Source organism: Homo sapiens, chromosome 1 (assembly GCF_000001405.40).
Source record: "Homo sapiens chromosome 1, GRCh38.p14 Primary Assembly".
NCBI lineage: Eukaryota > Metazoa > Chordata > Mammalia > Primates > Hominidae > Homo > Homo sapiens.
The window spans coordinates 226,531,981-226,809,087 of record NC_000001.11 but is presented as its reverse complement, the minus strand read 5'-3'; the positions used below and the strand labels follow the sequence as shown (position 1 = coordinate 226,809,087).

The following is a 277,107-nucleotide window of genomic DNA, read 5'->3' as shown; positions in this document are numbered from 1 at the left end:
GGGCATCAGCCTTCGGAGCCCTGTGGAAGCCCATAGGCACACAGCCAGACTGCTGCTTGCACAGCACATGCTGGCTGCACCCCCTCTCCCCCCAGAGGACCCTCATGCGCTGCACAGAGGCAGCCACACACAGCCCTATGGCACCATAGGGTCAGCAGAGGGGCTCTGAACATCCAGAGCCTCCTGAAAATCATGCAAAGGACCCCACCCCTGGAGCCAGGCTCTGCTAGGGTAGAGTCCAGGGGGCCAGGAAGAGTCTGCAGAAAGGACACAAGTGTCTCCTTAGGAAGCTGAAGGCAGCACCTGGCTCCCAGCCTCCGCAGGGGTCAGCCAGCAGGGAGAAGAACTCCTTCTTAGAAGACCTCTGGAGTGACCACCATCCTAAAACTTTACCCTGAGCTGTCTGCCAAGGCTCCAGACAAGGGAATCCCCGGCGACAGACTCTTTCCCCCCGGGGTAGCTGGGTCTGATGCGTCCTGGGGCTCTTTGAGAGTGCCGACCTGGGAGCATCCCCATGGGCAGGTCTGACATTTCCTCAGACCCCAGAAGCAGGAAGCCAGTGCTTCCCATTACCTCACTCCTGTTCTCTCTCAGGTGCTTGACTGCCCACTGGGCTTTCTCCAAGGTTGAAAGCCCCACAGCCATACTGATGCCCCTGCCGAAAACCACAGCCGAGTCCTCAGCCTCACTTGACAAGCCCAGGTCATCCCAGGGCTTGGTTGGGCTATTTTTGCCTGGGTTGGTCTGGATTCCAGGCTGTGCCAGAATCCCTGCAGGAGAAAGGCTATTGATAACACAGACCTCCAGCTCTGAGCCCAGACTTGGTGAAGCAGAATCTCCAGACGTGGTTTTTGACGCTCCCCAGGTGATTCAGATGCACAGCCAGGGACGGAGCTCCTGACCTAGGCCAGGCCCTCTATTCCAGGTGTGGAAATAGACCAAGGGAGGTGAGAGGTCTTATGGCCACTCAAGCTTTTAATGGTGGGAGCGGCCAAGGGCTTTTCTTTCCAAACGAGAGAAATCCCCAAACAAGACTCTTTCAATGCACTTGTGTGGGTGTGATGCCTCCTGTGCTCATCGGGGCACACAGGTGGGGAGAGAGGAAATGGACAAAGTGACATTTATTTAGCACTCACTAGGAGTTGGGCCCTGGACACACCCCCTTTATCTACAGTCTTACGGAGATTATATATAACATGTATGTAATAAATGTTTTAATTGAGCAAAAGGGAGATGGAAAGGACACTGCTTAGAATTTCCATTCCTGGCTAATTGGGCAAATTATTGTTGCTGGCTCTTGAGCTGGCTATTAGAGCATGCCCTGGTCCAGAGCTGACTGTGGGAAGAAATCTGCTTGCTCTCAGTATAAGCCACATTTTCTAACACCAGCCTGTAACAATAGGAAATCAACATACACAGATCTTCAGCATTGACAGGTGGGACAACGAGTTTATTCTACTCCCAACCCATACAAGGATCAACAAAAAAGACGAAGCTGGAGAAGCCTTCCTAAACACCCAAGAGCAGAGCCAGATCTCTTTTGCTCACCCCATGTGTATTCCCAGATCTGGGCACAGTATCCGACATATACTTGTGCTCACTAAATGTTTGTCAAATCAAACTTCAGGCTTTCATGGCTTCTATTAACCCAGCTTTATTGGTCTCTTGTATGTGGCACACTTCAGTGATCCTTCTGGCCTTTGGAATGAAGGGGTGTTCTGTAAGGCATGAGCAATACCTGCTTCTAGAGCCTTGCAGAATTTCTTTCCCTTTTACCTAGCCATGACAACTCCCTCATCCTTCTGCACTGCTGTGTCTCCCATCCCAGTGAATGGAACCTCCATCCATTCAGGTTCCCAAGCTGGGAGTATCAGGCCTCCTCCCACACAGTGACTTCACTCACTGTACCCAACCGGTTCTACCTCTTCAACAGGCCTCTCTTAGTTTTCCTGTTCTGTCTGTGGGCCTCAAGTCCTCCTCTGTTCCTCCCCCAAATGATTCTCCCTCTCCTCACTTCCTCCCAAAGAGCAAGTATGGTGGTCTGATGGGTTGGTTTCCCAGCTACCATTCCTTGTGGGCTCTAATGGGGCAAGTGAGTTTGCCCACTCTCCAGCTTCTGAGGCTGCCCTGAGGCCTTTCCTCATGTTGAAGCTTACCCCTTTAATTTGGGAGTTGGACTTAGGGACAATAAAATGCATTGCTCTCAAACCCAGGCCAAAGCATAATGCACATGGTTCAACCCAGTTTAATAGAGGTTGGAGTTTGGGGCCAAAGCACCAGATAATGTTAAATTTAGGGTGTGAGGGGGCATAATAAATGACATGCTTGTTTTTGTCATCCAACTTCTGAACCAGTTAAGAGACAAAAAAGGAGAAATAAGGCATATGGATATCAAATTGTCGTTTTTGCTGTAGATAAAGCTGGTGTTAGAAAATGTGGCTTATACTGAGAGCAAGCAGATTTCTTCCCACGGTCAGCTCTGGACCAGGGCAGCCTCTGGACTGGGAAACTGGGAGATCCAGCTTCCGTAAAACTGGAAGGATGGAGCAGCAGGCCGTGTGCTGTCAGCCCTGGGAGTCTGTGGAGGAGTGGAGGGAGACCAGGGTATCGCACTCCTTGATATCCAGACACTTGCAAGGAAACACGAGGAGAGGGGAGTTCATATGACAACTGAACAAAAGAAGCATTTTCTTTTCCTTGCTCTGCCTCTGTTTCCTGGATATTTCCTGAGGAGCTCTGTGGCTAAGCAGGTGGTTGGGCTGAGGCATGATTAGACATTTTGGGTTCTCTACGTGATAACCTCATGACGGGACCCTGGCCCACTGGCACCCCCAACCTCTCCATCCCTCAAACTGCTGCAGAATTGCAGGCCTTTCCAGGCGCAGTGGCTCACGTCTGTAATCCCAGCACTTGGGGAAGCTGAGGTGGGCAGATCACTTGAGGTCAGGAGTTTGAGACCAGCCTGGCTAATATGGTGAAACCCTGTCTCCACTTAAAAAAATACAAAAATTAGCCGGGCATGGTGGCATGTACCTGTTGTCCCAGCTACTCAAGAGGCTGAGGCAGGAGAATCACTTGAACCCAGGAGGCGGAGCTTGCAGTGAGCCGAGATCATGCCACTGCACTCCAGCCTGGGTGACAGAGCGAGACCCTATCCGAAAAAAAAAAAAAAAAAGATTTGCAGGCCTTTGTCACCAACTTCCATCCAGGTTATGCCACTGGTTTTCCACTGGTGTCTGCAAGGCCAGTTTCCCCCTCAGAACCCACCACCCACACACACCCAGGGTGATCGTTGTGAAAATATACATCTGACCAGGTGATCCTGCTCCTCAAACCCTGAGCAGACTCTTCATTGGTTACATAATAAAGTTCTGATTAGCGTGCCTGTGCCTAGTAAGAGCTCAGACGTTCTGGTGGAGGGGACAGCGTGAAGACAGTGTCATTTCTGGTTGCCTAGACTGACATTTCCTCAATCTGAGTCGTCTGAAAATGTCACTCAAAAAATTGTGGGAAACTTTATCTAAGCTCACATGAACACTGAAGCTCTCAGATGCCTTAGCTCAGCATCAAGCTCGAAACCCAAATGTGTGATACCCATCTTTCAATGGCTGGATATCAGACCTGGTGTAAGCAAAATAGTTAGACAATCGATGCATCTTCCCATTTCCATCTGTACCTTTGGAGTCTACAGCAGCAACCTCAGCCTAGAGTCTCTGATTTAACTCCTCCCATATGAAGCTATGAGAAGGTTGAAATCTAATAACGATAGTTATCAGCTCCGGCCCCGGTCTCTCTGGTCCCATAGGGACCCCATAGTCTCTAGGATGAAAAAAAATCTCAATGTAAAGCATTTTTGTGCTAGCTGCCACCATATGTGATCCCTGCCCACCACGTCACAGATGAGATCTGCCACCCACAAAGGCAGAGCTTCAGCTGCATTTCCACCCTACTGGGTGTCCTTACTCCCACACAGTGAGAAGAGACAGGGGACATGGATTTCCATCTGCCTGCCTTAAACACCTCACTGGCCCATGCACAGTGCAGACACAGCTGTGGGACTGCTCTTATCTCTCTTCTGCAGATGCTCAGTTCAGCTCTCTCCTGAGCACCCTTGTGGGGTGACACTCACTCACCTCCTGCATCTCCCAGCCCCCATGACGCAGGGCGTCCAGAGGTCACCATTGTCCTCCAACCAATCTTCTCTGAATGTGGAACTCAACCCGACAGGTGTAAAGTAAACTGTTTTTTAATGACAGATGGTTCTGGGGTGGAAAATAAAAACAAGAAAAGAATAATGATACTAGTCATTCCAACTTTTTTTCCCTTTAAGGGAAATGTCATACATAAAACAGAAGGAAGCAAGATTTTGCCACCAAATATATTTTCCCAGAATACTTCAACAGTGGCTCTGTTGAGTGTTCAAGGTCTGGTCTGGATGATCTAGACACTTACACAATCAAGGATGAGACAGAGACCCCAGCCCAGACCCCTGGAGTCACCTCCGCTTCCTGTGGGGATACCCTGGGGTGGGACTCAGCTCCCCCAGACACAGCAGGTGGCCAGCAGCTGCTTCTGTCAGCAGGAAGTGCCACCTGGAAGGGCTGAAACCCATTGGCACTCACCTCTGATGGGCATGGGATGGTCAGTTAGTCTCACCCTGGAGCCCCTTCCCAAGGCTTCCTAGGCTACTTTGGATCTCTGGGAAGAGCAGCTGAGGTCCCAGGTGAGAAGCTGGGCCTGGGCAGATGCTGGTACTCCTCACACAGGTGAGAAGCAGCCCTGCCAGCAGAGGGACAGACCTGGTTCCAAAACCCTGTACCACCTTAACCTCCCAAGTAGCTGGGACCACAGGTGTGCAACATCATCCGTGGAGATATATATATATATATATAATTTATTTTTTTTTATTTTTAGAGACAGGGTCTTGCTATGTTGCCCAGGCTAATCTGGAACTCTTGGGCTCAAGCGATCCTCCCACCTCGGACTTCTGAAGCGCTGGGATAACAGGCTGAGCCACCGCACCCAGCCTTATATTTACCTTTAAGAAGGAAGCAAAGGCTGCTTCAGGACAGGCCTTCTTCTCAACTAACAGATGCTGGCAGCTTTTGTTTTGTTGTTGTGCTAGTTCCACTAGTCAAAGTCTTCCTACTGGGTGAGACCACCAGCTGGATTTTATGTGGTTACCAGCCCCTGGAGGGTATCCGAGGGATGGTGCAGCTCTGCCCCTCCCTCTGGGGAGCCCTCCAGAGCGACTGTCCAGGAGCTGTCAGACCCCCTCAAGATTGTTGAAGTTGGGATCATGGAGGCCACTGAACATCCACCGGGTGTTGGGTGGATTCTCAAAGAGGATTGATGGAGGTGTTTTAAAGTCTCCTCGAGGCTGGTTGTGGTGGCTCACACCTGAAATCCCAGCATTTTAAGAGGCTGAGGCAGATGGATTGCTTGAGCGCAGGATTCAAGACCAGCCTGGGCAACATGGCAAAACGCCAATTCTACAAAAATACAAAAATTAGCCGGGCGTGGTGGCTCATGCCAGTGGTCCCAGCTACTCTGGGGGCTGAGGTGGGAGGATCGCTTGAGCCCAGGAGGTTGAGGCTGCAGTGAGCCATGATTGTGCCACTGCACTCCAGGCTGGGCAACAAAGTGAGACCCTGACTCAAATAATCATAAACAAATAATACATAAATAAAGTCTCCTCGAGCTGAGCGACTCTTCCCTGTGCTCTGCAGCATGAGCACATTTGTCCCCACCGACTACCCCCAGGCTGCCCTGTCCAAGCCACATGGCAGCACCTTTTCCTTGGGTTCCTCTTGGTCCAGCCTCAGTTCCTCTGCAGGCATTTGCTCTGCCCACGGGGGTCTGGAGGAAGAAGGGTATGTTCATGCTGCTTTAATGAAATACCTTAGACTGGGTGGCTCATAAACAGCACAACCGTACTTCTCACAGTTCTGGAGGTCAAGAAGTCTGAAATCGACATACCAGAAGATTTGGTGTCTGGTGAGGGCCATTTCTTGGTTCACATGCTCTCTGGGGTCTCTTTTACAAGGCACAGTTCCCTTGCGTGAGGGCTCCACCTTCTTGACTTCATCACTTCCCAAAGTTCTCACCTCCTAATACACATTGTAGGGGTAAGGGTCTCGACATAGGAACTGTGGGGGGAAGCAAACATCCCTAGCAAAGGTGTTCTCTTATCCAGTGCCACCTGGGGGAGTGCCACCTTCCACATATGCTCGCCACCTGCACATCAGCCCCCCTCACTCACGGGGCAGGGGGAAGGTATCCAAGGCCCTTTCCTCCCCGCTCAGCCCTGGGTGGCTTTCTCTACTGTCTTCTCTCCCCGATTGCCACTAATCCTAAACTTAACTACAATCGTGTTTAATCAGCATCGTATTCCATGCTCCCTAGAGAAGCCTTTTCTCACAGTCTAAGAAAATCAGAAATAAGTCCGTAAGGACTGGTTTAGACTGTGGGCTCCAACTCCGGGATGTCCACAGGGCAGCTCCCAGGGACCACATCTTCCCACCTCCTCCAGGGACAGGACCCCAAGGCATCCGGTGATGGGAGAAGCCACAGAGGGATAATTAGCAACAAACCTGATCATCAAAAATACCTAAAGATACCACAATAGTCCAGCTAATAGAAACGCTTTTGGATTAATTCTTTAAGCACCTCACTTTTTTCAATTTTATCCATCATTAATAGAGACCTTTCAGAAATGTTTCACTGGGCCAGGCGTGGTGGCTCAGGCCTATAATCCTAGCACTTTGGGAGGCTGAAGTGGGCAGGTCACTTGAGTCTGGGAATTGGAGGCCAGCCTGGGCGACATGGCAAAACCTCGTCTCTACAAAAAACTTAAAAATTAGCTGGGTGTTGATTGTGCTGCTGCTCTCCAGCCTGAGTGACAGAGGGAGACCCTGTCTCAAAAAAAAAAAAAAAAAAGAAGTGTTTTATTGACTTGCCTGTCGTCTTAGACAATTAAGCCAAAATGAACTTCTTCTGTATTTCATGACTGGGTTATCATTTTGCATGTCAGTTAATGCTGTGTGTTCATGCTCCCAGGAACCAAGGCATTACTGAAAGCTGCTTATAGCTGCCACAGTTGGCCCTTGTCTACTGTGTGTTTTGAAGTCTTGTATCTACTTTTCCTTCTTCCTAAGTAATAAAGAAAACATATTTCTATAGGTAGAGTAAAAATTCTTTGCCTTTCTTCCAATTTTTTGTCTCCAGCGAAGATAGAATCAGATAATGAAATCTGATAGAACTGTTTGTAAACTGTCTTGAGTGAGAATATGAGGGTTCTCCTGGGAGTGAAGTTCAAGATATCTACGGCAGAAATTTTGTGGCACCTAAGCTGCTCTCAGGTCCTTTTCTCACTTATTTAATCATTCAACAAATCTTTATTGAGGACCTACCCATTGCTAGGGCCTTTTCTAGGGTTGAGGCTGCAATAGTGAACAAGAGAACAAGCCCCCTTCTGCACTAAGCGATTTGAATGCTAGTGGGTGGCCGTGGTCCCAAAGGTGAAATTGCTAAGTTACTAAGTTCCAGGGAGACAAAATGTGGCATGTTTGCCTTTTGTATGTGGTTCAGAGACATCTACTTAGTTCAGAAATGTGTTAGGACACACACATACTCCTCAGACACAATGTTCCCAAATCCCTCTAAATCTACCCCAATTTCCTCCTGCCTTAGGTGCCCAAGTTACAACTGGGAGTGAAGAAACTCAATCATTTGCAGCAAATAGAATCCTGACTTTAATTGCTATCTGTGGACAAGTACTAGACACGTATTTTTGAGATAAATCTCAAAAAGAAAATTTCATATTTCCCAAAATGTCCTCCCCACTTCCCTTCTTTTCTTGTATTCATTCAGCAAAATTTATTGAGCATCTACTACATGCCAGGCCCTTGGCTAAGTACTGATAATACGAAGTTAAAGAAGACTTGCCTCTTACCCTGAGGGCCTGACAGTGTGAACTGATTATCATAATGTGGTATGATGAATACCAGGACAGAGAGATGCACTACTGCACAGGAAAAGGTGGGGACACAGAGGAGAGGGATTTAATCCTGAATGGGAAGAGCAGTGGGAATGAGACAGAGAATCAAGGAAGGCTTCCTGGAGGAGGAGGCAGTGGAACTCAATTTTGAAAGATGAATGAGAATGGATATGCCTCTCACTTTGACATCTAACAACTGAGTCAGGTGCCCTAGGTCAGAGTGTTTAGGAGAGGTTGGCAAGAATGGAGCCAGTGGGGGATCAGACAGGGCCCCTAGAATCCTTGAAAGACCCATAATGTTCACCTCCTTCCTGACTGGCCACTTCCAAGGTACAGGTAGAATAAGCTGACAGCTTATTATAGCTATCTATATGACCTCAAGTAAAACAAAATTGCCCAAACATGCCCTCAAGTCACCTGAACCATTTCAGGTTTCTTTAAAAAAAAAAAAAAAAAAAAAGGCTTTTGATTACCTTTTTTTTTCTTCTTCTTTTGCAAAGATTTCTTAAGAGCTTTAGAGCCAAAATGAGTGTCTCTGCATCTTTGCTTACTTGCTAAAGTATGCAGTGTCTTAAAGTTTTCTTTTTCTTTTTCTTTTTAAAAAAATTTTTTTTGAGACAAAGTCTCTGTCACCCAGGCTGGAGTGCAGTGGTGTGATCATAGCTCACTGCAGCCTCAACCTCCTGGGCTCAAAATAATCCTCCCACCTCAGCCTCTTGGGTAGCTGGGACCACAGACACACAGCATCCTGCCCAGCTAATTTTTTAGTTTTTTTGTAGAGACAGAGTTTCACCATGTTGCTCAGGCTTGTCCCGAACTCCTGGGCTCAAGCGATCCACCCGCGTCGGCCTCCGAAAGTGCTGGGTTTGTAGGCCTGAGCCACTATGCCTGGTTTAATAAACAGTTTTCTTCCTGTGTTGCTTTTGTTAAGAAAAATGAGACACACACCCCTTTCCTTTCTTCTAATGATGAGGCAGAGAACAGAATATTTTCCACTTGACGTTCTCCCCCTTTCTTCTCAAACCAGTTTGGCATTTTTCCACTTTCCACCTTCAGGTTCAAAGCGTGTCTGGGTGATGAGAACCAGGACACAGCTGGAACTCCGGCCATGGCGGGAGCTCACGCCTACCCTGTAGGCATAACATTCTAGGTTTCCCTTTTTTTCAGCAATAATACCTGGGTATAGTGGGAAAGAAGCTGGAATCAATCCTGGCTCCAGCACTTACCAGCCACAACCTTGGACACAGACCTCTATGACTCTATTTTCTCCTCTGTAAAGTGGGTTCAGATGAACCACTGAGACCAGTTGTTGACTGTCTCAGGTTGCAAGGGACAGAGATCAATGCTGGTCCCCACAGGCCGGGGAGCACAATTGTAGGGATAAACTAGAAGTAAAGCAACACTGGAAATCAGTTTGGCATCAAGACAATCAGATCTTCAGGAGAACTGGAGTGTTGTTCAGGATCCCACAGCAGCAGGTGTGCCTTCAGAAGCAGTGCCCACGCTGTGCCCCACGGAGTGACTGTGCCCAAGGCGTGACTCAGTTTCCCAGGGACCCTGCAGCGTCTGCAGCTGCTCCTTGTGCCCCTGCGGCTCTGTCTTCACGCGCCTTCGCCCTGCCTCGTGGCTTCTGCTTACTCACAAGTTTCCCCACTGCCCTTCTCCTGGCTGTCCCTCAGCCGCAGAAGTCCCCTCCATGTGTCTCTCCTCCTGCCAGCTCCCACAGGGCTGCCTCAGACAGAAGAGGCTCCCAGGCCTGGTCAGGGGTGGGGTCACAGGTACGCAGCGGGGTCACTGCGTTCAGGAAACTGCCAGGGGCTGGTGTTCTCGGAGAGGAGCCGCAGCTGGGCAGCCACTCAGCACACATCCTGTCCAGTTACGGGCCCTTTGTATAGATGAGGAAATGGCCCCCTTGGAAGATTCAGTATTGACGAGCCGCAGAGCAGCCATCACATCACACTGTGCTCTGGTGTCTCCAACCCCGTCACACTCCTCTGCTTCCTGTTTCTGTTCACCCACGCAGGATGCCGAGGGAAGCGGGGCTTCTCCTGCCTCTACCTGCCTTCAGCCCCTGTTCTGACATGACCTGAGTGCCACCCATCAAAAGACCCGTCCACCCCAAAACATCCCCAACCCACATCCCACTGCTAGTCCCTGATGAATTAGACAGTGAAGGCCTGATCTCCCCGAGACCCCAGTGAGCCCGCCATTGGCATGACGGTCAGATGAGTCCTGGGACAGTGGGAGGGCAGGCGCCAGGCTCAGGAAACGGAGGAGCAGCAGGAGAGGTGCTCCCATGTGGCACAGTTCAGAGGCGGGAGCCTGGGGTGCCAGTGAGAAACAAGGCAAGGTCTCCACTTTAACCTCTCACCTAGGACTCCCAGTGTGCAGCTGATCAGGTTTTTGGGCCCTGAACTGGAACATACCATTTTTAGACAGTGAGATAAAGATTCAAAATCAGGACTGCCCTGGAAAATCCAAGACCTATTGTGGTGTTCAGGTTGGGTGTTGTGTGGTTGGGTCAAACTTCATTTGAGAGCTTCAGTCAACCACAGGTGGCTGGGGCCCAGGAAGGAGGCGGCTCTTGCAAACAGATAAGGGCCACACTGGTGAGAGGCGCTCTCCCCAGAGCAGTAGGCCCCAACTGCTCACAGTTCCTGTGGTAAACTCGGTTCACTTGTGAAGATCAGGAGAGACAGGACCCATTACCTCCTCCTTGTGAAGATCAGGAGAGACAGGACCCATTACCTCCTCCTTGTGAAGATCAGGAGAGACAGGACCCATTACCTCCTCCTTGTGAAGATCAGGAGAGACAGGACCCATTACCTCCTCGTGAAGATCAGGAGAGACAGGACCCATTACCTCCTCCTTGTGAAGATCAGGAGAGACAGGTCCCATTACCTCCTTGTGAAGATCAGGAGAGACAGGACCCATTACCTCCTCCTTGTGAAGATCAAGAGAGACAGGACCCATTACCTCCTCCTTGTGAAGATCAGGAGAGACAGGACCCATTACCTCCTCCTTGTGAAGATCAGGAGAGACAGGACCCATTACCTCCTCCTTGTGAAGATCAGGAGAGACAGGACCCATTACCTCCTCCTTGTGAAGATCAGGAGAGACAGGACCCATTACCTCCTCCTTGTGAAGATCAGGAGAGACAGGACCCATTACCTCCTCGTGAAGATCAGGAGAGACAGGACCCATTACCTCCTCCTTGTGAAGATCAGGAGAGACAGGTCCCATTACCTCCTTGTGAAGATCAGGAGAGACAGGACCCATTACCTCCTCCTTGTGAAGATCAAGAGAGACAGGACCCATTACCTCCTCCTTGTGAAGATCAGGAGAGACAGGACCCATTACCTCCTCCTTGTGAAGATCAGGAGAGACAGGACCCATTACCTCCTCCTTGTGAAGATCAGGAGAGACAGGACCTATTACCTCCTCCTTGTGAAGATCAGGAGAGACAGGACCCATTACCTCCTCCTTCTCTCCACCACGCATCTTCCTCCTGTGTCCCCTCAGCCACTGAAGGTTTCAATGTGCCCTGATTTGTCCTCTCTTCCCAGTTGTCTGTATACAAAGTGCCCAGCTATTCCTCCCACTTTGCAGATGGAGAAATGGAGGCCTTAAGGCAGTGAGAAAGTTTTCCATGATGATGGTTAGACAGTGAGATTCAAAGATTCAAAATCAGGACTGCCCTGGAAACTCCAAGACGTCTTGTGGTGTTCCGGTTGGGTGAATACTTTCCAAGAGCACATGTGGAGGCTGAACAGGATTCCACTGAAAGCTGCTGTCATTTAAGAATCAGTCAGGCTGGGAACGGTGGCTCACGCATGTAATCCCAGCACTTTGGGAAGCTGAGGTGCATGGATCACCTGATATCAGGAGTTCAAGACCAGCCTGGCCAACATGGCGAAACCCTGTCTCTATTAAAAATACAAAAATTGGCTGGGCGTGGTGGCTCACGTCTGTAATGGCAGCACTTTGGGAGGCTGAGGTGGGTGGATCATGAGGTCAGGAGATCGAGACCATCCTGGCTAACATGGTGAAACCCCATCTCTACTAAAAATACAAAAAATTAGCCCAGCGTGGTGGTGGGTGCCTGTAATCCCAGCTACCAGCGAGGCTGAGGCAGGAGAATTGCTTAGACACAGGTTACAGAGGTTGCAGTGAACCGAAATCGCACCACTGTACTCTAGCCCGGGCAACAGAGTGAGACTCCATTTCAAAAAAAAAAAAGAATCAGTCAGTTGGTCATATCTATCCCCAGGAAGATACTGTGCCTTGTGTCCAGGGCTTAGTTGACAGCTGTGAGAATCAAAATACAAAAAAGATGAAAATTTCTGCTCCGGACAGATGTGGTCTAGTTGCGGAGGTAAAACAGGAAAGCAGAGAATTAGGGACTGAAATTCAACCTGAGCTTGGGTCCCCAAGCTGTATGCCCTGGTCAAAGGCTGGAAGAGCCACCTTTTTTTTGTTGTTTTTTTTGTTTTTTGTTTTTTTTTTTTTTGAGACAGAGTCTCCCTTATGTTGCCAGGCTGGAGTGCAGTGGAGCTATCTTGGCTCACAGTAACCTCCACCTCCCAGGTTCAAGCAATTCTCCTGCCTCAGCCTCCTGAGTAGCTGGGATTACAGGCACCTGCCACCACGCCTAGATAATTTTTGTATTTTTAGTAGAGACGGGGTTTCACCGTGTTGGCCAGGATGGTTTCGATCTCCTGACCTTGTGATCTACCCGCCTCAGCCTCCCAAAGTGCTAGGGTTACAGGTGTGAGCCACCACGCCCAGCAAGAGCCACCTTTTAAAAATCTGCACCAAAGGTGCCATATGGGCTAGTGGAGACCCTGGGAGAAGTGAGATCCCCCAGGAGGGCCAAGCTAGACAGAGTTCTTTAACCTTAAGACAATTGGCAATAGGAGCTGGGCATGATGGCTCATGCCTATAATCCTAGCACTTCAGGAGGCTGAGGCAGAAGGACTGCTTGAGCCCAGGAGCTTGAGACCAGCCTGGGCAACATAGCAAGACCCTGTCTCTACAAAAATTAAAAACAAAAAACAAAACTCAGCTGGGCATGGTGGTGTATCTGTTGTCCTAGCTACTCAGGTGGCAGAGGTGGGAGGATCGCTTAAGCCCAAGAGTTCGAGGATGCAGTGAGCTATGATCTTGCCACTGCATTCCAGACTAAGTGACACAGCCAGACCCTGTCTCAAAAAAAAAAAAAAAAAAACAAAGAAGGCCGGACGCGGTGGGTCACGCCTGTAATCCCAGCACTTTGGGAGGCCAAGGCAGGTGGATCACGAGGTCAGGAGATCGAGACCACCCGGGCTAACACGGTGAAACCCCGTGTCTGCTAAAAATACAAAAAATTAGCTGGGCGTGGTGGCGGGCGCCTGTAGTCCCAGCTACTCGGGAGGCTGAGGCAGGAGAATGGCGTGAACCCGGGAGGCGGAGCTTGCAGTAAGCCGAGATTGCTCCACTGCACTCCAGCCTGGGCAACTGATGGAGACTCCGTCTCAAAAAAAAAAAAGAAAAAGAAAAAAAAGAAAGTAAAAGACAATAGACAATACTGAGCAATCGTGTGTTACGGAGCTACCCAGTACAGAAAGCAGGGCTGTGGGAAGGTCGGTAGTAAAAGGAGCTGCAAGATGGACTGGAGAGGGAGAGGCAGGAAGGAGGCTCTGCTACAGTCCGCAGCCAATGCAGTGATGGTGGAGACAGCACAGAGCTGGGAATGACAATGAGGTTACCTCTTTCCTCCAGCCCAGGCCATCACATACCTTTATGGTACAACGCTTAGCCTGGTTATAATTGAACATCCTTATGTGTGGTATCTGATAAATGCCTGTCCTCTGCTCACTCCACCCTCACCCCCCTGGCAGACTGAATACTTCATGAGGGCAGGGGTGGTATCTAATTTGTTCTCTTGTGTCCCAAGCACGTAGTAGCCTCTCTATAAATGATTATTAAGCAAATGACGGAAAGAAAGACAGAATGAATGCATGAGTGAATAAATGACCAGTCACCATACAGAGTATTTTGATGAAGGGATTTTATATTCCCTTCCAGTTTCCAGTTCCCACTTTCTTGCTGGCTGAAATGATACACTTTGCTTTTCTCTTTCTCTCGGATTTCAAAGGTAGAGTAATAGTAGATACCACTTTAGGAAAAAAGAGTGGTATTCCTCTGGGATATGTTTTCTTTTTTTCTTTCAGTTTCTGATCGTAAGAATAAAACATGGTCATTATAGAAAATTTAAAATGTAGGAAAAAAAACCACAATGAAGCTGGAAAAAACCACGCAGGAAGAGGCTCCCTTGACCGGCTTGTTGGCATAGGACTCTCCAGGACTCTGACACACTCAGGGGTAAATAGGACTTCAAGGATGTCCATGTGAGGACTCCTCAGGCCTCTGTCCCAGCTGCCTTATTTCTCAAGGATACCAAGGAGACAGTCCCCTACCCTTCTCCTCTCTCTCTGGCCTAGGGCTTTCCCAAGGCCTTGGAGAGCTTTGGAAAGGCTCGTTCTTCCACTTCATAATGAAATGATGAAATGCCTTTGGACCTGAGTCTTTCACCTGTAGCTTGGCAGCCATGTTTTCCTACTAAATGGATATCAGGTGCATGGGTGTTTGGGATTATATTAATCCCTTTTCCAACATTTCGTAGTCCCCTGGTTTTCTTGAAACTTTCAAACAGTTGAATCAGCCATCAGCCTATCACTAAAATGAGCTATGAGATTTCTTCAAAACCTAAGCTGTCATAGGTTTTTATAACTTTGGCATTTTCAGGATTATGCTAGTTCCTTCTGAGTCTCTCCTGGGAATAACACTGGTACTTTGGAAACTATAGAGGTATAGGCAGGGATGGAAAGAGGTTTCTTCTGCATGCCCAATCTGCAATTGGCAATATTATAGCAGCCCCAGGAGCTCTGTTAAGAAGGATTCTGAGACCATGTCCAAGCTCAGTGGGAAAAAGTGATGTGGTTGATTAGTGATGTCTGCTGGGGGGATAGCATGGGAATGGGGGAATGGAAGCTCTTATTGCCATCCCTGAATATAAGAAATCTAAGCCTTCAAGGAGCTGCATGATTTCTATGGGAAAGACAAGTTAAATTCAAAGTCAAATGACATATGCTAAGTGGTACATGTGAGTGGTACTATAGGAGTTCCGCAAGAAGAAATCAAAATGGGCTGGAAGATTTTTGGAAAAAAGGGATATGAGCTGGTCCTGAGTGGAATCTAGACAATGGCTGAGCAGGGAGGAAATGAGAGCACACTCCAGACTAAGGAAAGAATTTAAGGAAAGAACAATCATGTCACGTTTCAGGGCACTGGGAAGAGAGCAGCCTCTTTAAAGTAGACATAACACTTTAGAATGTGTGTAGCTTGAATTTATTTGGTAAGTTAAATCATATCAAGGAGAGAGTAAAAATTCATTTAAACTTTTAAAAGTGATGATGACCATTTTTAAACTGGTGAAATGTTTAAAGATAGAGAGGAAAATCACAAAGAATGACATAACAAACACCTATTCTTCACAGTTTACATTTTTTCATATTTGCCTCCGGCCTCTTTCTGTTTTTAAAGAAATAAAATATTACAGATAAAACTTCAGTCCTTCTAACTACTACCCGCTCATCTCCCCAGAAACACCCACTGTCAGAAAAGTGAAGGTTTTCCTTCTATCTAATTTAATTCTATTTAATTTCATACTGACCTCTCTACACACAGAAATTTCTGGACTCCTTTTCATCCGTTTATTTCCAATAACTAATAGTAATTCTCTACTTCAAATCAGCTCAACCACATGCTCCCCTTGCCAGCCACTTCTCTTAAGCCATTTTCTCTAGAACCCCTTAGGATCCTCCTGCCAATCCCATCTCTACCCCTTACATACTCCTGCCCCCTCCCCAAAATATGCTGCCTCTCCTTCCTCTCCTTTCTTTCAGAATATTTTTTTTCTTTTGTTTTTTTGTTTTTTAGACAGAGTTTCGCTCTTTTCTACCAGGCTGGAGTGCAATGGCGCGATCTCGGCTCACTGCAGCCTCTGCCTCCCGGGTTCAAGCGATTCTCCTGCCTCAGCCTACCGAGCAGCTGGGATTACAGGCACCAGCCACCATGCCTGGCTAATTTTTGTATTTTTAGTAGAGACAGGGTTTCACCATGTTGGCCAGGATGGTCTCGAACTCCTGACCACGTGATTCACCCACCTTGGCCTCCCAAAGTGTTGGGATTACAGGGGTGAACCACTGCACCTGCCCCAGAATAAATCTTATACTTTTCTTTCTTCCCTTCCTCCAAGGCCCACTCCATGTGATCTTTCCCTTATTTTGAACTCCCTAAATGCTGGTATATTGGATCTGGCCTATATGTCTACTCACCTTATGAGCTGAATATTTTCTCTTTTATTAATGATGTAGGTGAATTAGAGAATAACTGTCTGAGAGGAGAGCCCACCTCTTCTCTTGTATCCATCATAATCCACAGCACAGGGCTAGACTTAAAATAGGAGCTCAACAATTGCTGAATCATGAACAAAGCCATTCCGAAAGGTTTTTCTATGTCACATGTCAGAGACTGATAACTCTCTCCCTTTTTCTATACTGTAGAAGGGGTACTTCACTTGGGGTCTACAGATTTCAAAGGCTTTGTCAACAGCACCACTTATCAGTATAATTGGATTCCTTTGTAATCTTATGTATTTTATTTTATTCACTTAAAAACATTATTTTAAGAAGGAGTCCATAAGCTTCAGCAGACTGCCAAAGGGGTTCATGGTACCAAAAAAGGCTAAAAATCCCTGCACTCCAATATTTAACTGGGCACATTGCTGCCAAGGATAGAGATCACACTCCTCAGTCTAACGTGACAAGTGTGGTGTTATGCAATTTCCCTGAAGAGTCCTTATTTATTTATTTATTTATTTATTTATTTATTTAGAGATGGCTTCTCACTCTGTCGCACAGGCTGGAGTGCAGTGGCATGATCTCAGCACACTGCAACCTCCGCCGCCCAGGTTCAAGCAATTCTCCCTGCCTCAGCCTCCTGAGTAGCTGGGATTACAGGTGTGCGCCACCATGCCTGGCTAATTTTTATATTTTTAGTAGAGATGGGGTTTCACCATGTTGGCCAGGCTGGTCTCCAACCCCTGACCTCAGGTGATCCACCCACCTCAGCCTCCCAAATAGCTGGGATTACAGGCATGAGCCACCGTGCCTGGCCTGAAGAGTCCTTCAGAAGGGAGGAGTAGGCTGGGCGCGGTGGCTCATGCCTGTAATCCCAGCACTTTGGGAGGCTGAGGCAGGCAGATTATGAGGTCAGGAGATCGAGACCATCCTGGCTAACACGGTGAAACCCCGTCTCTACTAAAAATACAAAAAATTAGCCGGGCGTGGTGGCGGGCGCCTGTAGTCCCAGCTACTCGGGAGGCTGAGGCAGGAGAATGGCATGAACCCAGGAGGTGGAGCTTGCAGTGAGCCGAGATTGTGCCACTGCACTCCAGCCTGGGAGACAAAGCGAGACTCCATCTCAAGGGAAAAAAAAAAAAAAAAAGAAGAAGAAGAAGAAGGGAGGAGTATATCCTTCTTTCTCTCTTCATTCTCTCTGCCTTCTGGACTGCAGACATAATGGCTAGAGCTCCAGTAGCTATCTTGAGCCTTGGAAATGGAAGCCATAGAAAACAGTGCAACAAGATAGAAGACCTGGTTCCCTGACACCATGGAGGGCTGCACCAGCCCTGAGCTGGCTACCTCCAGATTACTTAAATCTGAGAAGGAAATAAACTCCTATTTCACTTTAGCTACTGTTACTCTGGGCTTCATTGTTACTTACCATCAGCTTGAAATCAAACGAATGCAACAAGCCTTTCTGAAGATACATTGAAAAGGGTCTTGTTTATCTAAAGAGTTTTCAGAAATCATCCCTCATTCTAGAGAAAGAATCATTTCCAACCTAGACGATGATTCTTTTCATGCCTTACCTTGTATTAAGCATTTAAACAAAACTGAATTGTGTGGGAACATATTTTATTCAGAGTTTCCATTTTTGATACAACTAATGAACTTAATAGCTTTATGAAACTCTCATTTTTTCAGCTACTTCTTCAGTCTACTTTCATGTCCCCTAAAGATAGAGAACGTTATGAGTGGCCTGGCTTTGTGCCCACCAGCTCTTAATTTATGACAGTGATGCTTTTAAAAATGCATCTTAAGCATTTTACAAACCAAATAGTAAAGATTATTCTGGCATGCCCATTGCATTATTATTATTGTTATTATTAATATTATTATTGTTATTATTATTTTCAGACAGGGTCTTGCTCTGTCACCCAGGCTGGAGTGCAGTGGCACAATCTCGGCTCACTGCAACCTCTACCTCCTGGGCTCAAGCGATCCTCACACCTCAGCCTCCCTCCTCAGCCACCATGCCCAGCTAATTTTTTTATTTTTTGTAGAGACGATGTCTTGCTAGGTTGTCCAGGCTGGTCTCGAACTCCTAGGCTCAAGTGATCCTCCAGCCTCAACCTCCCAAAGTGCTGGGATGACAAGTGTGAGACACTGTGCCTAGTCCTATTATATTACTGATGGATTCAGAATATATGTATGATATAATAACCATCAATAACACACTTTTTTTAAAGGATGCTATGGTTCCTGAAAGGTATAAAATAGCAGCTTCTGTCCTAAAAAGTATTATTATTTGTTGGGGCAATACGTACATGAAAGGATAAGTAGCATACAACGTGTTTATTAAGCATGATACAATCAGCAAGTGATAGGTAATTCAGAAGTGGAGGAAGGACAGGGTATGATAAAAGCAAAGGAGGAAAGACAACCATGAAGACTAGAGAAATGAAGGGAATGGGTAGATCAGTTGGCTGGGACGGAAGTCTGTTAAGTTCTTCCTGCCTCCTCTGGGTAGAATTACTGCATCTTCCCCACTGTGTTTCCACATTGCTTTCTGAATGCTTCTAATATCACACATAGTACAGGAGGGTGATGATACCATGAACTCTCTTATAGAGAGCCATTCTCATTTTTATAAGCCTCATACCTACCAGAGCTCCAGAAACATTTGTTATGTGGACTCCTAAAGGTCTAATGAGGCCAGGCGCAGTGGCTCACACCTGTAATCCCAGCACTTTGGGAGGCCAAGGTAGGCGGATCACTTGAGGTCAGGAGTTCAAGACCAGCCTGGCCATATGGTGAAACCCCATCTCTACTAAAATACAAGAATTAGCCAGGCATGGTGGTACTCAGGAGGCTGAGGCAGGAGAATCACTTGAACCTGGGAGGCGGAGATTGCAGTGAGCCAAGATCATACCACTGCACTCCAGCCTGGGTGACAGAGCAAGACTTCCTCTCAAAAAACAAAAATAAATAAATAAGTAAAAGTCTGATGAATGAATATCATTTCTGATGAGTGCATATACTACATCTTTAAACAAATCATCCCCATCTATATTTTCCTTAAAATTACGTAAACAAATCCTGTTTATTGTAGAATGGTTCTAAAATACTTAGATAAACATAAAAACGGGAGTTAAAGCCCACATCTTAATATTTTCAGCATCCACAGATAAGACACAATCACCATGAATATTTTACTGCCCACCTTCCCCATCACACAGATAGTTTTCACTTTTTAAAGTCTGTCCTGGAAACCTGGATCTGCCTAATTTCTCTGAAATGGCTGTTCCAATATTTGTAGGATGTAGTGAATATATACATATAAATTTCAGAGTGTCCCGACTCAAGCTGGCTGAGCATGAACCCAGAAGCTAAGGCAGGCAGCAAGTTGGTGAAGTTAATCAAGTCCTGATTCAGCCCTTGTTGCATCAAAGACACGGTAACTCCAAGAGCAGTTAGTGCTTTACAGGTATGGTAAGTCCCCACTGAATGTCAGATGGGTTCTCAGAAACTACAACTTTCAGTGAAATGATGCATAATGAAAGCAATTTTCCCACAGGCTAATAAGAGTAAAGTTCCTCCGTTATATTTCTGGTCATAAAAATGTCACCAAACTTGTAAATAGAGACCCAAAACACTTCTACTATTAACCACATGAAATAAATATGAGGTATATATGTATGTATATATGAAAAATTAATCAAAATGAGTACGATTTTTACCCAACTTTGGAAAATAAGTAATCAATGAGTGACAATGGTCGTGGTTGGTGGTGGGTTACACCAATGAATAAATGTTTGCAAAGGGAAAATTTTTGGGACCATCTCTGACCACCATGAAGTTCAAAAAGAAACGGTAACGAATACGGTGGCTTGTTGAGCATTTTTGTACTATGTTTTTTATTGTCTTGCATTTTTATGATTATTGTCTACTTTACAGATTTTTATTGGACAATAATTTGTATTCATTCATTCATTAATTTTCCAGCCTGCTTATTCCACTTCAAGGTCAGAGGTGACCAGAGTCCATCCCAGGAGCTCAGAGCACAAGGTGGGAATCAACCCTGGACAGGGCACCATTCCTTCCCTGGCACAATCACACTTACACCCACTCTTACTCACACTGGGACCACATAGACACACCAATGAACCTCGTGTGCACAGCTTTGGGATGTACAAGGAATCCGGAGTGCCTGGAGAAAACCTGCGCAGACATGCGGAGACAGTAAACTCACACAGACGGTTACCCCAGCTGGGAATCTATTTTTTCTCTTATCACTGTTGTAATGCAACAACATTGAATGAAACAACATTATTTGAGGATCTGCCAGAAGGGTTCTGAGTGGAGAGAATGGAGGAGACTCTCTTCAGAGAGCTTAAAGAATAACTCATCACAAGATTCACAGGCAGCCACTCCTGAGGTTCCATTGTGAAACACTATCATTTCATTGGCTCCTTTTATTTAAAATAATTATAGGGGTGAAATTCAGATAACATAAAATTAAGCATTTTGAAGTGAACAATTCGGTAGCATTTAGTAATTCACAATGCTATGCCACCTCCTCCTCTCTCTAGTTCCAAATAAAATTTGGAACTAGATAAATTAGTTCCTCCAAAATAAAATTCCATACCCATCAGCAGTTTCTCCTCATTTTCCCCTTTCCGCATCCTCTGGCAACCCCAGCCTGTGTTCGGTCTCTATGGATTTAGCTATTCTAAATATTTCGGGTACATGGGACCAAACAATACGTGACCTTTTGTGTCTGGCTTCTTTCATGTAGCAGAATGCCTTCAAGGTTCGCCCACATCATAGTGTGTGTTAGTACTTCCATTTTATGGCTGAAATATATTCCATCGTATGCTTATAACACAATTTGTTTATTCTTTCATCCATTGATGGACATCTGGACGATCCCTTTACTTTCACTAAGGCCTCTGTAAAAGGAAATATTTGCAGATCTGGAAATTTATAGACTGGGCCTCATAAATAGGGGGCAGTGGTTCATTTGGGGGTCACCATGTCAGATTGTATCATCCTCAATTTGGGGGTGTCTAGTGCACTTAAGTGCTCTTAGGGCTACAAATGATGGGACTCAGAAAAACTCATAAACTCCATATTTGCGTCTCAACTTTAAAACAACTAAGTGAGACAATCAGGACAGAAGAAATTGTCCCATTTTATAGATGTGAAACCTGAATTCCAGAGACTAGAAGTTAAATACCCTGGCTGGGAAGTGTTAAGAGTCAGGGGACGCCCCCAAGCCTTCTGACCAAACACAGCCCCTGCCTCCTTTAAACAGTTATCATTGACAATAACTGCATTGAAAGACACAGACTCGGGTAGGAGGGAGACTTGTGTGTCAGGAATAAATTTAGTGGTGAATAAATGGAAGTGAACAATTGCAAGTCTATGAGAGCAGGAATGAGACTGGTGCCCAAAGACAGAGAAGGCTTTTCTTGACCTAAACACTCCATCCTCATTGTCCTCCATCTACTGCCCACACAGCAAGGCATTTGACCAGCAATTCACATTTCTTCTCTATGGATCCTGTTTCCTGAAAACCTGGGAAGGTGGCTTCCTTGGATATGGTGGGCATAGGGTGGGCATAGGGTGGGCAGAGAATGTTTGGTATGGGAGGCAGGCAATATACCGCCTCCCTACATGTAGAGGTACTTTGGCAATCCCTGTGGAATGAATGAATGAAGATGGTTCAAAGCACTTTTGAAACCTTTGCATTGAAAACAAAAGCAAAAATCTCTATCAAACTGGCCATCAATAGTTCAATGTCTGTGCCTTTCCCCCTCCTCCAGGGAGGAAGGGGAGCAGAACTTTCTTATGTAAACTAGTTAGGGTGAGGCTATCCTGCTGTACCAAAGAGGCCCCAACATGCCAGTGACTTAGAACAGACAGTTTCAATCTCTCTCATGTGTAGTTCCAGGTGAGCGTTCCACGCTGGTATGAAGCTCTGCTCTGCCTGGTCATTCTGAGACCCTGCTTCTTTCCAAGTCACTGCTCTGTGACACCATTGTCACTTGCATGTCAAAGCTTGGTTGCAGCCAGGCATGGTGGCTAACGCCTGTAATCCAAACACTTTGGGAGGCTGAGGCAGGTGGATCACCTGAGGTCAGGAGTTTGAGTCCAGCCTGGCCAACATGGCGAAACCCCATCTCTACTAAAAATACAAAAATTCGCCAGGCATGGTGGCATGTGCATGTAATCCCAGCTACTTGGGAGGCTGAGACAGGAGAATCACATGAACCCAGGAGGCAGAGGTTGCAGCGGGCTGAGATAGCACCACTGCACTCTAGCCTAGGCAACAGAGCAAGGATCCATCTCAAAAAAAAAAAAAAAAAAAAAAAAAAAAAAGGCTTGGTTGCTGCAGGTTCCAACTGTCCAGCTGGAGAAAAGAGAACAAAAGCATGAAGGAGGAATGCTCATTCTTTTAATGCCAGTAAGAATTATGCATATAATTTCTGCTCATATTCTATTGGCAAGAACTTTGTCACATAACCATACTACTATTACTGCAATGAAGGCAGGACAATGTAGTCTACCTGTGTGCCCTAGAAGAAAGGGAGAATTGATTTTGCATTTCCCTCACCACCTACATGCTTGCAGTTTATTTTTAGAAAGTAGCATAGAAGCCTCACATCCATGCCCAGATAGAAGGGCCTCTCTATTTAGCTGGCATTTTTTTCCCTGGCCTGCCCAGCCCCACATGGAAGGGAGTCAACTTTGAAGGGTAAAGATGAGCACAGACTTTTGCTTGGGAAGAAGGACCCCTCAGTCTGGAAAGGTGAAAGACGGAGGGAAAACCATTGAGACTGATGAAATCAAACACAGATGGTCTGTGTACAATGAACGCTCAATCCCTACAGGGTTATCTCCTCTGACATTTGAAAAAAAATGTATTAATAAATTTAAGACAAGATGCTCAGCTTCACATAGCGGGCAATAAAAGTGTGGAGTTTTTAGAAAAGTTTCTAACAACACAGGGATTGACCGTTCAACTTGACTTCAGGGAGTATACCAATGGCCCCTAACACACACACACAGACACACACACACCACACACACAGACACATACCACCACCACTATCATCCACTATATCCCTTTGGGGTGGGTCCCTAGTAACAAATAGGGGATGGGGACGAGGCTGGCCCAACTTTTGCCTAGGTACCCATCAAGAACCTTGAACCAAGCCCAAGCCCTGACTGCCCAGGAGCAAGCCGGCCTTAAATGGCATTCATTGATGTCACAGCCACCTGCAACAAGAGCTCTTTCCTGGGTACTTAAAATGACACCAGGAAGCTTTTCGGGAAGAAAAAACTGTCAAGTGGCAAATGAAACCCGTCGATGGCTATCTTCATAATTTGGAGACTCTCAAACGGAAAACCATTTTTTTTTTTTTTGAGATGGAGTCTCGCTCTGTCGCCCAGTCTGGAATACAATGGCGCCATCCCGGCTCACTGCAAGCTCCGCCTCCTGGGTTCACGCCATTCTCCTGCCTCAGCCTCCCGAGTAGCTGGGACTACAGGCGCCCGCCACCACGCCTGGCTAATTTTTGTATTTTTAGTAGAGACGGGGTTTCACCTTGTTAGCCAGGATGGTCTCGATCTCCTGACCTCGTGATCCGCCCACCTCGGCCTCCCAGAGTGCTGGGATTACAGGCCTGAGCCACCGCGCCTGGTAGAAAACCATTTTTTTAATCTTTCTCCCTGGCAGGGCCGTGGACCACGGAGGCTTCCTTCCCCAAGGCCAGCAGCAAGACAGCTTCACCTCTCTATTGTGATTAGGGCTCCCGCGATGCTAAGGACTCGCCCCGGATATCAAAGCCCCTCTCAGACCATGTGGGCCCGCAAGGCAAGGTCCAGATTACTTCCTTTGATTTTCCAGAAGCTTAGCTGCTGAGACACAGTGGAAATTTTGATTGCATTTTCCACACCTTCCGGTTCATCTCACCCCTAAGTAGGTGCTATGGATTATTTCAACAGTGTCAGATGGGAAATAAATTCTCATGCAAGCAAAAGGCCACAAACACGAGGGCTTGGGGGTGGGGTGGAGGGAGAGGAGAGGAGAGGGAAATGAGAAATTTGATGCTGACATATTGCAGGCTAAAGAAACATCTTTTGCTCTTTTCCTGCCCTAAGAATAAAAACTCCCTGATAGGGCTGCACTCCTCTTCCCTATTAAGGAGATGTGGTTTGGGCTAGAGGAACAACTGTTCCCAATAAACAGGTGGGCAGCCCGGCTTTCCCTTTCTTTTCCTTTGGAAGTCATATTCGCTCTTGTTTGTGGCCCTAGAAATCCTCCCTACCACGGATTACACTTTGTTTGAATTAATAAAGCCTCATGGGGTTTATTGCTGTTTTTAGGGCCCAGCCCCTTATTTGGCTTTGGCAAAGGACACTTCCCTGCTGATTCATAGCGCTCCTATTGTACAGGGCACATAGAGGAGAGAAGGACGTGAGAGGCTGTGGACCAGGGGACAAAAGACTCAAACAATAACACAAAGGCATGGGATGAGTGTGTGTGTGATGATCTCTGTTCCTGTGTGATTAAGCACAGCCGCTTGTGTGAATATAGTTGGCTATTGTTTTGATGAGAAGGGCCTTTTGGAGCCTGTTTATCCCATTAGATGTCACTAATATAAAAAAAGACAGGGTGGTAATAATGGGAAACTTTGTGGTCAGATAAACTTGGGTTCAACTGTTGGCTCCCCCACCTATTGGCTGTGTGCCCCATTATTTAACCTCTTTGAGCCTCAGTTTCTTCACTTGCAAAATCAGATGAAGAACATTATAGGAGACCGGACGCGGTGGCTCACGCCTATAATCCCAGTGCTTTGGAAGGCCAAGCCAGGAGGATCACTTGAGGCCAGGAGTTTGAGACCAGCCTGGGCAACACAGAAAGACCCCGTCTCTACAAAAAATAAAAATAAAAATAAATTAGCTGGGTGTGGTGGCACATGCTTATAGTCCTGGCTACTTGGGAGGTGGAGGTGGGAGGATTGCTTGAGCCCGGGAGTTTGAGGTTGCAGTGAGCTGTGATCACCCCACTGTTCTCCATCCTCAGTGACAGAGCAAGACCCTGTCTCAAAAAGCAAGAACAACAACAACAAAAACCTCACTATGGGAGGTAGATGGCTAATGGAACATGGCAGTGTGGAGAGGGGTCACTAGGGAGAGGCTGGTTTGGTAGCCAGCAGGAAGCCTCTCAGGGCCACAGTTAACTTGGCAAATTTGTCACGGTTGGGTTTAGTCATGCAGGCTCAGGAATCTGATGTCTCACACCATGAGGGTGACCATTTTTTTCAGGGTCCAATTAACATTAACCTGGCTTATAGAGACTGACGTACAAACCAAAGTGCCCAGTCACTGATTCAAAGCAAGAAACCAAGTCACTCAGAGGACCAGAGACTCCCTTCCCCAGTCAGGGCATTCCAAGTCAATGGGTGAGTATGTGGGAAGCTTGGCTAAGGAACAAGGGAAACTGATTAAATTGATTAAATAAATGGTCTATTATCTGCTTACTCCTTTAGCCCATCTCCCGGGATTCTCCTGTTCCTCACACCACAGTTGCACCAGGGAGCTTGCTTTTCTGAGAATGTGCCACATTCTCCATTATGCACATTTGTTGGGTCCCCACCCGGCATTCTTTCCTCTCCTAACAAACAATGCTCAACTTTTTCTCCTGGCATCTTACACACACACACCATGAGCTTCAGGGACACTGATTTCACTCCCAGCTCCTGCTCCAGGGTGGCAAAAAGAAAAAAAAAAAAAGAAAAAAAGAAAGAGTCCATTACAAACTCCATGCCTCAGGTAAACCACCAATCAGGGCCAGATATGTGACTTCATTTGACCCAGTCAGGGTGGCTCTCAGGGATCTTATTGGAACTATGGGGAGAGTGCTCTGTCTTCCTTTGACCTGTGCAGCATGTGGATTTTCTTCTGAAACAGCTGCAGCCAATTTGCCTCAGTGAGGAAAGATGAGGATGACACTGACACACAGAGGAAGGCCAAGCCCAGAAAATCATAAAATAGGTCTGAAGTCCTGATCAAGCCATGCCTGAAGCCTGCATGATTCCTCTGGAAACATTGTTCTCAATTTGGGGTTGGGGGTAGGTAGACAGTACTGCCCCTTGGGGCATTTTGGAAATGTAAGGGGTTCTTTTGTTTGTCATGGTGACTGGGAATGTTACTGCCATTTAGTCTACAGTCAGGAATGTTAGACGTTCTACAATGTGTGGCAGAGAACTGTCCACAGTCCTGCCAGACTTGTGTATGTCTTACCCAACATCAATGTTGGTGTGCACACTGCATCAGGAACTGGAATCAAAGTCTGGTAGGCAGAATCATGGCTCCCAGAGACGTCCACGTTCTCACCCAGAATCTGTGAATGGTACCTTTCCGTGGCAATGGGGACTTTGCACAGATGTGACTAGGGATCTTGAGAGCAGTCATTGTCCTGGATTATCTGTTTGGGCCTGATGTAATCACAGCACTCCTCAAAGAAGGGACACAGGAGAAATCAGAGTCAGAGGAGAAAGTGATATGGTGAGAGAAACAGAGATTGGAGTGATGTACTTTGAAGATGGAGGAAGGGGCCCCAAGCCAAGAAACGCAGGCGGCCACTAGAAGTTGAATAAGGTAAGAAATAGGCCTCTCTCCTCAGAGCCTCTGTGAGGGACCAGCCGTGGCAACACCTTGACTTTAGCACAGAAACTGGATTTGGACTTCTGACCTCTAGAACTGTCTGGGAATAAATCTGTGTGGGTTTAAGCCACTAAACTTGTTGTAATTTGTTATAGCAACCACAGGAAACTAATACAAAGTTATGCCTGAAAGACTCAAGGCAGCAGGTTTTGTTTTGTTTTAATGGGAGATGTGTTTATGGGGATGTTTTCCCACTCATCTTGAGGCAGAGTGCATCCAGTGCTGCTTCCTCCTGAGGGATCAGGCTTCTGGAAGTCTTGCTTCTCCTCCTGTGGGCTGGCAGAGGACGGTGGAGAAGCCATCACACAAAACTACTGTTTGTGCATGGCTAACAAATGTGATTTTATAGCATTCTGGGCGTTTCACATCATGAAGTGGGAACTGGGGCTCCGCACCAGGCACTTCTTCTGTTTCCTCTTCCTCTCTTCTGGAAAGGGATGCAGGAGATCTTTTGCAAGGGGCATGTTTTTGTGCGTGGGTCATCACCTCCAGAAAGGCAGCTGATCCATTTGATTGCTATAATTAACTGAGGCTAGCCCCTGGCTCTGTTTTACGTATAGACCCAGCGTGCTTTTTTTCACAAATATAGACAATGTTTTCCAGGGAAGATGGGCTTTACTTTATTCCAAAGTTTACCAAGAGTCATTCCCATTCCATGAGAAAATCACATGAACTATGGCCAAGGCTACTTGGGACCCACCTCCCTGTACTGGCCTGCACTTGTCACAGTCATGCTTATGGGGATTCTGAGTATGGATGTGAACATCTCACCCCTTATGTTGTCTTCTGGAGTAGCTGTACTCAGACATTTACATATTAAAATACACATCATTTTCATCATTTTGTTACAAATATGTTCCTTTCCTTCTTCCTCTGTGACCTCTATGACCTAGTTAGACCCTCATAGTGTTTCTTTTTTCTTTTTCTTTGTGGAAAATATGGATGCCTGTAGGTTATATTATGCACTAATTCCATTTCAGGAGATACAAACTATTTTTTAGAGAGACGGGACTTTAGGTCAGATAGGGCTGATAAATACAGCTCTCAGATGTGGTTGTTGCTGTGAGCACCTCCTATCTGAGTAACTATGTCTCCTCTGGTGACCCTCCTCACCTCTAGGGCTGGCATGATGAGCCCATGCAGTATGTCCTGCCAGTCCCCACTCCCTTGTCTATAACAGATGCCATTAGTTCAGTACAGCACCATTTTCCATTGCAATGGGATTTAGTCTAAAATTTCTTCTCATCAGAATGTTAGAAGCAGCTACCTCCCATAGACAGGAGTTAGTACAGGAGATCACTTACCTGTGAATCCAGAACAGGCAGATCCTTTTGCCTCAACATCCTTCTCTCCTGCCCCAGGGCCATTGCAGGCTTGGCTTAGAACTCTGCCCCTCACCCCCATCCATGAGGCGGGTGACAGGAGCCCCTTCTCCCCGCGCTTGCCTCTCTCGTTGCATGCATCTCACAGTTTGAAAAGTGGCTGTTTTTCGTTTTTCATTTTATTTCTTGAGACAGAGTCTTGCTCTGTCACCCAGGCTGTAGTGCAGTAGCATGATCTTGGCTCACTGCAACCTTGACCTCCTTGGTTCAAGTGATCCTCCCAACTCAGACTCCTGAGTAGCTGGGACTATAAGTGTGCTACCACCACACCCAGCTAATTTTTATTTTTATTTTTTTTATAAAAATCGGCACCATGTTGGCTTGGCTGGTCTCGAATTCCTGGTCTCAAGTGGTTCTCCCACCTTGGCCTCCCAGAGTGCTGAGATTATAGGTGTGAGCCTCTGTGCCCGGCCGAAAGTTACTGTTAATTTCTCTCCCCCTCCAAATGCAAGCTTTTTGAGCACAGAAGCTGTGATACATTCCTTGAGATGAACTCAGCGCCTGATAGGGAGTAGGAGCTCCGTAAATATTTGATAAAATCGGGCAGGCAGATGGACTCAGCCAACATGTGCCATCCAGGTCTCTAGCCCCTGTCCCCTACCAAGATTTATTGATTCCCTTCGACCTTCTGACGGCGATTTTTCATTGAGCTGTGCTCATCTAATTGAGTCGGTCCATTTGTACTGCTCTTAAGGGCCTGAGAGTGAACACATGTCATTCTTGGTTACCCAGCTGCCAAGAACCCCTCCTAGACAGGACAGGTGGGAGGGAAGACACTCCTCCCTTTCTGCGGGTAGAGGAAGTGTGTCACTCAGGACTTCGAACCTGAAAGGAGGGAAACTAGGACGCAGAGCCAGTTAGAGGCAATTAGCAGCAGCTGCAGTGGGACCTGCAGTCTAGTGGTGCGGTGGATGTGTCCAGGGCCACAGCGTCCAGTAGGACAGAGGTGAGCACATCCGGGGACAGGGGAGCAGGAATGAATGTGCAGTCGTGATGATTACAGCAGTGGCCTATGCAGGTGGCTCCTGAGAGGGGGTCTTGTCTAGCCCATGTCTAATTGGGTTCTGTTGGAGCCCGGTTCCCCAGCTCCTTGTCAATTACATGAGTTCCTAGATACCTTTCCAATCAATCCCTGCCCTCACTCCTGTCCCCGATTCCTGCTCCTTTCCCTACAGGCCCCTTCATCCCGTTTCACCCACTAGATCTTCATCCTCACGGCCCCACCCCTTAATGGAATCTACCTGGCTTCCCACCCTGCCCCCAACACACATCAGATCAGTGCCCAGATCTGAGCAGTCACTGGGTCCCCAGTACCCCATCTTTGTAGCTGCACCACGAGGCTTCGCTCAGTTCCAGCAAGGGAGCAAGGGAAGCTGCCCAGCTTCGGGGAGAGCAGGATTGGGATTTCCTTGTTAGTGTTCCCATCCATGAAATCTAGAGAAGCTTTTGGAGTAAGACGCATGTTCATTTTTTACAGGTACATATGTTTCATTTTTATTGTCCAAAACCATATTTAAAGAGGAATTATTTTCCAAGTTTAAAAAGGAGCCCAATCAGCTCTCCTAGCCAGTGAGCCCACATGGCTGGTGAGAAGCAGCTTTGGTTTCTTCTTGCTCTGCCCAAGGGCCTATCTAGATCATAAAAGAGCAACATTAATCTTAAATGACTCCTTGCTTTGTTACCCTGGGAAGGGCTCCAAACTCAATGAAATCCTCCTGCCACGATAACAACAACAATGACCAGGAATGTGCGGTGAGCACTTGCCCAGCACTCAGCTCAGCCTCCCACACATCGCAGAGATGATTTCATTTGCTGTCACAACAATTCCATGTGCTCGGCACAGTCATGCCCTGTCTGTCAACAGGGAAATGGAGGCACTGAGGGACTTTCCCAAGGTCACGTAGCTGGCAATGGCAGTCTTGGACACTAACCCCTAAAGGAAGAAAAAAACAAGGGAAAAGAAGTTGGAAGAATGAGGGAAATGTTATAGACTGGCAGAGTAACAACTCCTGGAAAAAAATTTGGGATTGCCTAACAATCCTGATTTAGAATCTGGAGCAAAGAGGCCATGCAAAGGATTGCATGCCAAACAAAGTACATTTTATGATAATAATTTTTAAAATACTGTGGGTTTTTAAATATAATGATTGGGTGACCAAATAGAACTATCTGTCGTCCTTCCTCCAAAACAATAAGCAAACTTTCTCTTATGAAAAGGGGACTGCAATAACACTTTTTTTCTTCTTTTTGAGACAGGGTCTCATTCTGTTGCCCAGGCTGAAGTGCAGTGGTGCAATCTCAGTTCACTGCAACCTCTGCCTCCTGGCTTCAAGTGATCCTCCCTGCTCAGCCTCCTGAGTAGCGGGGACTACAGGCATGCACTACCCTACCCAGCTAATTTTCGTATTTTTTTGTAGAGGTGGGGTTTGGCCATGTTGCTCAGGCTGGTCTCAAATTCCTGGACTCAAGTGATCTGCCAGCCTCTGCCTCCCAAAGTGCTGGTTTTACAGGCGTGAGCCACCGCACCTAGCCTGCAATAACAATTTAATACAAACACACTATTCTGGAAAAGCACACACAATGTTTCAAAATCCTACTGGAACTTCAGTGATGATGGAGTTAGATTATGATAAGAGCAGAGGAAGAACCATATTACTAGAGGATTTGGTTTGGAGGCCTCCCAGGCGGAGCTCAAGATTGCTGAGCTGTAGGCTGCCGTGGAGCATAACTCTTAGACAGTGCTCTATTCCACCCTGGGCCTGTGCTTTGGAGGGTTCTATATATTAAACATATGCACACCAAAATGCACATGTCAAATAACACAAAGAAGGCTTGGTCACTGGTATTTGGTGCTCAATGCTGGCATAGCCCAACTCGTAGCCCTAAAACATCTGCTCTATTGACTAACACTATTCAGGCCCCAGAGAAATGCTTCTCCATATCTCTTGCTCTATATTTTCAAAACAAAAAAATGACTATATCTGAAAGCCATGGTTTGTTGGTTGTATCACTGCCCAAACTGGGATGGACACTGTTTTTGGGGTGCAGGGAGATCTGAGTAGTGGAAGAAGTTAGATGAAAGACAAATCAGTTAACAAGTTCTTATTCTCAGTGTGAATGCAATGGATTCTTGTACAATGAAGCACCATTCCCCAGTACTGTCAAACATCCATTTTCTTACTTCTCCTTGGATTCCCATATGTGGCTCCAGAGGCCCTCCCTGGTGCAGTACTTGCCACTGCTGCACCAGGGAGGGCCTCTGGCAGCCTTGGATTGTTCTTCAGTATTAAACATCACTCTTCAATTTGTACATACCATCAATTCTCATTATTAGAGGTAGTTATGTTCTAAAAAAAAGCCACCAAGAACACTGAATTAGCAAATAATGAACCATTGTTCCTAAGGGAAATACACGGCTAGGTTCCTGTGAGCATCTGGTCACATTTCATCAACTAATCAATACATAACCTCACTTTATGTGTTATGTGTATATATATATTAGTATATATATGTATATATTATATATACATTTATATATAATAAATATATACTAGTATATTTATATTAGTAAATATATATTAGTATATTGTATATTTTAAAACAAGTAGAAGAGAGGAATTTCAATATTCTCACCACAAATAAATGATAAATGTTTGAAGGGCTGGGTTTGCTATTTAGCCTGATATGGTGATTACACAATGTGTATATGTATTAAAACATCACATTGTGCCTCATAAATATGTACAATTATGTGTCAATTAAAAATGAAATAGGTCAGGCACAAGTGGCTCACACTTGTAATCCCAACACTTTAGGAGGCTGAGGTGAGAGGAATGCTCGAGGCTAGGAGTTTGAGAGCAGGCTGGGCAACATATGGATACCCTGTCTCTTAAAAAAAAAATAATCTAAAATTAGCCAGGCTTGGTAGTGTGCACCTGCAGTCCCAGCTTCTCTGGAGGCTAAGGCAGGAGGATCGCTTGAGCCTAGGAGGTCAAGGCTGCAGCAAGCCATGTCTTGTCACTGCACCCCAGCCTGGGGGACAGAGGAAGACCTTATCTTTAAAAAATAAATAAAATAAAACTTAAAACAAATAAATAAAACATATATATAGTCGATTCATTAACAGTGAGTTCACAGCCAATAGTACTGTAACTCATGCCTGAACGAAGCGTATCTAATAGCCTGTATTCTCTCAGTAAAGCACATGAAAGCCCCTTGCACTTAATGACACTAGATAGCACTTCAGCACCACATTTGGGAGCCATTTCAAACAGTGAGTCAGTGAAAAAATACAAAAATTAAAAAATCATGACACTAAATAGACTGAGGAAAGGACACTTTACGTAGGAGAGCTGAAGCAGGAAGGCAGAGTGTCACGTTGTTTGACCTCAGCTTAGGAATGTTCGGTAGGGTGACACCTTTTTCACTGCTCTGCACATGCCAGCAAATGACCTCCAAAGCACTGAGTGTTGATTACGAGGTGGCAAAGAAATTTTATTAAGGAAGATAATTCATAAATATGGAATCTGTGAATACTGAGGATAACCAGTGTGTGGATCTAGATGCAACTTGTGTGAAATGATATCAACTTTTTATGTTACATTAATTAGTTGGGATTGGAACACTAAAATTGTAAATAGCTTTTTTTTTTTTTGAGACAAAGTCTCGCTCTGTCACCCAGGCTGGAGTACAGTGGTGCCATCTCAGCTCACTGCAAGCTCTGCCTCCCAGGTTCATGCCATTCTCCCACCTCAGGCTCCCAAGTAGCTAGGACTACAGGTGCCCGCCACCACTCCCAGCTAATTTTGTTTTGTATTTTTAGCAGAGACAGGGTTTCACCATGTTAGCCAGGATGGTCTTGATCTCCTGACCTCGTGATCTGCCCGCCTTGGCATCCAAAAGTGCTGGGATTACAGGTGTGAGCCAGTGTTCCCGGCCCAAATAGCTTTTTTTAATAAAAAGATATAATAAGATTTAATTACATTTTCAATAAACAAATGAAAAATTTCATCTTTTTTTGAATAATTTTGGTCTAAAATGTTCATATTCACTAGTTATAACATAATTTGGCTTTTACTTTTAATAGAAAAACTTAAATATTTTAGAAGAAATTCAAAAACATTTAATTTTTTACATTTCTTTATATTTTTGTGAAAATATATTAAAATTTTGTGTACTTTGAATATATTTGCTTTTTTTTTTTTTTTTTTTTGAGACAGAGTTTTGCTCTTGTTGCCCAGGCTAGAGTACAATGGTGAGATCTCAGCTCACTGCAACCTCCGCCTCCTGGGTTCAAGTCATTCTCCTGCCTCAGCCTCCTGAGTAGGTGGGATTACAGGTATATGCCACCACACCCAGCTAATTTTGTATTTTTAGTAGAGATGGGGTTTCTCCGTGTTGGTCCGTGACCTCAGATGATTCACCCGCCTCAGCCTCCCAAAGTGCTGGGATTAGAGGCGTGAGCCACCGCGTCCGGCTATATTTGCCTTTTTAAAAAAAACTCTAATCTCATGACAGATTACGCTTTCATTATTTAATTGTTTATATCATTGCTGTAAAGGAAAAGAAAATTAAGTGAATACTTTATTACAATAATATAATTAATAATGTTGCTAAAATCGAGGCAAGTAAATTAGTTTTATGGAACAAAAGCTGTGATAACATATGAATTATGTACGTCTTTATTTTGTTACTCAGCTAGATCTTGCCAGCCCATCAGCAGACCAGACATGTCCTATAATCATAAAATCGAGGCCGGGCATGAGGCTCACGCCTATAATCCCAGCACTTTGGGAGGCCAAGCTCAGTGGATTGCTTGAGCCCAGGGGTTCGAAACCAGCCTGGCCAACATAGTGAAACCCCTAAAAATACAAAAATTATCTGGGCATGGGAGACTGAGGGAGGAGAATCGCTTGAGCCTGGGAGGCGGAGGTTGCAGTGAGCTGAGATCATGCTATTGCACTCCAGCCTGGGCGACACAGCGAGACTGTGTCTCAAAAAAATAATAATAAAAATAAATAAATAAAATAATAAAATTCAGATGTCTTTAATAGTTTATTGACATGCAGTCATATAAAAGTCAGAGCTCTATACATATTTAAAATTTTTGTTGTTACAAAGATAACTGTATCAAGGTAGAGGATAAAACATATTTTATTTAACTTTTTGTTGTCATTGTTGTTGTTGTTTTGAGATGGAGTCTCGCTCTGTCGCCCAGGTTGGAGTGCAGTGGTGTGATCTCAGCTCATTGCAACCTTCTCCTCTTGAGTTCAAGCGATTCTCCAGCCTCAGCCTTCCAAGTAGCTGGGATTAAAGGCGCCTGCCACCACGCCCGGCTAATTTTGTATTTTTAGTAGAGATGGGGTTTCATCATGTTGGCCAGGCTGGTCTCGAACTCCTGACCTCAAGTCATCCACCCGCCTTGGCCTCCTGAAGTGCTGGGATTATAGGTGTGAGCCACTGCACCTGGCTACTTAACAGTTTATTGGCTTGATGTATTACCTCTTCACATTTAGACACATGGTATGTGGAGTTCCATTCATGCCCTTGCACTAGGACCCATCCACATCTTGGTGGACCTGCCTCTGTGACCACATCTTGGTGGACCTGCCTCTGTGAAGATTGAGGGCATAGGCGGTATTCTGGGGTCTGTATCCCAGAAAATCAGCAGCCCAGCTTAGCAGATATTCTGATATTCTGATTAGGTCTAGCCCCAAATTGCAGAAAAACAGATGGCAACAGCATCAAGTCAGTTAGAAATTCTCCAATAATAGTGCTAAACATTGTCATAGGGTTGGAAAAGGCCACCCTAGCAGACTGGTGGCTGGAAGTGGTGAGATTCAGAAAATGCACAGTGGCCGTGACAACCACTACAGGGAGAGAATCCTTGAGAAGCTGATGGGCTCAGAAGGCCACTTGTTTTGATGAACAGAACATGAAATCAACTCATTTTGCTGTCCTACTCTGGAGGAAATGCAGCAGACCTCTGCAATGGGTCTGCATCCAGGTCCCGGGCACCAGGGCCCATCCTGAGCATGGAGGGTTCCAGGCAACAGAAGCTGGGTCTGTCCTGAGGCTTCCACCTCTGATTACCCCCAAACCAAAGCTTCTCTAGAGCATATTTATAGGAAGCTAAAGATAAAATGTGGAGCCCACCTGCTAAGGTTAATGACATCACCTCCAAGTATTGAAGTTGGGTCCTTCAATCAGATTTAAGATTTATTTATGGCCGGGTGCAGTGGCTCATGGCTGTAATCCCAGCACTGTGGGAGGCTGAAGGTGGCAGATCACTTGAGGCCAGGAGTTCGAGGGTAGCCTGGCCAACATGGTGAAACCCTGTCTCTACTAAAAATACAAAAATTAGCTGGGCATGGTGGCACATGCCTGTAATCCCAGCTACTCGGGAAGCTGAGGCAGGAGAATCGCTTGAGCCTGGGAGGTGGAGGTTGCAGTGAGCCGAGATAGGTTACAGAGTGCTGCTGCAGGAGACTCCGTCTCAAAAAACAAACAAACAAAGACTTATTTATAATCATTTATAATCATTCAGCATATGCAAAGTCTCAGGGGACTCAGAAAGCGATCTGGGTTCTACTTCCAGTTTCTAGTTTCTGTACTAACCACGGGACCTTGGACAATTCCTTTCACCTTTACAGGCTTCTGTTTCCTCATCCTGAAAACAAAAGCACAGTCTTAGATCATTTGTAAGGTCCCTCTTGCTGTGCAACTCTACGGTTTATCTGCCAGAGGGATTCCTTCTGTGTGCCTTGGACTACATGCAGTATCAGGATTACTTACTCCAAAAGGCAGTTGTTCCTTTGTTTGCTGGCCTCCGGGGAAACCCAGACATTTTATGATGTCCCTGCTATGGGGGTGGCAAGGAGTGCCTGGTGGCTGGTGCCCTCTGCCTCCGGCCTGCATCATTAGCATTGGCCCAGCCTCTTTGGTGGAGGTCATCCCACCCTTGTTATGTGGTCAGACATGCTACCTTCAGGGAAGTAGTCACAAGACAATAGTTCCCTTTGACAGAGAGAAGTCTTTTCAACTATGGTAGACAGCCCTTGAATTCTATCATGGGGTTCAGTGGGTAGCTTCTTTAAATCATGGCTTACTTTCATTAACTTAGTCAATAAATATTTAATGAAGGACAATAATATCTACCTCATCGTATTACTGTGAAGAGTAAACTAGTTCATATACAACTTTGAATAGTGCATGACAGGTAATAAATTCCAATAAATATTAGCTATGGAGTACCTACTACATGCCAGGTACATGCTAGGTGCTGGAGTGCCACAGGAGCAAGACCAGTTCCTGGAGGAACTCACGGATGGATGGATCTGTGAGATGGATGTGCCTACAAGAGTGTGCTGTGAGAAGAAATACAACACAGGAAGAATCCAAAGCCATGGGCATGCAAGTGAGGGAGGTACTGATTCTTCGGGGAAGGAGAAAACAATGGAGGGTGAGGGGGACATCTGTCACTTCCCAGTACCCAGCATCACAGCCCTGCCTTCTTCACATAGAATCCATCTTTCTTATGGGGGATCTATTCCATGGAGTCAGGTAGGACTGATCCCAGAGGAGGGCAGGTGGTCCAAGGTTGGCCATGAGGGTATTCTGTCTTCCTGCTGACAGTCACGGGCTCAGGGATGTGCATGGGGCACATGCTGGGGCAATCCAAAAGCTCCTGGGGACTTTCACCAAACCTATTAGAGAAGCGTTCACTCTCTCTTTGTCTGGGATCATGAGACTTAAGGATAACACACATCTGGAGCTCCCAGTGTGACTAACTTTAGCTTTAGGTGGAGGAAAACTAAATCTAAGTCAGAGGAGAAACTGGAGAGAGAGAGAGAGAGAGAGAGAGAGAGGCCATGACACTCTGAACCTCTGGGTCCTCTTGTGCCTGAAGCTACAACCACTCCCAGTTACATGAATCAATAAAGTACCCCTTTGCCCACTGTATTAGATTTTTGGCATTTGCAACCATCAGCCTTGGCTAATACAGAAAGTTTTTTTAAAGAAGATAGGACATGTGAGCTAGAGTTTGAAGAACATGCTCACCAGTCAAAAAAGTTCTATATTAATCTTTGGGATTCAGGAACAAATCATAGTTCCCAGGATTTTTTGGGATGTCTCAAAACTTATAAATTGTTCTGTATTTTTATAATACTATTATGCTGGGTGCAGTGGCTCATGCCTGTAATCCCAGCACTTTGGGAGGCTGAGGTGGGGGAGTTCAAGACCAGCCTGGGCAACATAGTGAGACTTTGTCTCTACTAAAAGTCAAAAAATTAGCCAAGTGTAGTGATGTGAACCCGTAGTCCCAGCTACTCAGGAGGCTGAGGTGGGAGGATCACTTGAGCCCAGGAGATCCAGGCTGCAGTGAGCTATGATTTCATCACTATGATTTCTTCAGCCTGGGCGACAGTGCAAGATCCTGTCTCAAAACAAAACAAAACAAAAAAAACCCCACCGATTTACATGTTTTTAAATGATAACAGAGTGACCATAATAAGAAATAATGAGGTTGGGCTTGGTGGCTCACGCCTATAATCCCAGCACTTTGGGAGGCCAAGGTGGGCAGATCACCTGAGGTTAGGAATTTGAGACCAGCCTAGCCAACATGGTGAAACCCTGTCTCTTGTAAAAATACAAAAAAATTAGCCGGGTGGGGTGGCTGCGCACGTCTGTAATCCCAGCTACTTGGGAGACAGGCGGGAAGAATCGCTTGAACCTGGGAGGTGGAAGCTGCAGTGAGCAGAGATCGCGCAACTGCACTCCAGCCTGGGAAATGAGAGTAAAACTCCGTCTCAAAAAAAAAAAAAAAAAAAGAAACAGTGAATCATGTTCCTGTGTCAGGGTTATCATAAATGTTTCAAAAGTTTTCTGTTTCTATTTAAAATAATAATCATAATTGTTGTTATGAGAAAATGTATGGTACTTATAGATTATTTCAATAACATAAAAATAATCTCTACGTGATAAAGACATTTGATAACAGAAAACTAAAAGAGAAGATTAACACCAAATAAACAACAAATAAAAGTCATTAAAAGTTGAAAGACACTTTCACAAACACTAAAGCATTATTCTCAAAAGGAGACGTTTAAACACAGCATTAATTGCCCTACACGATAATCTTGATCTTTGTTTCATGGGGAATACTGTAGTGGGAGAAAAATGCCTTTCATTTTGTGTTGACACAGGTTGAATTAAGAGTACATGTCTGAAAGCATCTTCCAGCTGGGCATTAGGGTACAAGTTGCTTCCTCTAAGTTGGTTTTTTATTTAATGATGAAACTGTTTGTCTCCTTGCCCTGATTTTGGTTTTGTCCTGGAATCGATATAGGTTTTACTAGTTCCGACTTTAGACTGTTCCTGATTTCATGTCTGAGTGTCCCATGCCCACCTTATCTTCTCTTTAGGTTTCCTCCTTGCTGGGGTTGAGCTGGACACCCCGGGGGTTTAGCAAGACCCGTCCACTCCACGTCATGGGAAGGCCAGCATCCTTCAGCCCCAGCAGGCTCCTGGGGTCTCCAGGCAGCTGTCAGCTGCACAGCGCTTCTCATTGCTGGGCCTTCTGAGTCTTACCCTGTCCAGCCCTCCCCCAGAAGACCCCCACCTACAGTCCTGGGCTCCTCTTCTGGGCAGCTTCTCCTCTCCAGTTCCCTGCCCCCGCAAATTCCAGTGACTTCAGCAGCCTCCATCTTCTCTGAGCTCTTCCTTCCCAGCTCAGCGAGACCACATCTCTTCATCTCCTTACTGGGGTCCAGAGAGTGCCCCCAGGGGTGGTTGTGGGGTCACCTGTGGGTTTCCCGGCTCTCAAGGATCAGCCCTGTGTCCCTTGGGGTCTAATTCCTGGAAACAGTTGTATTGTCTATTTTGCCCACTTTTACAGTTCTTTAAAGCAGGTGAGTACCCATTGAATATCAGTCGCTGCCACATGGCCAGATATGAAAACTCATCTCTTATTTTTCATTAAAAAAATGTTGTGGGCCAGGCGCAGTGGCTCACACCTGTAATCCCAGCACTTTGGGAGGCCGAGGTGGGTGGATCACCAGAGGTCAGGAGTTAGAGACCAGCCTGGCCAACATGGTGAAACCCAGTCTCTACTAAAAAAAATACAAAAATTAGCCGGGTGTGATGGCGAGCACCTGTAATCCCAGTTACTTGGGAGGCTGAGGCCAGAGAATCGCTTGAACCTGAGAGGGAGGGTTTGCAATGAGCTAAGATGGCGCCACTGCACTCCAGCCTGGGTGACAGAGGGAGACTCTGTCTCAAAAAAAAAGAAAGAAAGAAAATGTTGTGATGATGAGGATATTGTTCAAGTTTATAACATGTATATTTTATTTTGAAGTCACAATTTCACTGTTTTCTCTCTTTAATGCCATAATTCTACATTTAAATGGATTCAGTATTCTAAGTCTTTCTACAGTGCTCTCTCCATTCTTGAGTTTTTCATGTGATTCATTCTCCTTACAGGTTAGATTTTAAAACAAGCAGGCTTTTTTCTCCCAAGAAGCACTCACGGGTGTTACATTCCTTGTCGTGTTTTCATGTTTGGGATTGTGCCTTGGCCTTTATACTGAAATGGCATCTTGTCTGGGTCTCATTTTCTCAGTCACATTTTTTTTTTTTTTTACAGACAATGTGCTATTGTCTTCCTTAATTATTCCCTAGTGATAAAAATATTTTTAAAAACGTTTAGGGTGGATGTAGTGGCTCATGCCTGTAATCCCAGCTGTTTGGGAGGTTGAGATGAGCAGATCTCTTGAGTCCAAGAGTTTGAGACCAGCCTAGGAAACATGGTGGGACCCCATCTCTGTATTAAAAAAAAAAAAAAGTTGGGTGTGATGGTGCACACCTCTGGTCCCAGCTACTAAGGAGGCTGAGGCAGGAGGATTCCTTGAACCTGGGAGGTGGAGGCTGTAGTGAGCGATGATTGAGCCAGTGCACTCCAGCCTGGGCAACAGAGTGAGACCCTGAATCAAAAGAAAAAAGTTTAGAATTTTGTTTCCTTTTTTCTTATGAAATACTGATACCTACAAAAAACATGTAGAACCAATATATTATACATTATCGAAATAAAATAAACGCAAGTTCGTTGCCCCCTTTAGAACTAGAACGTTGCCACTGCAGCTCCCTATGCTCCTGCCCAAGCCCTCTCCCACCCCAACCCTCAGAGAGAATCATTATCCTGGCTTCTTTGTAGAATTACCATTAATTTTTTCTTTTATCTTTTTTTCTTGAGACAGAGTCTCTCTCTGTCGCCCAGGCTGGAGTGCAGTGGCACAATCTCGGCTCACTGCAACCTCCACTTCCCAGGTTCAAGTGATTCTCCTGCCTCAGCCTCCAGAGTAGCTGGGATTACAGGCGCCCCCCAACCATGCCAGTCTAATTTTTTTGTATTTTTAGTACAGATGGGGTTTTGCCATGTTGGCCAGGCTGGTATTGAACTCCTGACCTCAGGTGATCCACCTACCTTGGCTTCCCAGATTGCTGGGATTACAGGTGTGAGTCACCATGCCCAGCCAATTTTTCGTAAATAATATGTGATTTAATTGTTAGATGTTTAATTATTTTTTATTGTTTTTAAACACGATAAATGCAGTATGTTCCTAAGATTCAGTCACCTTGATGTCTATAGCTGTAGTTCATTTATTTTCAGTGTAGTTGAGAATTTTAATTTTATGAATATACTGCAATGCATTTATCCATTCTCCTGTCAATTACAGCTCTTTCCAGTTTTTTCCTATCATGAGCAATGCTGTCATGAACATACCTCTGCTTGTCTCCTAGTATATGGAGCAATAAGTTTTGTAGGATATATATACACAGGTTAAATTGCTGGAGCTGTAGGATATGTGCATGGTCAGCTTTACAAGCTAATGCCAAGTATTTTTCTACAGTTGTTAAACAAATGTAACTCCCATCGCTGGGGCATGAGTTTACCTGGCTGCGCTTTGTCTTCACTGTATCCTGGTCTTGAATGTTGCTGTGAAGAAGGCTGAATCCTCCCTGGGTTTTGCACCCCTGGCAAGATTCACTTTTTCTATTAAGATACTTGAAAAATTTTTTATCACTAAAGTTCGCTAATTTAATTAGAGTACATTTTTTCTTGTTTTGTTTTTTGTTTCTTGTTTGGGACAGGGTCTCACTCTGTTGCCCAGGCTGGAGTGCAGTGGCATGATCATTGCTCACCTCAACCTCAATTTTCTGGGCTCAAGCAATCCTCCCACATCAGCCTCCGGAGTAGCTGGGTCCACAAGTTTGCACCACCACGCCTGGCTAGTTTTTGTATTTTTTGTAGAGATGGGATTTCACCACATTGCCCAGGCTGGTCTCAAATTCCTGGGCTCAAGCAATCTGCCCACCTTGGCCTTCCAAAGCACCAGAATTACAGGCTTGAGCCATCGTGCCCAGCCTAGAGTACACTTTAGTATTTAACATTCTGTATTACATTTTTCTTGGAATACAGTCTATTCCGTTTATTTGTATATTCAGTCCTTCATTTCATGGAAATTCCCTTGATTATACATTTGAATACATCTTTTGTTCCATGTGTTGGACTCTCTACTTAAGGGACACCAATTATCCTTATATTCAGTCACATTTTCCTCTCTTTCATACCCATTTCTTTATCATTTATATTCACTGTGATTGTCTTAAGCCTTTCCTCTACATCATAATTCAATTTTTAACAGTATTTTGTTTCTTATTTCTAGTTTATATTTTAACTCTATAATAATTCTGCCCTCTATTTGTTTCCCTATATCTGAAATCTCTCTTTTCATCTCATTTCAATTTTACTATCTCTTCTTTGAGTTCCTGTTTCACCTAATTCACTTTCTAATTAAGCAGTAGAGCGTGCAGAATTGGGAGGAATTGCCTTCATTGCTTGAGTCAGGTTTCCTCTCATTTGGGTTTCTGGTCATTTTCTTCATCCGTTGCCTTTTCCACCCTGCAGGATAGTTTTACAGTTGCTATGCTTTTTCTTTTCATTTGCTCGTGTTTGGGGAATTTCAGCCATTCATTTTATTTGTTCTGATAGCGTGTGGGTGACTTCTTGACGATCTTCCTCTTCTATTTGTTTTCTTCTCTTGATTTCATTGGGAGAGTTGAGGGAACCAGGTGGGGAGGGCAGGGAAGGCTCAGAGGGCAGAGTGTCAGGAGCTAGCATGTCTGGGCTCCGCTCTGCCCACTGCGAGATTTAGGAGATGTGTCGGGATCTACTCCTCCAGGCCAGGTAGTACACACCAGTCCCATGGAGGGTAGAACCTTAGGCTTTGCATCAGTGCTGAAATTCAGTTTGTAGCCCTGGAGTCTTCACTATGGTCAGAATCAGCCCAGTTGTTCACTTCCTCCAGTTTACCTATTTCTCCCCAACAGGTATTTCTGCTGCTTTATTTACTGTCAGAGAAGGAAATGGATAAATAAACCTTTGTGCTTGGCTTCTCTCGGCTTTGTGGGTATTCATGAGAATTGTCAGGACTCTGTTGGGTCTCCACTGCAGATTCAGGGGGCGTGGGAACCAGGTGAGGAGCCAAGTCCTGTCAGGCTTCTCCACTCTACCCCAGAATATTGCTTATTTTCATGGTTAACAATTTTCAAAGTTCATTGCTTCTTTGCTTATTTGATTGCTGTTGGTGAATTTCTCTTGTTTATTTTTACCTCTTTTTTTTTTTTTTAAGATGGAGTCTTGCTCTGTAGCCCACGCTGGAGTACAGTGGTGTGATCTTGGCTCACTGCAACCTCTGCCTCCCGGGTTCAAGCAATTCTCTTGCCTCAGCCTCCTGGGTAGCTGGGATTACAGGCTCATGCCACCATGCCCAGCTAATTTTTGTATTTTCAGTAGAGACAGGATTTCACCATGTTGGCCAGGCTGGCCACAAACTCCTGACCTCCAGTGATTCACCAGCCTTAGCCTCCCAAACTGTTGGGATTACAGGCATGAGCCACTGCACCCGGCCTTGTTTATTTTTACTTCTTTGGGCTATTTTTGAGGTATTGGCAGACCAAAACTCTGTATTGGTCCATTTTCACACTGCTATAAAGAACTACCTGAGACTGGGTAATTTATAAAGAAAAGAGGTTGAATTGACTCACAGTTCCACAGGCTGTACAGGAGGGATGGTTGGGGAAGTTTCAGGAAACATATAATCACGGCAGAAGGTGAAGGAGAAGCAAGTATGTCTTCACATGGCTGCAGGAGAGAGAGGGAGAGCAAAGTGGGAGGTGCTACACGCTTTCAAACAACCAGATCTCATGAGAACTCTATCATGAGACAGGACATGGGGGATGGTGATAAACCGTTAGAAACCACCCTCATGATCCGATCACCTCCACCACCAGGCCCCACCTCTGACACCGGAAATTATAATTCAACACAAGATTTGGGTGGGGACACAGAGCCAAACCATATCAAACTCTGTGAGAAAATTTCAAACTGCCATCTTAGGTAGGAAGTTCTTTATTTATTGTATGTTATCTGGCTACCTCACTAGAATGTAAATTTCATGAGGGCAGGGGTCTTGTTGGTTTGTTTTGTTCCTGTGTCTCTGGATGCTAAAACAGTACTTGGCATATTGCAGGTGCTCAATAAGTATGTGAAGGACAGATGAGTGGATGGATGAAGAAGCAAAGAAATTGATGAGGAGGCTTTCACCGTAGTTCAAGCAGGGATAGTGTGGGTCTAAGCAGTGGGGCAGCAGTGGAGAGGAAGTGGTGACTTTGAGGCACATTGGAAGTTGGAGTAGAATGGAGAGAGCTTGCTAACTCAGGTGGAGTGAGGAACAGTGAATAAGAAGGAAAGCCAGACTCTTAAGATAAACTGAAGATTCTGGGGTTTGTAGCTTGATGAACAGGTGTTGTGGTTAGGTCCTTCACTGAGAATCGAAACACCAAAGGGGCCAATCATACTGGGTTTAATTTGGACTTGCTGGCTTTGGTAACATTGGGCTGTCTTAAACACAAGGCTGATGTTCAGGAGAGAAGAGAGCTGGGCAGTTTGGGGAGGCATCAGCAAAGGTAGAGGCTGAAGCAGTGGAATTAGAAGAGTAGAGAAGACAAGAGAATGGGGCAGAGAAGTGAGGTACTGATCCATATTTAAAGTAGAAGAGGGGTCACAGGCAAAGAAATCTGGTTGCATGAGGCTCCAGGTCCCAGAAAATGTTTTTAGAAATAAATCAAAAAAAGATCTGCAGATGCATGTCGCATTTGTGCGCAATGTAACTTCTGTTTCACCTTATTCCCCATCCTGCCCTTACCCTCATTACTCCCCCATCAAATGTTTCTTTGCGAAGTTGCAAAAATAAAATGCAGATTTATATAATCTCAGTAAGCATAAAGACAACTGTCTTTAGCAGCGGGAATGGTTTACTTTTCTTTGCAGTCACTGAAATGCATGGGATGAGTCATGTGAAGTTCTGAAAATTCAGCAGAACCTACATAGGCATTTGAATAGCTCAACCAGTAGAGCCAAGGGGGATGGGGGCAGACAAGCACCAGCAGGAAATGCTGAGTGTCAGACAGTAGCCCGAAGGAAGAGCCTGGGAAGGTTACCCTCTGTGATGACGCAGGGTCTGGAAACAATGACATCAACATAAATCATGAGATTTGAGATGGCGTCTGCTCTCTTCTTGGTTAGGAGGGGAGATTGCAGGCTGGGGAAACATTCCATGATCTCCCTTGGTACCCCTGTTCCCCACCTGCACCCCTCTATCCAACATCCTTGGACTTATTGGGGGCTGGGGTGATGATTTCGTTCTGAATCTCCCAGTTCATTCTCTAAGGGCACACTGACCACCACAATCCCTAGGCATTGTCATAGGAATTAATTAAGAGCTTGCTTCAGTGGGTCATGCCTGCAATTCAGTGTTGTGGGAGGCCAAGATGGGAGGATCGCCTGAGGCCAGGAGTTTGATTCTAGCCTGGGCAACAGAGTGAGACCTTGTCTCTACAATTTATTTATTTATTTTTGAGACGGAGTCTTGCTCTCTTGCCAGGCTGGAGTGCAGTGGAGGCTGAGGCAGGAGAATCACTTGAACCCAGGAGGCAGAGGTTGCAGTGAGCCGAGATCATGCCACTGCACTCCAGCCAGGTGACAGAGCGGGACTCCATCTCAAAAAAAAAAAAAAAATTAGCTGGGTGTGGTGATACATGCCTATAATCTGAGCCATTCAGGAGGCTGAGACAGGAAGAGCACTTGAGCTAGGAGTTCAAGGTTGCAGTGAGCCATGATTGCACCACTGTACTCCAGCCTAGATGACAGAGTGAGATCCTGTCTCAAAAAAAGAAAAAAAGAAAGAACATTGGAGAATTTAGGTTGAAGTGGACTTGCCTTGGATTCCAAGGGGCTTTAGTGACTGAATTGCCGCATGCAGGTCTGAGCCAGAAAGGACTGCCCCCCTCAGGCAGACAGGAATTTGTGTTTTACAAATTTTCATCTTTCTTCAGTCAACTAGCTGAGACTTCAGAATAAGGTTTATTGCCAATTGTCACAAAAATAAAATTATAATCGCTAATAGCATGAATGGATAATTACTGCTAAATTAATACTAATTTTTACTGTAGCTGATAATAATTTTTTAATTATGTGCTTAGAATGCGCTGGGCACTAAAATAAACAAGTTATACCCATTATCTCATTTCCTGTTCATAATGATCCCCTGAAACACATATTACCACTTCTATTACTGAGTAAACACGTATATTCATTGATTCATTCAGTCAGTGGCTGGGGATGCAATGTGAAAGCAATAGATTTTGTTGATGTCCCACCCATATCCCTTCCCACAGCGTGGACTCATCTCCAATGGCCATGACCATTGGCTGCTACTGTTCACAGCTGCCTCTCTTCTCCAGAGAATTGCCCTTGGCCAAATGGTAGCTGCTTCACATGGGAGGGTACTCTCCCTGCCCCACCTAGGGATATTCCGAAAAATAATGGAAAATGTCTGCAGCCCATAGCCAATGACTCACTGACACATAGAGGTACCGACTTGGCTCCCTTCTTGCCTCGAGGTGGGACAAACCCTGTGGTGTCGTCATGTTCTGGGACTCGGCTGAAGGGACTCGGCCCCATGGGACTCGGCTGAAGAAACCAGTCTCCAGCTAAGACGACAGCCTTTCCCTCACATCCTTCCCTTGTCCTATCTTCCCTCCCACACCCGTTTCTCTCCAGCATACCTTGTTCATAAATGAAGTGCTGCAGACCTTGTCTTACGTTCTGTTTCTTGTGAACTCCACCTACCACATTGGAATGAGTATAGACTTTAGTTCCAGGCAGACCTGAGTTCGAATATGTTGTGGCTGTGTGATCTTGAGTAAGTCAATTAACCTCTCTGAATTCTATTGTTCTGATCAATTTCTAAAAATGAAAATAATATAACTGAGTTTCATTCATTCCTTCCTTCTTTCAATAAACTTTAACATTAGCCTCTGTGCTAAGGATATAGAGACAAAAAAGGCGCAGTTTCTGCCTCCAGAGGTACAAGATTTTCTAAAGATTATAACTTCTCATTAGAGGGTGGTGAAAACAACTTTAGTGGATCCGACCAGCATTATGAAAAAAAAAATCTAAAGGAATGAAAAGAAAGTATCTGAGTGCCTCACACTTAATAAGAGTAAGTTCCATGAAGAATTGATTCGAATTTATGATCCTGTCTATGCATAGATAGAATCTATAGAGTATCTATGTCATATCTATCTCTATAGATACTTCATGGTAGACCTGAGGATATACTGAAAAATAATGTAAAATGGATCTCTTTCTGGCCATCAGATTAAAAAGGTTTGAAAGCTTCTTGTCTACAGAGTAAGAGCCAGTGAGAAAAGGGGAGATTTTATTCCAAAATTTGTTTTTAATAATGAGGAGCTTACACACATGCATTTTGTGTTTGTACACATCTAAGTAACCTCATAATAAAAAGTAATTTGTCAGTACTGGGAGGCACTTTCTCAAGAATACTTTTCCTTTAAAGGTGGAACAGTGAATTGCTTAACCTTGTGTTCTAGTTGTAAATCCACTCTCTTAATCATTTTTAAATGCTGTGGTATTCATTTCAGAATATTACTCAGCAAAATGAATCAGTGTAGAAGACGGTGTGTATAGTTCAATTTTTTGCTAAGTGTGTAGATTTATGCAGAGAAAAGAAGACTGGAAGTCTCTATGACAATATTAAGTGTTACCTCTGTGTAGCAGGATTATTGGTTTTCTTCTTGCCTTGCTTTGTTTTTAAGCTTTAAGCAATATATTAAAGTTTTCTGCAACATATTAAAGCAGAATATATTAAATATATTCAAAGAGAATTAAAAGGTAATGTGTGCTCTCTAGATGCTAAAGCTGTTACATATTACATCATTTAATCATCACAACAATCCTACCCCATAAGTACTACCATTCTCTCCATGTTTACAGATGAGGAACTGAGACTTTAAGAGATTAAGTAGGCTAGGCACGGTGGCTCACGCCTGTAATTCCAGCACTTTGGGAGGCCGAGGCGGGTGGATCACCTGAAATCGGGAGTTCGAGGCCAGCCTGACCAACAGGGAGAAACCCCGTCTCTACTAAAAATACAAAACTAGCTAGCTGGGCATGGTGGCGCATGCCTGTAATCCCAGCTACTAGGGAAGCTGAGGCAGGAGAATTGCTTGAACCCGGGAGGTGGAGGTTGCAGTGAGCCGAGATCACACCGTTGCACTCCAGCCTGAGCAACAAGAGTGAAACTTCATCTCAAAAAAAAAAAAGATTGAGTAAATTGCCCAATGTCATAGAGCTATGAAGTAGAACAACTATGAATCAAATGTTGTGGAGACGTGCACTGACCACACTATTACAAATTATAAGCTTTTTCCTAACCTGCCCTTAATCTCCCTGTACAGGGAATTACCATTGCTTTTCTTTTTCTACATCAACATCTCTTATCACTTTCTAACATACTATATAATTTACGTATTTATTATACTTATTCTTTTTTTGTATCCCTGAAATCACTGAGCTTCAAATTATGTTTATTATTTACTACACTCTTCCCCATCTAGAATGTAAACTTCAAGTGGACAGATTTTGAGCTGGGCACAGTGGTATACACCTATAATCTCAGCTACTCGAGAGGCTGATGGGTGAGGATCCCTTGAGCCCGGGAGTTTGAGACCAGCCTGGGCAATATAGTGTCTTTTTAAAAAAACACAGAATTTAAATCTATTTTGTTCACGGATATATTCCTAGATGCTGAGATACAGGCCTGGCACATGCCTGACATTCATTTAAATAAATATTTGTTGAATGAATGCTTCATACCAAAGTTAATGATCTGAACTACTACAATGACCTGCATCCTAGTGTATAATAAATATGAACGCTTTTCAAAGGTGGCCCCAGGATAACCGATGAGCATGGATCAGGGCTGTGGTGACAGATGCCTGTGGGTCCATGAAGATGACGTGGGTTGTGAGAAAGAGCAGGTTCTGGACTCTTCCATCTCTTCCTCCAGCTCCCAGCCCACCCACACTGGTTCTTCTACCTGGCTCCTTTTGCTGCAGGGAGCTGCCCAAGGTGTCCCTGACTATACCCCTGATGATGATAGCAATGAGCAGACGGGGGCTCTGCGGGAGTGGTGCAGCCATAGCAGGATGCTGGGCATTGGGGTTCAAAGAGTTCAAAGGCGTGAAGAGCTGTCCCAGAGAGGTGACCCTGAGAGACATCATTTATTGAGAGTTTACTCCAAGCCAAGCATAGGGCTACATGGGCTTCATATGTGTTGTTTCCGATCCTTACAACAACACATCAAAGTGGGTATTATTGTCTCCGTTGTGCGGATGAGCAATCTAAGGATGAGAGAAGTTAAGTGCTTTGCCCAAAGTTACACAGAAGCCAAAACTACAGCTGAGCCAGGATTTGAAACCAGGCATCCCTGACTTCAAAGTCCTTATGCTTTTATACCATCCAACATTGAGAATATTGCTGTCTCGTAACATCTTAACTTGCCACAATTTAACACATATTAGGAGCTCAATAAATATGTCTTTTAAGAATGAACAGATGGATGGATGGATGGGTGGGTAGACGAGTGGTTTATGTAGCTGTCCCTTGAACTATAGCACTCTTTGTTGACTTTTCATCCATTTCGAGGAATATTTGGCTCTGTATATGTGAAAGAATACAATTTTTCTTTTTCTTCTTTCTTTCTTTTTTTTTTTTTTTTTTTTTGAGATGGAATTTCGCTCTTATTGCCCAGGCTGGAGTGCAATGGTGCAATCTCAGCTCACTGCAATCTCTGCCCCCTGGGTTCAAGCGATTCTCCTGCCTCAGCCTCCGAGGTAGCTGGGATTATAGGCGCCCACCACCACGCCCGGCTAATTTTTTGTATTTTTAGTAGAGATGGGGTTTCACCATGTTGGCCAGGTTGGTCTCGAACTCCAGACCTCAGGTGATCCACCCTCCTCGGCCTCCCAAAGTGCTGATATTACAGGCATGAGCCACCACGCCTGGCCAGAGTACAATTTTTCTAAACAAAGGAACACTTCATCAAACTAAATATTATCAATAACAATTATTTAAGCAACAACATAAGTACTTCATGAAATCAAGCTATTCTTTCAAGTAATCTTTAATTGCTCATTATAGGCATTTAGAAAACATGAATTGATTGTATTTATTGTTTATAATCAAAGGAGAAAAGGGGGACTATTTTCTCTGCTAGCAGTGAAGGAGTCACAGATAGTTATGGTAAAAGGACTTTCATAATCACCTTTCTAATGCCCTCATTTTATAGGTGAGTTGTTTGATCCCAGTGAGAAATGCATATGTTTAGGTGGTTGTTTAATGATTACTGTTTTGTGTTTTTTTTTTTTTTTGAGCCGGAGTCTTGCTCTGTCACCCAGGCTGGAGTGCAGTAGCGCAACCTCTGCTCACTGCAAACTTCACCTCCCGGGTTCAAGCAATTCTGCCTCAGCCTCTGGAGTAGCTGGGACTTACAGGCATGTGACACCACACCCAGCTAATTTTTGTATTTTTGGTAGAGACAGGGTTTCACCATGTTGGCCAGGTTGGTCTTGAGCTCCTGACCTCAAGTGATCCACCTGCCTTGGCCTCCCAAAGTGCTGATATTATAGGTGTGAGCCACCGCAACCCGGCCTATTCCATTTTTTTTTTTGATGCAGGGTTTTGCTATGTTGGCTAGGCTGGTCTCAAACTTCTGAGCTCAAGCAATCCTCCTACCTCAGCCTCCTGAGTAGCTGGGACTATAGGTGCATGCCACCATGCCTGGCTTATTTCATCTTTTACTATAGGCAAAACTTTATTTCTCTATAAATGGTTCTTATTTAACTTACATAAACTTTCCATACCTCAGTTTCATTGCATTTAAAGTGAGAACAGTAATATTACCTACCTCATGGCTTAGCTGTGATAATTAAATGATCAATACATGTAAATGACATATGTAAAGTGTTCAGAACAGTACCCGGCACCTCATAAGCACTTATCTATCGTTATAATTATTATTAATTAATAGCAAGAAATTGGGGGATTGTGTAAATCAACTTACGGCTTAATAATGAAATTGACCTCACTCTTCTTTCTAATCTATGTTTATTTTACTATGTAATGATAACTTTTAAACAGCATTCTGGTTAGAATTACAGTTTTCTTGTTTTGCCCAAACATACACACAATGTGTATGTACAGGCATATCTTGGAGATATCATGGGTTTGTTTCCAGACCACTGCAATAAAATGAGTCACATGAGTATTTTGGCTTCCCAGTGCATATAAAAATTATGTTTACATGGCTGAGTGCAGTGGCTCATGCCTGTAATCCCAGCACTTTGGGAGGCGAGGCAGGCAGATCACCTGGTCAGGAGTTCAAAACCAGCTTGGCCAACATGGTGAAACCCTGTCTGTACTAAAAATACAAAAATTAGCCAGGCGTGGTGGTGCACGCCTGTAATCCCAGCTACTCAGAAGGCTGAGACAGGAGAATCACTTGAACCCAGGAGCCGGAGGTTGCAGTGAGCTGAGATCTCGCCACTGCACTCCAGCCTGGGTGACAGTGAGACTCTGTCTCCAAAAAAAAAAAAAAAGTTATGTTTACACTGTCCTGTAGTCTATAGTTTATTAAGTGTGAAATAGCATTATGTCTAAAACATGTACATACCTTAATTTAAAAATACTTTATTGCTAAAAAGCGCTAACAATCATCTGAGCCTTCAGCAAGTCATAATCTTTTAGCTGGTGGAGGGTTTGCTTCAATGTTGATAGTTGCTGACTGATCAGGATGATTGTTGCTGAAGGTTAGGGTGGCTGTGGCAATTTCTCGAAATAAGACAATAGTGAAGTTTGCTGCATTGATTGACTGTTCCTTTCACAAAAGATATATCTACAGCACGCAATGCTGTTTGATAGCGTTTTACCCACAGTACAAGTTTTTTTTCAAGAATGAAGTCAATCCTCTCAAACCCTGCTGCAACTTTATCAACTAAGTTTAGGTAATATTCTAAAGCCTTTATTGTCATTTCAACAATGTTCACAGCATCTTCACCAGGAATAGATTCCATCTCAAGAAACCACTTTCTTTGCTCATCCATAAGAAGCAACTCCTCATCCATTCAAGTTTTTCGATCTTGAGATAGCAGCAATCCAGGCCCATCTTCAGGCTCCGTTTCTAACTGCAATTCTCTTGTTATTTCTACTACATCTTCAGGCACTTCCTCCACTGAAGTCTTGAACCCCTCAGTTATCCATGAGGGTTGGAATCAACTTCTTCCAAACTTCTCTTTACATTGATATTTTGATTCCTTCCATAAATCATGAATGTCCTTAATGACATTTAGAATAATGAATCCTTTCCAGAATGTTTTCAATCTATTTTGCCAAGATCCATCAGAAAAATCACTACCCATGGCAGCTATTGCCTTACAAAATGTATGTCTTAAATAATAAGACTTAGAAGTCAAAATTACTCCTTGATCCATGGGCTGCAGAATGAATATTGTGTTAGCAGGCATGAAAACAATGTTAATCTCCTCGTTCATCTCCATTAGAGTTCTTGGGTGACCAGGTACATTGTCAATTAGCAGTAATATTTTGAAAGGAATCTTTTTTTCTGAGCAGTAGGTCCCAACAGCGGGCTTAAAATATTCAGTAAACCAGCTGGGCGTGGTGGCTCACGCCTGTAATCCCACCACTTTGGGAGGCCGAGGCAGGGGGATCACGAGGTCAGGAGATTGAGACCATCCTGGCTAACACGGTGAAACCTGGTCTCTACTAAAAATCCAAAAACAAAATTAGCCAGGCATGGTGGCGGGAGCTTGTAGTCCCTGCTACTCGGGAGGCTGAGGTGGAGAATGGCGTGAACCCGGGAAGCAGAACTTGCAGTGAGCCACGATCTCGCCACTGAACTCCAGCCTGGGTGACAGAGCGAGACTCCATCTCAAAAAAAAAAAAAAAAAAAAAAATTTTCAGTAAACCATGTTGTAGACAAATGTGCTGACATCCGGACTTGGTTGTTTCATTGGCAGAGCACAGGCAGTAGATTTAGCATAGTTCTTAAGGGCCCTGGGACTTTTGGAATGGTAAATGAGCACTGGCTTCAACTTAAAGTCACCAGCTGCATTAGCTCCTGCCAAGAGAGTCAGCCTCTCCTTTGAAGCCTTGAAGCCAGGCATTGACTTTGCACCTCTAGCTATGAAAGTCTACTTATTAATTTCTTTCAATAGAGGCTGTTTCATCTACATTGAAAACCTGTTGTTTAGTGTATCCACCTTCATCACTTAGCTGGATCTTCTGGATAACTTGCTGCTGCTTTTTCATCAGCACTTGCTGCTTCTCCTTGCACTTTTATGTTAGGAAGGTGCCTTCTTTCCTTAAAACTCATGAACCAACCTCTTTTAGTGTCTAACTTTTCTTCTGCAGCTTCCTCATCTCTCTCAGGATTCACAGAATTAAAGAGAGTTAGGGGCTTGCTCTGGATTAGGCTTTGGCTTACAAGGATGTTGTGGCTGGTTTGATCTTCTATCCCAGCCACTATACTTTTTCTGTGTCATCAGTAAGACTATTTTGCTTTCTTGTTATTTGTGTGTTCACTCAAGTAGCATTTTAAATTTTCATCAAGAACTTTTCCTGCATAGTCACAATTTGGCTAACCGTTTGGCACAAGAGGCCTAGCTTTTGGCCCATCTCATCTTTTTACCTGCCTTCCTCACTAAGCTTAATCATTTCTAGCTTTTGAGTTAAAGTGAGGGATGTGTGACTCTTCCTTTCACTTGAACACTTAGAGGCCATTGTAGGGTTGTTAATAGGCCTGATTTCAATATTATTGTTTCTCAGGGACTAGAGAGGCCCAAGGAGAGGGAGAGAGATGGGGTATACTGGTTGGTGGAACAGTCAGGACACACGGCACTTATGGATTAAATTTGCTGACTTTTATGGGTGCCGTTCGTGGCACCCCCAAAACAATTACAGTAGGAACATCCAAGATCACTGATCACAGATCACCATCACAGATATAATATTAATGAAAAAGTTTGAAATATTGCAAGAATTATCAAAATGGGACACAGAGACACCAAGTGAGCACATGCTGTTGGAAAAATTGCAAAGATAGACTTGCTCGGCTGGGCGTGGTGGCTCCCGCCCTAACTCTTTTTAATTCTGTGAACGCTGAGAGAGATAAGGAAGCTGCAGAAGAAAAGTCAGACACTAAAAGAGGTTGGTTCGTGAGGTTTAAGAAAGGAAGCCACCTTCCTAACATAAAAGTGCAAGGAGAAGCAGCAAGTGCTAATGAAAAAGCAGCAGGAAGTTATCCAGAAGATCCAGCTGAGATAAGTGATGAAGGTGGATACACTAAACAACAGGTAGCTCACGCCTGTAATCCCAGCATTATGGGAGCCCGAGGTGGGCAGATCACCTGAGGTCAGGAGTTCAAGACCAGCCTGGCTAACATGGTGAAACCCCATCTCTACTAAAAATACAAAAATAAGCCGGGCATGGTGGTATGTGCCTGTAATCCCACTTACTCAGGAGGCTGAGGCAGGAGAATCGCTTGAACCTGGGAGGCGGAGGTTGCAATGAGCCGAGATCACGCCATTGCACTCCAGCCTGGGCAACAGAGTGAGACTCCATCTCAAAAAAAAAAAAAAGACTCGCTTGAAGCAGCGTTGTCACAAACCTTCAATTTGTCAAAAACAATATCTGTGAAGTAGAATAAAAGTAGGTATTCTTGTATATGCATGCACGCATGCATGTGTGTGTATGAGAGAGAGAGAGAGAGAACGAGACAGAGCGAGAGACAGAGAGAGCACAAGAGTATAAAACATCCGATGCATCAAACCTGGTGACTACCTTCAAATGCATCCAGAGCCTGCCTCCTTCTCAGCACCTCTGCTCTCCCGCCTGGCCTCACCCCTGCTCCTCCAGTCTGGCCTCCCACAGGAGCCCCCTGAATGCTTTTCCTGCCTGCTCTCTTGCCCCTCCACCCTCTGTTCTCCACCAGCAGCCAGAGGGCTTTTTCTAAAATGTGGGTCAGGTCATCTTACTTCCGTGTTCAAAACTTTCCAAAAGTGTCTCTTCTTGCCCTGGGAAAAGCCCTGACTATCTCCCTGACCTTATTCTCTCCAATGCTCCCTTCTCTCACTCTGCCTCAGCCACAATGGCTGTTTGCTTCCTTGACCCTGCAAGTGTGCTCCTGCCTCAGGGCCTCTACTCTGGCTGTCCCCTCTGTGGGTAACACTCTTCCCTGGTGGCTGAATGACGTCCTCCCTCCTTCCATCCTTCAGATCTCTGCTCAGACATCATCTTAGGCAGAAAGTCTTCCCTGACCACCTCTACAAAATAACTTAGCACTCCCAAGGCCCTCTTACCCTGCCTGTATTGTTCTCCATGTTCTCCACGGCTCTTATCAACATCACACACACCAGACACACACACACGCACACACACACATATACAGGCTTGTTACTCCCTATCTGCCATTACTGTGAAGCCTCTCTGAGGTCAGGACTTGTGTGTGACTCCCTGCTCTATCCTCACAGTCTAGAATACTGCCTGACATATAACTGCTCAGTAACATTTTTTGAATGAATTTGTCTTCTTCCCTTTTTACCTTTAATCACTTTTTTTTTTTTTTTGAGACAGAGTCTCACTCTGTCACCCTGGCTGGAGTGCACTGGCACAGTCTCAGCTCATTGCAAAACCTCCACCTCTTGGGTTCAAGTGATTCTCCTGCCTCAGCCCCCCAAGTAGCTGGGACTGCAGGTGGCCGCCACGACGCCAGGCTAATTTTTGTATTTTTAGTAGAGACGGGGTTTTGCAATGTTGGCCAGGCTGCTCTTGAACTCCTGACCTCAGGTGATCCGCCCACCTCAGCCTCCCGAAGTGCTGGGATTACAAACATGAGCCACCATGCCCGGTTTTTAATCACTTTTTAATTATTTAAAGAAAAAGATGGCTGGGCACGGTGGCTAACACCTGTAATTCCAGCACTTTGGTAGGCTGAGGCGGGCAGATCACTTGAGGTCAGGAGTTTGAGGCCAGCTCTGCCAACATGGCAAAACCCTGTCTCTATTAAACATACAAAAATTAGCCAGGCATGGTGGCGCATACTTGTAATCCCAGCTACTCGGTAGGCTGACGTAGGAGAATCGCTTGAACCTGGGAGGCGGAGGTTGCAGTGAGCCAAGATTGTGACACTGTACTCCAGCCTGGGCAACAGAACGAGACTCCATCTCAAAAAAAAAAAAAAAGAAAAGAAAAAGAAAGAAAGAAAAAAGAAGAAAAAGATGCTGTGAGAACTCACTTGCTCACTTGCCTGGAAGTCAGCCCTGGGGCTCCAGTGGACCCTCTGGGCTCTTTAGTTGAGCAGCCTCCAAGCCTGAGATGCCTGCTTCCCCAGCCTCCGGGGGTGGGTATGGATACACACCTCAGCTCAGCCAATCAGACACACCCACTGGACATTGACACAGAGAAGCAGGTCCATGGAGAAGCCATCTTTGTGGTAATGGTGCCAGCAGCATGGCCACGTCCAGGTTCCAGGAGTATCAGTGCTGCAGCAGGAGCTGTGTTGACAACACCTTATGTGGCACTGGACAAACCCTCAGGAGTGATTTGACCTGGGGAGCCTCCCCCATTCCTGCCCCATCTCCTAAGCTTGATTTTCTGGTATTCTTGATGATTTTATGAGCTCCCCATATCTTTATTATAACTTTATCTTGTGCTTATAGAAGCAATACACAGTTTCTGTTGCTTGCCATTGAGCACCCTGACCACTGTCGGGCCGTGCTCTGTGATGCTTTATGGCAATAAGCACAGCAGGGTGGGGGCATGCAGGAACCACTGGAAAAGCGGTGGCCTCATAGATGACTTCCTAACCTCCTACAACCTATTATACCTTACCTTAATGTGAGCAAGTTGGCATTCTTTGCATCTCATAATTTGAAGTCATTCATCTTTGTGCTTTTCACCGTGTCTGCTCTCTTTGGAGAAGATGTCTATTTTTGAAGCTGCTGGGCATTTGGGAATCCTGCACACAATGTGAGTTGGTTGGGTTGGCATTGTCACCAATGACGATGTGAGTCGGGTTGGCATTGTCAGCACTTGGAGACACAGTTTAGATGGGAAGCTTTCAACCTCAGCATTCATGCCTCAGGGTTCCTTTGGGAGCTACTCTTCTAGCTGCATTTCCAGGAATTTTAATAGAAATTATGTAACAACAAGCACGGAGGCTGTACTCAGGAGAACAAGTGAAGGAAGAGCATCTCAGCCTATTCCCAGCTTCTCAGCTCCAACTTAGCAGGGAGCACATGGCCTCTAGGACAGAAAAACAAAGCCTCAGCCCAAGATGAGCTCCTCCCCTCACCCCTGCTTCTGTTTAAAACACCTGTTTTAACACCTGTTTAAATCGGGTGTTTTAGTTTAGCACAGAGATGGGCACATAATAAATACCTTTAAAAGCAGTCTAGGCTGGGCACAGTGGCTCATGCCTGTAATACCAGCATTTTGGGAGGCTGAAGTGGGAGTATCACTTGAGTCCAGGAGTTTGAGACCAGCCTGGGCAACATAGGGAGACTCCATCTCTACAAAAAAGTGAAAAAATTATCTGGACATGGTGGTGCATGCCTGTAGTCCCAGCTACTCAGGAGGCTGAGGCGGCAGAATCACTGGAGCCCAGGAGTTCAAGTCTATAGTGAGGCATGATCACACTACTGTACTCCAGACTGGGCCACAGAGCAAGATCCTTTTTTTTTTTTTTTTTTTAAAAAAAAAGCAATCGAGTGCTAAACCATTGGCTGGATGATGGGGGAGAGCTCAGAAGGGGAGGAAACACTCCATTTCAGGGCCCTAGAGAGCTGCTAGAGATGGATGATGTAGCCCTGGAACCCCAGTCCCGGCGGGTCAGCAAGTGTTTATCAGGTGGTCACCAAATCAAAGGAGGGTCCACAACATGGAGATGCAAGGTCCTCTTGCTTTTACCACTGAGCGGGCCTTGATGTGGGATGTGTCTGTGACAGTCTTGGCTGCCCTCTAAGGAGAAGCCTGAGGACCAGGCTCTTCCACAGCCGGTTTTGCCTGTAACTTCGATCCAGGTCCTTCTGCACTCGTGAGTCTTGCTTAGGATGTGGCCTAAGTTACTGGCTAAGTTCCAATGTGGCAGGGCCCATGCTAGGGTCTTTCATATACACCATGTCATTTAATCTTTCAAGATCCCTATAGGGTAAGCAGCAATATCCCCATCTTGCGGAGTAGGAAATTGATGTGAAGAGAGGCTACCTAACTTCCAAGTTCACACAGCTCTAAGTGGCTGAACTGGGATTTAAACTCATGTCCAGGCCAGGTGTAGTGGCTCACACTTGTAATCCCAGCACTCTGGGAGACCGAGGCAGGTGGATCACCTGAGGTCAGGAGTTCAAGACCAGCCTGGCCCACATGGTGAAACCCCATCTCTACCAAAAATACAAAAATTATCCAGGCGTGGTGGCAGGTGCCTGTAGTCCCGGCTACTTGGGAGCCTAAGGCAGGAGAATCACTTGAACCCGGGAGGCGTAAGTTGCAGTGAGCTAAGATTGCGCCACTGCACTCCAGCCTGGGCATTGCAGCGAGACTGTCTCAAAAACAAAAATGAAAACAAACAAAAGACTAACTAAATAAACCTTTGTCCACCATGGACTTCTTAACCAAAGGACCCAATGGATAATAAGAATTAACTGATGAGGCCGGGCACGGTGGCTCACGCCTGTAATCCCAACATTTTGGGAGGCTGAGGAGGGCAGATGACGAGGTCAGGAGATTGAGACCATCCTGGCCAACATGGTGAAACCCCATCTCTAATAAAAATACAAAGAATTAGCCAGGTGTGGTGACACACACCTGTAGTCCCAGCTACGAGGGACCCTGAGGCAGGGGAATCGCTTGAACCCGGGAGGCGGAGGTTGCAGTGAGCCGATATGGCGCCACTGCACTCCAGCCTGGCGACAGAGCAAGACTCCATCTCAAAATAAATAAATAAATAATTAATTAATTAACTGATGAATAGGGAAATTTCAGGTCTTCAACATCTTATTCCAGGACCACAGTAGTGGCATTCTAATTGAGCCCCTTGAGGAAGTATTCCCTTAATCACAGATCAGTCCAGATAACCTCTCTTTGACTGTATAGCCCCTGGAGAATACAGCTACCTTATTTTTGTCTTATTATTCTGAGAGAGTTCAAGACCAGTCTCTATCCTTAGAGACAGACTCTAAGATGGGTTGAAGTATTTCTGCCTGCAGGCATCCACGGCCCCGTGTGTGAGTGGGCTCGGCGATTTGCTTCTAAGCAGCGCAGGTGATAGGATTATAATCTTCTAAGCAATGGAGGTGATTATGTCACATAAGATTGCAACTTCCGTCTTGTCAGCAGACACTCTTTGTTGCCTTCTAAGCTTTCACGCTTCGATGAAGCAAGTAGCCATGTTGAGGAGGTTCACGTGGCAAAAAAGCGAGAGAAGCTTCTGGCCAAAGCCAGCAAGTTGCTGAATCTCACCAACAACACTGTGATCTTGGAAGCAGATTCTTCCCCAATTGAGGATCAGATAAAGCCCAGTCCTGGCCAACACCTTAAGTGTAGTCTGAAGCCGTGGACTGAGCTAAACCACACTGCATATTACAGAAACTGTGAGATAATAAATACATGTTGTTTCAAGCTGCTAAGTTTCTGGTAATTTGGGATAGCAACAGGTAATTAATATGCTCCCTCCGCAGTAGCGAGCTCCTGAAAGGTAGGGCTGTGTTGCAGTGTTTTACCCATCTCTGAGGGCCCGGTGCCCTGGAGCTCTGTAATAGAGACCACTGAGCCTGGTCTCTATTTCCCCTACAATATATCCTCTGTATTGCCTCAGAGATATCTTTTTAAAATGCTAATTTAATTGTGTCACTCTGCCTAAAACTCCTCAGTGGCTGCCTATCATTTTTAATGAAAATCCAAGCTAATTAGCATAGTAATTAAGGAACTTCACCACATGTCCCCAAACTGTTATTCCAGGCTCTTCTCCCCCCCCATTGCCCCCCACTCACCACCACCATATACTCTGGCCACATGGACTCAACACTCCTCAAACCTGCTCTTCCATGGGTCAAGGGACTTGTGATTGCTGTGCCTCTGCCTAGAAGACTCTCTTCTTTTCCTGGTGAACTCCTACTCATCCTTTACAGTCCACCAAAAGATAACCATTTCCTGAAGCCTTCCCATCTCCTCCCCTAGCCCAAGGCCACCCCTACCACTGTTCTCTCTTGGTCATTTGAGTGCTATTATACCATATATCACATAAAAATAAAAATAATTATAACTATTTTAACACTTGGTTCCCCTTCTAGTCTGTGAGTACTTTAAAGATGAGTACAACTCCTCTTCATATCCTTCTCTTCCCTCTCCCCTTGCCTAGAAAACCCAGTCATAGTTTAAAGAGTAAATGAATGGCGTTAATGATACCCAAAGCTGAAATGAGATGCTCATGGGTTAAACAGCAGTGAGGTAGGCTGCGTTAGTGGGTACCAGCAGAAGTTCTGTAGACACCTGAAGCATGGACTGAGTGTGGTTTGCAACCAGTATAGATATAATCTCTTGTTGCTGGTGCTGTCCCTTTGTTGTAAGGGAAAGGAGAAATGGGAGGCATGAGAAACTTCCCTCTTCTACCAAAGACAGCCGTCTATTCTATGTTAGAACATTAGATGGTGACCTTTTCTGAGACTCTGTTCTTACACACCAAGCACGTAAACTTAACACTTTCTTTTCATTCCTAAAGTCTTAAATGATGGATCAAGGTTGACTCAAAGTCCTTCTCTGGCTCTCCTAAACTTCCTAATGGAGGCTATTCAAACACAAGGCCCACTGTATCAAAACCTCAGAGAAAACATTTTGTGAATGTCCTGTAACTCACGCGTTTCCAATGCTCTTTCTCACCAATTATTTTTGTCCTAAGGGTCCGCAGATGTCATACAAATCCAGTTATCCAGAGAAAGGTGCTAAGGCCGCTCCTCACCTTTCACTCTTTATTTTTATTTATTTATTTATTTATTTATTTATTTATTTATTTATTTATTTTTGAGACAGAGTCTTGCTCTGTCACCCAGGCTGGAGTACAGTGGCGTGATCTCGCTCACTGCAAGCTCCGCCTCCCGGGTTCAAGCGATTCTCCTGCCTCAGCCTCCTGAGTATCTGGGATTACAGGCACCTGCCACTACGCCCGGCTAATTTTTGTATTGTTAGTAGAGACGGGGTTTCACCGTGTTAGCCAGGCTGGTCTTGAACTCCTGACCTCAGGTGATCTGCCCGCCTCGGCCTCCCAAAGTGCTGAGATTACAGGTGGGAGCCACTATGCCCGGCCCACGCTTCATTCTTTAGGATTTAAAGCAAAGGCAGCCTTTTCAGTGTGTAGGAGGGGATCCCTGGAGAAGAGGTTTAGTGCAAAGCCATATAGAGTCAGCATCTTAAACTGACAGCAAATGACTTGGTTTCAATTAAAACAAAGTCTTGACACCACATTCCTTTTCTTTTCTTTTCTTTTCTTTTCTTTTGAGATAGGGTCTCACTCTGTCACTCAGGCTGGAGTGCAGTGGTGCAATCATGGCTTTTTGCAGCTTCAACTCCTGGGCTCAAGTGATCCTCCTGCCTCAGCCTCCCAAGTAGCTGAGACTACAGGTGCACGCCATCATGCCTGGCTAATTTTTAAATTTTTGTACAGACAGGGTCTCGCTATGTTGCCTAGGCTGGTCTTGAACTCCTGGCGTCAAGCAAACTTCCTACTTTGGCCTCCCAAAGTGCTAATGCACTGCACCTGGGCTTGACACAACATTTCAACATGAGTGTTTAAGTTAGCTAAGTCACATTTAGGTAGGAAAAGCAGGATCGCATTTTTTCAGTCCATCTCTTATCAGTTTATGGTTGTTTACAGACAATGAAAAAATGTATATATACATTTTTGATGCTGAGTGAATACATATATTTATACCACTGGCTCAGATCATGGCTATTCTATGGATTTTGAGTCTCTGTGCATAACTTATTAATAGATTTGCAACAGAGCCAACCCAATCTGTTGTTTAGATGGCTGGAAAAGTCAGTTTGAAACTAGATAATTGTTTCAATATCCACATGTAAATGGAACATACCTATAAGTATCTTACACTTTGCTGCAGAAATCATCCTAATCAGCTTGGTATTCTCCTTCCAGTCCCACCACAAAGCAGCGTCTGGATTTAGGAGAGGCAGAAAATGCTTCTGTTGCTCGTGCCTGAGTTGGGGACAAAGACCTTTCAATAAATATGATCAAATACCTTCCCTACACCAGACATAGCAGATGCAAATGGGACTAAGTCCTCAAAGAGGAGGAGACAAAAGGTAGCACATTATAACATAGCATGGAGTTAGGGAAGGGTTTAGTAAGCGTTTGATGAATGAATGAATACATGAAGAATAAGCTGTTATAACAGTGAAGTATACCCAGGAAGCCATGAAACTAGGGCTAAAGCTCAGGTGTATAGGGAACGTAAAAATGGACTTTCTCTTTTCTGTATCAATCTAGAATCATAACATTTGCTGTTTTCATTTTGCTCTTCCGGACCATATGCCTCATGAGTAGTGGCAGAGGGTAGCAAGACTGTGTTTGTGTATGTATATGTTTACATAAATAAGTCTGTCTTTTAAAAAATAGTATTTTTAATGACTAAGGAATTAATCATGAATAAATATATGTAAGACAAGGTATTAAGTGGCCAGGGGAGGTGGGGGTTGTTCATAGAAAAGCCATAGCTGCTCTCTGCCTTCAAGGACCTTATGGGAGAGAGCATGAAAAGCTTACTAACAGTGCGAGGCAGAAGGAGGGATGCTGAGTGAAGGGTGCTGATACAGAGTCTCCACATGTGAGGAGGAGGAGGTCATTTCAGGCTGGGCCATCAGAGGAGGATTCCTAAGAGGATGATATTGCAGGATAGATGCGACAGCTGGAACGATTGTGATAATTTAACAAAGTTATATTTGAAAAAAGGGGACACATAGTTATTCCATGAAACATGTGAATGAAAAAATGAACAACTTACCCAGAACGTTTCACCCAGAAGAGAGATTATATGTCAAGCACTGTGCTTGACACTAGGAATGGGGCCCATAATATCCTCATCAAAGGCTATATCCATCCATAGCTATGTTTTTAAAAATATCTTTATTGGCTGAGCACAGTGGCTCATACCTGTAATCCCAGAACTTTGGGAGGCCAAGGCAGGCGGATCACCTGAGGTCAGGAGTTCAAGACCAGCCTGGCCAACATGGTGAAACCCCGTCTCTACTAAAAATACAAAAATTAGCCAGGCATGATGGCGGTTGTCTGTAATCCCAGCTACTTGGGAGGCTGAGGTAGGAGAATCACTTGAACCCGGGAGGCAGAGGTTGCAGTGAGCTGAGATCGCACCATTGCACTCCAGCCTGGGCGACAAGGGCAAGACCATGTCTCAAAAAAAAAAAAAAAAAAAAAATTCTGGCCTGTAATCCCAGCACTTTGGGAGGCCGAGGTGGGCGGATCACGAGGTCAGAAAATCGAGACCATCCTGGCTAACATGGTGAAACCCCATCTCTACCAAAAATAGAAAAAATTAGCCTGGCATGGTGGCGGGCGCCTGTAGTCCCAGCTACTCCGGAGGCTGAGGCAGGAGAATGGCGTGAATCCGGGAGGCGGAGCTTGCAGTGAGCCGAGATGGCGCAATTGTTGTACTCCAGCCTGGGCGACAGAGTGAGACTCCATCTCAAAAAAAAAAAAAAAAATTTTATTATGTTATAAGTGATATACAACAAACTGCACATATTTAATGTTTTACAGTGTTATATGTTTTCATGTATGTATACACCCATAAAATCATCCTTGCAATTAAGACAGTGGACGTATCCATTACTTTCACAATGTCCTACATGTCCCTTCATCTTTCCTACTTCCTGCCCCTCTCCACAGCCTCCATGTTCAGGCAGCCACCCAGTCTTTTTTCTGTTACTATAGATGAGTTTGTGTTTTCTAGAATTTTCCATATTTGGAATCATACAGTAGATATTCTCTTTTGTTTGATTTTTCTCAGGCAGCATAATTCTTTTGAAATTCATCCATGTTGTATGTACATCAATGTCCATTTCTTTTTTATTAATGAATAATATTCCATTGTATACCACAATTTGTTTATCCATTCACCTGATGAACTTTTGAGTTGTTTCCAATTTTTGGCTAATTCTAATAAAGCTGCTATGAATAGTATGCTTTGCATATAGTTTCTCCCAGTCTATGCATTGTCTTTTCATTCTTTTCAGTATCTTTTGAAGAGAAGTGGGGTGTTTTGTTTTCTGTTTTTTTTGTGTGTGGACACAAGGTCTCACTCTGTCACCTAGGCTGGAGTGCAGTGGCATGATCATGGCTCACTGCAGCCTTGGCCTCCCGGGCTTAATTGATCCTCCCACCTCACCCTCCTGAGTAGCTGGGAATACAGGCACGTGCCACCATGCCCAGCTAATTTTTGTATTTTTTTTGAGACAGAGTCTTACTCTGTCACCCAGGCTGGAGTGCAGTGGTGTGATCTCGGCTCACTGCAACCTCTGCCTCCCAGGTTCAAGTGATGCTCCTGCCTCAGCCTCCTGAGAAGCTGGTACTACAGGCGTTCACCACCACGCCCAGCTAATTTTTGTATTTTTAGTAGAGACCGGGTTTCACCATGTTGGCCAGGCTGGTCTCAAAATCCTGACCTCCAGTGATCTGCCTGCCTTGGCCTTCCAAAGTGCTGGGATTACAGGTGTGAGCCACGTTGCCTCCTAAAGTGCTAGGATTACTGGCATCAGCCACCATGCCTGGCCTAATTTTTTTTTTTTTTTTTTTTTTTTGTAGAGATGGGGTTTTGCCATGTTGCCTAGGCTGGTCTCAAACTCCTGAGCTCAAGTGATCTGCCCGCCTCAGCCTCCCCAAAATGCTGGGATTACAGATGTGCACCACTGTGCCTGGCCTTGAAGAGACGTTTTAAATTTTGATGTAGTCCAATTAATTTTGGTATCATATCTAAGAAACAGGAACCCAAGTTCCCAGAGATTTTCTCTTATGTTTCTTATAAAAGTTTCTTGGTCTTAGGCTTTACATTAGGATCTGTGAGCCATTTTGAGTAATTTTTGTACAATATTGATAAGATATTCATTGAATTTCCTCTTTTTAGATATGGATGTTGAATTGTTATGGCACTATTTGTTAAAAGACTTCTCCACTTTTTCTGCACTTGTGTCAAAAATCAATTGTCCATATATACATGGGTCTATTTCTGGACTATTTTGTCCTATTGATCTATTTTTTGAACTTTATGCCAATGCCACACTATCTTGATTACCGTAGCTTTATAATAAGTCTTGACATGAGATAGTGTTAGTCCTCCCACTGCATTCTTTTTCAAAGTTGTTTTGGTCATTCTAGATCTTTTGCATTTCCCTATGAAGTTTAGAAAATAAAAACAAAACAAAATAAACAAAAACAAAAACCTGCTGAAATACTGACTGTGATTGCATTGAATCTACAGATAAATTTGAGGAAGAACTGACATTGTAACAATATTGAGTCCTCCAATTCATGAACATGGTATATCTCTTCATTTACTTGGGTCTTTTTTTTTCCAGTAGTGATTTATAATTTTCTCATTATAGATCTTCAAATGTTTTGTCATGTTTATCTCTAAGTGTTTCATAGTTTTTGATGTTATTGTAAAGATATTATTATTTGATTTTTTAAAATTTCTGATTATTTATTGGTAGTATATAGAAATACAATTGATTTTGGTATATTAATCATGTATTCTGCAACCTTGCTATTATGGGCTGAATTGTGTTTCCCCCCATATTTATATGTTGAAGTCCTAACCCATGATGTCACAGAATATGACTATTTGGAGGTAGGGTCTTTAAAAAGGTAATTAAGGTTAAATGAAGTCATTAGGATGGGCCATAATCCAATATGACTGGTGTCCTTATAGGAAGAGGAGATTAGGACATAAACCTATATAGAGAGAAGACCATATAAAGATACATAGAGATTTATCGGCTGGACATGGTGGCTCACGCCTGTAATCCCAGCACTTTGGGAGACCGAGGAAGGCAGATCACAAGGTCAGGAGTTTGAGACCAGCCTGGCCAATATGGTGAAACCCCGTTTCTACTAAAAATACAAAAATTAGCCAGGCGTGGTGTCGGGTGCCTGTAGTCCCAGCTACTTGGGAGGCTGAGGCAGGAGAATTGCTTGAACCCGGGAGGCAGAGGTTGCAGTGAGCTGAGATCACGCCATAGCACTCCAGCCTGGGCGACAGAGTGAGACTCCGTCTCAAAAAAAAAAAAAAAAAAAGAGAGAGATTTATCTGCAAGCCAAGGAGAGAGGCCTCAGAAGAAACTGGCCCTGCAACAGCTTGATCTACAGACTGAAACTATTCTTAGTCACCAGAATTGTGAGAAGATAAATTTCTGTTGTAAACAGAATTTCTGTTGTAAGCCAACCAGTGTGAGGTACTTTATTATGGCAGCCTGGCAAACTAATACATTTACTAAACTCACTTATTAGTTCTAATAGCTTTTTCATAGACCCAAGATTTTCCACATAGACAATTATATAATCTAAATAAATAGTTTTACTTCTTCCTTTCCAATTTGATGCCTTTTTATTCCTTTTCCTTGTCTTATTGCACTGTCTAGGACTTCAAGTACAGTGTTAAATAAAAATGGTGAGAGCAGGCATGCTAACCTTATTCCTAATTTTGTTTCATTTTATTATTATTTTTTGAGATGAAGTCTCACTCTGTTGCCCAGGCTGGAGTGCAGTGGTGCTATCTTGGCTCACTGCAACCTCTGCCTCCCGGGTTCAAGTGATTCTCCTGCCTCAGCCTCCTGAGTAGCTGGGACTACAGGTGCGTGCCACCACGCCTGGCTAATTGTTGTATTTTCAGTAGAGACAGGGTTTCACCATGTTGGCCAGGCTGGTCCTGAACTCCTGACCTCAAGTGATCCACCCGCCTCAGCCTCCCAAAGTGCTAGGATTACAAGCATGAGCCACTGCGCCTGGCCATTTTTCCTAATTTTAGTGGTAAGTGTTTAGTACTTCATCATTAAGTATGATATTAACTTTAGGTTTTTCGCAGATGCTGTTTATCAAGTTGAGGAAGTTTCCTTTTATTCTTAGTTTCATAGCTTTGATTTTTTAACTTCAATTTCAAAAGCAGACAAATGGGTACTCTGAATAGTTAGGCAAATCTTCCCTACAGTTATAGAGAAAACTGAAAAGTTAGGCACACCTTCCCTATGGTTATAGATAATAACTATACAATATGCAGAAGTAGTGACAAGCATGGATTCTAGACCCAGATTACACAGGTTCAAATCCTGGTTTTGCCACTTACCAGCAATGGAATTTGGGGACAAACTACTCACCCATTTGCGCTTTCATTTTCTCATCTGTAGAATAAGGATAATAATGATGCCTGCCTCGTAGGGTTTTTAATGAGGATAAAAATGTATAAATATTTATAATGTGTCTAGAACAGTGTCTCGCAAATAAGTACTATGTAAAATATTCTTCTCATGTTCATTTACAATCATGGAAGACAACTAGATTCTCTCTCAGGATGCAAGCTCACTATGCTAGCTTCCAGACATGGGTTTTATTCCATCTTTTCCCCAACCCCTGTTGCTCTTGGTGGCACAGTTAGAATTTTAGACTGGTAGAATCATCAGCTAGCCCCACCTCGAGCCCAAGGCAGAAACCCCTTCTGCATGTCACACCTGACAGCTGCTGGCTGCGTTCTGACCAATAATTCTTCAGGTTGACTGCACATTCAAGAAGTCTAAGTTTCTCAGCTACGGAAGCCTGATGATGTCAGGCTGTGAGGTGGCAGTGAGGTTTCCCAGGGATTGGGAAGCTAAGTGTCTGTGCTTAATGTATGCATTGCTAGGTCCTTCAGTTTCTTCCACCATGACACCTGACATGGGTATTGGCCTCTACTAGAACAAAGGCCCCTCAGACATGAACTCCAATGACTGGGTCTCCTGAAAACTGGCAACTCCTCTTTTTTGCCCCTAGGGAACCAAATTAGGGTCAAGGAGAGGGCTGGCTTCTCTTTCTTAGGAACTGCTCAGATCCTGAATAACTGCTCAGAGACCTGAATAACTCTGGGCTCTTTTTTTTTTTTTTTTTTTTTTTTTTTAGATGGAGTCTCACTCTGTCGCTCAGGCTGGAGTGCAGTGGTGAGATCTTGGCTCATTGCAACCTCCACCTCCTGGGTTCAAGCGATTCTCCTGCCTCAGCAGCCACCCAAGTAGCTGGGATTACAGGAGCGCACCACCACGACCTACTAATTTTTGTATTTTTAGTAAAGACAGGGTTTCACCATGTTGGTTAGGCTGGTCTCGAACTCCTGACCTTGTGATCTGCCTGCCTTGGCCTCCCAAAGTTCTGGGATTGGGCTTTTTTTTAAAAAAGCCCCATTGAGGGTAGGAGGGTAATTAGGTTCAATTCTTCCATTTCTAATTTTTAAAAATTATAAAGTTTTCAACAGTGTGTGATTCTCAGGTATTCTTGGCTAGAAGATCTCTTGATTTCAGATTTAGCATGAGCCTCTTCCTGATGGAGCAGCAGGTTGCTTTGCTCACTTAACAGTATTGTTACATAAACAAGCAAGAGATCTGTGTGCTACAAGTAAAGTCAAAATTTCCATCTGAATTTCAGCTAATCATGATATAAGGACCAATTCAGGCTTTGGATGTTTCAGTCTCCTGAGCCGTGCAGCTGTGTTTTCCCTCCTTTCACTAAATGCTGTAGTTTAAGATTTAGAGAATTATGTAAAACACACTGGCAGTGCCAGGGCTTAGAAGGGGTAGGATCCCCTGCCCAGTAATGTTGGCTGATGTTCTTTCTCCCTTTTTTGCTGATAGTAGGGGAGAAAGTTTCTTGAAAATGATCCAGTCTACAGGAGACAGTCTACAAGGGTCTACAGGAGCAAGAGGGGTTTCAGACGTTACCCAAGCCTTCTTAGTTTCAGGACTATGCTTTTTCTTAAAATAATTCTGAGAATTAAGTGCAAAAATATGCGAATGTCACATGTGCCGTGTGCATTTATAAATAAATGTGACATGTAAAGGTGTATTTATATATCTACCAATTGCACTGCAAAACCATCCCCAGCTCATAGACCAACCAGTCTTCCAAAATACTACTGTGATGCACTTAAAACCTGCAACTCTGCAGGAAGGTGACCTCAATGTACCTTCTTTGAATTTGCAGAACTGTGTACAAGAACACAAACTGTTTATACAGGATTGTAGCCTTTTTTAAATGCTAAAAAGGTCCCCATGATTTGCTTTGTTTAAGACATACACTCAAAACTTTATTAAAAACATTTTTCAAAAATAGTTTCATAAAGCTAGACACATCAGCAAGCCTCGATTGAGGGGTGGAAAATGAATTGTATATCTTTAAACCGCAGAAGTTAAAAGCCTTTTTTGTTGTTGTTAGCTAACAATGGAAACTTTTTTTTAAGTGTTTCCCTCCCTCGTCTTGCCAAGCAATAGAAAAAAAAAAAAAAGAAGAAAAGAAAAACTTGTTCCGCTGAGTTCAACCCCAGACAGGCTCACAACTTCCTTCCTGCTTTCCTCCCCCAAGCCTCCGCCTTTCTCCCTCCTCCCTCCTCCACTACCCCCCCCCCCAACAACTTTTCTTTCTTTCTTTTTTTTTTTTTTAATCGTGCATTGAACAAACACTGAAGTAGCCCGGAGCAGACACTGACAGGGGCAGTATCTCCACGGTCGAAAAGGGCGTGCAGGGCCGGCTTGGCGTCGCCACTGCCGGGATCGCCGGGCCCCTGAACCGAAGAGCTTTCCCCCCTCTTTCGCACTCCTCTTTTTTGTCTTCCATAGCTTGTGAGAAAATAATTTCTGAGCATTTTTACTTTTAAAGCCATCTCGTCCCTACGAGGTTTGCGCCTCTGGGCATGTAGTCTACACAGGACCTGAGAATCTGAGAAACTGCAGGTAAGTTTGGCGGCCTTTTAATGGCTCTCGCCTCTGAACAACCCTCTTTTCCCTCACTTTCTGCTCTGGAGCGAATCTCGGCGTTCCTGGTTCCGAAACAGGGCAAAGGGGTGGGCTGGGGAGGCAGGGAAGGGGGTTTGATTTTGGAGGGTGACATGGAGTGGCGGTGGGGAGAAAATAGGGAGAGACGAGGTCTCCGCATTTCTCCTACCCGCCTTCCGGGCCGCTCACTCCGCGCCGCCTCCCTCAGCGCGCTCCAGGAGTCCCCAGGCTGGGGTCTCGGGGCGGCTCTGCTGGCGCCGGGCGAGGCTGCCCGGGATGCGGAGAAGCCCTGCGCTCCGCGGCGCTGCCCTGGGGTGTTAGAGCGCCGGCTCCTGGGAGGTTTGCAGAGCTAGAGGCTCTGTGCACCTAGGGCTGCTGCCCGGCTGCAGCCATGCACGCCCCTAAGTTCCTCCGAGTGGGCGCGGGTCCGGGAGCCCGCAGGGGCAGTCGCGTCCTCGGCAACAGGGCGCGCTGAGAGCGGACTCGCTCCGCGCGCGTGCGGCGTATACACACACGCGTGTATACACACACACTCACAGACACCCCCCCATAGGGGACGACGGCAGGGGGGCAGCAAGTACTGGTTCCGGTAAAGAGAACGTGTAGAACCTCGGTGCGCCCACACTCACAAAACACTTGTCTAGGGATAGGCGACAAGGCTAGCCCTGAAAAATGCTTCGGCTGCGGCCCCGCTGCCCGCCCAGGCCTTCGTAGGCCGAGAGACACAGCCCCAAGGCTAGGGTCAGGAAGGTAAACGGCGGGCACGCGGGCGCCCTCCCAGATCCGGGCGCTGGCAGCGGCTCGGGCAAGGCAGGTCCCGCTTAGGTTCCCTCCGAGCCGGTCGGTCTCTGATGCCCCGAGAGGGTGGAGCAGGGAGACCCTGAAGCCCAGGGCGAGGGCTGCCGGGTTGCCCTGGATAGCCAATGTTTGCTCAGGCTGGGGAGACCCGGAGACGGTGGCTGGGGTGTCCTCAGCCCGGGAGAGCTGAGTCAGCCGCGCCCCGCACACAGCATACTTAGGAGCCAAGGACTTGGACCTCGCTTCTCGCCGGTCCGCGAGACGAGTATTAGGATTGGGATTTGAAGGGACCTCATAAAGCGCATCGCAGCCTGGGGCGAGGTGGGGGGCGGGGAAGCACACCCGAAACCGCGCTGGCGACCGAGGCAGCCGGGGCATGCCCTCGCCGAGCCTCGCCGTCCCCATAGGTGAGATGTCCGGTGGCGCTGGGTCCCGGATAGATTGTGTTCCCGGGGCTCTCTCTGGGTTCTGCAGGCGACCCCCAACTCCCCCCGCGCGCCCTCCAGGGTCCTGACTTTTCTCCTTGTATCTCCACAGCCGCACGGTTGTTTATGGAGCTTTGGGCGGGGGCTGAGCCCGCGGTCGTGCCCCCAGCCCGCTGCCCAGGCCATGCCGCCCCATCTGCGCGCGGAGCCGCGGCTGCCGGGCCTCCGGGGCTGAGCCGGGAGCGCCGGGAGGAGGAGGCGCCGGCGGCGGAGCAGGAGCGGGAGCCGCGGCGGCGGGCAGCGCGGGACCCAGTACTATGGCTGTGTACTGCTATGCGCTCAATAGCCTGGTGATCATGAATAGCGCCAACGAGATGAAGAGCGGCGGCGGCCCGGGGCCCAGTGGCAGCGAGACGCCCCCGCCCCCGAGGAGGGCAGTGCTGAGCCCCGGCAGCGTTTTCAGCCCCGGGAGAGGCGCCTCTTTCCTCTTCCCCCCAGCCGAGTCGCTGTCCCCCGAGGAGCCCCGGAGCCCCGGGGGCTGGCGGAGCGGCCGGCGCAGGCTGAATAGTAGCAGCGGCAGTGGCAGCGGCAGCAGCGGCAGTAGCGTGAGCAGCCCAAGTTGGGCTGGTCGCCTGCGAGGGGACCGGCAGCAGGTGGTGGCAGCCGGTACCCTCTCCCCGCCAGGGCCGGAGGAGGCCAAGAGGAAGCTGCGGATCTTGCAGCGCGAGTTGCAGAACGTGCAGGTGAACCAGAAAGTGGGCATGTTTGAGGCGCACATCCAGGCACAGAGCTCCGCCATTCAAGCGCCCCGCAGCCCGCGTTTGGGCAGGGCTCGCTCGCCCTCCCCGTGCCCCTTCCGCAGCAGCAGTCAGCCCCCTGGAAGGGTCCTGGTTCAGGGCGCCCGGAGCGAGGAACGGAGGACAAAGTCCTGGGGGGAGCAATGTCCAGAGACTTCAGGAACCGACTCCGGGAGGAAAGGAGGGCCCAGCCTATGCTCCTCGCAGGTGAAGAAAGGAATGCCACCTCTTCCCGGCCGGGCTGCCCCTACAGGATCAGAGGCTCAGGGTCCATCCGCTTTTGTAAGGATGGAGAAGGGTATCCCTGCCAGTCCCCGCTGTGGCTCACCCACAGCTATGGAAATTGACAAAAGGGGCTCTCCTACCCCGGGAACTCGGAGCTGCCTAGCTCCCTCATTGGGGCTGTTCGGAGCTAGCTTAACGATGGCCACGGAAGTGGCAGCGAGAGTTACATCCACTGGGCCACACCGTCCACAGGATCTTGCCCTCACTGAGCCGTCTGGGAGAGCCCGTGAGCTTGAGGACCTGCAGCCCCCAGAGGCCCTGGTGGAGAGGCAGGGGCAGTTTCTGGGCAGTGAGACAAGCCCAGCCCCAGAAAGGGGCGGGCCCCGCGATGGAGAACCCCCTGGGAAGATGGGGAAAGGATATCTGCCCTGTGGCATGCCGGGCTCTGGGGAGCCTGAAGTGGGCAAAAGGCCAGAGGAGACGACTGTGAGCGTGCAAAGCGCAGAGTCCTCTGATTCCCTGAGCTGGTCCAGGCTGCCCAGGGCCCTGGCCTCCGTAGGCCCTGAGGAGGCCCGAAGTGGGGCCCCCGTGGGCGGGGGGCGTTGGCAGCTCTCCGACAGAGTGGAGGGAGGGTCCCCAACGCTGGGCTTGCTTGGGGGCAGCCCCTCAGCACAGCCGGGGACCGGGAATGTGGAGGCGGGAATTCCTTCTGGCAGAATGCTGGAGCCTTTGCCCTGTTGGGACGCTGCGAAAGATCTGAAAGAACCTCAGTGCCCTCCTGGGGACAGGGTGGGTGTGCAGCCTGGGAACTCCAGGGTTTGGCAGGGCACCATGGAGAAAGCCGGTTTGGCTTGGACGCGTGGCACAGGGGTGCAATCAGAGGGGACTTGGGAAAGCCAGCGGCAGGACAGTGATGCCCTCCCAAGTCCGGAGCTGCTACCCCAAGATCCGGACAAGCCTTTCCTGAGGAAGGCCTGCAGCCCCAGCAACATACCTGCTGTCATCATTACAGACATGGGCACCCAGGAGGATGGGGCCTTGGAGGAGACGCAGGGAAGCCCTCGGGGCAACCTGCCCCTGAGGAAACTGTCCTCTTCCTCGGCCTCCTCCACGGGCTTCTCCTCATCCTACGAAGACTCAGAGGAGGACATCTCCAGTGACCCTGAGCGCACCCTGGACCCCAACTCAGCCTTCCTGCATACCCTGGACCAGCAGAAACCTAGAGTGGTAAGTCTTGCTCTGAGATTTGCCCAGAACTCATGCTGATTTCAGCAGACTTTTGATGCCCTATGCATCCCTTTTTCTTAACTTTCTACACAGTCATGAAAACTCAGACCAGGGCCCTGGGACAGTCACAGTGAATAATTCTGTCCAGGTGTGTTTGCTGAGGTGGAAGCAGAGGCACTGACCATGCATTTTAGCTTGGACAGTGAATCTGAGTCTTTCTACTATTTCCATGCATATCTTAAAAAACAAGTTTTAAAAGTATTTCATGTAGGTCACCACGCTTCTTGGGAAAATAATATTCATAAATGTCACCAAAAACTTCTGGACTAATCCCCAAAGATAGTGAACTGAGCTACTGAGTGTAGTTTTTGTCTGATCAGGTGAAACACTTAACTCTGTGTTTCATTCAGGCCAAAGAAAATTGACAAGGATATCATCAAATTAAGTTAGCCTCTACTAATAAGCCAGGAAAATGAGTGATGTGAATCTATGACAGGACCCTGAAACCTGTAGATGTGGTTGTGGCCAGTCAACTGGGTGAGGAATCACTGAGCCTCAGTAAGTTAAGCCAGACCATTGCAATATTTGTGTGGTCAGTGTAACCAAGGTGCAGTTTGATGTATGAATTAAATGAAAACCATACTTTGAGCTAAGCAGATGGTTTCTTCAGTATCATAGGCACCTGAGTGTTATCTCCGGAGTAGGTACCTCCTAATGGATGTACATGTCAGTTGGTACAGGTTGACATTTCAGGTATGTTTTCACGTGCCTCTGGTTTGGGTCATCACACTGACATCTTGTTCTGGTTATGGCAGTAGACAGGAGTTTATTTCTATTACATGGTTAATCGAACTTGTAGGCTGCTTTTACTCTTAGGAGGATCAGAGTATCTTACAGAAGACATAGGAGTTGAAGCTAGCACTTCTGAAAAGGTCTGGGCTTTCTCTTAGCTTTTCCAGAGAGCATGGGGAATTTCCTAGTTCAGTGTGCCAGGGGTGGTTGTGCTATATTGGGGGAAAGTCTGCATTTTATTATAGTAGGTAGCCTTCCGATTTCATCTTGAATATCAAATACTCTTCACTGTACCTCAATAACTTTCTCCACCACGACTGGGAGCTTTATGTTTCTACTCTGCATTCTTCACTAAGGTATTTTGGACCACAAAACATACTCCTCTCTGATTCCCTATTCACGAATCACAGTCTGGATTTTTGAAGACCAGGCATTCCTTTTCATGAAACTCTGCTTTTTGCTGATGATCTGGAGGCAAATGTGTATGCAAAATCGCCCCAATCAGCCTGGCATTTTGTGGCTAGGACAGGGCCCCTGGGCATTATGCACCTGCTGTCAGGCATAGGCGCACCACCTTTAGAGGGGGAAGCGGTCCACCTGGAAGGGGATGGTGGTCAAGGGCAGGTGGGAAATACTTCTTTCTGAAGGCATGGGCCAGATTTCTCTTTCTGCCCAGCAGTTAGAGGTCTACTGAATAAGAGATGGTCCCCCGTCCCATCCCTCCCAGTTGCTTTTGAACTCCTGAAGCATAGCTGAAACAGCCAAAGTCACTTTAACTTGTTCCCTGACTGTCCATTCACCCTTTCTAGTGGTAGATTAGCAACTTCTATTGGCTGGTTGTCAAAACAGTTTGTGTCCCGATGTTTGAAAACGGCTCTTGTCTAGAAGAGAATTAACAGGGAGATCAATAACGACAGGTGACTTTTTTTTCCATTTGCCAGAACGATGCCATTTGAGAAACCAGAGGGTTAAGTGGTGTTTTTAAGTTAGTGAACATATCCAGAGGTAGAAACGAGGCCAGCCTGTTGTCCAGTCTACCTCCCACCTTTAAACAGGTTTTCAGACACCCGCAGAGCAGAGCCAGGGAAAAATCCCCTGCCGGCTTTGCTCTCTGAATCACATGAGACTGGTGGGAAGTGGGGTGGGTGTGTGTGTGTGTGTGTAGGGGGGTAAGGGTGGGTAACCAACTGGAAATTATGGGATCCTAGGGACTTTTGAGCTTTGGTTGAGTGCTTGCACGATAAGCAAAGTTTTCTTCTTGTACAGATTGTTACGCTGGAGCCTTATCTGTGACACCCAAACATCAGCTCATTGGGTCAAAAATCACTTGATTACCTGCAATAGATATTTTGTCTACAGAAGGCCAGACATCTTGATGGAGTGAGTCTTTTGGCTGGGCCTTTCTGTGTTTGATAGATAAAAGCCCCACCAGCTCTGTCTGAGGTTCTACCAAACTGATGTAGCATTCTCTTTTCTGGACTTTGCTGTGTCTGTCCAGCTACTGCACAACGCTATAGCTGCACACTCTCATGCTTGCTCACACTTGCTTACACTTGCCCTCACACATGCCCTCACACATGCTCACACTTACCCTCCTATGCTCACACAGGTTCCCCCTTGCTCACCCCACTCACACAGGTCTGAAATGGCATGTTCAGCGTTCCAGTCACATAACCAACCCCTGGCCCTCAGACCCACACTAGACACTGAGATTGTTTCTGTGCTGCCCTACCTTCCCACAGAGTTAAGCCTTTCGGGCCTCCTGTGGCGCTTTCTTCATCCTTGCTGAGGAATGAGTGTGTATGACTTGGTGTGCAGGCAGGGGGTGACAGTATATCTGCTTAGTAGGGATCAGACACTTGAAATTTGCTCAGAAATAGTTGCATTACACGCCCAGTGTGCAATGGCTGAAATTCAGGCACATTCATGCTTACTGTTCTCTGAGATCTGAACAAAATCAAATTGCACTGAGCAAGGATAGTGCTCAATCTTTTGTTCTTTCTGACAACTAAAAATTAACCAGCGGTTGTTTACTTCCCTATATAATTCTGTTTAAGAGAATCTGGACCATTGAGACACCAGGCTTAAAATGTTGTATTAAGATATAAAAGTACCTTACTTTAAAAATAGATTTTTATTGATTTATTTCAAAATTGTTCTGTCAGTTATATGTACAAAAAAAAAAAAAACAAAAGAACGCTGGGCACGGTGGCTCATGCCTGTAATCCCAGCACTTTCGGAGGCCAAGGCGGGTGGATCACTTGAGGTCAGGAGTTCAAAACCAGCCTGGCCAACATGGTGAAACCCCGTCTCTACTAAAAATACAAAAATTAGCTGGCGTGGTCGCGGGCGCCTGTAATCCCAGCTACTTGGGAGGCTAAGGCAGGAGAATTGCTTGAACACTGGAGGTAGAGGTTGCAATGAGGCGAGATTGTACCACTGCACTGCAGCCTGGGCTACAGAGTGAGACTCCGTTTCAAAACAAAACAAAAAACAAAAACAAAAAACACTGGCCTAATTACCTGTGGGGTGTATAAAGAAGTGTAATACAAAACCCTTGGCTTCATGGTGCTTACTGTTTTTTAAAGGCCATTGGAATTTTGTTTCCTTCGCTTTTTTTTTTTTTTTTTTTGATGTTGACTAGTTTTGTTGTCTTTTTTTTTTCTGAGTGAAAAACGAACTCATACACATAGTAAAAAATCCAAACAGTTTAACATGGTTTTATGTGGTTTTGAAAAGTGTGTAAAAATTTTAGTTTGGGGTAAACCAAACTAAAATTTAAAAGCCTAGAGGGGCACTTTAAAAAATGCATCTGTTGGTGAATACTTTTAAGTGGAAAATTCTTTTCTAGATGAGAATGTTGAAAGCTCAGATTTGTGGGGTTATGAGCTCAGGTTGCATATGCTGTTTTCTGAAGATGGGGTACCCTTCTTCTCTCAGGTACATGGAGAGGATCTTTCTGGCAAGGGCTCAGCAGCTTTGAGATCTGGGAGGACCCCGAGTCATTTATTTTGGGTTCTGGGTATGACTGATCTGTTTGGGGATGAGGAAATAAACACTCAGAAAGTCAAAGGGAACCAAGGACACACTCATGGGCTCTGCTTCTCTAGCTTAGTTTTCTCCTCTGAAAATGTGGGTATTGTATGGGAATGATCTCATGGGGTCATCTAGTTCTGTCTGTGACTATGTAATTGAAGACATCTGATTTAAAGCCTAGTGTTTGTATTAGGGTATCAGAAAATGCGACAAGACTTCTTAGGTGTGGGTTTCCGGCACTGAGGCCAAAACTGGGCACTTTTACTTTTGTGCTTTTGCTTGAGACCAATTGATTGATCTGCCTATCTTCTATCTCTTTGCCATAAGAAAGGCTCTTTGTAATTTCATACTGAAAAAGTATCATCAAAATAAATCATCAGTACCATACCTAAGATTATCATTAATAATTAGTCTGGTGGTAGAGACAGCTGGTAGGATGCCAGAACATTAACCTGAACAGTAAAAGATTCATTCTGTTTAAAAACAAAAAGCAGGGCATTGTCCCCCCTCAGATACTGAAGTCTAGAAACTGAGGCCTTGCCCACACAGAGCCAAAACATCACTTCAAAGACCTTGTCTTATCAAAGATAAAAGTATTCAGCCAGCTTAAAACATTTTCAAGTAAAGGTGAGGTATACAGACAAAGAGAGATTGATTCTAAGCGTTGCTACTTATCATGCAAATGCTTAGACTTTGCAAAACATACAGCTCAAGACTCACCCGCTTTTAGGTACTACAAGAAAACATTAAACCAGTCAGTCGGTGTTTTTAGAGAAATATATTTGAGGTGTTACATAAGTCATTTTCAGAATTTTTGTTTTTAAGTGCTGAATTGCTACAGAGTCACTTTTCTGATTTTGTTGGCACATACCTGTTAAATGCAGTTCCAGATTAGATTAGTACTGGCTAGTTTATTTATATTCCTAGGAGTATTGACAACATTGTTTAGGCTTATTTTATTTTGTCAGGTCTCAATTTAGTTATCTAAAGGTAGAATTTTAAGGTATTTAATGGAAAGAATTTTATATCTTGGTGGAAAAAAAACTACAGACTTTGGATAATCAGGAGGTGGTTCAGAATTAACTTGGGAAGTCTTCTAAAGCATGTTGTGATCGCAGCCTCAGGGTAGAAGGTTCTGTGGATTTTGGTGGGAGAGGAGACCTTGGGATGGTAGGTTTATGCATATGGTACTCTCAACTCCATGACAAGGCCTTGCTGTGATTTTTCTTTTCCTCACTGGGTAGAATTGGCATCATGAAAGATGTATTTTTCAGCCATCAGGGGAGCTCATTGTTAACAAAAGTCACACCAAACCCAACTATGAACTCTTTGGTAATTTGAAAAGTGGAGTGGCAGCTGCCTGTTTGGGATTTTGTATTACCAGTTCTAAGATGGTTGCCCTTCCTGTGTTAACTTACCAAACCAAGTGACGATGGTGCTACAGGCAGTCCCAAACAACATGGAGCAGAAACAATCAGCATCTCCTTCAGACCCATGGGTCTGGTCCATCTGACTGTGGAGGGCTACCTTGGTGATCTGGAAGAATCTGCTGACCTGGTCCCTTGACCTTGTAGTCAAATTTGACTAGCTAAAGTTCTGCCAGACAGCTCTTCATTTTCTCACTGGGCCCCCTTCATTCACCCCAACTTTCTGGTGAAGACAGCAGCCCTGATCCATTTTTCCAGGAGTAAACTATTATCTTAAATACAGTTCAAGTCTCCTTGGTTGACAGACACCATAAATATATATGATCTCATTAGGAAGTTAGGCCTCTGTGCTTCCTATTAAAAAATAACAAAAACTAGGCCAGGTGTGGTGGTTCATGCCTGTAATCCCAGCACTTTGGGAGGCTGAGGTGGATGGATCACCTGAGGTCAGGAGTTCGAAACCAGCCTAGTCAACATGGTGAAACCTCGTCTACTAAAAATACTAAATCTACTAAAAATACGAAAGTTAGCCGGGCATGGTGGCACACACCTGTAATCCCAGCTACTCAGGAGGCTGAGACAGGAGAACCACTTGAACCCAGGAGTTGGAGGTTGCAGTGAGCCGAGATTGCACCATTGCACTCCAGCCTGGGTGACAGAGCAAGACTCTGTCTCAAAAACAAAAACAAAAACAAAACAAAAACTTTTCGATAGCTTCCATAATTAACAGTATCGAAATCTGGGTCTGGGACAGGCTTTAGAGCTCATTTCCTTTTTTTTTTTTTTTTTTGAGGTGGAGTCTCGCTCTGTCACCCAGGCTGGAGTGCAGTGGCATGATATCGGCTCACTGCAACCTCTGCCTCCCGGATTCAAGCAATTCTCCCGCCTCAGCCTTCCGAATAGCTGGGACTACAGGCGCATGCCACCATGCCCGGATAATTTTTGTATTTTTAGTAGAAATGGGTTTTCACCATGTTGGCCAGGATGGTCTCTATCTCTTGATCTTGTGATACTCCCATCTCGGCCTCCCAAAGTGCTGGGATTACAGGCGTGAGCCACCGCGCCTGGCCTCATTTCCTTTAATATCCACATTTTACAGAGGAGGAAAGCAAGGGTGGAAAATAGTCAATACCATTACAGGACCCATGGTTACACCCTTCAACTAACAAACTTCCTCAGTGGATAAGCTCCTTACTCGCCTTTGCAGATCCACCTCAGCTTTGAACACAGTGCATGCTTTTAAAGCATTTGTTAAAGGAATGGGTGAATGAATGAAGGAGAGAAAAAATCCCTGCTGCATTATCTACCCATAAAAGAAATACAGAACCATCTGGAAGGTGAAGAACAAAGAAAGGGAATCAAGCCCTGGGAATGCAAGTTTGTTGCTTATTCCTGTGACTGCTGCCACAGGGATAAGGGTGCTAGGCTTGGGTTTAGGAGACTTGGGTGAAATTCCAGTCTACACATGGCTAGCAAGCTCTCTGAAAAATGGGGAGAGTAAGTGTGACCTCATGGAGTGGTGAGCGTTCAATTATGTCATGTTTATAAAAGTGCCTAGCACTGTACCTGGTACATAGTAGGGGTGTAGTAGTAGTGGTTTCCTTTTGTTCAGTTGCAGGGTTGGGGATTACTTTAAGGCTTAGACTCAAAGCGATAGGAATGAATTGCTTGGTCAGCAGAAGTGCACACTGCACACCAGCCTCAAGGGACAAGGTCAACCACGACACGTTTGCAAAGTGTTTGTGCGGGGAAGACCACTCTGATGTTTCTTACTTAAAGGCAGGGTCTTCCAACTTTGTCTGATACGGAATGACTTGTTACAATCATTTCACAGGCAAGCCAACACTCAGGCTTTTGACTAACTTGTCTGGCGTGTTTCTCAACAACTCCATTAAGAATTCACTGTTAGAAATCTGATCTTTTCTCCTCTGTTGAGCTTTACTTGGGCATTTTATTGATTTGATATCACTTAGTAGAAACCCATTCAACAAAAGGTATCTCTTCAGGCCACTAGTCAATACAGCATTTTTTATTTGCTGAGATTTTTACTTCTATTTTGCCCCACATCAGCTGGTAAGTTTTATAAGTAAGCAAAAAGTAGGAGCTATAGACAATAAGGAAGCAGAATGAACCTCTGCAATTCATATTTATGTATGATTTCACTTGGAGTGGGAGGAGATGTTTTTTTTCCCCATCTTTGAATAAGTAGAAAAACATCTCACGTAACCTGGGGTGGTGGTGGTGAATTTTCAGCTGAAGGGAATCCTTCCTCGTGAAGCTCACTGCTATCCTGTTAATCTAGCATTTTACTTTTGTGGTAAGATTCTGGGTGGAAAGGGAAAATGAAATGATACAGCATCTCAAACATAGGCATCAAGATTATTTCCGTTGACCTGGTGACCAAGATTAGGGTTTGCCTAACCCAGAGATGATAATACGTATTAATGATGAAGGGTAACGGCCGGCCCTTGGCCAAGGAGAACTCTTCTGAAGGGGTGGGCCATTTGCTCACATTTATAAAGTTGGTCTCAGGGCGTTGAGGGGTGGGGGTGCAAACGAGGTGCTTTTACCTCTGGCTTTTGGGGCAATGACAGCAGTTTTCTTTCTTGGCCCTTCTAAAGGGTTCTCTGCATTCTGTCCCCCTCCCTGCCCCCATCCATTAAAGGAGAACGAATAAACTGATTTTACTGTTTTCCAAGAAGAAGGCATAACACATTTTATATTACCAGTGCTTAATATTTTCATGAACTACAGGGAGCGTTCAGCCTGCCGCGAGAAGGATTTGGTTCCCTGGTGACTGGCCATCCACCCAGCTCAATCTGCAATCTCTCTTGGTATGCTGCTGAGTTGGTGGGACCTGGGCAATTACAAGGGAGGTCACTGCACCCCCAGGCAGTTCCCAGCAAGTGTTTTTTCCAATTTCACTGACATTCTTTCCGGGCTCAACTCAATTTGTTTTCAACTTCTCTATGGCAATTGATGACTGACTGTGTAATTCAGCAGGATCTCCTGTGAAGTGCTTCTTCCCCAGTTGAATAGGAGCTGGTGTTTGTCTAAGCCTCTGCTTATGCATGAGGTATAATGCTTTTTATATGTTATATAATGCTCTTACGCGTTAGCTATCTGAATGATAGATTTAATAAAATATACCTCATAATATTATGGGGAAAGGATGACGACTGTTATAGAGAGGAACTTGGGAGTATCACTTCTGTAATCCTTATCTAACCTGAATCTGCTAGCAGGAAACTGAAAAGGCCTGTGTATGACAATGAGATAAACAATTTTAATCTCTTAGCAATGTCAAGTGGAAAATCTAACTACCTGCCAGTAGTTTAAGAAATGGCTAAGAGATTTTGTTGGGCACAAATAATCCTGAGACCCAGATTGCTGAGCCAAGGGTAGGAAAATTGGTTTTGCTATGTGTTACAGCTGGGAAGTGAGAAGGTCACTGTTTGACAAACTACTAAAAAAACCTTATGGATTAAACATTCGCCAGTGTAGGGGACATTTTGAATGTGTTATAATTGATATTTTAGTCTATATGCGGCCGCTGAACGCTTTTTCTTTTACAAAAAAAAAAAATTTATGAATTTGAGACAGAGTCTCACTCTGTCGCCCAGGCAGGAGTGCAGTTGTGTGATCACAGCTCACTGCAGCCTCGATCTCTCCAGCTCAAGAGATCCTCACACCTCAGCCTCCCGAGTAGCTGGGACTACAGGCTCGTACCATCATGCCTGGCTTATTTTTTATTTTTTAGTAGAGACATCTCTTGCTATGTTGCCCAGGCTGGTCTCGAATTCCTGAGCTCAAGCGATCCTTCCACCTTGGCCTCCCAATCCGCCTTGGCCTCCCAAAGTGTTGGGATTACAGCTGGGAGCCACTGAGCCTGGCCTTCTCTTTTTCTTAACCTTTCTCCTTCATCATCATCATAGTCATCACAGCATTAAACACTCATTAATATTGACCATCTGGCTAATTGCAAGTAGTTGAGGAGACTCAAGACCTCCTCTGAGAATGTTTTTTGTGCTTAACAAGTGAACGTGCTTGAAAGACTTGTGACTCTCAGATCCAGCACTTGACCTCATTGGGCCTCTTTGGACTTGGGTATCCTCAATCTGTAAAATGGGTATATTGATAGTCTTCCTACCTCATGTGGTCTTTGTGAGTCCAAATAAGACGTGTATACAGTCATTTGGGGACAGTGAATTATTTCCTGCCTAAATGAGTTTTTAATTATGAGTACGATGACTTTGCTTTTTTACAAAAAGAGGATGGACAAGGGCAAGCACTCACTCATGAAGAGTATTCTGACCTTGTTGCTTGAAAAGAAATTGCTAAGGACTATGTTAAAAGCAATCTCTGCGTCCACAGCAGAGCCAGTTCTGAGGTGGACGGAGCAGTGAGGTCGGGTTGGGATGAGGAGATATTCTGGATAACGCCCCGGTTTCACTTCAGCCGCAGCATCGTCTCCTCTTGCCTGTGTGACCATCTCGGCCATTGTAGACTGTGGACGCAGCCTCCTCCGGCTGTGGTTTGCCCATTCGTCAGTGGGCATGCAGATGTAACAGACACCAGGGAAGGCTGGAGTGAGCAAGGAGGGGGCCCCAAAGCAGGGGTCTCATGCTCCCTGAACAGGGCTGCCAGCTGCTGAATCATGATAGGGAGACTGCACTGCACTCTAGAGTTTGAGGGTACTTAATGGGGGCATGGACTTTTCCAGTACCTTGAGTGGTTTTCTCTTCTGTGTCATGGAAAGTGAAAGGGGGGAATTCAGCAAAGTCTTGAGCTTTTAATTACATCTTGAGCAGATATTACATTCAGTAGATATATACTGGGTGCCTCTTCTGTATGGCCAGGCCCTGGGCTAGGTCTGGCAACCACTGCCTCCTTTTCCACGGAGCTGGATTTCCCTTCGGGTGGCTGCCCACTTTGAGAAGTGCACTTTGCACCCAGTGGCAGCCCAAATAGCAGGCATTTATTTAATACCCTTGTCTGCAGACACCTGTGCTGAGAAGAACGGCTTAACGGATGCTGTCCCTGTCCTTGGGGATCTGCCTTCTAAGACAAAGTTAATGCCAATAGACATATTGGAAATTTGTGAAACTGAAGAACAAGTTGTACGGCCATTGAGCAAGCATGTTCATTAAATATGAGTTAACAAATAATGGGTTGGTGCTGGCATGCACAATGCAGAAAGCTTCAGTACATGTTGTGGAACAGGGAGTAAAGGAACTGGATTTGGGCAACAGCCTCTAGGGAAGGAGTCTGGGGTAAAGGTCTTGAGGAATTTGCTCCCTCTGTTAGAAGTGGTAGATCAAAGAGACTGTTCTGGATCCAGAGGCTCACGGAGGCTGGAATGAAAGAGGGCACCCCTGCCCCAGTACTTGATTTGGAGCGTTGGATTCTGCACAAATTGATGCTCAGCAGTTGCACGGTGCAGAGCCCAGTCAGCTGCACTGTTGCTATGCTCTCGGGAGGACCCCGATTGACCAGAAGGACATGGTCAGGAGAGCTCGGCAGGGGTTTTTCTGCTTAGTACACGTTATAGAGTCTTAGCTATGGAAGAGCTCTAGGGGGAGGGGAAGAACCCTGAGGTGTAGTCCTGGGTTGAGTCTAAACTCTGTTACTTCCTATCTGTGTGACCCTAGAGAAAACTTTCTGCTCCTCAGTTGCATCATCTGTGAAATGTGACTGATAATACCCACCTTAAGGCTGTGAGCCTTAAACAAGGTAATGTGGGAAATGCCTAGCACAGCGTCTGGACATACTAAATGCTCGATACAATAGCATGGACCTCAGAGGCAGCTGTGGTGTCATTTGTTAGTATTTTATGCCGAACCTGCGACCTCCACCATTCTCTTTGATTGGGTGAGAGTGAATAAGGGTGTCTGAGGCAGTGTTGCTGACTTCTTCCCTTGGAAGAGGAGAAGTCATGGGGTCTGGGAGCTCTTTGACATTGAGGTTTGTAGGAAGTGTGTGCTGGGGGAGGCTTGCTCTGCTGAGCACAGAAGCAAGATGGTCTGCTGGGGAGTGTGGAGCCCGAGCCAGCCAGACCTGAACCCACACCCTCACTCTGTCCTAGACCTTGGCGTGGGCTGAACATCTCTGAGTCTCAGTGTCCTCATCTCTAACATGAGGATAATGAGCCTCTCTCAGGGGGTGCTGTGAAGATGAAAGGAGATAATGCAGCTCAAGTACCGGGTGCAGAACAGGGGTGGAATAGAGGACACCCCTCCACCAGTTGTGAAGAGCGTTTTTAAGTGGATGCCCTAATCGCCTTCACCAATTGGCTCGAGTCACGTTGTCCCAAGTACAGCTAATTGTCGAAGATGATGACAAAACAGGCAGCAGGATTTATTTTTCCAGGGAGGTTCTTTAGTTGCAGGAGAGGCCTCACTTTGTTACTAGGGATTGGAACTTGAAGTTTAAAAAAACAATCCCCTGTATTCAGCTGCCGGCAAGAGGTGTCAGGTTACACACCCTGGGGACCAGCCTCTTTTTATTCTGTTTTGTAGGTGGAAACTGGCTGAGGTCATCCAGACACAAAATGCCCAGCATTTGGGGTGTGAAAGCCTCTGTCCCTTCCCTCCCTTCCCCTTGTTCCTCTGCTTTCTTGGTGCATCTTTTAGAGTCACTGTAGCTCATAAGAGAGCCAATGAAATATATACATATATATCTCTCTATACACACACACCCACACACACGTGTGTGTGTAGAACAACACTACTCTGTATCGGTGTGGCTTTTCTTACCAAGGAGGTCTCTGGACGTGTGTGATTTAATTAGTCTTCGTCTCTTCTCTGTGCCGCATCTGGTGCCAGGCCAGGCACGTGCTTATTAACACAGGCTCTCTCTGAGATTAAGGAGATGTTTTATCTTACTGCACACCCAGTGAGGCCCGTCACGTGTCCATTCACAGGGACTCAGGTCCAGGTGGCTCTGGGGTCTCTGAAGTACACTGTGCGTCACCCTGGCCTCCTCTTGAAGTGAGCCACAGAGAACCTACCCAGGACTTCCCAAGTCACAAGGCCATACTGTGCCCTTGTCATCTGGGCTGGGATGGTGGAGTGGAAGGAAAAGCCAGTCAGGTGACTGGACGGAGCTGATGAACCCCGAGCACACCAGCTCACTTCCAAGTCCCAGGAGGGCCTACTGGAACCCATGCAGGATCCGGGCTGGATGGCTACAGGTTCCATCTGAGCAGCACGGACTGGCGTCACCACAGCCCTGGGCATCCTGCCTGCCAAACCCTGGTCTCTACTCTGCTACACACAGGATGTGTGAAATGGAACTCTCTCCTTCCTTTCAGCTGTAATGGGTGGGGGGCAGGGGGAGCAGGTAGCCTGCAGGGTTGACCCCTGGGGGTTTGCATCTTTTCTGTCCAGGATGATCTATTCAAACCTTTTCTAGCCCCAGGACCCATTAGGCATCTGTACAGAGCTTCCAGGCTCTGAATGTGCAGTTTTGAGACGTTGCCCCTTTCTAGACATATGTGTCTCAGGCTCAGCCTGCCCTAACACCTCCCCAAGCCCCAGTTTCTTTCTGCCCTTTGCAGGATGAAGGGACTGATGTCTGGGAGGATTGAAACCACGAAAGGAGCTTGTTAGCACGTGGCAGTGTTGACCTCAGGGGTGGTCTGATGGCGAATGTGCTGGACAGTAACTCCCTTATTGCCCCAACCTGGAAATATACACAGAATGGTAATTAGTTTCGATCTCAGGGTAAAGCCATATGGAGCAGCGTCTGGGATGCTGTTTACCTTGCGGTATTACACTGTACATTAAAAATCAGCTGCTCTCTCCTGAGAGCCGAGCCGTCTCCCGCCTCTGCAGACTGCTGGTTAACCCCAAGAAGCTGAACGGAGCCCTGCAGGTTCTGGGTCCTTCCTGGCATCCTGTCTTTGGCATTTTGAACTGGCCTAGATTTTCTGGTCAGTCACCATTGGCCTCAAATACCACATTCCCAGGGGAAGGCAGGAGAGTCTCCTAGGAGTTGGAGTGGCAAGGAGCCCCAAGGATCCATGTTGTGCTTGAAGGGCGAGTGCCCTGAATGTACCAGGTGGCAGGTTGCTAGGAACCTTGAGCCTGGCCTCTGACTGTAGTTTGGGAACACTGACTTTGCAAAGAAGACTTGAGCAACTTCAGAAAATAGTTTATGGCTGGGTGCGGTGGCTCATGACTATAACCCCAGCACTTTGAGAGGCTGAGGTGGGTGGATTACCTGAGGTCAGGAGTTCGATTCCAGCCTGGCCAACATGGTGAAATCCCGTATCTACTAAAAATACAAAATCAGCTGGGTGTGGTGGTGCGCGCCTGTAATCCCAGCTAATCCTGAGGCTGAGGCAGGAGAATCGCTTGAACCCGGGAGGCGGGAGTTGCAATGAGCCCAGATTGTGCCACTGCACTCCAGCCTGGGCCACAAGAACAAAACTCCATCTCAAGAAAAAAAAAAAGAAAGAAAAGAAAAGAAAAAAAGGCCAGGTGCGGTGGCTCACGCCTGTAATCCCAGCACTTTGGGAGGCTGAGGCAGGTGGATCACCTGAGGTCAGGAGTTCCAGACCACCCTGACCAACATGGTGAAACCCCGTCTCTACTAAATACAAAATATTAGCCAGGCGTGGTGGCGTACGCCTGTAATCCCAGCTACTTGGGAGGCTGAGGCAGGAGAATTGCTTGAACCTGGGAGGCAGAGGTTGCAGTGAGCTGAGATTGCACCACTGCACTCCAGCCTGTGCAATAAGAGCGAAACCCCGTCTCAAAAAAAAAAGAAAATAGTTCAGTATGACCCCATGACCAGATGTCATAAAAGGGAACATAAGTTCCCCATAAAGGTATTTAAAAGTCAGTTGCCCAAAGGATAGGATGGAGGAGTCCTGGCTCATCAATATTTCTTTTATTTCTTTTTTTTTTTTTTTTTTTTTGAGACAGAGTTTTGTTCTTGTTGCCCAGGCTGGAGTGCAATGGCGAGATCTTGACTCACTGCAACCTCCGCCTCCTGGGTTCAAGCGATTCTCCTGCCTCAGCCTCCTGAGTAGCTGGGATTACAGGCATGTGCCACCACGCCTGGCTAATTTTGTATTTTTTTTTTAGTAGAGACGGGGTTTCTCCATGTTGGTCAGGTTGGGCTCGAACTCCCGACCTCAGGTGATCCACCCACCTCGGCCTCCCAAAGTGCTGGGATTATAGGCGTGAACCACTGCGCCCGGCCAATATTTTATTTTATTTTTTGAGATGGAGTCTTGATCTGTCGCCCAGGCTGGGGTGCACTGGCATGATCTCAGCTCATTGCAACCTCTGCTGCCCGGGTTCAAGCGATTCTTCTGCCTCAGCCTCCTGAGTAGCTGGGATTACAGACAGGTGCCACCATGCCTGGCTAATTTTGTGTTTTTAGTAGAGATGGGGTTTCAGCATCTTGGCCAGGCTGATCTTGAACCGCGTGATCTGCCCGTCTCGGCCTCCCAAAGTGCTGGGATTATAGGCATGAGCCACCACGCCCGGCCGCGCCCGGCCAATATTTCTTTTGAAATTCACTGGGAGTTATAATTTTACTACCAGTTCAATATGAATTAACAGGTGGTACGGCTGTAAAAAATACTAAACAGTCTTAGGATGCACAATAATAATAAAAATAATAGCAGCAATGATTTCAGAAGTGCCTATTATGTGCCAGGCATGTTCCGTCAAATACTTTATGTAATTTTTGCAGGGCATTCATTATTTTCCTCCTTTTAGAGATGAGGATGAGACATATAAATTGTTAGTCCCAAGCCCACAGCTGATCAATGGCAGGACTGGGATTTTAACTCATCTGAATCTCCCAAGTTCCTACCCTGTCCTCTCTGCCACCCATCAGCTGTCGCCTGGAGAACAGAGGAAGGTGGCTTTGAATTTAGTTCTGGGCCTTGTGCTTTAGGGGGACTGGGGACTAACTGAACTGAATGCAGAGGTGGATGGGTGGAGCAATGGGGCCTCTGAACCACAGCCCTGGGAGGTGGCTGAGGGAATTAGGATTGGTTGTTGCCGTGGAAATACTGGACCCCGGGGGAAAGAGAGTGTGTTCACATAGGTCCCCTGGAGTACCGTTTTAGTCTAGTTAAAAATTTTCTACTTGAGGAGGTGGAACTAAGAGTGGATTCTTTTCCTTATAAATGAATGGGCCTTTGTTTAAAAAAGGGATGTAATAGATGCAACTGCAGCAAAAGTGAGCTCCTGGAGCTGCCTCCTTAGGCTGATGAACTGGAAGAGAACTCTTAACCCTAAAGGGCAGGAAAAGGTTAAAGCTCCTCATTGCTGCAGACATAGCAGGGCAATAAGCCCCTGATAGCAGAAAAGGGGAGCACCCCAAGGCACTCACTCTGTAATCCGGGTCCCCAGGGACTCAGCCTGCCTCCCACAGGGAGAAGGGCAGATCTGCCCACGGGAAAGAGGGTTTCAGCAGATACAGAGCATGGATCTGCACGTGTCCAGATGCCTCAGGCCACCCAGAGAGAGCATCGTGGGCCTCTGTGCTGCGTGGGGCTTGCTAGGTACTGCTATACTGTGAAGCACCCAGGCAGCCTGGAGCTGCACGGCCTGCGCATGAGTCCAACAGGTACAAGCTGTTGTGGGCTTATAATGTCAGCACCTAAGCAGGAATTGAATGCAATCGAGTTGAGTTACCTGCCTCCAGGTAAATTAAGTTAAATCCTCATTTAAATTAGGAGACATGGGTGAGGGCCTAAAGGGGCCAGGACACAGAATGCCCAGGCTTTCAATAGGTGATATTCTCAATAGGTGATAGAGGTGAAGGGTGTGGCACCTCCCTGGAAAGGAGCACAGCTGCGGTCACCAAGTGAGGCTGTGGCCTCCATCGTAAAGGCCATGTGGGGCGGCAAGTGACCGACCACAGGGCACGGTAAGTCAGCAGGGAGCGACCACCAGGATTCCTTACCAAAGTTGGATTCCTCAGTCTCTGCTATGCTACCCTCAGAGATTCAGATTCAATTTTTTGTTTTGTTTTGTCCCGCTCTATTGCCCAGGCTGGAGGGCAGTGGTGTGATCTTGGCTCACTGGAACCTCTGCCTCCTGGGTTCAAGTGATTCTAGTGCCTCAGCCTCCCGAGTAGCTGGGATTACAGGCGTACGCCACCACAACTGGCTACTTTTTTTGTGTTTTTTAGTAGAGACGGGGTTTCACCATGTTGCCCAGGCTGATCTCAAACTCCTGGCCTCTAAGTGATCTGCCTGCCTCGGCCTCCCAAAGTGCTGAGATTACAGGCACGAGCCATCGTGCCGGCCCCCGATTCACTTTTTAGGAGGGGACATCTGTGTCATTTCCAGGTCTGGCTATTTTGAATAAAGCAGCTGTGAACATTCGTGTACACATTTTTGTGTGATGTAAGCCTTCATTTATTTGTGATAAATGCTCAGGAGTGCAGTTGCTGGGTCGTACAGTAGTTGCACATTCATTTCATATTTTACGAAACTGCCACACTGCTCTCCAGAGTGGCTTCACCATTTTACATCCCACAGCAGTGTATGAGTGCTGCAGCTTCTCCACATCCTTGCCAGCGTTTTATTTAGTAGCTAAGTAGCTACTTTTATTTTAGCCACTCTGGTAGGTATGCAGGTATGCAAGGCCATCTCATTGTAGGTTCTTTCTGTGTCTTGTTTTGTTTTGTTTTTTTTGAGACAGGGTCTTGTTCTGTAGCTTGCCCGGGTTGGGGTGCAGGGGGCAATCATGGCTCACTGCAGCCCTGACTTCCTAGATTCAAGGGATCCTCCCGCCTTAGCCTCCCAAGTAGCGATTTATAGGACAACAGGTATGCAGCACCATGCCCAGCTAATTTTAAAATTATTTTGTAGAGATGGGGTCTTGCTGTGTCGCCAAGGCTGGTCTCAAGTCTCCTGGCCTCCCAAAGTGCTGAGATTATGGGAGTGAGCCACCACGCCAGCCTTCATTGCAGTTTTAACTTGCTTTTCTCTTTTTTTTTTTTTTTTTGAGAAGTCTTGCTCTGTCGCTCAGGCTGGAGTGCAGTGGTGCGATCTTGGCTCACTGCAAGCTCCGCCTCCTGGTTTCAAGTGATTCTCCTGCCTCAGCCTCCCAAGTAGCTGGGACTACAGGTGCCCGCCACCACACCTGGCTAATTTTTGTATTTTTAGTAGAGACGAGGTTTCACTATGTTGGCCAGGCTGGTCTTGAATTTCTGACCTTGTGATCCGCCTGCCTCGGCCTCCCAAAGTGTTGGGGATTACAGGCGTGAGCTACCACGCCCGGCCAACTTGCTTTTCTCTAATGGCTGGCGATGTTAATTTTTTCACTGGCTTATTTACCGTCTCCTTCTGTGGAATGATCTGGCTTAGAAAATGAACAATTCCACAGAGGTGCTATAAAAACGGGCAGGGTGTCAAAAGCCTTGGCCTCCTGTTTGGGCTTTGCCTCTCAGGGCTTCAGGTGAAGGTGTTTGGTCATCTCTGAGGTCGCTTCCTGCTCCCAGTGTCCTCTGACTCCAGGATAGAGTCATGCCCCTTGGCGGGCAGCCCGGTGGGAGCTGTGGTGTGTAGGAGGCCCGGACGGCGGCCCCTGCCCACATGCCATCACCTCCCAGCTCCGTCTCCACAGGAGCTTACCCAGGCTGACTCACAGGTGCTGTATTATTTAAGGAAAGTTGTTTATTGATTGTTGGGGCCTGGAAATAAAAAGAAAAACAAAGAAGCAGATGCAGAGTGTCTCCTTGCCACCTCCCTCTGGGCGCCTCCGAGATGGTGGCTGAGGACCAGGCCCCACTCTGGGTGAGGCTTCCTTTCCGCCACTGGTGCTTCCCTTTGTCTCTCTGCAGCCTGGGCCTGTGCTTTGGGTTTAGTTTTGCAACATAGTCATGCTGAAGGTCCCAGAGATGCTTCCCCTTTTTATTGTAATTAAGCCAAAAAAGAAACATGGGGTATGTAATTTAGAACTACTCATAACCACAGAGATGGAAGGAATTTTCTCTTTAAAGCTAGCACTAGATTTCACCTTGCACCCTAGGCCACTTGCCCATGTCCTTGCCATCTTTTAACTCCTGTCTCAGGAGGGGGCAGCAGAAAGTAGTCTTGAGAGTTAATGGGATTGCTACTAGTTTGAGTACCTGCGGGAGGATTTGGTCTCCATCGAGAAACAGGGGAAGATGTCATCTGCTTAAGAAGGTATTTATGTTTGTTTTTCTGCCCGGTGATATACATGAACCCGGTAGTGTGTGAAATAAAGCATCTTAGTCCTCATTTCAGTGAATCAGAAGAAACTAAAAGGCATGGTTATTTCTCCCTCGGTATGATGAAGTCTATATAATATTTGCAAAATCTCCTTTGGTGAATTTGTATAAACAATCTATCACAAAGAAAGTATTGTTTTCTATATGGGCTTAAAGGATTTTTGGAAAATGGGCAGAGGATTTTCCCATGTATTCCCTGAGCCTGGGGAATGGAAATCATCTCATGGAGACAGATGACCACAGGCTTTCCACCCAGTCCCCGTGGCCCACTAGAATTGTCCAGCATGTTTCAGTGGTTATTTGATTGGGCTCAAGACCAAAGTTGGAACTGAATCAAATGATGGTTTGGTTCAGAATATTTTTCCGTTTTGGTACGTTTTGAAAACCTAGGTTTGATGCTGGTTGCAGTTGTTCAACAGATTTTTTAAAAAAAACTTTGAGTACAACACACACTGAGGCCTTTTGCGGGTGGAGGTAGGGAAAGCATCAGGATAAATAGCTAATGCATGTGGGACTTAATACCTAGGTGATGGGTTATAGGTGCAGCAAACCACCATGGCACTTGTTTACCTATGTAACAAAACTGCACATCCTGCATATTTATCCTAGAACTTCAAATAAAATAAAAACATTTTAAAAAGAAAATAAAAAGAGAAGATTTTTAGAAAAAAATAAAGAAAAAGATTTTAGAGCCACAGAATCTCTTTTTAGAGTATGGGAAGAACAGAAATTCTCTGGGTAGAGCAATTTTTGACAGAAGATGATTTGGGTTTATATGAGATATACAAAACTATTCTTACGCATTTTTACTGCATGCCACAACTTGGGATTTCTTAGTATTTTCCACATCAACCACACTACTTTAAGTCGTCTGGTTAGAAGTGTATGAACATGTTATAAGCTCAGAAAATGGCATGTAAAAGCAATAGAGGGCCAGGTGCGGTGGCTCACGCCTGTAGTGCCAGCACTTTGGGAGGCCGAGGTGGGCAGATTGCCTGAGGTCAGGAGTTTGAGACCAGCCTGGCCAACTTGGCAAAACCTCATCTCTACTAAAAATACAAAAATTAGCCGGGCATTATGACGGGCACCTGTAGTCCTAGCTACTCAGGAGGCTAAGGCAAGAGAATCACTTGAACCTGGGAGGCGGAGGTTTCAGTGAGCCGAGATCTTGTCACTGCACTCCAGTCTGGGCGACAGAGCGAGACTTCATCTCAAAAATAAATACATAAAAATAAAAGCAATAGAGTATTACAGTGTGAATCAGGAAATCTTGCACGTTTTGAAGGTTTCAAATGACTTGGTTTAATAAAGAAAGAAAACTTGTAATACCTAGAAAATTGACGTTGAATGGGAAAAATAAAACAAAATATTGCTATACAAAAACCTCTTGTTACATTCCTGACTCAATCTGATATTTGTGTTTGGTTTATTTGAATACATAAAATATATTATGGCCATTGGTGAGTAGTTAGTTCATTTTGATTCAAGTTACTTCTCCAGATGGCATCATTGTTATAAAATTTAATTTCCGTGAACTTACATTCTTCCAGGATGGTTGTGTGTGTTGATCTTCTGGTTTCTTAAATCTTCTGGGTCAGAGTTACTATACTTGCATTTGTGCTTCGCAATGAACTAGAATAAATACTTTCTATTAAAACCAGCAGAGGTTTTGCTAAAGAGAATGCACGCACAGGCCTTGTCTTTTTGGTGCAAGGTAGAGGGTTTTATCTACTACCTGCGACTAACTAGCTTTCAGAAAAGAGTGAACTAACGCTTTACCCATGGAGTTCACAAACGTTCATGGTGTACTGGCAGTAGGGATACATGTACAAGCATAGCTTAGTTCCTACCTTCTAGGGATTCGAAGTTTAGTAGAGGAGGCAGATTGTAATACCTAATACCTATTATGCTTTTATTATGTGGTAGTCATTGAAGGAGAAGTTAAGTGACATGTCTAAAATCATAGTAATAGAAGAGTCAGGCTATGAACCAAGATATTCTTAGAGTTTCTCATCGTTGGCATTTAGGGACAGATACTTTTCAGTTGTGTGGGGCTGCTCTGTGTACTGTAGGATGTTTAGCAGTATCTCTGGTCAGTAGCACCTCCCCCCATTTGTGACAACCAGATGTCTCCAGACATTGCCAAATGTCCCCCATGGGGAGAATCGCCCCTGATTGAAAAGCACTGCTCTAGAGCCTGCTCTTGTGCCCACCACTCTGTACTGTCTTCCCAGATGAGTGAATGCTATGGGAGAGAATAAGCATGTTTACAGTGTGAAGTCCCAATTCCTGCTGACAGCAGAGGACAGATGCCAACACTACCTAGGGTGGTGGAGAAGAGAAATATTCTCAGATATGGTGCCATTGGAGTTGAATTTTGAAGGGATTCACGTAGTCAGAGAAAAAGGAAGACTATCTGGAGTAAAGGGATGTGTGTGCACAAAAGCATGGCAGCAGGAGGAAGCAGGGCAACCTTGAGGATGACAGGTAGTTTTCTATAGACCCTTTAATTTACTCTTCAGTGCTGTTCTCTTGTTTCCTCTGTTCAAACAGCAAGCCAGGGTTACAGCAGCTCTTCATGTCATTCTTACTTCAAATCAAAGGTGTTGTGTTAGTCAGGATGAGCTAGGTTATGTTGCAGTAACAAACAGCCCCAGAATTGGCAGCAGAAAACAAGAAAGGTTTATTTTCTGCTCATGCCACATACCTGATCTGGGTCAGCTGTGGTCTCATGGTGCTGGTTACTGTACAGAGGGAATGAGAACATGGTGAATCACATACTGACTTGTAAAGCTACATTCCAGACAAGCAACACTTACCACTTCTGCTCACATTTAATTGGCCAGGTAAGTCTGCTGTCCTCACCTAATTTTAAGGGGCCAAGAGAGTAGAGTCCTACCATGTGCCCAGGAGAACTAGAAATATTTGGGGACAGCACTCAGGTGTACCATAGATGTCAGAGGCTCATACCTGAAATGTTCAAGCACACACAACTCATTGTCTGCTCTCTGAGAGCCTCCTAGCTTGGCTTTCAAGAAGGGCCCTTTGCCATAGACGGTCAAGATTTTAAAAAATATCAATTATCTGAGTAAGTCAAGGAAAGTCCTTGTGGGACCAGGTCACAAGCCCTCAGTTTTTAGAGTCAGGATGTTGGGGTGGGAGTGATAGAACTGATTGAAGTCAATATAGCCTGGATGTGGTAGATTGTTTTATGTGGAGGGGTAGTTGTTCAGGACACTGATTGTTATCTGAACACCCAGGATGCTTTCTTTGGCTGTCACTGTAGTAAAAAGAACAGTTTTAAAGCCTGAGCCAAGTGTCAAGCAGCAGGAGGGTGTCCTTCGTGAACTCTGAATTTATGGGGCTGAGTCTGAGAGCGAAGAGATGCCAACAGTAGCGACTGAGAACATTCTGGATGATTTTAGTAAACCCCGAACAAATTCCTTATACACCAAGGAGCATTCTCCTTGTTAGAAATTCCTCCAGACCACGACTCTGGCCCTGGCCCTGGGGTGAGGAGATAGGGTGCCTGGCCGTAGTGGATCTAAAACGGGATGACACCGGAAACCTGTGGGGAGGACGCCGTCCTTGTCGCCCCTTGACAGAGGGGGCACAGAGGCCTTAGAGAAACAAAAATAAAAATAGCAATTGTTTGCCACTTCCCTCCCTAATAAAGTGTTCTCTCCAAACCTGGTTTCCACTCTATTTCTGAACTGTTTCGCCCCATGGTGTGTAGGAAGCCAGGGTAAATGTGGGAGTGGGAGGAAGGGGACACAGGCAGCAACTCAAAGGAAGGCAGAATTAGTAGCCGTCTGGGAACCGGGGGCGGGGGCATTCTAGAAATGCGAAGAGGTCGAATAGCCAGCTGGGTCCGGAGTCTCCTCACCTCTGGTGTCTTAGCGGAGCATGAGTGTGTATGTATGTGTGTGTATATGTGTGTATATTTATTTGCGCATATGCACGTGTGTATGTGTGTGTGCATGCATGTGTGTATATGGGTAAGTGTGCAGTGTGTGTTTACGTGCATGCATGCATGTATGGGTGTAGATATGTGGGTGTGTAGATAAGTGTGGGTGGGCACATGCGTACACCCACTGGAGGGGTGCGATGGAAGTTGTGTGCAGCTGCGTGAGCGTTACTGACCATCCTGTGGTTTGCTGATAGCTGCTTAATCTGGGTTGTGTGTTTCCTCCCTCCCCAAGCAGACACTCAGGGTGCTCCGTGATGCACCGGGACGCTAATATTTTCACACCTGCAATCTGTATTGTTCTTTTCTCCTTCGGAGAGCAATATTGCCCTTCTGGGTGCTTAAGCAGGAAACACAGGACCAGATAATTTAAGAGGAGCCTTAATGCTCAGGGCCAGAACAGACAGACGGGCCTGAACAAGGTCACAGGCCGTCCAGGGAGTGCAGGGCTAGGGCAATGCCAGCCCACTTCCTTCCAGCCGAGCGCTCCCTTCACGGTGACCACCTTCCCTTCAACGTCTTTGTTTCCCGGCTGTAAAATGGGCATGTTGCATACAGCTATGTAGGAAGTGTTTGCAAGTGCCCAGGCTCTGGGAATTTGAGTAAAGAAGGCCCTTTGTCAGTGGCGCACACAGCCTCGGCTTTCTTCACCTTGTCAGTTGTCCATTCAGGTGGAGTAGCTATGAACACCCACTTACCCTTCACGTATCCTAGGATCAGGACTGTGCCTGCAGTGACCACGAAGGCTGGGGAGCCAGATGGCTATGGACCTCACGAGGGCCTGCCAGTTCCCAGGAAGGGGGTCTGGGCTGCCAGGACAGGGGGCAGCAGCAGGACTCAGAGAGAGGGGTTGCCTCGCAGTGAGCCCTGCCCATCTCTCGTGCGGTGGGAAGGTGGTTTAAACCCTGCCCTTACCCCATGCTCTGAGGTCTCCGGAAGACACAGGTGCTATATATAAAACTAAGACTATTATCTCACTCTTGCTAAGTTTCCACCCTCGCGGCTTACTGTACACCACCGGGGAGAACATTTCCTGAAGCCCTTCTCCCGGAGCTCTGAGGCCAGGGTGAGGGACGCCTTCTGAGAGAGAAAACCTTCCCCGCAGGGAGGCCTTTTGCAGAACAGGGAGGAGAATAAAAATGTCCAGGCAAATGCCCAACCTCACCCTAGTGAGCTTCCCACTAGCTGAGCTGGGGACCAACATGGTACCAGCCTACAGGGAAGCCCCTCATCTTCCCCCTTTTGCCTTTTAACATGGAGTCTCTGGGTCAGGGATGGACACGGTGGTGAGGGATGCTAAGTATGAGCAGACACCCTAGTGGGTTCAGCTCAAACTCCAGAGGGGATGGGGATGGGCAACACTCCTGAGGAACTTCTGTTCAGCACTCGTCATCGCCAGGACAAATGATGGGAGGTCCAGGTTGGGAGGTTTCCATTTAAGCGTTGGTTCCTTGCAATTTCCCTGGGTAGTTTTTTCAAACAACCCATGATTGTCATTTTCGGTCGGACGATCCCCATTGTTTGGGACTGTCCAGCACACTGAAGGTCACTGAGCATCTGGGCATCTGGGCCTTGGAGCACTATTTGCCATTGTGCAACATACACAACACACACACACACACACACACACACTCTCTCTCTCTCTCTCTCTCTCTCTCTCTCTCTCTCTTTCAAAACACCCTCTAGGGCTGGAGGCAGGTACTGCATCTGGTTAGGAACCACTGCAAGGAATTATTTACCTTGGCAACATCTCAAGAGGATATCGAACTGGAGTCAAAGGATTTTGGGGAGGTGGAGTAGGAAGGAGGTAGAGGATGTTAGGCTGAGAAATGTCCTGTCAGCTTGGACATGGTGTTGGCCAAATTTTTTTAAGTGAAGAATTTTCATTTTTTTTGTCCTATTTATGAGCACCCAATTGACTGAGCACCCTCAGTTAATTGGAGAATCTTGTGCATTTTGTTTGGCTTTGTTTTCATTCTTTCTTAATAAGAATGTCTTAATAAGATGTCTCTTAATAAGCACTATTACCTGTGGGGCCAGCTTCATGAATGCAGTTGCACAGGCCGCATGCTCAGAAGGGCCCTGCTTTTGGGGTTGAATGCCTGGCCCATTGCTGCCTTGAAATTCTTAATAATTCTTTGAGTTGGTGTTTGTAAGTGAAGTCCAGTGGGACAATGAAGCATGAATTCTCTGGGCTCCAGTCCCACCTGACTTCCTTCTCCCCACCCCTGGCAACTACTGACTCTTCTGATCCCATCAGGGGCCTGGGTGAAGGTTCAGGGAGGGATAGAGTTGGCGTCACTGGTGTCCCAAGGCAGGGTGTGGTGGCCATCCCTACCCCAGGCTGGCAGGGCCAAAAAGTGGACAACTGCATGAGAATCCAGCTCACTCCAGATCCAAATACCAAGCGTGTCCCAGCATGAGTGTGTAATCGCTTTGGGTCTGCCCAGGCAGGTGTGTGGGAAGAGGGGACCTCTCTGCTCCTGGCCCAGCACCTGGTAGAGGACGGCAGTAGACGCTTAAGAGTGGCCAGAGTCAAGGGGCGGGATCCCAGCATCTTGTGAGACTCTGCACTCATTAAACAGCAAATAAGAAACACTGTATCAAGTTGAGAGAAACCCTGCAGAAGAAAGGAAGGAAACGGTTTATTTTAGTACGTTTTATGGCACTTTTTTCCTGCTTTTTGAACAAGGGCGCTGCATTTTTACTTTGCACTGGGCCCTGAAACTTACGTAGCTGGCCCCTACTTGCTTACTTCATTGCTATCTGCAGTTTCTGTTTATTTTCTGTCTCCCGTTTCTAAAAAGAAATAACTAGTTAAAAGGGCTCACCATGAACACAGGTGCTTCCATTTGTTTCCCCCTTTCTGTTCTTCTGAGGGACATTATCACCAGCCAATCACCAGCTGCCCCACCCCAGACTTCTTTTCCAATGCTACCTGTTAGCACGGCACCTTCTGAAGGAGGCCGTGAGTCAGGGGAGAGGAGACAGGGGCAGGGAAGACAGATTTATCTGTCACTGGGATGTGGCTGAATTTTGTGGTGGGTGGGTTGTGAATCTTCCCATTAGGGAGTGATTTCTTCCCAGGTAGTTATGAGCTAGTGCTGGCCCCAGGCAGGATGCTGTCAGGATACTAGACAGGGAACCATAAAGCAAGGTTGCAAGAAATGAGGCTCTGCTCTCATCAGCAAGCTTTACTAAGGGACTCTCTTCAAGCAGGGAGATAGTGCTGCACCAAACAAGTTAAGCACTGTCCTTGGGCAGGAGTATCATGCCGTAAGACATGGCCCAAGAGAGAATGACAGTGAGGAAACCTAATTGCAGGTCAGGTGGGCCTGTAGACAGGGACAGGTGAGGGCTAGGCCCTGCCCACTGCCGCTTCTCACCGTTGGTCCCCAGTCATGGAAGTTTCATATTTAGACAAAGGAAGGTCAGGGAAGTATCACGTCTTCTGCTTTACCTAGGAAGTTCTTGTTGGGGGGAAGTTGGATGTCAGGAGCCACTGTGCCTGCCTCTACCCTAGTCCCCTCCACAGCCTGCTGCATAGTTTCCAAGTGTCCCAGGACCGCAGTGACACCCACCCCACCCATACATTTTAAGTGTTAGCCACTTCTTGTCTGTTACTATAAAATGCACATCAGACATTCCTAGACCCATCGGAGACCTGGAGAGGCCAGACACTGGACATCCTCCTACCACTGGGCCAGACACACCCACGGCAGCCCAGACAGGCAGCCCAGGGCAGGGGAGGCCATCTCTGTTTCTGGATGTTGCTAGCCTGGTGCCTCGCCAGGGAGGGGGTGCAGCCAGAATAAAGGCATGAGACATACTCATGCTAAAAAGTCACTTGTTGTTTATCTAAAATCCAAACGTAACTGGGCATCCTGTACTTTTTCTGGCAGCTCTAACCCAGAAGGCAGTTTTGTCACAGCCTTTGTGAAATGGGTGAATCCAGAAAGGAGACAGCTGGTGGCCCAGAGGCCTCTGGAGGTCCCCTATTGAGGGGCCAGACGTCTGGGGCTCTGCTGCCCACTGCTGCCACCTGCTTGCTGTACCATCTGGAGTTGTTCTGAGGCCTGGTGTAACTCGTGTTCACCAGTGTCTTCTTCCGTCTCCCTTAGGCTCTCCCCCAGAATGGAATACAGTGAGGGGCCTGGCAGAATACTGGCCTAGGGCAGCATGGCCTGCCAGGCCTGCATCAGAAAGCTGCTCAGGCTTGCTGCCTCACGAGTTAAGATGCTGTCAGCTGCAAGTATCAGAAAACTGCAACCCAGTAGAGTTGAACAATAAAGAAAACACATTCTTTCACCTTGATCAGTAAGTCCCAGCACAGGCAGTTCTAGCATTGGCTAATTCATCAGCATAGCAGAGTTACTGAAAGACCTGTGTCCTCTGCATCTCTCTGCCCTGTCTCACAACGTGTTGACTCATCTTTCCTCGTGGTTGCCAGATGGGTGCTACAGGGCCTCGTGTCCTGTGTGGAAATGATAATATCCCTTGGAGGAAAAAGGGGATGGCTCTTCATGGTGTCTAAGGCCGAGACATCTTTTTCAGAAGGCTCCCAGCAGATATCCCCTGTGTCTCATTGACCAGAATGTCTCGAGTTACTCGTGCCTAAGTCAGCCTCTGGCATGGGAGTGGCTTATAACAATTAGTATTGACTCTGGGAGTAGCTCCAAAGAGCATACATTTGGGTGGGTCTCAGTTAGGTCCCTTGAGCTGTTATTCTACCAACGGTTTGAGGCAGGTTTGATTTATTTTTTGTTCTTTTTGGTTTTTAACAAAAACTTAAACATTACAGAGAAAGAAGCTAATGATAACCATGACTAAATAATGATAACCACGACTAAATGAATGATTTAACTCATTCTAGGTATTTACAATCGTTGTAAATCCAATTTGGTCTTTGATCAATTGCCTAATTTTGTTTTACATAATTGCAATCTGATTGTACTAGTTTTATCTTTTATTGTTTTAACGTCATTTCATACAGTAATCAACTGTGTGGTCTGATTCCTGAGTGTGAACTTTGAGCTACTACATCATTTACATCATCTTACTCCTACCTTTGGTGGGTAGTTTCCATATTTTGTTGCAGTTATTGCCATATGCAGCCATGAGTATTTTTGTTAAAATGACCTCTTTTCTTCTCCCTTTAGTGACTTCTTGGGAAGTGTTCCCCTCAGTGGTACTGCTGGGGCAACGTCCAATACCAAGAATGATGTATAGCATATTTCATCTTCCTACACTACTCTCTGGAAAGACTGAGCCAATTACGGGGTCATCTGTAAAGTCTAAGTGCTGCAGTTTCCCTACGACCATTGGATTTTGTTTGTAGTTTGATATTGTCTTACTGTCCCTTGAAGTTGTAATTTGTAATTCTTTAGTTTTCAAGAGGGACTCTACATGTTTCCTTGTGATGATGGCCTTGAGTTACTCATGTGTACACTGCCTATTTATCCCCATTGAGCCCCCACTGCCCGAACATGTTGATGGCATTTTATATAGTAAGCTGTCAGTTACTTAATGTACAAATATTCTTCCATTCCATGTTTTTCTCTTAAAATTTTACTTTATTGGCCAGGCGCAGTGGCTCACATCTGTAATCCCAGCACTTTAGGAGGCCAAGGCGGGCGGATCACCTGAGGTCAAGAGATTGAGACCAGCCTGGCCAACATGGTGAAACCCCGTCTCTACTAAAAAATACAAAAATTAGCCAGGTGTAGTGGTGGGCACCTGTAATCCCAGCTACTTGGGAGGCTGAGGCAGGAGAATTGCTTGAACCTGAGAGGCGGAGGTTGCGGTGAGCCGAGATAGCACCACTGCACTCCAGCCTGGGCGAAAGAGCTAAACTCCATCTCAAAAATAAATAAATAAATAAAAAATAAAAAAAGATTGTACTTTATTTGGCAATAATGTTTTTATTCTGAATTATTCTACTAGGTCCCTTTATTTCCTTGTGAAATTGTTCTTAATTGCGCTGGCCTGGAAATAGAGCCCATATGGTACTGGAGGGTGATGGTTTTTCATAATTTTTCTTATGCAACCACCCTTAGTGATGAGTCCCTAGAGGATTGAACTGTGCCTCATTCTGTGGACTGGACTTTTTGGAAACCCCTTTTTGAGCCCCCAGGAAGAAATTTGGCTGAGAGCTGATGCCTGGATGCTAGCCAGCTGGCTGCTGGCCATATCCAGCCACCCCAGTCCCCTGGCCATCTGTGCACCTCGGCAACAGAGTGGCGACTGACACACCCAGGCCCAGAAAGCCAGACAGACTGGCGGCTGGAAACTTCATGGAATCCTTGTAATTAGAAATGGAAAAGACCTGTTAGCTCGAGTGGTATCCTCCTCCTCCTCCCACAGGCCCCAACCAGCTTTAGAAGGTGACATATAATTTGCCCTGTCACCTGGAGCACTCAACTGAGTTTTCTGGGTCTTATCTGTGAAATCCAAGAGCTGGACCAAATCAGTGTTTTTTAACCCCTTTTGGGTCTTATGCCATTTTGGAAAGTGGTAGAAAGCCACACACCCTTTTTCCAGAGAGAGGCACATTTCACAGGCCATGTTGCCCTTTCAGGACATTGATAACAAGAAGCCTGTCTAGATCCTAGCCCACAGTCTTCAGGTTTGGAACCCAAAGACTTGTTGATCTCTGAAGTCCCTCTCAGCTCAGAAAACCCACATTCTAGAAAGTTTTCTGTCAAGAACCCTAGGTATGGAAATGGATAAAAGGGAGTCTCTTGTACTTAACTTGGAGGAAACCACTGTCCAGCCCAATGGGTTTCACTATCAAGTATTTTTATTTATTGTTTTATCATTTATTATTTTCCAGGATTGAGTTCAACTTGTGGTACCACGTTCTTTCCCATCATCTTAATCTTTCTAAATTTCGTACTGCCTTTGATTTAAACAATTGAACTCTTACAGGTTTGTGGAGTGGAAATGGGATTTACTTGGTTTTGACCTTCACCTCACAGGAGGGGGATCATCTTTCTGGCAATTCCCAGCAGATACTAGCCTCTGCCTGCTGACCCTCAGCCTCCTCTTCCAGCCCTTTAGCAGCTTGGAATAAGAGGCAACAAACTGGTTGGGTTGATGTTTATGTGAACATATGGGTGCTTGGGAGTTGGAAGATGTGAGGGGAATCCCTTCTGATGGCTCTACAAGTGCTTTCCCAGCACTCTGGGCTTGCATGGTTCCCAGGGACTTCAGAGTTTCTAATTCCTCAAATGACCTGCCTGACAGGGAGTCCTAAGAAATGATTCGGGCCTCAAAGATCTGTCCTCAGGGGTCAGGAGAAAACATGCAGTATAAGTTGATATAGCTGGAGAGGGGATGCCTGCAACCTCCAACTGTGGAGGCCAGCCTAGCCTCCCGGAATGGGGTGGAGGCAGTCACAGATACAAGTCTCCTTGGTGGGAAATTGAAGGTATTCAGGCCCGTATGTGCCCATAGGCACATCTGCATATTTGGATTTGACCCAGGAAGCTTGGGGAAGGAGGGAGAAAATCAGAAGCTTTGACATCATTTTTTTTTTTTTTTTTTGAGATGGCGTTTTGCTCTTGTTGCCCAGGCTGGAATGCAATGGTGCGATCTTGGCTCACCGCAACCTCTGCCTCCCAGGTTCAAGTGATTCTCCTGCTTCAGCCTCCCGAGTAGCTGGGTTTACAGGCACGCGTCACCACGCCCGGCTCATTTTGTATTTTTAGCAGAGATGAGGTTTCTCCATGTTGGTCAGGCTGGTCTCGAACTCCCGACCTCAGGTGACCTGCCCGCCTTGGCCTCCCAAAGTGCTGGGATTACAGGTGTGAGCCACTGTGCCTGACCGACATCAAGTTGTATGTTTCTGGACTCTCCTCTCTTCCTCTGGCCATCAGAATGTTCTCACATCAAAAATGTGAGATGAGGGATAAAGGAATTAGCACCTAAATGTTTTACATAATGTTAGGATAATTTTGCTCTGTGGGAGAGTGGCCTGAATGTGGGGAGCCTTTGAGTAACTGACCTATAACTTTTCTTAGGCCCTTCTGGTTTTATCCCAGTTACTGATGCTGTTCTTATCTCCTATCTATTCTGGAATTCATCTCTGAACATTTAATACATTTGGCCAAGCAAGAGCAATGCTGTGATTCTTTTAAAAAGTACAAGCTTTTGCCAGTACTTCTTTCAAGTTGTAAATTTTATGAGGAGTTTGTTCCACTGTGCAAAGGAGCCTCTGACTTTAAGAAAAGTCATTCCAGCTCAAGATTTCAAATGAAGTCGAGGCTGTGTGTAGTCACAGGTTTTCTCATGTCATCGGTAGAGATAAAAGCCTCTTAGTTTTAGACTGGGCACAGCATTGTTGAACGTCCATTACTTACTGTTTAAGTAGCCAATGATCTCTGAAAAAAGCTTGGCTGTAAAGTTGGCAGAATGATGCACTGCTTTGTTTCAAGCCACTGTAAACTGTCTTTCCCAGTGTCACTTTTATCTCCAGTGCTTTTGTCACATGTTTTTGCTCATTTCCCCAAAGCGGAAAAATATTGCATTCCCCAGAATGACAATTTTCATTGCTGCCCGCTCAATTCAGTTTTTCATAAATGCCCAGGAAATAAACTAGCTGAGTTATTCTCCATTCTCACACATCTTCATTAGCACACACGAGAAGCTTTTTTACAGGGAATTCTCGTGTTGACCAGGTATGATAACCTGTTGCAATGTGGGTAGTCTTGGTTATATTAATGTTTTTAAAGATAAGTAGTGTTATTACTTTATTGGTCATGTATAATTACATCGGAGATCTAATTATTGAGAGTTAACAATGCTTTGTAATTGGTATTTTACGGCATGCTAAACATTTTTCTGAAGTGCTTGTACTATTAATGTTTATATTCTTTATTTCGTAGTCACTCTTTTTTCATACTGTAAAGGTAAACGGAATTCGGCTTAAGATTGAATTATCAAAAATTTTCAGGGGTCTAAACAAATAGTATTTAGAGTCCGACCCTCCCACTGTTTGAGATCTAGGAAAATAAAAGCCTTGGGCGGATGGGTTTCGGGCAGAACCGCTACGCTCTGCAAGCTGACCGTGGAGTTGGGCACAGTGTCATCCAAAGAAATGAAGATTTTTTTTTTATTAGCTCTTGAACAAAATTAATTAAAAGTTGTTACTCTTGGGGGTGAGGGGGACAAGGAAAGACAGGATTTGGGAGCCTGCTGACCTACAGTTCAACCCTACAAAAAGTATACCCATTTTGCAAATGAGGAAACCCAGACTGAAACACATCCTTTCTCCCAAGCCGGAAGCTGGCGGCCAGCAGCGCTGAGATTCTTTTCGTAAGCAGCAACAGCAGCCCCCTTGTCTTTCCCGCCTGGGGGAGCGCAAGCCAGGGGTGCAGGTCAGCATTTCAAGCCCCGCTACTGCCTCTGCTGCGGGCCCGCTAGCGCTGGCGAAGGCGACAGGGGCGGCCGCCTTCCCGTCACGTGACCGGCACCGCCGCCGAGCATGCCGGGAGACGGCGCCCCCTCCCCGGCCGCGGGCTTCCGCGCGTGGGCGGCGGGCAGAGCGCGCGCGGGAGGAGAGAGGAGGTGGGGGCCGGGCAGCGACAGGGGAAGAAACCGCGGCGAAGAAAAGCCCCCTGTAGAGCAGGCCCTGCTTCACCGCCCTGCCCGAAATCCCCCGCCGCGCCCCTGCCTCGGCCAGCCAGCGTCGGGCGGTGGGAACCGGGCCTGAGCTGAGGGCGGAGGGACTCCGGCGCCGTCCGTTCATTGTAAACAAATCGAGTGAGAAATGGAGGCACGCCTGGTTCCTGGGTCCCTTGGTGCAGGCTTTCACACCCCGGGTGCTAGCACTCGGTCTTTCTCCTGCGTAGGGGATAGGATTGTGTGTGCAGTCAGGTTTTTCTAGTAATATCTTGCACTTTTTTTTTCCTTCACCCACTCAGACATTCCCCATTTTTCCTCATAATCACTTTCTTTCGCTTCAGCATACACACTTAGCCCTTGGCAGGCAAAGTGGAATCTCGGGTTCTTGTCAGACCTCAATGTTTAAGCTGCTGAAACACAGGGCATATTTGGTTTAGATGTTTTACTGTTATGAAAATAAACCACCTCCTGCAGTTACACCAGCTCAGATTTTCCCTCGATAGGGTCAGTGTGGATTATCTATTGGAGGAAAAATATTTAATTAGAAAGGAATGAAATTCTCTTAGTTCCTTGAGGTTGGAAGGAGCTTAGGCAAGGAACAGTTAGTTAAAGGTAAGCACAAAAAATGCCAGGGGACCAAGAAGCCACTATTGGAATGCAGTATCTGTTGGCTGCTGGTTTAGCACACTGCCCCAGGCTTCCCGGTTGGGACTCCACTCAGGTCCTAGACTGACAAAATGGGAAGGCACCCTCCCAATGGGTCTTCATTACCATCTGCCGAATAAAGAGAATACCAGTAGTTGTATTTCGTGCATTTCTTGGAGCCAAATGATTGGATTAAATCTAGTCCCTTACTGTGCAAGCGTAGTCAATTTTGGTCATCTCTCTCTAGGCCTAGTGCCAGTTGTTGCCTGCCTTTGTAACCAGATAGCCACAGTGAGGTCATCAGAAGAGGATAGGCAGCGCTGCAGAAGGGAATCCTTTTTCTGTACCTCACCATGATGAAATAGGGGTAGCCGTCAAGTTGAACTTTCCCTTTTTTTTTTTTTTTCCGAGAGGGAGTCTCACTGTGTCGCCCAGGCTGGAGTGTAGTGGCGTGATGTCCGCTCACTGCAACTTCCGCCCCCCTGGTTAAAGCAATTCTCCCTGCCTCAGTCTCCCGAGTAGCTGGGATTATAGGCGCCCACCACCACACCCGGCTAATTTTTGTATTTTTTAGTAGAGACGGGGTTTTGCCATGTTGGCCAGGCTGGTCTTGAACTCTAGACCTCAAGTGATCCACCCACCTCGGCCTCCCAAAGTGCTGGGATTCCAGGCATGAACCACCGTGCCGGGCCAAGTTGAACTTTTCTCTTGGGGGAATAATTTCCCTGCTCAACATAGACCTGGTGGAATTTTCTTGTCTCTCTCTTCCCTGGCATTTTCTCTGGTCTTAGGCAAGCATTTCCTGCCTTTTCTGATTCCCTCTCTGTGTGTGCATGGGACTTAGGGGAGGAAGGAGGAGGGAGTTTTCTGTTAAGGGAGCCGTGAATGAGCAGGAAATGGCTATTTGGTACCAGTTATTCTGCAGAATTAGGGAGTGCTGATGCTGACAAGGAGTCAGAAGGATTCAGTCATCATGACATCTGCAGTCACAACTGGGTGGGTTAGTGAGCGCCCCTGAAGTGTGTGTACTCATTTCAGGCGCAGCCAGCAGCAGAATTTGGGAAGACTGTCCCACCCCTCCTACTCCCTGTGTGCTGACAGTTTGCTGTGTGCGTCTCCATGGCTCTGTGGAGCTTAAGAGATTAAGTCCTTGGAGAAAATGGGTAAAGTGAAGTTTTTTTTTTTTTTTTTTTTTTTTTTTTGAGACGGAGTCTCACTCTTTCGCCCAAGCTGGACTGCAGTGGCGCTATCCCGGCTCACTGCAAGCTCCGCCTCTTGGGTTCATGCCATTCTCCTGCCTCAGCCTCCCGAGTAGCTGGGATTACAGGCGCCCACCACCACGCCCGGCTAATTTTTTGTATTTTTAGTAGAGACGGGGTTTCACCGTGTTAGCCAGGATGGTCTCGATCTCCTGACCTCGTGATCCGCCTGCCTCGGCCTCCCAAAGTGCTGGGATTACAGGCGTGAGCCACCGCGCCCGGCCAAAGTGAAGTTTTTAAGTAGGACTGTTGTTAGGAAGATGTTAGCACAGTTAGAATTTGTAGGAATTCTACTGTTGGGGTGTCACTTTCTGTTCTGTTGAAATGATACTTCTTCCAAAAGCAGGAGTTCTGAGCTTATATAGCAGACAGCCTTGCTGCGGCTCACACAGACCCTGCGTGGCTAGCTTCTGGTCAGAGTGCCAAAAGCATTTGAAGTGCCTGGAGGTGTGTTAGCATTAGAATCAGTGTCATTGGGTAGCTGGGACATTGTGAGAAGTCTTGTCCACGTCTATAGAAACAGTTTCAGACTGACTGCTTGCTGGTTTCTCATTGAAGGCACCGTGTGCTCCATGTAGTGCTCTACGTAATCTAACATCCAGAGTCAAAGCAAAAGCTGCAAATGATGACAAACCCAGATCCAGAAAAAGACACAGGCCTTGACAAGGTGGTGAATTTCTTCTGAGCTTCCCAGCATCTCTTTTTGTGTTCTCTTCCTCTCTTGCTTGAATTTTGTTTGGGCCCCCACTCCCTTCTCATTCTGATAAAGGTAGAGGGGCTCAGAAGGTGGTGTTCTGCAGGCAGTGTAACCTTTGGGAAGAAGAAGCAGGCTCTGGAGTCAGAGCCTGAGTTTCAATCCTAGCCTGGCCAATCACTAATATCATTCTAGGCAAGCTATTTTCTGTGAAAACACTTTTGGCATTGGGTTTATGTGGGAACTCAGCAATGTGTGTAAAGCGCCTCACATATATATTAAATCGTATTAATAGCTGTGATGATGGTTAATACTGAGTGTCAACTTGATTGGATTTAAGGTTGCAAAGTTCTGGGTTTTTTTTTTTTTTTTTTTTTTTTTTTTTTTGACGGAGTCTTGCTCCGTTGCCAGGCTGGAGTGCCGTGGCGTGATCTGGGCTCACTGCAATCTCCGCCTCCCGGATTCAAGTGATTCCCCTGTCTCAGCCTCCCGAGTAGGTGGGACTACAAGCGTATGCCACCATGCCTGGCTAATTTTTTGTGTTTTAGTAGAGACGGGGTTTCACCATGTTGGCCAGGATGGTCTCGATCTCCTGACCTTGTGATCCGCCTGCCTGGGCCTACCAAAGTCCTGGGATTACAGGCATAAGCCACCGTGTCTGGCCAGTTGCAAAGTATTGATGCTGGGTGTGTCTATGACGGTGTTACCAAAGGAGATTAGCATTTGAGTCAGTGCACTGGGAAAGGCAGACCCACCCTTAATCTGGGTGGGCACCATCTAATTAGCTGCGAGTGCAGATAGAAAATAAAGCAGGCAGAAAAACGCGAAAAGACTAGACTGGCCAAGCCTCCCAGCCTACATCTTTCTCCCTTGCTGGATCCTTCCTGCCCTTGAACATCAGACTCTGAAGTTCTTCAGTTTTGGGACTTGGACCAGCTCTCCTTGCTTCTCAGCTTGCAGACAGCCTATTGTGGGACCTGTGATCATGTGAGTTAATACTTAATAAACTCCCCTTTATATATTTATCTATCCTATTGGTTCTGTCCTTCTAGAGAACCCTGACTAATAGAATAGCTTAGTGTTTGTCTGTCTTTCTTTCTTTTTCTTTCTTTCTTTCTTTCTTTTTTAATTAATGAAGCTCTGCTGTACTGGGTGCTATGAAGAATATCCCAGAAAGGGCTATTCTCAAAAAGCTGACAGTAAAGATGATACTGACTAACGTTCATTGAATGCTTAATATGCTCCAGGCATTGTTCTAAGTGGTTTGAATATTTTGGCTTATTTAGTCCTCCTAATGACCCTGTGAGGTAAGTGCTATTAATATATCTATTTTGCAGATGAGGAAACTGAGACTCCAGAGGTGTTAAATGACTTCTCAGTTGTCCAAGAAAATTCTAGTATGTGAACACAGTTCTTCAGAGCCCAGACCTGCCTGGCCGCACTGTTGGGCTCTTAACTGCTGTAGTCTACACTGCTGTAGTATAGGCTCACGCACTGGGGAATCTGACCGTGTCGTCAGCAGCCCGGAGGGTGCTTGGCGGTGCAGAGATCCTCAGAGATCATCCTCCAGGTACACAGCCAGAGCAGTCTCTGTCCTGCTCTTGCACCTTTCCTTTCTCTATAGCATTGCTGATGTGACCAGGAGGCATTGCCTTCAGCCTTCCTACAGAACAGATAGCGCACTGAGTACTTTCCTTCTAGATGAGACTTTTCTCAGTTGGCCTGATAGGACCTTATTATCAGCATACTAGAAAGCCAGGGCTGCTTCCTTATGAGAGGTAGTGGGGGTGAGGGGAGGCCAGAGGGCCATGGAGAGTTCAAGGAACCTGGGGAAAACTTAAGGCATTGTTCCTGCCTGCCACCTCTTCCCTGTGTCCTTCATAGCAGTTGGTAGAGTTTCCAGGTGAGACTGGCTTTCTAGTTCTTTCTTGCACTGCCCAGCTCAGCCCTCTTAATTTTAAGCAAATAGGTGCAACAGGTTGGAGAGGGTACCAGCCTGAGATATGACCAGGGTAGCAGAGCTAGTCTTGTCTGGAGACTATCAGCAGATCTGTGACTATGCAGTCAGCAGGACAGGATGAGAAGCCAGTCCAGAGCTGAGCTCTAGCCCAGTGGCCTGGAGCAGGGAGGGCTGCCCCATCTGGGATGCTGCTTTCCATAACCTCCTGCAGATCATGCCTGTCCTCTTCCTAGTCTGACCTCTGCCAATAGTTACCTAACTTTGAGGTTGGCAACCTGGGAAAAAGAGTCTTCCATTTTTCTCCAGCCTCTGATGACTTAGCAACGCCTCATTCATATATAAATGAACAATTCCTGTCACCTTGGCCTCTGTCTTTTCCAGAGATGGTTTAGTTGGTTTAGTCTGGGGAGAGGCAAAATGAAACGTGAAGGCACACACTTTCCAGTCTTACGATTCTGAAAGGTTGGTCCTCCTCTAATTGGCCCAGTGCCTCCATACTCTGATTTAAGAGAGGTTTCTCATCCCCCTAGCAGTCAGCATCCCTAGCCCTGCCCTTCTGGCCTCTAAGGTCAGCTCTGCTCAGTCCAGAAATGAGCTGTCGTAGCTGCTTTAGGGATCTTAAGGAGTCTGTGACCTTTCTCATCTTTCACATGAACAGAAATTTCCTGAATATCCACTCTGTGCCAGGCAGTAGGCTAGGTGCTGTGGAAACAAAAGATAAATCAAACAGAGCTTCTGCCCTGAAGGTGCTGTCCAATTTGGGTGATTCCCCTTGGCCCCTTGACAGTTACACTGGTGACATTTAGGGGACAGAAAACAAGATTTGAACCGGTTGGGCAGACAGATTCAAAGCTGTCCTTCAGTCTACAGTGCTGTTCTGCCCCGGGGGGAGTGTCCTTCCATCTGTCTGGAGAGTGCAGTGCATAGGACTCTGCCTCTGAGTTGAGTGGCTCCCAGCCTGTGGGCAGCCAGTTGTGGCTGTGACCGGGCTGCCCCCAGGGGGTTTGGCTCCTCTTGGGGACCCCTTATCACCCAGATGTGAGGGCACATCTGCCAGGGCAGGCCACAGAACTGTGGTGTTCCTAGGGCAGCTCTTATGTGGAGAGTTCTGGGTTGGTGCAGAGGACCCTAGAGAATTGTCTATTTCACTAATGCCACCTGGGGCAGGTCCCCACTGTCTTCACCACTAATCGCCTCCCTTCTCTAGCTCCCATAGTTGTGGTGAGGAAAAGTGGCTTCAGTGCTCAGCAGAGTGCTTGGGACTGCATCAAGCCCAGTTCGCCTATCAGGTATGTTTGATTTCAGCTTATTCCTCAGAAGAAATGGCCAGCTATTGTTTGCAGAGTTGGAGAATCACGCACAAAGAGATTCCCTCACCTGACCTCTGACACCCATCTCTCCAGGGATGATGAGAAGGGGAACCAGGGCCTTCCTTGCTGATGCCAGGGCTGTGTCTGCATCACAGTGCTCTCTTGTCTAAAGGGGGAAATTCTGTTTCTCATTTTGCAGCACTGTGTATTCATGATCTTTTCAGATTTGCTTATTGGTGCAGAAAGGGGAAAGAGTCTAAAGTTTCTTGAATCTTTGCCAGACACTGTACTATGCCTCTGAATGCATCATGCCTTAATCACGCCTCACAGCAACTATTGCTACTTTCATCTTTCAGACAAGGAAACAGGTTCAGAAAGGCTAACCAAGTTGTGACAGGCACCTAGCCTGAATCAGTGGATTTCTTCCTGGACCCACCAACATTTAGTTGACGCTTGCCCAGGTTTCTGCTTTGGTGAACTATATTCTATTGCTCTCAGATAAGAATACCTCCAAATTAACATGAATCCATTTGTTTGGTGGTTGTTGATATGATTTGTTCCCAAGAGGCCTGGATGAATGAACTTCGTGGTTGTGACCTCTTTTTAATTAGTGATGCTGTACCTGTCCTTCCTGTAGGAAGCTGACATCATTGAGTGTGAGCTGTGTGCTGGGTTTTTTCCTGGGAATGGGGACAGGTTGTGCTAACCCCCCGGCCCCTAGTCGGGTGCTGCAGAGGACACTCAGGCCTCAGGGGATGGCTTGGGCTACATCACCTCTGCAGTGTCTCAGCTCTGAGATTCTCAGGCCTTAGTAAGTGTGATGAGACACTTAGGAAATACTTGGAGCCCTAACCAGATGTAAAGACTGCGTGTGTGTGTGTGCGCGTGTGCGTATTTCCTCATTGCTGGTGCTAGCTGTGAGTTCTATGGAGAAAGCCAGCCATCTTAGCGGTTGCTTGGTCTCCAAGGGGACCCTGAGAAATAGCAGCAGCTAGTAATGCTCCAAGCTAGTAATTAATACTCCAACTAGAAATTATGTTCTCAGAAAACAGTAGAAAATACAGGGGCCGGGCATGTGCCATTTCGTCTCTAAGTTTTGGCCTTGTCGGAAGTGGAAGCCGGTGTCCAAGATAGTAAAATAAGTTGCTATCTACGTGCCAGGGATGTACATTATAACTAAAACTAGCTACCAGGGAGCACCTTTTATGGGCCAAGCATCTGTGTTGAGAGAGAGATACATATACACACACACACACACACACACGTAGATCTATATATGTGTATATATATGTGTGTATATATTTCAAATTAAGTCTCACTTAATCCCATACCAAAACTATGAGATAGATATTATTATCCCCATTTCACAGATGTGGAAACTAAGGCTTAGTGAGATTAAGTAATTGGTCTAAATTCACCCAGCTAGTGACTAGTAGAGCCAGGGTTTTAATCCAGCATAGTGAATTCCAGAGATTCCCAGGTAGGGGCATTAATGGGTGGGTAATGGGCCAAGCTGGGTGCCCCGGGCAAGTAGCAGGAAGGAACTGAATGGAAGAAGAAGCAGCATAGCATGTAAGTGAATATTGGAGGGCTGGGAGTAATTAGTCTTTTCCCTCTGCTCTGCCTTTTTCTTATCCTCTTCCCTTTGCTGGCCTTGCATCCGTTTCCTCCCCCTCCTCCCCGCTTCCCTCTCTTCCCTCATCTTACTGTCTTGCCCCCTGGGTTTGGGGGGCTCACAGTGACATTGTGGGCCCTGCCATAATTTCTCCACTTCCCTTCTTGTCTTCTCCCCCGTGTCCTCTCCCTCCTGTCCTTCTTCTCTTCCCTCTTGCCATCTGTCTTCCAATTCTGCTGCACACCGACTCTTGCTGCGGCTGCCAGAGGACAGAGTGAGGATGGAGCAGAGCCACGTTCTGTAGGGGAGGGGGAGGCCCCACAGGTAGTGTCAGGTCTGCGGCAGGTGTGAGAAGAGAGAGAGGATGGCGGGGTTCAATGCTCGGGCAGCTGGCCTGGGTGGGAGTGTGAGAGATGCCTGGACTGCTTGCCCTGTCAGTGCAGCCAAGATTATGTTGGCATCTGTGGAGTCATGCAGGACTGCCAGTCTCTGGGCTGAAGGTTAACCAACCCCCTTTGCCAACCTTCCATACATTAACTGCCATAAAATGCCATGAGTGCCAGTCTCACTTTGCACAATTGATTTATTTAAAACCAAAATATGGACCTTCAGTCTTTTATTATTGGTTTTGGCCTAGAATGTCAATCAAGATAATTTTGACTCTTGATTTTTGTAATTTATCCTGTTCATTATCCCTCCCAGCTTTCATTTATTTATTTATTTATTTACTTATTTATTGAGACAGAGTCTCCCTCTGTCTCCCAGGCTGGAGTGCAGTGGCACAATCTCAGCTCACTACAACCTCCGCCTCCCGGGTTCAAGCAATTCTCTTGCCTCAGCCTTCTGAGTAGCTGAGACTACAGGCGTGCATCACCACACCCGGCTAATTTTTGTATTTTTGGTGGAGATGGGGTTTCACCATGTTGCCCAGGCTGGTCTCAAACTCCTGACCCCAGGTGATCCACCCACCTTGGCTTCCCAGAGTGCTGGGATTACAGGCGTGAGCCACGGTGCCCAATACCTTCCAGCTTTTTGAAAGAGTTGGAAGAATGAGGAGACCTAAATTCAAATACTGCCCTGGTTAACTTTTTAACTGTGGACCTTGATCAAGCCAGATCAAAGTTTGATTTACCCAGTGGTTTTCAACAGGAGTGATTTTGGCCATTAGGGGATGTTTGACAATGTCTGGAGACATTTTTGGTTGTCACAACTGTAAGGGTGGTACTGCTCCTGGCACATAGTGGGTAGAGGCCAGGATGCTGCCGACATCCTCCAGTGCACAGGACAGCAGAGAATTACCCAGTTCAAAATGTTCATATTGCTGAGGTTGAGAAACACTGATGGCTAAGCCTGAGTTTCTTTACTATGAAATGAATATAATAATACCTAGCTCCTTGACTTGGAGGCTCAAATGAGATAAGATGTGTAAAAGTACCTGATAAAACTGCAAAGTGCTCTGTGGGTACCCAGTTCATCAGTTGATCAGTTGTTATTGAGGACACGCCATACCAATTGGTAATGTTGCTGTCACTAATTAAAGAAGTCATAGATAGAAAGGTTGACTAGGATCAGTCTCAGAAAAGAACCTTCTAGGGTCCTAATAAAAGCAATTTCCAATGTTCTTAAGGGTCTGTTATCAGTAGCCTCTAGGGGTATAGTTGTTCTAACAGCTTCAAAACTGTTCAACCATACTTTGACACAGATTTTTCTTTTTCTGTCTTTTCATGCACCTTGGTGAAATCTGAACACATTCTTTATGGCATTCTTCCTGATTTTGTATCCTGCATCAAAAGAAGAAATGAGATTGGTTTGTTGAAACTTTTTCTTAATGAACACATGTATATTTTTAGTGATTTCTATCTTTCCCTGTAAATGCTCACAAATCACTTGTTAGGTAATCCAGCCCTATGTTTGCCAGTCTGAAGCTTCCAGAATCCAATTTGGCAAAATGTTAGGCAAATAGTTACCCATCTTTAGTCCTCTGACACCTCTTAAAGGTTATTAGCAATGGTTCTGTGAATGCAGAGTTGAGTTCTTTCAGAGCTATCCTTGAAGACAAGGTGTGCTGTGAGAACCCATTGTGGGTAGGGCCGCATGGATCATTTGAATTCTCTTTTAAAAGTGTTGATGTGGAGCTTTTTGAGTAAACTTGAGTTATCCAGGAAAGGGGAATAAGGTACAAATCACCTTCCCTCTGACCCATGGTGTCAGCACAGGCCTTTAATTCAAAAACGTGGGACTGGCTCCTATGACCACAGCAGTTTTAAAACTACAGATTGTGATCTTCAAATGGGGATCAATTTAGATGGTTACAACCAATAGATTTTAATAAAATAGAATATGATAGAGTAGAATAGAAAATAACAGCATTCATTGCACAAAGCAATGGTAAGTACTGTTGTGTGAAACTTTTGTTTTCAGTTGTATGTGTCTGGGTATATGAAGAATATACTGAGCACACCATAAATTAGATTGCTTACAATAAAACATGTCAGTAGGGGGACAGGCAGTGATCTCTACGGACCCAGTAGGAAGTGGTTCTAAAGTCTAGAAATTAAATTCTAAAGCAGTGACTCTTAGGCAGGGGTTTTCCTAATATCTGTGTGCAAAGAGCTGCCCATCATCGCTCGACAGCAGTTTAGACCAGCTAGGGAAAGGAAGGGCATGGTGGAGGGTCTGACTGCTTCCAGAAGCCCGAAGAGATCTCAGCTCAGTGTCTTGTGTGTTCTGCTTCTGAGTTTTTGGCTGTCACTATTCCCAACAGAAACTGCAGTCCTGCTCCTGAGAAAGCAGAGCTGGGTGCTGTCTGCTCACCGAAGTTGACCAGAAGTGGCTCTTGTAATGTGCTACCTTCAAGGGCTTCTGGACCACCCTGGAGGACAGAGCACCCAAGCCACGGCTCACATGCCTGCCTTGCTCCCTGAGCAGCCGAACCTTATTACCATCACACTTGAAGCAGCTCATCAGGGATTTGTTTGAGGCAAAAGTTCCCAGGCCCAGGAAAAAGCTGAAAGCTGTGGACTTAGGAGCCAGATGTTGAGATTTTGTTGTCTGCTGATTGTTGGCTCTTGTCAGGAAAGGAGGAGGAGGAGAAATGAGAGTATATTCACAGTTGCATGGGGGAGTTTTTTACCCTTTTCTTTTTTTAAAGAAGTTGGTATGTTCTTCAAACCTGAGTATTTATATTTTGAGCACTAACAATTCTACATTTGAAGAATAAATCCCCTGCGTGACATGCTACCTTCAGCTCTCATTCTTGGGACTAAGCTGAGTGGTGATTTGGGGGTGGCTTTCCCTTTTAGTGGCCGGCTCAGAAATAGCCAGCACACTTATTACACAGACTGCCAGGCTCTCTGGAGGAAGACAGAGGCTTTGGAGCCCAAGTTTAGCGTCAGCTGTTCTGTGGCAGTGTAGGGTGAGAATTGGACCTGGTGGTTTATGTTAAGAAGTCCAGGGCTGCAGAATGGGAATGCTTTCTTTAGAAGTTTACCCCCTTAAAAATAATTTCCACTTTCCTATCTATTTAAAGGGGCTTTTGAACTTGTGTTTATGAAATGTCTTCCCGCCATTTCATGTGACTTGGGACACAGCAGCTGGGATGATCTTCCTTTTACCCAAATGGAAAGTTGGGTTGGGCTAGGGCCTATGGAAAAGCTGGAGAAGTTTAGAAGCCAGGCAAGCAGGATTATAAAAAACAAGAACCAGGGGAAAAAAAAAACCCACATGATTTTGAGAGGCAGCCTAGTGTAATGGAAAGAGTGTAAGCTTTAGAGTCAGATGACTTAGAGTTGAATCCTAGCTCTGCTCCTTGGACATATTGCTGAATTTCTTCCATTTCCTCATGTATAAAACTTGAAAGTTACAGGGTTTTGAAGGCTCTTGCATGTAGTAGGCCCTTGATAAATACTGATTCCCTCCCAGGCGTTTTATCTTTGTTTTTTCTGGGGCTCTTAACTTTTCCTCACTGGACCTTTGTAGGCACCCATTTGGGGTTCAGCAGGTACCTGGGAGCCCAGAGGAAAAAGAGTGCTACAGACTCCAGGTGGGCCCTGGGTGACCACTGAATCCACCTTCATGATCAGGGCCCACGCAACACAGAGCTGCTTCCAGAGCTCTGGGGGATTTGCTATTAGCTTGGGGTAGTTTAAAATTGAATCCATCACAATGACATGATGGGGAGACATAAACAGAACATTTGGGAGCAGAGCACAGCTGCTAAGGTGGCATGATAGACTGCTTGGCATTACAGCATTGTTATTTATTAGGGAAAGTTGAAATGGGTCAGAGAATGAAGTTTTCCTAAAGACCTCAGTCTTAGGACTAGCAGTCTCTTTTCATTGTTCCTCCATAAAAATGTTTTGCTCTGCTCTATATTGGGCCAAATGCACCAGCCAAAATACTGTTTTGCAAATTTCAGGGGAGGGGATGCGGCTGCTCATTGTGGGCCCTCCCCTTCCTGCTGTTGACTCAGGCCAGTCTAAGGCGTTCTGTGCTGCATTTGGGGGATTTTCTGGGGCCGATTTTAGAATGCTTGCTTACTGTGCATGCAGAGTCCCCCCAGCCAGGCCCCACCCCAGCACGGCTCCTGCCTCTGTCATCTGAAGCCTCATGGGCTGAGGCTGGGAAGAGAATAGAAGACACTGGTCATATGCATGTGCCCAGAGTTTGTTTGAGGAAGAGATTATACATCCATATTTCCAAAGAGAAAAAACAGAGGTTTTTTTTTTTTTAAATGTGGCAAAGTGTACATAACATAAAATTCACCATTTTAACCATTTTAAGTGCACAGTTTAGTGGCATTACATCCATTCACACTGTCACGCAGCCATCACCACCATCCATCTCTAGAACTTTTTCATTTTCTCAAACTGAAACTACCCATTAAATAATCCCTCTCCCCTCTCTCCTAGGCCCCTACAACCATTAATCTACTTTTCTGTCTTTGTGAATTTGCCTATTTTCGGTACTTGGGATAAGTGGAGTCATACAGCGTTTGTCCTTTTGTGTCTGGCTTATTTCATGGAGCATAATGTGCTCAAGGGTCATCCCTGTTGTAGCATGTGTCAGAATTTCCTTCCCTTTTAAGGCTGAATGATAATCCATTGTGTGTCTATATCACATTTTGTTTATCCAGTCATCTGCCGATGGCACTTGGCTTGCTTCCACCTTTTGGCTATTGCAGGAAACTAGTTTTGACGTGTTGAGATGCAGGCCTGATTTCCCTGCCTGCTTGTGAGGTAGGTGGACACGTTGAATTGACGGTCCTGTGTGTGAGTGAAGTGTGTGCGACTGTGTCTGAGTGTCTGTCCTTCTCAGTTGACGTAAATACTAGGGTTATGAAAAGTCCTGTTTTATATCTGAAGAAACTCTCCCTGCCCACTGGCTTGTCAGAGCCTCTTGATGAAAGGGTAAACAGGAGGTGAGTGCTTGACGTAGGAGGAGTGAGTTATCCTGCCTCAGCCTCCTGTCCTGGAGAGTGTGTTTACTGCAGGCTGCTGTGGGGATGAGAGGACCAGTTTGGGAGCCTGACAGCCCCAGATCAGGACCAGTCTCAGAATTTCTTTGTTGTGTGACTTTGGCTAGGTCACTTTAACTTTTCTGAGCCTGGTTGTCTACATCTAAGAGGATTTTGGGATCCATATTAAATGTAACATGTCAAAAGCTGTTGCCCGGTGCCTGGCTGATGGTATGTATTCAAAACACCTTCTCTTCCTTAAAGAAACGCTTATACACTGTTGGTGTGAGTGTAAATTAGTTCAACCACTATGGAAGACTGTGGCGATTCCTCAAAGACCTAAAGACAGAAATACCATTCAATCCAGCAATCTCACTACTGGGTATATACCCAAAAGAATATAAATCATTTTATTATAAAGACACATGCATGTTTATGTTCATTGCAGCACTGTTCCATAATGGCAAAGACATGGAATCAACCCAAATGCCCATCAGTGGTAGACTGGATAAAGAAAATGTGGTACATATACACCATTGAACACTACGCAGCCATAGAAAGGAATGAGATCATGTCCTTTGCAGGAACATGGTTGGAGCTGGAGGCCATTCTCCTCAGCAAACCAACACAGGAACCGAAAACCAAATACTGCATGTTATTATAAGTGGGAGCTAAATGATGAGAACACATGGACACATAGAGGGGAACAACAGATACTGGGGCCTTTTGAAGGGTAGAGGGTAGGAGGAGAGAGAGGATCAGGGGAAATAACTAATGGGTACTAGGCTTAATACATGGGTGATGAAATAATCTGTAAAACAAACCCCCATGACAAAAGTTTACCTATGTGACCTGTACATGTACCTCTGAACTTAAAAGTACACAAACACATATGCATGCACACACACACACACACACACACACACACACACACACACACACAAATAAAACCTTCCGACAAAGGAAAAAAACCCACAAAAACCTTCTCCTCCTTTCTCCACCCGGATAGTGAGCATCTTGCCAGGGAGACACCTTGTTGTATTTACCTATAGGATTCCCCTTCCCTGGGCCTACCACAGTACCTGGCCCGCAGCAGCGGCTGCTGGTTGGATGCTTATTAACTTTATCCTGGACACTCTCTGGGAAACAAAGGCTGCTCCACAATAGGACTTTCCAAAAATGTTCTGAGAAAACACAGCCCCAGTGGAATCAGCACAGAGCTTTCTAAGGGGGTAGGCTTTGAAGAGAATATTATTTATTTGGATGGGTAAATTCTGGATTGTTTGAAAAACAAAAACATAATACTGGCCTCATTACTTTTTTCGTCATTGCCCCTTTGTCTGTGGGTAGAGTGCTTTTGAGAGATTATTGGTTGGAACTTTAAAAATAGGCCAGTTGTCAGATGTCTTGGCACGAAAACATATCCCAGTGGCTTTCTTTAGGAATTTTCATAAAGCTAAACGTCTCTCCTTGGAGAGGGCTGTGTTGATCACCATCTGCTGAATACTCTAAAGAGGTCGGAGAGCAAACTTGCTCCCAAGCTAGTGGAACTAGCCAGTGGAATCCAGATGTCAGTAAAGTGGGGAAGCACTTGTTTGTTGGGGGGGAAAATGGAGTGGTTGGTAATGGGAGCAAAAAGAGTCCAAATCATTTTTTCTGGACCCTTCTCCCAATTCCCATCCCTATCCCTACCCATCTGTCTTTGACTTTATCAGTGAGAGTCATACCAGCGTCCTTGGGTGGTTTTGTGGGTCAGGCAGAGAGAAGGGTACAAAGATTGTTGGTGGATTCCAAATGCCAGGTGAAAGGGGAAGGAGAAAGTGCTAGCATAAAAGCTCTGCCTGGGACCCGGCAGGCTGCTCTGGCACAGCTGACTGTGGCAGCAGCTCTGTGGTCTGGGCAGCCCCTGAGTAGCCTGCTAATTGTGACTGGCTTCATTAGCATTTTGGGCAGTGGCCCCGAGCAGCTGGGCTGCTGCTGTCAAGAGTTGCTTTGCAGATGGAAGACCTCCTTTTCTGTCCTCTCCTCTTGGCCCTCATTACTATCTAATGCCAAAGATACAGAGTGGGGGTGACTCTTGGCTTGGGTTCTGTGGGACCCTGAACACACGAGACAATCCTGATGGGGGGCGGTCAGGAGTGGGGGTGGTTACATTCTGAGTTTCCCGGAACAGCTCTGCAAAACAGCTCCCCAAGGGATGTTGTCTAATTCGTCTTTGCATTTCCAGTGCCAGCATGGTACCTGCCATATATAGGCAGCTGCAGTTTAAAAGGCTATGCTCTTTTCTGGAACCCTCCAGGGCTGCAGGGATCTCTTGTATGATAATGTCACTATTTGCCATTTCATAGGGGCTTAATCATTGCTGAACCCTATCAGAAGTGTGAACCCTATCAGAAGTGCTAAGCCCATTTGTTTTTTCTTGCCAGAGGCTTGGGCCTGAGACTTGGTATGGCTTCTACTTTGGGTGTATTTCTCCTAAGGAAAACGTAGGGCAATTGGGAGCTTTATCCTGGTTTCTTTTTAAAAATAGTTGTTACAGACACTCCCTTGGCTGGTCCTGGCAAAGACTCTTGAGGTTGTAGGAGCTGCTCTTTCCTCCTCCCCAGACACCTGGGGAAGTTGGTGAGCTCCTTGAGGAAACTCGGAAGCAGTATCTTTTTAATCTTTTTACCTCCATCCCTATGGTCTTGAGTAGAGAGCCACACACAAAAGGCCCCTGGACAATGAGGAGCAATGGCGATGCTGCCCAGCTAGAGATCCTTCCCACAGTTGGTATCTGTGTGGCCCCTCTGTGCCAAGCAAGGCCACAGGAGGGCAGGAGGGCACTGTGTCTCTAGGTAAGTGCTCCCTACAGTGCTGGAACTGCTGGGGCTGCAGTTTCATGGAACCCCTCAGTTTTGCCAGCCTCAAGTTGACAAGTGCAAAAGCAGATGTGGTTTCTGAGCTCATTCATGTTCCTTTACAGCGGGCAGCACCCTTGGTCTCAGTGGAAAAAGCTGTTCCAGGGACAGAGGGTAGAGGCTGTTCCTATGTTGGCCTCTGAGCTGGAGGCTGGAAACAAGGGATCAGGGTGTGATGTGGGAGGGCAGATGGCACAGAAGACTCCAAACCCTAGTGTTCCCCTTTAAGGCCCACTTTTGGTTGTTTCACTGTGGACAGTGGGTGAGATTTTTGTTTTCATCCCGAGGATGGAAGCCATAGACTCATGACTCTGAAGAGCTCTCTTATGAATAACTTACGGTTCTATATCTCATGGTGGAAATATTTGGCAGCATTCTGCACTATTTCTGCCTTCTCTTCTTGACCAGATTTTATTTTGTTCCACTCTGATCTTATTTTGGCCCAAGTGTAAATGACGCTATAGAAAGATTCCTTTTTTAAATATTCCTTTTTGCTCACTGACTACAAATATACAGTACTAGAGACCCAAGGCAGCAAATGACTTGTGCCACATCAGTGAGGCAGGACGTTAGTCCCTGCCAGCACCTGGTGATGTTACTCCCTGGAGGTTCCAGATTATAGCATCCCAGCCTGAGGCTTGAAGACCCAGGGGACTTCTGTTGTCACAGCACAGTCAAATCCTCTTGGCAATAACTCACTCTCCCTGCACGTTTTTCTCTACCTCCAGTTCTGCTCTGTCCCCTCCCATTGCCAGATAAGTCAGCCATATGTGGCCCCCAGGGCACAGTGGCATGTGCACACTTGGCACCCCAGGACAAGCCTTAGGAAAAACGGACACACACCTAAACCCTTTGGGATGTCCTTTTTCGACATTGTGCACAGCTACACATGATCTTTCATGAAAGAATCCAGATGGGAGACATGTGGCAGGAGATCTCCTTTTAGTGCCAGATAGGTACAGAGTCCTCTGGTCTTTAATGAGTTTTACGTTGTGTTATGTCTGTGCTGGGATGGAGGGCACGTTACACCGCACGCTGACGCAGTTTCAGGGCCCCAGAGGATGCACAGAGGCAGGGCAGGAGCTTTGGGTTTTTCCCACTGAGCTAAAGGGAGTTTGGGGGCTTTGATCCTTTTGAATTTCCCCCATTTCCCCAAAGGTCAAACTCTGGACTTGACACTTAACAAGAAATGCTCCTGGGAACCCCAATCTAATAATGGTATCTCAGTGAACCCCAGGGAACTTTTCCACTTCTTTTTGAAACTGACTATGGCTTCCCTTTCAATCTATACTAGACATGTCCAGGAATGAAATTAGGCCCACTGGGTGACTAGGGAGTTGGAGACATTCTTCAGCCAGCCAGAGCCTCACTGTTGATTCAAGAGCAGATGCTTCTGTGATTTGCCCCCTGCCCATCCACCCCCATGGCCTCATTAGAGCAGACAGAACTGGTTCGGAAGCCTGCTGGCCCACATGGCTTTCCCTTGGGTTCTGCTGAAGTGCCCTGGTAAGCCTTTTAGGGCGGGGGGTCGCTTTATCTGCCATTCCCTTTCCTTTAGCAACTTGCCTTGTTAACCTGGGGTTGCTTTCTGCAATAATGTCTCAGGTTGGAATCTTCATCATCCCCCTCCTCTTCTCCCTCACTCTTTCTCGTTTCCTCCCCCATCCTCAGTTTCTTGTCTTGCATCACATTCATTGGCTCAGAACCTTCCTCGTGCTGCCCCACAGCTCACCGCGGCACCCAGCAGCCAGCCGCTTCATTTCCCCAGCTCCAGAGCTTCATGGATGAGAAAGTGGAATTTTTTTTCCTTGTACAATGTTGTGGAGCTTTTAATTAGTTAACTCATGTGTCCATTTTATAAACAATGAACTAAACACCTGTTACATGCTGAACATTCCAGCCCAGCAAGCCCTGGTGCCTGCCCTTGAGGACGTGGAGGTGTCACTGGTCACAGAGACATGCAGTCAGATCACAGAGTCGTTGGGTAGAGGCTGCAGGGAGGCCTGTGAGGGCAGGGTCATGCCGTGTGGGTGCAGACAGGGAAGAACAGCTACTGCCCTGGAGCCTGCTGGGAGGCCCAGAGCTCATCTGTGGAGGCTCTGTGGGAGAGGGGACAGTCAATAACATCTTTACTGTTGAGTTGGACTTCAGTGGCTGGACAGGGAGGGAAAGATGATTCCAAGTTGAAGGTCCACGTGAGCAATGGCCAGGAAACCCGAGAGAATGTGGCGGGACCGGGAAATGGTGAGTGGGTCAATGTCGCCAGGACTTAGGGGCAGGGGTGGGGCAGAGCGGGCATGCGTGGAGCCAGGGTGCTGAACACTGAGCTCAGCACGAGCTGAATTTTGAAGTGCCACATTCTAAGGAAATTAAAACATCCTGTGGATGGCAAGAGGACAGGTTGAGTTTTGAAAGGGGCGTCCGCAGATGGAGGTGTAGGGAGGTAGCTCTGAAGACAGGGACTCTTGGATGAATCTCTTACTGTGTTGTTCCCGTTGAAGGGCTGTTTCCCTCTTGGGGCAGAGGCCAACTCCTTCATTCCCCAGCTTGGCTTAAATGTCTACTCAGGCATTCAAAGGGAAAAGGAAAGCAATGGTTTTTCCTGACCCCATTCCACTCTCCCCATGTAGGACCTGTGAGTTGGCTGATTGTGGGTTCAGCATCTGCCACCCTGGGAATGTTGACCCAGGGGTGTGAACGGTGGAGCGCTGGAGGCAGGCAGGGGCCCTCCATGATGGGCAGAGCAGCTCAGTGGCCTTGGCAGATCTGGACTCTGGTCCCACCTGTGTGCCTCTAGGGACGTCTTTGGGGCCCTCTGTACTTGGGTTTTGTTACCTGTAAGTTATATATGAGTGACTGCTTAACCTTCTGGAGTCTCCATGCAGAGCAAATGAAAGAACATATGAGGATATCATTTGAAAAGCACAAGGCCTGAGATCTTTGCATGCAATCATCTGCATTTCGGTAGCTGACCTTTCCCAGAGCTGGTTCACCAGTGTTCTCTATTGTGGAAAGGACCCTGTGCCTGAGAAGAAGGGCTTTTAAGAGACCCCAGTTCTAGAACAAGTCTGATTTCAGGTTTGTATGTACTGCCTCTGTGGGTCCCCTTCCCTGGTTAAAGAAAAAAAAAGTGTTGCTCTATCCTGCTCTGCTATGCTCATTGAAAGAATGGCTGCTCTGTGAATCCAAATGCAGGCCTTCCATGCAGGCTTTCGAGGGAGGATGGTGGGGTGCACAGGTTGACTGCTCTGCTCCCTGGCTGGTGCTGGTCTCCTTCTGGAAGCATGCACTAGGCTGGCCAGCTGGACAGTGAGTATCTGGTAACAGATGAGCAAGTGCTTCTCCTACTTTGAGTTTCTTGGGGGTGATTCTACACTTGCTTTCACATATCCGTCTGGTAACACCTGGACTGGTGCCATTTCCTTCCCCTTCGTTTTGTTCCTAATGGCCCCAACGTCAGTACTGCATGCGAAAGGTGAGAGAGAATTCTTGGTGGGAGAGAATCGGGTGCTGTGAAGAGGCTATTTTTCTACTCACGGAAGTTCATTTACTCTTTGGATTGGAAATTTCCCTGACACTCAGAAAGTCAGATGGTTTGTCAGTATGGAACATGCCTCAGGGAATTAGCAGGATATCCATACCTTCTTTGACTGGAATTTAATATTTCCCACTTTGGCCCAGCAATTGAACAAAATCTCTTTGTAATGAAGGTACCTTGTGGTACCTTCATTTCTTTAAAGTGAAGTTTGGTAAGATGAAAGCTGTGTTCTGAGGCACAGATGTTGTAAGATGTTTGGTGGTTGATTTTGAGTCCTCCTCCAGCCTGTCCTTGGGTAGCTGGCTTTGCCATTTTCTCAGATGAAGAAAGGAGAGAGGCATAGAAAAGAGGGAATGATGTGTTGCTCAAACTCAGTTTTAGAATGGAGCATCAAGTCGGGGGGACTCTGAGTTCAGCTAGAGCTTAGATTAGTTGCATGTCTACACTCCCCTTCCCCCGCCACCGTCTCCACTTCACAGATGTCTTATACTACACAGCAAGCAGGAGGGCCTTTGACATGGGTAGGCGGTCATGGGGCATAGCATGGTGGAGAAGAATGGGTTCTTGGTACATATACATGGGTTCAAATCCTGTTTCTGATGAGTTCTGTGACTGGGAGCAAGTCATGGCATCTGCCTGAGCCTCTGTTTTCTTACCGATGAATCCAGGTCATCTTAGTTCCTGCAGTCAGCTGCCTCACAGGGCTGTTTTGAACATCATAAGAAATAATGGATGAGAAAGAGCTCCATCAACTCTACAGGTGTTAGGGGAGAAAGGAGAGAAAAGGAAAAGGAGAAAGAATCATGTAGGCAGTGGGTTCCTTTATGCTGGGCTGCTCAAAGCACGAAGGGGGAGGTGTTGCAGAGTTGGGATTCCCCAGCCCTCTCTGCCTTGGGACAGTTGTCACACATTCCCAGGGTCTGTGTCTTCCACCCAGGTTTATGCAAGCGTGGACAGCACAGTGACAGGTTGCAGTGCTGGCTGCCCCTCTAGGGCCTGGCTTCCCTCAGAGCATCATGGTGTAAAGTAGGAGGGAAAAGGCAGGTGTGAGTCTGTGGGCAGACAGACCTGTCTTGGGCAGAGCTGCTTCGGATGACACAATCCAGGGTGACACAATCCAGTCTGATTGCTACCCACTTTGGTAGGTAGAACGTGGCCAAATACAGCTAGACTCTCCCTGTAAATATACACCTCCTCCTGAGGCTCAACTTGCAGAGAAAAAGGGACTAGAGATGGAGAACAAAGGCTGGAGGTGCCCCAGATGCTGGAGTGGCTGCCCTGCCTGTCTCCTATACCACTTTCAGCTTCTTTTATCTTCCACAGCTCCTCCCCAAGGAAGTCTGAATCTCATTCACTAAAGGGGTCCCCTCTGAAGGGTACTGTCAGCCCACAGCCTCTCTTCATACCAAACACCAGTCAATCCCAGGTGTAATTTGTTTATTAACAATCATAAGTGTCACTTATGGAAGACCTTGTATGTGCCAGGCAATGCCCTAGTGCAGCTAATTCCTAGCACAGTCCAGCAAGGGAAGCAGCCTCATTTTACAGGTGAGGAAACTAAGGCTCAGAATGAATGAGTGGCTTTACCCAGGTCACATGGTGGGCAAAATGCTGGAGCTAGGACTCAAATTTCTGCTTGCTTTGCTCCAAACCCTTTGCTCTATGTTGCTACCTTGCCTTGCACTGCCAGTACACAGAAGTCCCTTCGGTCATTCTCTGTTCTCAAGAACCCTGAATGACCTGCTGAATGTTATTTATATTTTCCTAGCTCTTTTGGGCCACTTTGACCAATGGTGTCCAGTGGTTCTTGCCAAGACTGCACTTTGGAAACATGTGGGAGCTTAACAAATAAATCCCTGTGCTAGACTACACTCCACACCAACTAAGCCAGAATCTCGGGGCGGGGGGGGACCCAGGCAACAATGGTTGTAAAACTCCCAGGTGATAACTGATGTGCAGCCAAGGTCAAGGACCACTGCATTGCCCTCCCAGCCTTCAGCTAGTGGTGGTCCTTTGACTACTGGAGATGAGATGGTGGCAGCTGCCTGGGGATCCTTTAGGAGGCTGAGAAATTCTTCAGCCAGGCCTTTAGGTGGACTGCTGACATTGCTTCTACACTGCTTCCACATAGCTCTGAGCCTTTTTATGTAATGCCCTCATTCAGCCTATGAGCTTATAAGCAGCGTCTGAACTCCCAGCTTGGACTCCTGAGTGACAGATGCTGGAGTACAGGCATTTGTTTTGGAGGAGGCAGGGGTATCATCTGGAGAGTTGGAAATTTTGTTTTGCAGGGTTGCCAAAAACATGGCCAGCTAGTAGACCTGCATTTGCTCCCTTTTTTAGTGCCCAGGCTGAGGCATTTAAATGTTGTTGCAGGTGGGAGAGGATGAAGCACAGATCCAAATCTGCACAATGCAAAAATATGCAAATTGGGCTTTAAAAGAAAATGTTTATATTTAATTTTTAAATCAAACCTTTTACCTCAATATAGGTATTTTTCTGTATGCCCCAGGCGATTGCAGGAAAGCAGCCTGGCATAGGGAAATCCTGGGTTAGATTTGGGCTCTGGATTTATCAAATTTTCTGCACTTACCAACTCTGTGCCCTTGCCAGGGTGGTTGTGAAGACCAACTTAGAGAATGGACACACAAGCTGTCTTGCATAATGGTAGGCTCAGAGAACACACTCAACACATATTAATTGCTTTCCCTGCCTTCTCTGCCCAATTTTACAGATGGAGGTGTCTGCAATGGTAAACTTTCTGGCTAAATCAAAGGGAAATGAAGTGTAACCCCTTAAGAGCAAAAGGGCTGGTTCTAGGTGGGAGTGTTATTCACAGGCTAGGAAGAAAGGAACAATCTGGCCTCGGAACCAGCAACACTGTCTGTGGACTGAGAAGCACCCCACGTTAGGTCTTCTCACCAGACGACTGGGTTTGACATGGTGAGAAGAGGCAGGTGGTTAGTTTTCTGACCAAGGCGCTCAGCTGAAAGGCTATCAAGGATGGCATGAATAATTTTTGCCAGGTGAGGGGAGGGGAGTTTCAGAGAGCATGCATCTCAAAGTCTTGTCAGGGCAATGACTGGACCTCAGAGGCTGACCACTTCATAGCTGCGGACTTTTTCTTAGCAACGTGAAAGAACACATCCACTTAGGGTAGTCACAGGGTGTGTGTGTTGGGGGTGGCAGAGGTCTTGCATTCACCCAGGATGGGGCTGAACATTTTCCCGTTTGTCCCAGGGACAGGGTAGCTCTCCTGTGCCCTATGGGCTTCAAGGCAAAAGGGCTTTATGAATCCTGGTGAGAAAAAGCGTTTAAAATGTCTCTTGGCCAACAGTACCTTGGTTTAGTTCCCTCGATCTGACTTTCCTGAGTTGCATCCCAACTGGGCTGAGCCTGGTCTCTGAAAAGTCCCTATCATCAATATCCATCTCTTTCCAAACGCCCTTGCTGAAAAGCCTGGGGCCCCCTTTTCTTTCCTTCTTGTACTGTGGGATATTTGCTTTCCTTTTTCATAAGAATCGTGGATAACTTAATACAAGTAATCATTAGAGCCGACTCTTCACATCGGTTCACCAGCTGGTCCCGGAAAAGGACCCTACCTAACACATTCAGCATTGCCTCCTCTCTTGGGGAAAGAGCTGACACATTTCTGTGCCTCCTGCTGGTTCTGGGATGCCCTCAGGCTTCCCTACCTCCCCCCTCTCTGCCAAAAGGGACTTAGGATCTCTAAGCTGTCTTTCAAACCTCAAGGAATTTCAGGAACTCGCTTGCTCTTTTGGGGTCATGCTGATTTGGGCAGCTGGGTGTGCCCCGCCCCATCCCCGCCCCAGCAGTCACGTCATGGAAAGGCTGGGGAGGTGGGTCCGTGCTCACGTGGTCGCGGGCGCTGCGCTGCCTGGAGGCTCAGTTCTGGGCTTTCAGGGTTGAAAACCCCTCCCCAAGCTTAGTTTGAGGCCATCTGAGGCCGCTGGAGAGTTGACCCTGCTCTCACAGGTGATGTGTTAGGATCGAGGTGTGGTTGGTTCCGTAAGCTGGTCGGAGGCGCAGACGCTGGGCCAAAGTGTCAGCAGCAGTAGGAAATCTACTGGGTGTTGAGGCTTTTTGCAGTTCCCTTTTCTCCCTGCCCTCTCCGCCTGGCCTGCGCTTTAACTCTTCCCGGGTTTGCTGCAGGGTTGGGAGTGAGGGCAGTTTCACTGGTGAAAAGGACGCTTTCAGAAGCCAGACTCCTAACCTTCTCCCCAGCAAAATCGAATTTAGAGCAATAACCTTTAAGTTGAGTTTTAAACTGTGACATGTCCATTACAGATCATTGGATAAATACAGAAAACTATAAAGAAATGAAAATCACCCGTAGTCACCCTTTTAGACTTTTTCCTAACATTAAAAATACTGCTTTTATTTCTGCAAAATGTAATTTTAAGTATAGTCTTGAATGACTGATGAGGAAAACCTTCTTTTATCGTCTTTCTTCTTTCAACATCAGTTCAAAAGGGAGGTAGAATATCGACTTAGGTTAGTCCCCACAACTCAGCTTTTTTGAGACTATCCCAAGAACACAGCATTTCAGAGCCAGATAGTATTTTTGAGTTTATGTGGTTAATCTTTCCACTTTCTGGACTGAGACAGAAGTGACACAACTTTCTTGGGGTTTCCAAATTAGCTGCAGAGCTGGAACCAGAAGAACTCAAAGAGTTCTGCTTCTGAAGTCAGGGTCCTCCCAAAACTCCAGGAGCATGGAATATCAGAGTTCACTTTTAGGTCAGAGATTTTAAATAAGATCAAAAGCAGAAAAGGGAAGAGGGGAGACAGGGAGCCACATCTGAAAAGGGGCAATTTTCTTTGGAATTTTGGTACATTTTAATTCCTTTTTACAGATGGAAACAAAGTGACATTTTTAAGAATTCTGAATAGACGCTGTCAGCCATTGGAACAAAACACCTGCAGGAAGAGATACTGGGAGGCAGGGAGCTCTATCTTAGAGAGGCACCCAGTTCTTTGGGATATGAGCGCCAGTCTCTGCACAAGTTGACCCCAGGGACTCCCCTAGCCTGAGTGCTGGCGTCAGTGCTTCCCCGCAGGCCTGCCTTCTAGGCAACCATGTGGTCTCTTCCTCATCAGTAGCCCTCCGCAGAGGCGTGCTCCCTGAGATGCCCCTCTTTCTGACATCCACTCTGGGCCTGTGGTTCTCTTGCTGGGAGTATTGATACCTCTATTGTCACTTCCTGGGAGGCCTTCTCTTCACACAGGAAACCTCCTTCCTGACAGCAGAGAGCGGCCTAGAATAAGCCTATCATGAACACCGTTGTCAAGACCACGTAAAAAGCTCACCAAAGCCTTATCCCAGTCCTGGCTCCTTTTGGAATAGATAATTCTCCCTTTTTCTCTCTGGCCAGGACTGATAATGATAATAATAATGAACACTTAGGTAGTGTTTAGTGCTAGACACTTTACATTTTAATCTACACAGTGTCCCAAATTCATTTCACAGGTGAGGAAACCAATGGGGCACAGATAAGCTTGCCTGAAGTCACAGCTATGAAGAACAGAGCCAGAATTCACACTCAGCCTGGCTCCAGAGACCATGTTCCTAACCACTAGACTAGACTAATCAGCCTGCTCCAGGGGCTCGGCCTCTGCCCTCAGTGGCAGCACTCTATTTGAGGTCTGCAGCCATCTGCAGGGGATTTGATTTTCCTCCCCCTTTAGGGAAAGCAAGTCTGGGGTCACTGTGGCTCCTTTGCCCTCTCCTAAGTTTGCATGGCAGCCAGTTTTCATTTTGTGTCGTTTTATTTTCCATAGGCCACATTTATCATATTTAATAACCAAATGTTATTTGGTTATTGGTTATTTTGTAAAATTCTTCACATGAATAACATTAGAAAAATAGTCTTTGTTAGCGTCCATGTCCTGGTTTGGTATTTGGACAAATTGTGGAGGTGTGGCCAGAGAGTATATTCTGGAGTTGGACAAATCTATCCAAATCTAGACTCTACTATTGACTGGCAACATGTCTTTCTTTTTTTTAATTCCTTCGTTTCATGGTTTTCAATGTATTCAAGTAATGCCTGTACAAGCTTGATATAGCACGTTAAATAATGCACGCGAAATACCTGTACAAGTGAAATAATACAAGATGCATGAAGGTGAAGCTCCTCGTCTCCTCCTTCAGTCCTGTCCCTCTCAATCAGCATTAGCCACGTTCTCCAGGGCAGCCTGCTGAGCCTCCACATGGTTGTTTTCCTGCCTATAACAGGAGGCGAACGCCCTGTGATGTATGTAATGGGTGCTCTTTCAGTGGTAGTCATTGTTATGAGGAGGGAACACATGTGCATTAGGGCTGCAGTAAGTTGCATTTTTGCCATGGGAAGAGAAATTCTCCACCTTTCCCGTCAGTTTCTCTTTGCTTCTCCATCTTGCAGCCTCTGGCACAGCCCAGAGTCCAGTGGTATCCGGCAGAAGCAGTGCTGTGCAGCTCTGAGCTGGGCCCTTAAGGGGAAGAGGGAGTACCTCCAGCAATATTCAGGGTGGATGTGGGTTCCAGGGCTTCTGATCCTGGGGCTGGGCTTGTCTGAGATTCACAGGAGGTTAGAGAACTAAGGAGGAAGGGGAGAAGGCTTTAACCCACCCCTCTGCTGTCTCTCTCTGGAGGAAACCTCAGGCAGCTCTGTGTACTTCCCCCTCTGCACACACACCTCTTCCTGCCTTCTCTACCCTGACACCAAGGTCTCTCCCCAGCCCTGGTGGCATCGTGCCTGGGTTGCTAATAATAGAGAAGGGTGAATCTGCCAGGCAGTGAATCAGAAGGCTGTCCCAGCTCTGTTCTTCTGCCCTGATCCTGGCAAATTCTTGTGGGCTGATTCGGTAAATATCCTTGTGAGCAGAATAAGTCTTTGTGTGTTCTGGAAACTCCTGCTGTCCCTGGGGGTAACACCCTCTTGGAAGGATGATGGGGATGCCTTTGGCCTCAAGATCTTAGGACGGCGTTTCAAATTGCTCCAGGCTTCCAAGCTAGCCTGGGCTCTGGGAGGAGGGTTTGCAGGTTTGGAGAAGGAGCTGCTTCCCAGGTGCTCAGGGGATGGAAGTGAGAATAGGGAGGGTGTGGAGGGTACAAAGAGACTGTTTAGTTCTTGCGTAAAAGACAACACAATATGGTCCTTCCAGTTCTTTTTAGAGCTCAAAAGGTGAAATAAGAATAAAGAACAGCGATCTGCAGTTTTCCTATTATCCAAAAGCCTACTACCCAATTCAGTGGATTGTTTTGGCAACTTGCTTGGATAAACTTATTTAGAAATTATTTCAGAATTCCTCCAGGCAGTTACCCTACGTCCTTTTTAAGTCAAGGTGTGGTATAAGTCCATTAACGAATTAAAATACTTCCAGATTTCTGTGTTATTCTCAAGGCACTTTTGCTAGATAACAATACCTCACACTTGGACGGTGTTTTGTGGTTTGCAAAGCACTTTCACATCTGTTTTCTCACTTGGTTGCCATAATAACCCTGGGAGCCGGGAAGGGCATGTCTTGTTATTATCCCTATTTTGCAGATGAGGAAGCCAAGGTTTTTAGAAGGTTGGGTGGCCTAGTCAAGGTCACACCGGTAGGGGAATTGGGGGGATGGAGGAAACTAGAGCTGTTTTTCCTTAACCATCTTGCCTCTCACTGAGATGAAACAGCAGGATGGTTCCTGGGACCCAGGATCCCTTTGAACGCTTGGATTAAAATAATTTATGAGTTCTTTGTGAGTGTGTGTGGACCTGCTGGTAGTGGCTTTTCTTCATTAGAATTTGCATGCAAGATTGACACTAAGATGGCTGACTTTCACCATCCCAAACCAACCCTGTTTTTGCACCGTGCTGTAGTGGTATGAATTACCTTGCAGGTAATTGTGGCTTAGGTGATGGTACACAAAAGGCATCATACAGCAGCCAGATGTTCATTTTACTAAATGGAAAATATGACTCAGAACACGGGCCAATCTGAGCCTCCAAGCAGGCAAATTAGCCATTGAGGATGAAGTCTTCACCTCTGGAGAGGAGAGAATGTGGGAGCACAGAGCCCAGAGTCAAATGATTTGGTTGAGATCCCCCCACTTTGGTTATTTAGACTTGCTTATACTCCTCTGACCAGACTATGGGATCTTCTACAGAAATTCTACAGAAGTGTGGGCAGAATTACAAGTAAGGTGGGTTGAGGAAGTGCACAGGTGGAAGTGTAGCCGAGAGGATGCGTTTGAGGAGCAAGAGGCTGGGACTCAAGAAGGCTTTATGCAGACTCGAATCTTACATTGATAACAAGCATTTGCGTAGCACATACGAGTTTCATCCTATGAAGGATTCCATAGGATTCTCACAGCAGCCCAAGGATGTGAGCAGAGCAGTAAACAATATCCCTGTTTTATAGAGGAAGTAGAAATCGAGAAGCAGGAAGGTTGGGTAATTTGCCCAAAGTTCCACCACTAGTAAATCGCAGAACTGGGACTAAAGCCCAGGTCTTCTGACCCTCACTGGGCCCAGCGTTCTTTCCAATATGTCATCCTGCCATTTTCCCCTTCCTTCCTCCTCCCCACAGCTCCTTGCAAGTTCAGCCTGCTGGAGGTAAGGGAAGTGATCATGAGAGTTTTTCCAGTGCTGAGACGTTCTGGAAAAAACATGGACCTGTATCTGTGTCCTGATCTGTGCTTCGTGATTGGACTGTCTTGACACTCGTCTCAGGACTCTGGGGAGTGCTTGTGCAAGTGTTTCCCAGTGTGGCCGGCTTCTTGAACGCTGCTAATGGAAAGTTGTAAGAGTTCTATTTTCCTGTTTCAAGCGAGCGTTTCCCCCTTGGGGTTATAGCAACCACTTCCTCCTCAGCACCCGGTGGGTCGTGGTAAACACCAGTTACAGCAGAGTATCCCCTTCTGACAACCTCATTGGTTCCTTTTTTTTTTTTTTTTTTTTTTTTTGCCTGTAAGCACATACACACAGAGTTCTGAAGGCTAGGTCTCCTTTCCTTCTGGTTTAGAGTTTTCAGAGTACCCTGCTGTGGCCTTGGAAACAGAAAACCCACACAGAGGTCAAACGCAGTTCTCGTGGAGTCACCTTGTCATCCTGCTTTGTTTTGGAAGGAACTGGGTCGGAGGCAGCACAGTAGGACTACAGCATCTTTAACCCTTGGTAGGATGGCTGGATCCGCTGAACGCTTGTGGGTAAACAGGAAGCTCACAGCCTCAGTGGATCATTAAGGGTGATACAGAATAGACACGAAAATCTTAAGTGGGATGGGAGCAGAGCAGGACTTGGTGGGTAGATAGTGAGGAAAAGGAGGCAAATAGGGATGGTGAAGAAATCGAAAGGGAATGGGGGATACAAGGAAAGGGTCAGGAAAGGGTGAGTAAAAGGTTTAAAGAGAGGTGCTAATTTTAGATACTTAAAAGTATTTTAAGTATCTAAAACTTGTGGCTGGGTGTGGTGGCTCACTCCTTTAATCCCAGCACTTTGGGAGGCCAAGGCGGGCAGATCACCTGAGGTCAGAAGTTCGAGACCAGCCTGGCCAACATAGTGAAACCCCGTCTCTAACTAAAAATACAAAAATTAGGCCAGGCACAGTGGCTCACGCCTGTAATTCCAGCACTATGGGAGGCTGAGGTGGGTGGATCACGAGGTCAGGAGTTCAAAACTAGCCTGGCCAAGATGGTGAAACCCCATCTCTACTAAAACTACAAAAATCAGCCAAGTGTGGTGGCAGGTGCCTGTAATCCCAGCTACTCGGAGGCTGAGGCAGGAGATTGGTTTGAACCTGGGAGTTGGAGGTTGCAGTGAGCCGAGATGGTGCCACTGCCCTCCAGCCTGGGCAACAGTGAGACTCTGTCTCAAAAAAAAATGTGTATATATAAATACTTAAAAAATATTTGTAATTGCTGGTTTGGGGTTACTAGAATCTCTTCTGAATCTGTCTCAGTTTTTCTTACAGCTTTTAAAATCCATGGAACTCTATCACCAGGAGATGATTGTGGTATGGAGCTGATCACCCCGGAGTTAGTGGGGTGGCAACTGAGATCGGGGGGAAATGGAGCAGTTTGAGGATATATGGGCCGTGAAAACCTCCCAGCTCTGCCCCCAGCCATGCCATGAAAGTCATGGGGAAGAAAGGCCCCCATTTGTGTGTTTGTGTTATTAAATAGAACAGTAACAGAGCAGGTCTCTGAGCCTGCCTGGCAGAAATCTTTCTGTAGCAGGAGTGTCCTGCAACTCTCTGGTGGATTTGCAAAACAGTACAGATAGAAAAACTTAAATGGGAAACAAGCTTGTCTTGTCCTACTTTGTGGAGATAGATAATAAAGCCGAAAGGCCAAGAAGTGTAAATATATAGCATATATCTAATGTATATGGTATATGTACATATCAATCTATAGCTATGCAATATCTACACTATTTATCTATGTTTATACGATGACTCTAGGCTTCAGAAGACCTGTCAAAGATTTCCATACATCTAGAGAATTTAGAAGGATCCCTTTATAGGTGAGAGTTGAGACTTTTTGGCTGCAGGTTGGGATTTGGTGGACTAGTTCCTGGTACCACCACCTAGTTGCCGTGATTATCTTTAGACTAACCAAGGCCCTTGTGTTAGCCTTCCGTAAATCATCCCCACCCCTAAGCAAGACAGCACCTATACCTTCACAGTTTCTCCAGTTCATCCCTGTTTTATTTTATTTATTGTTTTTTGAGACAGGGTCATGCTCTGTCACCCAGGCTGGAGTGCAGTGGCACGAACATGGCAGCCTCTACCCCTGTGTTCAAGCAATCCTCCTGCCTCAGCCTCCCGAGTAGCTGGGACCACAGGTGCGCGCCACCACACCTGGCTAATTTTTGTGTTTTTTATAGAGACAAGGGGTCTCACCATGTTGCCCAGGCTGGTCTTGAACTCCTGGCCTCAAGCAGTCCTCCTGCCTCAGCCTCCCAAAGTGTTGGGATTACAGGCATGAGCTACTGCATCCGGCCCATCCCTGTTTAAATGGGAATATCCAGAAGATTGTCCTTGTCATACACTCGGTGCATTTTAGAGTGTCTTCACCACTTGTCAGAAACAGGATTCTGGTTGGGAAGGGCCATCATTCACAGTGTGGCAGGTTTTTGCTTTGTTAATTACTGGAATTGGGGTACAGAAGCCAAATGCAGGTTCTCCACCTGGGACCTTCTTCCTGTTTGTCTGCCCACTTCACACCTGTCTTAGCAGCTGCAGCCTGAAATAGTGAGATGGCTACATTGCCTGATCAAATCTGGGATTTATGTAGTGATAACACCTCCCAGGAGATAGATTTCTTCGCCCTACCCCAGTGCTTCCCACACATGCCCATGGACCAGCTCTTTATCTCTGGCATGAAGATTCCTCCCACTTCCCTGTTGCTGAGATCCTTAGGCCTTTAGAGGGCAATTCTTTCAGCAGGGATTGCAGCTCCAGGTTAGAGTGGGAGTGAGAAGAAGCCATATGCCTCACACCGAAAGACAGCCGTGGTCTTGTCGACCTAATATCTGAGCCAAGGTGGAGGACAGCTGCCCAGGACACACTTCCAAGTTGCCTTGGGGAGTGCTCTGTTTGGCCTTTGTTACAAGCAGGTTTTCAAAGGCAAAAGGAACAAGGAAGTGGGCTGATACAAAGTTGTTTGACAGGAATCCTCCCTGGTTTACAGAGATAACATTGGATAGTGATTGCTCTACACTGTTGAACTATGGAGTACGAGTGATGGTGTCAAGCATATGTCATTTTATGGCTACTTAGCATCAGTTAGTCTTGAGCCCACATAGCAAGTGGCTTCAAGAGGTGATTATTTAGCTCAGGCGGGGAGTGAGACGTGATCGCTGTCACACGCTGTCACATTTCGGTGCCTCTCTGGGTTTGATAATTAAAGGGGGCTTGGATTCTCAGATAAAAAATTTTTATTTCTCAGTCTAAAATGGAGAGTTTTAAAAAAATCCATCTTCCTCTCTCACTTGGACAATTACAGCAGCTTCAAAATGGATCTTTCTTGTTTTCACCCTTTCTCGCCTGCTTTCTGTTCCCCAGGTGTACACACAGAAGCAGCGTGAGCCTTTTAGAACATAAGCCAGACTATGACACTCCTCACTCAAAACCCTCCAGCAGCTTCCTATCTCACTGACATAAAATCCGAAGTCCTAAGAACAGCCTAAAAAACTCTGCAAGAACTGACCTCATATGTGATATATTCTCCTCTTTGTTTACTCTGTTCCAGCCACTTTGCTGTTCCTGCTGGCCTTTGAAGCTGCCCACACACCTGTCTCAAAGCCTGTGCACTTGACCGCTCCCTCTGTCTGCAGTGCCATACCCTCTGCCTGTGTATGGCTCAGCCCCTCACTTCCTGCAGAAAGACCATGGCCAACTAAGCCAGCACACCCCTCTCCCCGCCTCCCTGGGGTTCTCCCTTTTCCCCTACCTGGCTTTATTTATCTTCAGGATGCTCATAGCTGCCTGATGCAATATGTCTTTATTTGTTTATCATCTGCCTGTCCCCACTTAGAATGTAAGCTGCTTTAAGGATAGGGACTTCGTTGTGTTCACTGCTAAATCACCTGCGGCTAGAACAGTGGCACATCTGTAAATATTTGTCCAACAGTGAATGCATGTGTGCATGCATGCGTGAATCCATTAGCAACAGCATTTATTGGGTTCTTTTACTTGGCATCACATTTGTAGCAAGGAGTACAAAGATGGATTCCACGGTCCCTGCCCTCAGGGGCTCACTCCTTTGATCTGTTCTTTGTGGAAGGGTTTCCCACATCAGTCTCTTTTCTGATCCTGTTCTTACCCATGTTGTTTGAATATTGGGAAGGCGCCTCCACCCTAGGAGTCTAGCTGCTGTCTGTCATCCGAATGGTCCTCCACTAATGTTCCTGGGCTTCTAGAGATCCTTGGGGTCTTCACGGAGCAGTCAACCCATTCAGGGAACAGTTTTCAGTCCTGAGCTCACAGAACCTACAGGAAGAAAGCCCTATTTCTCCCTTAGCTGAAGGGACATTTTGGAGAGTGCTGTGTTCTCAGATCAAATATAGGAAGGAGCACTGAAGGTGTAAGATATGGTAGCAGTTTCTTTATGTTACTTGTTTATTTGGTGTTCTGTATATTTTTTACATTGTAAAAGCAAACTAACCAGGCTACAGAAATTTCGAAAATAAAAAGAATAGGTATCATCATAACCCTACGATCATAATGATGAAACAGCTTGATTCTATGCATTATTAATTAATTGGTTAATTTGTATTCTACCTTATTCAAAAGATTTGTGGATACTTACAAATATGCATGTAGTGCAATAGAATATAATAACTGAGAAATGAGAGCAAAGGGTTAAATCGTTGATCAAAGCCAGTATAAAGTTAATGTGCAGAAATGCGTATTAGTACAACTACTCTTATAAATTGGTATATTTCTTCTTAGCCTAAGTCTGTATATTTTCCGTAGCTAATTCTGCTCCCTGCCCCTTAATCTTATAGCAACATTTTCCACGTTTCTTTCTTAACCCTGATAGTTAAGGACTGAACGATCCATCCCAAGGATGTGCCTCTAATTTGTTTAATCATCCTCTGTTGTTGGAAGTTGGGCTATTTTCACTACTATTGTTATTAGAAACAATGGCATAATTAACATCTTGGTGCATGTAACTTTTTCCGTTTTTTGGAGTATTTCCTTAAGTAGATTTCCAGAGGTAAAATAAATAACTGAAAGGTTGAAACATTTTTATGGCCCTTGCAGAATATTCCTGGGCTGCTTTCCCAAAAGGTCATGTGTCTTGGGGATGCCTCCCAGCAGTGGGTTGGCATGTATCACACCTTACTCTCCTCCTCACCAACACTAGGATTCACTATTGAAATTTTTTTTTTTTTTTTTTTTTTTTTTTTTGCGGCGGAGCTTGGTGGCTCACGCCTGTAATCCCAGCATTTTGGGAGGGCGAGGCAGGCGGATCACTTGAGGTCAGGGGTTCGAGACCAGCTGAGGCAAGTAGTGAAACCCCATCTCTACTAAAAATACAAAAATTAGCCAGGCATGGTGGCGTGCATCTTCTAGTCCAGGCTACTCAGGAGGTTGAGGCAGGAGAATTGCTTGACCCCTGGAGGCGGAGGTTGCAGTGAGCTGGGATTGTGCAGCTGCACTCCAGCCTGGGCGACAGTTCGAGACAACATCTCAGAAAAACAAAAACAAAAAAAAAACAAACCAAAAAAACATTTTTTTTGTTGCTAATAGGCAAACATATATTATTATTTCATTATATGTATGTTGAATTATATGTATGTTGCCAGGTTATCTACTGGCACCTGAGATTGTTTTTACCCATTTGTTTGAGTTCTTTGTATATAAAACTTAACCCTTCAAGCATACTTTATTTTGTAAAATATTTTCTGCAGTTTATTTGACTTCTGCTTTGGTTTGCAGGTGTCTTTGCTTTTGATACTTTGAGTTTTCACGTTTTGGATAGTCATAGTTCTTGGTAATTTTCTCTGTTATTTACCTAGAGACAGTAGTCCAAGTTCATTAGCCTGGCAGTTGAGGCCTGTGGTGATGTTGGCTTTGTTATTCCAGAAGACTCACCTTCTGTTCTCTTAGGACCTTCTTGTTGGGAAGCTGAATCAGTGGTGCATCTAGCATATTTTACACCAGGAGTACATTTTTTTTTTTTTTTGAGACAGAGTTTCGCTCTTGTTGCCCAGGCTAGAATTCAATGGCGCGATCTCCGCTCACTGCAACCTCCGCCTCCTGGGTTCAAGCGATTCTCCAGCCTCAGCCCAGGCGCCCGCCACCACGCCCGGCTAATTTTTGTATTTTTACTAGAGACGGAGTTTCACCATGTTGGCCAGGCTGGTCTCGAACTCCTGACCTCAGGTGATCCACCCGCCTCGGCCTCCCAAAGTGTTGGGATTACAGGCGTGAGCCACCATGCCCAGCTCAGGAGTAGATTTTTTAAAATACTCCCCTCTTCTATAGTAACAAAATTATTTCAATAATTAAGAAATAAATAATAATGATGATGATAATGGCCAGAAAATAATTTCAGACAGTTAAACATTTCTATTATTGAATTTTGTGTATATGATGCCAGCAATAAAAAAAGGGGGGCAGGGAGTAATGAATTTAATGACGCTAATGCTTATTTTGAAAAAGGGGAAAGGTTACACTTTCATAGTGGTCTGTAGCAGTAATGAATAAAAACTATAGTTTCTGGTTTTGAGTCTTCTGTAAATTGATCAGACTTCGTAAATACTGATCTTTCCCTATTCATCATGATCAATAGACAAAGCCGCATTTGTTGGTCTATCTTCCCTCAAAGCTGGTCGCAGAGCACTTTTTATTCCTGTTAATTTTGAAAAATTTCTTTTGGTTGAAACAGCAGATATACAAATAGGATAAATCTTAAACATAAAATTTGGCAGAAATTCACAACAATCCCATTTCACAGTAAATTCCAGACATTGCAACAAAGTCCTGTTCTTCAGTTCTTCAGGATTGATTAACATCTCATTGTTGAAAAGTCAGAAACATAAATAGAAACTCCCAAGTGGTCTGGTAGAATGAGAGGATGGAATAGCCCAGGTTCTATTTCTTTGTCTTTACAATGACTGTGCTTCCAGCCTTTATTTTTGGTCTGGTCTTCAAGCTTAGGAACACATCGTACCACAGGACTCGGGGGACGAGCCACCCCAAAGTGAGTGCCACTGATACCGAATCCTGTGAACTTGCTCTTGAAACATGGGTAGCTGAGTCCACGGGTGTCAGGGGCTGGCTTTGCAACTATTAATATGAGTTATTTGAATTAACTTCCATAGAGAATGTAATGTTTATGAAAAGGTAATTAGTCTGTGTGAATTTGAAGCTTACATATATTATTAAAAGTCAAGAATAATGCAGCAATTGTTCAGAATTAGACAAAAGGTTGTTGGGGGAGGTGTTGGATTATGTTTAAATCAGAATCGCCAGCTCATGGTCATGGTAAAAAGCCCATCAGTTTCAGTATTGTTTTAAATTCCTTACAGACAATTTTCCCTCTTTTTGCCTCCCTCTGGGGCAAACTGCTCCGTGCCAGGCCCTTAGTGCTGAGCTGAGCCAAGCTGTTGGCTGTGCTGTTGGCTGTGCTGTTGGCTGTGCTGTTGGTGCTTTTTTGCTTCTAGGCTTTTGCTTATGCTTTTCTCAATCCTGAAATACCAACCTCCACTTCGCACGCGCGCGCGCACACACACACACACACACACACACACATTTTCCTCATCTTTTTAAGACTTAGCTTAAATGTCACCTTTTCCATGAAGCTTCCTTAATTTTTAATTTTTTCCCTTTTTCTCCCAAAGTAATAGCTTCCTCTTCTGAATTCCTGTAGCCCTATCCCAGATCTGCAGGAGAAAGCACTCACAGCTGTGCCCAGTGCATCCAGGGACAGCACTGATGTCAGAAAATGTGGGTGGTCTGATTGGACAAAGGAGTCCAGGAGCCAGCCCAGGTTACCTGCCTGGGTCCTGGTTCCAGAGCTCCTCTTGTTTGCCTCTCTCCCTGATGGGCTGGCCCTGGTTGTGGGACCTCACTGAGTCTGGATGCTGCTGCCTCTGGTTCTTGGCCTCTGGGTGTGAGGCAACCCTTACTTAACTTACCTTTCTGCTTCAGAAACCCCGCCCTTAAGCCAGACCCCACAGTAAGGGCTAGGCATTCTGAGCACTCTTCCGCTTTCTCAACCAGACTCTTGGGTCTTGGCGGGGTTCCCACATGTTTATGTTAGCCTATATTTATCGATTCCCAACTCTGGGAAAGCAGTGTGCCAGGTAGGGCCTAGGGGTTCAGCAATGAACTGGCCATTTCCAGTCCTCAAGGAATGCTCACTCTAGTGGGGGTAACACTCATGTCATCACCAGATCACGTGAATGTCCTCTCAGCAGAGAAGCAGATGCGTGTGTGAGGTATAGGGGAGAAGCGATTAGCCTTTTTGAGTGCATTGGGCAAAAAGTGCAAAGAGGAGGTGATAATTGCGCATGGTAAAGAATGAAGAAGAGTTCTCTCGGTAGGTTAGGGGAAGGGTCTTCCAGCCAGAGGGGCCAGCACAAAAGGTTCAGGAGCATGAAGCAGTGTGGTGTGTGTTGGCAAACACAACCAGATCAGTTTTGCAACAGCCCAGGGAGTGAAGGGACGCATTGGTGGGGAGAGGCGAGAGCCCTTGAGAGTCCATGTGTGGTCTGTGGTCTTTGTCCTGCAGGCTTTAGGGAAGCCACAGAAGGTTTAAAGCAGGGGAGGGACATGATGAAATTGGCATGATCAGATTGATGTTTTAGAAAGATCTGCAAGGCTGATGAGTGGAGAGTGGGTTGCAGGAAGGCACACCCAAGGCAGGACAGGCTGTTGTGATCCTGGAGAGATAGGAAGAGCAAGGGGTGCTAGCCGTAGGGAGAGTTGTCAGGGTGGTAAATTAGGAACTTTAGTGATTGACTGGCTGTTTTGGCAGCCCTGTTCCAGAATCGCCTTAGCTGTCCCTGAGGGTAGATCTTAGGGTCTCCCATGGAATTTGTGATCCTCATATGTTCAGCATGGTCCCATTAGATCTGTGGGGTCAGTGTGCTGGGGCATGACGCTGCACATGCTCTATCTTCCCAGAGCCCCTGGAGCCCCTGGACACCAGGGAGCCATGTCCGTCACATATGATGCCTTGGTAAGGAGCTGGTAAGAAGCAAGATGACCTCTTGCTCCTGAGAGCAGCAAGCACTTACAGCTTCTCCCTCTGAGCGCCTCTGGCTTGATGGGAGCTGGCAGACCTTGCTGAGTCTTGCCCTGATTGGGTGGCCTGAGTCATTGCTGCCACGACAGGCACCAGATCCCACCGTGCCATGTGCTCCCTTCTGGTATCACAGCTGCTCGCTCTCCACATGTGGCCTTAAGGAGGGCTTTGGGGCAGATATAGGACTGATGCCTTTATCATTTAAACCTCTCTTTATCTTCTGAGAAGCCCATTGGTAGCCCTCTGCGGTCATGTCTGTCATTTCTTTCATTTTTAGGCAGGCTGGTGGGGAAGACCGCAGATGGCCAGGAGCTTTTGGGTCACCCCTCAAAATGCAGTTGGCCGCTACACTGTGAAATCCCCAGAGGCCACAGTGCCCTGTGATTTACTCCTAGCATTTTGAGTGTTGAGTTTCATTGCCAGGATGCTAGGCTTCCTCCTGGCCCCACCACAGGTGCTTCCGTGAGTGTCTCCTCGCCTCACCTGGGCTGGGCCGTGGCTGCAAGTCCCAAACGCCAACCATCCCGGGTTCTAAATTGTGTTGTAACTAATTAGAGGCAGAGGTTGGTCAGAGTCAGGTACTGCTCAGCCACGACCACAGTGATGTTCCACTTCTCTGGGTGGGGAGGTGGTACCGCAGGCAGGGCCAGGTTGGTGGGGCTGGGTGGTTTAGAAATCCTGGCTTCCATCTCAGCCCCCGCCGGTGACCACCGAGGTAGCTTTTGTGTGATCTGTCGTTTCCTCCGCTACTCATCTCATCAGAGAGGCCCGTTTTGTCTTGGTGTTCTATTTCATCTTTCAGACCCGAAGGGCCACATCTTACTTGCATGGTGTGTGTTCAGGTTTTCAAGCATGTCCCGTGTTTTCCTACCTAGTCCTCCCTACAGTTTTGGGGATGAGGCCTTGCTGTGCATTTTCATTTCTGTTTGCAGAGGGAGAAACAGCAGCTCAGCAAAGTAGGTGACTTGCCCGCGTTGACATGGCCAGTGAGTAGACTACAGTGGAGGTCTTTGGCTTTCCTCAGCACTTTCCCCTTTGTCTCTAAATCCAGCGGCTCAAACTCAAATGCCACCAGGGGCCGGGCAGGTGACCTGTGTCAGCGGGACCCAGTGACAGGGGAAGAGAAGGTCCCATCTTAAGTGGCTGCTGCTCAGCCCCAGGCAGGGGCCGCTGTCCGGGATTACAGGCCCAGGATTTCAAAGAGAAGTTGGGAATTCGGATTTTTGTGTGGAATCTGATTTTTAAATGTTAGCAACTAATTTAGAAAAAAAATGTAGCCAAACAAGGTGAGTCTGCTGGCCTCTGCCCTATATCACCTGGCTGCTAGTCACTCACCCACGGCCTTTCCTCCTGACTCAGGTTTACAGGGAGCCTCTGCTGGCTGGCTATCCTGTTAAGGGAAAGGGGGAAAGGAAAGGGAAGAGGAAACAGTTCTAGGAGCTTCTGGTCCATTTGCGTCGTGCTGGCCACACACTGTGTAAATAGCTCAGCTGCCCACATTCCCAAGGCAAATACTTTCCATGCGCCTCTTTGGCCACCTTGAATCCCGGGGCTCTTTGGCAGTTTATCGGCTCGCTTCCTTTTCCGAAGATTCAAATGACGACTGCCTGAAAATATTTTCTTCAGCTGGGTTTTTCCTTGGTGACTTCACTCCGAGACAGATGTGCCCTAATAATAGCATTGAAAGTTAAGGGGAATAAGTCAGCCAGCTGGTTCTGTTCCCTAGAAATGATGTTAACAGTTCCTAAATGTGAGCTCTCCCCAGAGACCTTGGAGGGGCTGAGCCTGCAAGAGGCCGTGGTCATTGTGAGAGTCTGGAGTCCTTCTCCCTGGGACAGAGTCCCCAAGGCTCTCCCCTCGTCCCACCACGATACGTGTACTGCCCGGCACACAGCAGATGGACATTGCAAAGGAGGTTTGCTCTCTTTGGAGATGGTCAGGGGCTCTCGTTCAGCTCCTGCCTCCTGAGCCTAGAGGCCCCAAGCTTAGTGAGACCTAAATCCTGACTGCACAAAGCAGACCATTCCTCCAAGTGCCTCTCTCATGCCTGTGTTCAGGCTCACTGACTGGAAGGACTCCCAGAAGTCATTTAAGCCCGTTCTTCAGCCTCTATCATTCCAGAATACATTTTTCAGATAACCTGCTTGCATTCCCTCAATAATGTTTCATTTCCTCTAACTCAGTAGGAAGGAGATGAAACAAGTCTAAGAGAACCAGGAGCCTTCTGTAAGCTGTGCAGGCAAGAGAGTGACTTTTGTGGGGGCCAAGCTTTAAGATCTCTTAGATAGAAAACTGGACCAGCCTCTACGGATGTCGATGCTCTGTTTCTTGGTTTTGCTTCTCTGTAAATCTGAGGGAGAAGACAGGAAGGACCTGGGGTGCAGCCCTTCTTTGCCTGTCTCATAGGAGATCCTCACCTCACTTTGTGAAAACCCATGCTGTCTGTAATGATCCCAAAAGCTGCTGCAAAATACCTCAATATAAAAGACATGTTAACCTGGACGTGGTGGCTCACGCCTGTAATCCCAGCACTTTGAGAGGCCGTGGGGGGTGGATCACTTCTTTGGTCACCTGAAGTCCAGGACTTCAAGACCAGCCTGGGCAACACGGCAAAACCCCATCTCTACCAAAAAATACAAAAATTATTCAGGCATGGTGGTATATGCATATAGTCCCAGCTACTAGGGAGGCTGAGGCAGGAGGATTGCTGGGTTGCTTGAGCCCAGAAAGTTAAGGCTGTAGGTGAGCCGTGATTGCGCCACTGACTCCACTCCAGCCTGGGTGACAGAACAAGACCCTGTCTCATAAAAAAAAAAGAAAAGAAAGAAATGTTGAATCATTGTAGCCTAAAGCAAGAAGTGAAGGAAACAGTTTCAGGGTGTCCCTGCTCCCGGTGGGCGGGAGAACCTGGCTGCAGTAGGGCGTGCAGGCTTCCAGGGTAGGAGTTTGGGCAAGACCCCAAGGTCTGCCCCGATTGGGACACAAACCTAGGAGCGCACCTTTGCCTCTGTTTGCTGCTCTGGTAATAGGAGGCGAGACTGGTGCCTGCCTTTCTGGGGCCCTGGGAGGCTCCTGTCACGTGGGGAAAGTGCTAAGTAAGCACCCACTGCCACTAGCAGGGCCTGGTTGACAGAGATGCACGGGGAAGGGCGATGAGTCAATCTGTTTATGAAAATCACACATATCGTCACACATACCGTCAAGATGACCCGGGGGACAGCTGAGCCCTGAGAGCTGATGAGTCTTGCTCATACTTGGGGGTTCTCTGGTGTCCCTTTTTGGCAACCCGTTTCCTGTGCTTCCAGAGGTCTGCACGTGAACAGATGCATGACTGCTGAACCGAGACACAGGGTCTCTACCCTGAACAGCTCTGGTCAGGAGAGGGAAGCTGGGTGACTCATAGCAGAATTCAGAGCTGCGCATTGGCCACTGCTGGGGCAGGGCTGCAGATGCTTCTTTGGAAAGCAGCTTGGGGTTTCTGGTTCTCTCTGCGAGTCTGCATTCTCACTTGCTGAGTGCCATTTAGCCACAGGCACATCAGCATAATCTGTCAGAAATATGAATTGCACCAGTGTAGCTTGATAACTGCTTATAAGCCGTCATGTGGTATTCAAGTCCTCCCTCAAAAGTTTCCTTGTTGGAAATTCCTTAAGTGGGAGTTCCCAAAACTCTGGCTTTGGATTTAGACCAGGATGACCCCCTTAACCAAATCTCTTACAAGGTCTTTTTTGCATTCCCAGAAACTAATTAAAAGGCAGTGTTTTGTCCATTAATGTTCTTGGCCTAGAGAGGTAAACTTTTAGCAATTGGAGGTTGAGGAAATCTTGTCCCTTCTACTATATCCAGTAGTATCCTAAGGTTTTAAAATGTATAACCTGAAGTTTTTTCAATCTCAGGAATCTCTGAAAAAGAACCAGGGGTTACTAAAGAGCTGTTCACACAGAAGTAAGTGTGTTTCCTTTAGCAGGGCTGTGCCTGGGAGAGCTTTGGGGAGAGAAGATGGCATTTTAGATTCTTGAACTTTCTGCAGAAAACTTCGTTTTAGATTCCTGGCTTTGTAAATGTCATCCTCCAGCATGGGATGAAGAAGTCTGTTTCCACTTGTGGCCACCTGGCAGAGCTGCCTGTGTCCCTGTTGCTCAGCTCAGTCTCCCGGGGAACAGGCAGAGTTACTTATTTCAGATCCCAGGTCCCTGGGGGAGGTTTGGGTGGGGGGATTTTCAGGAAACACGAGAGCCTCTAGTGGCTCTCCTGCCAGGCTGCCTCATCGTCCGTGCACTCCCTCTCACACCCGACTAGAAAGTAGCTCCTGGGCATTTTGGAGTTCCAGAAAGACTCTGTTTCTGTCAAGGAATAGGACTTTTCATTGGGGATCCACTTCCTCCTGGCTGTGGCCTACACCTTCTGCCCTTTCCTTGTGGAAAGGTGGGATTCAAGGCTGGGATTAGGGATAGAAGAGGAGGTGGTCAGACCCTACTGCTAACATCTGCTGGGCTCATACAGAGCTGTCTCCCATACAGTTCATCCGATCCATAGGCTCTTGACCTTGAGGGGGTCAGACCAGACAGTATACGTGAGAGGTATGCAAAATGTATCTGCCTCTGTTGAGTGCTCTTGTGTATGTACCAGGCACTGCACACAGAGAATTTAATTTAACCCTGAAAACAATACTTTAGGATACATGGTATTTCCATTTTATAGATGAGGAAACTGAAGCTCAGAGAGGTTTGGTAACTTGCCTAGTGCCACCAGCCAGGAGTGGCAGGATCTAAATCTCAGTTTATCTGGCTATAATGTTACCTGTTCCACATGACAGGAAATGAGGCAGCCCAGCAGAGTGATGAAGAGCTTGGATCCGCAGCCAGCCTGCCTGACTACACATGTACAGAACCTTGGGCAAGTTGTCTCATGACTCTGTGCCTCAGTGTTCCCATCTGTGAAGTGGGACAGTGACAGCACCTCTGTGATGGGTTGAGAGACTCTTATCACACACACATAGCAAATACTCAGCCCTGTGTCTGGCTCTGGTAAGCACACGAGCTATTTCTTGAACTGGCACTAGAACAGCTCGCATGCTATGGGCTGCGCTCCTGCCCTGCCTTACCTCTCTGTGGGCTATAAAGGAAGGATTAAGCAACTCTAGCTCCCCAGACCAGGAAGCTGTTCCCAAGAAGGTGTGTTGGGGGTGGAGATGGGGCTGAGTCCCCTGGCTGGCGCCTCTGAGAGAGCGGCCCAAGATGGACTCTGCGGGTGCTCGGAGGTTCCAGAACTTCAGTGCCAATTGTCTGCCGATCAGTGAAGGCCTTTGGTAAATTTCCACCCTCTGTAACTTGGCCTTGTTGTTTTGCATTTACCAAAGTAAAAATAAAATCTCTGGGGAGGAGTGGATGAGCGCAGGGCGGGAGAGGATCTGCTGCGTGTTGCAGGGGTGGCCCTTAACCAGCTGGGCAGAGCCCAGGCGCCCTTTCCCAGAGGAAAGGCTGAGCCCTTCTGTCCTCTGGGCTTTATCCATTAGGAAGTCAGCCTCGAAAGGCTGCCCATCCGCCTCGTGCTCTTCCCCAGCCCCTTTGGCCACTCCCTGTTTCCTCCTATTGTTGGTCCCCTCCTAGCCTCCGGGCCCAGCAGCCTTTGAGGCCTGGAGAGGCCCCTGGTGTGAGCTCTGCGAGGCCCCTGGTGTGAGCTCTGCGAGGCCTCTGTTCAGCACAGCATTTCCTGTGCCTTCTTCCTCTCTCGCCTCTCTCCTCTAGCCCTTCATTATTTTTAGTTCTTAAGAGGATGGAATCCAGGAGAGAGGAGGAGGGAAGAGCCAAGTTAATGACCTTCTCACCAGAGATGGAGCATTTGCTGGGCCCTGCCCAATAGGGAGGGTTAGGAACATTTCCATTTTGGGTGAAGGACACCTCGATTCTTGAGTAACCAAAAAAAGACTCTGGTTTAGCAAGATTGCAGGCCCCTTTGATGCCAGCTCCTATAGAGTGTGGATGAGGGAAGGAGTGCAGACCTGAAAGAGTCGCTAAGGAAGAGCATTCTTTGCTGGTGTCTCCAGTGTCCCTGGCTCCTGCAGGATACTGGGGATGCCCACGAAGAGATGTCCCCTGCCTGCCAGCAAGGGCATCACAGATTGAGGGATGGGAGAGTGAGCAAACAGTGACTAACCTGAGTGAAAGGTTGCCCTCCAAACCCTTGAGTGAAAAAGACCCCTGGGGCCTGGGGCCAGCCAGGCTGCCAGCCGTGGGGTCCTGGAGAGAAACCCAAGCAGACCAAACAGGAAATTCCCACAAATATGCCCCCTCTTGTTACTTGGAGAAGTCTCTAGAAAAATCCAGGTGTGAGCAGGTGAACATAAAGCAGTGTGAGCCTTGGTGTAGGTGTGCTTTATCTTCCAGGCCTGGGCCCTTAGCATGTGCTGGGTCCGCAGGGTCCTCTTATCAGCCAGATGCCGGGAGTATTGGATTCCTGCCGGCTGTGCAGCCTGGGGGACATAGAGAAGGTTAGGACAGATCCCCAGTTCCCCAGGAGCCTTCCTGCCACTGGGAGACATGGTATGGCACACAAGAATCACGAAGCACCCCAGCTTCCTTTCCCTTCCCTGCCCCACCTGCAGGTCTGCTGTGCAGGTGCCCTGCTGGGAAGCTCTCCCTCCTCCCTTCTGCGTATCCACATCCTGCATCTCCCTCCAGCTTCAGGGAGGATTCCAGGAGTGGCGTGGGGCTAGAGTGGCCTGAGAGACTTCAGGGACAAGGTAGGGCCAGCTTGCAGATTCCAGGGGATCTGCTGGAAGGAGAGGTAGGATGTGGATACACAGAAGGGAGGAGGGAGAGCTTTCTGGGCAGAGCACCTGCACAGCAGACCTGGAGGTGGGGCAGGTATGGGATGGCTTGCCCTGACGGATTGGAGTGGGCACGCCAGAGAGTGAGTGTGGGGCCGTATCTGGGGGTGGCTCTGTATCCCGGAGGGACCCTGCTCCCTCTTATGGGTGGTCAGGGAGCCTTGGTGAGGCCCTGGGCTGCTCCTGGAGCCCTGTCCTTGCCGTCTGGGCCTTGGGCAACCTCCTTTGGCAGGGTTTAGGGCTTATGGTGGAAGAGGAAGAGTGGCCATGATGGAGGGCCCCTGGGTGCCAGTCTGGGTGCTGCCCTTGGCCTAGAAACTAGGCCTCTAGTTGCAACAGGAAGAAGGCAGCTAATCAGGAGACAGCTGGGCAGTCACTCAGGGTTTTCCTGGTTTTGGCCAGAATGTGCTGCTAGGGGTCGATTGACCATGGTGGCGTCCCTCAAAAAGAGTCAGCCAGGTTGGGAGCTCCAGCCTTCAGCCCGACCAGGTCTACGCACTGCAAACCAGGGACCCGGCAGCCCTCGCAGCCTGATTGGGTGTGGAGGGGACAGAGCGCTCACCTGGAGCTAGTTTAGCTAGCTAGTTCACTGAGCTGGTTCGTGTAGCCCCTGCAGGGGGTCCCGGTCTGCAGGGGCTGGTAAGGACCCATCATCCTCGTTCTCCTGCCCCAGGCCCAGCAGTTGCTTCTGAAGGAGGGACTTCACCAACCCGACAGCGCTCAGTAATCCCTACCCTACGCTCATGGGTTCCATAAAGGGCGGGGGAGAAGAACCTCGTGCCTGGTGAGCAGCGCTGTGGAGGATGTTCGGTGCCATCCAGCCTGCGGGAACATCACACGGCGGGTGGAGACGGGGGATGAAATAAAGCCTTACTCGGGTCTTTTCTGAAAGTGCTTTTGCATTTGGCATTTAGGGGGATTTTCTTGTTTGTTAAAGGGGGAAAGGCAGTTAGTCTTACATCCAGACTTTTATTTTTAGCTGGAGCTACCTGTCCTGCCAAGTCCTTGGGCTTAATTTTTCCGATCCTTGGTGTCTTGGTTTTGAAAGCCCTTCCCCTCCTTCCCTCCCAGCTCCTTTTTGGCAGGGGCAGGTTTCGCTTTTGGCCCCAGCCAGGTTTCTAACCAGGGCTACAGGAGGGAGCTATTGAGCCAGGGGCCCCTACCTGCCTGGGCTTGTACCCAGCTGCCGCCAACCCAGCTGGGCCCTGCCAGGGGGAATACAATGAACAAAGTTGGCCACCGCCTCCACTCTGCAGCCTAGGAGAAGCACCAGGCTTTTCCCCAGTGAAGGAAATAATGATCACTAGGGAAACCCTAACTGCTTTTTTAGAAAGACCAAATGAAGAAGGAAGGAAAAAAGGATTTTTTCCAAACATGGAAAACTCAATGACTCTCACTCAGACTTTTGCAAGAGCAAAACAAAGGCTTTGACACAGAACAAATTCTCCCCTGGCAGGGGCGTTCTTCATCCACTTTCGACGCTTTGTTAGATGTGCCTTCCCCGAGCGTGTGTCAGTAAGGACGTTCTGGGAACAGACTTGGAGGGAGGGGAGAGTAGGCCTTTGTTCAGGCCTCCCCCATCTGAAAGGTCACTCTTCTGACAAAGCCCTTGCTGTTTATGTGAGGCTATTTTATAAATAGGGGGGAAGCAGATAGCCCCAGGTCCGAGAGAGATGATGGGAGCCCAGTAATCCTGTTGGCTGAGACAAAATCCTTGGAATTAAGTGGCACAAACCTGGAAGCTGTGTGACCTTTTGCAAGTTACTAAACCCCTCTCAACATGTTTCATCATTTGCAAAATGGAGACAACAATATCAGTGTTGTGAGAGTTACCTGAGCTATTAGCTTATTAGTATCTAACACTATGTTAGACATGTAACGTGATCTCTTTGCACACACGCAGCAGAGTTCGGCTGGCAATACCGTTTTCGGAGTGTTAGAGGGTCCAGGGATCATTTCCCATTTCTGATATTTTAGAGATTTCCCCTCATCTCTTTTACCCAACAACAACAACAAAGGGAGACTCTTTCTTTACGATTATCTAAAGATAAAAGCCAAGTGATCAAACTATTTAAATAAAAAGAGAAGTGCTGGAGGAAAAAGTAGCAAATTGAGGGAACAAGTCAGGTGAAAAAGAGGCTAAGAAGAGAATGTAAACCCCCTCTAGAAAATGAAATTTGCCAAGCAATCTTATTATTCACCTTGAAAATATCTTTCTTTGGCAGTGCCTAGCAGAGTTCCACATACATGAAATAAGATGCTTTGGGAAATCATTCTTCTTTTTGCAACGTCAGTGACTTGAACCAGAAACTGATATTGACTCACTTGGGCTCTGACTCTTTCCAAGTTACACATCTGGGGGCCTAAGGAACTGCCCCATGAGTTCCCGGAGCTGCGATGGGCATGGGACGGGAAGCTTTGTAAGCAATTAATCACACAGTTAGCCTCATCTGATCACCACTGGCCACGATCAGGCCCTCTGAAAGTGCCTAGTTGGATGCTTGCCAATCTGCTATGCCTTGGAGGAAAAAATCATTTCAATTTAAGAAAATAGACACAGAAGCAAAAAACCAAAGTGAGCCTGGAAGGTTTGCCTGTCTGTGACAGTCTACAGAGCAGCTGTTTGTGCCTGTCACCTGCTCAGGCTCTCACGGTGACTGCATGGGGAGGGCAGGGTGTGTGCATTGATACCTGCCGTGCCCAGTGTACGCCGAGGTTTGCCCATGCTGCAGCTGGAAGGCTGCAGAACAAAGGTTCGTTCCAACCTCTACACTTGAATTGCATTCTGCGTCATCATCCTGCCTTCTAGAACAACATCCAACTCCGTGGGCTGCCTTTTAAAATCTTGATGGAGGGGGAGAGGAGTATGTATGTTGCTTCAGCCCTTAATTTGCAAGGTGGTGAAACCACTATGGGCCTGGCCAAATCAGCAAGAAGGGGGCTGGAGGAAGGGCAGCTGTCTTGGGGTACACTGGGACTGGAAGGAGCTGCCTTCCTGAAGTCCTCCTTGCTTCTCTGAAGTTGTCCCAGCACAGCTGTGGCTTCCGGGAGAGGAATGTCAGGGCCCTGATAAGGAAATGAAGTGGAGCCCGCACCTGCCCAGAATGTGAAATTTCTTCAGCAGCCTCTGACCGGGCTCCAGATGGGCAAGTGCAGCCCCTCCCACACCTGCTGAGTTTGATCTCCCTCCTCCTGGATGCTGTGAGGCTTGGCACCTGCCCAGCCAGGCACTCAGGAAACCTGCTGGGGGTCTCTGAGCGCCCACCAGGGTAAACCAAGGTCCCTTTCTTGTGTTAAAGAGAAGAACTGGGATGGAAGCGTGCCCAGGGCTCTTTGGAAGCACCCAGGAGGGGCAATGGAAGGCTTCCTGGGAAGAGGGTTTCTGGGTTGCATTTTAAAATACACACAGGAGTTAGCTAAGTCCTGAGCATCCTCAGTCATTCTTCTGCAAAGTCCCTAATAGCAGAAGCTGACACCCTTGCGGGCCTAAGGTGGCGTGGGGACAGGTGTGTGGAGCAAGAAGTTGCCTGCAGAACTCCACAGGCCTGAGAGAATATGAGCCCGGGTGCGCTGCAGATGGTGCCATGTGTGGATGGGAGTGGGGGTCACCAGGGCTGCCAGTGACCTGCAGTCCTCACGACATACAAGTGTCTGCCCCCAGCGTCACAACCCTTTCTTCTACCCACCCCAAATTGCACTGAGAAATATAACATTGGTTTGGAGGGGCGGGAATTGGCTGGAAAGAAGACAGGAAGCAGACCCCAGGGGGCATGTGGGCTGAGCTGAGGATCAGACAGTGCTGGCCCTGGGTGGCTTGGCCTCCTGCGGAGAAGGCTGGGCTGGGCAGGGCAAGTGGCCACTGACTGGCTCAGACAGCACTGCAGGGACAGGAAGCAAGGCCAGACTCTGAACAACATGCAGAAGGCTGAGGTCTGGTTGCATCCTCACCGCTCCTGCCAGGCCTTTCCAGGGGACTTCTCTGAGCCCCAAAAAGAGAGCCACAGGTGCCGGTGGCCTTGAGCCCTCCCCTGCCCTAGGATTGAGGAGCCTCTGGTCATTGGCTGTGAGCAGGCCACAGAGGCCTGCAGGCCTGGGGTCACCTGCTGTCTCCTAACGGGGGCCATTTCCTCCCCAGGAGGCAGGGCCCATTTCCTGGCTGAGCAGTCACAGGGCATGAGAAGGGCCCCGAGCTTGGTGAAGTTCTGCTTTCCCCATCATGACATTCTTACTGAATTTTGGACAAGGGACCCCTCATTTTCATTTTGCATGTTATGTAGATGATCCTGATGATAGCTAAAGCATTTTGTAAGTGGGGTGGCCAGAGGCCCACACATCCCCACAGCCTAGAGTAGGGTAAACCTGGGTCTCTCCTTCCCCTCCTTCCTCCCTCTTCTTCCTCCTGCCCTCCTCTTCCTCCTCCCCTCCTCCCCACCTCCTCTTCTTCCTTCTTCTCTCCTCTTCCCTGTCCTCTTCCTCCTCCTCTTTCCTCTTCGTACCCTCCTCCTGCTCTCCCTTCTCTCTCCTCTTCTTCCTCCCTCCTCCCTCCTCTTCCTCCTCCCCCTCTTCACTCTTCTCCTCTTCTTCCTCTTCCTCCTTCCTCCTCTTCCCCTGTCCCCAGCAGTCCTTTTTTGCCTGCCTTATGAACGACAAAGGCTAGACCTGGAGGTTATGCCCGTTTGCCCTCTGATTTGTTGAAGGCAGTGTTTCCGTACAGCATGACTGAGGATGCCTGATGGGAAGGACCCGGGGAGGATGGCGTCACCCAGGAACCGTTAGCATCACGGGAGGGTTGGGACTTGATCCAGAAAAACACACAGAATCAGACCCTCCCCAGGCAGCCCCACTGGCTCGGGGCAGCTCCAAGGATGGGCTGGAGGTGGGGAGGAGTAACTGCTTGCCCAGGAAGGCTCCACACCCACCTGCCACAGAACCCTGGGTCTGTTTTATGGCTCTGTGTGTTGAGCAGGAGGAGATCATTCTGTGTAGGCCTTGGCCCCCAGGGAGTAGATTCCCATCTGCTCTTCAGACCAGGAACTTCTGGGAAAAGGGGAAGAGGAAAAGGGAGACAAAATGTGGCATGCCCTGAGCTTCCCCAAGGCGAGGGCTTCCTACTCCCAGGTGACGTGGGGAGCAGAATCGGGAGCTGGGGCAGGCTTCTCTCTGTTGCAGGGGAATGTGGCTGCTGTCTGCCGGCTCCTCAAGCTCCCTTCGCCTCTGACTTCCTGTCTCCTCCAATGCAAAGATGGTTGGGGTTTTGTTGTCAGATTTTTTCCCTCCCACTACAAATCTCTCTCCACATTCTCTGAATATTTTAGCTCTTTCAAGTCGGGTGCCAGGGGACAAAACCACACCAGAGGTCTCCAGGCCTCTCTTGAGTTTCAAAGAATCACTCCCCTCCCCACCACCACCACCCCTCCCTCACCCTGGTCCGGCTGTTTTCTGATCCTTTCTTTCCACATTTCTCTGAGTGAATTGAAGCTCCATCTTTCCCTGCGCTTCTGGAGTTCAGCACGAGACTCTCTTACAGAGCAGGGTCCAGGTTGCAACAGGCAGGGGTGACAAATGTCAGCAGCAGGCACTGCCCACCCTGCCTGCAGAGGAGCAGCTAAGCAAAGCTCAGACCAGTGCTCTTGTAACCAGGAGTGCAGCCACCTAGGGAGTTCCCCAGCTGGTTCGCATCCAAGCCTGTGAGGCCGGGGGTTACCTGAAAGACCTCATGCCTGGTCTTCAGTTGGTTTAACCACCCTGCCCAGAATCAAAGTAAAAGCCGTGTGTCTCCAGCCCACTCCACTGCCCTTTACCTACCCAGGGGCACCCCTGCGTTGTGGTGCTTTCCTTTCCACCGAAGTGTCCTCAAGAACATCACAAGTGCAGAACTCCATCCGGAGTCTAGAAGTGTCTGGCTGCTCTGATCTGACACATGGGAGAGCTTAAACCTTGTGTCATCTGACAGCTGCACCGGAAGTGGCACCTGAGCAGCCCCAGGGAGGGATGTATCTGGGGTTTCGGTGGCCAGCTTTAGGGGCACCAGGGGCCCTGGGCTCCTCTGCTAACGGAGCAGCCAGAAAACTTCACTGGGCTGGCACCCTGGCTGTCCAGGGGAACCGCCCTGGAGGAATCTTGCTCTTGTCCTTCCTGCCCAGTCTTCTGCCTCTTGTCCCCTCATCCTGCTGTCTCGAGACTGGAAGGGGCACTCGGAGGTGGGCCCTCACTCGTTGATAGGCACGGAAGTGGGTGAACTGGCTAGAGGCTCCCCATGTGCATGGTACCTACTGGCAGGGCATAGAATGGGATGACTTTGGAGAAGTAACTTGCTGAGCCTCAGACTCTTTCATCTGTAAAATGGAGAAAACACTCCTAACTAGAACATAGGAACAAGGCCATAATTCTCTAACCCGGGCCTGTCACATAGCGAGAGCCCCATAAGTGGTAACAGGTATGAGTGTACACACCGTGCCATGGTACTGGTGCACGCCTGCAGAAATGGGCCCTCCTATCTCCCCGAGAGATGACAAAAGCAATGCCGGCCAGCAGCAAGTCCCCCTGCACAGTACTACTCAGCCAGCTTAGGAAGAAACCCAGCACATCCACTGGCTAGGCCGACCCCACATCTGTGTGTGAGGAAGTAAGGGTCACAGCAGAGCTGGCCACCTGCCCCAGGTCTGCCAAAGAGAGGCTCACAGCCCCAGGAGGCCAGCAGGGACCTGCCACACATAGGGAGCTTTGGGAGCACTCCGGGAGGTGTCCACAAGGGATGTCTCGATTCCCCTGATGACTGGGAGGTGATGCAGGAGCAGGTGGCCAGCTCTGCCCTGGGCAGGGGACCAGGTACCCTTTGCCACACCACGTTCAAGGCATTTGAAGGCCACTTTTGTATTTCCTAGAGCTGGGCTTGAGAGGCTGGAGACCTGGGACGGGGTCTGATTTCAGACAGAGAAGAGACAGAGGCTGCTGTGGAGAGCTCACTCTTGAATATCTCCCACAAGGGAGGGCTGGAGGGGCACGGGATAAACCCCTCTGGGTGGGATTCTTCTGGGTTGTCCTCCTTTCTTGCCTTGTTACCTGTCTTATCTGGGGGATGAGGCCTGGAGTCCATTTCTGAGGACTGGGGCTTCCTCCAGCCAGTGCTTGGAGGGAGGGCTGTTAGCCTGTCCGCTCCTGGAAAGCGGCGTGTGCCTGGAGTGGATTTGGTTCCTGAGGCAGATGCTGTGGTCTCCCCGACCATCACAAGGACATTGATTCTCTGGAATCTCCTCCCATCCTTTAGTTCATCTCTGCTCCTAGGGGCTAGGCTGGAGTGGTTGGGGTCACCCTGCAGCCCTCCTTCCCTCCTTCCCCCAGCCTGGACCTGGAAATGGCTTTTTCTGTTTACTGCTTGGCAGTGACATTAGGCACTGCCTGGGTGCTGCTATTTAAAAACCATGGGGAAACCCTGTGTGCTGCTGCTGGCAGAGAGAAAAGAGGTCTCCAGTGCAAGTGCATGGCATTCTCACAAGTGGAATATTCCACGGCCCTCATCCAGGCAGAGCAGCCTTGGGACTGGGGGACTCTCAGGGCCTTGGCCACGTGGGACCTATTTTCATGGTGAAGAAATGGAGGAGGTGTGGGCAGAGGGGAGCCAAGCGGTAAAGGTGCCTGGTTTGGTCAGAGCTCAGCGATGTGAGAGGCTTGTGGATCCTTTGAACTGTCAGAAGACCCCCACCCTGGAGCACCCCCTCCTTTCTAGACCCCTGGTCTTTAGCCTCTGGGAGAGGTCCAAGAACTGGAAGTTTCTTAGCTTCAAATGGCCTTGCAGAGGCTAAGCCACACTGTCTCGCCCAGCATCTGTTCACCTTCCTGGGTCACAGGCTCCCTGCTCACTGTGTCTTGTGGGTCTCTGGAGAGCTGCACCCCAACAGGATGGGCATGACCCTGCCCCAGGCTCCGAGGTCTTTATTGTTCAGAACCTAGGCCAGCAACTCCACCTAGCACAGGACTGACCATTCTTGAAGTAACTTCAGAGACACCTGGGTCCCCTCCTTGAACACAGAGGGCTAAAGACCCTCCCACAGACACCCTGGTACCCACATCTCCTGACAGCTTTATCTCCTGGGAGAATGGGAATCTATGTGTCGCTCTTTTTACAAACAAGGACTAAGAACTTGTTCAAGGTCAGTCATTGAGGAGGAAAAGGGGAGCCGGGACTCGGGCCCAGGTTGGCCTGCCTCAACGCCCCACGCTCTCCCGAGGCCTCGCCTGCTCACCTATCTCCCTCTGTCTGCAGCCCCCATGCCCATAGCAGGTCTGGTTCCCAACCACTCCCAGTTCCAGTCCCCGGGCCTTTGTCCCCACACTCCCGCTGCCAGCTGTAGTCTTCTCTTTCTCTCCACTGAGTCTGGCCCCCAGCTGTCTCTGGTGGGTGCAGCCTCCGTAAGCTCCCTCCTTCTCCACAGTGAGCTGCCTTCTAGGGTCCTGGGACCCTTCCTCCATGCATGCTCATTTGCCTCCTCCTGTATACATAAAATATAAACTGGCACGCTGCAGCTGGGAGAGTAGCCCTCTCTAGTCTTCCTCGGAGGGGCCATTGCTGTTGGGATGAGGGAAGGTCACTTTCCAGGGCCCTAGAGTGTCCATCCATCCAAGGAGCCTGGTATACCAGCTGTCTGTCCCTCACCGGACACAGGAAACTGAGGCCCCAGGAGGGACTGTGAAACAGTGCAATGTGTGTTCTCCCCTGATAGGGACATGGCATGGGTTAGGGCGAGCCCTGGATTGAGACACTCTGGGCTCCCCTCCTCCCACACCACCCCTGAAGCCTGTCAGCCCCTGTCCTCTCTGAGCTCTGCTGCAGGGATGTGACCCACGGGTGGTGACCGGCTGTGCACTCTCCCCCTGGACCCACCGTAATGGCTTCCCCCTGAGCAGGGGCGTCCCCACGAGCCACTGCTGGGCTCATCTTGTGTAATGAGGTTTTTCCATTGTTGCCCTCATGCATTGTGTGCCCTGATTGTTTATGCAGCCTTCTGGGTGCTTAGATAAGAAATGCCTCCGCTGGCTCTAGCCTTCTTTGGCGATCTCCATCAGAAGGATCTAGGAAAAACATCCTTGTCAGTAAAGCCTCGGCCCTTTTGTCACATGGCCTCATGGGGCGCTGCCCTCTCTTAAGAATAGAATTGGTCTTGGCGGTGGGGTGAGAGTTTCTGGGATGGGGATAAGAATTACCAGGTTTAGTAAGGAAGAATTCCTCTCCTTAAATAGATTTTAACTTGAAAACCTGATGACAGAAGCGGCTGAGTCTCAGCAAAGAGAGAAAAAACAAAGGAGGCCGATTTCACCTTGACTTCACCTTGGGGACCCAGCAGCCGCCGCTGACCCCTGAGGGCTGCAGCTGGGCGCTTCGGGGCAAGGAGTGGGAACCACATCTTCAGTGTGTCCCCCTGTCAGGCAGTACCACCCTCATCTCCTCTGCAAGCCACATGGCTTCTGCTCTCCGTGGTTTAGCTGGTCCAGGATCCACTTTCTCAGGAACTCACAATGCTTCTCATTCAGGTTCTCATCGCCCCCCTGAGGACGGGTGTATTTTGGGGACACTTGATCTTCATCTCTGCAGCCTGTTCTTATTAAAGTTCACTTAAGGATATTTTTTCTAAAAATATGTTTTTTTTTTGTTTTTTTGTTTTGTTTTGTTTGTTTTTGCTGGGGAAGAAAAGAATTTTATTAATTTTATTTATTTTCAAGTAGTTGTATAAATGAATGTTTAAATCCCAGCTTCGTCATTTACCTCTCTGAGGCTCAGGCTCCACCAGATGGAAATAGAAAAGAATTGACTTGCATGCTCATTGAGAAAATAAAATAAGATGCTCAATATACCTTAGTTCTCCTTTCTGCCCAAAGGGCCTGCTCTCCCCAAACACACATGCACGCACACACATGCACACGCACACACTCATGCACACATATGTGCATATCACACACGCATGCACACACATGCACACATCACACACATGCACATATCACGCATGCACACACTGATGCACACATATGCACATACATGCACATATCACACATGCACACACACGCACACATACGCACACACTCATGCACATATCACACATGCACACACACTCATGCACACATGCACACAATCACATGCACACATGCACATATATCACATATGCACACATACGCACACACTCATGCACACATATGCACACACACATGCACACACACGCACACACACATGCACACTCCCAGTCCTGGCTGTTTTCACTGAAGAAACATCCTGAGAGGGCGGAGCGCGGTGCAGAGGAGAGAGCTGTGGGCTTGCTCCCTCCTGTGTGACCTGAAGCCATCGGTGCAGGTTCTGTTCTGAGGAATTTCTTTAAAGTCTCTCTTCAAACCACTCGCAGGCAAGAGGTGCCTCTGGTGCCTCCGCATCTACGAATTGAATATGAACTAATGTGGTGCGGCTGGGTGGTTGTGTCCTCTCCAGCCTTCCTTGGAGGGGTCGTTGCTCTTGGGACAGGGGAGTTCCCCTGAGCATTTTGCTCAGGCTGTTTGTTAAATGGGGTAAAGCCACCTCCCACCATGTGCCGCATAGGTGATGGTGGTGGCAAGGTCCTCAGAGCCCGTCAAGGGCCCTTCCCATCTTGTGGCCACAGGCAATGAGGGCCTTTGCTTTGAATTTGTCCTAACCAGAAATTAGTGGTTGTCTTTCTAATGTAGAGCTTTTTGTTTGTTTGTTTCTAGAGCAAATCATGGAGGAAGATAAAAAACATGGTGCACTGGTCTCCCTTCGTCATGTCCTTCAAGAAGAAGTACCCCTGGATCCAGCTGGCAGGACACGCAGGTAGACACAGCTCTCCCAGACTTTCCCAGCATGGTGCTCAGCCCTCTGGGGAGGTGCCCTGGACGCTGCATTCTGGGGATCAAAGCTCCAGAGCAAGTTCCCTCCAAGACTTTCTAGTCTGAAATCACAGCCACACTTGCAGGCTGCGGCCTTACCAATGCCTTGTAAATGCCATAGACAACGGACCTCTCTGGAGTCTGTGTTACCCCATCCTCCAAAACATGCATCCTCCCCTCCCTCGGTCTCTGGCTCTTATCTCTGTCTCTTCCAGTCTCTTTCTTTCTGTCTCTCTTCCCGTTGTATTCAATAAGACAGATGAAGCCATCAGTCTTTATAGCTTACCTGCCATTTGTCACCCTGGACAAAGAGGCAAAGCTAACCCCTTCATTGAGCACCTACTGTGTGCCTAAATTGCCATGGTCCTGGGGGTTGCGGCATTAATGGAGATGTAGTTTCTGCCCTGAGGGAGCCTGCAGCTGGTGGAAGATGCGGCCAAGCCACCCCATAACTGCAGGGCGGTGTGCGGTGTTGGGAGGAAGGTGGCTAGGAGCTGAGTCCAGGCAGTGCCGGGGAGAAGGGACATCTGGAGCCGAGGCCCCAGAGCCATCTAGCCCACATGTAGGACCCTCTGGAAGCACTGTCATCTGGAGACATGTCAGGGGCTGCCTGTGGACTTGGCCTTCGTGACTTCACCAGCCTCCTCAGGCCAGCACAAGGTCCCGCATTTCGCTTACCTCGTTGGCCACACTGGCCCAACTCAAGGCACATGGATGGACAGCCTGTGTGAATACTTACTTGGTCTGGCTCAGAAGAAGTGCCACCCAGGTGGGCTGAGCCTTAGGCCCCCCAGCTTCTCAGCCTGCTGTATCTCCCCACCTTGGCTCTGAATCCTGTCCAATCAGGGTTTCTCTACTGAGGCCAGGAGACACCTTCGTTGCCGAGAAGCAGGGCTGATGATGGAGGTGAGGATGAAAATAGCAACACTAAGGAATGACTGGGTCGTGGCACCTCAGTCTCTCACCTAGCTCTGTACCCTTCCAGCAGGGAACACTGGTGAGGAGGAGTCTGGAGTCAAGGAAGCTGGGGAACCAGCTCAGAATTACAGTTAGTGAGTGGGGACTAGGTCTTGAACCCACTCCCCTTAAGGTGCTCAGTCCATAGCAGGGACATAGACACACCTTCAGCCCCAGGCTTAGCCATCCCCAGGGAGGCCCAGACCCTGTGCTGGGGAGGGTGCCTCTGCCAGCTACCTGCAGCCGGAGACCAGGAACCTTCTACACTTGCTCTCCAGGGAGTTTCAAGGCAGCTGCCAATGGCAGGATCCTGAAGAAGCACTGTGAGTCAGAGCAGCGCTGCCTGGACCGGCTGATGGTGGATGTGCTGAGGCCCTTCGTACCTGCCTACCATGGGGATGTGGTGAAGGACGGGGAGCGCTACAACCAGATGGACGACCTGCTGGCCGACTTCGACTCGCCCTGTGTGATGGACTGCAAGATGGGAATCAGGTGAGCCAGGCTTCTCGCAGCCCACATGCCTGCCTCAGTGCAAGCCACATGGCAGGTGCACAGCGTGGCACTCAGGGCTTCCCGGAGGCCTCACAGGTGCAAGGGCAGGCTGAGGAGGCTGTTGGACCAATTAGAGCCTCCCCATCCCCAGGCATCTCCCATTATTTGCAGAGGGTTCCGGGACCTGGGCTTTGCCCATGATGGCCCCTTTCCTTCTCCAGTGAGCAGAAGCCAGGGGCTGGCGGAACCAGAAAAAGGGCACCGGCTGGGTTCTGAGGCCCCCTAGAGAGAAGGAAGAGAGAGCTGCCCTTGGTTCAGGTGGGATCGCTGGGGGTGCGGGGAGCCACCAGGTAGGGAGGTCGCAGGATGGTGACTTCCTGCTGTGTGAGCTGCAGGGGAGATGGGAATCGAGGTCTTTCCATTTCCCCAGCCCTGGTGAGTGGGAAGAGAGAGTGGCTAGTAGAACATGCTGGTTTCCCAAAAAAGACCTGTATCTGCCTAAAAGGAGGAGGAAGCCCCTGACGGAACTCAAGAAACCCACATGGCAGGTCACCGCAGGGCCCCAGGTGAGCCCGGAGCAGTCACTGGGCCTGTGTGCAGGACTGGCTCCCACCCCCAGGTTCCTGACAGGGGCTCAGGCTCACCCTGACACCTGCCCAGGGGATAAGCCTGGAGAGGACTCCAGGGAAGAGGAGAGAGGAAGAGGGGGCTTGAGGAGGCAGGGCAGAGAGCAGACAGGGATGCCTGAGGCCGGCTGCTGTGATCTCGGGGCTCAGTTTTAGGCAGCCGGGTTTTCTCATTACCTCTCAAACTGCTGCCCTTCCACCCTGAGTCATCCACAGCACGGCTCCTTCTCCCCTGTGCAGGCTTGGTGAACCTCCCTAAGGCTGTCGGCCCCCATGGTGTCCAGCGTGCGGTGCTCATGTTGTGGGGCTGGCCCTCACTGCAGCACCCGGGCTGGACGGCCAGATGCCAAGCCCCCCCATGCTTCCTTGCAGGGCTGTCTGGGAGGCCAGGCACGGAGACTCAGAGCTCAGAGCAGAAGGCTGTGTCCACTGTGACTGGTTTAACCGGATTATTTCTCATAAGAGCAGATTGAGAAAGAGGGGTGTGTGTGTGAGAGAGAGAGAGACAGAGACAGAGGCCAGGAGAGAAGAGAGCTAAGCCAGCCAGCATTTCTTTCCTTCTTTCCTTTCTTCTCTCTCCTCCTGGGAGTTCTGTCCTAAAATCACACCCTGCCACTGACTGTTGTGTTCTCTCGCCATCACTCACAGGGAAAGAATGGGGGATGGAGAAGCACAGGCCCCACTGTTTGCTCTTGAGCCATCCCTGGCCACCTCCCTCCCACCATCCAAGTTCCTTACTATCTTTAGCCCACAGGGACCTGGGATAGGGCAGGGAGGAGAAAGAACATGCCCCCAGCCAGCCCGAGGCCTTTGCTTTTCCCGAGTCTGATTTCTGACCCAGGATGGCATCCACTGGTGCACCAGAATGTGTCCTCTCAGGGGAGGCCCAGCCCTTCCTTCCAACCCAGACAGCAGCAGGACTTCGCAGGTGACCACATGGAGAATAATCCAAGTGGTGTCCACTCAGACCTGGCCAAAAAAGTACGGCCTGTGTGAAGAACACTGGCTGGGCATTTCTGGAAGTCGGCTGTCCCAAAGACACAGCCAGCCAAGCACAGGGCCAGGCTGCCCCAGAACCTGCCTGCTCCTGCTGGGGACAGGAGCCCCGCTTCCTGCCCCAGGGCTGCCCCCACCCAGCCGCTTGACTTCCGCAGCTTCTCTCTGATTGCACCCTAGTGCTCTCAAGAGAGATCTAGAGTGACCGTGGCTGGTACCCATGTAACCCATCTTGGCAGGCAGAGGGAAGAGGATGAGAGAGGAGTATGTGTGGAGGGGAAGAGGAAGGTCTCCCCAGAAGCAGGGTGCACCCAGCCCGATCTTTCCTGCACACAAATCCTAAGGACCCTTCTTGTTCCAAGGGCTATGCTAGATGCTTCCATTATTTATCCCATTGCGTTCTCACCGCCATTCTGGGAGATGGGTCATGTTCCAGTGTAAGCAGGAGGGTTCTGTCACCAGGAGGTTCAGTGACTCATCAGGGCCACCCAGCCAGGCAGCAGCTTGGTGCAGTTCTGCACCAGGCTTGCTTGACTGCAAATCAGGCCCCCAGCTGCAGCCCAGCCCTTCCCAAGGGGGCTGTGTGGGACCCAGCTTCCATGGCATTTCCCTGGGGTGCCAGGCTAGTTCCATTTGGGCCATGGACTGTGCCTTCCCCCAAATGCGTTCATCCAGAACCCTTGGCTGCAGGGCCTCTCCCAAGACTGGCTGCTCATGGTCACCTCTAGAATGTGGCCTTTCCATGACAGGGTGAGGAGGCTGGAGCCCAGGGTTACCTCACATGCTGAGTCCCAGGGCAAGAGAGTTTGAGACATGTCACAGAGAAAGGGAAGGGCCGGTCACCAAACAATGCTGGGCATGGCGGGGGCAGAAGGGTGGCACTAAGGAGAATGTGATGCAGTTGCTGGTGGCGTCTGCACGTCGGGGCTTCTTGGGACTCTGGCTCCCGCCGACATGTGCTCAGTGGCTCTGGGGCATGCTCTGAGATTTGTGACTTGTCCTGGAGAGTCAACACTGTCTTCCTGACATTGGGACCAGGGGCCTGGGGAGTGCAGGTGAGAGCCCGCCCCTAGCACCTAGGAGCTCTGGGTGGCTTTCGCCTGCCACCTGTTGGCTCCCTGGGCTGGCCTGTCTCAAAGGAGCACTTCCTCCACCTGATCTTGAGTCCCCTCCTCCCCCAGCGTCCTGTGAGTGGGCGAGCAGGTCTCTGCTTCCCTGCATGGCTTGGAGCTTCGACTTTGTCTCGGGCAGGCAGGGGAGTGTGGGGAGGGGCTGAGCCTCACCTTCCTGTGGGCATCCCGCCCCACCATCCAGCTGGCACCCCCTGTGGACATCTCCCCCCAGCCTCTTTCCTCTCCTGGGCAGTGAGTGACTGCCCGCTTTGAGCCACGGGGGCCCTTTTTGGAGAAAGGCCATGTGAAAAGGGATTTCACATTGAGGTCTGCTTCCTGTTTAAGGGGGTGCTGAGAGCTCTTTGCAGAAGTGCAGCCACCCACCATGCGGTCCCCTACAGCGCCCTCAGGAGTCCCTCCCACAGCCTGGCTGCCCCTTTTCTACACAGTACACACATGGATGCACACGCAGCCCCTGCCTCAATGCCCCCGTCACCACTGACCTGGCTCTGCATGTGAGGGGTGTGCTCTGTGCGTGTCCTGCATGGGTGCACCTGTGTGTGTGCAGTGGTGCACAGGAGTCCGCGTTTATGTGCATGTGTGTGCATGAGCACATGTGTGTGTATGTGCGCACATGGTTGTGTGTGCATGCAAGGGCCCAACCCAAAGCTACTGACTTCCCCCTCCAGCCCTCATCACCTCCTGGAAGGTCCTAACCAGCCAGGCCTAAGTTCACACCCAAAGGATTTGTTTTTTTCTTCCCTTTTCTTTCCGTGCAAATTTCAATTAATACAGTGGTTTCTAAAGCCTGTCATTTTTAAGAGGCTGTAGTTTTTGTTTAGTCTGTTCTGGGTCCCAAACCAGCAACTTGGAGAAGTTGGTGGGCAGTGTTGGAACAAGGCCTGGGAGACAGATGCAGGAAGAGTGGAGGGCCAGGTGGAGGGCAGGCGGGCGGGGCCTCTGTGGGCAGCTCCCGCCCACACAGGGCAAAGGGGAGAAAACTTCCCCATCCTGCAACTGACACTGCTGATTTCTGCCTCCTCAAGGGCTGTGGGCAGCCTCTGAGCCTGTTGTGTAGGGAGACTGGGGCTCTAAAAGGAGAGCAGAGGAGCGGGGGTGGGATGACTCACCCCACCTCTGCTCTGGAGAAGGTAGAAGCGCAGAGCTGTGTGCTGGGGGAGGTGGCGTGTCCCGGCAGCTCAGGGCCAGCGATTCAGCCCCCGGCTGCTCAAGTGCTCTGCTGTCCCTGCCCCTGTTACCTTCCCCAGTGTCTAGGTGGTCCCCGCCAGTTCAGCTGGAGCTGCTCGTGTGGAGGCCAGGGCCGTGAGGCAGTTGAGTTGGAAGCATTTTCTCAGGCTTTTTGGACTGGGGGCTCACCTATGAGGAGGCCTGGTGTCGATGGGGTGGGGTGCACCAGGCATGTCTCTGGGATGAGCAGAGGCTGAGGGAGCCCCCTGCCTTTCCCCCACAATACGGCCTTCTCCATCCACACTGGGACCCCTTCCAAGGCCACTTTCTGACCTGAACTTTGTGCTCCAGAAGATTTCACCTCTTTGGAAAGAGCCAGAGACACTTATGGGCAGGCTCAGCCTTCAGGCTGCCTGAGAGCAGCAGAGATGGGGACTTGAGGACAGACCACTTCTCCCACCAGGACAGGTTCTGGCTTTGGAAGCCCTCGCTTTATGGAAGGGCCGAGGCAGCCAAGGGGATCTAGTGGGGCCCTGAGTAGACCCTGCCCCCAGTCCCCTCTCTTAGCTCCACCGTAGCAGCAGGATCAGGACCAGCCACCCCCGACACCCCCTGCTGCCCTGCCTCCGTCTTCCTTCTTCTGCTGGTTCCTGTGGGGGTCTCCCGAGGAGGAGCTCCTTGGGCTTTGTGAGGCCAGCCGATGGGCTTGGAGTGAAAGTGAAGGCAGTCCGATTCAGTGAGGCTGCACCTTTTCTCCTGGATCAAGAGCCAACCCCAGGCTGGGTGGTGGTGCACACCTGTAATCCCAGCACTTTGGGAGGCCAAGGTGGGAGGATCACTTGAGGCTAGAAGTTTGAGACCAGCCGGGGCAACATAGCGAGACTCCCTTATCTACTAAAAAAATTGTCTAAAAAAAAAAGAAAAGAAAAATTAGAGCCAGCCCCAGCTGGAACAGAGTCTGCCGTCCCCTCGGAAAGACGTGCCTTGACTCAGGGCACTGAGCTGACTGCAGCTGTTGGGCAACACACGCCCCAAACCTTCATCCACCAGGCAGGAAAGGAGCTGCTGGTGAGCCCTGCCCCAGGCCTCGGCCCTCATGTCGCCTTCCCTCCCACGTAGGACCTACCTGGAGGAGGAGCTCACGAAGGCCCGGAAGAAGCCCAGCCTGCGGAAGGACATGTACCAGAAGATGATCGAGGTGGACCCCGAGGCCCCCACCGAGGAGGAAAAAGCACAGCGGGCTGTGACCAAGCCACGGTACATGCAGTGGCGGGAGACCATCAGCTCCACGGCCACCCTGGGGTTCAGGATCGAGGGAATCAAGGTGAGGCCGGCGAGTGAGGGCAGCCTCGGGCCCCACCCGTGCCCACCTCAGGGGGCTTGGCTTCTCTCAGCGCCCTTTGGAAGCTGTAAGCTTCTCCAGGCACAGGCTCAGAATGTGGGTGGCCCGCCCCAAGGCCAGACATTTGGAGACATCAGCCTATTCCTCAGGCGGGATGGCTGTGTAGGGGGCTCAGGCCTCAGAGCAGAGTGGCTTCTAGCCCTGCCCAGCTGTCAGCCCTCTGCCGAGGACTCTCCATTTAGCCCAGACGGTGCCTGGCACCGAAAGCCAGGCGAGAGGCACCTGCGGGATGCCTGTGGGGTAGCTGGTTCATTCTGCCATGGCTGCAAACTGGGACTGGCAGACAATTCGGGGAAGGGAGGAGCATGCTGACCGCCTTTGATGTTGGAGCCAGGGTCTCTGAGAAACTGCATTCTCTCTGCTTTGCTCTTCGATCTTTTTTTGGAAATTTTAAAATATTTATTGGAACAGAAATAGAAACATAAGCTCCAAAGAAACAACATGACAAACTTTATAAGTAAATGTAATTTTCCCCTAATTAATATATTTACTTTGTGTTTGTGGTTTACAAAATGATGGCTCTTTCCCTTCTATCCCTTTGTACCTATGTGTATCTGGCAGGAAAGTTCTTAGCTCTGGCTATGGGCACACAGAAGCTTCCTATACATGATTATGTTCAAATGTTGATTTACTTTCCCCAGAATAAATTGGGGAACTGGCACTGTCTGGATTGGTGACTGTCTGGATGATCTCCCTGTCCCTGGGCCCCTGTGTGCACCCTTGCTGTTAAATTTGCAAGAGCCGGGCTTTGGGGCGCCGGCCCCTCAGGGTCTCAGAAGCTGTCCCTCTTGAGCAGATGGCAGTCCCTGTGGGGTTGTCGGGTCTCCCATTCTCTGTCCAGTCATGGTCTGCATCATCTCCAGTGTCCAGCCTGGAGTCAGGGTTGGGCAGCCGATGGTCCTGATGGGAGGGTCCCCTGAGCCTCCTTTCAGATGGCATTTAGACGTAGCTTCCGCAGCTGTCAATGGCTCGCTGCCCACGGTGGCATGTGGGGAAGTTTTTACCTTCCCCCGGGACAGCTGCTTTGCGAGCTCTGGGCTGAGAAAGGCATTTGCCCCCTTCTTTGTCTTTTGAAACCAGCCCTTCCCTCTTTTTTGCATCCAGCTCTGAGACTGGATGCAAATTCCGTACCCATCCGCCTTCTCCTTAACGCTCGCTTTCCTTTCTTTATTAGAAACAATCCACTTTCCCTTCACCTCTCCCTCTCGAGCAGGATGTGCTCCTGGTCTCTGTCTATTGTCCAGCCGTCAGAACAGCCGACAGCCTGTCTTCCCACTCAGAGAGAAGCCAGCTGTCTTCACCATCACCTGCCTGCCCCGCCCTTAGCTAAGAGGCTCTGCCTGGGGTGCACTGCCCACAGCCCCCGGCTCTCGGCCCCTCCTGCACCCAGGGCTGCTCCCTCAGCCCCAGGTCCTGCCAGTCCTGTCGAAGGCAGCCACAGTGAGGACACAGCTGAAGTACTCTCCAGCCTGAGGGCAGACACGGCCCACTGTTGGGACTCCTGGTGGAGCATTCCCTTTGTCCCTAAAGAACAGATTTCCTCATAGGTCAGCAAAGCCCCACATGAGGGCCCAGGACAGCCTGAACAGAGATAGTGCTGGGGCCAAGAAGATGGGAGTGGGGTGGGCGAGGGAGCAGAGATGGGCAGGGCTGTATTGGATCCTGGCTTTCAGAAAACGTGAAAGAAGAGATGGTAGATTATAAAGGAAGTCAAGCTGAGCTCAGGGCGGGAGCAAGTCTCTCCTCCCTGTGCTGAGGGGAGGTGCCTCTGGCGGGCAGGGACCTCCGGGCACCGGTTCCAGGGCCCGGGCCCCAGAGTGGGAAGTCGAGGCCGACCCTCTCTCTTGGCCCTGCTGTTGCACCCAGGACAGGCCAGCCCCGGGTCATGCTCCTCCATCCTCAGCCTGGATGCCCTTCACACCTCCGGGCCTTTCCTACCACTGTTCACTCGCCTGGGGATGTCAGCGCCACCCTCTGCGTTCTCCTGTGTCTGGGCACAGGGCAGGCTCCCCTCTGCTGTGCACGCCACCTCCATGCGCCATACGTGGACACCTGGGTGCCTCCACTGGCCCTGCCCCAGGTTCAGATGGGGCTCGCCTGCTCTGTGGTGTTGGGTGGGTGAGAACAGTTTCTGCCCGAGGGTCCCTGCTGACCCCCTCCTGGGTGGGGTGTTCTCTTTCTCAGAAAGAAGACGGCACCGTGAACCGGGACTTCAAGAAGACCAAAACGAGGGAGCAGGTCACCGAGGCCTTCAGAGAGTTCACTAAAGGAAACCATAACATCCTGGTGAGTCTGGCACCTCCAGAGAGGGTCTCTCCAGCCAGCCAGGGAGGGACAACTGTGTCTACTCTGGAGGTGCCCATGGGGAGGACAAGGCACCCCCAGGGACAGCACACCCCAGCCCGAGTTCGTAGGGCTCTGTAGAGAGGCCACTGGCAGAGACTTTTGTGGCTCTCTCACTCTGCCCTTTCAAAAGTCAAAGGCACGCCGGGCACAGTGGCTCACGCCTGTAATCCCAGCACTTTGGGAAGCTGGGGCAGGTGGATCACCTGAGGTCAGAAGTTTGAGACCAGCCTGGCCAACATGGTGAAACTCCATCTTTACTAAAAACACAAAAATTAGCCGGACATGGTGGCGCATGCCTGTAATTCCAGCTACTTGGGATGCTGAGACAGGAGAGTCACTTGAACCTGGGAGGCGGAGGTTGCAGTGAGCTGAGATTTTGCCATTGCACTTCAGCCTGGGCAACAAGAATGAAACTCTGTCTGGGAAAAAAAAAAAAAAAAAAGTCAAGGGCACTGAAGTTAGTACCCAGGAAGGTTTGTATCCATCCTGGCCCCAGGCTTCTGCTTGGAAAGTAAAGAAGAAGGCGATGTGCTTGTCCCTGGCGTGCGGCGGGTAGGCGGGGAAGCTTGGCGGACACTCACTGACTCTCCCTTAGCCATCGGCCCCATAGCTCCAGAGAGCATTTCCCATGCCCTGAGAGAGAGAACAGTGCCCGCCGTCTGCCAGGTGTCATGCCAAGCGTGCAGCAAATCTTCACAGCAGACCTGCTGTGGGTAGACCTGCTTGTCCCCATCTTGTGTGCCCGAGGTCACGCTGCTCCCTGCCAGCAAGAGCTGGCGAGCTGTCTCCGAGTCCAGGAGTGTGGGTTGTACAAGTTCATGACAAAGTTCTGTCTTGTGTGTTGCTGCTGCAGCGGCTCGCAGACTGGATAGATGCTCTGCCCACAGGGACCAGAGCACTGACCCTTCCAGCTGAGTCAGGGAATATTGTGCCACTGTGCCCCAAGTGCACGGCTCCCTGGGACAGTCAGAGATCCAGGCACATCTGGGACACGGGCCCTGGAGCCCCTGTGAATGGCACCTTCTGAACAGTCCACAGCAGCTGCAGAGCAAGTGGGGGCGGACCAGGCAGCCGTTTCTCCAAGGAGACTCAGTACCGGCTGGAACTGGGAAATCTTCCTTTTCCAGCTGGGGAGGCTTCCCTTGGCTCCTGGCAAGCTCTGAGGCTGCAGGCAGGGGGAATGTGCCTGACTCTTTCGTAGCCCAAGTCCTCCAATTCCTGAGTCCCTTGCAGGGGAGGATCTCAGCCCCTAAGCAGTGGCCACCATGGAACATGCCTCCTATGCCTGGGGTTTGTTCCTGGTGCTGAAGACTCCAGGGGGCTGCTCGGCTGGCCCGGCCAGCTGTCACTCTTTTCCAGCAGGCATTGAGGAACTCTGTGTACCTGTGTATGACGAGCTTCCCAAGGCAGCCCGGGGGTGAGACCCACAGAGCTGGCTTCTGGGGAAGATGGGGCACCCCCCAAGGCCAGCAAAGCTTGACATGGGTTTATAGGGCTCCATGGAGAGGGCACTGGGAGAGATATTTGTGGTTCTCTCTCTTACCCTGTCCTTTCAAAAGTCAAAGGTACTGACATTTATGCTGAGAAAGACGCCACAGCAGCCCTGCTCGCAGGAAGCTGCCTCTAGATGTCCGGCGTTTAGGGTAAAGCACATTCACGGGAGGGACCACTAGAGGCCGCATGGGTGTTCTGACACTGCCCTTCCCCACGCGGCGCTTAAAAATCTGGTCCTCTTTCTATTCCCAGATCGCCTATCGGGACCGGCTGAAGGCCATTCGAACCACTCTAGAAGTTTCTCCCTTCTTCAAGTGCCACGAGGTAGATACTGGGCTTTTGCCCTCTTGAGCAGAATGCTGCGCGTGCCAACAGGCCTTCTCCTTCTCCTTCCAGAAGCCCGGGGCATCGGGCATTTTCAGGGTGGTGCAGCCAGAGGCAGGCCATCAGGGACCAGACCCTCGCTGCACGGGGGAGCTGCGTCTCAATGCTTCCTGGGGTGACCACACGGGCTGTCCTGCCTGAGACCCCTGGCTATTGCCCCCTTTCTCCTCCCTTGTCCTTCCAGCTCCAGAGTCTTGTCCATTCTGGGCAGTGGTGGCAGGACTCATATCCCACACACCCGTGGTCTCAGGGCAGAAGCTCTCTGAGCTGCTAGAGTAGCCAGGCACCCGCCGACCGCCACCTACATCTTCAGATGAGACCCTGAGGAGGGCAGGCAGGTCTTCAGGTGCCACTCTCGGGCAGGGCTGGAATCTCCCAACTTTGCATACGTTGGTTGGCAGGGGCAGCAGGCAGCAGGTGGGGAACTGAGACACCTGAGAGAGGCTCTGGGAGGTGTCGGCAGGTTCCCTGGAGGGGTGTGAGACCCTGACATGGGGAGTCCAGGTCCCCAGCCACATGACACATTCACACACACATTCACAGATCCCACACTCATCAATCCTATACCACACACATTCACAGATCACACTCATAAACCCTACATGCACACACCTTCACAGATCACACTCAAACCCTACATGCACACACATTCACAAATCACACACATTCACACACATGCAGATCAATCACATGCATGCACACACATTCATACAGCACATTAACACAAGTCATACGTATACAAACACACACATGTATTCATATATCCACACACATTTTTGTGTGCACACCCACTCATACACAAACATGCATGCCTTTCCCAGTCTCACACACACACACACACACACACACACACACACACACACACAGAGCTGCAGTCCTGGGGCTGGCTAATCCCATGGGTGGGTGGGTGTGAAGCGGGATCCTGCGGCTCCCTGCAGCTGTGTAGGTAGTTCAGGAAAGCAGCCCCTCTCGTAGGGACTCTCTTGTGGAGGTCCTCTTGTATGGGGTCTTACATGGAGGTGGCCTCAGCCTCAGCCTATGCCCACAGAGAAGGCTGCGGAGCCAGCAGGAGGAACTCATAGGGTCAGCCCTGAGGCAGCCAGCAGGGCGGTGCATCTTTCTGCAAACTACACCACCAGGCCTCCTCAGGCAGATGGTCTACCTTGCTCTGCATGTCATTCCCTGCGGGGCGCCTGGAGAGGATGGCTGCGAGGAGGGGGTGGCACACCCAGAGAGGAGACTCAGGCTTTGCTGTGCCCCTAGCAGGGAGCTCGGTCCTTCTCGGAATGTTCTTTGCTCTCCTTGTCCCCCAGACCCTCAGCTCCTCCTGTGGCCTCTCCTTTCCACTTGATGAAGCATCCTCCTGCCACCTGCCAGAGCCCCCTTTGCCCCAGCTGCCTCTCTGGACGATGGGGGTGCTGCCTGGCTGCCTGACCCCAGGGGCCAAGCCTGGGAGAACTTAAGGCCACAGAGCTCTGTCTCAAAGCCGTTCCCACCCTTCTTCAACACTTCTGCTTTTATTTCTTGGAAAAGCATTTTGTTCTACACTTTTTGGGGTCTCCCTTAAGGTCTAGAAAGAGGCCAAATCAGCTTGGGTCTGTTGTTTTCCACCTGCGAAGAGGAAGCCCCTTTTTTGGGCTCAGCCTCGCCAGGGGCCCCACCTGCCCTGCACTGCTGGAAGCTGGAATGTCACCTGAGCCCTTTCTGTGCCCCCGGCCTTCCTCTGGCCCCACTGAGGTGATGCAGGGGTATGTGTGGCCATATTTGGGAAAGCGCCTCGCTCCCATGCAGAGGCTCTGAGCTCACCCAGGAGGGGCAGGCTCTTTGGTGCCCACTATCCCTGGGCCAGGCTGGGAAGGCCCTATAGGGTCTGCCCACGCTGAATCTGCAGGGGTTGTGCTGCTGGGGTGGGGGTGCTGTGTGCATTTGAAACAGGTTCTTCACCACCCCCGCCCCGGGATAGTTTGGACGCTCCTGGGCACCTTCCCCTTCACTGTGGTTCCCTGCAGAGTGTTTGGGAGGAGTCAGGTTCTAGGAGGCGGAAGGGCGAGGCCCCAGATTGGGTTGTGGTCTAGAAAGAGTGGAAAGTTTGCCCAGGTGCAGTGTGATTCATGCCCGTAATCTCAGCACTTTCCGAGGCCAAGGCAGGAGAATGGCTTGAGCTTAGGAGTTTGGGACCAGCCTGGGTAACATAGTGAAACCCTGTCTCTACAAAAATAAAAAACAAAAAGTTAGCCGGGCATCGTGGTGCATGCCTGTAGTCCCAACTACTCGGGAGGCTGTGGTGGGAGGATCGCTTGAGCCTAGGAGATCAAGGCTACAGTAAGCTGAGGTTGCACCACTGCACTCCAGCTGGGGCGACAGAGTAAGACCCTGTCTGGAAGGAAGGAAGGAAGGGAAGAAAGGAAGGAAAAGAAGGAAGGCAGGAAGGAAGGAAAGAAAGAGGGAGGGAAGGAGTGGAAAGTGTGCAGGCCAGAGTCAGGGGGTGAAGGGGTGCCTGCTGCTGCCCACACAGAAGGGTGGTCGCCGACCCTGGAACCCGATGCCCTCTGCCCAGGCATGGCCATTCTTGGGCCGGCTCTGCTGCCTGTCTGAAAATGGGGATTGGAATTGCAGGCACCCAACTGTCCGGCCTGAGCGAGCCTCCCCACCTGGTCACCCAGGCCCCGGGCCGCAGTGGGGAGGGCGAGGCCCGGGCTTCAGCTCACCCTTCACCCCCATGTTCTCCTCAGGTCATTGGCAGCTCCCTCCTCTTCATCCACGACAAGAAGGAACAGGCCAAAGTGTGGATGATCGACTTTGGGAAAACCACGCCCCTGCCTGAGGGCCAGACCCTGCAGCATGACGTCCCCTGGCAGGAGGGGAACCGGGAGGATGGCTACCTCTCGGGGCTCAATAACCTCGTCGACATCCTGACCGAGATGTCCCAGGATGCCCCACTCGCCTGAGCTGCCCACGCCCTCCCTGGCCCCCGCCTGGGCCTCCTTTCCTCCTCCTGTGCTTCCTTTCTCGTTCCTAACTTTTCCTTCACTTACACCTGACTGACCCTCCTGAACTGCACTACAAGACACTTTGTAGAAGAGGAGATGAGAGTTTCTAGTCATTTTCCTAACTTCAGGGCTTGGAGGTGGTGTTTGCACTGCTTTTTGTAGAGAGGGTCACCTACTAGAAGAGAAATGCCCAGTCTTAGAGGTGGGTCAGGTGTAGAGCTGGAGGGGGTCCCTGGCTGCTGAGGGGACCCTACCAGATGAGCCCTGCCTCTGGGAGCCCCCTAGGAAGCACCAGCCTGGACCTACCACCTGCGGAGGCCTGCTGCCCCCTGGCGGCCAGTGCTGTTAGAGTGCTGCCAAGCACAGCCTTATTTCTGCCGGGGCCTCCCCACCGGAGAGCCCAGGGGGCCGGCCGGGTTCCTGGTCCCTGGCTGGGAGCAGGGCTTTCTGGTAGTTGGGGCACAAAACCATCGGGGAACCACATGTTGACTGTGAGCAAAGTGTCTTCCGATTAGCAGCCTCAGGGATGCCCTGGTGGCCTCTCCAGGGCTGCTCAGGCAAGGCCCCCCACCCATCTGGTATGGAAACCTGCCGGCTCCAGGCCAGACCCAGGAGCCAAGAGAAGGCTGAAGCCAGCTTGGCTGTGTTCTCTGATCTAGGCCTTCCCAGAGGAGGCGAGCAGAAGCTGTGCCACTTGGAATTGCAACCCATGAGTTCAGAAGGCACACTCTGCCATGCTGAGCTCCAAGGGTGCTACCAGGGGAAGATGGGATCTATAGAGTCTCTGGGCCCTGGCCCCAGGGAGGAGCACATTTTTCTTGACCCTCACCTACCTGGTGCTAGTTGGTCAACCCTGCCTGCATACATGGGCTCCTGTCATGGGGCCCAGAGTCCCTTGCAGATATAGAAATAGGGGAGGAGCTCAGGTCTGCGCCAGGCAGGAAGAAGGCAGGCTTCTGGCTTCCAGAGGTGCCGCGGTGGCCTCCTGGCATCATTTGTTATTGCCTCTGAAACAAGCCTTACTGCCTGGAGGGCTTAGATTCCTGCTTCTCCAATGTAGTGTGGGTATCTTGTAGGGTATGTGGTGGATGCCAGGGCGTGCTCCAGGCACCTCTTCCTGAAGTCTCTGCATTTGGAGATTCGTGGAGAACCTATTTAAGCCCAATTTTAACTGAAAGCCAGTGAGTCTGATATGGAAGGGAATGTAAAATTTGCCTGACTTCTTAAGAACAAAACCCCCAGCTCTGTGCCCCATGCTCCTTGGGGCTTGCCACCCACTCCTTTGCTGTCAGAGGTACAGGAGCTGGGAGAGTCCAGGAGCTAGGGACACAGAGGGAGACTATGGACCAAGGTGTGTGTGTCTGGAGGAACCACTGCCCACCCCACCACCCCGGGGTCTCTGGGGAACTGTCAACCTGCCCACGGGACATGTACATTTCCCCTTTTGTGCTGGAAGTGTGAGTGACACTTGCTGGGGGTGGAGGGTGGGACACATGAGGATGTATAAGTACAGATTTTAAAAAAGGAAATCAACTTACACTTCCTGGCTCTTGTTTAAAACAGTGGTGAGCTCCTGTGTGGGCCGACTTGCTAAAGGTCACACACGCGCCCGGTGGAGCACGAGAGACCTCGTGGCAGCATGTGATCTGGAAGGCAGGCAGGACGGGGGCGTTGGGGAGCCAAAGTCAACTCTGGGCCTCTGGAGCTATAGTGACTTTTGGGCTAGAAGGGACCCTGGTGGTCTGTGCTTCAGCCATTTGCAGGGCAGGGGCATCATTAATTCAGACGTAAAGATTCTATGAATATGGACTGGCCAAAAGTTATCCTTACTCCATCTGTGAAAGAAGTTTGCTAAAGCAAATCATGATATGAACAAAAATTACAGGGGACCTGTTTAAGAGAACAAAATGTTCCAAGCACTTTAGGCAGACACCAGCTGTTTGCAAACAATGTGCTAATATGCAAATGATGTGCTTATTAAAGGAGGCCCATGGGGCCTCTTATTGGCAATACTTGGCTGTGGGTTACATTAAATATGTGAACATAGTATGAAGTAGCATCATTTTAGGGTTATTCTGTTACTTAGGGTTTTTGTTTTCTGTTTTTTTTTTCTCTTTTTTTGTATTTACCGTGCTAGTTCTCTTCTACACCTACTCTGTCTCTCAAGCCATTTTGCCACTCGCTTCCCTGCCATCTGGCCCTTCCCTTTGTCTCAGTGGGATAGATGGATTGTGAAATGGAATCTCCCAGAACCCCTGCCCTGGCAGCCTGGAAGACCGTGCCTGCCCAGCCCTCGTCACCACAGGGACTCCTTGGGTCCTGGCAGTGCATGTGCCAGCAGGCAGGACAAACTCTGTGTACCTGTGCCCAGGTGAATGGGCGCAGGGTCCTCTTGCCCTGTCCTGCGGGGGGCCCCACGAGTTCCTGGCATTCAGCACTGCTTAGCATTCTCGGAAGGTTTCTTCAACTGCTTGCTTTTCCCAGGCTTGCCTTTAGTGTCATGTAAGACATTTTTAAGTTATATTTATTTTGTTGGGTTTTAAAATTGCACAGAACACTAAGACCGAAAGGCTGGACTCTTGTTTCTCCTTGAAAGCTTTGCCTTTGTTTTGAACTTCCTTTCCCACTTGGTAGAAAGAGCCCAGAAGCAGCCCTGGCCCTGTAAGATGGACTCTTTCATCCTTCAGTTGTATTTAGCTTTGAGTTTCTCTGCATCTGTCCACCCCATGTGTATATAACCCAGCCCCTGGCTCTGGGGTGGTCACCTCGTCAGTGCCTTTTGTTCTGGAGGAGAGGACCCCCCCCGCCTGCCGAGAGGCTCTCTTCCTGTTCTGCACCCCTCTCCCCATGGGACCTTGGAGAAAACTGAACTGTTACAAACCCCTGCACAGTGCCTGTCAAACAGATGCAAACCTTCCTGAATAAAGCCTTGGAGACCAGCGCTGTCTGTGGTGTGATCCTTCTGGCCCCCAGCCCTGAGACCTGGCTGAGGGGCAGGCTGGGGAGTCTTAGGAAGCTAGAGGGCCCACATGGGGGCTGTTAGGGGAGTGGGTGTCAGACTGGGTAACATTTTAATTTGTAAAGAATATAAACCACTCTCCAAAATGAGTCTTTTCAACCCTCATGAAACTTTGAAATAGTAGCTCAGAGACTAGAACATCAACCAAGAAGCACTGTCCCCAAGTAGGGGGGTCTCCGGTGCAGCGATCGCTTCTGGGGCCTTACTCTAAGCTAGACTGGGGCTGAACACGCCCATCGGAGTTCCCGTTTTACCCAGATCAATTCCCTGAACAAAGATTTATAGTCTGTTTTACAGATGAGGAAACTGAGGTTTAAATGAAGCAACTTGACCTAAGTGGGGAGCAGGGATTTGAATCTAGAATGTGCCTTGATTGAAAACCAATTTTGTCGTCCTCCTAACTGGCAGTGGGGGGGTGTGGGGAGCAGTGTCTGGAGGGCAGAAAGCTTGTCTTATTTTTGTCCCAGATCCCAGGCTCTAAGCCTCTGACTTGGCACACGGTAGCAGCCCAGGGAGGGTCTGGAGAACTAGTTCATGGCTACTTGGCTGGGGCATCCAGGAAAGACCTTTGGGGGTGAAGCCCCTGCCACACATCATGATGGTTTCACCATCTGCTACCGTACACTTTTCCTTTAGTCCTCTCCCTAGCTCTGGATTGCTGGGGGCTTCATTTGCAGAACTCAGAATTCTTTATTTGGAGGTGGAGGTCCTTCCTTCTTCTCCTTTCTCCTTTCTTGTTTCCTTTCCTCCCTTCCTCCTCCCTCCCTCTTTTCTTTTCTTTTCTCTTCTCTTTTCTTTTTTCTTTTCTTTTCTCTTTCTTTCTTCTTCTTTCTCTCTCTCTCTCTCCCTCCCTTCCTTCTTTCTTCTTTTTGCCTCCTCCTCTTCCTCCTTCTCTCTCTCTCTGTTTCTTTCTTTTTTTAACAGTCTTCCTCTGTTTCCCAGGCTGGAGTGCGGTGGCACGATCATGGCTCACTACAGCCTCCACCTCCTGGGCTCATGTGATCCTCCCAACTTAGCCTCCTGAGTAGCTGGGACCACAGGCATGCACCACCACGCCCAGCTAATTTTTTTGCATTTTTTGTATAGATGGGGTTTCACCATGTTGCCTAGGCTGGTCTCAAACTCCTGGCCTCGACCAGTCCTCCTACCTCAGCCTCCCCAAGTGCTGGGATTACAGGTATAAGCCACCGCGCCCAGCTGCATCCTTTCTTTATCATCACTCTGAGAAGTGATAGGCTGTGAGTACAGATGATGAAAGCCACAGGGCCTTTGCACCTGCTCTCCACAGGCTGGCATGTGGTAACTATGCTTCCTTCAGATTTTTGTGCCTTCACTTACATGGTATTGTTGGTGATGCTACAGCAACCAGCTCTGCAGGTGCCAAGCAATGTCCAGCAATGGAGCCCTTTATTGCCTTGAGAAGGGTGGGCCATCCAACTGCAGAATTCCACCCTGCGGTCTGTTTTCTAAGGAGACCAGCTGTCCCGTTTGTGTCCTTGCAAACCTGGATGGTCAGTCACCAGTTGCTTTCCAGGACCACTGCTGGCACCAATTGCCTTAGCCTGGGCCCCCTAGAAACAGGTCACTGTGGCCACTGCTTGGCAGCAAGTGTGATTGACTCCTTAGTCTCATGGGATGTCTTCAGAGACACTGTGTGAACTGCCGTGTCTGGGGACAGTCCTCCTAGAGGAGGCAGGGATAGAAATATCTGTGCCAGCTCCCGCTGGCTCTGTCTCCCAGTGGTCAGTCTTCCCAGAGGGTGTGATTTCTGGGGTGGCACCGTCAGCCTCTCCAGTAACCATGGAGCCCCTGAGCCTGTGCACAGATGTCACATCTCCATAGCATGTCCCTGCGGTGGTGGCAGCATTGGTGATGTGGCTCCAAGACCACAGGCACCGTACTGGCCATGGCTGGGTGGCTGCAGTCTGGCACATTGTGTAAACTAAGTTTGGATGGGACCTTTTTCCAGCAAACGCCAGCAAGGCAGCGTCCATCCAGCCCCCAGCCCCTGCCGGTCCTCTCTGCCCCTTGTATGTCCTCGACTGAGGGCTTCACCCTTTTATTCGATTGGGCAGGAGGCTGGGGTCACATGGGACTGCCCCCCAATTCTGGTCTGGGTAGGGGAGAGAAGCTGAGAATAAAGGAGCTCCGCAGGGTGCCACGGTAGGTTGACTGTGGAGTGCTCAGCAGTGTTGGTGAGAGGAGACCGTCTCCATACCAGGGCACACCAGAACAATACTCCTCGAACCAGTCTGAGAATTGGCGATGAGGGAAAGACCCTGCGAGAGGCACTGGGAGAGGCCTGCTTCTAAGCAGCTGTGGGCCGGGTCAGCCCTGCGACCTCTCCTCCCCACCTCTGCTAGGGCACCACAATCTCTGGGAGGTCTTCACTGACGTCCAGATGGTCGCTTGTGTTAACATGGTAGTTCTTCACCTTTTGGGTCACATATACCTTAGATAATTTAGAGGAAGCTGTAAATCTCTCCAGAACAACTCATATGCATGTACACAAATGATTCTATGTACAAATTTAGGGACCCACGGACACCCCCCAGCCTCCAAAGTCCATTGGTAAATGCCCAGATGGTGTATGGGCCCAGGCTTGTAATAACCCTGCCCAGTAAGACATCATGGACGAGTGGCCCCTTCGCCTGCTGCCTCTAGTGTGTGACATTTCTGTGCGTCAGAGACCTGCCTGGCCCCTGGCCCCCTCTTTTCCACTCCCTTAACCGCCCAGCTTCTGAACAGGCGTCACCTTAGAAATATGGCCCACCTGATTTCCTAAATAGTCTATTGGAAACAGCCATGCCATTAATTTATGTTTGGTCTGTAACTGCTTTAGTACTATAATAGCAGAGTTGAATTGTGTAGTTGTCACGGAGACCGCGCGGCTGCAAAGCCTAAAATATTTACCATCTGGCCCTATACAGAGAAAGTTTGCCAACTCCTGCCTGAGAATAATGGCAACCAGTAGCAATTAAAGATTGCTTTGTGCCAGGCACCATACCAGGTGATTAAAGCTAAGTAGCTTAATCTTTATAAAAAAGTCTATGATCAGCTTCGTCGACCCCACTTTGTAGGTAAGAAAGCAGAGGCACAGAGAGGGTGAGTAACTCATCTAAGATCACACAGCTGGTAGGCAACAGATGCAGGCTTTGAAACAAGGTTCAAAACCTTTCCCTGACTCTGCGCCCTATTCCTGAGCAGTCCAGGAGGTCTCCACAGCAGCGGGGTTTGCCCCGGCACCAGCACTATTCTGGGACTACTGAGACAGCCGTTGTCAAGCTGAGTCCTGGTTTGGGGACCTGGCCAGGCCCTGTGGAGTATGGACAGCTGAGTTGCAGCAACCCTTGGCTCTAGCCCCCAAGATCAACTGGCAGGACTTGCTCTCCAGCAGGACTGGGGGAGTTGGGGTGGGGTGGGGATATGGTTTGGCTCTGTGTCCCCCCACTCAAATCTCATCTTGAATTGTAATCACCACATGTCGAGGGAGGGACCTGGTGGGAGGTGATTGGATCATAGAGGTGGTTTCCCCCCTGCTGTTCTCATGATATAAGTGAGTTCCCACAAGATCTGATGTTTTAAAAGTGTTTGGCATTTCCCCGCCTCGCTCACTCTCTCCTGCCACCACGTAAGACGTGCCTTGCTTCCTCTTTGCCTTCTGCCATGATTGTAAGTTTCCTGAGACTTCCCCAACCATGCAGAACTGTGAGTCAATGAAACCTTTTTTTTCTTCATAAATTACCCAGTCTTAGGTAGTTCTTTATAGCAGTGTGAAAATGGACTAATGCAGGTGGGGACCCTGGGTCTCTCTAAGGAGGCACTGTTTTTGTTCTGGGCTCTCTGAAACCCTTCAGGGGAGCACAACCTAGGCACCCCCCACACCCCAGTCCTCTCTCCTCACAGCAGACTGACTGTGCAGAACCAAGTTTACTCTTTAGCTCACAGGCTGGCTCCCATGCCCTCCCACAGAAACACGGAATATTATCCTAGTTCCCACAAACACCTCGAAACAGTGGACAAGTCATTTTTCTTGCTGTTTTACTGCAACAGCTGTGGCCCGCTCCTGGCATTTCAAGTGCCATGCATGGGCCTGAGATGACAAATTCAACAAGCAAGTGAGAAAGGGAATGGCAAACCAGGAGTGAGAAGATGGATTTCATGCTTTAGCAAGACATGAGGGCTTGCAGGGTTTTTTTTAAACAAGAAAATAACGAGTTGATGTAATAATGACAACAATAATACAAGAGAGGGTCAAAGTGCCATCAGACACCTGTCTCAGTCTGTTTGGACTGCCATAAAAACACAGCACACACTGCATGGCTTAACTGAAATGTATTTTCTCACAGGTCTGGAGGGTGGAAAGTCCAAGATCAAGGCCAGGCTAGTTCAGTTTCTAAGGAGGGCTCTCTTCCTGGCTTGCAGACAGCCACCTTCTCACTACGTCCTCACACTGCAGAGAGCACACTCCTCTGCTTATAAGGCAACTAGCCCTATTGGGTTAGGGCCTCACCTTTATGACCCATTCAACCCTTACCATCTCCTCACACGCCCTATCTCCAAATACACATGAAGGGTTAGGGCTTCAACATTTGAATTTGGGGTCGATAACGGTGCATCTGTTGCTAACTAACATCCTGGACGGTTTCTAACTTCCAACCTGTACCTTTTCAAACTTGTGAATGAGTAAAGCAGTTTTGGGGGGAAAAAGTGCAATGCTAATTTCTGTGGCTTTCAATGTGGCAACATGTGTTTGGGTTATTTTAAAAATAGCTTCTGCAAATTATGGACAAACAGTATCTTACAGAGCCAGTTTGCTGTCGACAGCAGCCCTGTTTTTATTTCAATGGAAAAAAAAATGCCCAATTTTAGTCATGCTTTCTGAGAACACGTGCTGGAGTGAGATCAAGAGGGCCGCCTACAGAGGCGTCTGAAATAGCCTGGCGCCGCCTGCAGAGGCTGCCCCCTTCTGGACGGTCGGGTGCATTACAAGGTGCCCGAAGAAAAGGAAGACGGGTCAGGAGCTCAGCGACGTCCAATCCTGTACCCCCAGGAATGCCCTGGAGAAGAGAAAGCTCCCTTTCTTTCATGGCTTCTCCCAGCCTGGCTACATCTTTGCCCTGGCAGAAAGGCAGTGACCATGGCAATGATGAAGGAATCGCCAAAACCAAAGGTTAGGGAGGGCTTCCTGTGTGCTGGGCAGGGTGGTGCACACTGTACACCGGTTACTTTATTTCATCTGTACACTACTAGCACCCCCAGTTGAGGGGGGTGCTATTAGTGTTATCATAAATACATGTATAAATTAGGAAACATGCTCAGAGAGATTGAATAATTTGACCAAGTTTGCACAGCTAGTGAATGCCAGAGCCAGGATTAGAACCCAGATATAGGGCATGGCGTGGCAGTGGTCGGGTTCGCAGGCACATGGCATGCAGTGTGAAGAGGGCCGTGGTGGGGCAAACATGGGGCTCCACGGAGTACAGAGGAGGCCTGACCCAGGAGAGGGACAAGAAGGTCACTGAAGGGAGGCTTTGCAGAGGACGTGGCACCAGGAGATTGGAGGATGGAGCAGAACATGAAGGTCACAGAGGCACCTCCAGAGCATGCTTCATCTGGAGTCACTCCAGGCAGTGGGAGCAGAGGACCCTTGTGGAGCTGGTGAAGGGGTCAGGGCTGGATCACGACCTGGGGAGCCAGGGTGAGGCGCATGGACTTTCCTGCAGTGACAAGCAGGTGTCCTTGGAGGCTGTCAAGGTGGGGCATGATGAGATCACATTTGCATGTGATGGGGTCACTCTGGCTGCCTGTGGCTTAAAGAAGGGAAGACAATGCGAGGAGATTCATTAGGAGGAGGTCAGGTGAAGCAGAGGAGAGATGATGGGGTCCTGAAGTGAGGTCAAGGCCATGAGCAGGAGAGATGACGATGAGGTTGCATGGATGCCCTTCCACTGTGGCTGTAACATCGTGGGCCTGGGTGTCCCGAGAATGACTGGCTGGTAGGCCAGAAGCATGGGGATGGCCCACCCTGAGCTGGGAGCATGGGAGGACAGGCAGGACTGGAGGGCAGGGGAGCAGGGAATGAGTTTAGTTGAGACACATCTAGTTACAGGTGGCTGTGGGACATCCACATCTGAGGCCAACTGGACACGTGGGCCTGGAGTTCAGGAACCAGACCTGGGCAGGAGTCATGGGGATAGCATCAGAGGATTGCTGGGGCGCAGCAGGCAGGCAGACACACACTGCCGCACTCAGTGAGAAATGCAGAATTGAGAAGTGGATGTGCCAGTGAGTCCTGAAGTTTCAGAATTAAAAGAAAAACATCAGATTATTAACAGAGATTGGTTTGAGTGATGGGATAATGAGTGGTTTCTCTTTTTTTTTTTTTTTTTTTGAGAGTTTTGTTCTTATTGCCCAGGCTGGAGAACAGTGGCGCGATTTTGGCTAACTGCAACCTCCGCCTCCCAGGTCCAAGCGATTCTCCTGCCTCAGCCTCCCAAGTAGCTAGGATTATAGGCATCCACCACCACACCTGGCTAATTTTTTGTATTTTTATTAGAGATGGGGTTTCATCATGTTAGTCAGGCTGGTCTTGAACTCCTGACCTCCTGTGATCCACCCGCCTTGGCCTCCCAAAGGTTTTTCTTTTCTACCTTACAGTTTTTTGCTTACTTAAAAATTTCCCAACAAGCATAATTGGCTTTCATAATCAGAAGTATGTACATGCGTAAGGATTTTGTTCTAGTCACTGTTTTGTGACTAAATCATCCGGAATCCTCCTGACAGAGATGGGCTCCCCTTCCGTGTCCCCGAGCCCTTCTTTTTTGGCACTTATTCCACACTGTGAATTGTCATCATCCTGGCATCCCCAGCTGCAGCCCGGGGCCTGGTACATAGTGGCAACTTGGAACCTGTTAGTTGAAGGAATGGAAAAATAGAACTTAGAGGGCCTACCACAGCCCATGCACCCCAGTGAGCAGGTGAGACCTTGGGACCACCCCCATCCCCCACCACCCAGGATCCATGACAGTGCCCTTGTCAGGATTAGAACAGCACCTGGGCTTGGGCAGGGGCAGTAACTTGCTGTTTATGGAGCTCACAAATTCTTAGTAGAATCTGTTTATAAAAAAACAAATCTAACTATTTGTAAATGCTAAAACTCATGAAATAAGGAGCAATAACAAATAATATATCAACACATACATCAATGAGCTTGTTAAAAAAGCTATGCTACTTTTGTAAGGGACAATTTGGCAATAAGTATTCCATTTTTTTTTTTTTTTTTTTTTTGAGACAGAGTTTCGCTCATGTCGCCCAGGCTGGAGTGCAGTGGTGCGATCTCAGCTCACTGCAACCTCTGCCTCCTGGGTTCAAGCGATTCTCCTTCCTCAGCCTCCTGAGTAGCTGGGACTACAGGCGCCTGCCACCATGCCTGGCTAATTTTTTTGTGTTTTTAGTACAGACGTGTTTCACCATGTTGGCCAGGCTAGTCTTAAACTCCTGACCTCAGGTGATCTGCCCACCTTGGCCTCCCAAAGTGCTGGGATTACAGGTGTGAGCCACCGCGCCCGGCCAGCATTCCAGATTTTTTTAAGCACATACTCAAGGGCCCAGCAAAACTTTCCAGGTTTTTATTTACAGATACCATGGCCCACACGTCAAATGACATTGGTACAAGAATGTTCCTTTCTGGGACAGTAAAAGATTGAAGATGACCTCTGTGTCATTGTGGGGGCTGGTTAAATACATACCTACACCTTGTGCAGCTCTTACATGAATGAAGCAGCTATCAGCACTGAGAAGGAGCACTCCCCAGGTTGTACTGTTAACTGGAAAAAAGCTAGGTTGGTAACAGTTTGTGATGGCAAGGAATTCTCTAGTAAGGACCCTTGTATCTGGAAAGGAGACCCATCGGTAGATTGGGGAGGAAGGAGGTGGAGTTCCTCCCACAAAACTGGGTCCTTCTGTTACTTTTAGTTTTGTACCAAAACTCTAGGTACTGCCTTTATGAAAAAATTAATAGAGTAAGATAAATAGTAGTGAGACACAATTTATCACAGGCTATAGCCAAAGATGCATAGTAAACCACTGTATATCAATGGTATGTTTTCCTCTTTCAAACAAAGTTCTGCTCAGAAGGAGTAACGTTTGAGAGGCCAAAGCAGGCCAAAGTGGGAGGATAATTTGAAGCCAGGAGTTCAAGACCAGCCTGGACAAATAGTGAGAGCCCCATCTCTAAAAAAGTTAAAAATATCTGAGCTTAGTGGTGAGCCTGTAGTCGAGGCTGCAGTGAGCCATGATTGTGCCACTGCACCCCAGACTGGGCAACAAAGTGAGACTGTCTCAAAAAAAAAAAAGAAGTAACCTCTCTCATTCTCTAGCAGCAACACAACTGTTTGTTGTATCTATCTTTTTTTCTCTGTCCAGGCTGGAGTGTAGTGGTGCAATCATGGCTCACTGCAGCCTCAACCTCCCGGGTTCAAGCTGTTCTCCAGCCTCAGCCTCACAATAGCTGGTACTACAGAAGCAAGCCACCACGCCCGGCTATTTTTAAAAAATTATTTTCTGTTGAGATGGGGGGTATCACTATGTTGCCCAGGCTGGTGTTGAAGTCCTGGCTTCAAGTGATCCTCTCCTCTTAGCCTCTCAAAATGTTGGGATTACAGGTGTAAGCCACCGTGCCCAGCCTGTTTGTTGTATCTTAACCGATTCTCTTGAAAGTTAAGATGGGCTGGGCATCCCAGCACTTTGGGAGGCCGAGGCGGGCAGATCAGTTGGGCTGCCACCAACTGGAGTGCAGGTTACCAACTGGAGTGCAGGTTACCAACTGGAGTGCAGGTTACCAACTGGAGTGCAGGTTACCAACTGGAGTGCAGGTTACCAACTGGAGTGCAGGTTACCAACTGGAGTGCAGGTTACCAACTGGAGTGGGGGTCATCAGCCCCACTGATGTCCTCTGTGTGGCTGGGATAGAGCAATAGAGCAGGCAGAGTGGTGCTCAGGTCCACTTGGGAGCTGAGGAGTCTCCAGCCCTGCTCAGGTCTATGAGAAAACTCCAGAAGGAAAGAACAGGAGCAAAGATGAGAGTGAGCCAAGGGTCCTGTGGTCTGGATGAGGGGTCACTCTGCAGAGGGTGCTGGGTGGACCCTCTGACTTGGATAGACCATTATGGGCCCAAGGACAGCAGAGGCCAGTTCTTTCTTGCAGGAGGCAAGTGTTTCTTCCTTTTGTATTTGTAGGAAGAATTTGTGATAAAATGGCATTAATTATTCTTTAAATGAGGCTGTTAGTTAGAACTAAATATAACAAAAGAAGTGCAAAACTTACCTTTGAAAACTATACAACATTATTGAAAGAAAGTAAAGAAGACCTAAATAATGAAAAGATATCCCATGTTCATGGATTGGAAGACATAATATTGTTAGAAAATGGCAATATATGTCAAATTGACTTACAAGTCTGATATATTCTCTATCAAAATCCCAGATGGCTTCACTGCAGAAATTGACAAACTGTTTTTAAAATTCACATGGAAACAAAAAGACCCAGAATGGCCAAGACAATCTTGAAAAGAGAAGAAAGTTGGAGGACTTACATTTCCTGGTTCAAAACTTACTACAAAGCTACAGTAATCAAGTGGTACTGGCATAAGGATATACATATAGACCAATGTATATCCTTATGGGATAGAATTGAGGATCCAAAAATAATTCCTCACATTTATGTTCAATTGATTTTTGACAAGGGTGCCAAGAAAATTCAATGTGTTGGCCAGGATGTGGAGAACTTGGAACTTTATACACTGCTGATGGGAATATAAAATGGTGCAGTCACTTTGGAAAACAGTCTTGCAGTTCCTGAATAGGTTAAACACAGAATTACCATAAGATCTTGCAATTCTACTATTAGATATATACCCAAGAGAAATGAAAATAGATGTTCAGACAAAAACTTGTATACAAATGTTCCTAGCAGCATTATTCATAATAGCCAAAAAGTGAAAACAACCCAAATATCTAACAATTAATGAATGGGTAGATATAGCTGGTATATGCATACAATTGAATATTATCTGGGAATTATAAGAAATGAAATGTTGATACATCCTACAATATGGATGAACTTAGAACTCATTACACTAGTGAAAGAAGCCAGACACAACAGACCACATGTTGTATGATTCCATTTGTATTAAATGTCCAGAATAAGCAAATCCATAGAGGCAGAAGGCTGATTAGTGGTTGCCTAGGCCTGGGGGGTTATGAAGAAATGAGGAGTAACTGCTAATTGGTATGGGGTTTCTTTTTAGGGTGGTGAAATGTTCTAAAATTGATTATGGTGACTATCAATAAGAATAACAGTGCAGCCCTAAAAAGAATGATAAAGATATATTAGACACAACTTTATGCTCACAAATTTAACAATTCAGATAAAATGGACAAAGACACAAACTACCAAAACTCACTCAAGAAGAAATCCATGAATTGAATAGTTCTGTATTTATTAAAGAAAATGAAGTTATGTCAAAAATCTTTCCACAGAAAAAACACCAGGGCCAGATGACTTCACTGATAAATTCTACTAATCATTGAAGGAAAAAATACTATAATTCTCTATATAATTCTATACCAATTTTTCCAGAAAGTAGAAGGCGGGAAACACTTTCCAATCCATTTTATGAGGTCAGCACTATCCTAATACCAAAACCAGACAAACGCATTATAAGAAAATGACAGACCAGTATCTTTCATGAACATAGAAATAAAAAATTTTAACAAAATATTAGCAAATCACATCCAGCAATATGTAATAAGGGTAATAACTTATGACCACATGGAGTTTATCCTAGGAATATAAAACTGGTTCCAGATTGAAAATTAATCAGTGTAATTCATCATATCAACAGTTTAAAATATACACATGATATTAATAAATGCAGAAAATGTGTTTTAAAAAATGCGGCTGGGCATAGTGGCTCATGCCTGTAATCCCAGCACTTTGGGAGGCCGAGGTGGGCGGATCACGAGGTCAGGAGATCCAGACCGTCCTGGCTAACGCGGTGAAACCCCGTCTCTACTAAAAATACAAAAAAAATTAGCTGGGCATGGTGGCGTGCGTCTGTAATCCCAGCTAGCCGGAGGCTGAGACGAGAATGGTGTGAACCTGGGAGGCGGAGCTTGCAGTGAGCCGAGATAGTGTCACTGCACTCCAGCCTGGGTGACAGAGCAAAACTCTGTCTCAAAAAAAAAAAAAGCAACATTCATGGTAATAATGCCAATAAACTAGGGATAGAAGGACATTCCTTAATGTGCTAAGAGTTTCTACAAAAAACAAAAGCAAGAATACTTGGATTTGCCATTATACTTAATGGTGAAAGATTAACTCTTTTCCTCCTAATCTGAACAAGGAAAATGTATTTCCCCTCACCACTCCTATTCAACATTGTACTGGAAGTTCTATCCACTGAAATAAGACAAGAAAAATAACTTTTTATGAAAAATACATATTGCAAAGGAAAAAGTAAAATTTTCTCTATTTTTAGATGGCATTATGGTCGACTTAGAAAATCCAAAAGAATTGTACAAAAAAAAAAGCAACTAAAACAAGCGAGCTTTGCAAGGTTGCAGGATACAAGGTAAATACACAAAAATCAATCATATTTCTATATACCAGCAATGAGCAAATGGATATTGATATTTTCAAGACAATATTATGTGTAATAAATAGCACCCCAAACCATAAAATACTTAGGTATATGTCTAACAAAATATGTGTAGAATCTGTATGCTGAAAACTATGATATGTTTATGAAAGAAATCAAAGGGGGGCTAAATATATGGGATGATAAATTATGGTCATGAATGAGGAGACTCAATCTTCTTCAGATGTCAGTTTTCAAAATTGTGGAGGGAGGAGCAGGTAGCTCATGCGATTAAACTCTGGGTGAAACAGGGCTAGCACTGGCCTTGGGGATGACGGCATGAGACATTCTCCCTCCATCTCTCATCTCTGCTCTCCTCTGCATGCTGGCCTCTTGCTGTATGAGGTGGGAACCTTGGTTATGGGTAGCTTCAGGAGGAAAAATCGTTTTCCCATAATACCAGTTAGAAAGATCTCATTGAAGACCCCGATCATTCCATATTAGCCCACGGAGAAGGACATGCTATTGGTCTGGCTGGGGCCACAGGCCCACCTTTGCTCAGGGAGGGGTGGGCTCTGGGACCGGCAGCCTCCCCAAGAATCCCATGGGGCTCATGAGGGAGGAACTGGCTCTTGGATTACAGGGTGGAGGGCAGAGACCAGCCTTGTCTCACACCGGTGGACATGGTTCTCGGGCTGGACCTGGAAGCCGGGCAAGGTTTTGGTGGGGAAGTGTGAAGGGCTGTATCCCACTCAGGGGACAGCAGATGCAGACTGTGGGGACACCGTCATGCTGGAGGACCGGGTGCTCAAAGCAACAACATGGATTTCTTTGTAATAAATTCCATACATCACCACCTCGGCTTTTTCAAAGGATTCTGGATGGGTTTCAGGTTTTCCCAGAGGCCAACAGCAGAGGTGGATCCTCTGTCCCCTGACTTCCGGGGCTCCCCTCCTGGTTTGGAACCTCAGAAGATGGGGTAGCTTCTGGGAGTTTGAAAGTGCTTATTTCCTCTATTAATGGCATTCTTAGTTTGAGAAGTTTCTTTGCTTTCTAGAGTTTTTTTGTTTTTTGTTTTTAGCATAGCTATTTTTGATGAAAATATAAATATCCACCCCTCTGACTGCGAGACAGCTGTAGGCTCCTGCTCTGGGCACAGATAGGCCTCCTCCTCCTCCTCTGAGAACTCTTCCAGACTGAGTCCCTTTTGGGGGCCCTGAACTCCAGGTCCAGCAGGCACAGGAGGCACCAGCCCAAGGGGCTATTCACAAGCCAGTCACGTTCCAGTGAGGACAATGCCTCCCCTGGCCACTCAGGTCTCCAGGTTATCCCAAGGATACTGGCGGGGGTGAGGGTCCCAGGAGCAGCTGCACAGCCATGCCTCCCAACAACCAGGAAGCAAGTGGGCCTTAGAAGTATCTGAGGCAACCCAGGGCACAGGAGATGCTGTCGCCCTGAGCCATGAAAGCGCCACCACACTCAGGTGACTTGCCATGCTGTGTCTTACCTTGCTTTGGGGATCCCCCTCTCCTCCTGCTGCCTGCCAAGTGAATATCTCAGCAATCCGTGTGTCACATCATTGTGTTAGTTAGCTAGGGCTGCCACAACACAGAATCACAGGGTGGGTGGCTTAAACAACAGAAGTTTATTTTGTCACAGCTCTGGAGGACAAAAGTCCGAGATCAAGTTGTAGGCAGAGTCAGTTCCTTCTGAAGCCTCTCTCCTTGGCTTGTAGATGGGTGTTTTCTCTCTATGTCTCCATATGGTTTTTGTTTGTTTGTTTGTTTGTTTTTGTTTTTTGTTTTTTTAGACAGTCTTACTCTGTCTGTCACCCAGGCTGGAGTGCAGTGGTGTGATCATGGCTCACTGCAGCCTTGAACTCCTGGGCTCAAGAGATCCACCCACCTCAGCCTCCTAAGTAGTTGAGAACTTACAGGTGTGTGCCATCATGCCTGGATAATAAAAATACATATATATTTTAGAGATGGGATCTTGCTATGCTGCCCAGGCTGGTCTCAAACTCCTGGCCTCAAGTGATCTTCCTGCCTCAGCCTCCCAAAGTGCTAGAATTATAGGCATGAGCCACTGTACCTGGCCTGGTCTTTTATCTGTGTGCTGTGTATGTGTGTCCGAATCTCTTCTTTCTTTCTTTTTTTTTCAGAAACAGGGTCTCACTATGTTGCCCAGGCAGGACTCAAACTCCTGGACTCAAGTGATCCTCCCACCTCAGCCTCCCAAGTATCATCTCTTCCTATACGGACCAGTCATGCTGGATTAGGGCCATCCTAATGACCTTATTTTAACTTAATTATCTCTTTAGAGAGCCTGTCTCTAACCACAGCCACATTCTGTCCTGGGAATTAGGACTTCAACAATTAGGAGGGGGCATAATTCAGCTCCTAGCAGCCACTATGTGAGAAGGTCTGCATGACCCAGCTGACAGCAAACCTCTCCTGGGCAGTTTTTCATCCCAGCACCTCAGGGTTTGCCTGCTGGCTGGGGGTGGGGGCTGGGGCCTGGGGAGGGGAGCCCCATGCAGGGAACGCGCCTACCCTGCTCAAAGAGCAGCCCAGCCTGCTGCTTCCTGGGCAAAGGCTCACCATTGCTTTGGTTGAGTGACACTGCGGTGGCTGAACTGACACTTTCAGCTCTGTGTTTCTCTAGCAGGCAGTGAGGAAACATGAGGGCTGCGCTGGGGGTGGCACTTCTGTCCTAGCTCCCCAGCTATGCGTACGTGGAGACAGTCTATCTCCTCTTGTCCCTCCTTCTGGTTCTTGATCATGGGCATGAAGGAATATCCAGGCCCCATGGCTCAGTGAATGTGCGTGGTTTCCACTCTTGCTGTCGCCCTATTACCTCAAGCAGGTCCATCCACATGCCCAGAGCAGGTACTTAAGGCAGCAGGTGAAAGAGCCGCCTAATCCTCTCCTCAAAGGGGGCCAAGAAACCTCAACTACCATTTCTGGAAGCATCTTTGGTCAGGGATTCAAGAAGGTGTCTTTCAAGAAGGGAGAGGAGGAGGAGTCCCTGACTGAGAAGCCCCATGGGACATAAGAGACTGGATGCTAGGAGGCAGGGGTGGGTTTGGAGTCGTGGCTCCACCATTACCCAGCTGTGAGTCTTTGGACAAATTGCTTAACTTCTCTTAGCCTGTGTCTTCAGATATTAATGAGACAATCATCTCAACCATCTTATCTATTTGGGAAGATAAAATAGCACAGATGAACATTCCTGGCATGTGGTAGACACTCAATAAATGCAGGTTCAATTGGAATCTCTTCTTGATGGAGGAAAGTGCCTTGTAAACATATGTCATGACACAAATGGCAATGGTTATTATTATTATTGAGACGGCCAGATGGGAGGGGGTTCCTGCAGAAACTCCAACCAGCCTGCTCACTGAAGTGGGGCCTCGGAGAGTTCAGGATGTCTGCAGCAGAGGAGCCTGGCCCCTCTTCTTCCTGGGTGGAACCTAAGATTCAAGCTGCGACGCAAGCGGTCTAGCAGGGATTCGGCGTAACGCGATTCCCTGTTTCCCCCTTTTCTTCCTTTTCACCCAATAAAACCCTGTCTCACTCACCATTCAAATTGTCTGTGAGCCTGAATTTTCCTGGCCATGGGACAAAGAACCCCATCTTTAACTGAACTAAGGAAGAGTCCTGCAAAAGTTTTGGTGCCCCATTTGGGGGCTCGAGAAGTGGTGAGTGAAATGGGGACTCAAAACCTCTCACTGTTGCTCCTAAGCATTTTAATCCTCGAACTTCTGAAGGTGGGCAAGACATGCCCCCCAAATCCGGGGGCTCCGGAGTTCAGAAGAAAGGTCCTTCCTTTTGGGGGAAGGACGGGCCAGCGGGGGCTCCTTGCTCCCTCTCCCCTCTGTGCAGAAGCTGGGATGCATGGCCCAAGGGTCTCACACAGCTGGCTGGCTTGTTTCAAGCCACGCACCACCACAGCAGCCGTCCCCTTCCCCAGCCAAGGGGTTGAGCTTCATTAGGCAGTAAACTTTTCTCCCTGATGGAGGAACCACTTGTATAAGAATAAGAGGTTCGTCCCCAGGGATTTTTAAACCTTTTTTCTTTCCTCTTCTCCGCCCCATCAGCAGTTAAGTTTAAGCAAGTTTTGTTTTTTTTTTTTTTCTTTCTAGAAGACATTTTGCTAGGCTAGGAATGATAAGAATCCCTGTTTATATTCTCTGTAAAGCTTTAATTGTGAAAAAGGATTTGTGGGGCTAGCGTTGGGCTGTGGCCAATCTGGTGTGCTTTGCAGGTCTATATGGTTTGTGCTGCAAGCCTCCATCTTGTTTTACATCCTGGGGCATGGCCAGTAACCACTTGGCAAGGCTTTATTTAACAATCCTGCCTTAGGGGATGACCGTCTCTGGTTGGATATCTTCCTCTTTCCTAGTCCTGTCCCTTAAAGGGCCCCACCCAGCAAATGGGTTTTCTTGTGCCTATCTGTGTATGTACTGTGTGTGATGTCTGTAAAAAGAGCTCTAATTAATTTTGCCTCAAGAAAAGCGCTTGGATCAAAAAAATTTTTATTTTTTAAGATGGAGTTTTGCTCTTGTTGCCCAGGCTGGAGTGCAGTGGCGCGATCTCGGCTCACCGCAACCTCCGCCTCCTGGGTTCAAGCGATTCTCCTGTCTCAGCCTCCTGAGTAGCTGGGATTACAGGCGCACGCCACCACGCCTGGCTCTTTTTTTTGTATTTTTAGTAGAGATGGGGTTTTACCATGTTGGCCAGGCTGGTCTCGAACTCCTGACCTCAGGTGATCTGCCCACCTCAGCCTCCCAAAGTGCTGGGATTACGGGCATGAGCCACCGCACCCGGCCTGGATCAAATATTTTTTAAAGGCAATATAAAATCCGTGGTACCTTTCAGTTCATGTGACTTTAATCTTTGAGAAATAAAAACAGCCGTGAAGATTATTAATGCAGGTCAGATGCAAAGTTTGCTAAGTGTTTTCAGGTTACAAACTGCTTTTTGGGTTTTGAGAACTATTTGACTTGCTGGCTTCGTAATTGGTAGGGCTTGGGGACATGTGGAACTAACCAGGCCCTTAAGTAAGAAGGCAAACATTGGCTGCAGTTAGCACACAATTCAACTTACCAAGTTTTACCTTTAAGTTAAAAATTGCTAGGAGTTACAATTATGACATGTAATTGAAACTAGCGAAAATAGATTTACATGCAAGGGGTGTAAGAAGAATAAAATGTGATTTTTATGTAAAAGGTTATAAGAAGGCATGGAAATGTAAACTTTTGCCTAGGGTTAAAGGATTATTTTGAGTTAGATAGGGAAAGCTGAAGGTTCAAACAAGTGGTGGAAAAGCTGTGGAAATTAATTTTGTAGAAGAGGTTCTCTGTGTGAACATATTAACTAAATGCAAAAGGGTTATAAAAAGCTTTTGCTTCTTCAAAATTTCTGAGTCATGATTTTGAGAAAATAAATAGTTTGTGGTAATCTGGAACTCTATTTCATAGTATCAGGTGCTTTAAACATATTTAAAAGGCTTCTGGAAATCAAACTTAAGTTTCAAAATTGTCTTTTCTGATACCTGGCTTTTCAGATGTTTCAGAGGGTCCCTGAAACATCCCAAAAAAAGAGGTAAACAGGATTATTTGGCATGTTTAGGTACATGGAATTGCCAGAATGATCTTCAGTCTTCTTTAGGCTGTACTTTTGTGAATACAAACATATGTTCCAAAATTGTATGGGATTTCTAAGATTCTAATGTCTGAGTATATGCTATCAATCATAATTAAGGTTGGTATGTTAAGTTATCGTAAACCGCGAAGATAACCAAACTTCGTCAATTGTGTTTCTAACTGTAACTATCCTGGACATTTTGCTATTCACAGACAATTGTTGTCTCGTTTTGATTCTTTTCAAAAGATGGTTTATAATAAGCTATAGAACTTTAACAGGTGCTCTCATATACAGGCTTCTGATAACTTTGGAGATTGTAACATTAGAATAAAGGAAAATATACAGGACTCGTGAAGAGTTGAAATGTTCACAAATATCAAACAAAAGAAGAGTTAACTAAATGAACTGAACTCAGAAAGCTGAAGCAATCTTTTTGACTTTTGATTGGAATATTGTTGATTCTTGTTTTGTTTTTCATAGTTAAGGAAACTCACTTGGAACTATTTACAGCCTTTAATAATTGAGTAAGGTTTACTCCTATGAACAAAAATTTGGAGCATGTTTGTTTCTCTCTGCCTGGTTCCTCTAGGATTTGGAAACTATCTGTGAGTATTCTTACGGTAATATGGTTGTTTGCATCATATGTTACCCTGTACAGGTAAAGAATGTCACTTTCTAACAGGTCCGGGAGCTCCAAGTTTATCTTGGGACCTTAAGGTAAACTCACAGTTGTTTGAGGATACAAACCCATGGTTGGGCTCAGCATTAAACGGTCTTATCTGAGATTCCTTGTGGAACAAACTTGCATCAAAGCCAATCCAAGAGGCCTATGTAGAAATAATTATTCTTGCTGCACTTTATGCAATTAATCAGGCCAAGTATAAGACTAAAGTCTATTTTGCAAACCATTCAGTCCTATGATGATTTTTTAACAAAAATGAGGACTGGAGAGAGAGAAATCATGTTTCAAAACTTATTATACATTTGTCATTAAATTCTAAACTCATTGGTTGTTTTTAAGTTTTCACCTACATTTTAGACTAACCCTGCTTGCTCTTGTGAACCAACCAGCAATCTCCAGCTGCAGCTCAGAAAGGACAAAAGGGATGGGTAATGTAGAAATCTGGATCAATATTCTAGCTCTGGGCAATTATCCTGCAAGTCCTGCTAGGTGATTTGAATACATAGGATGCCCATCACTTGGAGGTTTCCTTTTTGGAAAAGTAAGACCAAGAAAGCTAATCAAAGCCAAGGACCATGCACCCAAACCCTCGCAAGCATAACTATAGCCACCAGTTATCTGGTTGTGTCACAAGACATCTTTTTCTCCCCCTTGTTGGAGGAGGACTCAATTCCACAGTTTCACCTTAGCATTTGGCTTATGATAAGGAGTCCATGCACCTCCCCCACCCCCCACCGAGACACATTTTTGTCCCAAACTCAATTTCAAGCTTTGGGTCAAAGTCCTAAGAAGGAAAACTGGATCTGAGGGATCCAGAGACAAATGACAACAGAGGTTAAAAGGCACGGTGCAGGTGAGCATGGCTCATTCCTGCCAATTAAGCCAACCCAAGCTTCTTGTTTCATGGATAAACCCACGGCATAAATATCCATGGCATAAATGAGGTCTAGGGAACTCCAAGGCTACTGACAGTAGGAGATAGAGGCATAGATGAGAGCGGATAATTCCTATTCTCTAGGCCCTCCCTGCTTCATGGGTGCAAGCCACTTTGGCACTCATGGCGGCACCTGCCAAGGTCACCGGGACTCGGGGATGCAAGGATGGAAGAGGGAAAGAGAACACTCTTTCCTCTCTCCCTCATGTACCGTGGGTATCTGCTAGGAAGAGAAGGGAACCAGGGACACCTGCTCCCCTCTTTCCAGATGGGTAGCCATTCATCTGCAGTCTGTGCCCCTTTCAAATGCACCCTGAACCCCTGGGACTCCTTCAGACGGTGTCTTCTTTTTTCCTTTCTTCTCCTCTGTCCTCTCTTCACTGATAGGTAATTGTGTCTCCGTACTATGGGACGATTCCCTCAGATGCATCCTCCAAACTGGAAAGAGTTAATTTCCCAAACATTAAACTGGTTGGCTTAGGATTAGGCTCAGGGGAAGGGAACTCAGAAGCCCAACGTGCCAGCAAAAGGGTCCAGTTTCTGCCAGCTGGGCTTTTGGCCTCCCTCTCCCTGTGCAAACTGGTAAAAGGCCTCAGAATTTTTGAGCTGTCCTTACCCCTCCCCTTGTCTCCCTGTGTTTCCTTTTGGGTTTTTGTTTTTGTTGTTGTTGTTTTATTTTGAGACGGAGTTTCGCTTTTGTTGCCCAGGCTGGAGTGCAGTGGCATGGTCTTGGCTCACTGCAACCTCTGCCTCCCGGGTTCAAGTGATTCTCCTGCCTCAGCCTCCCTAGTAGCTGGGATTACAGGCGTGCACCACCATGCCAGGCTAATTTTTGCATTTTTAGTAGAGACGGGGTTTCGCCATGTTGGTCAGGCTGGTCTCAAACTCCTGACCTCAGGTGATCCATCGCCTCAGCCTCCCAAAGTGCTGGATTACAGGCGTGAGCCACTGCGCCTGGCCTGTTTTGTTTTGCTACATGTTTTCTAATGACCCCGTTTGTCTGTTCTTGCCTTCAGGCCATCAAACTCTGAACAGTCATGCAACCGGAGCTTCTGATGATGGCCTCTTCTGCTGGGGACCCTTAGACAGGCATCTGAGGGACCTCTGACTGCCATTTCCCAAAAACAGTGCCCCCTGTCAGCAGGAAGCAGTTAAGATCAGTCTTCATCCTTATCCTTAATCTAAGGGCAGTTAGATGGACTTCTTTCGAGGCGGGAATGGGACAGCCAGGTGGGAGGGGGTCACTGCAGAAACTCCAACCGGCCTGCACAGTGAGGTGGAGCCTTGGGAAGTTCATGACGTTTGCAGCAGGGAGGAGCCTCGCCCCCCCTTTCCTATGTGGAACCTGGGACTCAAGCTGTGGGCAGGAAGCGCTCTAGCAGGGTCTCTGGCCCAGCGAGACTCCCTGTTTCCCCCTTTTCTTCCTTTTCACCCAATAAAACCCTGTCTCACTCACCATTCAAATTGTCTGTGAGCCTGAATTTTCTTGGCTGAACTAAGGAAAAGTCCTGCAACTTTATCACCCCAAGTTGTTCCTGACGTGTTTTATGTAAACTGAATCTTGGGTCCCATGACCCTTCCCTAAGGCTTTACTCAGAGGCTGACTTGGTATTAGGAGCCCAGAAATGTCCATCTTGGTCCTCTTGGGAATGAAGACCCATCCTCTGGTTTCGGTGGCCCAACATGCAGCCTGCACTGATGTGCCTCCCAGGGTCCCCCACCTGGGACTCTCACTGCACTAGGTTTGGGCTGTGCTCCTCCTCTGAGGAATGCATCGCCAACCCCGTCCTCAAACCCAAGCACTGCCTTCCCATCTCCTCGAGCCCCTCGTCCCCTGCACATCCTCATGTGTCCCTTCCTGTGACTGGCCACTGGCAAGCATGAGCCTCTCCCAGGGCCTAGGGTCTGGGGTGTAGGGAGTTGCGGGGAGCAGATGCCTACATGTTTGTCACAGCCCTTTCCTTCTGGGTTTGAGGAGAACTCTGTCAAAGTTGTCACCCCCCAGCAGAGAGGCAGTGGCTGGCTCAACCCACGTGACCCTTCCTGAGGTTAAGAGGCTTGGTGCTGGGAGAAGAGAAGGAATGTGAGTTAGTACATTCAAATGGTATCTTCCCTTCACTTGGCAGTGCTGGAAGGGGAGCTAACTTTATCTCCCATTGTGCCTTCTGATGAGCCCCTCTGAAACTGAGTGACTGCAGAAGAATCCTCCAGCCGGGGCATTCCAGTTTAATCTGAGCACATCGAGTGTTTGGACAATGCAAGTGATCACAAAATGCTCCCTAGAGTGTCTGGGGGACTCTGAGAGTGCCTTAGGTCATTGTACTGCCTTGGGCTTTAGGTCCTGGTCTTAGCAGCAACTGAAATCATCCTCAGGCACAGATGCCATTTCTGGGGCCTTGGAGGGGCCATCGCAGTAGAGCTTCAAGTCTCACCAGAGGTTGTGCTTTGAAGATGATTCACTCTTTTGGACAACAGCAGCATCGAGGCCATTAAGACTGCAGCCTCTCCTGGGGTAAGTGGACCCTAAGGGTGCTGGGCTGGCCTGAGGAAATGGCAGGAGGCAGGGCGGGGCCCTTCCCTTGGGTGTGAGTGACAGGAATGACACCTGGACACTCGTTGTCAGAGCACTTGCTCCCCCATGGCACCCAGTACTGAATGCAACGCTGCAGATGCGGTTTCATTCCGGACCCCAGCCTGCAGCTCCTCGTGCATCTGAAACCAGATGGCCTGTGTAGTCAGCCCCAGCATGCCGTGAAGAACACTGAGCTGCCTGTTGAGTAACTCCCCAGGGATGAAGGAAAGCACGGAGCTTTCTTCATGTCAAGCACAACTCTTTCATTGAATGCTATTAGATTTCATCGAGTTAGATTGCCTCTGCCCGTCAGGAGATTTTGGGATTCTGATTTGTTCGTCTAATATACTTATTTCTCCTTATCCACAAATTTGGTCAGTTCTGTAGGTCTTCATCCCATTATGAGTAAAGGCATTGGCTGGGTTGTGGATGCAATTCTCTCCCAGGTGCAACCTGTCCTTCGTTGTAACTGAACAGGTAGTTATACATTCTCCTAACCACTCTTACCCAGACTCTCATTTATTCAGAAGTCTTTGTCAAATATGTATGTTGCCCACATTTCCCTCATCAACCAGTCTAACAATTAACAGCAGGAAATGAGCTGCATCTGTACACTTATTCTTGGTAAACTCAATCTGGGGCCTGATGCTTGATTTAGCACGCAAATTCCTGGTTGCAAAGGGATCAGATTATCAAAGATGAGGCTGTTTGAAGAGTAACTTGCACAAGCCTTTCGGAAGAAGGGGAATTCGGGAAAAAGGTCTGAAAGAACTCAAGACCCGCCTTGGGGGAGGACAGCCTTCATAACGGAAAGCCAACCAATAGCAAAGGCTGCAGAGGTGGGGAGGAAGGCGCGTTGTCCCAGAGATCTGTCCGATTAGGAACACGGGAGGACACAGGGATTTGAGAAACTACCAGAAAGGTCACATGAATGTTTATTACAACATAGAAAAGAGGGAAAGGAAGAAAAAGGTTTCCAAAGCCGTATTTCCAAGGATTTAAAAAAACACAAACTTGGAATGCCAAAGAGATGTCATGCTTTATATATTTATAATAGGAAGGTGTGTGTATGTATAAATATGTACATGGAAATATGTACACAGGTTTTGACTGTCATATATAGTATTTTTCATTGCATGTACAGTAATGCTGCTTGAGTGAAGGGTTTTAAAGCTGGCAGAAGGCTGGAGAATCTGGAACCCTGCTTGGCCCCTAGAGGGCGCTGTGGAGACCACCTAAGCAGCTCCCAGGGAAGGTCTGCCGGGGCTGGGGCTGGGTCCTGAGGGTGTTGGGGAAAGCTGAGCTGCAGGCGGGCTGGGGCCCCAGGCTGCAGGGTTCCGGCCAGGGCAAGTCTGGAAGCGTCCCTACGTCCCCGACATTAGACGTTTTCTTCCAAGAAGGGTTTCAGTCATTGGAATAGGCTGGAAATACCCTCATGGCTGGACTGGGGTGGGGTGGGCTCCCAGCAGGTCAGGGTAGAAGTGAGACAAGAAAACCCCAGGAGCTCAGGGTCTTCTCTAAGAACAGTGAAAACGCACAGCAGTTAATTTCACAGAAAGAAGAGAGACCCAAACAAAGCCAATCACGGTGTCAAAACACTGCAAATCACAACACAACACTCATTCATATGCAAATTAAGTTGATACACACAGAACCAGTTGTTTTGTTTTTATATATGTTGTTTAAAAAAAAAATGGCACCACGCACAACAGCAGGGAACTCAGCCAATGAAAAGGGCTGGCCACAGGTTCTCATGGGTGCCCAGGCCTTCTGGGGTGACGGTGCCCACGAGGAGCCTATTACAGCCACCATCACCTTGTCCCTTGCTTGAAACATCCAATCAAGCGCTAACCCAGAAAACGGTGAATGGAACCTCCCTCTCCCTTCTTTCCTCCCTGGTTCCTGTGCTGGAGCAGGTGGGTGGGAACACTGCCCCTCTCCTCTGGGCAGGTCTGCCTTCTCCTTCCCACAGGAGGCCAAGCTGGGGTTGTGGGGAATGGGCACAGCCAGGTTTGGTGCTGAGCCCATTCACCCTAGGAGTGCATGGGAGGAAGAGATCCACAGGCTAGGGCCCTGGAGACAGGAAACAGCATGTGCATGTGGGCTGGGCAGGGGTCAGGGATGTGATGAGGGAAAAAAGTGCTGCCAGCCAGTGCCCATCCTGGAAGAGGGGGTGTGGGCTCCTTTGGAGATAAGTCCCAACCCTGAGGCTCCAGGCAGACCCTGGCCTGCATCCCCCAGCAGTCAAAGGTGCTGGGAATGTGTGCGAGTGTGTGCCTCTGTCCATGTGGGGGTGAAATGCAATGGGGATGGACTGTGGCATCCACACCTGCCCGGATGGTTGGCATTTTGGCAAATTCAGGCAGAGAGGGAGAGGGTTTGAGGGCCGAGTTTCCCTAGCTAAATGCAAATCCAGATGACTTGCACTGGAAACTCAGGACACACACATGGTGGACGCTACAGGGCACCTTTCTGCCCTCTGCGGTAGCATCAGGAGGGGAGAGTGGAATTGGGGGCCAGTGTTTCTGTTCTGCTAGAAAGAATCTTGCCAGCTGCAGCGAGGAGGTGAGGCCTGGGCAGGAGCGGACAGCCCTTGCCCGGATGGGGCTGGGCCTCCAAGCCCTTGGCTCTGACAGAAATGGGGAAACGATGGCTGCCTAAGCCCTTCTTTGTTCCTAACCTATAGATGGTTAAACTGAGGCGAGAGGCAGTCGGAGAGACGCCGGCAGTCATAACAGCACTCAGGCCGGAACTCACTCTTGGGCCACAAGGGAACGTTTGGGGAAGAATCCCTCTGGTTGGGATTCTTCCTATCTCTGCAGGGCCTGGGATTGAGGGTGGTGCATGACTGTCTGAGCGTGACCACCTCCATGCCCCATGATCCCGTGAACATCCAGCTCTAAGAATCTTGCAGGAAGAAAACTGATTGATGAAAAACACAGGCCCCTGAGCCTTGCACCCACCTGCTCAGGCTGAGCTTTTTTGTGATTATTTTAAAGATCCAAGCTGGTCAGAAGGACCACAGTCACCTCCCCTGACCAGGCTGGCGCCTCATCCCCAAACCCAGTGCACAGAGCTCTCAGGAGGGAGAAGGGGCAGTGCAGTCCTTGAAGAGTGTGTCCCCACGCCTGCCTCTGCTCACCTTGCAGCTTCACCTGCAGAGGCTGGAACAGCAGGAGTGTGGAGGTGACGGCATCATTTCCAAGCACAGGACTGCTGGGCCCACGTTAGCTCTCGATGAGCTTGCTGATGAGTTAATGCAAAGCAGGGAGGTGTCCCCCTGGTGAGGACTGCCCGAGGCCACTACCTGGCTGCTCATTGAGCCCTCTGGAGAGGAAACTCTGTTTTTCCTCAGCCTGAGGCCCGGCTTCTTTCCTGGGAGGGTTGACAGCAAAGGCTTCAGGCTGCTCCCTAAGCCTGAGGCCTCCAGCCACATACAAGGTCATGGTCTCTGGGAAGCTTAGGTGCCGCTCGGGTGCAGGGGGTGGGGTGTGCTTTAAAAGTGCTCTCCCACCTCCAATCTCTCTGATAAAAGCCCTCCAGCAAAGCCAGCAAGAGGGAGGGATAACAGTAAACTCTGCCTTCAGCCACTATTGGAGAACTTCCATTTAAATGACACGCCCCCAAGCATTTATGCAATGCTCAGGGCTTTCTTTGCAAAATTCACTAACACCATAAGAAACAGCCAATGCAATTAAAGCCTAAGGTGGGCCTGGGAGCCTAGAAGGGACCCTGAGGAGGCCTGGCTCTCCACCCTCAAGCCTAGGGGTTGGATCTGGCAAAACTGAAGTGAATTCTCAGAATTGCAGGCATCTGGGCAGGGAAGGGGTTAGCTAAAGAACATGTTTCAGGGTTTTTGGCTTTGTGGGTGTTTTGTATTTTAAAGAGCCACGCTGGTGCAGAAAGACCAGGGCCCTATCAGCTTCCCCTCCTCAAGAACCTCGGGCCTTCGGAAGGCCTTTGACCCGGTCCTGGGGTTTCAGACCCACTTTGTGCTGCCTTACACTTGGTGTTGGGATCTGTGCCTGGCTTTTCTTTTTGAGAGCCGGACCCCTTTGCCCTCCAGGGGAAAAGTTAACCATGTGGCTTTTTTTCTTTCTGCAGTTCCTTTCTGTAGCATCCTCCTTACTGCTTCCGAGCCCTGGGCATCCTGCATGAGGCGGAGTTCATCTCACACCTCTGAGATGCCTGTGCCAGCATGGCTGGAGCCCCTGGCTGGCAGAGCGGGCAACTTGGTCCTGCACATTAGGATGGGGAAGCTCCTAATACCAGCTGTCTCTCTGCCGCCATCCCCCAACACCCTCAGGAAGGGGCACCTTTCTGGGCCTGCCTAAAGGAGGGAGCATGGGTGTGAGGGCTGCCCAGGCAGGTGGGAGTACGGAGCCTTGTGGGGCAGGGTGGAGGCGTCCAGGACCTTCCTAGGAGGTTTTGCCCAACTCCCCCTAAGTGATGACAGGTCTCAGGAGGGGGCCGCCCCCACATATGGGAGGGAGAAGCTTATTTTCCCAGCTTGGGGTGGGGGCGGCTGCTGAGGGGATGGAGAAGAGATGGTAATTTATGTTGCATGTTTAGTGACACAATCCAGACACAGGTGGGATTGTATCACTAAACATGTGACATAATCACCCTATTACTCCTGAGGGGTGAGGACCCCTCCACAGGACCTGCTCTGGGCTGCATGCGATTCTGCTCCTTCTTCTGGGAGTGCTGTAGTGAGTGTGTGGACGGCACAGGCTGTGGGGGCGGCCCAACCTGGCCACTTGCCTGTCCTGCCACTTAGGAGCTGAGTGTTTGGGGGCACATGACTTACTCTCTCGGAGCTTCTCCTCTGACATCTGAAACTCACAAAGGCATCTCCCCTCCCAGGAGCTAAAATGCCCTGCACTGTGCCTGGGTGAGGCTGCTCTTGGGGCTGGATGTGTGGGTCTGGGGCAGCTGAGGGTGGGAACCATGCTGCCTGCCCCTTCCTTACCATGGGAAGGTCAGCGGCGTGGCAGGCTGGGGTAGGCTCTGGCAGCAGAGCCATCAGACTCCTGCCGCTCCCATGGGGACCTGGCCTTCTCAGCCTGAGATCCTTGGTTCTGAAACTGACTCAGAGCTCAACATCCAAATCAACAGTCTCCGCCGTCCACAGGACACACCCAGGCCACCCACAGCTCACTCTGGCTCTAGGGTCCCACTCTGACCCAAGGGAATGACCACCCTGATCCCAGTGTCACAGTTTGGTACTGGGAGCATCTCATTGCCTCTGACTTTCTCTGCAAGCCTGTAATTCCTGCCCTAAACACCCACAGCCAGGGAATGTCCTATTGAATTCCGACCGACAAAAGGCCCCAACCTGGAATGTGCCCTGCAGCCTCTGAACCAACAGCCTTGTCTGCACTATGCAGGCAAAGCCCAGCTTTGTCACCAAAGGGCTGTGTGTCAACCATGCACTTGCCTGCACGAGAACCCTAATTTTCAGCTGGCTGGTGTTTGAGAAGTTAACTCTGGCCCTGGTCTGAGTGGCCAGCTGGAACTATTTGGAGTAAATCAGCCACTGTCCCTTATCTACTGAAGATGATCATGCTGAGACCACGGTCTAATTTAGAGGGGCGGGGGCGCTATTTTGAACCGGTCCCGCCCACATGGCAACCCTCACAGCCTCATTCAGGAGACAGGCAGGGGCCTCTTGGCTTCTCCCACACATCAGTTACCCGGAAAGGGGCCTCCTCCTGAGGCTGATGTTTTCCCAGGTTTAGAGACGCAGCCCTCGGGGGAGAGGAGGATCTGGGGGCGCAGTGGCCCTCCACACACACAAACACACAAACCCCTGTATTAAACCATCCCACACGGGACCCAGGGTGACACCTGCCACTCAAGAAAGTCCCACCTGCATCTGGATTGTGTCACTAAACATGCGACATAAATTGCTATCTCTTCTTCACCCCCTCAGCAGCCGCCCCCAGCCCAAGCGGGGAAAATAAGCTTCCGCCTCCCATTTGTGGGGGCGGCCCCCTCCTGAGACCTGTCATCACTCAGGGGGTGTCGGGCAAACTCTGGGGGCTGTGTGGGGTGAAGGGCTGTGGGCTGGTGGGCATGGGAGGGGGCGGCTTCCTGCAGCTGAAGCTATTTTATCTGAGTAGAGGGGCAGCTCCACTCTGACGCAGCTTCCTCGAGAGCAGCCAGCACCAGCCTGGAGGATGCCTGCTGCACACAGCAGAAGGTTCTAGCTTTTTAGAGAAAACCAAATCTGTTCCCACACCTTGAAGATACAGAGGCTTCCAAACAGGAGAGAAGAAGGCAAAGGCCTGGGTTGGGGTCTGTAAGAAGAGAGGACAGGACGCGACAAAGACACTGCCAGGTGTTCAAAAACGGCAGCCCAGCCCCAGGCAGCAATGGAAGACGGACAGTAGCTAAGGGATCCATGATAAGGGGTGGGCAGCAGGGCCCGCTTCTCAGGCAGGACTGTGATTAGAAAGCCCGGTGGATGGGGTAGGTGGGCTGAAACCCCCAGAACGGTGGCCACTACTTCCCAAGCACTTTCATCCTGCAAAATCCCTTCTCCTGCCCTCATGGAGTTCTGACAGTCTCTGATAGACAAACAAGCCCTTCAGAGAGGGACATGCCCAATGGCACTGTGTCAAGTGGAGTCAGAAGCTTGACTTTGGGCCAGCCCCATCTGTTAGCATTTCCTATGTTAGAATGAAAATGAAAGGAAAGGAAACAGACATGTAAATGTCCATCCTCTTAGTATCTAATTTCTCTTAATTTCAGATTGATACTTGATCCACAGTATCCTGGACAACTTCTGCTAGATTCTCCCCACCCCTAGCCCCCATTAGGGATCTAGCCCTGTCCCAATCACTTACAGAGGGGCTCCTTAAAGAGGCCCATGGTCTTTTGGCAACTGAAGGAGTCCTTGTGTAATGCCGACAATTTCACCCTCTAACACATCTGTTTGCAAGCAGGATTTTCAGATCAAGGTCCACAACCCCATACAATTGTTCTTGCAATTCTGAAACCCTAAAAGCTCTCAAATGGTAAGTTTTTCCCTAAGTTACTTAGTGGCAAAATTAGACTGAACTGAGGTGAGGCTATTTACAGTTTGTATAGCTCCCAGTTAATGGGACTAGTCACATGTTTCTCTGCAGAAATATTCACGTGCCTGATGGTAGGCGAGATGTTCCACACTCTGCCGGGAAGTTAGAAAGTGTACGATAAATGGATCGCATTGTCTTTCTCAAATCTAAAATTTCTCAATTCGGAGACACATCTGGCCCCAATGACTTCAGAAAAAGGAATGTGGGCCAGAAATGCTGTTAAGTATTGGGTGAAAGCCTGCTAGTCTGCCCACTCCTGCTTCAGTCTAATAACTTTGTGTATAAACATCTGGCAGTTTCACCCCAGGGAAGGAGCTACTCCTCTCCTTCCCAGGAAAACACAGGTCACGACACACCCAGCCCTCAGATTTCAGCTGCGAGGAGGCGGGGGGTGCGGTCAGGGAGGCAGGCCCAGGAGACGCCTGTGGGACTGGTCTTCTCCCCGAGGCCTCAGGCCAGCTGTGGGCACAGTGGGCCTTTCCACGCTAGGGTGGAGCCTGGCCATCCTCACCCACACCCTGGTGCTGCCCCCAGGAGACCACACAGTAAACACTCGGGGCACCAGATTTTGAGGCAGGTGGGGTCCCACAGGACGGGTCTACCACAGTCCTGTCCCCTTGGTGAGCCCCTGCTCACCCAGACAGGGCCCGGTGTGGCCCGGCCCAGCAGACGTGGCGTGCCTTTGCGGTGGGCAGTGGGTACAGCAAGGCCAGTTGGAGCCTGCCGGAGCATCCCAGCCTCTCTGTGGGCGTTCTCATCTCCACCCCACTCTCTGATGCTCTGGTGCCTGCGCCCACAGTGCTTTCCAGAGCAGGAGGGGCTGGCAGCCCTCACAACCTGCTGAGAAAAGCAGATGCGTTTTCAAAATAAATAATATTTTTAAAAATACCCCCTTTCCACCCCCAGTCCAGAAAATGGCAGAAAAGAACATGTAAAGGTCCTTGTGCCCAAAGCTGCCTGGTGCAGCCCTCACAGGGCCCCCCTGGATCTCCCCAGCGGCTCCCGTGGGCTCACAGCTGCTGTGGGATGCCCTGCTCCTTGTAGCCTGTGAGGAAGAAGCAAAGGAGAGATGGTTAGACACCTGCTTACTTCAGGATTTCTCCAGGAGGTGCCCCTAGCCCAGAATGCACACAGGAGGCATTGTTTATACTAAGGTGTAAATGACTGCTACCATCAGAGCACAACTTTTCCCAAGGGCTTTGACTTTCTAATGGGAAACAAAAGAATGAATCAGGAAATGTGGAGTACTGGGTCTACTGGGAATGTATGACGGGCGGGCATTTGGGGTGGGAGCTAAAAGGCTATCGACATGCTCCTGAACCCACATCTGGAAGCCGCTTACAGACTGGTCTGGTGTGCTTTCCCAGTGCAGAGCCTTGGGAGCAGGTGCCAGGCAGGCTTCCCCGAAGGTTGGGCATCTGGTATGGGTGGATAGAAGGAGGAAGAAAGGAGGAAGATGGCATACAGAGGGGAGCAGCCATCCCTGTGTGCGTCCAACCTGCTGGACGGTTACGGCAGGAAAGGGCGCCTGAAGGCTAAACCTTTAAAACATTGTTGATCATGAGTCCTTTGGGAAAAAGTGAGCTCTGTGGATAGTAAGGAATTGTTACTGCTTTATTTAGGTGTGAAAGGGTATTGTGTTTGTTTTCTTAAGAAGATACCCTTTGGGAGGCCGAGGCGGGCAGATCACTATGTCAGGAGATTGAGACCATCCTGGCTAACACAGTGAAATCCCGTCTTACTAAGAATACAAAAAATTAACTGGGCGTGGAGGCATGTGCCTGTAGTCCCAGCTACTCGGGAGGCTGAGGCAGGAGAATCGCTTGAACCCAGGAGGCGGAGGTTGCAGTGAGCCGAGATTGCGCCACTGCACTCCAGCCTGGGAGGCACAGCAAGACTCTGTCTCAAAAGAAGAAGAAGAAAAAAAAAACGATACCTACTGAAATATTCCCAGCTGCTATTACATGAGCAGAATTTGCCGAGCGGTTATTCCTATTAGCCAGTGAACTTAGTCTGAAGAGGAGCTTTGGTGTATTGAGCTGCTTTTTTCTCTTCATTTAGCAGAGTATTTCTCAATTTTGGGTGCTAATAACCCATGCTGGGGTAGGGGAGATGTGGCGAATGACAGAGGAAAGGAGGCTGGCCATGAATTGATAGCAGTTGAGGCTGGTGTGGGCATTAGGGCCTCATTTTACTAGGGGCTCTACTTTTGTCTATGTTTAAGCATTTTCCAAACCAAAAGTTCAAGCTAAACATAAAAGCCCATTGACCCACTGGGAGAGTGGGTGGGGTGTTTGTGTGCAGGAGTGGGGGTCTCGGGGGAGGGGAGGGCCCCAAGCAGCAGCACGAGGCCCGCACGTCCATCCGCAGACTCACCTTGGGAAACTGCAGCAGCACAGAGTGGGAGGCAGCAGGAGGAAGAGGAGAGAGAGAAGAAGAGAAAACACAGCCTGAAAACAGAGCCACAGGGAACGCTTGGCACAGGAAACAAAGCAGATCCATGGTGAGGCCTGGGAGATGGGACAGGGGCCATGCCAGTGGCTTCTCAGACGCCATCCCCAGGCAGGGAGTGCTCAGTACTCATGGTGACAGCCACAGTGGCCAGTGGTCTGCCCACCAGGCGTGTGGGTGTGGCTAGGGGCACAGCGAGGGGCTCTCACACTGCCAGGGAGCTTGGTCCACTGCCTCCCCAGCCCTCCATATCCTGGCCATGCCCACACTGCTGCCTTCATTCTTTATTCTTGTCTTCTTTTGACACAGAATCTCACTCTGTTGCCCAGCTAGAGTATAGTGGTGTGATCATGTCTCACTGCAGCCTCAAACTCCTGGTCTCAAGTGATCCTCCTGCCTCAGTCTCCCAACATGCTGAGATACAGGCATGAGCCACAGCACCTAGCCTTTTTTTTTTCATCCTCAGCTCATGCCTTCCTCCAGATAAATTCCAGATGGACATGAGGAGTGGCAGCTCCTGGACAGCTAGAGCTTTGACTACAGCAATCTAAAGATGCTGATGTGCCCCATCCTGGCCCCACACTGGCTCTGTCTGAGCTATGTGCTTAGCCATTTCTATGGAGAGGAGCCACATATATAAAAATACTTTGGGGAAGACCCAGGCCAGAGGGTGGCAAACAGATTTTATCTTGCAGACCTCTTGGATCAATTAGTAGTGACTGCCTGAAGCCCTGTGCTGAGAACATGTGAGACTGGTCACCAGAAAGTGTCATGATTGATTAGCAATGTCTGCCATGGGCATGGCAGTAGAAAGAGCCCACCATAGAGCTACCAAGTATTTATTGACCCATGACCAAGACAGGGTGTTGTTGTTTGTTATTTGTTGTTATTCATATAAATCAAGCAACATGCTTGCAACTTCCTGATGTTAACTCCCACTTTCATCTAGATTTCTCTGACTCCCCTCTTAGGAGTTTTTCATGATAGTGTGTTTGCTGATGACACCCCAGGCAATGCCATGCGAAAAGCCAAAGTGTACTGTTACAACTGAAAAGTTTCCTCTGTTTTTATAGCAAGGGGCTGGACTGACACCAGAAAGAAGAGTCCCTTATCCAACTGTCTTCTAGGATAGAAAAGTCCATTGTGATAATTCCCTTCAAAGGAGTCACTCTCAGACACACAAGTTCCATGGTTGCTGGGAGTAATCCCACCTATAGCACCATCTCATGAGTAGCAACTGTTCACCCTTTGGGGGTGGGATTAGTTGTGGGAAAAAAATGCAAAGGCTTCCCTTGCTGAGTTGGGTGAAAGAGTCTGGCAGTCAGGCAGTGGGCAAGAATGAGGTGTGACTGGTTTTTGTATTCAGCCCTCAAGTCTATCCCCCTGATATGGTTTGGCTGTGTCCCCACCCAAATCTCATCTTGAATTGTAACTCCCACAATTCCTATGTGTTGTGGGAGGAACCTGGTGGGAGATGATTGAATTATGGGGATGGGTGTTTCCTGCAGTGTTCTTGTGATAGTGAATGAGTCTCACGAGATCTGATGGTTTTAAAAATGGGAGTTTCCCGGCACAAACTCTCTTTGCCTGCTGCCATCCACAAAAGAAGTGACTTGCTCCTCCTTGCCTTTCGCCATGATTGTGAGGCATCCCCAGCCATGTAGAACTGTAAGTGCATTAAGCCTCTTTTTCTTCCCAGTCTTGGATATGTCTTTATCAGCAGTGTGAAAATGAACTAATACACCCCCCAAAAGCATTCTCAAAAGTTTGATGCAAAGACAGCATCCCTGGAAACAGTGTGCAGACAACCAAGGGGCTGACGCTGACCCCCAGTGAAGGCTGCATGGCAAAGGTAGGGGCTGCAGCTTCTAGCACTTGCTTATCCTGCAGACCAGTTAGTGCCCCACACCAGCCACAGCAGAGGAGTTTCTGGCCAAGTCAACAGCCTGGGGCAATGGAAAGTGAGGAAGTGACTGGATCCCCATCTGCACTTCTGGGGCCTCAATGCCTCATCTAGGCATGATGAAGGGAGTTCTTTATCTCTAAGGTTCCAACCTCTTCGTTCCTGGGTATTAAGGAGATCAAAGACAAGTGTACCAGAAAGCTCTAGAGATCAGATGAGGCATCAACATACATTATTGAGACCTACCCTGTGACACAGTCATGTTCCGCTTTAATGCAGAGGTTCCTTCCTCAGGTCCCCAGTGCCTGGCCAGATGCTCAGTTTGAGAGAAGATGAGCCAGTAAGAGGGGCTCATCTTGCACAAATTGGGCAGCCTTCAACCTTCTGAGGGCAGAAGCACCTCCCAGCTTCCAGCTGGGAACAGGGTCAGGAGCCTGCAGAGCACAGGCCCCTGGGGAAGCAGCAAATTTCCTCTGTGGAATTGTCGGGACCAATTTTTAGGAGTCACCTGAGGGCTGGCAGCACTTCCTTCCTATCAGTCATGCTCTTCACCTCTCCAGACAAATGAAAGTCGCCCCTGGACATGCCCAGAGGATGAGATCCCATGAAGGAGATGCAAGGGCCTGCCTGCTGGGCTTACCTCACAATATTCCTCTGACAGGGCAGCCCCTGCCCTGAGCACACCCCTCCCAGGAGGAAGGAGCAGCTTCCCTGCTGCTTCCCAGCTCATTCCTCCCTGGGGCAGCTCACTGCTCAGCCTCTGGTCCAGCCTGGGGTTCCCCTGCTCTGGCTGCCCCAGTAGCCAGCATCTGCCTGGTTTGCTCTGATTCTGGGAGACCCTGGCAGTGCAGCTGACCCACTTCCTCCTGTGATCTCTGCTGCCAGAGGAGCCACTTCCGGGCAGCCCATCTGACCACGCTCCACTGCATCTCCCTCAGGCTCTGCATCTACCTGCATCTTCTCTGGCCTGGTGGCCTAACTGGTCACTGACCCTGGTCCTGCCATTTGTGTGTGCCCTGGGTCTTGAATATTCACAGGATCCTGAACTCAGGCTGAGTTGACTATAGATCATTCTACATAATTCTAGGGCCCCTGAACCCTGAGTTTCCCCTTCTGCCTCTGCCACTCTTACCTGGCTCAGCTTACCTCTGACACTGACGATCCCAGCTATGAATGGTTTTGGGGGGTATAGGACACAATGAGGGGCATGGGGTACAGAGTGAAGGCAAAGTGCCTGAGAGGTGAGGTCAATTATTGAGGAACTGTGGCCTCACATGTAGATGGGCGTGGGAAAATACAGGGAACGTGGATGGTGGTATGGGAGACATGCACAGCTGCTTAAAATGGGTGGTGTCTGTTTTAAGATTTTGCTAGGTTATTTTAGAAAGGGTAACTGAGTTGTCTTTGGTAAACTTGATTTTGTAACTTTAAACCCTTTCACAAAACCATTCTGTGTCTGAATCAAGTTTGCATTAAATGATGGAACTCTCCTGCCATCCACTCATAATTCCCTGCAGGTGTTGGGCCAGGCCTGGCGGGGAGGGTCCCCAGTGCCAAGCAGCCCAGGGAGTTGTGAAGAGGACACGGGCAAGCCCTCTCCAGAGCCCGTGCTTAGCGGGTGAGCAGGACCTCGGCCAGACATGAAGGTCTCCCAAGCCCTTCCTGTCCCTGGCCACTCCCCACCCCCAGGAGGCGCAGCACCAACAGCTACTCACTGGCAAGGATGACCATGTCCATGCCCCAGAAGATGCTCATGATCCAGCCCACCATGACGATGGCAGTGAGGATTTGGATGAGGGCTGCTGCAATGTTCAGCCAGAAGACGCAGCACACATGCCTGTCCGGGAGGTCGGTGCGGGCCCCGCACAGCACAGTGAAGGCCGAGACGAATGTCCCTGTGAGAGGCCAGAGGGGACAGCCTTCTGAGGGCACTGGGAGACAAAGGGGTCTGTGTGCTCATTGCTGGCCTGGGGCCCAGCTGTCCACCCTCCAAGAACTCAGAGAAGAACCACCGATGTCTGGCACCCTGTCCTCTGAGTGGCACCCCTGCCCAGACCCTGGCCCACCTCTCATCTCCATACTGCAGAGTTCAGTGGGCCACCTGGAGGAGGTATTGCACGGGGCTGCCAGGGGCCCCATACAGTCTTGGAACCTCTGGGGGAGACAAGGAAGTCACAGGACAAGCAGTCCCTTCTGGGAAGGAGCAATCAGGAAGCCACTTGCAAGGACAACAGGCAGTTGGAAAAGGCAACTTTATGTGGCAAAGATTCCAAGAGCCAAAGAGTTCTGAGGTGGAAGCTGATGTGTCTGAGTTAACACAGAAGCAACCTCAGAGGTAAATTCAGGAGAGGGGAAGGGCCAGGAAATGACCACCCAGCACACATGCTGCTCGCTAAGGGACAGGAGCCAAGAGCCTACAGTGTAGTAGTAGTACACTGTGCAGTGTAGAGGGCGCAGACTAGGACAGGTGTCCCAGAGCCCCTCCCTGATGGGGTTCCCCTAGACACCCTGACCTGTAAGGGGAGGGACAGGGAGCCTAAGCTCTATTGAGCATCCACAAGGTGCCAAGCAACGTGGTGGGTGCGGTCACATTCTTCACCTTGTCTAAGACTCAGCCCCTATGGGTAACATCACTACCTTTACCGAGTTAGGCCCCTTTCCTACATGGGCTCTGAGCCCTCCTGACAACAACCGTGCAGAGAATTAGCATTCTCTATATCTGTCATAGTTCCCTACAGCGTCAGTAACAAGTTACCCAAACCTCATGGTTAAAAGCCACACAAATTTATTCTTTTATAGTTCTGGAGGTTAGAAGAGTCTGCAATGGGTCCTCAGGGATGAGTCCTTCTGGAGGCTCCAGGGGAAAATCTACTTCCTTGCCTTTTCCAGCTTCTAGAGGCCACCTACATTCCTTGGCTTGTGGCCCCTTCCTCCATCATCACCGCCAGCAGCGTAGCACCTTCTCCCTGACCTCTGCTTCTGTCTTTATATCTTCTCGCTGCCTCCCTGTAGTAAGGACCCTTGTGATAGCATTCAGGACCCACTTGGGTAATCCAGGATGCTCTCCCCATCCATTTAATTTAATCACATCTGCAAAGTGCATTTTACTACATCAAGTAGCATATTCACAGGTTTGGGGATATGGATGTGGACATCTTTAGGGGCCACTGTTTGGCTTACTACACTCTTACACACACAGAGAGAGATTCAGTGTGATGGTTAATTTTAGGTGTCAACTTGATGGGATTGAGGGGTTCCTAGACGGCTGGTGGAGCACTGTTTCTGAGTGTGTCTGTGAGACTGTTTCCAGAGGGGACTGATGTGTGAGCCAGTGGACCGAGAGAGGAAGACTCGCTCTCAGTGTAGGTGGGCGCCATCCAATTGGTCGGGGGCCTAGCAGGAACAAACAGGCAGAGGAAGGGGAATGTCCTCTTTGCTTCCTTTCCTCCTTCCAGGGTGAGACGCTTTATCTTCTCCTGCCTTTACACGTCACACTGCAGGTTCTTCAGCTTTTGAACTTTGGAACTTACACCAGCGGCCCCCTGGGGACCTCTCAGGACTAACTGGGGGCTGCACTGTCAGCTTCCCTGGTTCTGAGATTTCAGACTTGGACTGTGCCATGCTGCCTGCTCGAGCCAGCTACTAGCTTCTCCAGCTCTGCAGCTCGCAGTCAACCTATCGTGGGACTTCTCCACCTCTGTGATCACATGAGCCAACTTCCCCTCATAAGTCCCCTTCCAGGGCTCGGCGCAGTGGCTCATGCCTGTAATCCCAGCACTTTGGGAGGCCGAGGCGGGCAGATCGCCTGAGGTTAGGAATTTGGGACCAGCCTGGCCAACATGGTGAAATCCTGTCTCTACTAAAAAATACAAAAATTAGCAGGATGTGGTGGCGGGCGCCTGTAATCCCAGCTTCTCAGGAGGCTGAGGCAGGAAAATCGCTTGAACCCAAGAGGCAGAGGTTGCAGTGAGCCAAGATCGTGCCATTGCACTCCAGCCTGGGCAACAAGAGTGAAACTCCATCTCAAAAGAAAAAAAAAATCTCCTTCCATATATCCTACTTGTTCTGTCTCTCTAGAGAACCCTGACTAATAACTCTCAGGAACTAAGCATCTTGTCCAAGGTCACAATGACAGGTGAGCATTGAACCCACCAGAGTCAGATGCCAATGCCACGCCCCTCTGCACTGCCTCCCAGGTGTAGATGGCCTGTTAAAAGCGGGCCCAGACCAGAAAGCAGGGCATTTGGGAAATTGACCAAAAGACTGGTGACCATTGTCACATTCCTCACGTTCGATTCTCTCAGTTCCTGCTCTTTGAGGCTGCCTTGTTTTTTATTTTGCCTCCCACTCTGAACTGAGTCCATGTGCTGATTTCTGAAACTGACCCTGCCTTATTTTCCTCCTCTTCATCTTAACCACCGCCACCAGTGTGAGGTCCCAGGATGCAACTCATTGGTTTCTGGCCCTTCCCTGCCCAACTCGCTGGCTCCTACAGTTTCCAGGTGTGGCCTTTGCTCTCACCCACACCTTTGTGCTTCAGATCCAAGGCTGAAGCCTGAGTCCACATGCTGATTTCTGAAACTGACCCTGCCTCGTTTTCCTCCTCCTCATCGTAACCACTGCCACCGATGTGAGGTCTCAGGCGGCATCTCATTCACCTTCATCCCTCCAGCCCCTTGCACAGTGCCTTGTACACAGTAGGTGGCCTGTGGCATTCAAAGAAGTACACCCAACATCAAGTGTCTCCTCCTACCACCTGCCTCATCGCCTGTGGCATTTGTTAAAAATGCGGGGTCCCACCTGAGATCTACGGAATTTCTAAAGGGTGACCTGGCATCTGCTTTTCCCAACAAGCTTCCCCGCTGCCCTCCAAGGAATAGGAATGATAAGGCTCACTAAAGTGTGAAAACCACGGATTCAAGATCAGACAACTCGCTAACTACCCCCACTGTGTTCCTGGCACAGAGCTCCAGAGGCCCTGTGGGAGATCCAGAGAGGCAAAGCTGTTCTTCTACTCTCGCCGGATGGACAGCCAGCTAGGGGCACAGAGTGTTGGCTGGAGCTTCCTTTCTGGGGGATGAGGTTGGGGTGCAACTCTGGAGTCTCTGTAGAGACTCATTCAAGAACCTAACTGAACCCCTGCCCTCAAGAACTCACAGTGTACTGGGCAAACTCATCACCCCACCTGACAGAGGAGAAGGAGGCTGAGGGCTCCTGTAAGGGTAAAAGTGATGGAGCTGGGACTTCAGCTCTAGCCTCTTCCTGCTGGGAGGAGAAGGGTGAGGATGGTGCAGGGGGCAGGGTGGTGACAAGGGGAAGGTGATGGGGATGAAGAGGGAGGACTGACTCTGGCCATTTGTGGAAGGCTTTGAATGCATGGGTAAGAGTTTGCCCCCAACCTGCAGGAAACGGAGCTCTCACAGAGAGTTCTGAGCAGGAGAGCAATGCAATGGAAGCAGGGATTTAAGAAAATTAATTTGTCAGCAGGGTGGATTTTTTTTTTTTTTTTTTGAGACGGAGTCTCACTCTGTCCCCCAGGCTGGGGTGCAGTGGTGTGATCTCAGCTCACTGCAACCTCCACCTCCCAGGTTCAAGTGATTCTCCTGCTTCAGCCTCCCAAGTAGCTGGGATTACAGGCATGCACCATCATGCCCGGCTAATTTTTGTATTTTTAGTCGAGACGGGGTTTCCCCATGTTGGCCATGCTGGTCTCAAACTTCTGACCTCAAGTGGTCCGCTCACCTTGGCCTCCCAAAGTGCTGGGATTACAGGCGCGAGCCACCGCGCCCAAGTGGCAGGGTGGATTTAAAGTGTCTGAGATGGGAAAGATGAACTGGGATGAGAAGGCCGCAGCTGAGGAATGGGGGAGATGTGGGCTCAGGGCTTGGTAGTGGACACAGGAAGATGCAGGGGACTTAGGGACTATTAGGAAGTGTGTGCCACCATTCTTTGCTTCTGCCAGTGCATCATGCATGTGAGACAGGAGATGCACACAAGTGGACACTATTACAAAAGAGAACGCTGCCAAAGTGGAAAGATGGTTGAAGATGAATAAGAATATGTGTGGAAAATGTGAAGTGAAAATAACATAGGTGCCATTTGCTGCAAACCTATAGCATGCTAAGCACTGTGCAGCCCTCTCTCTACCTACATTACCTCTTATTCTTAAAACCACTGGAGGTAGTTATTATTATCCCCATTTTACAGATACAGAAACTGAGGCTCAGACAGGCTAAATGACTTGCCCTCACAGCAGAACCCAGACTTAAAGTCAATCTGTCTAGTTTAGAAGGCTGAGTTCTTTTCAGTCTAGGGTGTTGCATCCTTACATTAAAAAATAAGGAAAAAGGCTGGGCGTGGTGGCTCACGCCTGTAATCCCAGCACTCATGGGAGGCCATGGCAGGTGGATCACCTGAGGTCAGGAGCTCAAGACCAGCCTGGCCAGCATGATGAAACCCTGTCTCTACCAAAAATACAAAAATTAGCTGGGTGTGGTGGTGCACGCCTGTAGTCCCAGCTACTCAGGAGGCTGAGGCAGAAGAATCGTTTGAAGCCGGGAGGCAGAGTTTGCAGTGAGCCAAGAATGCTCCACTGTACTCCAGCCTGGGTGACAGAGTGAGACTCCATCATAAAACAACAACAACAAAAAAATTAATAATAATAAGGAAAGAACCTTCATGCTTAATGGTTTTCAAATATCCTTGAACCCACTCCTTCCCATCCCTGTGTCATTTATGGAAGGCCCTGAATTGGATGGTGTTCTGATCTCTGGACTGCAGTGTCCTGACTCGGTGGGAGCTGAGACCCAGTGACCCTCTTTGTGGCTGTGGCCTCACCTCACTCTTTCAGCCTAGGAAATGGGAACAGCATTCCATGTTCTTTCATGTTTTTATTAGGCTGAACCATAGGAAATTGGCACTTCTGCAGGTCAAGAGTAGCTGACTAATGAAAGCCTAATGTGTATATGAAAGTTTTGAGCATAAGGAAACTTTGTCCTTGAACTCAGAGATTCTTAGAGTCAGAAGGTCGTCAAGCCTATCTCTGGCCAAAAGATGAAATCTCACTGGAATTGCCAAAGTGATTAGAGGCCAGTGGGCTGAGTACCTGCCTGTTCTTGGTGGAGCGGGGAAGGCCTGGTGAGCCCAGTGCTCTGCAGATGAGCAGGGCTGTGCAAACTGAATGATCCTTAGCAAAGGCTTTGGCTTATATGTTAGGAAAAGCTGGGCTGGCCCACACTTTATTTAAAGGAGGAGACAACCTTAGCATGTGTGTGGTGTCAGAGGGATTTTTGGTCTCTGCTCCTTCTTTTACTCATGTTGACACACTCATGATAACTCTAAGCCATGTAAAAATATAACCTTATACACATACTGACTTCTATCATGTGCACACATATTGTCCAGTTGTGTGAACTCAGATATCACTAATAAGGAAACTATGACAACAGGTCCCTTTTGCCGTATAAGGTACCACATGCCATAAAAGGTAGAGATTAAGTGAATGGATTTATAATATAAAAACTGTTTTAATCTCTTCAGCAGTAAATTTAAAAAATGGTTTTAGCACATTTTCCTACGAAGAGGTGTTAATTGTTTTAAATGAGTCTTACCAGTTAAATAAAACGCTCTACCCAACAGCAATGTGTTGGTTCTAATTTATTCTATTGAGCGCCAGCCATATGCCAATGCTGAGTCCTAGGAATGGGAGCCCAGACAGGTGATGGGAACTTGCCACCCCCGCCCGGGAGCTCACACTCTGGCAAGGACACTGGGTCACACCAGGAACAGTGATGAATTCTGTTTGGCCGTAGCAGGAAAGACTTCACAGGAGAGCAGGCGATGGAGCAGGGAGCTGGGAAGCTGATGGGGACTCATGGAGGGAAGGAGGAGGGGAAAAGCATCTGCAGACAGGCCGTCCTGGCCATCTGGAGCTAAGCGGTGCACAGTCCAGAGCTCAGTGGTACACAGACTGGACTCAGAGGAGGGAAGAGCATCTGGAGACAGGCTGGCCTGGCCGTTCACATGGAGATTAAAATGCCCACTGATTGAAGAGAGCTGAGTCAGAGACAAGGACTCTAGAGGTGTCAATTTCAAGTAGTGGTTGGAAGTGAATGAGGTCACCCCAGGAGGGCATGAAATTCAAGGAAAGACCCTAGGGGACACCAAGATTTTAGTGGTGAGCAAAAAGGGAAAAGAAGACCACAAAGGGGACAGGGGAGGTCCAATCAGAGTGGCTAGGGGAGGGCGTCCCAGAAACAGGAGAGAACCGTCTGGAGGAAGAGGTGCTGGGGCAGGTCACCTGCTTCAGCAAGGTTCAGTGAGAGGGGCCATGTGCAATCGCAGACTCGCTTAGGCCAAGAGTGGCTCTACAGGGAGTCGGGAGAATGGCAGGGCTCAGAGCAGGAGGTCAGGGGGCTTGGAGAGAATGGAGGTGTGGATTCCAGGGTGTGGGTGAGGACCACTTTTCCTTAAGTGGGAGAAACTTAAGCTTGTTTATCTGCTGAGGAGAAGCTGCCGGGAGGGGTCGGGGGACAGGGTGAAGACATAACCAAGTAGGGGATAAGTGGACATGAAGGTTCTCGGTAAAATGAGAAGGGGATGGTGGGGGGAAGGGATCCAAAGCAAAGTTTTCCGAAGCAGTGTGTGCATCAAACGTCTCAAACTGGGGTTCATATGCAGATACTAAGGTTCCACCTCTAGACTGCCACAGGCACAGGGATGGATCTAGGAATTGCTTGTTTAAAAAAAAAATTAACATTCCTCCAGCTGATACCAGTCCTCGCTCTGATGGGTGGAGGAATTAGCCTGGCAGATACAGAACGAGAAAATCACGCAACCTCATCAGAAATGAGTCCATGATTCTGGCCTTTCACTCTGTCCAACGGCTTCCCCCACATGACTCAGGGCTGGAGCGGGGAGATGGTCCTCTGCAGCAGGGACAGGGAGGCTGAGGCTGGCCCTGCGCATGCTGTTCCTGGAGGTCCCAGCTAACACTAACTGGCACAAGGAAAATGATGGTAATGAACTGTATTGTCAACCACCAAAATCAGTGTGTTGTAAGATACCTGGGACTTAGGCACAGACATGTGGTTTGCACGTCCTACCATGATCCTGGGAAGAAAGGCAGGCAGCAGAGGCCTGGGGAAGTCCTCCCACGGAGAGTTGCAGCAAAAACACAAGCAGAGCTGAGCCCTGGCTGCCATCACTGTGGTCTCTGTACTCTCAGCTTCCCCAAGGAGCTCCGGGCCCAGGCTCCAAGACAAGGCAGTAGGGAGAGAAAAGGGTCCCTCCACTTCCGTCCTGGGAGCCCCAAAGAGATTCTCTGGGCTTGTCCTCTGGGGAGAGTTCCTGGAGCTTGGCTGTCAGGCACGAGAAGAGAAGCAGCCAGGAGTGGCTGGTACAGTCTCCCATCAGGAAGGGGGCGGCTCTGCTCCCACGAGATAGAGCCTGAGAGCTGGAAGTGTCCTTGGAGTTCTCACCGGGTTCAGCTTTTCGCATGACTCACGTGGGAGCTTTGGGAGGTGCTGGGTCTGGAGAGGGGATCTTAAAGCCTCTTGGAACTCAGTGGGAGAAAGGCAGAGCTGTCTTCCGAAGCAGCTGCTTCAGAGTAAAAACTGCCCCCAGGACCTAGGCCAGCAAGTTGTTTGATCCCAGATGTCACCTCCAGCTGGCTCTGCAGTCATTATGATGTGCTGCTCCTCAGTGGCTGTGGTTTACACCTGGACACCCTCCCTCACTTCTCCGGAGGAGTTGGTTGAGGAAGGCCTTTTTTCAAGGCCTTACCCTGAATGTGAGCTTTGGGGGTCAGGAAGGAAATGTACAGCTGATTTTGAAAGCCAAAGAAACAGGTTCTTCACACCCTAAGAAACAGGACCCATTGCCAAGGGCTGCCTAGTTCAAGGCCAGAATAAGCTAAATGGGAGATTATGTTCAGGGTCAAAATCAGAGATTGCTAAAAATACACCTTCCCGGGCCCCACCACCCTAAGAGTCTGATTCAGGAGGTCTAGTCATCATCTTTGCCTCATTGTGCAATTATTTCAACCAGAAAGAAAAGGAAAGGAAAGAGAACTGACTACAAGTTTCACAAATACTTCTGGACAAGTCCCAGGGACACAGAATCAGCGTAGCCTTGAATGTGAATGGGGCCTATATGGCTGTGGCCTGAGTAAACCAGAGGAGGCTGCAGAAAGCAAGGCCAGGGTCCTGGGCCACTCAAATGCTCTTCATGGCAACTCTTTTGGGTTCTGTTTTCTCAAGAAATGGAGCAGAAGATATGGGATATCCTGTGCTCATATGTGCTGAGGGAAGGCAGTGTCATCCTTTCAGCTCGGCCACTCCAGAACAGAGCACAAGAAGACCACACTAGGTGGGAGAGGAAGGTGTCAACCAAAGGGCATATCAGCGCAGGGTTCGAAGCTGAGCAGGTCTGCGGAGGGGCTGTGTCTTCCCCTAGAACTGCACCGAGTCATTCCCCTAGAAAGTGTTTTGTAGACCCAGCACTGTGTGCAGCCTCATGTCCTGGCCAGCAAGGAATTTGCAAGGAGGACTCAGAACATAAAACCGATCTGGAATAGTGCAGAGTAAAACATGAACAGTTCTAGCATCCTCATCATCCTGAACATCCACACACTTTTGCAGAATGAATCTGCCAGTGCCCTCGATGCCTCTATCCTGGAGCAGCAAAGGGTCTGTGAGTGGCTTTCAACATTAGAGAAAGCACAGACACCATAGTGAGGTCACACTGCCCATTGGAAAGCCGAACTTGCCAGCATTTCATTGTGATCCCATCACAATGCAGTAACTAAGGGGTCTTTCCTGCTATCGGCAGTTCCCAGTGGCCAATAACCCACCTTTGATCAACTAGAGATGGGAGAGTGGATTTATTATGGCTTAAATCTTTCCATGCATGGGTTTCATGGAAGAGAATGAGGAAGAGTGGACAGGTGGCCTTCTGTCTCCCAGCAGAGAGAAGGTGTATGGCATCTTGAACCACTTCTCCCTTAGCCTCAGCTGCTCCCCCACATCCAGAGGCCCTCTGTTCTCTCCCCAGTCAGAAAGTGCCAGCTTGGGACAAACCCTCTTCATTCCTCCCAGGGTCTCGGGTAAATGCTAAGGGTTCTCCGGCAAATGCGTTGGGATTGTGAGGTTTGAGGGGGTCAGGGGAACACGGTGGGGTGCGAGTCTTCAGGCAGACAAGGGGTGTACAGGTGAGACCCTGGTAAGTCACAGTCTGCAGGTGTATTGCGGCATCAGGTGGGCTGCAGCTGTTAGTGTGTGCCTTTGATTTTCCAACTGGCATAAAGGAAAGACGACAGGAGCCTTCTTGGATGCCACACATCCATCTGGTGTCCTTCCTTCCGAGGACAGAAGGAAAATGAGACCAGCTCCCTCCTCCATCCCCCTCAGTCTCCTGACTGTGACATCAGTTCTCATCCTGCTGGGGGTGAAGGCGACTGGAGCTAATAATTAATTTTAGTGGCGCCGGGTGTGCATCAGCTTCCCTGTGCTTATTAGCAAACCTCCTCTGCCCTCTGCCTGCCCCCTCCTAGACCTCTGATGTGCTCCCAGCCTGGGCACTCTGTGGCGGGGCTGGGGAGCTGCGCTACAGAACTGGACACCATAGGTCTCTTCAGGGGTCTTCCCAGGATGTTAAGCTGGAGCAGAAATTTAACCACATGGAATTTCTCAGTTCCCTAACTGCGAGCCTGCCATGACAGAGTCTAGGCTTCAGTGCTAGAGGGTGAACTGAGGAGACGGGGATGGGACGGGGAAGGGTGGTTGTGTAATGGCCAGGGCAGGGGAGCCCAGGACAATGCAGTGGCCCTTGAGGGCTTAGCCTCGTCCTTCCTACCTTCCAGCAGGTCGGTGTTAAGGGTGGCCAGTCTGGTGGAAAGATGGGTGAGGGCAGCGGTGGCAACATTTGTTATAGGAGACAACACGGCTACCATCTCCTTAGAATTTGCAACCTCACAAGATGACATTTCCATGGATGGGTAGACACGGAGATTAAAAACCGAGAGGGGTTCTGCCCAAGGCTGCAGCAGCCAGAGAGCCTCTCTGAGATCAAAGGCAGTGAGAGCCTACAACATGATGAGACCCAAAAGGAGCTCTTGTGGGGATGCTGCAGCAACTGAGAACAGGGATCCCTGAGCTGACCCCTTGCCATAATGGTGCCACTAATCCACAGGCTAAGACATGAGACATGAGACATGCAGGCTAATGCCCGGACCTCATCTGATTGCCCAAATAACAAATAACATGGATGTCGTGCCCACCATGTGCTCAGCATGGAGCTTGTTAAAGCTGAGGCACTCTCTCCTTACCAAACGCAAGCCTGGGAACAAGACTGCCCCAAGCGTTCGGCAGCCCAGTGTGTGTGAGCTCAAATGTTCCAGGCACCAGTGGGAGTTCATAGCCAGGCGTGGGTGACCCCTGGGAGTGCTGGGAAGAGCTGTCCCCAGGTCCCTGAGCTGTGGCTACACACACTGGGCGTGTGGGAGAACAGTGCACCCTGAACCCTTAAGTCCTTGAGCCCTCAGAAGCAAAGCCTCAGTGGGCCTCTGACATAGCAGGTAATAGCAGAACATCTCCAGTCACTAGGCCTGAAGACTGCATTCCATCGAGCAAAGGTTTGATGAGGTCATGGAGTTGGAGTCTCCATGATGGAATTGATGCCCTTATAATCCAAGCTCTTTTTCTCTCTCTCCCTCCCCACCATGTGAGAAAATCAGGAAGAGGTCCCTTCCCAGAACCCAACCACGCTGGTATACTGGTCCCAGATTTCCCAGCTTCCAAAACTGTAAGAAATAAATGTCTGCTATTTAAGCTACCCTGTCTATGGTATTCTTGTTATAGCAGCCTGAACTAAGACATGTCCCCTCCTTAAAATCATACCGAATTCATTTCATTCATTCATTTTTCCATGTATTCAGCTGGCACTTACGAAGTACCTACTGAGTGCTTCAGTGTCCTGGCCCTCAAGAATCCCACGGGGCGGTGAGAGAGGCAAATAACCCACAGAACACAATGCTGTGTGGTCAGTCCTCTGAGTGGGGACTGAGGCGGGGCAGGCAGGATAACACTGTGAATACAAAGGTGAGCTCTGGCATCAGAATGCCAGGGTCCGAATCCCAACTGCATCACAGATAAGCTGTGCAATCTTGACAAATGATGGCACTTCTCTAGACCTCATCTCCAGGTAACAGCACTTCTCATTTCCCCATCTACGAAACGCACAATGATAGTAGACAAGGGTAAACGTGAGGATTAAATTAATGCAGGTAAAGTACTTAGAACACAGCATGAAACCAATAAGGCCTAGCTGGGGCATGAGGAGGGCCCCACATCGAGTAGGAAGGAGGATGATGGGGACTGTCCTCTGAGGAGGCAGTGCTGGAGCAGAATCTTGGCAGACAGGAGTTATTAATTATGACTAGGAAAATAAAATTGAAGATCTCAATGAATCCTGCTCTCACGTTGACTTGTGGCCAATGGCACTATTCTTCACTCCACCTTTTAAAAAAATTATTATCATTGTTAAGTTCACCATGTCAGCCTCATGAAGCCTGAGGCTAGGCACTCATCCCTATGCCGCAGTGTGGTACAGCCAGTAAAAATTATAATTGTGATGACTACACAGCAAGATGGGCAAGTGCTTCGAGTGAGCTTACACAAATAGAAAGTGTATTGTGTGGGGGACTATTTTAAAATATTTATTTATGTGGACAAAGACTGGAGTGTATTAAGCAAAATATTGTAAAAATGGTTTTGCCATGGCTTTTCTCTTTTTTCAAAAACAAATTCTCATTTTGGTTAAAACAAAGTTTTAAGCAACCTGTTGAGATCTAACTCTTCAAGGATGTCTATCAGTTAGCTCCTCACTAGCTGCAGAGAAGGCAATGGAGTGGTTGAGTAAACTAGGGGACAGATGCACACAGATGTCTAACACAAAAAAATTAAATGATGCCATGGGACTCTGCAAGGCTGTGACAGAAGCCCCTGGATTTCCAGGAACACCCCTGGAATGCAGCTCCCAATCCTACGGTGTTGTTCCCAGTTAACCAGGCAGAGTGGGGCTCTCAGTCAAATGGCAGGCTTGGGCTCACCTGCTGGAGATGAGATGAGAGGCCAGACTCTGAGGCTTATGGGTTGGAAGCCAGGAAAGGACTCCAGTCCCAAGAGACCTTCAGGAGCCACTGTAGACTCAGGCGGCCAATTCTTTGACACTCTTTCATCAAGAGATGGGCCCATATACTTTCCTCTTAAAACTGAACTCTAATAACCAACAGCATATAACAGAAGTGGCACTGTGCCAGTTTCCTGGCTCAGGCCTTAACAAACTGCTGGATTTCACTTCCTGCATCTTCAGCTGCATACTCTTGAACCCAGCCACCACGCTATAAAAAAGTCCAAACTAGCTCAGGTGAGAAACTCCAGGGAGAAACCTCGTGTAGATGGTCCATTCAACAGCTCAGGTGAGGTTCCAGCTGAGGGCCAGTTTCAGCTACCAGACATGTGAGTAAAGATGCCTCCAGATGATTCCAGTCCTCAACCATCGAGTCACCCTGGTTTTGAGTCTTGCTAGCTGAGGCCCCACACATCATGGAGCAGAGACAAGATATCCCGAATGTGTCCTATCTAAATCCCTACCCACAGAAGATGAGCATAACACAATGGTTTTTTTTTTCGCACCACTAAATTTTGAGATTGTTTTCTACACAACAATAGATAGTTGGAACAAGAGTGTCACTGGGCAACATGTCAATGGAGGGGGAAGAAGAATAGAAGAAGTGGGCGAGGATGTTTGGTTTTTACAGCAATCATTTAGCATCTAGAATCCTAAAGGCCTGTACTGCTTGGCTCTTGGGCAGAGGGGCAATTACTCCCATCCCCCGTCCCAGAGCCCTGCCTCACCAAGCCAGGACAACTGACAAAAGTCAGAGAATCTGTTAGGGTAACACTGCACTGCAGCCATGCTATAGGAAGTCCAGAAGTTTATCAAAAGATAGCCAGTGACAGAGAGGAGGACTCTAGGGGACACAGAGCTGTGAGGAAAGAGAAAAAGGAAGAGGCCTGTGAGGAGGAGCTCCCTGAGGACCTTTCTAGGTGGACAGGAATGGACTAATAAGGCACTGAGGAGGAAAAACAGAATTGCTTTATGCTGTCCTGTAGGATAGACATGTGTGCTTGCTTGTCTAGCAAAAAGTACCTTCCCAGCCTTCCAACTGGCAAAGGTAAAACCATTATCATTATAATCAATCTGTAATGCACCGAGCACTCATTAGAAGTTAGCATTTTACCATATTTCCTCACTTGATTTCTACAACAATCCCAAGTCTTTATTCTCTTTTAACAGACAAGAACAGGCCTAGAATGAATGGTACATTAACCAACGGCAGCAGATTTCAGAAATGGCCCCAGTTCTCCACTTCCTGTATCCATAGCCTTTGCAATGTGACTTTGCTGCTCCTCCCATTAAGAAGTAGAATCTGCTTCCCCATCCTTTGAATCCAGGCTGGCCCTGGGACTTTCCTTGGCCAATATAATGCAGGGGAAGTGGCACTGTGCCACTCCTGAGCTGAGGCCACACTCATAGAGCTCTGCACTGTCACCACATGGACAAACCCTGGCTAGCCTGTTGGAGGATGAGACACCACATGCGGATGGCCGCAGCCATCTAGCCATCCCAGCTAAGAATAACCAAGCCCAGCTTGACCAAAGAAATGCCCTCCTGAGCCCAGCCCACAGAATTGTGAACTCCATAAACACTATTGTTTTAAGCCACTAAGTTTTAGGGAGGTTTGTCATGCAGCAAAAGCTAACTGAGACAGCCCGTGCCTGTTTTCACAAACTTGTTGGTTACCAGGAAAGGAGAGGGAGAGGCCTGAGGTCTGTGGCCCCTCAGCTCCATCAGAGAACAAGAGGGAAAGCAGGTACTGGGGCTTCAGGAGACAGCCTACCCTGGGACTGTGGAAAACCTTTTCAGGACTTTGAGAGCCAAACAAAAGTGGCCTGGCTTCCTGTGCACTGGCTTTCAGATGAGATTGACTTTGGGGTGACCCTTCAGGGTCCACATACTGATGTCTTTTTTTTTTTTTTTGAGATGGCATGTTGCTCTTGTTGCTCAGGCTGGAGTGCAATGGTGTGACCTCGGCTCACTGCAACCTCCACCTCCCAGGTTCAAGTGATTCTCCTGCTTCAGCCTCCCCAGTAGCTGGGATTACAGGTGCCCGCCACCACACCCAGCTAATTTTTTGTACTTTTTAGTACAGATGGGGTCTTACCATGTTGGCCAGGCTGGTCTCGAACTCCTGACCTCAGGGGATCCACCTGCCTCGGCCTCCCAAAGTTCTGGGATTACAGGCATGAGCCACTGCGCCCAGCCCATACTGGTGTCTTAAAAGAGCAAAGAGCCAAATGGATTTGAGAAACCTACTTTTTAAAAGAAAACTGATTTCAGGAAAGAACCAAGGATTAAAACCAGTCATCCCAATGGTGAAGGATGGCACTGACATTTCCCGGGGCAGGGGCCGGCACAGCAGCAGCAGCGTCTGCCTCCGTATCAGTGGAGCTGTGGTCAGGCTCCCTGGGACCAGGGCTTCCAGGAGGAGGCTGGGGACAGCTCTGGTAGCAGCATGGCTGCAGGGTGACTAAGTGAGGGAGAGCTGGAAGAGGAGGGCCAGACATGTCAATGAGGGGCAGGGCAGAAGGCTGCAGTTAGGAATGGAAGAAAGGAAGATTTTAGTCAAATCTCAGATAAACTGCAGCAGCTGCAGAGAGGACTTACAACACTCCACAGTGGATGGGTGCAGGATGTCCCTGGAATGGGTCCCCGTGAAGGATGAGAGCATCTCAGTGACACAAGCCGGCTAGGGCAGGCCTGGCTCAGGATGAAATCCACTAAGAGGATGGCGGTCCTTCACCACTGGCTCCTCCCTGATGTGCCCATCTTCTCATCCACTGACTCTTCTCAGCTCATTTTGCTGGTTTCCAGTTCTTCTCCCCACCCACTACCTGGCTGTCCATCCTCCCCCACCATCATCTCTGTGTGTACTCCTGCCCACTGCACTCCAGCCTGGGCAACAGAGTGAGACTCCATCTCAAAAAAGAAAAATAAATAAATAAATAAATAAACAAGAGGAAGAGAGAGCTAAGCTCATACACTCTTGCCCTGTCACCAAGTGATGCCCTCTGCCACGTAATGATACAGCAAGAAGGCCCTCGCCAGATGCTGGCACAATACTCTTGGACTTTTCAGCCTCCAGAACTGTGAGCTAAATAAACTTCATTCTGTTATAAATTACCGAGTCTGTGGTATTCTGTTATAGCAACAGAAAATGGACTAAGACACCAACAAACCAACTGTCTGTCCGTCCATTCAATATTCATTGCCCAGTGAGTAGGAAGACTGCTAGCTGTCCCCCAAATCCCTTCCCTTTGACTCCTGGGCATTTAGCTACTCATCTAGAGTCTGCATGTCCCAGCCTCCTCTGCAACCAAGAGAGGCCATGAGACTGTTTGGGACAATGAGCTATGAGCGAAAGTGATACATGTGTGAAACGTCTGGGTCATCTCCAAACTAAATCCAGCTGCTTTCCCCAGACTTTGCTCTTTTCCTTTCCTATGGGCTGGAAAGAAGACATGGCGGTAACCCAACTTCAACCATGGGAACTAGGGCCGCACCCTGGGCCTTGGCAGAAGACTATTCACCAAGATGATTCCAATGAATGACCTCGTAGAAGAGAGCTGCCCTGCCAGCCTGGCACAGCCTGATAGCTTGACATGAGAGAAAGGGCTTCTAATGCATTTAAGCCACTGTGTTTCTGGTCTCTTTGTTATAGCAGCTGAGCCTCTACTCTAACTACAGATCCACCAGACACTGTCCTTGGTGCTGGGGGCACAATGGTGACCCAGACATAGAACCCTTCGATTAGTGATGGATCCAGACACACAGCTGGGTATTTGCTGGTCAATGTGATAAAGGCTGTGAGGGGGCAGCATGGGGAGCAGTGGGGCAAGAGCAGCCCTTGACCCAGGCATAAGAGCACAGGAGGGCTTCTGAGAGGAAGGAGAGACCTCAGGGTGAGTGGGGAGTCTAGGAAGGGGGAAGAATGTTCCAAGTAGAAAAGATGGGATATATGCCAGGGAGAGTGGGGCACACTTAAGGTATGACTTGTCCCCCTCTGCCCTCCCCCTCATCAACCATGAAATGTTGAAGCCCTCAGGCTCAGCCCTAGACCTCTCCTCTCCCCAGCACACAGCCTCTCCTAAGATCCTCTCCCCTCCACCCAGGGCACCTGATTGAAGACTTCATTCTCCAGCACAGACCTTGCCTCTGAGCTCCAGACCACTGACAATGGCTTACTTGACACCTCTTCTGGGATATTTCAAAACCCTCTCAAAAACAAGTACAAGAACAAATTCCTGACCTGTCCCTGCACTAAGCCTGGCCCTTTCTCATCTCAGAGATCCACACCCACTCCCATCACCTGCACCAGCCAGAACCCAGGATTCCCCATGGCTCCTCCTCCCACACAGCCCATCTGAGACCAAATCTGTCATTTTTTACTTCTGAATGTCTCTTACCTCCACCCACTTTGTCTCTGCTAACACCGCCTCCTAGTTCAAGTTCCCATCAACTCTTGCCTGGACTGCCGCCTCCTTACAGGTCTCCCACAGCTGTGCTGCCTACAACAGCTACAGGGATGTTTTCAAGATGCAGATATGATTATCCTTCGGCTGCTCCCATTGCTCATAGAATAAAAACAAAGGGGCAGGGCAGGGTGGCTCACGCCTGTAATCTCAAATCCCAACACGTTGGGAGGCCGAGGCTGGAGGCTTGCTTGAGGCCCAAGCAACACAGGGAGGCTCCATCTCTACAAAAAAAAATTTTTTTTTTAATTAGTTGGGGGCAGTGGCATGTGCCTGTAGTTCCAGTTACTAGGGAGGATGGGTGGGAGGATGGATTGAGCCCAGGAGTTCAAGGCTGCAGTGAACTATGATTGCACCACTGCACACCAGCCTGGGCGAAAAAGGCCCTGTCTCAAAAGAAAAAGAAAAAGAAAAAGAAATAAGGCCTTCCCAAGTTGGTCTCCCTGATCCCCACTGAACTCTTTCTCGGCCAGTGAGGCTTCCTGGGGAGGCCTCCACGGCCCCTCACTCTCCTATCTCTGAATGCCTCTCCTTCACAGACCTCCTCATCTCACACTTGCGGGTGGGATTATCTGATGTAACGTCTATCTCCTCGAAGAGACAGGAAGCACCACATGGACAGGGACCAAGTAAATTTTGCTGATACCACTGTATTCCCAGCACGCAGCCCAGCACCTGGCACAGAACTGAATGAAGGCTGCACTCATGTGTTGGGAGCTGGCATCCCTTATCGTGATGGACTGGCATCCCCATGCCCCATCCTTCCCCCATCACTCAGCTAATGCCTCACAGTGGCTTCTCTCCACCATGCTGCCAAGATAAGATAGTTTCCTTCTATCATTTGCCAAAGGGACAGTGTGAGATTAGGACACCATGCTTCTCTCAAAGAATTAGCGCACATAGCCGGCTTCACAGCTGCAGATCCTAAGAAATGGCACTGGGATGGGCCAGGCGAGAACCCACCATCCATACAGGTCAAGTGCATCATGAACCTGATCAAATTTAGGGATGCACAGAGGTATGGGCCCCACTGGAAAAGGAAATTCCAGCCGCAGCACTCACTTCTTGTCATTATGAACTTTTAGCTCCCCAAGATTCTCCTTCAAAATGCAACTTTATCTTTGATTAAGTCTCTAATACTTCAGTGTGACTTTTTTTATTTCGTTGCTTGAGAGAGAAATCAGCAAGAGAAAACCCTGGGGTGTGAGGGGCAGCTGATCAAGACTCAGGGATGGGAGGGGAGAGGCCTTCCAAGGCCCAGCTGCACTCATTGTCTCTGCCCAGGGAAGCAGCCGCTGCAGGGGTGGCTGTGGGCTTTAAACTTGGCCTTCACCGAGTCAGACTCAGCCCAGTTATGGCTGCCTTTTAAAAAAGGGACTGGGGCTGGGTGCAGTGGCTCATGCCTGTAATCCCAGCACTTTGGGAGGCCAAGGTGGGAGGAGTGCTTGAGCCCAGGAGTTCAAGACCAGCCTGGGCAACATAAGACCTTGTCTCTACAAGTAATTTAAAAATTAGCCAGGCATGGTGGTGCATGCCTGTGGTCCCAGTTACTCTGGAGGCTGAGGTGGGAGGATCACTTGAGCCCAGACAGTCGAGGCTGCAAGTGACCTGTGATTGCGTCACTGCACTCCAGCCTGGGTGACAAAGAGAGATGCATTCTCAAAAAAAAAAAAAAAAAAAAAAAGCTGGGGGTTGGGGCGGTGGTGTGGGGGACTAAATGCAGGATGATCACTTGAGGGCCAGAGTTTGAGACCAGCCTGGGCAACATAGTGAGACCTTATCTCAGTTTTTTAAAAACATTTTTAAAATTAAAAATAAAGAAAAAATTGAAAAGAGACTACATGACCATGATGACGCGTAAAGACATTTTGAGAAAGCACACAGAAGCAAGATGGTGAGATATTGAGAAGGTGCAAACAGCAATGTCTTTTTGACGGCATCATCCTCCACCAAGGTCCAACAAGGTCCAGCATCCTGGGCCCACGGGGAGGGCAGTCTGGGGCCGCCTCTCATGATACTATCTCATCACAATGAAAAAGTAAGGCTGCGTGTCAGGGAAGAGGCCGAGGGGGCAGACCTCCCCCAAAGAAAAGGGTAGGCCAGGCCCTCCCACCTGCCTGGGCTAGTGGTGGAAGCAAGGCAGTGACTTTGGGTTTTTGCACTCACTCTCCCCCGCCCTACTGTCTCCTCTGTGCAGCCTCTGTCTCCTTCATCCCATAGAACAACCATCCCCCCCACAGAACAACCCATTTGTCTGGGGAGAAGACTGCAGGACAGCCCCTGAGTCGGAATCTGACTAAAGCCTCCAAAAGCAGTGCATGCTGTCACAGTAAGAGCGGCTGCTGCTGGCCCCCCCTCCCTTTCAGTTGCCCTTACTCCCATGAAGACAATGGCCCTGGGGCCCGAGGGGCTCTCAGCTTTCCCTCTGGCAGCGAAGAACACCATGGGTAAAGGACTTTCAGCCATCATCATCAGTCCCTGGCGTGCATGCGTGCACGAGTCTATGTGTGCCTGAGTGTGTGAGTGTGTGTGTGTGTGTGTGTGAGAAACTGTTTCGTGTGAAGAGCTGGCAGGGTGAGTGAGACAGCAGATAGCCTCCCACAGCCCTGGAGACTTCCCGAGGCTTCATTCCTGGTCTTCTCCATGGTCTCGAGCTGTACTAGATTTCTGGGTACAATTTCACTTTTTTTTTTAACCGGGTTTGCTTTGCTTTTTGCTTTCCTATTTACTAGAATCATGTCACCCGACACAATGAGGACAATTCCTGAAGGGAGAGCAGTCCCAAGAAGGGACACTCTCTTCCCTGCACTGGCTGTGAGCCCTTCAAAGGCAGCACAGCCAAGAGGTTAAGAAGACCAACACCAATGCTGAAGCCAGACTGCTTGAGTTTGAGACTCAGCTCTGCCACTTCCTACCTGTGTGATGTTGGACAAGTCACCTAACCTTTCTGTGCCTTGGTTTCCTCACCTGAAAATAAGAGCAGTAATGCCTATCTCTGTATGTGGCTGTGAGCAGTAGAGGGGTAACAGGTGCTTAGACCAGGAGGGAGCAGCGGTGGTCACTAAGGAAGTGTGTGGGTAGCTATGTTTGCTGTAGAAAGTAGGGTTGCATTTACTCCCCTTTATATTCTAGGCACCAGTGCAATGCCTGGCACATGGCAAGCCTTTCATAAGGGTTTATTAAATGAATAGCTCTCCAGAGAGGCATCAGCCAAGGCCCAAAGAGCTGTGTGTCCACGGAACTAGACAAGCTGTGTTTGTGGGTTTCTGCTGCCCTGTACTCTGGTGGTTGCCAGGGCCTGGGAGGGGGGAGTGGGCAGCTCATGTTAATGGGCACAGAGTTTCCGTTTGGGAAGATGAAAATGTCCTGCAGATGGATGGTGGTGATGGTTGCACAGCATTGTGAATGTACTTACTGCCACAGGACTCTACACTTAAAAATGGCTAAAATGGTAAATATTACGTTATGCACATTTTACCACAATAAAAAAAAATGCCTTTTGGGTGTCCACTAACTCACTAGTCATTGGCAACCTTGGCAAGAGATGGGTCTTTACCTGGGACACATACACTCCACACAGCAGCCACTCAGGAGCCTCAATCATGTAATCTCTCCACGAATGAATTTCATTTCATCATGGCTTTTGCAGAATGGGGGGAATTTCTTTTTCTTTTCTGCTGTGATTCAGGGCTACTGGCCTTGCAGGAGACTTTTGGCTGGGAACCCCAGAATACCCAGCCATCCCAGGCCCATAATACCAGTTCTGTCCCCCTAGCCCCTTGCCCAGCAACAGCCCCAGCCAGCAGCTCTGGGAGACTGTGTGTCACTCCCTCTAATGAGCTGCTCCTGCAACCTGGAGTAAGGACAGACCATCACTCCACCTGCCAGGGAGCGGCCGGAAGAGGAGTCGTGCTCCATTCTGGTGGTCCCCACCTGATTACTGAGCCAAGGAGAGAATCACAGGGTCAGACAGAGCCGCGTCTGAGGCTGATGGATTTTCAAAGCAGAACTCATTAGGTGCAGGGAGACTTAACTGAGGCTTTGAAACCTAGGGCAGTACGTTCTCTTTCTAGCAGTCTAAACAAACAGGAAAATGACAGGGGTGGCAGCCCCTGAGATGAGGAGGGCAGGACTCAGCCCTTGGCCTGATGCCAACGCAGGCTCTGGGGAGAAAGTCACCAGCAGACATTTCCTATTAGGGAAAGAAGGCTCTGCGGATGTGAAAGGCTGACTATCTATTGGCGTGCAGTTGCCTTTGATATTTTGGTGGTTCAGACTATCCACTGCAGGCTTCCACATGCCTAAAAGGAGCTGAAAAATGGGTGACCAGATATGACATGGTGTTAGTTATTTTTGTCCTCCCAGAAATGGCACTTTGGGAAATCTTGTCCTGTTGAACACCAAGAAACACCTTCATGTTTGCCCTGGCCTGGGCCTTTGCCCCGTCTTCTCCCCAACCCTGTTCAGAAAGTCCCACTGCCACTTAGCCACCCCCCACTCTGTTCCCCACAACCCAGAGCCCAGCCAGGCCTCGCGGCCCAGTCCATGGACCTGGCCAGCCACCATCACCTGCCTCCTGCCTCACCCACCCTGGGTGCCTGCCGGCAGGGATTGGAGGGCAGCCTGCTGGAGCGTCAGACCAGGCCAATCTGTCTTTCTGGGAACCTTCAGCCTCCAGCTGGAGCTGACTGTCAACTTTCGGGTGAGAAGTCACTTTTCTGCATTCCCACCACACTATCTATCTGTGCAATAGGGCAGCGTGACAGCACTCACCTTATTGAGGGCTTCTGCTGTCCTGGCCCATTCTGTATAGGCCTGATCTAGTCCTCACAAATCACTGTGAGGTGCAGAGCAGTGGTCAGGCGACTGCTCCTGGTACCCGACTGCCTGAGCCCACCAGCTCTGCCCCTTCCTAACTTGGGCAGGTCCATCAGGCTCTCTGTGCCCAAGGCTCTCCTCCCGCTAGCACCTACTTCACAGGCCTGCTGTGAGCAGCCAGTGAGTCCACATATGCAGAGTTCTGGGATGGAGCCAGCAGCCCGGACAGCAAGGAGCCCAGACATATGACCCCAGCCCTGCTCGGAACTGACCGCGGTCCACACCTGCGGTTTGCTTGTTCCCCATGAGTTGGGGTGGGCCTTTCCTCTGAGGGGTTGTGAGACCCAAAGCCCTGGGGCCCCGCTGACCCCGAGACACGCCCTCTGGGCTTCAGGAGTCCTATCACTTCTCTTGCAAAGCTGTCTCCACTCTGAGAGTTGGCAACGGTAACGTCCCCACCTCGGGCTCCCTGAGGTGCACTTGTTTATGTGAGGTCTCCACATCTCTCACAGGCCTGGTCACCCGTCACTTTGGCCTACTTCGCATCAGTTCCTCTTCTGGAAACAGTGCGCATAGCTTCCTTTGGGGTCCTCGTCTCCCCCATGCTCAGGCCATGAATTTGGGTGGGACTGACCTTGGCCCCCAATTCCCAAGGTGGGCACATGATACAGGTCTGGCCGATCCAAGCGTCTCATTGCCCTGTCACAGTGATTACACAGGGAAGGGCACATAACTCAAGCCGGGCCAACGACATTCAACTCCAGGAGGTTTACAGGACAATTAGGGAAAAACAGCCCTCTTTTTGAAGGAAATACTGTCATTTGCAACAACGTGGGTGAACCTGGAAAACATTATGCTAAGTGAAATAAGCCAGATACAGAATAAAAACTACATGATCTCACTTATACGTGGAATCTAAAAAAGTCAAATACACAGAAACAGAGAGTAGAAGCAGTGGTTACCAGGGTCAGATAGCTGGTGAAATCAGCAGACAGAGGTCAAAGGGCACAAAGTTGCAGTTACATAAGATGAACAAGCCTAGAGATCTAATATATGGCATATGGACTATAGTTATTAAAAGTATATTGTAGGCTGGGGGCTATGGCTCATGCCTGTAATCCCAGCACTTTGGGAGGCTGAGGCTGGAGGATCATTTGAGGTCAGGAGTTTGAGACCAGCCTGACCAACATGGTAAAACCCCATCTCTACTAAAAATACAAAAAATTAGCAGCACATGGTGGTGTGCACCTGTAATCCCAGCTACTCGGGAGGCTCAGGCAGGAGAATTGCTTGAACCCAGGAGGTGGAGGTTGCAGTGAGCTGAGATCACACCACTGCACCCCAGCCTGGCGACAGAGCAAGACTCCATCTCAAAAAAAAAAAAAAAGTATATTGTACACTGGAAATTCACTAGGAGAGTAGATTTCAGGTGCTCTTACCACATACATACACAAAAACGTAACTATGTGAGGAGATGGATATGTTCATTTGCTTGACTGTAGTATTCATTTCACTACGTATATCAAAATATCATGCTGTACACCTTCAATATACACAATTTTTATTTTAAAAATTAAAAATAAATAAAACCCCCTCTTTTTACTGGAATTGCTAGTTTAAAAGACATTGTCACTGTGGATCACTATGAGTCACCATGTAAAAAGAGTCCACTTAAAAATCAAGCAATATAGAGGAATGGAAGTCAGGCCAAGAGCTGGAAAGAAAACCAGAGCCTTGAGGACATCTTTGAGCACCTGGATCCAGCAAGGCCTGAAATCCACTGTGCCCTGGATTTTACTGTTCTGTGAACCAATAAATCCCATCTTCTGTTTAAACCAGCTTGAGTTGGTTTTCTAACACTTTTAACTGAAAGAGTCGTGACTAACCCGCCACCATCTGTTACAAAAGCTCTATGTGCATTAACTCACTTATGGCAACAAGCCTGTGAAGTAGGTACTACTAACATCAGGTTCATCAAACCTGAAGCAAAAAATGCTTAATTGACCTGGCCAAGGTTAGAAAGGGCCGGTCAGGAATGGCAGACCGATGCACCACTTTGGAAAATCTGCTGTATGTGGTAACTAACCTATGCAGGGATCCAGGTGCCCAGGTAACACTACAGCAGGTGCTGGACCAACTCCGGAAAGTTGGATGAAAACAACAACAAACCAAACCCCAAACCTGCGGCAGGCCCAGGACTCAGACATGATCTTCATCCTACTGCTTCCCATGTGACCTCCCTCTGGGGATCAGGGTCAGGAGGCCTGGGTTCTAGCCCTGGCTCTGCCACCATGGGACCTGGGAGAGTCCCTCTTGCCTCTGAGCCTCAGTGCCCATGTCTGTAAAATGAGAGGCTTGGACTGTGTGTTCCTCAAGGACCCTTCCAGCTCTAACTTTTCATGAGCCTGGTCCCGTGAAACAGAAGGAAGCCATTCCTGCAGAACTAGTACCGCGGACCCTGACTTTCCTGCTCAATGCCATGGCAGGAGCACTTGAGGGGCTTCCAGGCATTTCCCCAGAGGTTGGGGCACTTTCCCTGGGGCAGAGCAGCCAGAGTACCTGAGTCCCAGGAATGCTGCCCAAAGGCCGACTCAGGGACTTGGGGAACTCAGGAGGCTTCCCTGGCCTGCTTAATCCACCGGGAGGCCCTGCCCTCTGGGAGTTCTTAGACAAAGCGTGCTCCCCTCTGCTCCGTCTGCTCATCGTAAAACTGTGACCAGCTCCACTTTCCCCTTTCCATCTCCCCGAGGCATCCAGCCGCACAGGGCTGTTAGCCTCTCCCACCTCGGGTTTCCTGGTTTCCACTGAAGCCCAGCTTCATGACAGTATCCCTGTAGACCCAGGATTTGGCCAAGTGCCTACTTTCAACAATGCATACTTGTTGAAAGTTGTTAAATGAATGTAGTAGGTATTAGAAAAACAGACTGAAAAAAGCCCTGAGAATCTCAGAGTCAATGGCTCTCACCTTTCCAAGGTCAAATTACATTTCAATGACCTTGACCCAGAACACCTGTGCTGTGAATGCCCCTCTGTGGAGGAAGGTGATGGTGCCTGTTTCTTTGATGACAAGGGTGGCAGGTTCTCACCGCAGCCGGTATCATCATCATGCCCTTTAATTCTTGTTTATTGGCTGTGCTTGTTCGACAGTGTCTTGTTGCCTCTCTGCTCTGACCACCTGTCCATGCCAGTGTAGCAGCTCTGACAACACAGGTTTCTAAGCAACTTTGCTCAAGAGGCCTCCAGGCACTCAGAAGTGCGAAGTAGGAGAATAAGGAAGGGAAAAGGGGCCGGGTGTGGTGGCTCACGCCTGTAATCCAAGCACTTTTGGGAGGCCAAGGTGGGTGGATCACCTGAGGTCAGGAGTTCGAGACCAGACTAATCAACATGGAAAAACCCCATCTCTACTAAAAATACAAAAATTAGCTGAGGGTGGTGGTGCATGCCTGGAATCCCAGCTACTCACGAGGCTGAGGCAGGAGAATCCCTTGAACCCTGCAGGCAGAGGTTGCAGTGAGCCAAGATCACGCCATTGCACTCCAGCCTGGGCAACAAGAGTGAAACTCCATCTCAAAAAAAAAAAAGAAGAAGAAGAAGAAGGGAGAAGGTTCCAAGGGGTAACCCTGGGGTCCACAAACCCCCTGGGGCATCCATGAACTATAACTGCAAAAAAAAAATTTGCATCTTAATTTTCACTAACCTTGAACTCAATTTTAGCATTCCCTCTCATTATAAATGCAGACAATAACCAAAGTAATATTAACACAACCTGGTCTTCATCACCAAATAGGTAGCAGGAAACCATAGATATTCCTGCTACGGTCAAGAAGTCGATTTCTCAAAATATCATTGGCACTTATCACTATTTCGAAGTTATGGTACTTCCTAGACCCTCCACTGGATCTTCTTATTTAATACATCAATACAGAAGCACAGTGTTTCTATATGCAAATTTTTTTCTATAGTTTTTGTTTTGTTTTGTTTTGTTTTGTTTTTGAGACAGTCCCATTCACGCTGTCTCCCAGGCTGGAGGACGGTGATGTGATCTCGGCTCACTGCAACCTCCGTCTCCCGGGTTCAAGCAAATCTCCTGCCTCAGCCTCCCGAATAGATGGGATTACAGGTGCCCACCACCATGCCTGGCTAATCTTTGTATTTTTAGTAGAGACAGGGTTTCACCATTTTGACCAGGCTGGTCTCAAACTCCTTTCCTCAAGTGATCCTCCCGCCTCGGCCTCCAAAAGTGCTGAGATTATAGGTGTGAGCCACAGTGCCTGGCCTACAAATTTGCTTTTAAAAATATTTTAATAAGTCTTTTTCAATATCATTGGGGCTTTTAAAGTCTATGTATTAAATGCATTAAAAATGCATTTTTAAAAAAACCATTATTCTGAGAAGGGGTCCAAGGCTTCATCAGAACGCTAAAGGGTCCAATGGCACAAAAACAAGGTTAAGAACCTCTGGATTTAGGTCTCTAATATCTTCTCCCAGGTTCAGCCCTCACCCTTCACATATGAAGGATAAATGATCATTTGTTTGGATGCTGCAGCTCCAGGTGCTGGGGAAGCAGGGAGCTCAAAGAGGCAAGAGCTCTCTGCATGATGCTCCTTGAAGAAAAGCCTGCTCTGGCCAGAAGGAAGCCAGGTGGAGGGAGGTGGCTTGGCCCCTGTGGGGTGGAAACTTCTCTCACCCTGGTGCTGTCTAGTCTAAAACAATGGCGACTGCATCTGTTCAGCCTTCTGAGTTTCTCCACCTGTTGGAGGAACTGTGCTTAGCTTCTTCCCTCTTACTCTGTAGATTTCTATTGTATTTTACAGGGTGGTTTTGGGCATCATTGGTTGCTCTGACACTGCCAATGTGCTTTGGATGATCCCTGTTGCTAAGAAACAAACCTCAGATGTATCTTTAAACACACAGCTCCATAAAAGCACACGCCTCCTGACTCAACTCCATTATGTCTTTTCTTGGGCTGCTGGGTTACACTAACAGCTGTTTTCCAAAGGCCACATTTTGAACCTCAAGGAAATCTCACTGACTGTTCTGCTTACCCAGAGGAGCCACCAGAGCTCCGGGTGACAGCCCTGAGCAGAAAGGAGGGCATCACTCCAGCCTGGAGCCCTGCAAACATCCAGCAGGGGGCTTGTGAAGGAGGGCCTCCAGGGAGGGGCGGGGCTCAGGTTGGGGGCTGAGCTGAGGACAGGAGGAGCCCTGATGTGTGGCAGTCACCCTGAGGGACCAGTGAGCTGTGGGCCTGTCTTGGAGGCTCTTTTTTAGTATTTCTAAGAACCACTGACCTCACCTTACTGCAGAGCAGCTCCAGATTAAAAATGCTTCAAACCAAATCTAACCCTAACTTATCTCCCTGCCAGGCTCTACCCCTCTTCAGTATTTCTACCAGACAGCGCAGATCCCACCATCCCCTCCCAGTCCTGAAGGCAGAAGAGGGTCACGCAGGCAGGCCACAGCTGGGAGTAGCCACTCCTGGCTCTCCCTCTTGTCCCTCAATCCCAGGCTTTGGGGGTACGTTACATTGAGCTTCCCCAGGAGTGTTTCTCAAATGGGGTGCTTTTCAAACAATGCAAGTTATCTGGCCCCACTCCATTTCTGCTAATATTGAGTCAGAATCTCTGAGGGTAGAAGCTGGGGTTTTACATTTTTACCAAGCGTCCCAAGGGATTCTGAGGTCTGAGAACTGCAGTGTGGGACCGCACATCAGCCATGTCCCTGACAAGCTATTTGGCCCCAAAATTACTGAGCACCTGCTACAAGCCAGGTATTGTACCAGCCATGGAGGTGCGGAGCTGAGTGAAGACTCACCCTGTGCTCAACAGGCTCACAGCCTAGTGGCCCTGCTGGGTCACAGAGCATTGGGCCTCTCACAGCTGGAATGGGAGGGCTGGCTTCACCCCAGCACAAATTCTAAGGATAATAATAATAAGGACAACATGTAAGCCTCACTATATATATGTGCAAAGTGCTATTCTAAGACTTTATATGTAATAACATTCAATCTTCAAGAGAGCCCTATGAGATAGGTATGATTATGATCCCATTTTACAGATGAAGAAACTGAGGCACAGAGAGGTTAAGTCACCTGCCTAAGGTCATACAGCCATCATGTGATACCGTTGGATCCAGGAGGTATTCCTTCAGAAAAAAAAAAAAGTCATCCCCAGAAAAGAGACACCAAAACTTGGGGAAGCATGCACGTGTGGGCACATGCATGGGCACAGCAAGGTCCCCTTGTGTGTGGGCACAGCAAGGTCCCCTTGCTAGGGACCCTACAAGGACCTCTGTCTGCCACCCCACCTCCTCTTAACAGTGTGGTCGGCGTTTCTGCTTCTGCTTATCCTTACTTCTAGAGAATAAGAGAGGCCACCCTCATTCCTGGCACCAGGAGCAAGGTCTGTCCCTGGAGCAATGAGGTGTCCTCCAGAGAGCAACGTCGCAGGGGCGAAGCTCCTCACTGCATTTCATGCCTTGGGCCTCCTTTCAAAGCCAAAGTCAAGGGACAAGGGACATGCCTGCTCCTCCCCACAGCTGGGACAGTGGCTGCCAGAGGGGGCAGCAGGCAGCCAGGCACCAGACCTGGCTGTTCTTTGCTCAGCAGGCTCCTTCCCTCTCCTCCTGGCCACCCACCAGCCTCAGTCAAGCTGCCTGCTACTGATGCTTTAAACTTTTTTAAAAAAATTAAATGTGTGTTGAAGGAAGAGGCTGGAGCTGCGCTGCAGGCAGCGTTCTGGTTCCAATTCCCACTCTGGATGGGGCGATGAACCACATTCCTGAAGCTGTCCCTGCCAAATTCCTCTGGACTATTTCAGGGCAAAGAAAAAATGCCTGGGAAGCCCTTGGAGCAGTGCTGATAGGCCCTGAACAACCCACCCCGCCTAGGGTTGACGGCAGCCCTGAACCCGCAGTGGGACTCACAGCCCTCAGCACCCTCGGAATGAGGCCCACCGAAACCTCACTACTCTAGAAGCACAAACTCTTTCTTTTTCAATAAACACACTTGACAAATCACAAATCAGCAGCAGCTGCCGGCCGTTGCCAGAGCCTGCAGAATGGACAGTCTCCTGACCTTTCCCACTGGTGTGAAGTGTGAGACTGTGCATAGTGGAGCTGGTGCTCTGAGTTTTTCTGATTTGTGCAAACTTCTGGATGTGCACTTGTCTTAGGCACATGTGGGATGCCGGTGTGCAGGCTCCCGGGCACGCACATGACCTCTCCCGGGTGTCTCAGGTTTGGCTTCCAAGGAATGGAGATCAGTGCTCAGCCAGACAGGTAGTCTGGTACCTCCTCCTCGGGGTGCCCTGTTCGCATTTCTGACAATACATAAATAATAATGTCAACACAATAGCTTTCTAGTAATTCATAATTCTTTATGATTCATAATTCTATATGATTCAAGCCCCTCAGCTGTGTTCAGGTGTTCAATTAGGCAGCATCTGGTGCCAAATGCGTGACCTGCTCACTAGAGACCCCTCGGCAGAATCATCCATCTCACGCTGGCACGCTTCCACTTTTAAATGCTTTTATTTGTCATTTCTTCTCCAATGTGTGTTTGGCTATTAGAAAATTCTCTGTCTTACCTGTTCATCTCCTCCCTCGATCTCTTTGTATAGCTCATTCTCTGGGAAATAAAGTTTACTGGCAAGCCCCTGTTTGTGAGCCATAACAAATGTCTGGCATCACTGAGAAAAATGATGCTGTTTAGGGCCATCGGGACCATCTACCTCTTCTCATTAAATCTGCTTTCCCTCAACCACTGGCATTCAGGATGAATATAAAACTATTTCTTATTCAATGTTTCCTTACTTTGTTTAATAGCTAATATTGTTGTGTTTCTATTTTCCGTTATTTTCCACTGCAAATGTTCAGCATTTTAGCAGTGTAGTGTGGTAAATGGGCTTTTTGAACGAATCTGGTTTGAGAAAAGAGCCCGCGGGGCCGTCACCACCCGTTGGATAGCTCCAGGACGGACAGTCTTCAAAGGCTTTTTGAAAGCAAGGCTCGGGAAGAGATTTCAGGTCAATCTGGCCTGGACAGGACTGTTGATTAGCAGAGCAGGTGCCCCGGCCTCACCACCCTACTGGCTTCATCCTAGGAACAGGCTGGTCTCCTTCTCCCCCAACCAGATCTACTTCCAAGAAGCCCTTTGTGTCAAGTGTGTTGTTTAGAAATCCAGGTCTCTGTCCTAACATGGATTCTTGGAATCTTATTTGCAGCATTTGCGGGAAGCAGCAATGGAGTTGCTGCCAAATTCACCACCTACCTTCCCCCCAACACTGCATATCAACCTCAGCCTTCAATGTGCAAAAATCCCCACAAAAATCATGTTTATGGAAATTATATTGCCATGGCAACTGTAAAGGTCTCACAAGTATTTTTAAAATAGCAAATTAACAAAACCCACTTATAAAAATCTAAAATCTGTTCCTTCGTAGGAATTACTGATCATACAAGGTCCAGCAAATATAAGATGTGTTTTGTGACATGGTGGCAAAAAGTCAGTTAAAAGGGCTCTTGATCCTGGAATAATTGGGACAGAGGGTTGAATTGGTGAAAGCAAAGTTTGATTTTTTTCTATTAAGAGGTTGCACTTTGAATTTATTCTGGAAAAATGGCACCAAGACCTTCTGGTACAAAAAAAAATGTGGGTAAGAGACCTGAATTGCTGAAATACTAATTTATTACTTTCTATTTTCTCATCACTGATATTATTACCTTCCCCACTCTGCAAGACTATTCCATTTTTAACTCATAGGTTTTTAGCAGTTGCATAAGCTTCTGCCGCTGTGATTTAGCCTGGCTGAATCTCTATTATAAAACCTGCTTCTCAGAAGTCTGCACACAAATCACACAAGAGGGGGAAAAAAATCAGAAGAACCCTACTAGAACCTTTATGCCTTTTAAAAATGTAATTGGCATGGCTATCAAAAGGGATTCTTTCAAGTAGATGATGCACTAATTTTTGGTGTCTTTTGTAAAGACTTAAAACATAATAGGCGTATTTTGATGACTTCTCATAACAAGAAATCATTGGGGGCTTTGACATTTCAAACAGTGGAGGTTCTTTCTGTGAGTGGAGGAAGAGAAATCAAACCACGCAACTGAGGATTCCATTCCTAAGCAAGTGTCATTCTCCAAGGGAAGAGGAACAGAAGAAAGGGTGGTGGGGGACAAAAATGCAAAACGGTAGGTCCTAGGGAGAGGGGAGTACCCTGGACTGAGTAGCGATTTGCTTTCAATATCTTCTGTTTATCACAGAAAGAGTAAGGAGGAATCGCTGGTAAGCCCAGGCACAAGCAATGGGCTGGGCAGCTGTTGCACCTTCCAAAATGAAGGCTCCAGGTGAAAGAGGGAGATGACATTCCGGGAAGGCAGCGATGCTTCCAGCCATCTGGGTTTCTTGGGAGGAGAGCAGGCAGAACCAGGATTCTGCTGCTGGGGAATCCTCTGGGCAGGAGGTGCAGCCCAGAGATCTCTGAGCCAAGCGTGGGCGAGAGACGGGAGGATGGGGGGTATGCAGAACTACCCAGGCAGGAGCCGGGCAGGGAGTCACGCCTAGCACCTTCTCAAGTCTCCACCCCTCCCCCAGCTGAGGCATCTCCTGAGCACCAGAGCCATTTGCAAGCTGGACACCCACACTTTTCAGACGGCAGGAAGCCCTGGCTCCATGTACTGGCTGTTTCAGAGCTTCTAGGAGGAAGACTGTGTTAGAAACCAACATCTTTAGGAAAACCAGGTGGAGGTGGGTGGGATGAGAAGTGACGGTGGGGGAGCAGTAGTATGCCAAGGCTGGTGGTTCAGGACCCCACAGTCTAGTCAGGGGTGCTAAAAACAAACATCTCTGTGTGACCAGGGGGTCCCAGCAGGAAGCAAAGGCTCCCACCCCCAGGGTCTTCATGAAGGAACTATACACAGAGGTCTGGGCAGGATGGGAGGCTGAAATGCTGGTACCCAGCAACAGCAGGAGGCCACTCCCACCCTTGGGCCTGAGGGGCAGGGAGAGGGAAGGCTGTTGTTGGGCGGAGAGGGCTGGGGTAGTAGAAGGGGGCTGTAGAATGGAATTCGTGGTCATAGACAGGAAGTTGGAGGGAATGGGAAACCAATACCCCAAACTCTCCCTCCTTTCCTCCATGCCTACCAGTGCCTCCCATTGGCTAAGACACCTGGAAGCTCGAGGGCAAGGGGACTGGTGATGCAGGCCGTAGAGGTCGGCCTCCTCGGGTCCAGAGCAGGATAGGGAAGAGCAGAAAATGCATGGGGGAGGGCAGGGGAGTGGGAGCCACTGGCCTACCTGTCAAGCCTCCTCCCCTGCCCACCTCTGCTAGGGCAAGGCTTCTTAGTCATTCAGAACCGGAATGCATGAGATGCATCAGGCTAAGCGCTGAGGCTCCCATCAACAGGATGAGCTGGAATGAGAAGCCAGGATTCCAGATCTCAGCCAGCAGAAGCCACACTCTCCTTGAGAAAGGGGCACGTTTCCCAGCTCATTATCACCCAGCAAGTAGGGCTGGGATTCTACTGGGTGCCCTGCAGTGGGCCCTCCACTAGAGGAAGTCACACAAAAAAGGTATAATCAAAGAGATAAGAGTAACCCACATGCTAAGTTAGAAAACTCAAAATTAGAGTGGCAGGTAGACCAGATAATCCAAGAGTAGATGCCTGGTTCCAATGCACGTTCTACCCATCACCCAACCACCAACCCCAGCCATTGCTGACTGTCTTCAGATGCATGTTAAGAATCACACTCTTTTCCCCCCATGATTGGTGGCAGTCCGCTCCCATGATGCTGGGAAGGGAACCCCATGAAGAATAAGAAACAATGAGATGGAAATAGGCCTGGGAGACAAAGCCACTCACCCACTCCCTTCCCTAAGTCCTCCTTCAAGAAGTGCTTTGCTTGACCTCCAAGCATTTCCTGAGGACCGACATCTTGAAACAGGGTAACCTAGCTCCTAAGTCCTCAGGGAAACTCACACAGAGAGATCTAGAACATCCTGGGCATGAGATGTATTGGGCTCAGAAGGGAAACTAAAAGGAAAAATAAACCACACAGTGGGCTCACCCAAGAGTGGGCCCAAGTAATTGGGTATCTCGCCAGACTCAAGACTTTCCTGAGTTTTCTTTCCCTTTAGCCCCAATCAATTCCCAAGCACTGAGGGCCTTGTGCTCAGGATGTATCAGCCTCAGAGTTCAGCCATGGGCAGTCGGACGCAAGACCACCCGAGCCTTTTGGCCAAGCCTGACCTGTGAGTGAGGGTGCATCAGAGCTCACCACCCTTTCTGCCTTGAGCCTCAGAACCCCAGCTATTTGGGCCTAAGATGGTAATGTTTACTTTTTTCCCTTCTGAGTCAGGCCACAGGGCAATTCCTGGAAGGATTCCACTTGCACGTTCAACCCACATGACCTCTCAGAGCAGCCAAGGCAAAGGGGCAGTTCTCTCATGCCCTCTCGGCATGGCAAAGTCACTGGTTGTTGATTTGAGGTGTTTCTTTGAGGTCCATGGACAACTTCTGGACTCCATGCTAAGTCAAAAAGAGGAATAACGAAGAAAATGAAGACTTCTCCAAAATAGCTCTGCAGCATTGGGATCTGCTCTGGCTGAAGCATTCAGATTCCTGATCAGCCCCAAAGGAATCCTGCAAAGGCAGCCTGCTCAGATCCATGGGCCACTGAAGGGAATTGGGTGTGCACAATGACCCCGGCCTCCTGGAACTCACTTTAACTGAGTTAGTTCATCAAGCCTATGCTGATGGAGCAGAAAAACACCTCATACTCCCAAATGGCTGCAATAAACTTTTGTGTGCCCTTAGGGTTTTAATAGTAAGGATCTCTGGAAAAATCTCCTTTGGGGGCCTGGGCCTTGCAAATCAATGCCACCTTGTGCCCTGACTTTTTTCCTGTGGTCCCCAGATAGCCCCTGACTTACTTATGGCTGGTAGACCTTATGGAAGTGATAAGAGAGAGGATGTGACTGGCTTAGAGTACAGTAGTTTGGATTTAGGTGCAATCACTATGTCTGAACCGTATGAGTGTGTTTGGCTTTTTGCCAAATATTTTAACTTTTTATTTTAAAATAGTATCAAACTGGCAGAAAAGTTGCAAAAATAATGCAAAGAATTCTGGTCTACGCTTTACCCAGATTCCCAACTTTTAACATTTCACTCCATTTGTCTTGCCATTCTCTTTCTCTCCACATTCTTATTTGTTTCTTTCTGAACCATTTGTGAATAAGCTGCCGACATCATGGCTCTTTATTTCTTTATATTTCAATGTGTTTCCAAAGAACAAAGATATTCTCTTATATATTCATAGCACAGTTAAACTTAGGAAGCTAAATATTGATACAATATTTCATCTAATCTGCAATCTGTATTCTAATTTTTGTCAATTGTCTCAATAATGTCCTATTGTGATTCTCTTTTCTTCCAGTACAGGATGTAATTCAAGATTACGTTTTGTATACAGCTGTCATGTGTTTTAGACTCCCTTAATATTTTATGACAATGATGCTTTTGAAGAATACAGGCCAGGTACCTTGTAGAACACCCCTCAATTTGGGTTTGTCTGATGTTTCCCCATGAGCAGATCCAGTTTATGAACCCCTGGCTAGAAGACTACAAAAGTGCTATTGTGTTCCTCTCAGGATATCATATCAGGAGGTACATGATGTCGGTCCCTTGTTGATGATGTTAATTTTTAACAGCTTTATTGAGATACAATTTTCTTTTCTTTTTTTTTTTTTTTCAGAAGGAGTCTTGCTCTGTCGCCCAGGCTCGAGAGGGCGTGCAGTGGCACAATCTCGGCTCACTGCAACCTATGCCTCCTGGGTTCAAGTGATTCTCCTGCATCAGCCTCCCGAGTAACTGAGACTACAGGCATGCACCACCACACCTGGCTAATTTTTGTATTTTTAGTAGAGACGGGGTTTCATCACGCTGGCCAGGCCAGTCTCAAACTCCTGACCTCAGGTGATCCACCCACCTCGGCCTCCCACTGTGCTAGGATTACAGAAGTGAGCCACTGCACCAGGCCAGAGATGCAATGTTCATATCACAAAATTCACCCACTGAATAATTCAGTGGCTTTTAGTATATTCACAGCTTTGTGGAACCATCACCACAATCAATTTTAGAACATTTAGAACATTTTCATCACCCCCAAAAGAAAGCTCATACCCATTAATGGTCACTCCCCACTTCCCCCCAACCTCACCCCCCACCCGACATACTGTCTCTACAGATTTGCCCACTGTGGAAATTTCATATCAGTGGAATCACACAATGCATGGCCTTTTGTGACTGAGTTCTTTCACCTAGCAATTTTTCAGGATTCAGATGATGTTAATTGCGTTCACTCAGTCAAGATGCTATCTGGTTCCTGCACTCTCTCATGTTCCCTGTGTAAGTTAGAAGCATTCCAAGGGTAGACACTTTACAATCATGCAAATAAATATCCTGCTCCTCATCCAACTTCCCCTTAGACTTAGATTTGATGGTTATTGACCAAACCAATCTTTATTAACAAGGTTTACTAAGATTGATCCCTTCCACCACTCCTCTGACACTCATCAGTGGTTAGCTACACAACTGGAAAGTTCACAGGGTAATTAGAGTTGGTGGCCCCGCTCTTCTCAGTAACATCATAACTGCTCCAACAAGTCCCCCACAGACCAGGCCATCTGTCCTAGCAACAACTCTCCTCTGTTCCAGTTCCTCCCTGAGTGGTCGGGGACCAAGGACTCCTCAGAGACACACACGCTGCAGGACAACACATCTGCCCTCATTCTGCATGCAGCCCTGAGAACTCTGAGCTAGGAAGGCCAAGAAGTGACAGGAAAGCCTGTGTCTCCTGGGGAAGGGTCCACTAGGTTAAAAGAACAAGGACCTGCTCTTGATTCCACCTTTCCTACCAGTAGTTAATATGCAAACATACCTTCACTTCAGCAAACACCTACTACAAAGGTGCTAGTTGCGATTGGAAATAGAAGATAAGTAAAGCACAGCCCCTACCCTCAAGGAGACGATTTCCCATAGAAGGATTAAGACAACCAAAGAACCAGAATCTCAAGGAGAGCAAGAGGAACGTCCTACATGACCTGACCATTCTGAGGAAGGAAGAGCCCACCTCACTGGCATGGTCAGGAAAGGCTTTCGGAAGAGGGCATTTGAGTTGGGTCTTGAAGGCTGGTTAGGAGTTAGACAGTGATGATGGAGGAAGGTGTACCAGGAAGAGGGTATAGCAGGAGCAACAATGCTCCCAAATAAAGGCCTACATAAAGCGAGGGAAAGAATGGGTAAAGCTCGCTGGACCCTCGTGGGTCCAATGTGGAATGTGAACTTGGTTCAGTGGACAATGGAGAGCTCCTGAAAAATTTCAGGGGAGGAGAATCTAATGATCAGAGCTGAGACATGAATAGAAATGTGCTTAGTCTGCTAACAGAGAAAATCAAAATGGGAGCATTATACCACAGCCATTCTGAGATGTGACCCAGGGGACCCACTTCCATTTGATCTGCTGTCGGCGCTCCCTTCTGCAGCTTGGCCTAAGAGTGACACTTCTGAAACCAATGCAACATCTCCAACCAGGGCCACAACTTATCCATCCCAGAGAGAGTGACTCACTCCATCACACACATGCCCCACATTTCAACCTGTGCCACTGTCTCTGTGCTATTCCATTTTCATTGAGAATGTTTTCTGCTCGGTGACATGCTTCTTTTTCAAATGAAACAGAAAATAGAAGATGACAATCATCGAAACAATGTTCCATAGCCTGGAGGCTGCTCGCGTCTTGCCAACCAGCAACACTGATGTGAGCTTTGTCTTCTGAGACGTGGATTCCTGCACTGGCAGAACTTGGAGACAGCAACGGCAAAAAGGTTCCCAAACGATCACCCTTCCCCAAGAGCACCTGGATTAAGGTGTTCCTGTCACATTAAACTTCCAAGGTTCTGGAAGAACAGTGGTCAAGTAGTGAGGTTGGAAGCCAGGGCTGAGGAAGGAGCAAAAGGCTATAGCCAATTTCCTAAAAGCCACTGAATCATATACTTTGTGTGTTTTTTTGTCTTGTTTGTTTGTTTTGAGACAGAGTCTCACTCTGTCACCTAGGCTGGAGTGTGGTGGCGTGATCTCAGCTCACTGCAACCTCCACCTCCCAGGTTCAAGCGATTCTCCTGCCTCAGCCTCCCAAGTAGCTGGGATTACAGGCGCCCGCCATCATACCTGGCTAATTTTTTTTTTTTTTTTGAGACGGAGTCTTGCTCTGTTGCCCAGGCTGGACTGCAGTGGTGCAATCTCGGCTCACTGCAAGCTCCGCCCCCCCGGGTTCACGCCATTCTCCTGCCTCAGCCTCCCAAGTAGCTGGGACTACAGGCACCCGCCACCATGCCCGGCTAATTTTTTGTATTTTTAGTAGAGACGGGGTTTCACGATGTTAGCCAGGATGGTCTCGATCTCCTGACCTCGTGATCCTCCCACCTTGGCCTCCCAAAGTGCTAGGATTACAGGTGTGAGCCATCACGTCCTGGCTGAATCATACACTTTGAAAGAGTGACTTGTGTAGTATGTAAACACATCTCAATAACATTGTTCCGGAGGGACAAGGGTGGAGCAGTGAGGAGAGGGTCCTGGTGGCAGGCATTGATTGATGTGGTCACTGACAGGTCATGTGGCTGTGCAGTTGTCCTCCGCAGTCCTCACCAGGTCTTCATTAACAGCGGTGTGTTCAGTTAACTGGACAAATATGAATTAACCCTCCAGGACAAGCCAGGCACTGTGACAGGCAGGGAGGCCCCGAAGCCAGGGTAACTGATGGTGAAATTGTGGGTCAGAGCCTTCGACGTGGTAGGAGGCCTCCTTTCTTCCCTTGTCCGTAAATTGAAGGGGTTGCAGCCGCCCTAAAGTTCTTTGGCCCTTGGAAAGTTGAACCATTTTCATTGTTGAGGTTTCAAGGCAGGCTCTTCTCCACAAACAGCAAATTGCTCTTGGCCTCAGGGTCAAACTTCTCACACAACAGAGACCAGAGCTGGACTGAGTGCTCTGCTCAACAGGGGGCTCTGGCCATGGCCCCTACAAATTCCAGGTTCAAGGGCAGTCCTGGCCTTATCTCATTTTACTATTTTCAAGAAAAGTTACTTCATCAATGTAATTTATGGTCTGTCATAAAATAAATGCATGGTGAATCCCCGTGTCCTACCTTTTGATTAGGAAAATATGGTCTCCTTCCCATTGCCTCCGCTTTCCCCTAGGAATGTCATTTCTAGTATGTGCTGGGCCTGGGCCAATGAAACCCAGCACCCAGTTCTCACTGGGAAGTTCCCATGCCGAAGACACACCTGCTACCCTACCCTGCCCCAGATTGTGGGGCTTCAAGTGTGCTATAAACCACCACCAAGTATGTGCCTCAAAGGTATATGGACACAGAGATTTTCAAACCCAGACCTAGAAATTAACGATGCTCTAATTTTTATTGTAAAATAACTATAGGTAAAGTCTATGGAACATTTGTGCACACAAACACACAGGTGCACATCCACCCACCCACACACACATTCAGTCCACACTTTGATGTTCCCCACAGCCTTTTACCAAACTGTAAAGTTAGCCTCAGAGACGCATCCCTCGCACAGGCCCAGGGTTTGGGGAGTACAGTGGAGAAAGCTTCCAGTTGGTGTGTTGAACTAAGCCCTGGAGAACGTGTGCCCTTCCCCTTCAAGCCAGCACGTCACGTGTGGGAGGTCTGGTTGGGTGCCCAGTGGGAATTCCTAGGTCTCAGCTCCATGTGCTGCATGGAATTGAGCTACTGAAAAAAGGTGGAAGTGCTTGTTAGTCACCCTGTCCACCCCCAGTTGCCACTCAGAGAAATACCCCAGGAATGATCCTGGGAACAAAGGGGATTTTGCTAATGATTTTTGTGTGTTGATTTTGTATTGCACAACTTAATTGTATTATACTCTAACATATTCTAACAGTTTTTTGGTGGAGTCTGTAAGGTTTTCTATATATAGGATTATGTCATCAGCAATGACAATTTCACTTCTTCCTTTCCTATTTGGATGCCTTTTCTTTCCTTCTCTTGCCCAATTGCTCTGGCAAGGACTTCCATTATGTTGAATAGAAGTGGCAAAAGTGGGCATCCTTGTCCTGTTCCAGATCTTAGAGGAAAGGCTTTCAACTTTTCACGTTGAGTATAACGTTAGCTGTGGGCTTCTCATATATGGCCTTTATTGTGTTAAGGTACGACCTTTCTACACCTAACTTTGGTGAGATTTTTTATCATGAAAGGATGTTGAATTTTGTCAAATGCTTTTTCAGAATCTAATGAGATGATCATATGGTTTTTGTCCTTTATTCTGTTAATGTGATGTATCACATTTATTGATTTGCATATGTTGAACCATTCTGGCATCCTAGGGATAAATCTTAATCATGGTGGATGATCCTTTTAATGCACTGTGGAATTTGGTTCACCAGTATTTTGTTGAGGATTTTTGCATCTATGTTCATTAAGGATATGGGCCTATAATTTTCTCTTCTTGGACATGTCAGAATGGCTTTTATTAAAAAGATGAAAGAGAACAAGTGTTGGTGAGGACGTGGAGAAAAGGGGAACCCTTGTACACTGTTGGTGAGAATGCGAATTATAGGACCATTATGGAAAATAGTATGGAGATGGCTCAAAAAGCTAAAAATAGAATGACCATATGACCCACAATCCTACTTCTGGGTATTTACCCAAAAAATTTGAAATGTGTTTATCCAAGAAATGTCTGCACCCCATGTTTACTATAGCACTATTCACAATAGTTAAGTTATGGAATCAACCTAAGTGTCCATCAGCAGATGAATGGATAAAGAAAAGGGGGTATATATGCCTTAAAAGGCGGTATATAAATATTCAGCCTTAAAAAAGGAAAGTCTATCATTTGCAACAACATGAATGGAACTGAAAAACATTATTGCTAAGTGAAATAAGTCAGGCACAGAAAGACAAATACTGCATGTTCTCACATGTGGAATCTAAAAGAATCAAAGTCATAGAAGAACAGAGTCGAATGGTAGTTGCCAGGCACTGAGGTGGGCGAGGGAAATGGAGAGATGGTGGTCAAAAGGTACAAAATCATGGGAGAAGTAAGATTTTTTCCCTTTTTTGAGTTCTATTGCACAGTGTGGTAAATATAGTTAATAATAGAGTATCGTACATTTCAAAGTTGCTAAGGGAGTAAACTTCAAATGTCCTCACCACAAAAAGTGTTAAGTATTTGAGATGATGGATACATTAACTAGCTTGATGTAATTATTCCACATTGTATTCATAAATTATAGCATCACTTTGTACCCCACAAATTTATATAATTAGAAATTGTCAATTTACAATTTAAAAGTGCAAAGGGGATTTTGCTAATATTAATTGGTAACAATAACCTGTTCTGACTGTGGAGTGCTTTACAGTTAACAGGGCATCATGACTTTGTCAGATGCCCAAGCGGAGATTATTATTTTCATTTTACAAGTGAGAAGACTGAGGCTCAGAGAGGCTAAGTGACCTGCTCAAGGTTCCATGCTACTGAGGAGCCAGAATTAGGTCTGAAACCTCCTGGCTTCTAGTTCATCTCCCTTTTCATGATGCTTTGTGGCATCATGAACCTAATGTTGAACTCGAAACGGCACTTAATTTAGACCATCCAGGTCATTCTGTTTAGCCTGTTGCTCATCTCCCCGATGGCCAAGTTTGCCAGGAAAGCATTGCCTAACCACTGCAGACTGGATGAAATGGGCCCCGATGGCCCATCCTTTCCTCCATTAAAGCACACACTACTGTCTGTATTCATTAGTGCCTGCCTTCCCATTAGACTGTCAGCTTCTTGAGGGCAGGGACCACATCTTCTTTGACTTTGTGCCTCAGCTCTTAGCATAGACCTGGCACACAGTAGGAGCATGTTAAGAGTGAAATGCTGCTGAAGGCACTCAGAAGGAAGCCCTCCTCTGCTTAGCAAGCTATCTACACTTTATTGAGACACAAACTTCCTCTGTATCATCGTTAACTGACCACTCCCATGGCAGCTGGGTCCCTTGCCATTTCTCAGAAGGAATTCGGATGCTGTTAACACATCCACTTCAAATTACCCTTGAAATGGGACAGGTCCAAATTGAGATGTGCTATAAGTGTAAAATATACGCCGGATTTGAAAACTTACTATGCAAAAAAGAAAATATATCTTATGAATAATGTTCATATTGATTATATGTTGATAATATTTTGAATATATCGGGTTAAATGAAACGTATTATTAAGGTTAACTTCACCTATTCCTTTTTACTTTTTATGATATAGGTATGTACTAGAAAAATTTTAAATTCTCTATGTGACTTATATTTCTGTTGGAAAGTTCTGGCTTAGGTCCTTACAGGTCATTATAAGGACTCGAGCTTTTACTTTGAGTGACATGGGAGCCATTAGAAAGTTTTGAGCTCAAAAGTGACACAATCCGACTCACTCGTGTTTAAAAAGTAGCACTCTGGTTGCCATCTTGTGGACAGACTCTAAGGGACATGAGTACGGACAAGCAGACCATGTAGGAAGCTACTGCAGTAATACAGGAGAACGTGGAGGCTTGAATCAGAGAGTGGTAAGAAGTGGTCAGATACTGATCAGGCTTGGAAAGCAGACCAAGAGGACTTCCTAACAGATTGGGCATGGGGTTAAAAAGAAAAGAGTCAAAGTTGAGTCTCAGTTTTTGGCCTGAGCCACTGGGAGGTCGCCATTTGCTGAGATGGGGAAAGAGGAGGGAGAAGCAGGTCTGGGGAAGAAGACCAGGAGTTTGGTTTTGGATGCGTTATGTCTAGGATGCCTTTTGGTTTCCAAGTGGAGACACTGAGAAGGCAGTTGGATATATGACTCAAGAGTTCAGGGAAGAGGCCTGAGCTGGGGATCTAAACTGGGGAGTCATCATCATAAAAATGCGATTGAAAGCCCAGAGGCTGGGCAAGATCACTGCGGGTGTGAATACAGGCAGAAAAGAGAAGATCAGGGTCAAGAAGACCAAGTGCCCTGGGGAGCTCTAAAGTTTAGAGGTTGTCAAGAGAGGCAAAGGAAGCAAAGAGCCTTGAGGTAAAAAGAAAACTAGGAGGGAGTAGTGCTGTAGAAGCCAAGTAAAGAAAGCATTTCAGGAGGAGGGAGTGAGCCCCTATGGCCGGTGCTGCTGATAGGTCCAGGAAGAGGAAGACAGAGAACCGGCCACTGGATTTAGCAACCTGGAGGAGACTGGCGACCCTGACAAGTGCAGTGTAAGTGAGTGATGGAGGCAAAAACATGATTAAAGTGAGTTCACTAGAAAATGAGAGAGGAGGAATTGGAGATAGCAAATACAGACAGCTCTTTCAGGGAATTTTGCGGTGAAAGGGAGCAAAGAAATGGGCACAGGTCAGAGGGGATAATGGATCAGGAGAGGCTATTTTTAGAAGATAGACAATTTCAGCATGGATGTGTGCTGCTGGGAATGAGCCAGTAGACAGGAAAATTGATGATGCCAGAAAGACTGGGAATTCTGATGCTTCCCCAGTCTCCAAAGAGTACACTTATATTGCTTTTTCATGTTTTATCAAATTCAGACATTACCTATCCACTTTCTGCTGTAATACACACAAGCCAGCTTGCTTATATCACCCCTCAGCGCACTTTTACTCTTGTTTCCAGATGATTCCAGCAGTTCACTCTCATCCCACTGTCCCAACACATCAACTATTTCAGTTCATCTATTGGTCACCTTGGTGACTTTTATTTCTTGGTCTATTAACTACAGACAGCATCTCTTGACTCCCGTTTTATATGATTGGGGTATTCATGCCTCTACCCTACCATCTGCTGTTAGTCAGCTTTGCATATGTCATGCTGGGACAATAACAAGACCAACAACCACAAAATCTCAGCAACTCAGGCTTATTTCTGATTCACATGCCATGCCATGGCCTGCTTCTGATGTGCTGTTTATTCTGGGAACTAGTTGAAGGGCATCCCCCATCTGAGACCTGCCATTTTCAGGAGAGAGGGAAAAGAACAATGTCAGAACTTCACACCACCTCTTAACGTGTCTGTTCGGCATGGAATATGTCATTTCCACTCACATTCAATTGGCCAAAGCGAGTCACGTGGCCAAACCGGGTATCAGTGGACAGGGGAGGAAGTATTCTCCTACAAGGGCAGGCAAGCCATATGGCATCGGGTGGGGGTGTGAAATCCTCTTTCAGGGAGAACAGTGAATAATTGGGAACAATAATTTAATCTATCACAGTTCCTCTTCTCTCTTCTTCTACTTTCCAACTTCTTTTATGTTGTCAAGCCAGAAACTCTTTACGTACTCCTTTATAGCTATTCTTAAGTAGTCTTCAGTGCTTTGTTGTTGATTTTAGAAGTTGAAAGCCACTAAGCAGCATTTACATTATTATGACTAAGCAAATATTCTTTACTGCAGAGCCAAACAGTCCATATCATGCACCACTGTTCCAATGACAGACCCTATGCGCTTAGAGCCTTTCTTACATTCCACCACATGCTCAAAATCAGGCCACATTTTGGACTGCTTCATATTTAGGCTATCCCTTTCATAAGAAATGTTTTGTTTTTCCAGAAGTTTCTGATTATGTTTCTTTTTTCTTGTTGATAGAAGAAACATTTGCCTTCTACATCATATCCCTAATAACCTCCAAATTTCTTCCCACTCCATTTATTGTTTGGACTCTTTTTTTCTTTTTGAAGCCTGCTGACCTTCTGACCTGATTGGGCAAGCTGCTTCAATTTTGGATCTTAATGCTTTTGCATGGCTCTTTGTCTTTACTGCAATTACTAATTGCTTTCTGTTTTGTTTGGGTGGTTTTTTTGGCTTGCTTTCTGCTTTTCATTACAACCTTAATTTTTTGCAGTGTCCTAATAATACTCTCTACTCTCTAGAATGTCCTTCTCTCATGTCACCTTCGGAGACCTCTTTCCTTCCACTCTAATGAAAAGTAACTACTCTCTCATTCTGTTGAACAATTTCATCCCAGGGTGGCTTTTCATGGCTACTCTGTATAGGATTCACTGTTTCCTGAATCTCATATCTCCTTTCTTGGTTTACTCCCTTACTTTGTTGAAAAACATCTTCAGGAACTTCCTTCAAAAGGTTTAGTAGGCTGTAAACTTCCTTGGTCCTTGCATCCTCAGGCCTACTTCACTTTTATATTGAATAAAGGCTTTGGACCAGATGATCTCTAATGCCTATTCCAGGAGTATAATTCTAGTCTATATGTATTTGTGGATAACATGCTCTTTCAAGAAGACATTTAAAATAGTTGCTGCTCCCCAGGAGTTTAAGATCTACTCAGATAGACAAAGAATAAAGTCTCAAAACAGCAACAAAAAATCTATGATACAAAAGATGCCAGGAGGTAGGACATGATTAATCATCAGTTTGAGCCTTGGGTCTAGAGGAAAGAGAGAGAGAAGAAGCAGAGCCAGCCTGTGGTGCTTTTATTGAGCAAGCAAGACTTTAGCAGCATCAAAGAGTAGGCAGTGTGTTAGGGATAAATTGTCCCTATCTGATGTCCTGAGTCCAATGGAGTGGTTAAAGGTCAATGGAGGTCCTCCTCCCTTCGACTTTCCGTGTCACTGAGATATCAACATTTTCGTTTCACCAAATCAAGATAGATATAATTTTTAAATATAAAAGTATAATTATACCCCTGACCACTAGACAAACTCTCTGGCCATGTTGGGGCATAACAATGAACTTTCATTACAGGTATGAATAATCGTGTATATACTTATAAACACCCTAATTGTTGGAACATGAAGGTACCAACGGTGGTCTTTATTAGTAGAGTTTCACTGAATAGGACTAGAGGTGACTCTCTTTACTAATGTCCACTTGTAAAAATTGTTTTTCATTGTTTCAGTGAGGAGTTGGAGTGATCATAAATCACTTCTCCTTTCCAGCCACTCCCTAGGAGACAGCACATCCCACTCATGATATGAGTGTTATCCCGAGAGCACTGTTGCTTGGGTGGAGAAGGCACTGGGGAATTTTAAGGATGGGGCTTCTCCACAGCTGGTCCTGCAGACTGGATGGACCTGAGACACCTACATCAAAGGGAAAAAATAAAAATAAAAAACGAGCCTTCATTCAGCAAAAACTGCCCTCTCATCCAATCTGCAATCCAGGAGAGGACTTGCAGGGAAGGAAGTTTCCAGAAAAAAAGAAAAGATCTTTGGGCCAGTGGTCTGGGCAGTTTCCAGAATGGGAGTTTAGTGAGGATGGCAAGTGCTGAGGACACGTGATAGATTTTCTCAGCAAGTTCTAACCTAACACTACTCCCTCAGGGAGGCTTTCTCTGAGCCCCCTTCCTTCGCCCCCAGGAAGAATTTCTGCTACAACACTCTGTTCCTGCTGCCATCCTAGCACTTATCAAATTCAGACAAAGTTGGCCTCAATTTTCCTCAGCAGTCTATGACATCCTGACTGATTTATTCATCATCACAACCCCAGTCAATGCCTGGCATGTGGTAGGTGCCTGTGTTGGTCAAATGAATGAGTGAATTGAAAGAAGCTGCATTTCATCAAAGAGCAGAATCAGCCATGAATATTCAGTTGTCCCGGGAGCTTCAGATAAGCCAGGAGGCCTTGGAGAAGTGGATCTGGGCCAAGTGGCAGATTTCCAAGAGCTGGGGCCATTTAAACCACTCCTGGGGAAGGGGGGCAATAAAACCACCTGCAAGATTGGTCTGAGCTGCTTTGTTGCCTGGGACTCCACTGCAGGTGGAGAGGGGAGCAGAGGGATCAAAAGCACTCAAAGAGCCTTTGCTTCTGAGTGGTCCAGAGGGCAGTGCTGCCCTGGCTGCAGCGACCCCCACCCAGAGATGGGACCAGTGCTCAGCTCTGCAGAAGAGCAAGATGGACCCACCATCCCCAGAGAGCTTCCTATGCACCAGACGCTGGGCTTTATGTAATCACGTTTCATCCTCTCAGCAACGCCAAGAGACAGGTGTGCCTGACTTACAGATGAGAACCACCACCAAGGATCAGGAATCCCTCATTCCGTGTGGAGAGGAGCAGGAGCCTGTGCACCCAGTAAACTGTACAATAGCAACCAAAGCAAAATTAAAAAAAAAAAAGCCAGGATTATGTCACTGAAAATTCAGAAATCTGTGCACCTACAGCTCACCTGTTTTATTACTTTTGTGGTTTGCATATCTTCCCTTTATTTTCTCCTGGTTTCTTATAATGGTTTGTTTTGTTTGTTTGTTTATTTGTTTGTTTCACAAAAATCCCATAGGATTCTGATCTCACAAAGGGAAAAGCTGGATCCCCAGGGCAAGGAGCCAGGGGTCAGCGGAATGGACGGTGCCCTGCAGCCGATGCTGTCAATGCAGCAGGGCTAAGGCTGGGAAAGGCACCTAGTGAAGGGAGACCAGGGAGGGTACACACAGGTACATGCGTGGGCAGCTGCTGTCTCCTGGGGCTGGTCTCCCACAAGGTGGTTTCCTCGTGCAGCAGTGACTTGGTGCAGCCCCTCTCACCTGGCACCAATGCATTTGTTTCCTCAAAAGACCATAGGGTGGCGTTTACCTCACCACTTAAAAAAAAAAAAAAAGGTGGATCAAGATGCATGCTGGCTCAGGAGGATCTTCATATCCGCCAGAGGGAGGGGCAGGCAGTCTCTTTTTACTCCAGCAGGTGAGAATTTCTGATAAAACTAGATTAACACCAGCTGGCCTCCTTGCAGTGTCTAAATGTGCAAAGAGAGCTGATCTGATGACACCAGCCAGGGGGACAGGCTGCTGGAGGCACCCCAGAAGAGAGAAGCCCAACTAAAGGCCACCTAACTTACTGCTCAGATAGGCTGCTCTGGCCGCAGCAGCCCCTTAGGGTAGAAAGACAAGTAAGCTCGGAGGGGAAAGTGAACGGGTCCTGCGTGGGTGGCTGTGGCCTTGGCTGTCACCGCAGCAGAGGCCCCTGCTAAGCAGGCGAAGAGCGAGGAGACCGTGAGAAAGGCCAAAGTCAAACTGAAAACCCCTTCCAGCTGGCCTCTGCTCTTGGGAACTTGGAACCATACGTTGGCAACAGGCTCGCCGACAGGGGCACGCTTTCTCCCGGAGAGGGCACTGGGGCGCCTGGTTCTTCGGGCGGGCACGGGAGAGGGGGGCACCTCCCAGCACGCAGGAGCAGCCAGTGCCAAGCTGGAGGAGGGGAGGGGCGTGCAGGCAGAGACCTGGGGGTGGAGTTAAGGGAGGGAGGGTCAGGAAAACTTCTCATTCCCTGCCTCCATTCACCCTCCTGCACCATCTCTGTAAGGGGCCTCTGCTTTAAAACGTGGGACATAGATGCCACCAGAACCCCTGCCGGCTGCCGGAGTCCTGCACAGAATTACATCGGCGCACTCTCTACTTCTCAGGAACAGAAGGGATCCGAGGGAGCTATGGGTTCATCTCTGGCCACATGCATCCAAACTAATAAAATCATCCCCCATCCCCCTGGCGCCCTGCGGGGTGCTGGCGGAAGTGCAGGTACCCCTGAATGAGGCGGAGGAGACTCTGGCTAGAGTTCTCGTCCCCACGCGGTCCGCACTCCGCGAACCAAAGGGGGCTGCAGGTATATCTAGCCCGGCTCGTCCTCTTTCCCCGGCTCAGCTGACTTCGACGCCCGGGAGTTTGATCCTCGCCGCCGAGGCCCTAGAGCTCATTCTGATCCGACCCCATTCCTCTCGGGGAAGTGGGCTCGCGGACGGATGCACACGACGGAGAGAAGGAGCAGAAATCGGGGCGCCGGGACGGGAGCCCTACTCCGAAGCCGGCAGAGCCATTCCGGCCGCCGCTGCGGGCTCCAACATTGGCCGCAAAGTTTCCGGCTCTTTGGGGCCCCGCCTGCGGGTCGGAGACCCCAGCGCAGCCTCTCCCCTCTGGGGTGCACACTCCACGCGCTTCTGCCACCTGCCCGGGGACGCCAGGAGCGGGCGGTGGCGCGTGGTCGCAGCACTTGGAGCGCGCGGCCCCGCCAGGAGGTCTCCGGCCGCGCCCTTCTCTCCCCCCACGCCCTCCCGCGGCGGGGTGGGGGTCGCAAGGGTCGCGGCAGCCGTGTCTTACCCAGTCCCGGCACGAAAGTGTTGAGGAAGAGGCAGATGACGGCCACGGGGAAGGGCATGTAGGGGATGGCGGCGCGCAGGGGGCCCTTCTTCTCGCGGACCTGCACCACCACCCCGCTGGACGAGGACGCCCCCCGGGGGTCCGCCGCCGCCACCGCCGCCGCCGCCGCCGCCGTCTCGGCGTCTTTGTGCGAGGGCTCCATGGCCGGGCGCGCTCTCAGGCAGCCGGGCAGCACGGCCGGAGCTGGCGCCCAGCGTACGGGAGCAGGAGACTGTCGGCTGCGGGCTCCGGGCTCCGCGCCGAGCTCAGGCGGCCGCCGTGCTCCGTGCGCCGCGCGGCTCGCGGAGACTCCCGCCCTCCGGCGTCCCCACACGCCCGGCGGAGGGGCGGGGAGGGCGGCGCGACACCCGGTGACAGCGCTCTGACGCCCCTCCTCGCCAGGCCCCTTCCCCGCCCCCTCCCCCCAACCAAAACCACCGCTCACAAGGAATGGAAAATCAGGGCGGAGGGAAAGCAGTGGAAGAGGACCGCAAAGGGAGCTGTTTGCCCAGGTGCTGGAAGGGGTGGACACACCTCGCCCTCCCAGACAGGTGAACTAGGAACCTTGACCACGAAGCCCTGCGAACTGGGAGTGTGTGCTTGGCTGACACCGTCGGGAAAGCCTCGAGGCTGAGTCCCCTGATCTAGAGCAAGCCTTTGGCCAGGGACATGGGGACAAGGGACGGACCGCGCGGCGCCTGACACCTAGTCGGCCTTCAGTGCATTGTGATTTAAATGATTTTGTTTGGGGCGAGCGCAGTGGCTCCCGTCTGTATTCCCCACTTTGGGAGGCCAAGGTGGGAGAATTACTTGTGCCCAGGAGTTCGAAACCAGCCTGGGCAACGTAGCGAGACCCCCCCCCCCCCGCCCCAGCTCTATTTTGTAAAAAAAAAAAAAAAAAAAAAAAATCACTTAAAAAATATATAGGAGTGAATTTGTTTCAAGTGTCAGAGAAAAAGCAATCCAGAGATCGGATCGATAATAGAGGAAACAGATTTGCAAACACCAGGCCAGGTCTCCGCAAGACTAGTTAAAAGATGGGACACTTCCCTACACACACGCACCAAAAGCAGAAAGAAATGCGCCTGTTGCAGGCTTGTTGGGAAGCGTTCACCATCCCCTGAACTATACTGGAGGAAACCTGAGCCTTCTGTGAGCCCGACGTGGTGGTTAAAGAGCCAGTGAGGACACAGCGCCGTCTGGCGTTAATAATGGGGCAGTTGGTAGAAGCAACAGCCGGCAGCTTGAGGTCCTGTTTGAATTCGATTTTCTGAATAAGGCTGCTTCGCCTCCGCACCTGGAAAAAGTAAACGGATGAAAGTTACCGCCTCTAACGTTAGGGAGGGGTTAAAGGCTTCGGAATTATCCAGACAGTCAGCAAATCGTCTGAATAATTGGAAGGGTGCAATAGCCTCCCTTCAGGAATAATAGTGATTATTATTATAAACAACCCAGGGTCTCAGAAGAGGCTAAAAGAACATGGGTTATTGTATACTTATACTTATTGTATAAGTCTCTGAATAAAATAATTTTAAAAGCAAATGGCCAGGGGTTAGTGATGATACTGGTGGACACACACATGCGTGTGTACACATACACAGATACACACACACACGAGTCATTAGCTTAGGTTTGGCAGTCAGAAGAACAGGGTTAAAAATTTTAGTCTTTGTTCAGCCACTAAAACCTGTATGGCTTAGAAGAACTCGCTTAGCCTTTTCTGGCCTGGAGTTACTGTGTTGGTTAAAATCATAGCAAGCTTCCATTTAATACACAATTATTGAAGGCCTACTAAGACTTAGATTCCAGGGAGAGAGAAATGAGTAAAATCCAGCCTCTGCCTTCAAGAATCTAAGAAATGAGCTGAGAGATACTGACAACTACAAAGATAGACTTACAGAAACAGTGAGGAATGTTGCAGCTGTGATGTGCTGGAGGTGCTGCGACAACATGGACCTATCTGTGAAGCCAGCTAGCGTGGGGGAGGCCTCGGGGAGGTGTCCCAAAGAAGGCGATACTCAAAGGGACTTGAGCAATGACTACAGTTAACTATTTGCAGATTTGTTTTATTTTCAACAAACACTTATTTACCCAAGCACTCTCTGCCAGGCATCATTCTAAAAACCCTTTACACATTTTAACTCTTTTAATCCTTACCATAACTCTACAAAGTAAGGATTATTTATTACCCCATTTTACAGATGGGGCAATTGAAGCACAGAGAAGTTAAACAGGCTGCACAAAGTCCCCCACTAATCAGTGGTAGAGCTGGCAGCTGAATGCAGGCAATCTGGCTCCAGAATCAATTCTATATAACCAGTATTTTATTCAGAGACCTAGAAAATAACCCACATTCTGTGAATATTCTTTTGCAGAGCACTTGAACTGTCTTAGGGCCAGTCAATCATTCCTCCTGGAGAAAAAGGATTTCAGGGACGTCAGTGGATTTGCATCCCCCAGTTTTCCAGATGATTTGCTGAATATCTTGGATGTCAGAAAGACATCCAGGCAGAGCAACAAAATATACAAAGGCATGGGAGCCCAGGGAAGTAGGGATGATTCCAGGAATTGCAGTGTGGCTGGCACTAGGGCTTGTGTGGGCAGAGACAGGAGATGGATCTGGTGGGGTGGACAGGCATCTAGTACTGAATGGCAAAGGAATTTGGACTTCATCTCGGTGGTGGTGATGCAGAATCACTGGAACATTTTAAGCAGGGGTGTGGCATAAGTGTTCCAGTTACTATCACTGTGTCACAAATTACCCCCAAATTTAGCAGCTTAACACAACCATTTTTTTCTGATCACAAATTCTGTGGTCAGGAGCTTGGACAGAGCACACCAAGATAATTCTTCTTTGCTCCTTGTATCTGGAGCCTCAGCTCGGGAGACTGAAATGGCTGATAGCTGGAACAGCTGGGGCTAGAGGATCCACTTCTGAGAAGATTCTCAGGAATCTCAGCCTGCCTGGACTGGGGTAACTTGAAAGCTGGGTCAACTAGGATGGGTCAGCAAAGCGCCTACACATGGCCTCCCCACGTGACTTGGACTTTTCACACTATGACAGCTGGCTTCTGAGAGGGAATTTCCTGAGAGGAGGCCCCCAGAGAATGAACATTGCAGGACCAGTGGAAGCTGTGTGGACTTGGACTTTTCTGCCCTAACTTTGGAAGTCACACAGTGTCACTTCTGCAGGGCTTTACTGGTCGATGCAGTCACAAGCCTGCCCAGATTTCATGGGGGACACCCCGCCTCTCTATGGAGGGGTGTCAAAGACTTGGGCCTAGGCTTTAAAACCACCACCATTATGAGATATATTTGTTCACAGTGTGGAAGATGGGCTGGAGGGGATAAAATCAGGTCACATGCTTATATAGAGGCTGAGGGGGAGGAGGACTCTTCCTGACTGAAAAGGACTGAGAATGGGGTAGGGACAGTTCCCAAATGAAAACTGGGTATTAATAGCAGACAAGGAGGAAATGAGTTTGAAGGGTCTGAACACATCCGAGAGGTAGCGGGGACTCATTGATAAATGGCCAGCATAGATAATTGTCTTGATAAAAGTTGGATATTGAGTCAAATCGAGAATCAAGGAAGCAATTGGGGCTGCAGATTTGGGAGCCATCAGCATACAAATGGTAGTTAGAGCCCTGTATGCAGATGTGGAATTTAAAAAGTCACAGAGGCTGGGCGCAGTGGCTCATGCCCGTAATCCCAACACTGGGACGCTGAGGCAAGAGGATCACTTGAGCCCAGGAGTTCAAGACCAGCCTGGGCAACATGGCAAAACTCCATCTGTACGAAAAATACAAAAATTAGCTGGGCGTGGTGGTGCACACTTCTAGTCCCAGCTACTCAGGAGGCTGAGGTGGGAGGATCACCTGAGCATGGGGAGGTCGAGGCTGCAGTGAGCCGTGTCGCACCACTGCACTTCAGCCTAGGCAACAGAGTGAGACTCTGTCTCAAAAAAAAAAAAAAAGTTACAGAATTTCTGTAATTAAGCAGAAAGGAAAAAGGAGGGAAACGAGGTTTACATGGAGAAACACTACTAACAGTGTTTCATGGAAGCCAAAACAGGAAGATTTTAAGGAGGATGCAGTCAGCAGTGTCAAATTCACTGAAGGGTAAGGTAAAACCCCAAAAGTGCCCTTAGATTTGGCAGTTGGGAGATTTAACTCTCTGAGATCCTAGCTAAAATGTCTCACATGCTATGTATCCCTTTTCTAGGAACGTGTCCATTTCGTGGAAGTTATGGAATTTGTTGGCATAAAACTTTTTCTACTTTCCTCTTATCTTTTTAATGTCTGTCAAAGCTGTAATGATGTCTCCTCTTTCATTTCTTATATTGTTCATCTGTACATTCCTTTTTTCCTTACCGCTCTTGCAAGAGGTTTATACAGCATCTACTTGACATTGTGATTGCAGCTGATGTTTGTAGGAGAGTTTAAGATCTAAGGTATTTCAGGGAGGAAGAGGCTTCCGAATAAAAGTTAAAACCTTAAATGATCATCTCAAAAAATCAGACACAAACGCAACAGGGGAAACAGACCAAACAGTTCATTACATCAGCCAAATAATACATCTGGGCCAAGCACTGGGTCATGAAGATAAAAATATATTTCTTGGCCTTGTTCTGTCATCAGATGAATAAAGTACATCAAGTTTTGGACATTTTTTAGCTAAAATAAAAATTTGCTGAAGTCAGCTTCCAAACTGCATGAGGAATTCCTATTCCAACCTGGAAGAGAGCTTCCAGGTGGTTCCTTTTTGGCAAAGACTGGCATCATAGCATCAGCAGTGGAAAGACAAACTTTGTTTGAAGCTCTGAGCCTTTGAAAAAGTTTTTTAACCTCTCTGAGCTTCGGTCTTCAAAATTGTAAATAATACCTAGCTCATTTGTGTATAAGAGGATTAAGTGAGATAATACGTATAAGGCACTCAATAAGTAAATGGCAACTGAATCAGAAGCTTTTTCATGCCAAGTGATGGAACACAACTCAAATTTAGTTTATGGGGAAAAAAGTATGGATGTAATGTCTTTTTGATGTATCAACTTGGCTAGGCTCAACTCTAGCCCACAGAATTCCCTTTCTAGTTAGTTTCCATTTATGTTGGGCCAATGGGAATATTCTTGCTCAAGAGTTGGAAGGCAGAAGGGAGGCAGCAGCCATTTTGTAGTTTTCACACACTTCTCTGAGGTATCTAATCAAATACAAATCTGGGTGTTTCCGTGAAGGAATTCTGCAGATGTGATTTAAAGTTCCCAATCAGGGTGGGCGTGGTGGCTCACACCTGTAATCCTAGCACTTTGGGAGGCTGAGGCAGGTGGATTGCTTGAGCTCATGAGTTCAAGACCAGCCTGGGCAACATGGCAAAATCCTGTCTCTTCAAAAAAAAAAAAAAAATTAGCTGGGTGTGGTGATGCGTGCCTGTAGTCCCAGCTACTTGGGAGGTTGAAGTGAGAGGGTGGTTTGAGCCCAGGAGGCAGAGGTTGCAGTGAGCTGAGATCACGCCACTGCACTCCAGCCTGGGTGATAGAGCCAGACCTTGTCTCAAAAAAATGAATAAATAAAACAAAGTTCCCAATCAGTTGACTTTAAGTTAATCAATGGAACCTGGGCAACATGGCAAGACCTCATCTCTGCCAAAAAAAAAATTTTTTTTTAAATTAGCTGGGTGTGGTAGCACATGCCTGAAGTCTCAGCTACTCAGGAGGCTGAGGCAAGAGGATCACTTGAGTTCAGGAAATGGAGGCTGCAATGAGCCATGATTGTGGCTCCGCACTCCAGCCTGGGAACAGAGCATGACCCTGTCTTAAAAAGAAAAAAAATTAAAAAGTTAATTAATGGGAGATTATCATGGGTGGGCCTGACTTGAGCTCCTTAAAAATGGGCCTTCTCTGAGGGAGATCCTCCAAGTAGCTGCTGGGTCAACAATTGCTCTCCTTTCCCCTTAGAACTTTCTTCCTGACTGCAGCTGAAGGACATCATCAAGCTTCAGCTCTTGCCATGGGCTTCCAGCCTACCTGTGACCTTCCCTTGCGGCTGCCTGCTGCAGAGGAAAAGTTAAATATTAAATTTGAACTCCATTGAACGTGGACATAAACAATGGTCACTAAGCCCCAGAACAGATTGCATGAGCCCCTTGAGGCATTCATCCAGCAAAGTTTCGGAGAAATCTGCTCCTGTACGTTAGTTATTGAAAAACAACGGACAGCTGCAAAAACAAGTTGACCTTTTTGTGTTCCTTGAGCCCAGTCATGAAGGGCCCTCATGACTGGGCCTCATGCCAAACAACTCGTTACAAAAGAGCTAGGTTCCCAGGCCGTGCTGAAGCTCCATGAGACCTTTCCTCGTCTGTGCACAGACTGGCAGCCGACTCTGGAACCCAGATTGTTGCTTCCCGGTCTAGTGATCCTTCCTCCATAGTCTGGTGAGTGTAAATATATATATACATATTTTTTCCCTTCTCCCCTTTCCGCTGCAATTTGCATTTTATATCATTTGCTTGTTATATCTGTATTGCTATATACGTGGGATAAAGGTTGCTTACTCTTAAAAGGTATTGTATGTCTTTTCTTTTCCCCTCGTGCGTTTCCTGCACAGAACATTTTATGGCATCATGAACAGGATTCGAAAACAAAAGTATGCCGCTTTTTGGCTGGAAGGACAGGAATGGAAGCTCAGGGACTTCCCATATCCCAGGATGGGAACTCCCCCAGTTTTCCCCCTTGGCAATTGAATGGTCCAGGGGAACTGGCCTTTGTGAGAACTGGGAATCTAAATTAGTGCAATTTGAACCTTTGGCTGTGCGTGAAGTGCTGCAGGGGATTCCAGTGGGCAAAGGAGATTCCAAGGAGATCTGGCATGGATGGTGCTTGCTTACTGCTTATAAGTTAATGTGTCAAGATAGGATCCCTATCTTGGTTGCTACAATAAAAAAGTAAGCTGGAAAAGGAAAATGCTGACTTAACTTCTAGGCTGGCTTTGGCCCAATGCCAGGCCTATGTCCTGACTGATCAAGCCCAAAGCTACCAGGCTATTGCTGACAAAACAGCTGTCTGGGTGGCCTGGTACAAGTATAAGAACAGGCAAGCCAAGGTGGATAGGCAGAAGGTACAGGTAGCTCTTGCTCGAGTAGGCCCTGAGTGGGACCCAGACACATGGGATGGAGATATATGGGATGATGATGAAGAAGGGACCACTTACTCCCCTGATGAATAAAGGGAACCTGCTGAGGCCAGACCCCAGAGGCGGCCACGGGCCATAGAGTGGGGGCGGAATGGACAGATGGTCTGGAGAGACGCTGTAGAAGACTTTACCCAGCAGGAAATAACAGACATTTTACAAACCTTTCGACAAAAGGGAGGGGAAAGTGTAATTACTTGGTTGGTTCGAATTAATGAACAGGGTGCCAATGGCATTAGAGTGGACTCAGGGAATGTTTTAAAGTTTGTTACCCTCTCATGGGTACCCAAAATTCAGCTGGCTCTTCGAAATTGGGCTACTGCACCCCACCCTACTAATGATGAGGGAAATGTTTTAGATGAAATATCTTTGTGGCAATTGGCCATCAATGTGGCCAGACAGAAATATTCCACAGAGGATGCCTGGCCAGATGGGGGAAAGCCCTGGCATACACTTAAGGAGTATGCTATGCGGTTAAAGGAGGAGGCCATGGAAACAGCTGTGGTACTGGGAATGGCTGATAACATAGAGGCAACACCTTTAAGTCCTACAATCCGCAATAAGATTTTAAAGATTGCTCCACCTGCTTATAGAATGGTGTTAACATCTTTATTATTTTCCCATACAGATACTCCCACACGGGAGGTACTGGAACAACTAGGTCAGCTACAGGACTTGGGGGATCGGATGCCCTGTGGGGAGGAGAGGATTAAGGAGTGGGGCAGACAAACCCGGGACCAATCTCAGGTTAGTCAGAAGGATATGTTTGCAGATTTATTGAAGGCAGGGGTTCCCAGAGAACAAATTGATGGCAAGGAAGCTAAAGAGTTATGGAAACTATACCAACAAAAAGTGAGGAATGTGCGCCAAATAACAACAGGTGGGCCCTCTAGTTTGGGGCCGGGAGTCACCCCTGGCGTGCCTCCATTGAGTACCCCTGTAACCCAGCCATCGGGAGGCTCTTACCAAGAATTATTGGATTCTTTAGCAGGACTATGACAGGAAGGCTAGGCCCCTTTGCAAATAAAGTGCATAGATATGCACCCATATGTGAAGCTTAACATCTATTGGAAAAACAATACTATTACTACCCTAAAAGCCCTAATTGATACAGGGGCTGAGGCCACTCTAATATATGGAAACCCCAGTACATTTCATGGACCCAAAGTGGTCATTTCTGGTCTCAGAGGGAAAGAGATTCCTGCCTACTATTCTGCTATACAAATGAAAATAGGAAATAGCCACGGAAAAAAAAACATAAAGTTATGATTGTACCCATCCCCAAATATATTATTGGCATTGACATCCTAAAAGGGAGAACTCTACTTGCGAGACGGCCAAGACTCCTTCAAAGTCAGGTCCTTAAAGTTAGTCTGCCCAGTTACCACAGACAAATTGCATTACGAGGTAGATATTCCTGCTGCCACTCAAATAATAAATTTGAAGCAATATTATATTCCGGGAGGACACAAGGAAATTACCGAAACCATTCAGAATTATGTAGCGGCGGGTGTCTTAGTGCCCACCACCACTCAGTAGAATAATCCTATTTGGCCTGTTAGGAAATCTGATGGGAGTTGGCATATGACCATGGATTATCAGGCCTTAAATAAAGTCTCTGCCTCTAACTGCTGCAGTCCCGATGTAATAACCATTGTTGAACTGGTCCAGCAGCATCCCAGAACATGGTATGCTGTAATTGATCTAGCCAATGCCTTCTTTACCATCCCTTTAAACCCTCAGATATGGGACCAATTTGCTTTCACATGGGACAGGAGACAATATAGTTTACTTGCTTGCCTCAAGGGTACGTACATAGCCCCACCATTTGCCGTCGGCAAGTTGCTGAGCATTTAGATGCTACAAGGCCAGAACTAAATTATTTGGGACTTCAAATCAGTCATTATATTGATGATATTTTAATTCAGGGGGAAACTGAAGAACGAGTCAGCCGGGGTTTGGAGCAGGTAAAAACCCAGCTCCAAACTGGGTTTTTCCAAAATGGGAAATTAACTCTAGTAAGATTCAAGGACCTGCACAAACTGTAAAGTTCCTTGGTGTCCTATGGAATGCAGAGAAATAGTCCATTTTACCAAAGGTTAAGGCTAAAATACTAGAATTTGCCACCCCTACCACTAAAAAAGAGGCCCAGAAATTTATTGGCTTGTTTGGATTCTGGAGACATCATATTCCCCACTTGGGTAACATTTTACAACCTCCGCATGCAGTCACTAGAAAACCCTATGACTTTCACATGTGAAACAAGCAGTGCAACTGGCCCTGGATCTATGGCTCATGCAGGATGGGCCAGAAGAACTGCAAGTAACTGTCCTAGATCAACATGCTAATTGAAGTCTTTGGCAGAAACAAGATGGGAAGAGGGTACCTTTGGGGTTTTGGACCGGGAAACTGTCAGAGGCCGGCAAAACTTATACCCCTTTCAAGAAGCAATTGTTAGCTTGTTCTTGGGCTTTGCTGGAAACAGAGTGCCCCTGCTTCAACCGTGATGTCATTATGAGGCCCAAAATTCCTATTATGACTTGGGTCATGAGCTCCCCAAAAATCACCAAATAGGGCACACCCAAAAAAAGTTGCATCATCAAATGGAAATGGCACATACAAGGTGGTGCTAAGCTGGGGCCAAAGGGGCTATCGTTTTTACATGAGGATGTACAAAATTTGCCAACCCAGGACACACCAAGCAAGTCCTGCAGATAAGGAAAGAGCCACCGTCCCCCGCCACTCCCGCCACCTACAATGGGGCAAATCCTTTAAAGAACTAAACCCAGAGAATCAGAAACACATTTGGTTTACTGAAGGATCCGCCAAATACATTGGTGGGACCCGATGCTGGAAGGCTGTGGCTCATAATCCTGTTAAAAACATGAGCATTTCTGTTGAAGGAAGGGGTGGGAGCAGCCAGCTAGCTGAACTGGTGGCTGTCCTCCGAGCTATTCAGGAGGAGGCTGGAGCTATTCAGGATTTGTCACTTGTATACTGACTCCTGGTCAGTAGAAAATGGTCTCACTACTTGGATGCCCCAGTGGCAACAAAACAAATGGTTAATTGGGAATAAAGATGTTTGGGGAAAACAATACTGGGAAGATATCTGGATCCTGGCGCACACTATCATTATCACCGTTTTCCATGTTGATGCTCATGCATCTCTGCTTTCTCTTGACAGACTAATCAGAAGGCTGACCAACAAGCTAAAATTTCCACTATTACTGCAGACTCAGGCCCAGAAGAACCGGATTGGGCTGCGCTCATGCAATGGGTGCATCTCCAGTGAGGACATCTAGGCATCCAGGGAACCATGGCTTGGGGACAGCAAAGAGGGATATCATTACCGAAGGATGTGGTTCACACAACTTTATCCCAACGCACTACACGCCAACAGTTAAAAACTAAGCCAGTTCCTCAGAGGGTTTTGGGGCACATTCATAGGGGAAAAATGCCAGGACAAATTTGGCAAATGGACTATACTTGTCCTTTGCCACTTCTAAAGGGTGCCAATACATATGTACTTCTGTAGACACCTGCTCAGGGTTCCTAGTAGCCTGCGCTTATGCTAATGCTAACCAAACTAACACTATTAAAACCTTAAACATCCTAATTCTATATTATGGTGTGCCCATACAAATTCAAATGGACAGTGGCTCCCATTTCAAAGGTAAGGCTGTACAAACCTTTGCAGCCCAACATGGCATAGAATGGATTTTCCACATCCCATGCCACCCACAGGCAGCTGGCCTAATCGAAAGAATGAACGGGTTATTGAAAAAACAGCTAAAGGTGTTAGGGCAAGGTAAGTTAAAAAAATGGAACGATCACCTGTTTGAGATAGTACAAATTTTAAATAATCGGCCATTAACAACATCTGAAACCCCACTGAGCCAAATGCTTATCCTACACTTACAAATTGCTAAGTGTGCAGGTGTAGTCCACCCTCTCTTGCTGAAATGCTGGAAAATCCACCCACTCCCATGGAGGAGTACAAGAGGAGCTGCCAGTTTGGACTTATATAGTTTAAAGCCTGGGATAATTCCCGCCCAAAGTACATACACGGTAGCCACCGGCTTAGGAGTTATTATAGGTATTATACCTTGCAAACATTATGGGTGGATTACATTCCAATCAGGTCTTGCAATGCGGGGTATTACAGTACACGGGGGTATAACTGACAGTGATTACCGGGGAGAGTTAAAGGTCATTTTATACAATACCACTCCAGATTCTTTTGCTATAAAACTGCAGATACCAGTTGCTCAATTGTTAGTGGTACCTTGTCAGCAATTAACCCTGTAGGAAATCTCTGCCCCAACAGAGGCTACATACAGAACCAGGTTATTCAGATCCACTGGTACTAGTGGCTTAAATCCTGGAGCCAAAATATAGGTACAGCGTCCATCAGATCCCACCCCTCAGGCTGGTGACCTTGTAGCTATGGGAGCAGAAAATGAAGGCATAGTACAATTTCCTAAATATGAAAAAACAATATCATGTTCCCCTCCACTTTTGCTATTACAGGGAATGACCTATCTACTGATGTGTCTTGTGTCTTTGTGTCTGAGGCCTAGAATGAATTTATTACCTGGTAGCCACTGCTGCAAAAGAGCTCAACCGCAGTCAGTGCTGGTATGTGTCGAGTTGCCAGAGGCTGCAGGGAATGGATTACCTTAGAATATTATCTCTGCTAATATTTCCAAGTGGCTATGTCGCTACCAATGGGGTTGGGAGAATAGCACCTGTAGTACAACCTGAACTTCTTTTAACCAAACTAAACAGTCTATTCTTGCCCAAATTCAACAAAAGGCGAAATCCACCCTTGCAATGAGTCAAAAGCTTTTGTATCCTACCTGATATGCCTGGAACAGCGTATACGGGGAACCTGTCATACTGGTAGCTGGACTCCTTATGGCCCCCCCTTTGTTTGGGGGCCTTAAATGGCTTCCCCAATGACACTCTGGGGTTTCTCCCACCAGACAGTTGTCAGCACATATTCCAAATCAATAACAGTGCCCCCAGTGAAACACAGCACCTTTGTTACTTAAATTACACATTACAGCAATACGATTGTAGTAGAACTCTTCCCCTTCCCTGGGGGGCCCTCTGGGTATGCGGATCCTATGGGTGGTGATACTTGCCCCCGAACTGAACAGGGAGATGCACTTGGGGGTGGCCATTAATTCCATTCACTATCTGGGATAATATTTCCCTCCCCAGTAATCTAGTTACTTACAAATATTGCTGGTTACAAATGCGCCGGACTCCCTGGTGGTGGTACCATATCACTGCTGGTACAATCCTGCTTCAACAACAAATTAAAATACTAAGCTTGCATGTAGAAAAAGCTCTTAATGCTAGTAGCACTGGACTTACATTGTTATCAGATGAATTTGCTCAGGGGCGTACTGTTGTGTTGCAAAATCAAATGGCATTACACATCCTTACAGCAGCCCAAGGAAGGGTTTGCGCCTTACTGCATGCTGAATGTTGTGTGTATATCCCTGACAATTCTCACAATATTACTCTCCTTGCCCAAGACATGCAAAAACAAAGCAGTTAGAATATAACCATGGGCACCCCATCGTGAATTGGCTGTCCGACTGGCATTGGCGTTGGCCGTGGTGGGTGTGGTTTTTATTAATTGTGCTTTTAATTCTCCTGTGTTTACCCTGTATCTGTAATCTATATCAACTATGCCTTCCCCATGTATCTTTACACGTTTTATCCACAACTGAGTATCAAATTGAGGCCGAATGTGGAGGAAAAGTTAAATATTTAATTTGAACTCAATTGAACATGGACATAAACAATGGTCACCAACTCCCGGAACAGGTTGCATGAGCCCCTTGAGGCATTCATCCAGCAAAGTTTTAGAGAAATCTGCTCCTGTACGTCAGTTACTGAGAAACAACAGACAATCACAAAAACAAGTAGACCTTTTTGTGTCCCTTGAGCCCAGTCTCGAAGGGCCCTCGTGACTGGGCCTCATGCCAAACAATTCATTACAAAAGAGCTAGGGTCCCAGACCGCACTGAAGCTCCATGAGACCTCTCCTCGTCTGTGCACGGACCGGCGGCCCACTCTGGAGCCCAGGCTGTTGCTTCCCAGTCTGGTGATGCTTCCTCCATAATCTGGTGGTGTAAATATATATGGACATATCTTTTCCCTTCACTCCTTTCCACTGCAATTTGCTTGTTATATCATTTGCTTATTATATCTATATTGCCATATACGTGGGATAAAGGTTGTTCACCCTTAAAAGGTCTTGTGTGTGTGCCAGGCGCGGTGGCTCATGCCTGTAATTCCAGCATTCTGGGAGGCCGAGGCGGGTGGATCTCCTGAGGTCGGGAGTTCGAGACCAGCCTGACCAACATGGTGAAACCCTGTCTCTACTAAAATACAAAAAATTAGCCGGACATGGTGGCATGCGCCTATAGTCCCAGCTACTTGGGAGGCTGAGGCAGGAGAATCACTTGAACCCGGGAGGCGGAGGTTGCACTAAGCTGACATCGCACCACTGAGCTCCAGCCTGGTGACAGAGTAAGACTCCGTCTAAAAAATAGAAATAAAAATAAAAAAGTCTTGTGTGTGCGTCTTTTTTTTCCCCCATGCATTTCCAGCACAGAACACCTGCCCTACAGACTTCAGACTTGTTTAGCCACAATTGTGCCAGCCAATTCCTTATAAGTCCATCTCTCTCTCTCTCTCCTTCTCTCTCTCTCTCCTCCTCTCCTATCTATATTATTCTACTGGTTCTGCTTCTCTGGTTTAACCCTAGACTTACATGGCTGGGAAGTCCATAGAAGGGCTCAAATTATGTCTATAAATATTCTAATCTCTATATGTATATCTCCATCTCCACCCTTCCCCACTTCCCCGCCCCCATCTCTCAGCTCTCAGCTCTGCTCCTCTCTGTGTGTGGCTTCAGTCTGCAGAGACTGGCTCGCTCCTTGTGGTGAGAAAGATGGCCTCTGAAAACCCCAAAATCACACCCTTCCAAACAAGGCCAGCAGAAAGAGACTTCTTTCTCACAGGGAAGTGGTTCTCATCATTCCATCTTTGGTAATGGGCCCAGCTCTTGAATCAGTCACTGTTGCCAGGGTAACATGATTGAGTACTGAGTTTGACATGGCCTGTAATGGGTGGCATTCTGTGACTGACACCCTCCATCAAACCTAAAGGAGTGGATAGAAGTACTCCCAAAGAAATAGGTGGTACTGCAACCAGAAAAGGGGTGTAGGGATGCATGCTAGACAGACATAACTGTAATGACCAAGGTCTACTAGAAGAAGCTAGTGAACCTCTTGGCAATGAAACTTCTAAGTCACTGGTCTTGAACTGCATGAGCTTCATGTTTGGGCTTCCCTCTACGTGTTGACTTCCAGAGCCAATCTTCTGGTTGCCTTTTCTGGATGCAACGTACTTGTGCAAAATGTGATCTTAAAGACAGAGCCTCAGCTTGGTGTCTACTCACACCTCCACTTCCACCCAGCTGCGTGACTGTGGTCAGAGCAAGTCATTTCTCTGTGCCTCTATTCTCCATTTGTTTAATACAAATTTCACACCCACGCTTCCCACTCCAAAAGACCAGGAGTGTGGGATTAGATCATAAATTAGAATAGTACTTTTATTTCAGCTCTTTGGATCAGGTGGTTTATTTCCTGCTTCTTCTGTGGATAGAGCTTCCCCTCCTCCTTCCTAAAGTAACATTTGTCCTCCCCACTGGTCCCCTGAAGCCATAATGGTATCATGTTTGCAGAAGAACATGATGAGGGAGAAGAATGCTTCTAAAGCCAAGATTGATAAGAGAAGTGAAGGCATGAGTCCCCCCTCCTCCCATCTTCCCACTGAGAGGACTGCTGGAGCCAGGGTGCCCTGCTGGACTTAGGGTGGGTCTCTGTTCTAATGGAAGGGACCTCTCCTCTTTAAGTCTTCTTTAAAAAAAAAAAAAACAAAGGGAAAGCAACCTTGTCAGTAGAGCAATACTCAGGTCAGGCAGTCTAGATTTAGATGCCAGCTGTTTACAGAAGTATTTGGAAAACTTAGTGCTTCCAGGAAGTCAGAAGAGAGGGATGAAGGGTAGCAGAAACTATCCAACCTGTGGGAAGGTGAGCTTGGGCACAGCATTCCGAGTGGGAGAAGATGGGGCCTAGGACCCAGAGTAACAACAAGGGTCACTGTCAGACAACCTTATACAGCCTTTAATGACCCAAGGAAGAATCTTTGCCACACTGAATTTAAAGTGCTGATGATCTGAGAAAAACAGGCTGAGAGGAGCTCTAGCAAGGCTGAGGAGGAGATTACTGTCTAGGATCTAAGGAGTCCCACAGTAGACACTCAGAGCTAGCACTTTACCTTGGCAAGTCACATTTCTTATGCCAACAGTTTTATTTACATCTTTCCAAAGTAGATAAGGCTGGGGCTGATGACCAGGTTACTGAGAAGAATGTGGAAGGCTGTTAAGAGAGAGAACACGAGAGCCAGCAGAGGCCTCTCTGGTCTAAAAGCAGCTGAACTTGGACAGACTTTCGTTCTCTTAAGAACCAAGGACTCCTAGACTGTGCACTACTGAAACGTGGGCAGAATTCTGAACCACACCTGGAAGCCGAGGGGACACACCCCCAGAGGCCTCTTCCCTTCATGGAGAAGCCGCTTAAAGGGCAAGAGGGTTGATTCCAGAGAAGAACAAGTAGCCTCTCAGTTAGTAGTTATTAACATGTGGCTACTTAAATTTAAAGTTAAATTAATCAACATTGATTAAAACTTAAAATTCATTTCCTCAGTCACACTGGTCATATTTCAGATGTTCAATGTCCACATGTAGAGGCTGGTGGCTGCCATACTGGACAATGTAAATAGAGAATATTTTCATCATCTCAGTAAGTTTGATTGGACAGCTCTGAGTTAGAATCAAGGTGGGGATGCATATTAAAAAGATGCAACATCAAAGTGGCTTAAACAAGATAATGATTGTTTTTTGGTTTTTTTTCCTAAAATTTTAGGTCAGTAAAGTAGCTTAATTCCCCAGAGTCATTAGGACTGCCTATGCTCTTGTGGTGGCTACAGAGTCACAGACCCAGGATCCTTTTATCTAGACACTCTGACATTCCTAGGATGCCAGGAAGGGCTGTCTGCATGGCTCAAGTGGTGCACCAGCCAGTGGGAAGAGGGAAGGAGAGAGTGCATCTTTTCCTTTCAAACGCATCCCCTAGACCTGCATAGATCTCTTCCACTTATATCCGCTGGCCTCATCTAACTACAAAAGAGGCTAGGAAACTTTACTCTAAATTAAAGGTTAAATAAATGATCTAAATCACACTTTGGGAGCCTGAGGCAGGAGGATTGCTTGAGCCCAGGAATTCTAGACCTGCCTGAGCAACATAATGAGATCCTGTTTCTACAAAATAAATAAATAAATTAATTAAAACATTAGCCAGGCATGTCCCCTCGGCTTCCAGGTGTGGTTCAGAATTCTGCCCACGTTTCAGTAGTGCACAGTCTAGGAGTCCTTGGTGGCACATAGCTGTAGTCTCAGCTACTCAGGAGGCTGAGGCAGAAGGATCACTTGAGTCCTGGAGGTTAAGGCTGCAGTGAGCCAAGACCGCACAACTACACTCCAGCCTGGGTGACAGAGCGAGATTCTGTCTCAAAGAAAAAAATCTAAATCAAATATTTAAAGCTCATTACTATGGAGGAAGGAGGGAATGGTTGGGGAGGGCGTGTAGCAGTTTCTTCCATGGCAGTTATGTATAGTATATGAATCCGTTTCTGCCAATATTCTCTTTTTTGTCTTCTTTCTCTTTGCTGTCTCTCCTATTTCCTCCCTCTTCCTTTTATCCCACTGACCCCTGCACACACACCCCCACCCCAGGTATCAGGAACCATACCTAGTTC

General features: G+C 48.0%; 2 protein-coding genes, 3 long non-coding RNA genes and 1 pseudogene across 8 annotated transcripts, besides 53 other annotated features; 3 read left to right on the top strand and 3 right to left on the bottom strand.

Annotated features, from left to right (window-relative positions):
- Window positions 9,731-9,780: an enhancer, noted in NCBI's record as "active region_2671". NCBI's record gives its function as "activates an Ori minimal core promoter by ATAC-STARR-seq in GM12878 lymphoblastoid cells {active_cell/tissue: GM12878}" and the evidence as "EXISTENCE:reporter gene assay evidence [ECO:0000049][PMID:35858748]".
- Window positions 22,130-22,179: a silencer, noted in NCBI's record as "silent region_1892". NCBI's record gives its function as "represses an Ori minimal core promoter by ATAC-STARR-seq in GM12878 lymphoblastoid cells {active_cell/tissue: GM12878}" and the evidence as "EXISTENCE:reporter gene assay evidence [ECO:0000049][PMID:35858748]".
- On the bottom strand, window positions 27,343-27,587 carry RPS27P5 (ribosomal protein S27 pseudogene 5; annotated as a pseudogene).
- Window positions 54,289-54,788: an enhancer, noted in NCBI's record as "H3K4me1 hESC enhancer chr1:226942001-226942500 (GRCh37/hg19 assembly coordinates)". NCBI's record gives its function as "activates a minimal SCP1, AML or CMV promoter by ChIP-STARR-seq in primed H9 embryonic stem cells {active_cell/tissue: H9 hESC(primed)}" and the evidence as "EXISTENCE:reporter gene assay evidence [ECO:0000049][PMID:30033119]".
- Window positions 69,800-70,049: an enhancer, noted in NCBI's record as "active region_2670". NCBI's record gives its function as "activates an Ori minimal core promoter by ATAC-STARR-seq in GM12878 lymphoblastoid cells {active_cell/tissue: GM12878}" and the evidence as "EXISTENCE:reporter gene assay evidence [ECO:0000049][PMID:35858748]".
- ITPKB (inositol-trisphosphate 3-kinase B) lies at window positions 69,806-177,398 on the top strand. 3 transcript variants are annotated; one of them, NM_002221.4, is made up of 8 exons: window positions 69,806-70,047; window positions 71,425-73,561; window positions 160,317-160,416; window positions 161,708-161,921; window positions 166,963-167,167; window positions 169,430-169,531; window positions 171,338-171,409; window positions 174,202-177,398. In NM_002221.4, the coding sequence occupies exons 2-8, from the start codon at window positions 71,630-71,632 to the stop codon at window positions 174,415-174,417; spliced, it is 2,841 nt and encodes a 946-aa protein (NP_002212.3). In that variant the 5' UTR covers window positions 69,806-70,047; window positions 71,425-71,629; the 3' UTR covers window positions 174,418-177,398. The 3 variants fall into 3 exon arrangements, with proteins under 3 accessions (NP_002212.3, NP_001375333.1, XP_016856700.1); NM_001388404.1 differs by lacking the exons at window positions 160,317-160,416; window positions 161,708-161,921; window positions 166,963-167,167; ... (1 more) ...; window positions 171,338-171,409; window positions 174,202-177,398 and adding an exon at window positions 101,173-101,918; XM_017001211.3 differs by lacking the exons at window positions 160,317-160,416; window positions 161,708-161,921; window positions 166,963-167,167; ... (1 more) ...; window positions 171,338-171,409; window positions 174,202-177,398 and adding an exon at window positions 79,610-82,324.
- Window positions 70,270-70,509: a silencer, noted in NCBI's record as "silent region_1891". NCBI's record gives its function as "represses an Ori minimal core promoter by ATAC-STARR-seq in GM12878 lymphoblastoid cells {active_cell/tissue: GM12878}" and the evidence as "EXISTENCE:reporter gene assay evidence [ECO:0000049][PMID:35858748]".
- Window positions 70,673-71,172: an enhancer, noted in NCBI's record as "H3K4me1 hESC enhancer chr1:226925617-226926116 (GRCh37/hg19 assembly coordinates)". NCBI's record gives its function as "activates a minimal SCP1, AML or CMV promoter by ChIP-STARR-seq in naive H9 embryonic stem cells {active_cell/tissue: H9 hESC(naive)}" and the evidence as "EXISTENCE:reporter gene assay evidence [ECO:0000049][PMID:30033119]".
- Window positions 71,480-71,929: a silencer, noted in NCBI's record as "silent region_1890". NCBI's record gives its function as "represses an Ori minimal core promoter by ATAC-STARR-seq in GM12878 lymphoblastoid cells {active_cell/tissue: GM12878}" and the evidence as "EXISTENCE:reporter gene assay evidence [ECO:0000049][PMID:35858748]".
- Window positions 84,933-85,688: an enhancer, noted in NCBI's record as "NANOG-H3K27ac-H3K4me1 hESC enhancer chr1:226911101-226911856 (GRCh37/hg19 assembly coordinates)". NCBI's record gives its function as "activates a minimal SCP1, AML or CMV promoter by ChIP-STARR-seq in naive H9 embryonic stem cells {active_cell/tissue: H9 hESC(naive)}" and the evidence as "EXISTENCE:reporter gene assay evidence [ECO:0000049][PMID:30033119]".
- Window positions 90,897-91,396: an enhancer, noted in NCBI's record as "H3K4me1 hESC enhancer chr1:226905393-226905892 (GRCh37/hg19 assembly coordinates)". NCBI's record gives its function as "activates a minimal SCP1, AML or CMV promoter by ChIP-STARR-seq in primed H9 embryonic stem cells {active_cell/tissue: H9 hESC(primed)}" and the evidence as "EXISTENCE:reporter gene assay evidence [ECO:0000049][PMID:30033119]".
- Window positions 96,069-96,138: an enhancer, noted in NCBI's record as "active region_2669". NCBI's record gives its function as "activates an Ori minimal core promoter by ATAC-STARR-seq in GM12878 lymphoblastoid cells {active_cell/tissue: GM12878}" and the evidence as "EXISTENCE:reporter gene assay evidence [ECO:0000049][PMID:35858748]".
- Window positions 96,639-96,718: an enhancer, noted in NCBI's record as "active region_2668". NCBI's record gives its function as "activates an Ori minimal core promoter by ATAC-STARR-seq in GM12878 lymphoblastoid cells {active_cell/tissue: GM12878}" and the evidence as "EXISTENCE:reporter gene assay evidence [ECO:0000049][PMID:35858748]".
- Window positions 97,079-97,138: an enhancer, noted in NCBI's record as "active region_2667". NCBI's record gives its function as "activates an Ori minimal core promoter by ATAC-STARR-seq in GM12878 lymphoblastoid cells {active_cell/tissue: GM12878}" and the evidence as "EXISTENCE:reporter gene assay evidence [ECO:0000049][PMID:35858748]".
- Window positions 97,329-97,378: an enhancer, noted in NCBI's record as "active region_2666". NCBI's record gives its function as "activates an Ori minimal core promoter by ATAC-STARR-seq in GM12878 lymphoblastoid cells {active_cell/tissue: GM12878}" and the evidence as "EXISTENCE:reporter gene assay evidence [ECO:0000049][PMID:35858748]".
- Window positions 100,294-100,469: a silencer, noted in NCBI's record as "fragment chr1:226896320-226896495 (GRCh37/hg19 assembly coordinates)". NCBI's record gives its function as "represses an EF-1alpha promoter that drives an FKBP-Casp9 reporter gene in an ReSE screen in K562 erythroleukemia cells {active_cell/tissue: K562}" and the evidence as "EXISTENCE:reporter gene assay evidence [ECO:0000049][PMID:32094911]".
- Window positions 105,387-105,816: a silencer, noted in NCBI's record as "silent region_1889". NCBI's record gives its function as "represses an Ori minimal core promoter by ATAC-STARR-seq in GM12878 lymphoblastoid cells {active_cell/tissue: GM12878}" and the evidence as "EXISTENCE:reporter gene assay evidence [ECO:0000049][PMID:35858748]".
- Window positions 111,832-111,881: a silencer, noted in NCBI's record as "silent region_1888". NCBI's record gives its function as "represses an Ori minimal core promoter by ATAC-STARR-seq in GM12878 lymphoblastoid cells {active_cell/tissue: GM12878}" and the evidence as "EXISTENCE:reporter gene assay evidence [ECO:0000049][PMID:35858748]".
- Window positions 119,991-120,490: an enhancer, noted in NCBI's record as "H3K4me1 hESC enhancer chr1:226876299-226876798 (GRCh37/hg19 assembly coordinates)". NCBI's record gives its function as "activates a minimal SCP1, AML or CMV promoter by ChIP-STARR-seq in naive H9 embryonic stem cells {active_cell/tissue: H9 hESC(naive)}" and the evidence as "EXISTENCE:reporter gene assay evidence [ECO:0000049][PMID:30033119]".
- Window positions 121,353-121,402: a silencer, noted in NCBI's record as "silent region_1887". NCBI's record gives its function as "represses an Ori minimal core promoter by ATAC-STARR-seq in GM12878 lymphoblastoid cells {active_cell/tissue: GM12878}" and the evidence as "EXISTENCE:reporter gene assay evidence [ECO:0000049][PMID:35858748]".
- Window positions 123,557-124,058: an enhancer, noted in NCBI's record as "H3K4me1 hESC enhancer chr1:226872731-226873232 (GRCh37/hg19 assembly coordinates)". NCBI's record gives its function as "activates a minimal SCP1, AML or CMV promoter by ChIP-STARR-seq in naive H9 embryonic stem cells {active_cell/tissue: H9 hESC(naive)}" and the evidence as "EXISTENCE:reporter gene assay evidence [ECO:0000049][PMID:30033119]".
- Window positions 125,793-125,852: an enhancer, noted in NCBI's record as "active region_2665". NCBI's record gives its function as "activates an Ori minimal core promoter by ATAC-STARR-seq in GM12878 lymphoblastoid cells {active_cell/tissue: GM12878}" and the evidence as "EXISTENCE:reporter gene assay evidence [ECO:0000049][PMID:35858748]".
- Window positions 128,830-128,999: an enhancer, noted in NCBI's record as "active region_2664". NCBI's record gives its function as "activates an Ori minimal core promoter by ATAC-STARR-seq in GM12878 lymphoblastoid cells {active_cell/tissue: GM12878}" and the evidence as "EXISTENCE:reporter gene assay evidence [ECO:0000049][PMID:35858748]".
- Window positions 129,050-129,099: an enhancer, noted in NCBI's record as "active region_2663". NCBI's record gives its function as "activates an Ori minimal core promoter by ATAC-STARR-seq in GM12878 lymphoblastoid cells {active_cell/tissue: GM12878}" and the evidence as "EXISTENCE:reporter gene assay evidence [ECO:0000049][PMID:35858748]".
- Window positions 132,889-133,038: a silencer, noted in NCBI's record as "silent region_1886". NCBI's record gives its function as "represses an Ori minimal core promoter by ATAC-STARR-seq in GM12878 lymphoblastoid cells {active_cell/tissue: GM12878}" and the evidence as "EXISTENCE:reporter gene assay evidence [ECO:0000049][PMID:35858748]".
- ITPKB-IT1 (ITPKB intronic transcript 1) lies at window positions 134,020-153,008 on the top strand. The gene is made up of 2 exons (NR_103784.1): window positions 134,020-134,171; window positions 151,814-153,008. It is a non-coding gene; the product is annotated as an ITPKB intronic transcript 1 (long non-coding RNA).
- LOC124904529 (uncharacterized) lies at window positions 140,315-146,326 on the bottom strand. The gene is made up of 2 exons (XR_007066908.1): window positions 145,957-146,326; window positions 140,315-144,427 (listed from the first exon to the last, which is right to left on the bottom strand). It is a non-coding gene; the product is annotated as an uncharacterized LOC124904529 (long non-coding RNA).
- Window positions 142,702-142,981: an enhancer, noted in NCBI's record as "active region_2662". NCBI's record gives its function as "activates an Ori minimal core promoter by ATAC-STARR-seq in GM12878 lymphoblastoid cells {active_cell/tissue: GM12878}" and the evidence as "EXISTENCE:reporter gene assay evidence [ECO:0000049][PMID:35858748]".
- Window positions 145,599-145,688: an enhancer, noted in NCBI's record as "active region_2661". NCBI's record gives its function as "activates an Ori minimal core promoter by ATAC-STARR-seq in GM12878 lymphoblastoid cells {active_cell/tissue: GM12878}" and the evidence as "EXISTENCE:reporter gene assay evidence [ECO:0000049][PMID:35858748]".
- Window positions 145,785-146,310: an enhancer, noted in NCBI's record as "H3K27ac-H3K4me1 hESC enhancer chr1:226850479-226851004 (GRCh37/hg19 assembly coordinates)". NCBI's record gives its function as "activates a minimal SCP1, AML or CMV promoter by ChIP-STARR-seq in naive H9 embryonic stem cells {active_cell/tissue: H9 hESC(naive)}" and the evidence as "EXISTENCE:reporter gene assay evidence [ECO:0000049][PMID:30033119]".
- Window positions 145,999-146,138: an enhancer, noted in NCBI's record as "active region_2660". NCBI's record gives its function as "activates an Ori minimal core promoter by ATAC-STARR-seq in GM12878 lymphoblastoid cells {active_cell/tissue: GM12878}" and the evidence as "EXISTENCE:reporter gene assay evidence [ECO:0000049][PMID:35858748]".
- Window positions 149,314-150,144: an enhancer, noted in NCBI's record as "H3K4me1 hESC enhancer chr1:226846645-226847475 (GRCh37/hg19 assembly coordinates)". NCBI's record gives its function as "activates a minimal SCP1, AML or CMV promoter by ChIP-STARR-seq in naive H9 embryonic stem cells {active_cell/tissue: H9 hESC(naive)}" and the evidence as "EXISTENCE:reporter gene assay evidence [ECO:0000049][PMID:30033119]".
- Window positions 154,724-155,315: an enhancer, noted in NCBI's record as "H3K27ac-H3K4me1 hESC enhancer chr1:226841474-226842065 (GRCh37/hg19 assembly coordinates)". NCBI's record gives its function as "activates a minimal SCP1, AML or CMV promoter by ChIP-STARR-seq in naive H9 embryonic stem cells {active_cell/tissue: H9 hESC(naive)}" and the evidence as "EXISTENCE:reporter gene assay evidence [ECO:0000049][PMID:30033119]".
- Window positions 155,311-155,500: an enhancer, noted in NCBI's record as "active region_2659". NCBI's record gives its function as "activates an Ori minimal core promoter by ATAC-STARR-seq in GM12878 lymphoblastoid cells {active_cell/tissue: GM12878}" and the evidence as "EXISTENCE:reporter gene assay evidence [ECO:0000049][PMID:35858748]".
- Window positions 158,946-159,240: a silencer, noted in NCBI's record as "tiled region #9391; K562 Repressive DNase unmatched - State 20:ReprD". NCBI's record gives its function as "represses a minimal TATA promoter and a strong SV40 promoter by Sharpr-MPRA in K562 cells {active_cell/tissue: K562}" and the evidence as "EXISTENCE:reporter gene assay evidence [ECO:0000049][PMID:27701403]".
- Window positions 159,061-159,150: an enhancer, noted in NCBI's record as "active region_2658". NCBI's record gives its function as "activates an Ori minimal core promoter by ATAC-STARR-seq in GM12878 lymphoblastoid cells {active_cell/tissue: GM12878}" and the evidence as "EXISTENCE:reporter gene assay evidence [ECO:0000049][PMID:35858748]".
- Window positions 161,417-162,308: an enhancer, noted in NCBI's record as "H3K4me1 hESC enhancer chr1:226834481-226835372 (GRCh37/hg19 assembly coordinates)". NCBI's record gives its function as "activates a minimal SCP1, AML or CMV promoter by ChIP-STARR-seq in naive H9 embryonic stem cells {active_cell/tissue: H9 hESC(naive)}" and the evidence as "EXISTENCE:reporter gene assay evidence [ECO:0000049][PMID:30033119]".
- Window positions 162,429-162,629: a silencer, noted in NCBI's record as "peak735 fragment used in MPRA reporter construct". NCBI's record gives its function as "represses an SCP1 promoter by STARR-seq MPRAs in K562 erythroleukemia cells {active_cell/tissue: K562}" and the evidence as "EXISTENCE:reporter gene assay evidence [ECO:0000049][PMID:32103011]".
- Window positions 163,975-164,640: an enhancer, noted in NCBI's record as "H3K4me1 hESC enhancer chr1:226832149-226832814 (GRCh37/hg19 assembly coordinates)". NCBI's record gives its function as "activates a minimal SCP1, AML or CMV promoter by ChIP-STARR-seq in naive H9 embryonic stem cells {active_cell/tissue: H9 hESC(naive)}" and the evidence as "EXISTENCE:reporter gene assay evidence [ECO:0000049][PMID:30033119]".
- Window positions 164,400-164,622: a silencer, noted in NCBI's record as "fragment chr1:226832167-226832389 (GRCh37/hg19 assembly coordinates)". NCBI's record gives its function as "represses an EF-1alpha promoter that drives an FKBP-Casp9 reporter gene in an ReSE screen in K562 erythroleukemia cells {active_cell/tissue: K562}" and the evidence as "EXISTENCE:reporter gene assay evidence [ECO:0000049][PMID:32094911]".
- Window positions 164,751-164,850: an enhancer, noted in NCBI's record as "active region_2657". NCBI's record gives its function as "activates an Ori minimal core promoter by ATAC-STARR-seq in GM12878 lymphoblastoid cells {active_cell/tissue: GM12878}" and the evidence as "EXISTENCE:reporter gene assay evidence [ECO:0000049][PMID:35858748]".
- Window positions 165,461-165,540: an enhancer, noted in NCBI's record as "active region_2656". NCBI's record gives its function as "activates an Ori minimal core promoter by ATAC-STARR-seq in GM12878 lymphoblastoid cells {active_cell/tissue: GM12878}" and the evidence as "EXISTENCE:reporter gene assay evidence [ECO:0000049][PMID:35858748]".
- Window positions 165,626-165,920: a silencer, noted in NCBI's record as "tiled region #1086; HepG2 Repressive non-DNase unmatched - State 22:ReprW". NCBI's record gives its function as "represses a minimal TATA promoter and a strong SV40 promoter by Sharpr-MPRA in HepG2 cells {active_cell/tissue: HepG2}" and the evidence as "EXISTENCE:reporter gene assay evidence [ECO:0000049][PMID:27701403]".
- Window positions 165,651-165,710: an enhancer, noted in NCBI's record as "active region_2655". NCBI's record gives its function as "activates an Ori minimal core promoter by ATAC-STARR-seq in GM12878 lymphoblastoid cells {active_cell/tissue: GM12878}" and the evidence as "EXISTENCE:reporter gene assay evidence [ECO:0000049][PMID:35858748]".
- Window positions 165,975-166,642: an enhancer, noted in NCBI's record as "H3K27ac-H3K4me1 hESC enhancer chr1:226830147-226830814 (GRCh37/hg19 assembly coordinates)". NCBI's record gives its function as "activates a minimal SCP1, AML or CMV promoter by ChIP-STARR-seq in primed H9 embryonic stem cells {active_cell/tissue: H9 hESC(primed)}" and the evidence as "EXISTENCE:reporter gene assay evidence [ECO:0000049][PMID:30033119]".
- Window positions 173,141-173,924: an enhancer, noted in NCBI's record as "H3K27ac-H3K4me1 hESC enhancer chr1:226822865-226823648 (GRCh37/hg19 assembly coordinates)". NCBI's record gives its function as "activates a minimal SCP1, AML or CMV promoter by ChIP-STARR-seq in primed H9 embryonic stem cells {active_cell/tissue: H9 hESC(primed)}" and the evidence as "EXISTENCE:reporter gene assay evidence [ECO:0000049][PMID:30033119]".
- Window positions 176,031-176,180: an enhancer, noted in NCBI's record as "active region_2654". NCBI's record gives its function as "activates an Ori minimal core promoter by ATAC-STARR-seq in GM12878 lymphoblastoid cells {active_cell/tissue: GM12878}" and the evidence as "EXISTENCE:reporter gene assay evidence [ECO:0000049][PMID:35858748]".
- Window positions 181,049-181,148: an enhancer, noted in NCBI's record as "active region_2653". NCBI's record gives its function as "activates an Ori minimal core promoter by ATAC-STARR-seq in GM12878 lymphoblastoid cells {active_cell/tissue: GM12878}" and the evidence as "EXISTENCE:reporter gene assay evidence [ECO:0000049][PMID:35858748]".
- STUM (stum, mechanosensory transduction mediator homolog) lies at window positions 199,858-260,324 on the bottom strand. Of its 2 annotated transcripts, NM_001003665.4 has the most exons (4): window positions 259,982-260,324; window positions 212,107-212,286; window positions 208,414-208,422; window positions 199,858-207,082 (listed from the first exon to the last, which is right to left on the bottom strand). In NM_001003665.4, exons 1-4 carry the CDS (start codon window positions 260,181-260,183, stop codon window positions 207,048-207,050), a joined length of 426 nt encoding a protein of 141 aa, NP_001003665.1. In that variant the 5' UTR covers window positions 260,184-260,324; the 3' UTR covers window positions 199,858-207,047. The 2 variants fall into 2 exon arrangements, with proteins under 2 accessions (NP_001003665.1, NP_001397859.1); NM_001410930.1 differs by lacking the exon at window positions 208,414-208,422.
- Window positions 203,481-204,160: an enhancer, noted in NCBI's record as "H3K27ac-H3K4me1 hESC enhancer chr1:226792629-226793308 (GRCh37/hg19 assembly coordinates)". NCBI's record gives its function as "activates a minimal SCP1, AML or CMV promoter by ChIP-STARR-seq in naive H9 embryonic stem cells {active_cell/tissue: H9 hESC(naive)}" and the evidence as "EXISTENCE:reporter gene assay evidence [ECO:0000049][PMID:30033119]".
- Window positions 204,161-204,840: an enhancer, noted in NCBI's record as "H3K27ac-H3K4me1 hESC enhancer chr1:226791949-226792628 (GRCh37/hg19 assembly coordinates)". NCBI's record gives its function as "activates a minimal SCP1, AML or CMV promoter by ChIP-STARR-seq in naive H9 embryonic stem cells {active_cell/tissue: H9 hESC(naive)}" and the evidence as "EXISTENCE:reporter gene assay evidence [ECO:0000049][PMID:30033119]".
- Window positions 206,050-206,585: an enhancer, noted in NCBI's record as "H3K4me1 hESC enhancer chr1:226790204-226790739 (GRCh37/hg19 assembly coordinates)". NCBI's record gives its function as "activates a minimal SCP1, AML or CMV promoter by ChIP-STARR-seq in naive H9 embryonic stem cells {active_cell/tissue: H9 hESC(naive)}" and the evidence as "EXISTENCE:reporter gene assay evidence [ECO:0000049][PMID:30033119]".
- Window positions 206,586-207,122: an enhancer, noted in NCBI's record as "H3K4me1 hESC enhancer chr1:226789667-226790203 (GRCh37/hg19 assembly coordinates)". NCBI's record gives its function as "activates a minimal SCP1, AML or CMV promoter by ChIP-STARR-seq in naive H9 embryonic stem cells {active_cell/tissue: H9 hESC(naive)}" and the evidence as "EXISTENCE:reporter gene assay evidence [ECO:0000049][PMID:30033119]".
- Window positions 211,155-211,682: an enhancer, noted in NCBI's record as "H3K27ac-H3K4me1 hESC enhancer chr1:226785107-226785634 (GRCh37/hg19 assembly coordinates)". NCBI's record gives its function as "activates a minimal SCP1, AML or CMV promoter by ChIP-STARR-seq in primed H9 embryonic stem cells {active_cell/tissue: H9 hESC(primed)}" and the evidence as "EXISTENCE:reporter gene assay evidence [ECO:0000049][PMID:30033119]".
- Window positions 212,210-212,737: an enhancer, noted in NCBI's record as "H3K4me1 hESC enhancer chr1:226784052-226784579 (GRCh37/hg19 assembly coordinates)". NCBI's record gives its function as "activates a minimal SCP1, AML or CMV promoter by ChIP-STARR-seq in naive H9 embryonic stem cells {active_cell/tissue: H9 hESC(naive)}" and the evidence as "EXISTENCE:reporter gene assay evidence [ECO:0000049][PMID:30033119]".
- Window positions 240,585-241,085: an enhancer, noted in NCBI's record as "H3K4me1 hESC enhancer chr1:226755704-226756204 (GRCh37/hg19 assembly coordinates)". NCBI's record gives its function as "activates a minimal SCP1, AML or CMV promoter by ChIP-STARR-seq in naive H9 embryonic stem cells {active_cell/tissue: H9 hESC(naive)}" and the evidence as "EXISTENCE:reporter gene assay evidence [ECO:0000049][PMID:30033119]".
- Window positions 261,046-261,340: a silencer, noted in NCBI's record as "tiled region #13952; K562 Repressive DNase unmatched - State 12:CtcfO". NCBI's record gives its function as "represses a minimal TATA promoter and a strong SV40 promoter by Sharpr-MPRA in K562 cells {active_cell/tissue: K562}" and the evidence as "EXISTENCE:reporter gene assay evidence [ECO:0000049][PMID:27701403]".
- Window positions 265,986-266,280: an enhancer, noted in NCBI's record as "tiled region #7345; K562 Activating non-DNase unmatched - State 21:Repr". NCBI's record gives its function as "activates a minimal TATA promoter and a strong SV40 promoter by Sharpr-MPRA in K562 cells {active_cell/tissue: K562}" and the evidence as "EXISTENCE:reporter gene assay evidence [ECO:0000049][PMID:27701403]".
- LOC105373116 (uncharacterized) lies at window positions 266,349-273,795 on the top strand. Its single transcript, XR_949222.3, has 3 exons — window positions 266,349-266,449; window positions 267,833-267,951; window positions 270,389-273,795. It is a non-coding gene; the product is annotated as an uncharacterized LOC105373116 (long non-coding RNA).
- The last annotated feature ends 3,312 nt before the right edge of the window (window positions 273,796-277,107 follow it).

Excerpts from the sequence above, each read along its gene's own strand:
- STUM (NM_001003665.4), bottom strand. The coding sequence starts at position 260,183 with ATGGAGCCCTCGCACAAAGACGCCGAGACGGCGGCGGCGGCGGCGGCG. Across the intron at positions 212,287-259,981 it reads CACTTTCGTGCCGGGACTGG|GGACATTCGTCTCGGCCTTC; the intron begins GTAAGACACGGC and ends GGCCTCTCACAG.
- ITPKB (NM_002221.4), top strand. The coding sequence starts at position 71,630 with ATGGCTGTGTACTGCTATGCGCTCAATAGCCTGGTGATCATGAATAGC. Across the intron at positions 161,922-166,962 it reads GACTGCAAGATGGGAATCAG|GACCTACCTGGAGGAGGAGC; the intron begins GTGAGCCAGGCT and ends CCTCCCACGTAG. Across the intron at positions 167,168-169,429 it reads TCAGGATCGAGGGAATCAAG|AAAGAAGACGGCACCGTGAA; the intron begins GTGAGGCCGGCG and ends TCTCTTTCTCAG.